This window comes from Bombina bombina, chromosome 6 (genome assembly GCF_027579735.1).
Source record: "Bombina bombina isolate aBomBom1 chromosome 6, aBomBom1.pri, whole genome shotgun sequence".
Taxonomy (NCBI): Eukaryota; Metazoa; Chordata; class Amphibia; order Anura; family Bombinatoridae; genus Bombina; species Bombina bombina.
Window position 1 is genome coordinate 839,374,349 of NC_069504.1, and position 288,358 is coordinate 839,662,706.

The window sequence follows — 288,358 nt, forward strand, 5'->3', positions numbered from 1 at the left end:
TTGCATCAATCCCTTGTAATCTGCATTGGGTCTTAAAGAACTGGAGGTAGCAGTTGACCTCTTCAGTCCCATTATCTTTAAAGGCCCGGAAAGCCTCATAGGGTAGCTTATTGGGTGGTGGTTCTCGGCGTGGACAATACGGCTTCCCCCATCTCCCTCTGAAGTTCTAGCATGTGAACCTGAGTGGCCTCAGTCATAGCCCAGGAGACTGCTTTTGGAGGCGGGTTGGGTCCCAAGAGAGATAGCCTCCTTTGGACCTGATCCCCCAGACTGGATGTTGTGGTTCCCTGGAAGGAGGCTTTGCTGTTCCTATCGCTGTCTCTGCTACCACCCGCCTCATCAGCGGGTGCTCTAGCCTGGCCATCTGCCATCAGCTCGGCTATGATGACTTCTCTTGTCTTGCTACCGGTAGCTATTCCTCTAGCATAAGCAAACTAGTACTGTAGTGACAACTTGTGTCACTATAGTACTAAAAAGAGGCGCCTAGGAGTGACAAACAATAACTGGTGAATTAGAATCTGATATATATGTCAATAATTAGCTAAAGACAGTAATATACACAGTATGATAACTATGATATACAAACAATCAGTCCAGTATGGAATGGCATAGGAAGGGAAAGTCCTTGATGTCCGTAGCGTAAGGTTCCAGAAGAGAAAAAAATCCGGATGGAAGGGCCGCTCCTCTAGGGTGTCACGCCACGACACAAGTGAAAAGGATCTAGACAAATCAGAATAGAGGGCACCACATAGTGCAGATCAGAAGGTAAATAATATAACATGCAAAGAGGACATAAGAATCCTACTCACAATAAGTAAAGCACAGATGTGCAAAACCAGCAATCCGGAACCACTCGTCGTCCGGTAGACCGATAGATGTTTATCACAAGGGTAGATCCTCGTCTCACCAGGGAGAGTCCAGGGATACTCAGGGATGTTTGAACAGAAGTCAGTCCACAATAAAGGAATCCAGCAATGACCAATCTCACGCCTCAGGCAGCTGGAAGGGAGACTAGAGCAACTGATAAAGCTGGATGTCTCAGGTGACCGCCTCTCCCACTGCAGATGTCTCAGGTGTCTGCAATCACAAGCTGTTTATGGATATTGTCTCCTACTGCCGCTGTCTCAGCTGAGAGTATCTCCTACTGCAGCTGTCTCAGCTGAGAGTGTCTCCTACTGCAGCTGTCTCAGCTGAGAGTGTCTCCTACTGCAGCTGTCTCGGGTGAGAGTGTTTCTTACTGCCGCTGTCTCGGGTGAGAGTGTTTCTTACTGCCGCTGTCTCGGGTGAGAGTGTTTCTTACTGCCGCTGTCTCGGGTGAGAGTGTTTCTTACTGCCGCTGTCTCAGCTGAGAGTGTCTCCTACTGCCGCTGTCTCAGATGAGAGTGTCTGCTACTACAGCTGTCTCAGGTGAGAGTGTCTCTTACTGCACCTGTTTCAGGTGAGTGTCTCAGGATAGCCAGACTGCAGGTGAGCACGAGCTGCTGCTGTCTCAGGTGAGAGTGTCTCTTACTGCACCTGTCTCAGGTGAGTGTCTCGGGATAGCCAGACTACAGGTGAGCACGAGCTGCTGCTGTCTCAGGTGAGAGTGTCTTTAGGTGGTGGTTTGGACGTTCCAGGTAGATGGAAGCATCCCACCGCTGCCACCAATGTGATGGATTACCGACTACCCCGACTGGGTAGCCCCCCGCCAACGCGATCTCCCAACACTTGAAACCAGCCGCTATGTAGTGGAGAAAAGTGATTATAGCTGTTTCCCACCCACATAATTAGACATACTATCATTCAGGTGAGACAAAAAGAACTAATTTTATTGTGAAACACAGCCTGCTTATATACACACACAAAGGGTCTTATCGGACTCCTAAATCTCCAACCATTCCCGCCCCTCCAGACAGGCTGGCACCTCCATAGCAGCCACAGTCCCACAGAATCCCAGGACACAGGGGTGGCAGTTTGAAAGCTCTCGGTGCCCAGATGCCACAGTACAAAAAGCAACGTGATTCGTTACTGGGGCCGGAGATACAGTCCCTTGCAGTTATGGTGATAGGGGTGTCCAAAACCCCCGGTTCCCGAAGGAGCTCCCCTCTGGTAATTCTCCAACCTCTTGTCCTTCCTAGGGCTACCAATCCCCAAAAGAGCGGAGCTCTGGGGCAAAGGGCCACTGGAGCGACCAGGGTTAAAATTAGCGGGTGTTTGGCCGTGATGTGGCCAACCGGGAGTTCCAGGAGTCCGGCCAGTAGAAGAGGGGTTAGGCAGATATCCATTGTGGTGCGGCCGGCTGTGAGTTCCAGGAGCCCAGCTAGCCTAGGAGGGGTTTCCCGGTCAGAGATTAGCTCTTCTCTGACAAAGTACTCATTGCTAAATAAAGGAAACAAAAGGTCTGGGGGATTGCAGTTGCTCTGAGGAGCCCCAAACCACTGAGAAACAACAGGGGTGAGGTAGTAGGGGGTAGGGGTTTAACTCTTGCAGCCCGGTATCCGTGACAAACATTGTTTATAATTTTTACAAAAATACACATTTATATGAGGCTGGATTTAAAAGCTTTAGAATTACATTAAAACACCACTTTATTCTACAGTTATTCCAGAGAAGCAATTATGGTTATATTTATTTCATCCATAATGCTTCCTATTTTGAACTAAATGCATTCATCCTTTTAATTAACATCAGAAAGGGTTGTTTCTGCAGCTGTAACTGCAACCTACTCACTCAATAACCACATTTTCTGCCACACAATGGGGTCTAAAGACAAATAGAATCATTAAAATATTATTTCATGAAAAACAGAGTACTATAAACCATTATAAAATGCATAATGCTATTTTAAATCTTTATTCAAAATGGGAATAATTGTATTTTTGTGATTGGCTTCACATACTAAGCAAACTTCTTGCAATAAAAAAACATAATTTATGCTTACCAGATAAATTCCTTTCCTTCCTGGCAGGGAGAGTCCACGACTTAATTCCTTACTGTTGGCAAATACAACACCTGGCCACCAGAGGAGGCAAATACACCCCAGCCAAAGGCTTAAAGGGCCATTATACACTCATTTTTTCTTTGCATAAATGTTTTGTAGATTACCTATTTATAAAGCCCATAAAGTTTGTTTTTTTAAAAAATGTATAATTTTGCTTATTTTTAAATAACATTGCTCTGATTTTCAGACTCCTAACCAAGCCCCAAAGTTTTTTTTGAATACCGTCAGCTACCTTCTCCAGCTTGCTCCTGTTTGTGTAAAGGGTCTTTTCATATGCGGGGGAGGGGGGAGTGTCTTATTTCCCACTTGCAGTGGGCTTTCCAACTGCCTTTTCAACAGAGCTAAACTGAAAGCTTCTAAGTACGTTTTTAAACCATTTTATACTAGATTTTTATATCAGTATCTGTGCATCTTATTCTTTATAGTAGTGTCTATTACATGCAGTTATATGAAAATAAGTGTATACTGTCCCTTTAAATATTCCTCCCACTTCCCCTATCCCCCAGTCATTCTGCTGAGGGAGCAAGGAAAAGTAGGAGAAACATCAGGGTATAAAGGTGCCAGAAGAAATAATATAAAAAGGGAGCCCATCAAAAAATAAATTATGGGCGGGGCAATGAAGGAAAGGAATTTATCTGGTAAGTATAAATTATATAAAGGAAAAAAAGAAGGCGCCACAATAGTGCAGCATCAATGGTAACATGCACTTTCCCCAAATTTCACTCGATTCTACTTACAAAAAAGATAGCACTTGATAAGTGCCACAAGCGCGGACTGTACTAAATAGTCGTACACCTGACTATCCTCCGTCTCTTTTGGAAGTCCCTACAGCAAGATATTGTCGACCTGATGAAACGGTCGGTGGAAGACCGTAACACGTCGTAATTTTAGTGTTTTGTACTTGGCTTTTTACTTGGTTTTAATAAAGTCCTTTAAGATACGGAGACTTTACACGGATTTATTTATCACAATACCACACTTTAATCACCCCTATATCACCGTGGGGACACGGTACAGGCAGCCCCAGATAACTTGCTGACTTGTATCGTGCCTGTGGGTGGACACCCAAACAGCCGAAATAGTGACTACAGCTGGCCGCGGGGAGTTCCAGAGAAGGCGAGGGACAGTCAGCTGTGCGACTAAAAGTGCTCAGCCTGCGCTTGTGGCACTTATCAAGTGCTTTCTATCTCGTAAGTAGATATTAGTCTAAGAGGGGCCAAGTGGGTGATACCATTGATGCTGCACTATTGTTGTGCTATCTCTCTCTTGTATTTCTCCATGCTTTGTGGACACTGAGACGGCACCACTTGCTATTCCTGTATATCGCTGGAGACCAACAGACAATATCTTGCTGTGGGGACTTCCGAAAGAGACGGAGGATAGTCAGCTGTACGACTATTTAGTACAGTCTGCGCTTGTGGCACTTATCAAGTGCTATCTTTTTTGTAAGTAGAATCAAGTGAAATTTGGGGAAAGTGCATGTTACCATTGATGCTGCACTATTGTGGCGCCTTCTTTTTTTCCTTTATGTTATTGCAGAACCTTATACCAATGATCGTTTGAAGAAGCTGCAGGCCACCTGTCTTAAGGAATCAGAATCCATATCCTCTCATATTCGTCCAAAGTCAATTTGGAGAACACATCATACACAGCTGTGAGACTTTTTACATCTGAGACTAACACTCGGACTTGCACGCTAAGTGTTTCTTTGTATACATCTCATTTAGCCCTTTGTACTGTATTTGTGCTTATTGCATATACTCCCTTTTTTATGTTATTCTTGTTTATACACTTGAGATACATTGTCTGTGTCACATAGAGATTCATCTCTAACACAGTATCACTACCAGAAAGAGATATTTTGCATGCTTTTTATGTTTTCCTTCCATAAGGCAGGGAGAGTCCACAACTTCATTCCTTACTGTTGGGAAAACTATATCCAAGCTCCAGAGGACACTGAATGAATAACGGGAGAGAACAAAAAAAGAGGCAGACCCTATTCTGAGGGCACCACAGCCTGCAAAACTTTTCTCCTGAAAGCTGCTTCAGCTGAAGCAAACACATCAAACTTGTAAAATGTAGATAAAGTGTGTAAGGAGGACCAGGTAGCTGCCTTACAAATCTGATCCGTAGAGGCTTCATTATTAAAAGCCCAGGAGGAAGCCACTGCTCTACTGGAATGAGCCGTTATCCTCTCAGGAGGCTGTCGCCCTGCTGTCTCATATGCTAAGCAGATGACACTCCTCAACCAGAAAGATAGGGAAGTCGTAGTAGCCTTCTGCCCCTTACGCTTCCCCGTGTAGATGACAAACAAAGAGGAAGATTGTCTGAATTCCTTAGTAGCCTGAAGATAGAACTTCAAGGCACGAACCAGATCCAGATTGTGAAGCAATCGTTCCTTCACTGAAGAAGGATTAGGACACAAGGAAGGAACCACAATTTCTTGATTAATGTTATGGTCCGACACCACCTCAGGGAGAAACCCTAATTTAGTACATAAAACCGCCTGGAAAACAAGATAAGGGGAGTCACATTGTAAAGCAGAAATCTCATAAACTCTGTGCGCAGAGGCAATAGCCAGCAAAAAAAGAACTTTCCAAGATAACAATTTAATTTAACAGTATGCATAGGCTCAAACGGAGCCTGCTGCAAAACACTAAGAACAAGATTTAGGCTCCAAGGCGGAGCCCCAGATCTAAACACAGGTCTGATCCTAGTCAGAGCCGTAACAAAGGACTGCACATAAGGAAGCTCAGCCAATCTCTTGTGCAGTAACACCGAGAGGGCCGATATCTGTCCCTTCAGGGAACTAGCAGTTAAACCCTTCTCCAGTCCATCCTGAAGAATAGATAAAATTCTGTCAACCTTAACCTTTTGCCAGGATAAAACACGCTCTTCACACCAGTACAAGTAAGTCCTCCACACTTTATGGTAGATACGAGTAACTGGCTTACGAGCTTGAACCAGAGTGTCAATAACACTCTCAGAGAACCCTCTCTTGGCTAAGACTAAGCATTCAATCTCCACGCAGTCAGCCTCAGAGAATCTAGATTTTGATGAATGAAGGGACCCAGATCTCTGCCACAAGGTAACCTCCACTGAGGAGATGAGGACATCCCCACCAGATCCGCAAACCACATCTTTCTCAGCCACGATGGAGCAATCAGAATCACTGATGCTTGTTCCTGCTTGATGTGAGCCACCACACAAAGGAGAAATGGTAATGGAGGAAAAATATATATGAGTCTGAACCTATATGGTACTGATAGGGCATCTAATAAAATAGTATAGAAAAAGCGCTCGAGTGAATCCTGCTAAACCTCAGTTTAACCCCTCAAGTTCAAACTAATCACAATAGACCAAAAAATAAGAGGATTGGATAAATTATATGTAAGAGTTGAAATTTACCATGTGACTAAATTAAATTAAAAAAATAATTAAAAATTAAAACATTTAATGTGATGCAAGGATTAGATATATTGTATGTAACAGTGGAATTTACCATGTAACAGATAAAAATAAAAAAATAACTAAAAGTTTAAACATTTATTTTGAAACAAGTTAATGGGGCATATTTATCAATCTCCGTATGGAGCTTGATGCCCGTGTTTCTGGCGAGCCTTCAGGCTCGCTGGAAACAAAAGTTATAAGGAAGCGGTCTAAAGACTGCTGCTCCATAACCTGTCTACCTGCTCTGAGGTGTCGGACAGAAATCGACAGATACGATCGGGTTGATTGACACCCCCTGCTGGCGGCCGATTGTCCACGAATCTTCCGGGGGGCGGTATTGCACAAGCAGTTCACAAGAATTGCTGGTGTAATGATAAATGCAGAGAGTGTATGCTGTCTGCATTTATCGATGTGCAGCGGACATGATCCGCAATATCGGATCATGTCCGCTGCACAAGTAGTTCACAAGAATTGCTGGTGTAATGATAAATGCAGAGAGTGTATGCTGTCAGCATTTATCGATGTGCAGCGGACATGATCCGCAATATCGGATCATGTCCACTCACACAATGATAATTCGGGCCCCAATAACTCGAGTTGACACAATAAAATATATAAAGAACTTCTCCCTGTTCAAAAAATAATAAAATAAAAAACAGCTTCTTCTTATTGTTACATACAATATATCTAATCCTTGCATCATATTAAATGTTTTAATTTTTAGTTCTTTTTTCATTTCATTTAGTCCCATGGTAAATTTCAACTGTTACATATAATTTATCCAATCCGTGCATTGAGCGCTACCTCTTCTTTTTTGGTCTATATGGATAGGGCATCTATCAATTCCGCCTGAGGATCCCTCAACCTCGACCCGTACCTGGGTAGCTTGGTATTGAGGTGGGATGCCATGAGATCTATCTCCGGCATCCCCCACTCGCTGCATATCTCTGCAAACACCTCAGGATGGAGAGACCATTCGCCTGGGTGAAAGGATTGCCTGCTGAGGAAGTCCGCTTCCCAGTTGTCCACACCCGGAATATGGATTGCCAACAGCGTACATCTGTGAGTCTCCACCCACTCTAGTATCTGAGATACTTCTCTCATCGTCAAGGAACTTCTCGTTCCTCCCTGATGTCTCATTTAGGCAACCGAGGTTATATTGTCTGATTGGAATCTGATAAACTGGGACGAACCCATAAGGGACCAAGCCTTCAAGGCATTGAAGATTGCCCGTAGTTTCAAAATATTAATCGGAAGGGAAGACTCCTCCTGAGTCCACAGACCTTGTGCCTTCTTGGCAGCCTTAACAGCTCCCCATCCGGAAAGGCTTGCGTCCGTAGTCACAATCTCCCAGGACGGTCTCGAAAAGCGTGTGCCTTGGGACAGATGATCTGGACAGAGCCACCAAGAGAGCGAGTCTCTCGACAGGTTGGTCAGCACGATCTGTTGAGACAGATCTGAATGATCGCCATTCTATTGTCTCAGCATGCATAGTTGTAAGGGTCTGAGATGGATTCTGGCAAAAGGAATGATGTCCATACAGGACAACATGTGTCCGGTCACCTCCATACACTGAGCCACTGAGGGTCTCAAGGAGGCCTGGAGGGCAAGACATGCAGAAGTTAGCTTGCAACATCTCTGATCTGTGAGGAATACTCTCATGGATATAGAGTCTATTATTGTCCCCAGGAAATTCACCCTTGTACTTGGAGTAAGATAACTATTTTCCAAGTTTATCTTCCATCCATGTGATCGAAGAAGATTGAGAAGGGACTCCGAATGTTCTTCCGCTAGACGAAAAGATGGTGCCTGTACCAAGATATTGTCCAGGAAAGGCGCTACTGCAATACCTCATGTTCTGGCAATGGCTAGAAGAGCCCCCAGAAGCTTCAAAAATATCCTTGGAGCAGTAGCTAGGCCAAACGGAAGAGCTATGAACTGGAAGTGCTGATCCAGAAAAGCAAACCTCAGGAACTGAAAATGTTCCCTGTGAATCGTGACATGAAGGTATACATCCTTTAGGTCTATTGTGATCATAAACTGTCCTTCCTGAAACAGAGAAAGGATTGACCGTATTGTCTCCATCTTGAAAGAGGAAACACTCAGAAACTTGTTTAGGCACTTTAGGTCCAGAATTGGACAAAAAGTTCCCTCCTTCTTTGAAACCAAAAAGGTTTAAATAAAACCCCAAACCTCTTTCTGCTATAGGTACCGGGACAATTACTCCTAGAGAGGAGAGATTCCGTATGCAACCTAGGAACGCAGCCTTCTTTTCTGGTCATGTAGACAGACGTAGAGTAGGAATCTGTCCCTGGGCGGATGAGACTTGAATCCTATCCTATATCCCTGAGATACAACCTCCAGGACCCAAGGGTCCTGTACATCCTGGAACCAAGCATCTGAAAAAAAAGAGACAGTCTGCTCCCTACTCGATCCGATCCCAGATCAGAGGTCGCCCCTTCATGCTGATTTGTTCTTGGCGGGCTTCTTAGTCTGCTTGGACTTAATCCAGGACTGAGCCGGCTTCCAAGTAATCTTGGGCTGCTTGGACTTGGATGAGGATTGCTGTCGTTGTGATTTATCAGAGCGAGAGGAACGAAAATTAGACAATTGCCGTCCCTTAGGCCTAATCTTTTTATCCTGCAGTAGGAAAACACCTTTCCCTAACCGTCAAAATAATGAAGTCCAGCCCTGGACCGTATAAAATCTTCCCCTTGAAAGTAAGAGAAAGGAGTCTGGATTAAGAAGTCATATCCGCAGACTAAGATTTTAACCACAGAGCCCAGCGGGCTAGGACCGCAAAGCCAGAAGCCTTTGCATTTAGGCGAATAATCTGCATATTCGCATCACAAATGGAGTTAGCAACTCTCAGAGTCTTAATTCTCTCCTGAATGTCATCGAGGGGAGTCTCCACCTCAATGAGCTCCGACAGTGTCCCACCAGTAGGTAGCTGCTCCAGCAATCGGCCGCCAGTAGAAATAAAAACCCGTATGTTGAAACATCTTACTCAGAAAGGTTTCCATTTTCTGATCCATAGGCTCTCTAAAAGAAGAACTATCCTCCGGAGGGATAGTAGTACGCTTAGCCAGCGTAGAAATAGCGCCATCCATCTTAGGGATGGAGCCCCACAAATCTAATTAAGAGTCAGGGACCGGGAATAATTTTTTAAAAGTAGACGAGGGAGAAAAAAGAAGTTCCTATTCTTTCCCATTTGTTACTAATAATGTTCCCCATCTTAACTGGCACAAGAAAAGTCAGAGGGACCTTCCTGTCTTTATAAACCCTGTCTAATTTAGGGATCTTAGGTTCCTCAGGGAGTGTAGCCTCTGGAACCTCTAGCGTAGACAGAACTTCCTTTAATAAAAAATGCAGATGCTCAATTTTAAATCTAAAGGAGGGTTCCTCCGCTGAAGGAGGTTTAGAAACTGTAATCTCCGACTCAGAAAGTTCACCCTCTGAAGCTACAGAGGTTAACTCACCCTCAGATAGCTGGGACCTAGTAGCTAAGTCCGACAAATATTTAGATGATTCCAGGTCAGGAGAACTATGTTTAACCTTTCACTTGCGTTTGTTAGAGCGAGGTAAGGCACTCAGGGCAGCAGACACCGTTTATTGTAACTGTGCAGTAAAATCAGCCGGAAAAAAAGCCCCCTCCAGATGGAGGATTAGTTGAGCCATGGGGAACTGCATGTGGAGCGGGTAGTGTAGAAAGGGTAGTAATCTCTCAGGACCCAGATTCCTGAGAGATAGACGGCTCAGAGGGGCAAATAGCGCTATGAGTATTAGCAGGCTTGTCTCCCTTCTTAGACTTTAGAACAGTGCTTAGGCAAATGGAGCAAAATTGAGCAGGCGGGCAACCACGGCCTCCTCACAATATAAACAGGAATTAGGAGTCCTCCATAGCTAAGATATATTCACATAAGGACAGACAAAAAAAGGAAATTTATGCTTACCTGATAAATTGATTTCTTCTATGATACGACGAGTCCACGGATTTCATCCTTACTTGTGGGATATTATCCTCCTGCTAACAGGGAGTGGCAAAGAGCACCACAGCAGAGCTGTATATATAGCTCCTCCCTTCCCCTCCACCCCCAGTCATTTGACCGAAGGTTATAGGAAGAGAAAGGAAAAACTAAAAGGTGCAGAGGTGACTGAAGTTGAAAATAAAAAATAATCTGCCTTAAATTGACAGGGAGGGTCGTGGACTTGTCGTATCGTAGAAGAAATCAATTTATCAGGTAAGCATAAATTTCCTTTTCTTCTACAAGATACGACGAGTCCACGGATTTCATCCTTACTTGTGGGATACAATACCAAAGCAACAGGACACGGATGAAAGGGAGGGACAAGACAGAGACCTAAACTGAAGGCACCACTGCTTGAAGAACTTTCCTCCCAAAAACAGCCTCAGAAGAAGCAAAAGTATCAAATTTGGAAAATTTGGAAAAAGTGTGAAGGGACGACCAAGTCGCAGCCTTACAAATCTGTTCAACAGAAGCATCGTTTTTAAAGGCCCATGTGGAAGCCACAGCCCTAGTAGAATGAGCCGTAATTCTTTCAGGAGGCTGCTGTCCAGCAGTCTCATATGCCAGGCGGATGATACTCCTCAACCAAAAAGAAAGAGAGGTAGCCGTAGCTTTCTGACCCCTACGCTTTCCAGAATAAACAATGAATAATGAAGATGATAGACGGAAATCCTTAGTTGCCTGTAAGTAAAACTTTAAGGCACGGACCACATCCAGATTATGTAACAGACGCTCCTTCTTAGAAGAAGGATTAGGACACAATGAAGGAACAACAATTTCCTGATTAATATTCTTATTGGAAACAACCTTGGGAAGAAAACCAGGTTTAGTACGTAAAACCACCTTATCAGAATAAAATATGAGATAAGGCGAATCACACTGTAACGCTGAAAGCTCAGAAACTCTTCGAGCAGAAGAAATAGCAAGCAAAAATAGATCTTTCCAAGATAATAATTTAATATCTATGGAATGCATAGGTTCTTTGGAAGAACTCAAAGAACTAAATTTAAACTCCAGGGAGGAGTAATTGGTCTAAATACAGGCTTAATTCTAGAGAGCGCCTGACAAAAAGACTGAACATCTGGCACATCTGCCAAACGTTTGTGAAACAAAAACAAAATTTATGCTTACCTGATAAATTTCTTTCTCTTGTGGTGTATCCAGTCCACGGGTTCATCCATTACTTGTGGGATATTCCCCTCCCCAACAGGAAGTTGCTATAGGGTGCAGTGGTGACTGTAGTTTAAAAATAAAAAACACCTGCCTTAAAGTGACAGGGCGGGCCGTGGACTGGATACACCACAAGAGAAAGAAATTTATCAGGTAAGCATAAATTTTGTTTTCTCTTGTAAGGTGTATCCAGTCCACGGGTTCATCCATTACTTGTGGGATACCAATACCAAAGCTTTAGGACACGGATGAAGGGAGGGACAAGGCAGGTACTTAAACGGAAGGCACCACTGCCTTTAAGACCTTTCTCCCAAAAATAGCCTCCGAAGAAGCAAAAGTATCACATTAATAAAATTTGGAAAAAGTATGAAGCGAAGACCAAGTCGCCGCCTTACAAATCTGTTCAACAGAGGCCTCATTTTTAAAAGCCCATGTGGAAGCTACCGCTCTAGTGGAATGAGCTGTAATTCTTTCAGGAGGCTGCTGGCCAGCAGTCTCATAAGCTAAACGGATTATGCTTCTCAGCCAAAAAGAAAGAGAAGATGCCGAAGCCTTTTGGCCTCTCCTCTGTCCAGAGTAGACGACAAACAATGCAGATGTTTGACGAAAAATCCTTAGTAGCTTGTAAATAAAACTTTAAAGCACGAACCACGTCAAGATTGTGTAATAGACGTTCTTTCTTGGAAGAAGGATTAGGACACAGTGAAGGAACAATAATTTCCTGATTGATATTCCTATTAGATACTACCTTAGGAAGAAACCCAGGTTTGGTACGTAAAACTAGCTTATCTGCATGGAAGATCAGATAAGGGGAATCACACTGCAAGGCAGATAACTCTGAAACTCTTCGAGCCGAAGAGATAGCTACTAAAAACAGAACTTTCCAAGATAACAGCTTGATATCTATGGAATGCAAGGGTTCAAACGGAACCCCTTGAAGAACCTTAAGAACTAAATTTAAACTCCATGGCGGAGCAACAGGTTTAAACACAGGCCTGATTCTAACCAAAGCCTGACAAAACGCCTGAACATCTGGAACATCAGCCAGGTTGCAAACACCTTTTTCTCTAAAAATAGAGAAGAGAAGAGCGCGGACTGAAATGCAGAGTAACATCAATTTAATAATACACACGACAAATGGCCACTTACAAAATGAAAATATAAAATCAGCATATATGTAATAAAACCATAGACTTATCGTCTCATGCCAGCATTCATATGTATTGATGAGATGTCAGAGTAAGCTTGTCCCTTTACTTCCTCCTTAGTGTTGCCAGATTCAGGTATGTCAGAGTCGGTCCGTGAGGATTACCTCCAAGCAAAGTTCATAAATTCGTGCCAATTGTGGACCAAAGTTCTGAGCCAATACTAAAACAGGTGACAAGTAAAATGGCAAGCTAAATGTGTGTTATAGCTAAGAGTGAAACGTTCCTTGGCTCTTTAACCTCCAAGCTCGTAGCTGCAGACTTAGAGCTGGGGCGGCTTCACAGGAACGGATAGCTCAGAGGGTGGGCGGGCGGTGCTCTACGCGTTTCGTCACGTCGTGACTTTCTCAAGAGTGCTGTGTGAGGGGGGCGGGGAGGCTCTTATGAAGGGGAGTGTGACTACACACACCCTCTTTTTTAACCAATCGTATAAGGTAAAACACGATAATATTTGGTGAGTGATAAAAGGCATAGTGTTAAAACGAAAAAAATTGAATAATATACAATATCACAAAAAATACATTCGTAATAAATTAAAATATCGATTAATATAAAAAGCAAACATATACATGATACCAAAAGATAAAAACATTGAAAAAAATATAAGTTCATAACGATATAATAACTGAACAATCAGATGCTAGAAAGCTATATATATATATATATATATAAAACAAAACAAGATACGCATCCATACATAATAAATGCATATCATAAATATATATATATAACAAAGATAAAAACACACAATTAATATTAAAAAATAGTATATAAATATATTAAAAATATATGTTATAAAAAAGCCTGCAAGTCAATTTCTATATTGAGTCCATTAGGCTCCAAACAATTGAGACTTTTAATCCAATACGTTTCCTGTTGTCTGAGTTTTAAAATTTTTAAAAAATACATTAGGTTTTATCCACTCTATAATTTTAACTGAAAGATCTTGGGGATTTTGATTATGGTGGGTTTTGAAATGGCGAGACACGGCGAGACACACTGTAATTGTCAAAGCCAGATATAATATTATTTACATGTTCTCTAATTCTATACTTAATTTTCCTTTTCGTGCGCCCTACATAAATATGGCCACATTTGCAGACTAGTTGATAAACCACATATGTGGTGTGACATGTGTATCTATCTTTACATGCATACTGTTTACTATGGTTGTAGTTGGAAAAATGGGTACTGTCTTGATCTATTAAGGGGCACAAGACACAGTCAATCTTTTTGCATGGATATAAACCATTTTTCCCCCCACACCATTTATTAAGAGATATAGATTGTTTTTTATTATTTCTTAATTTTGTGGGAGCAATATAATTTTTGATGTCTTTACTTTTCTTAAAAATAACCTGTGGTTTATCTTCCAAAATAAGATTAAGAACGGGGTCTAATTTTAATACATTCCAATGTTTCCTCAAAATATTCTTTATTTTGAAATGCTGATTATTGTATTGTGTTACAAATTTAGGATGATTATTTTTGTTTGTATTTTTGTATTTGGGTACACTGGTCTTATTCAAAAGAGAATTTCTATCCATCATATCTACTTTCGCTTTACTTTCCTTTAGAAGGTCCATACTATAACCCTTTTCTCTGAATTTATCTATTAGAATGTCTGATTTTTTGTGATAATCTTCTAAATTGGTGCAATTGCGTCTTATTCTTTGGAATTGACCCAGAGGACTATTATTTTTCCACTGTCTCAAATGGCTACTTTTAATGTTTAGTAGACTATTTCTCTCAGTAGGTTTCCGGTAGTTTCTAACAGCTACTTTTTTGTGGATACATCATGATAGAGAATAAGATCCAGAAAAGAAAGAGAGACGGGTGATTGTTCCAATGTGAAATTGAGATTATATGTGTTGGTATTTATATAGTTTAAAAAATCATCTATCCTATTTTGAGGACCTTGCCAGATAATGATATCATCATCTATGTACCGTTGATATTTGGCAATATCATCTTTAAATGGATTATTATTCCAAATAAGATGATCCTCAAAATGAGATACATATAAATTGGCATAGGATGGGAAGATAAACCACAGGTTATTTTTAAGAAAAGTAAAGACATCAAAAATTATATTGCTCCCACAAAATTAAGAAATAATAAAAAACAATCTCTCTCTCTTAATAAATGGTGTGGGGGGAAAAATGGTTTATATCCATGCAAAAAGATTGACTGTGTCTTGTGCCCCTTAATAGATCAAGACAGTACCCATTTTTCCAACTACAACCATAGTAAACAGTATGCATGTAAAGATAGATACACATGTCACACCACATATGTGGTTTATCAACTAGTCTGCAAATGTGGCCATATTTATGTAGGGCGCACGAAAAGGAAAATTAAGTATAGAATTAGAGAACATGCAAATAATATTATATCTGGCTTTGACAATCACAGTGTGTCTCGCCATTTCAAAACCCACCATAATCAAAATCCCCAAGATCTTTCAGTTAAAATTATAGAGTGGATAAAACCTAATGTATGGGATACCAATAGGCTTTTAAAACTCAGACAACAGGAAACGTATTGGATTAAAAGTCTCAATTGTTTGGAGCCTAATGGACTCAATATAGAAATTGACTTGCAGGCTTTTTTATAACATATATTTTTAATATATTTATATACTATTTTTTAATATTAATTGTGTGTTTTTATCTTTGTTATATATATATATTTATGATATGCTTTTATTATGTATGGATGCGTATCTTGTTTTGTTTTATATATATATATATATATAGCTTTCTAGCATCTGATTGTTCAGTTATTTTAAGTATATCGATATGAACTTATATTTTTTTCAATGTTTTTATCTTTTGGTATCATGTATATGTTTGCTTTTTATATTAATCGATATGTTAATGTATTAGGAATGTATTATTGTGATATTGTATATTATTCAATTTTTTTCGTTTTAACACTATGCCTTTTATCACTCACCAAATATTATCGTGTTTTACCTTATACGATTGGTTAAAAAAGAGGGTGTGTGTAGTCACACTCCCCTTCATAAGAGCCTCCCCGCCCCCCCTCACACAGCACTCTTGAGAAAGTCACGCCGAGACGTGACGAAACGCGTAGAGAACCGCCCACCGCCCGCCCACCCTCTGAGCTATCCGTTCCTGTGAAGCCGCCCCAGCTCTAAGTCTGCAGCTACGAGCTTGGAGGTTAAAGAGCCGAGGAACGTTTCACTCTTAGCTATAACGCACATTTTGCTTGCCATTTTACTTGTCACCTGTTTTAGTATTGGCTCAGAACTTTGGTCCACAATTGGCACGAATTTATGAACTTTGCTTGGAGGTAATCCTCACGGACCGACTCTGACATACCTGAATCTGGCAACACTAAGGAGGAAGTAAAGGGACAAGCTTACTCTGACATCTCATCAATACAGATGAATGCTGGCATGAGACGATAAGTCTATGGTTTTATTACATATATGCTGATTTTATATTTTCATTTTGTAAGTGGCCATTTGTCATGTGTATTATTAAATTGATGTTACTCTGCATTTGAGTCCGCGCTCTTCTCTTCTCTATTTTTAGAGAAAAACGTGTTTGCAACCAAGGTCTGTGGAATCACCTGTTCCAGAGGAGCTGCTGGATCTTTTGCTTCATTTCAATTACCAATATATTTTCGGAACAAGTATTAAGAACTGTCCTTGTATCCAAAATAATTTTTTGGACTTTGTGTTGTTGTTTTTTAATTTTGCATAACTATATACACATATATCTGTCAGATATTGCTATTTATTTATAATATATGGTATCTAATTGGTAATTTCCAGATCATTGCGCTGCTTTGGTGTGTGTTTCACACACACACCTTAATCTGTATTCTATTTTCATTTTATCCTATTTAAGTAGCTGCATTATCTGTAAACCTATATATAATCGCTAGATATAGTAGTCATGGTTCATTATTTTTCTGTATAATGGAAACTATTGCCCCTTCACTTACTACCTTTGGTATTAGTGAAAACAGATCCAAACGCCAACGTGCACATAATTTACTTACTAGTTCTGACACATCTGTAACCACTGAAGACCCTATACATATCTTCAGAGAATTAGAAAAAGTTTTATTAAAAGATGCCAAGGAGTGGCAAGACTTAGTCTTGTTAGACAATTACATCTTACACAATGTAATACCCAGGGGCCTCAGAATTTTCAAGTTCCCGGCATTTAATTTAGACGAAGTTGAGTACCAGACGGAGTGGGAACAGATATTACACAACTGTTCTATAGCACTTATCAAACCTCTTATTAAATATAGGGAATCTAAGCTTGAAAAACTAAAAATTGATATAGACAATTTAGTAATTAAAATTAAACCGTATGAACACATACAGAAATGGCAAGAAATGAACACTAATATCCAAAATAGAGTTGATACTTTTTCAAAGGAATTAGAGACATCTAAGGCCAAAAAATTACAAAGGGATCTAGAAGACTTCAGGACTGATAAGGTCTATTCATACAAAAAGAATACAGGAACTTATCAGGGCCCAAATAAAAGACAAGCCCCAGGGGATGAACCCACACCCAATTCTGATCTTACAGGTTTTAAACCTCCGGTACATTATACTAATAAAAATAAAAACATAGGTCCAGTTTATAATAAAACAGTGAATGGAACAATTAACAGTGATAGAAACCACATACAGGGCCACAATTATAACAGTTATCCACAAGAGAGAACTACTTATAAAGAAAAACAACATATGAGGACTGGCTCAACAAACAATTCCTACCAAAATTTTCAGTCAGAAAACAGGTATACTGCATTAGATACACAGCCACAATCCCCTTATTGGCACAAACAAGGGGCCAAACCTAGATGGAACAGTCCCCATCATAATGGTAATTCTTCCCCCAGACATACTTTCCATAATCGTCCACATTATAGTAATAACCACAACAAAGTTCAACAGAACTTCAACTATCCCCCATCTACAAATAATCAATCTTTTTTAGGGGTTCCCCCCTGGAGACAACAGGGAGGAGGGGGGGAGATAGTACCATTATTATCTATCCCTCCCCCCCTAAATCAGAGAAACCCAAAAAGACCATCAAAGAGGAAAATACAGAGGGAGCAGAGGGGGACACAAACAGAGAAAAAAGAAACAAAGAAGTATGGAACTAGAACAAGGGGTTAAGATGATATTCAATTTATCTGATAAAAAGTTCGATGAGTCTGAATTGAATCTGCTAGCTAAAGGCATGAATTTTGCACCCACTAATAGTCCTAACCAGTTCGACTTATATATAGATTTCCAGAGATTCATTAGGAATCTTACATTAAAAAGGTATTTTCACAAACAGACAGATACTGATGCATATTCATCTGGATCTACATTAGACCAGAATGACTTACAGATATTGGACACCATAATTAGCTTAGATAATAATACTAATACCAACAGTAATGATATTTCAAGTGATAACTCAGATTGGGCAGACTTTTCTATGTATGAAGATGAAGATTTTCCCATAAAACATTGTGATTTAAAAAGAAAATCAATTTTTTATCCCCAACACACACAATCTGAGTATATTAAAATATTCAACAAATTAGTTTGTAAGGATTTAGAATCGCTTTCCCACAAATCAGTACCATATGTTTCAAATATAAGAGATAATCTTACAAAGGCAGAAAGAGTGGCCCTAAATAACCTCAGTAAATGCACAGACGTCATCTTTAGGGCAGCGGACAAAGGGGGAGGCATTGTCGTACAAAATAGGTGCGACTACCTAAAAGAGGCTAATACTCTACTCTCTGATTCTAAAACTTATCAGAAGTTAACCTTTAACCCAACGGAAAAATATAAAAAATAATTGTTTGAATTCTTATCCTTGGCTAAATTAGAGGGAATTTTAAACACTAATGAATACAATTACTTATATGAAGTTGCACCTAAAATTGCATGCTTTTACCATCTGCCAAAAATCCATAAGGATTCACTGAATCCCCCTGGTAGACCTATAGTCTCTGGGATAGGCTCTCTGTGTGATAATCTATCTAAATTTATTGACAATTATTTACAACCTATAGTCAAATCCACCAGAGCCTATCTCAGAGACACCATTGACGTGATAAATAAATATGAAGATACCCCCTGGGTCGATAACTACATATGGATTACTTGTGATATATCCTCCCTTTATACAAGCATACCCCACACTAAAGGGCTGGCAGCGATTAAAGATGTGTTGGGAAAAAATAAATTTGCAGAAAAACAGATAGAATTTTTACTGGAAGGAATTTCATTTATTTTAAATCATAATTATTTTTTATTTGAAGGCATTTACTATCGTCAACATCAAGGCACAGCGATGGGGACAACCTTCGCCCCATCCTATGCCAATTTATATGTATCTCATTTTGAGGATCATCTTATTTGGAATAATAATCCATTTAAAGATGATATTGCCAAATATCATCGGTACATAGATGATATTATCATTATCTGGCAAGGTCCTCAAAATAGGATAGATGATTTTTTAAACTATATAAATACCAACACATATAATCTCAATTTCACATTGGAACAATCACCCGTCTCTCTTTCTTTTCTGGATCTTATTCTCTATCATGATGTATCCACAAAAAAAGTAGCTGTTAGAAACTACCGGAAACCTACTGAGAGTAATAGTCTACTAAACATTAAAAGTAGCCATTTGAGACAGTGGAAAAATAATATTCCTCTGGGTCAATTCCAAAGAATAAGACGCAATTGCACCAATTCAGAAGATTATCACAAAGAATCAGACATTCTAATAGATAAATTCAGAGAAAAGGGTTATAGTATGGACCTTCTAAAGGAAAGGAAAGCGAAAGTAGATATGATGGATAGAAATACTCTTTTGAATAAGACCAGTGTACCCAAATACAAAAATACAAACAAAAATAATCATCCTAAATTTGTAACACAATACAATAATCACCATTTCAAAATAAAGAATATTTTGAGGAAACATTGGAATGTATTAAAATTAGACCCCGTTCTTAATCTTATTTTGGAAGATAAACCACAGGTTATTTTTAAGAAAAGTAAAGACATCAAAAATTATATTGCTCCCACAAAATTAAGAAATAATAAAAAACAATCTATCTCTCTTAATAAATGGTGTGGGGGGAAAAATGGTTTATATCCATGCAAAAAGATTGACTGTGTCTTGTGCCCCTTAATAGATCAAGACAGTACCCATTTTTCCAACTACAACCATAGTAAACAGTATGCATGTAAAGATAGATACACATGTCACACCACATATGTGGTTTATCAACTAGTCTGCAAATGTGGCCATATTTATGTAGGGCGCACGAAAAGGAAAATTAAGTATAGAATTAGAGAACATGTAAATAATATTATATCTGGCTTTGACAATCACAGTGTGTCTCGCCATTTCAAAACCCACCATAATCAAAATCCCCAAGATCTTTCAGTTAAAATTATAGAGTGGATAAAACCTAATGTATGGGATACCAATAGGCTTTTAAAACTCAGACAACAGGAAACGTATTGGATTAAAAGTCTCAATTGTTTGGAGCCTAATGGACTCAATATAGAAATTGACTTGCAGGCTTTTTTATAACATATATTTTTAATATATTTATATACTATTTTTTAATATTGTGTGTTTTTATCTTTGTTATATATATATATATATATATTTATGATATGCATTTATTATGTATGGATGCGTATCTTGTTTTGTTTTATATATATATATATATAGCTTTCTAGCATCTGATTGTTCAGTTATTTTAAGTATATCGATATGAACTTATATTTTTTTCAATGTTTTTATCTTTTGGTATCATGTATATGTTTGCTTTTTATATTAATCGATATGTTAATGTATTAGGAATGTATTATTGTGATATTGTATATTATTCAATTTTTTTCGTTTTAACACTATGCCTTTTATCACTCACCAAATATTATCGTGTTTTACCTTATACGATTGGTTAAAAAAGAGGGTGTGTGTAGTCACACTCCCCTTCATAAGAGCCTCCCCGCCCCCCTCACACAGCACTCTTGAGAAAGTCACGCCGAGACGTGACGAAACGCGTAGAGAACCGCCCACCGCCCGCCCACCCTCTGAGCTATCCGTTCCTGTGAAGCCGCCCCAGCTCTAAGTCTGCAGCTACGAGCTTGGAGGTTAAAGAGCCGAGGAACGTTTCACTCTTAGCTATAACGCACATTTAGCTTGCCATTTTACTGGTCACCTGTTTTAGTATTGGCTCAGAACTTTGGTCCACAATTGGCACGAATTTATGAACTTTGCTTGGAGGTAATCCTCACGGACCGACTCTGACATACCTGAATCTGGCAACACTAAGGAGGAAGTAAAGGGACAAGCTTACTCTGACATCTCATCAATACAGATGAATGCTGGCATGAGACGATAAGTCTATGGTTTTATTACATATATGCTGATTTTATATTTTCATTTTGTAAGTGGCCATTTGTCGTGTGTATTATTAAATTGATGTTACTCTGCATTTGAGTCCGCGCTCTTCTCTTCTCTATTTTTAGAGAAAAACGTGTTTGCAACCAAGGTCTGTGGAATCACCTGTTCCAGAGGAGCTGCTGGATCTTTTGCTTCATTTCAATTACCAATATATTTTCGGAACAAGTATTAAGAACTGTCCTTGTATCCAAAATAATTTTTTGGACTTTGTGTTGTTGTTTTTTAATTTTGCATAACTATATACACATATCTGTCAGATATTGCTATTTATTTATAATATATGGTATCTAATTGGTAATTTCCAGATCATTGTGCTGCTTTGGTGTGTGTTTCACACACACCTTAATCTGTATTCTAACATCAGCCAGGTGCTTGTGTAAAAGAATAGACAGAGCAGAAATCTGTCCCTTTAAGGAACTAGCCGATAATCCCTTTTCCAATCCATCTTGGAGAAAAGATAGTATCCTAGGAATCCTGACCTTACTCCACGAGTAACCCTTGGATTCACACCAATGAAGATATTTACACCATATCTTATGATAGATTTTCCTGGTGACAGGCTTTCGAGCCTGAATCAAGGTATCAATGACCGACTCGGAGAAACCACGCTTTGATAAAATCAAGAGTTCAATCTCCAAGCAGTCAGATGCAGAGAAACTAGATTTGGATGTTTGAATGGACCTTGGAGTAGAAGGTCCTGCCTCAGTGGCAGAGTCCATGGTGGGAAGGATGACATGTCCACCAGATCTGCATACCAAGTCCTGCATGGCCACGCAGGTGCTATCAAAATCACTGAAGCTCTTGCCTACTTGATCTTGGCAATCAGATGAGGGAGGAGAGGAAATGGTGGAAACACATAAGCCAGGCTGAAGGACCAGGGCACTGCTAGAGCATCTATCAGCGTTGCCTGGGGATCCCTTGACCTGGACCCGTAACGAGGAAGCTTGGCGTTCTGACGAGAACACCATCAGATCCAGTTCTGGTTTGCCCCATAGATGAATCAGCTGGGCAAATACCTCCGGATGGAGCTCCCACTCCCCCAGATGAAAAGTCTGCCGACTTAGAAAATCTGCCTCCCAGTTCTCTACTCCTGGGATATGGATAGCTGAGAGATGGCAAGAGTGAATCTCTGCCCATAGAATTATCTTTGAAACCTCCATCATGGCCGGAGGTCTCCTTGTTCCCCCCTGATGGTTGATATAGGCTACAGTCGTGATATTGTCCGACTGAAATCTGATGAACTTGGCCGCAGCTAATTGAGGCCAAGCCTGAAGAGCATTGAATATTGCTCTTAGTTCCAGAATGTTTATCGGAAGGAGGACTTCCTCCTGAGTCCACGAACCCTGAGCCTTCAGAGAGTTCCAGACTGCGCCCCAGCCCAGAAGGCTGGCATCTGTCGTCACTATAGTCCACTCTGGCCTGCGGAAACTCATTCCCCTGGCCAGATGGATCAGAGATAACCACCAGAGAAGAGAATCCCTGGTCTCTTGATCCAGATCTAACAGAGGAGAACAAATCTGTGCAGTCCCCATTCCACTGGTTGAGCATGCAAAGCTGCAGTGGTCTGAGATGTAGACGGGCAAACAGAACTATGTCCATTGCCGCTACCATTAGGCCGATCATTTCCATACACTGAGCCACTGATGGCCGAGAAGTGGAATGAAGAGCACGGCAAGAGGTTAGAAGCTTTGATATCCTGACTTCTGTCAGAAAAATTTTCATTTCTACTGAATCTATTAGAGTTCCTAGGAAGGAAACTCTTGTGAGAGGAGAGAGAGAACTCTTTTCTATGTTCACTTTCCACCCATGAGACCTCAGAAAGGCCAGAACAATGTCCGTATGGGACTTGGCGATTTGAAAAGTCGACGCCTGAATCAGGATGTCGTCTAGGTAAGGGGCTACCGCTATGCCCCATGGCCTTGGAACCGCCAGAAGGGACCCTAGAACCTTCGTAAAGATTCTTGGTGCCGTGGCTAACCCGAAGGGAAGAGCCACAAACTGGTAATGCCCGTCTAGGAAGGCAAACCTGAGGAACTGATGCTGATCTCTGTGAATCGGAATGTGGAGATAAGCATCCTTTAAGTCCACTGTAGTCATATATTGACCCTCCTGGATCATAGGGAGGATGGTTCGGATTGTCTCCATCTTGAAGGATGGGACCCTGAGAAATTTGTTTAGGATCTTGAGATCCAAGATAGGTCTGAAAGTTCCCTCTTTTTTGGGAACTATAAACAGGTTTGAATAGGTCTTGAACGCAACGTAAGAATGACTCTCTTTTTATCTGGTTTACAGATAGTTGTGAGAGATGAACTCTCCCCTTTGGAGAGGACCCTTTGAATTCCAGAAGATATCCCTGGGAAACAATCTCTAGCGCCCAGGGATCCTGGACGTCTCTTGCCCAAGCCTGGGCGAAGAGAGAAAGTCTGCCCCCCACTAGATCCGGTCTCGGATCAGGGGCTACTCCTTCATGCTGTCTTAGAGGCAGCCGCAGGTTTCTTGGCCTGCTCCCCCTTGTTCCAAGGCTGGTTAGGTCTCCAGACTGGTTTGGACTGGGCAAAATTTCCCTCTTGTTTTGCATTAGAGGAAGTTGAAGCTGCGCCACTCTTGAAGTTTCGAAAAGAACGAAAATTATTCTGTTTGGTCCTTAACTTATTGGACCTATCCTGAGGAAGGGCGTGGCCTTTTCCTCTAGTAATATCAGAAATAATCTCCTTCAGACCAGGCCCGAATAGGGTCTGTCCCTTGAAGGGGATGTTAAGAAGTTTAGACGTTGAAGTAACGTCTGCTGACCAGGACTTAAACCATAGCGCCCTACGTGCCAAAATGGCAAAACCTGAATTCTTAGCCGTTAGTTTGTTAACTGAAAAATGGCATCAGAAATAAAGAAATTAGCTAACTTAAGAGCTTTAATCCTGTCTAGAATATCGTCTAACGGGGTCTCTACCTGCAGAGCCTCCTCAAGAGACTGGAACCAAAAAGCCACTGCAGCAGTAACTGGGGCTATGCATGCAAGAGGCTGGAGGATAAAACCTTGATGTATAAAAATTTTCTTAAGGAGACCCTCCAATTTTTTATCCATAGGATCTAGAAAAGCACAACTGTCCTCGACTGGGATAGTTGTACGCTTAGCTAGGGTAGAGACTGCTCCCTCCACCTTAGGGACCGTCTGCCACGAGTCCCGCATGGCGGCATCTATGGGAAACATCTTTTTGAAAGCAGGAGGGGGAGAGAACGGCACACCTGGTCTATCCCATTCCTTAGTAATAATTTCCGAAAACCTCTTAGGGACTGGAAAAACATCAGTGTAAACAGGCACTTCAAAGTATTTGTCCATTTTACACAATTTCTCTGGAACCACAATGGGGTCACAGTCGCTAAAACCTCCCTAAGCAATAACCGGAGGTGTTCAAGCTTAAATTTAAACGCTGTCATTTCAGAATCAGACTGAAGTAACGCCTTCCCTGAGTCTGAAATGTCACCCACAGATAGAAGCTCACCTGCCTCTGCTTCTGAGTATTGTGAGGGAATATCGGACACAGGCATTAAAGCGTCAGAAAGCTCTGTATTAGTTCTAGCCCCAGAGCTGTCTCGCTTTCCTTGTAACCCTGGCAGTTTGGAAAATACCTCTGTGAGGGTATTATTCATAACTGCCGCCATGTCCTGTAAGGTAAAAGAATTAGACGCGCTAGATGTACTTGGCGTCACTTGAGCGGGAGTTATAAGTTCTGACACATGGGGAGAGTTAGATGGCATAATCTCCCTTTTTCTAGTCAGATAATCCCCAGGAGATAAATCTTTAAGCTCCATAATATTTTATAGAAATTTCAGTACATTTGGTACATATTCTAAGAGGGGGTTCCACCATGGCTTCTAAACATATTGAACAAGGAGTTTCCTCTATGTCAGACATGTCAGAATTAGATGCACTAGAGGTACTTGGCGTCGCTTGTGTGGGCGTTAAAGGTTGTGACACATGGGGAGAATTGGATGGCATATCCTGATTCTCTTCAGACTGAGAATCATCCTTAGACACACTTTCTTGACCTAAAATATGGTCTTTACAATGTAAGGCTCTTTCCGTACAAGAGGTACACAGTGTAAGAGGGGGTTCCACAATAGCTTCTAAACACATAGAATAAAGAAAATCCTCAATGTGAGACATGTTCAACAGACTAGTAATAACCACAGAATCCGTTTAAACACTTTATTTATTGCTTAAATAAACTTTTTGAAAAACGTGCACTGCGCCTTTAAGAAAATAAAAAGTGAACAATATTTCCAAAACTGCCTAAACAACGTTAAATTGACTCAAAATTTAACTAAAACTCATTGGTTTATCCAAAAATTACTGCACCCCAGTAGTAAGGGGAGAATAAGGCACTAAGATAAGTTAGAAAAGCAAAAACGTCAGTTCACATCAAAAATACCCCCTGCCTACCTGCCCCCAGGGTACTTCGAAATGAGTTGCCAACTCTCCGGACCAAGGATACACTGTCCAGGAGCAACCGGAGTTACTGCTTGCTGCAGCCTAGGAAGTGCGCATATGAGCGCGCAAAAAACATAATTTATGTAAGAACTTACCTGATAAATTCATTTCTTTCATATTAACAAGAGTCCATGAGCTAGTGACGTATGGGATATACATTCCTACCAGGAGGGGCAAAGTTTCCCAAACCTTAAAATGCCTATAAATACACCCCTCACCACACCCACAAATCAGTTTAACGAATAGCCAAGAAGTGGGGTGATAAGAAAAAAAGTGCGAAGCATATAAAAGAAGGAATTGGAATAATTGTGCTTTATACAAAAAAATCATAACCACCCCAAAAAAAGGGTGGGCCTCATGGACTCTTGTTAATATGAAAGAAATGAATTTATCAGGTAAGTTCTTACATAAATTATGTTTTCTTTCATGTAATTAACAAGAGTCCATGAGCTAGTGACGTATGGGATAATGACTACCCAAGATGTGGATCTTTCCACACAAGAGTCACTAGAGAGGGAGGGATAAAATAAAGACAGCCAATTCCTGCTGAAAATAATCCACACCCAAAATAAAGTTTAATGAAAAACCTAAGCAGAAGATTCAAACTGAAACCGCTGCCTGAAGAACTTTTCTACCAAAAATTGCTTCAGAAGAAGAAAATACATCAAAATGGTAGAATTTAGTAAAAGTATGCAAAGAGGACCAAGTTGCTGCTTTGCAGATCTGGTCAACCGAAGCTTCATTCCTAAACGCCCAGGAAGTAGATACTGACCTAGTAGAATGAGCTGTAATTCTCTGAGGCGGAATTTTACCCGACTCAACATAGGCAAGATGAATTAAAGATTTCAACCAAGATGCCAAAGAAATGGCAGAAGCTTTCTGGCCTTTCCTAGAACCGGAAAAGATAACAAATAGACTAGAAGTCTTACAGAAAGATTTCGTAGCTTCAACATAATATTTCAAAGCTCTAACAACATCCAAAGAATGCAACGATTTCTCCTTAGAATTCTTAGGATTAGGACATAATGAAGGAACCACAATTTCTCTACTAATGTTGTTGGAATTCACAACTTTAGGTAAAAATTCAAAAGAAGTTCGCAACACCGCCTTATCCTGATGAAAAATCAGAAAAGGAGACTCACACGAAAGAGCAGATAATTCAGAAACTCTTCTAACAGAAGAGATGGCCAAAAGGAACAAAACTTTCCAAGAAAGTAATTTAATGTCCAATGAATGCATAGGTTCAAACGGAGGAGCTTGAAGAGCTCCCAGAACCAAATTCAAACTCCAAGGAGGAGAAATTGACTTAATGACAGGTTTTATACGAACCAAAGCTTGTACAAAACAATGAATATCAGGAAGAATAGCAATCTTTCTGTGAAAAAAAACAGAAAGAGCAGAGATTTGTCCTTTCAAAGAACTTGCGGACAAACCCTTATCCAAACCATCCTGAAGAAATTGTAAAATTCCCGGTATTCTAAAAGAATGCCAAGAAAAATGATGAGAAAGACACCAAGAAATATAAGTCTTCCAGACTCTATAATATATCTCTCTGGATATAGATGTACGAGCCTGTAACATAGTATTAATCACAGAGTCAGAGAAACCTCTTTGACCAAGAATCAAGCGTTCAATCTCCATACCTTTAAATTTAAGGATTTCAGATCCTGATGGAAAAAAGGACCTTGAGACAAAAGGTCTGGTCTTAACGGAAGAGTCCACGGTTGGCAAGAGGCCATCCGGACAAGATCCGCATACCAAAACCTGTAAGGCCATGCCGGAGCTACCAGCAGAACGAGCATTCCTTCAGAATCTTGGAGATTACTCTTGGAAGAAGAACTAGAGGCGGAAAGATATAGGCAGGATGATACTTCCAAGGAAGTGAAAATGCATCCACTGCCTCCGCCTGAGGATCCCGGGATCTGGACAGATACCTGGGAAGTTTCTTGTTTAGATGAGAAGCCATCAGAACTATTTCTGGAAGTTCCCACATTTGAACAATCTGAAGAAATACCTCTGGGTGAAGAGACCATTCGCCCGGATGCAACGTTTGGCGACTGAGATAATCCGCTTTCCAATTGTCCATACCTGGGATATAAACCGCAGAGATTAGACAGGAGCTGGATTCCGCCCAAACCAAAATTCGAGATACTTCTTTCATAGCCAGAGGACTGTGAGTCCCTCCTTGATGATTGATGTATGCCACAGTTGTGACAATGTCTTATCTGAAAACAATGAACAACTCTCTCTTCAGAAGAGGCCAAGACTGAAGAGCTCTGAAAATTGCACGGGGTTCCAAAATATTGATCGGAAATCTCACCTCCTGAGATTCCCAAACCCCTTGTGCCGTCAGATACCCCCACACAGCTCCCCAACCTGTAAGACTCGTATCTGTTGAGATTATAGTCCAGGTCGGAAGAACAAAGAAGCCCCCTGAACTAAACGATGGTGATCTGTCCACCATGTCAGAGAGTGTCGTAAAATCGGTTTAAAGATATTAATTGAGTTATCTTTGAGTAATCCCTGCACCATTGGTTCAGCATACAGAGCTGAAGAGGTCGCATGTAAAAACGAGCAAAGGAGATCGCATCTGATGCGGCAGTCCTAAGATCCAACATTTCCATGCATAAGGCTACCAAAGGGAATGATTGTGACTGAAGGTTTTGACAAGCTGATATCAATGTTAAACTACTCTTGTCTGACAAGGACAGAGTCATAGACACTGAATTTATCTAGAAACCTAAAAAGGTTACCCTTGTCTGAGGAATCAATAAACTGATTGGTAAATTGATCCTCCAACCATGAACTTGAAGAAACAACACAAGTCGATTCGTATGAGATTCTTCGAAAATGAGAAGACTGAGCAAGTACCAAGATATCGTCCAAATAAGGAAATACCAAAACCCTATTCTCTGATTACAGAAAGAAGGGCACCGAGAACCTTTGAAAAAAATTCTTGGAACTGAGGCTAGACCAAATAGTAGAGCCACAAAACTGGTAATGCTTGTCTAAAAAGAGAATCTCAGACACTAAAAGTGATCTGGATGAATCGGAATATGTAGATACACATCCTGTAAATCTATTGTAGACATATAATGCCCTTGCTAAACAAAAGGCAGGATAGACCTACAGTAACCATCTTGAATGTTGGTATCCTAACATAACGATTCAATAATGATAGATCCATAACTGGTCTGAAGGAATTGACCTTCTTTGGTACAATGAAGAGATAAAATAAAACCCCAGCCCCTGTTCCAGAACTGGAACTGGCATAAATACTCCAGCCAACTCTAGATCTGAAACACATTTCAGAAATGCTGAGCCTTGCTGTGTCAATTGGGACACGGGAAAGAAAAGAATCTCTTAGCAGGAGGCCTTAACTTGAAGCCAATTCTGTACCTTCCTGAAACAATGTTTCTGAAACCAGAGATTAAGAACGGAATTGATCCAAATTTCTTTGAAGAAAACGTAATCTGCCCCATACCAGCTGAGCTGGAATAAGGGCCGCACCTTCATAGGTACTTAAGAGCTGGCTATAGGATTCTATAAGGCTTGGATATATTCCAAACTGGAAATAGTTTCCAAACTGATACCGCTCCTGAGGATGAAGGATCAGGCTTTTGTTCCTTGTTGTGAGGAAAGGAACGAAATGATTATTTACCCTGGAAAGAAAGGGAAAGCAAAGTTGACTTAGAAGACATGTCAGCATTCCAAGTTTAATCCATAAAGCTTTTCTAGCTAAAATAGCTAGAGACATATACCTGACATCAACTCTAATGATATCAAAAGATGGTATCACCAATAAAATTATTAGCATGTTATAGAATAATAATAATGCTATAAAATTATGATCTGTTACTTGTTGCGCTAAAGCATCTAACCAAAAAGTTGAAGCTGCAGCAACATCCGCTAAAAATATAGCAGGTCTAAGAAGATTACCTGAACATAAGTAAGCTTTTCTTAGAAAGGATTCAATTTTCCTATCTAAAGGATCCTTAAATGAAGTACTATCTGCCATAGGAATAGTAGTACATTAGCAGGAGTAGAGACAGCCCCATAACCTTAGGGATTTTTGTCCCAACAAACTCTAATCTGTCAGATGGCACAGGATATAATTTGCTTAAACGTCTAGAAGGAGTAAATAAATTACCCAAATTATTCCATTCCCTGGAAATTACTTCAGAAATAGCATCAGGGAGATAAAACACTTCTGGAATAACTACAGGAGATTTAAAAACCTTATTTAAACGTTTACATTTAGTATCAAGAGGACCAGTATCCTCTATTTCTAATGCAAATAACACTTCTTTAAGTAAAGAACGAATAAATTCCATCTTGAACAAATACAAAGATTTATCAGCATCAACCTCTGAGACAGAAACCTCTGAACCAGAAGAACCATTATCAGTATCAGAATGATGATGTTCATTTAAAAATTCATCTGAAAAAAAGAGAAGTTTTAAAAGACTTTTATGTATACTAGAAGGAGAAATAACAGACATAGCCTTCTTAATGGATTTAAAAAATAAAATCTCTTATGTTATCAGGAACACTCTGAAAATTAGATGTTGACGGACAGCAACAGGTAATGTAACAGTACTAAAGGAAATTTTATCTGCATTAATAAGTTTGACATGACATGCAATACAAATAACAGCTGGAGAAACAGATACCAAAAGTTTATAGCAGACTTAGCTTGGTAGCTCCAGCACTGTGCAGTGATTTTCCTGTAGTAACTTCTGACTCAGTTGCAACGTGGAACATCTTGCAATATGTAAAAGAAAAAAACAACATATAAAGCAAAATTGATCAAATTCCTTAAATGACAGTTTCAGGAATGGGAAAAAAATGCCAGTGAACAAGCTTCTAGCAACCAGAAGCAATAAATAATGAGACTTAAATAATGTGGAGACAAAAATGACGCCCATATTTTTTAGCGCCAAAAAAGACGCCCACATTATTTGGCGCCTAAATGCTTTTGGCGCCAAAAATGACGCCACATCCGGAACGCCGACATCTTTGACGCAAAATAACGTCAAAAAATGACGCAACTTCCGGCGACACGTATGACGCCGGAAACGGAAAATAATTTTTGCGCCAAAAAAGTCCGCGCCAAGAATGACGCAATAAAATGAAGCATTTTCAGCCCCCGCGAGCCTAACAGCCCACAGGGAAAAAAGTCAAATTTTTGAGGTAAGAAAAAATATGATAATTCAATGCATAATCCCAAATATGAAACTGACTGTCTGGAAATAAGGAAAGTTGAACATTCTGAGTCAAGGCAAATAAATGTTTGAATACATATATTTAGAACTTTATAAATAAAGTGCCCAACCATAGCTTAGAGTGTCACAGAAAATAAGACTTACTTACCCCAGGACACTCATCTACATGTTTGTAGAAAGCCAAACCAGTACTGAAACGAGAATCAGTAGAGGAAATGGTAAATATAAGAGTATATCGTCGATCTGAAAAGGGAGGTAAGAGATGAATCTCTACGACCGATAACAGAGAACCTTATGAAATAGACCCCGTAGAAGGAGATCACTGCATTCAATAGGCAATACTCTCTTCACATCCCTCTGACATTCACTGCACGCTGAGAGGAAAACCGGGCTCCAACTTGCTGCGGAGCGCATATCAACGTAGAATCTAGCACAAACTTACTTCACCACCTCCCTTGGAGGCAAAGTTTGTAAAACTGATTGATTTGTGGGTGTGGTGAGGGGTGTATTTATAGGCATTTTAAGGTTTGGGAAACTTTGCCCCTCCTGGTAGGAATGTATATCCCATACGTCACTAGCTCATGGACTCTTGTTAATTACATGAAAGAAATAAGCCCCGCCCCTTAAGGCCGATGCCGGAGTAGGCCCAAATACAACCGCATGGAGAAGCCAAGCTAAGTGGAAACACATATACACCCCAAAACACATCCCAGTAAGTCATACTGGTAATAAAAATTCTTATAAACGTTTTTCTTTTTGTGTCTCTCCCATAGTGTCATGCCCTCATAATGTCAACTAGTAAAAATAAATAAAGACAGGGAACTCCAGTAACACCCCTCTGTATAACAGGTCTACTGCTTACCCTATTCCCATACAGGGAAATAAATGCCAGCCAATTCTGATATATCAAGTCTCCTCAGAAATAAAAGGCTGCACATACCTTAATGCTGTTTGTAGCATGAAACCGGTCTCCACACTGAAGATGTCTCATATGTTACCTTCAGAAGTCTGGCAGGGACCAGCGTGGATCTTAGTTACAACTGCTAAGATCATCAACCTCAGGGCAGAAATCTTCTTCCATAACCCCCTGAGGAAAATAGTACACACAGGTACCATTTAAAATAAAAAACTTCTTGATTGAAGAAACTAAAATTAGCACCTCACTTTACCATGTCTTCCTAGTATAACAGAGGCAAAGAGAATGACTGGGGGTGGAGGAGAAGGGAGGAGCTATATATACAGCTCTGCTGTGGTGCTCTTTGCCACTTCCTGTTAGCAGGAGGATAATATCCTACAAGGATGAAATCCGTGGACTCGTCGTATCTTGTTGAAGAAAAGTAAACGCTTTTATTAAAAAAACGGCACCTTTATAATCCCAATGGCTGGAGCACTCACCACCTTCTAGACCCAGACTGTGAGAACGCTCTGCTCGCAGCAGGATAGAAGGAAATGAAAAAAGACTGCACCCAGTCACGTGGAGCGCAGGACAGGACTTCCCCTGTTATGAAAAAGGCGCTAAGCTACTATGAGCTGGGCAACACTCAAAACAAAAGTGAAACCTGTTTGTTCCAAGCCAAAAGCACATAGTCTATGAGCCCAAAAAACTCCTAAAATAAATAACCCCTATCTGTTCAAATAATCTCCCTGAAGGAGATATTAACCCTTGATCCTATTGAGGCATAAAGGAGCCACACTGTGACCCTGTAAATATAAACAGTCTTACCTCCAGGATCCATGCTGTGGAACAGTCACAGCCTCTAAAGTGTGACAGTCTTGCAGCGACGCTTCTGACATGGACTTGAGTGTGTAACAGCACTCGTCAACACTGATTGCTCAGAAGCTGTTAGGCGACAGTCTGGATGGGTTCGCAGAAAAACTTTCCCTGCATCTTCAGACTAACTTTAATCAATACTCTCACTAAGAGGTTGACATGATTACTTAAAACTACAGTCCTTTCTTGAAGTGAACATACCCATTACAGGACTATCCAAATCTTCTGACACTTCTCTGCCACCTCCTATAGTGACAAAAGGCTAAGGCCTCTAGTTATCAACGTGTCTACTTTACCTGCCTTCGCCGGTCCAATACGCCCGCCTAAGCTCGCCTACCATCGCCGCTGCGGACCTGAAAAATTTCGCCTAAGTTATCAAAAAATCTGTCAAAAAGCCGCGCACCAAGTACGGGGCGATGAGCAGCGGACTGTGAGAGTTATCACTCATCCGATCTCGCTGCTCTTTGGCTTTTTGACAGCTTTATTGACAAGCTGTCACTAAGCACCCACACTAAACTATACTGTTCTACCCCCTATACCGGCGCCCCCGGAGCCCCCCTCAACTAAAGTTATTAACCCCTAAACCGCCGCTCCTAGACCCCGCCACAACTCTATAAATGTATTAACCCCTAAACCACCACTCCCGGACCCCGCCGCCACCTACATTATACCTAGTAACCCCTATCCTGCCCCCCTATACCGCCGCCACTAATAATAAATTTATTAACCCCTATCCTGCGGATCCCGGACCTCGCCGCAACGAAATAGTTTAACCCCTAAACCACCGCTCCCGGACCCCGCCGCAACCTATCAAATTTATTAACCCCTAATCTGCCCCCCTACACCGTCGCCACCTATAATAAATTTATTAACCCCTATCCTGCCCCCCCTACACCGCCGCCACTGTAATAAATTTATTAACCCCTAAACCTAAGTCTAACACTAACCCTAACACCCCCCCCTAACTTAAATATTAATTAAATAAAGCTAAATAATATTTCTCTTATTAACTAAATTATTCCTATTTAAAACTAAATACTTACCTTTAAAATAAACCCTAATATGGCTACAATATAAATAATAATTATATTGTAGCTATCTAGGATTTATTTTTATTTTACATGCAAATTTCAATTTATTTTAACTAGGTACAATAGCTATTAAATAGTTATTAACTATTTAATAGCTACCTAGTTAAAATAAAGAGAAATTAACCTGTAAAATAAAAACTAGCCTAAGTAACAATTACACCTAACACTACACTATACTTTAATAAATTATTCCTATTTAAAAATAAATACTTACCTGTAAAATAAACCCTAAGATAGCTACAATGTAATTAATAATTACATTGTAGCTATTGTAGGATTTATATTTATTTTACAGGTAACTTTGTATTTATTTTAGCTAGTTAGAATAGTTATTAAATAGTTATTAACTATTTAATAACTACCTAGCTAAAAGAAATCCAAAATTACCTGTAAAATAAATCCTAACCTAAGTTACAATCAACCCTAACACTACACTAATTCAATCAGCCAATCAGATTCAAGTTCAATCGGATTGGCTGATCCAATCAGCCAATCAGATTGAGCTCGCATTCTATTGGCTGATCGGAACAGCCAATAGAATGCAAGCTCAATCTGATTGGATCAGAAAATCGGATTGATTGATTTTTCCTACCTTAATTCCGATTGGCTAATAGAATCCTATCAGCCAATCGTAATTGAAGGGACGCCATCTTGGATGACGTCCCTTAAAAGGAACCTTCATTCGTCGTTAGTCGCCGGGAAGAAGAGATGGCTCCGCGTCGGCTCGTCTGAAGATGGCTCCGCTCCGGATGGATGAAGATTGAAGATGCTGCTTGGATGAAGACTTCAATCGGATGGAAGACTTCTTCAGCGCCCCTTGGATGATGACTTCTGCCGCTCCGGATCTCCTCTTCGGTTCCATCGGTGGTCGGCTGGCTGAAGACGGCTAAAGGTAGGATGATCTTCAGGGGGGTAGTGTTAGGTTTATTTAAGGGGGGTTTGGGTTAGATTAGGGGTATGTGGGTGGTGGGGTTTAATGTTGGGGGGGTTGTATTTTTTTTTTACAGGCAAAAGAGCTGAATTCTTTGGTGCATGCCCCGCAAAAGGCCCTTTTAAGGGCTGGTAAGGTAATAGAGCTGGTAACCTTTTAATGTAGAATAGGGTAGGGAATTTTTTTATTTGGGTGGCTTTGTTATTTTATTAGGGGGCTTAGAGTAGGTGTAAGTAGCTTAGAATTGTTGTAATATTTTTGAAATGTTTGTAACTTAGCTTTTTTTATTTTTTGTACTTTAGTTAGTTTATTTAATTGAATTTAATTGTAGTTATTTGTAGCTAATTTAACTAATTTAATGATAGTGTAGTGTTAGGTTTAATTGTAACTTAGGTTAGGATTTATTTTACAGGTAATTTTGTATTTCTTTTAGCTAGGTAGTTATGAAATAGTTAATAACTATTTAACAACTATTCTAACTGGCTAAAATAAATACAAAGTTACCTGTAAAATAAATATAAATCCTACAATAGCTACAATGTAATTATTAATTACATTGTAGCTATCTTAGGGTTTATTTTACAGGTAAGTATTTATTTTTAAATAGGAATAATTTATTAAAGTAGGTGTAATTGTAACTTAGGTTAGTTTTTATTTTACAGGTTAATTTCTCTTTATTTTAACTAGGGGTTAACATATTTATTATAGTGGCGGTGGGCTCCGGGAGCGGCGGTTTAGGGGTTAATCAGTTTATTATAGTGGCGGTGGGCTCCGGGAGCGGCGGTTTAGGGGGTAATACATTTATTTAGTTGCGGCGGTGTAGGGGGGACAGATTAGGGGTGTTTAGACTCGGGGTACATGTTAGGGTGTTAAGTGTAGGCAGCTCCCATAGGAATCAATGGGATGTCTGGCAGTAGCGAACATGAACTTTTGCTATGGTCAGACTCCCATTGATTCCTATGGGATCCGCCGCCTCCAGGGCGGCGGTTTGAAAACCAGGTACGCTGGGCTGGAAAAGTGCCGAGCGTACCTGCTAGTTTTTTGATAACTAGCAAAAATTGGAAGGGAGCCCTTGAATTCCAGAAGATATCCCTGGGTTAAGTTACAGCCTAGAACTGGAGTGCCTGAGCTCCAGGCATCTGCCAGCATATGGAACCAGAGCATGATTGATGCTCCAGGTCCATATGAGGGCAGATGCCAGATCGTTACACACAGTGACATTGTCTGTCACTGTAACAATCATCTGCTGGTGCCGGCAGGAGGTGCAGGAGGGAATCCGGGAGGCGGGTGGGCGGCCCAGCAGTGGAGGAGGGAGGGAGAGAGTGGGAGGACCCTACACACAAAAAAGAAAAAAAGGGAGAGGGAGGGAAGGGGCGCTACGCTAAAATTGAGGGTCAGGGGCCCTAAAAAATTATCGTGGGAGGGGGGACCAATACCCTACAGAAATAAAATATATGCACATTTTATAGGTACTAGCAGACAGCTGCCAGTACCTAAAATGGCGGCACTAGTTAAGAGGTGGGGAGGGTTAGAGAGCCGTTTGGAAGGAATCTGGGAGGTTGGAGGGTAAAGGTAGGGGTTACCAGTGGGGGAAGAGGGAGGGAAGAGTCAGGTGGGAGGGTAATCTCTACACTAAAGCTAAAATTAACTTTACAAGCTACTTAATTAACCCCTTCACTGCTGGGAATAATAAAAGTGTGGTGTGCAGCTGCAATTTACAGCCTTCTAATTACCAAAAAGCAATGGCAAAGCTATATATGTCTGCTATATCTGGACAAAGTTGATCCCAGAGATCATTTTACAACCATTTGTGCCATGATTATGCTCCTTTGAATAAAAGCAGAAATCAAAAAAGTTCTGTATAGGCTTAAGTCAATTACCTTTTTTACCTTCTTTTAACTTCATCTATATTTTTATTAAATCATGCTACAGTAAATGTTAAATACCTGGCGTTGTAGTTTCCTTGGTTTTAAAGGACCAGTACATACAGTAGATTTGCATAATCAACAAATGCATGATAAAAGACAATGCAATAGCACTGTCTGAACTTCAAATGAGTAGATTTTTTGAGAAAAATGTCAGTTATGCCTTCTTTCACTCCCCCGTATCATGTGACAGCCATGAGCCAAATGACAAATGCATATACATATATCCTGTGAATTCTTGCACATGCTCAGTAGGAGCTGGTGACTCAAAATGTGTAAATATAAAAATACTGTGCACATTTTGTTAATGGAAGTAAAATTGGAAAGTTGTTTAAAATTGCACGCTCTATCTGAATAATGTAAGTTTAATTTTGACTTGAGTGTCCCTTTAAAAACAAGTGTAGTTAAACAGATTAAAAAAAAATAGATGTGATTCTAATCCATCAGGTTTTGTTGAAGGGACATGAAATTCAAGATTCAAATAAATTGCATTTTTTCTGAAAGGTGAATTTCTTAAAAATGGACACAGCACAATAAAATGTATTTCCTCTTAATGTGTTCCAAATTACTTGTTATGCCTACTGCAGAGTATTAAATATATGGAAATTGTTCCTTCATATTTATTTTTGTATTTTATTAACAGTTTTTGCTTATTAAACCATCACCTGTTATCCAAAACTTGCCCATAACAATGATACTTATGTCTGGGGAGGGGGTAAATAAGCACAACCAGCTATATCAGATACAAAATCTCTCTCTCCCTTCTACCCCCACTGGGAAATTAATTAGTGCCAATGTATCCTGTAGTGTTTACATATATTTTCTACAAAGAAAACATTTGTGACTCATATTTTCAGTATAGGTGATACAACAGGCAAAAACAGAATTTATGTTTACCTGATAAATTACTTTCTCCAACGGTGTGTCCGGTCCACGGCGTCATCCTTACTTGTGGGATATTCTCTTCCCCAACAGGAAATGGCAAAGAGCCCAGCAAAGCTGGTCACATGATCCCTCCTAGGCTCCGCCTACCCCAGTCATTCGACCGACGTTAAGGAGGAATATTTGCATAGGAGAAACCATATGGTACCGTGGTGACTGTAGTTAAAGAAAATAAATTATCAGACCTGATTAAAAAAACCAGGGCGGGCCGTGGACCGGACACACCGTTGGAGAAAGTAATTTATCAGGTAAACATAAATTCTGTTTTCTCCAACATAGGTGTGTCCGGTCCACGGCGTCATCCTTACTTGTGGGAACCAATACCAAAGCTTTAGGACACGGATGAAGGGAGGGAGCAAATCAGGTCACCTAAATGGAAGGCACCACGGTTTGCAAAACCTTTCTCCCAAAAATAGCCTCAGAAGAAGCAAAAGTATCAAACTTGTAAAATTTGGTAAAAGTGTGCAGTGAAGACCAAGTCGCTGCCCTACATATCTGATCAACAGAAGCCTCGTTCTTGGAGGCCCATGTGGAAGCCACAGCCCTAGTGGAATGAGCTGTGATTCTTTCGGGAGGCTGCCGTCCGGCAGTCTCGTAAGCCAATCTGATGATGCTTTTAATCCAAAAAGAGAGAGAGGTAGAAGTTGCTTTTTGACCTCTCCTTTTACCGGAATAAACAACAAACAAGGAAGATGTTTGTCTAAAATCCTTTGTAGCTTCTAAATAGAATTTTAGAGCGCGAACAACATCCAAATTGTGCAACAAACGTTCCTTCTTTGAAACTGGTTTCGGACACAGAGAAGGTACGATAATCTCCTGGTTAATGTTTTTGTTAGAAACAACTTTTGGAAGAAAACCAGGTTTAGTACGTAAAACCACCTTATCTGCATGGAACACCAGATAAGGAGGAGAACACTGCAGAGCAGATAATTCTGAAACTCTTCTAGCAGAAGAAATTGCAACTAAAAACAAAACTTTCCAAGATAATAACTTAATATCAACGGAATGTAAGGGTTCAAACGGAACCCCCTGAAGAACTGAAAGAACTAAATTGAGACTCCAAGGAGGAGTCAAAGGTTTGTAAACAGGCTTAATTCTAACCAGAGCCTGAACAAAGGCTTGAACATCTGGCACAGCTGCCAGCTTTTTGTGAAGTAACACAGACAAGGCAGAAATCTGTCCCTTCAGGGAACTTGCAGATAATCCTTTTTCCAATCCTTCTTGAAGGAAGGATAGAATCTTAGGAATCTTAACCTTGTCCCAAGGGAATCCTTTAGATTCACACCAACAGATATATTTTTTCCAAATTTTGTGGTAAATCTTTCTAGTTACAGGCTTTCTGGCCTGAACAAGAGTATCGATAACAGAATCTGAGAACCCTCGCTTCGATAAGATCAAGCGTTCAATCTCCAAGCAGTCAGCTGGAGTGAAACCAGGTTCGGATGTTCGAACGGACCCTGAACAAGAAGGTCTCGTCTCAAAGGTAGCTTCCAAGGTGGAGCCGATGACATATTCACCAGATCTGCATACCAAGTCCTGCGTGGCCACGCAGGAGCTATCAAGATCACCGACGCCCTCTCCTGATTGATCCTGGCTACCAGCCTGGGGATGAGAGGAAACGGCGGGAACACATAAGCTAGTTTGAAGGTCCAAGGTGCTACTAGTGCATCCACTAGAGCCGCCTTGGGATCCCTGGATCTGGACCCGTAGCAAGGAACTTTGAAGTTCTGACGAGAGGCCATCAGATCCATGTCTGGAATGCCCCACAGCTGAGTGACTTGGGCAAAGATTTCCGGATGGAGTTCCCACTCCCCCGGATGCAAAGTCTGACGACTCAGAAAATCCGCTTCCCAATTTTCCACTCCTGGGATGTGGATAGCGGACAAGTGGCAGGAGTGAGACTCCGCCCATAGAATGATTTTGGTCACTTCTTCCATCGCTAGGGAACTCCTTGTTCCCCCCTGATGGTTGATGTACGCAACAGTTGTCATGTTGTCTGATTGAAACCGTATGAACTTGGCCCTCGCTAGCTGAGGCCAAGCCTTGAGAGCATTGAATATCGCTCTCAGTTCCAGAATATTTATCGGTAGAAGAGATTCTTCCCGAGACCAAAGACCCTGAGCTTTCAGGGATCCCCAGACCGCGCCCCAGCCCATCAGACTGGCGTCGGTCGTGACAATGACCCACTCTGGTCTGCGTGCCGATATTATTATATCAAAATACCCAAATAAAATGATTCCTCAAGGCTAAATATGTGTTAATAATGAATCGATTTAGCCCAGAAAAAGTCTACAGTCTTAATAAGCCCTTGTGAAGCCCTTATTTACGATCGTAATAAACATGGCTTACCGGATCCCATAGGGAAAATGACAGCTTCCAGCATTACATCGTCTTGTTAGAATGTGTCATACCTCAAGCAGCAAGAGACTGCTCATTGTTCCCCCAACTGAAGTTAATTGCTCTCAACAGTCCTGTGTGGAACAGCCATGGATTTTAGTGACGGTTGCTAAAATCATTTTCCTCATACAAACAGAAATCTTCATCTCTTTTCTGTTTCTGAGTAAATAGTACATACCAGCACTATTTCAAAATAACAAACTCTTGATTGAATAATAAAAACTACAGTTAAACACTAAAAAACTCTAAGCCATCTCCGTGGAGATGTTGCCTGTACAACGGCAAAGAGAATGACTGGGGTAGGCGGAGCCTAGGAGGGATCATGTGACCAGCTTTGCTGGGCTCTTTGCCATTTCCTGTTGGGGAAGAGAATATCCCACAAGTAAGGATGACGCCGTGGACCGGACACACCTATGTTGGAGAAAGTAGCTATTTCAAATAACAAAATAAAAGTGCAGGAGCTGTTTGCAAACAAATACACTTCAGCAGGTTAAAAGTGCCACTGGGAATACATTAAAAAGGGAGAAAACTTTAAAGTACAATGTCAATTTAATGTATATTAAAACAAAAAACTACACATTGATTACTTGTAAAAAGGTTGAATTTATTATAAGTTTTTTGGAAGTTATATATTGAAAGGGACATATGATGTACACAATGTGATTTCATGAAGACAGATCAATTTCAATGATGGTCAAAAGTTAATCTTCTCCTCCACAAAGTTTTAGAAGCACCTTCCTGTAATCTCCCGAACAGTCTCCCTGCAAAGAAAATACAAATGTTAAAACAAATATGGATAGCATTAAGGGCCATGAAACCCAATTTTATTCTTTCAGGATTCAGATGGAACAGTGAGTGGTTCCCAAACATTTTTAGGTCACTGCCCTCTTGGTTATATAAACTCACCATTGGTGGCCCTGTAATGTACCCTATAAAAATAATATTCAGACCAGCAGTGCACAAGCCTAATAAAGATAATGACAATACAATATAAAGGATTGATACAAGCTATTTAAAGTCTATAGTGACTGTGCAAGAGTCTTCTAAACCCTGGTTTCTCAACAGCCGGGCCGTGGCCCAGTACCGGGCCGTGATAGCCCTGCTGGTGGGCCCTGACCTGTCATGCCCCCACTGCACACCAGGGGCAGACTGTGACCAATCAAGGCCCCAGGAAAACTGTCTCACACTGACCCAAATGTATTCAATGCTATGCAAATAAACATGGTAGCCTCCCTGCCCTGCCCCCAAAATGCCCCTCAACCTCCAGTGCCAGGACTCCCAACATTAAGGGCCAGAGAAAGGGCCTCCAACCTTCAGGGCCAGACCCCACACTCCATGGCCCTCACAGCAACAGACCCCCGGCAGGACCCCCCACACTCCAGGGCCCCCACTAAACCCCCATTAACTGCTTAGTTACTGATAGGGCAACTGAAAACACCAGCTTAAAGGGACACTGAACCCAATTTTTTTCTTTTGTGATTCAGAGAGCACGACATTTTAAGTAACTTTCTAATTTACTCCTATTATCAAATGTTCTTCATTCTCTTGGTATCTTTATTTAAAAATCAAGAATGTAAGTTTAAATTCCGGCCCATTTTTGGTGAACAACCTGGGTTGTTCTTGCCGATTGGTGGATAAATTCACCCACCAATAAACAAGTGCTGTCCAGGGTCCTAAACCAAAAAATAGCTTAGATGCCTTTTTGAAATAAAGATAGCAAGAGAACAAAGAAAAATTGATAATTGGAGTAAATTAGAAAGTTGCTTAAAATTGCATGTTCTATCTGAATCACAAAAGAAAAAAATTGGGTTCAGTGTCCCTTTAAGGAACACACTAGGATCCGTGGAGATGCCATTTGAGGGCCTCCTACTTGCTGGTCCCTCGGCCCAGGTCCTATTTGCCTGACTGATCTCAACAGTTGGCAATCTGGAGTTGATTTCTTAGCTTGGTGTGTAGTTTAACTACTGCACGATAAATCAACTTCTAGAAAGTGTATTCTACTTACCAAAGTGTTATGTAGTGACCAGATTATTTCTGATAACAGACTTAAAGGGACAGTATACACCAATTTTCATATAACTGCATGTAATAGACACTACTATAAAGAATAATATGCACAGATACGGATATAAAATCCAGTATAAAACCGTTTAAAAAGGTTACTGGAACACCCACTGCAAGTGGGAAATATCAGACCCTCCCCCCTCTCTTTGCATATGAAAAAAACCTTTACACAAACAGAAGCAAGCTGGAGTAGGTATACGTCGGTATTCTAAAACTTTGGGGCTTGATTAGGAGTCTGAAAATCAGAGCAATGTTATTTAAAAATAAGCAAAACTATCAATTTTAAAAAAAAACACACAACAACTTTATGGGCTATACAAAAATAGATCTACAAAACATTTATGCAAAGAAAAAAATGAGTGTTTAATGTCCCTTTAAAAACCTTTGATGGTTGCCTAATGTACAAAGCTACTTTGCTGTGTTTCCTGCTACTACACCATAATTCTAAACTGTGCAGTTAATGTACAGCGCTGGCAAAGCAAATAATGCAAACCTACAGTACAAGTGGTTGCAATTTATCTTAGTAAAAGAAAGTGTAAGTTGCTGATAAACCTGAGCTATCAAATCCGAAAAAGCGTATTGTTTTGTTTTTCGCATCTAGGATAAAGCAGAACAAATTACGATAATTATACCTGTATGGGCTCACTAGCTTCCTCTTCCACTCTTTAACTACCAGCGCCCCCTATGGTAATCCCAATACCCCCCTTCCACCTAATATGCTTATTAGTGCCCCAATCAGTAATCCAAACCAGCCACCTTTTATCAAAATTACTTAAAGGGTTAGTCAACACCAGAATTTTTGTTGTTTTAAAAAAAAAAAAAAAAAAAAAAAAAAAGATAATCCCTTAATTACCAATTCCCCAGTTTTGCATAACCAACAGTTATAATTATACACATTTTACCTCTGTAATTACCTTTTTATCTAAGCCTCAGCAGACTGCCCCCTTATTTAAGTTCTTTTGACAGACTTGCATTTTAGCCAATCAGAGCTGTCTCCATGGTAAATTTACGTGCATGAGCTCAAGGTTATCTATATGAAACACGTGAACTAATGCCCTCTAGTGGTGAAAAACTATCAAAATGCATTTAGATTAGAGGCGGCCTTCAAGGTCTAAGAAATTAGCATATGAACCTCCTAGGTTTAGCTTTCAACTAAGAATACCAAGAGAACAAAGCAAAATTGGTGATAAAAGTAAATTGGAAAGTTGTTTAAAATTACGTGCCCTATTTGAAACATGAAAGTTTTTTTTGGACTTGACTGTCCCTTTAAAGGGACATGATACCAAAATGTTGAAGCACTTGAAAGTGATGCTACTTATCAGTAAAAAGCAGACTAGAAAATATCACATGGACATCGCTGTGTAAAATAGGAAGATATTTTACCTAACATTTTTTTTTTCAGTAGTCACATCCCAATGTAGAGACTTTAAGCATCCAATCAGGATGCTAGTCCCGGGACTTGCAAAAGGGAGATTGCATCCAGCATGTGCAGGCAGCATCCCTTTATTTCCCACCTCAGTTTTTTGAAGTTTACAATTAATTCTCGTGAGATTTAAGTAAAATCCCATAAGATTGCAGTAAAGCAAAGTGTGAACTCAGCACTGATGATGCTGATTAGCTGTTTTTCCTCCCCAACATGAAGATGACAGAAAAAAAGAGTAACTGGAGATATTTTGTATATAGTGATGTTCATGTGATATTTTCTAGTCAGCTTAGCATATATGTATTTTGTCCCTTTAATTTTTTTGGTGTCCTTTGTTGAAGGAGCAGCAATGCTCTACTGGGAGCTGGCTGAGCACATTGGGTGAGAAAACAATTCAGCAGCTAGCTCCTAGCATTGCATTGCTGGTCCTGAGCCTACCTAGGTATGCATTTAACAAAGGATACCAAGAAAAAGAAGCACATTTGATAATATAACTAAATTGGAAAGTTGTTTAAAAACAGAATTTATGTTTACCTGATAAATTACTTTCTCCAACGGTGTGTCCGGTCCACGGCGTCATCCTTACTTGTGGGATATTCTCTTCCCCAACAGGAAATGGCAAAGAGCCCAGCAAAGCTGGTCACATGATCCCTCCTAGGCTCCGCCTACCCTAGTCATTCGACCGACGTTAAGGAGGAATATTTGCATAGGAGAAACCATATGATACCGTGGTGACTGTAGTTAAAGAAAATAAATTATCAGACCTGATTAAAAAACCAGGGCGGGCCGTGGACCGGACACACCGTTGGAGAAAGTAATTTATCAGGTAAACATAAATTCTGTTTTCTCCAACATAGGTGTGTCCGGTCCACGGCGTCATCCTTACTTGTGGGAACCAATACCAAAGCTTTAGGACACGGATGATGGGAGGGAGCAAAACAGGTCACCTAGATGGAAGGCACCACGGCTTGCAAAACCTTTCTCCCAAAAATAGCCTCAGAAGAAGCAAAAGTATCAAACTTGTAAAATTTGGTAAAAGTGTGCAGTGAAGACCAAGTCGCTGCCCTACATATCTGATCAACAGAAGCCTCGTTCTTGGAGGCCCATGTGGAAGCCACAGCCCTAGTGGAATGAGCTGTGATTCTTTCGGGAGGCTGCCGTCCGGCAGTCTCGTAAGCCAATCTGATGATGCTTTTAATCCAAAAAGAGAGAGAGGTAGAAGTTGCTTTTTGACCTCTCCTTTTACCGGAATAAACAACAAACAAGGAAGATGTTTGTCTAAAATCCTTTGTAGCATCTAAATAGAATTTTAGAGCGCGAACAACATCCAAATTGTGCAACAAACGTTCCTTCTTCGAAACTGGTTTCGGACACAGAGAAGGTACGATAATCTCCTGGTTAATGTTTTTGTTAGAAACAACTTTTGGAAGAAAACCAGGTTTAGTACGTAAAACCACCTTATCTGCATGGAACACCAGATAAGGAGGAGAACACTGCAGAGCAGATAATTCTGAAACTCTTCTAGCAGAAGAAATTGCAACCAAAAACAAAACTTTCCAAGATAATAACTTAATATCAACGGAATGTAAGGGTTCAAACGGAACCCCCTGAAGAACTGAAAGAACTAAGTTGAGACTCCAAGGAGGAGTCAAAGGTTTGTAAACAGGCTTGATTCTAACCAGAGCCTGAACAAAGGCTTGAACATCTGGCACAGCTGCCAGCTTTTTGTGAAGTAACACAGACAAGGCAGAAATCTGTCCCTTCAGGGAACTTGCAGATAATCCTTTTTCCAATCCTTCTTGAAGGAAGGATAGAATCTTAGGAATCTTAACCTTGTCCCAAGGGAATCCTTTAGATTCACACCAACAGATATATTTTTTCCAAATTTTGTGGTAAATCTTTCTAGTTACAGGCTTTCTGGCCTGAACAAGAGTATCGATAACAGAATCTGAGAACCCTCGCTTCGATAAGATCAAGCGTTCAATCTCCAAGCAGTCAGCTGGAGTGAGACCAGATTCGGATGTTCGAACGGACCTTGAACAAGAAGGTCTCGTCTCAAAGGTAGCTTCCATGGTGGAGCCGATGACATATTCACCAGATCTGCATACCAAGTCCTGCGTGGCCACGCAGGAGCTATCAAGATCACCGACGCCCTTTCCTGATTGATCCTGGCTACCAGCCTGGGGATGAGAGGAAACGGCGGGAATACATAAGCTAGTTTGAAGGTCCAAGGTGCTACTAGTGCATCCACTAGAGCCGCCTTGGGATCCCTGGATCTGGACCCGTAGCAAGGAACTTTGAAGTTCTGACGAGAGGCCATCAGATCCATGTCTGGAATGCCCCACAGTTGAGTGACTTGGGCAAAGATTTCCGGATGGAGTTCCCACTCCCCCGGATGCAATGTCTGACGACTCAGAAAATCCGCTTCCCAATTTTCCACTCCTGGGATGTGGATAGCAGACAGGTGGCAGGAGTGAGACTCCGCCCATAGAATGATTTTGGTCACTTCTTCCATCGCCAGGGAACTCCTTGTTCCCCCCTGATGGTTGATGTACGCAACAGTTGTCATGTTGTCTGATTGAAACCGTATGAACTTGGCCCTCGCTAGCTGAGGCCAAGCCTTGAGAGCATTGAATATCGCTCTCAGTTCCAGAATATTTATCGGTAGAAGAGATTCTTCCCGAGACCAAAGACCCTGAGCTTTCAGGGATCCCCAGACCGCGCCCCAGCCCATCAGACTGGCGTCGGTCGTGACAATGACCCACTCTGGTCTGCGGAAGGTCATCCCTTGTGACAGGTTGTCCAGGGACAGCCACCAACGGAGTGAGTCTCTGGTCCTCTGATTTACTTGTATCCTCGGAGACAAGTTTGTATAGTCCCCATTCCACTGACCGAGCATGCACAGTTGTAATGGTCTTAGATGAATGCGCGCAAAAGGAACTATGTCCATTGCCGCTACCATCAAACCTATCACTTCCATGCACTGCGCTATGGAAGGAAGAGGAACGGAATGAAGTATCCGACAAGAGTCTAGAAGTTTTGTTTTTCTGGCCTCTGTCAGAAAAATCCTCATTTCTAAGGAGTCTATTATTGTCCCCAAGAAGGGAACCCTTGTTGACGGAGATAGAGAACTCTTTTCCACGTTCACTTTCCATCCGTGAGATCTGAGAAAGGCCAGGACAATGTCCGTGTGAGCCTTTGCTTGAGGAAGGGACGACGCTTGAATCAGAATGTCGTCCAAGTAAGGTACTACGGCAATGCCCCTTGGTCTTAGCACAGCTAGAAGGGACCCTAGTACCTTTGTGAAAATCCTTGGAGCAGTGGCTAATCCGAAAGGAAGCGCCACGAACTGGTAATGCTTGTCCAGGAATGCGAACCTTAGGAACCGATGATGTTCCTTGTGGATAGGAATATGTAGATACGCATCCTTTAAATCCACCGTGGTCATGAATTGACCTTCCTGGATGGAAGGAAGAATTGTTCGAATGGTTTCCATTTTGAACGATGGAACCTTGAGAAACTTGTTTAAGATCTTGAGATCTAAGATTGGTCTGAACGTTCCCTCTTTTTTGGGAACTATGAACAGATTGGAGTAGAACCCCATCCCTTGTTCTCCTAATGGAACAGGATGAATCACTCCCATTTTTAACAGGTCTTCTACACAACGTAAGAATGCCTGTCTTTTTATGTGGTCTGAAGACAACTGAGACCTGTGGAACCTCCCCCTTGGGGGAAGCCCCTTGAATTCCAGAAGATAACCTTGGGAGACTATTTCTAGCGCCCAAGGATCCAGAACATCTCTTGCCCAAGCCCGAGCGAAGAGAGAGAGTCTGCCCCCCACCAGATCCGGTCCCGGATCGGGGGCCAACATTTCATGCTGTCTTGGTAGCAGTGGCAGGTTTCTTGGCCTGCTTTCCCTTGTTCCAGCCTTGCATTGGTCTCCAAGCTGGCTTGGCTTGAGAAGTATTACCCTCTTGCTTAGAGGACGTAGCACTTTGGGCTGGTCCGTTTCTACGAAAGGGACGAAAATTCGTTTTATTTTTGGCCTTGAAAGGCCGATCCTGAGGAAGGGCATGGCCCTTACCCCCAGTGATATCAGAGATAATCTCTTTCAAGTCAGGGCCAAACAGCGTTTTCCCCTTGAAAGGAATGTTAAGTAGCTTGTTCTTGGAAGACGCATCAGCTGACCAAGATTTCAACCAAAGCGCTCTGCGCGCCACAATAGCAAACCCAGAATTCTTAGCCGCTAACCTAGCCAATTGCAAAGTGGCGTCTAGGGTGAAAGAATTAGCCAATTTGAGAGCATTGATTCTGTCCATAATCTCCTCATAAGGAGGAGAATCACTATCGACCGCCTTTACCAGCTCATCGAACCAGAAACACGCGGCTGTAGCGACAGGGACAATGCATGAAATTGGTTGTAGAAGGTAACCCTGCTGAACAAACATCTTTTTAAGTAAACCTTCTAATTTTTTATCCATAGGATCTTTGAAAGCACAACTATCTTCTATGGGTATAGTGGTGCGTTTGTTTAAAGTGGAAACCGCTCCCTCGACCTTGGGGACTGTCTGCCATAAGTCCTTTCTGGGGTCGACCATAGGAAACAATTTTTTAAATATGGGGGGAGGGACGAAAGGAATACCGGGCCTTTCCCATTCTTTATTTACAATGTCCGCCACCCGCTTGGGTATAGGAAAAGCTTCTGGGAGCCCCGGGACCTCTAGGAACTTGTCCATTTTACATAGTTTCTCTGGGATGACCAACTTGTCACAATCATCCAGAGTGGATAATACCTCCTTAAGCAGAATGCGGAGATGTTCCAACTTAAATTTAAACGTAATCACATCAGGTTCAGCTTGTTGAGAAATGTTCCCTGAATCAGTAATTTCTCCCTCAGACAAAACCTCCCTGGCCCCATCAGACTGGTTTAGGGGCCCTTCAGAACCATTATTATCAGCGTCGTCATGCTCTTCAGTATCTAAAACAGAGCAGTCGCGCTTACGCTGATAAGTGTGCATTTTGGCTAAAATGTTTTTGACAGAATTATCCATTACAGCCGTTAATTGTTGCATAGTAAGGAGTATTGGCGCGCTAGATGTACTAGGGGCCTCCTGAGTGGGCAAGACTCGTGTAGACGAAGGAGGGAATGATGCAGTACCATGCTTACTCCCCTCACTTGAGGAATCATCTTGGGCATCATTGTCATTGTCACATAAATCACATTTATTTAAATGAGAAGGAACTCTGGCTTCCCCACATTCAGAACACAGTCTATCTGGTAGTTCAGACATGTTAAACAGGCTTAAACTTGATAACAAAGTACAAAAAACGTTTTAAAATAAAACCGTTACTGTCACTTTAAATTTTAAACTGAACACACTTTATTACTGCAATTGCGAAAAAATATGAAGGAATTGTTCAAAATTCACCACAGTGTCTTAAAGCCTTAAAAGTATTGCACACCAAATTTGGAAGCTTTAACCCTTAAAATAACGGAACCGGAGCCGTTTTTAACTTTAACCCCTTTACAGTCCCTGGTATCTGCTTTGCTGAGACCCAACCAAGCCCAAAGGGGAATACGATACCAAATGACGCCTTCAGAAAGTCTTTTCTATGTATCAGAGCTCCTCACACATGCGACTGCATGTCATGCCTCTCAAAAACAAGTGCGCAACACCGGCGCGAAAATGAGGCTCTGCCTATGATTTGGGAAAGCCCCTAAAGAGAAAGGTGTCTAAAAAAGTGCCTGCCGATATAATCTTATCAAAATACCCAGATTAAACGATTCCTCAAGGCTAAATATGTGTTAATAATGAATCGATTTAGCCCAGAAAAAGTCTACAGTCTTAATAAGCCCTTGTGAAGCCCTTATTTACAATCTTAATAAACATGGCTTACCGGATCCCATAGGGAAAATGACAGCTTCCAGCATTACATCGTCTTGTTAGAATGTGTCATACCTCAAGCAGCAAGAGACTGCTCACTGTTCCCCCAACTGAAGTTAATTCCTCTCAACAGTCCTGTGTGGAACAGCCATGGATTTTAGTAACGGTTGCTAAAATCATTTTCCTCATACAAACAGAAATCTTCATCTCTTTTCTGTTTCTGAGTAAATAGTACATACCAGCACTATTTTAAAATAACAAACTCTTGATTGAATAATAAAAACTACAGTTAAACACTAAAAAACTCTAAGCCATCTCCGTGGAGATGTTGCCTGTACAACGGCAAAGAGAATGACTGGGGTAGGCGGAGCCTAGGAGGGATCATGTGACCAGCTTTGCTGGGCTCTTTGCCATTTCCTGTTGGGGAAGAGAATATCCCACAAGTAAGGATGACGCCGTGGACCGGACACACCTATGTTGGAGAAATTATACACTATGAAAGGTCAAATGATATGTAATTCTCGCTCCCATAATTACAACTGCAGATATTTGACAACAATGAGCATGAAGCGAGGATGAATCTTACCTTGATGAAGGAATGCAGTGATTTTCCGTACAGTTTCTTGAACTCTGAGCGGATTTCCAGCAGGTCAATCTCACAGCGAGAAACCATAACTCTGATCAAAGTGTTGTCATCCGTACCCAAGCCCTGTTAAATAAATGATGAAAAAGGTATCAGGTGCCTGCTGGAATAAACCTTCAAATACATCAGTCTGCAACATTGTCAGTTATAGCAGCCATCTTTCTATATTTAAGAACATTGGATTACTCCCTTAAAAAAAACTAAAGAAAATTTGTAATCCATGAGAATATATAAACATACAAATCATATATATATATATATAGAAAATAAATCTACAATGAGAAATGTGTCTTATTAGTGCACTGTTTTTTGTATATAACCATGCAAAGGGCTTAAACATATAGGGCTATTGTACAAGTAGAGCGCAGTCTAAAGCCAAGGGTGCGTTATCTTGCGCTCAGTCTCCTGTGGAAGAATAATGCAAAATCTGGAATTACAAGTAAACGTTTTTTTAAGCGCGCTCTATACTTTTAATGGATATTGTAAGGAGCACTATTAGCATGCTCACTGCACTCATATTACAAGTAGCGAGTTAAGTGTGGCACTCAAGCAAAATGTAATGCTTTTTCAGACCTGCAGTTTATTACTAGTATAGCACAGAAATAAGTGAAAAGCTGCACTATCAACTTTTACTGCGCGCCCCAATAGAACTGTTATTTGAGAGATTTACAGCACACACACCCTCTGACATGATGAACTTAGAGCACACCATACGATTCCTTAAAGGGACACTAAACCCAAACTTTTTCTTTCAGGATTCAAATAGAGCATGAAATTTTAAGCAACTTTCTATGTTACTACTATTATCAAATTTTCTTCGTTCTCTTGCTATCTTTATTTTAAAAGCAGAAATGAAAATCTTAGCAGCCAGCCCATTTTAGGTTCAGCACCATGGATAGCGCTTGCTTATTAAAGGCTTACGTTTACCCACAAATAAGCAAGCATAACCCAGGTTCTCAACCAAAAATGGGCCGGCATCACATTCATGCTTTTTAAATAAAGATAGCAAGAGAACAAAGAAAAAGTGATAATAGGAGTAAATTAGAAAGTTGCATGCTCTATCTGAATCGTGAAAGAAAAAAAACATAATTTATGCTTACCTGATAAATTTATTTCTCTTGTGGTGTATCCAGTCCACGGATCATCCATTACTTGTGGGATATTCTCCTTCCCAACAGGAAGTTGCAAGAGGATCACCCACAGCAGAGCTGCTATATAGCTCCTCCCCTAACTGCCATATCCAGTCATTCGACCGAAACTAGCCGAGAAAGGAGAAACCATAGGGTGCAGTGGTGACTGTAGTTTAAAATTTAGACCTGCCTTAAAAGGACAGGGCGGGCCGTGGACTGGATACACCACAAGAGAAATAAATTTATCAGGTAAGCATAAATTATGTTTTCTCTTGTTAGGTGTATCCAGTCCACGGATCATCCATTACTTGTGGGATACCAATACCAAAGCTAAAGTACATGGATGAAGGGAGGGACAAGGCAGGTACTTAAACGGAAGGGACCACTGCCTGTAGAACCTTTCTCCCAAAAATAGCCTCCGAAGAAGCAAAAGTATCAAATTTGTAAAATTTTGAAAAGGTATGAAGCGAAGACCAAGTCGCCGCTTTGCAAATCTGTTCAACAGAAGCCTCATTTTTAAAGGCCCAGGTGGAAGCGACAGCTCTAGTAGAATGAGCTGTAATCCTTTCAGGGGGCTGCTGTCCAGCAGTCTCATAAGCTAAGTGTATTACGCTCCGAAGCCAAAAAGAAAGAGGTTGCCGAAGCCTTTTGACCTCTCGTCTGTCCAGAGTAAACAACAAACAGGGAAGATGTTTAACGAAAATCTTTAGTCGCTTGCAAGTAAAACTTTAAAGCACGGACTACGTCCAAATTATGTAAAAGACGTTCCTTCTTTGAAGGAGGATTAGGACACAATGATGGAACAACAATCTCTTGATTGATATTCTTGTTGGAAACTACCTTAGGTAAAAACCCAGGTTTTGTACGCAGAACTACTTTATCTGTATGGAAAATCAGATAAGGAGAATCACATTGTAAAGCTGATAACTCAGAGACTCTACGAGCCGAGGAAATAGCCATCAAAAACAGAACTTTCCAAGATAAAAGTTTGATATCAATGGAATGAAGGGGTTCAAACGGAACTCCATGAAGAACCTTAAGAACCAAGTTTAAGCTCCATGGAGGAGCAACCGGTTTAAACAGAGGCTTAATTCTAACCAAAGCCTGACAAAATGCCTGGACGTCTGGAACCTCTGCCAGACACTTGTGCAAAAGGATAGACAGAGCAGAAATCTGTCCCTTTAAAGAACTAGCTGATAATCCTTTATCCAAACCCTCTTGGAGAAAGGACAATATCCTAGGAATCCTAACCTTACTCCATGAGTAATTCTTGGATTCACACTAATGAAGATATTTGCACCATATCTTAAGGTAGATTTTCCTGGTTACAGGCTTTCGTGCCTGTATTAAGGTATCAATGACCGACTCGGAGAAGCCACGCCTTGATAAAATCAAGCGTTCAATCTCCAGGCAGTCAGTCTCAGAGAAATTAGATTTGGATGGTTGAAAGGACCTTGTAGTAGAAGGTCTTGTCTCAGAGGCAGAGGCCAAGGTGGAAAGGATGACATGTCCACCAGGTCTGCATACCAGGTCCTGCGTGGCCACGCAGGCGCGATCAAGATCACCAATGCTCTCTCCTGTTTGATTTTGGCAATCAGTCGAGGGAGCAGAGGAAACGGTGGAAACACATAAGCCAGGTTTAAGAACCACGGTGCTGCTAGAGCATCTATCAGCATCGCTTCTGGGTCCCTGGACCTGGATCCGTAACAAGGAAGCTTGGCGTTCTGGCGAGACACCATGAGATCCAATTCTGGTGTGCCCCAACGATGAACCAATTGAGCAAACACCTCCGGATGGAGTTCCCACTAAGTCTGACGACTTAGAAAATCCGCCTCCCAGTTCTCTACACGCTGATAGATGGCAAGAGTGAGTCTCTGCCCAGCGAATTATCTTGGAGACTTCTAACATCGCTAGGGAGCTCCTGGTCCCCCCTTGATGGTTGATGTAAGCCACAGTCGTGATGTTGTCCGACTGAAATCTGATGAACCTCAGGGTTGCTAACTGAGGCCAAGCTAGAAGAGCAATGAATATTGCTCTTAACTCCAGAATATTTATTGAGAGGCGTTTCTCCTCCTGAGTCCACGATCCCTGAGCCTTCAGGGAATTCCAGACTGCACCCCAAACTAGAAGGCTGGCATCTGTTGTTACAATTGTCCAATCTGGCCTGCGAAAGGTCATACCTTTGGACAGATGGACCCGAGATAGCCACCAGAGAAGAGAATCTCTGGTCTCTTGATCCAGATTTAGCAGAGGGGACAAATCTGTGTAATCCCCATTCCACTGACTGAGCATGCATAATTGCAGCGGTCTGAGATGTAGGCGCGCAAATGGCACTATGTCCATCGCCGCTACCATTAAGCCGATCACTTCCATGCACTGAGCCACCGAAGGGCGCGGAATGTAGTGAAGAACACGGCAGGAATTTAGAAGCTTTGATAACCTGGACTCTGTCAGGTAAATTTTCGCTCGTTCACTTTCCACCCATACGACCTCAGAAATGCCAACACTATGTCCGTATGAGATTTGGCAATTTGGAAGTTTGACGCCTGTATCAGGATGTCGTCTAGATAAGGGGCCACTGCTATGCCCCGTGGTCTTAGGACTGCCAGAAGAGACCCCAGAACCTTTGTAAAAATTCTTGGGGCTGTAGCTAACCCGAAGGGAAGAGCCACAAACTGGTAATGCCTGTCTAGAAAGGCAAACCTTAGGAACCGATGATGATCTTTGTGAATCGGTATGTGAAGGTAAGCATCCTTCAAATCCAATGTTGTCATGTACTGACCCTCCTGGATCATAGGTAGGATTGTCCGAATAGTTTCCATTTTGAACGATGGAACTCTGAGGAATTTGTTTAAGATCTTTAGATCCAAAATTGGTCTGAAGGTTCCCTCTTTTTTGGGAACCACAAACAGATTTGAATAAAATTCCTGTCCTTGTTCCATCTGTGGAAGTGGATGGATCACTCCCATTATTAGGAGGTCTTGCACACAGCGTAAGAATGCCTCTTTCTTTATCTGGTTTACAGATAATCTCGAAAGGTGAAATCTCCCTTGTGGGGGGGAAGCTTTGAAGTCCAGAAGATATCCCTGAGATATGATCTCCAACGCCCAGGGATCCTGAACATCTCTTGCCCACGCCTGGGCGAAGAGAGAAAGTCTGCCCCCTACTAGATCCGTTGCCGGATAGGGGGCCGTTCCTTCATGCTGTCTTAGAGGCAGCAGCAGGCTTTCTGGCCTGCTTGCCTTTGCTCCAGGCCTGGTTATATTTCCAGGCCGGCTTGGATTCCGCAAAAGTTCCCTCTTGTTTTGTAGCAGAGGAAGTTGATGCTGCACCTGCCTTGAAGTTTCGAAAGGCACGAAAATTAGACTGTTTGGCCCTTGATTTGGCCCTGTCCTGAGGAAGGGTATGACCCTTACCTCCAGTAATGTCAGCAATAATTTCCTTCAAACCAGGCCCGAATAGGGTCTGCCCCTTGAAGGGAATGTTAAGTAATTTAGACTTTGAAGTCACGTCAGCTGACCAAGATTTAAGCCATAGCGCCGTACGCGCCTGGATGGCGAATCCAGAATTCTTTGCCGTTAGTTTAGTCAAATGAACAATGGCATCAGAAACAAAAGAATTAGCTAGCTTAAGTGTTCTAAGCTTGTCAAGTATTTCAGTCAATGGAGTAGCTGTCTGAAAGGCCTCTTCCAGAGACTCAAACCAGAACGCCGCAGCAGCAGTGACAGGAGCAATGCATGCAAGGGGCTGCAGGATAAAACCTTGTTGAATAAACATTTTCTTAAGGTAACCTAATTTTTTATCCATTGGATCTGAAAAAGCACAACTGTCCTCGACAGGGATAGTGGTACGCTTTGCTAAAGTAGAAACTGCTCCCTCCACCTTAGGGACCGTCTGCCATAAGTCCCGTGTGGTGGCGTCTATTGGAAACATTTTTCTAAAAATAGGAGGGGGGGAAAACAGCACACCGGGTCTGTCCCACTCCTTAGTAATAATTTCTGTAAACCTTTTAGGTATTGGAAAAACGTCAGTACACGCCGGCACCGCGTATTTATCCAGTCTACACAATTTCTCTGGCACTGCAATTGTGTCACAGTCATTCAGAGCAGCTAAAACCTCTCCAAGCAACACCCGGAGGTTCTCAAGCTTAAATTTAAAAGTAGACATATCTGAATCAGGTTTCCCCGAGTCAGAGACGTCACCCACAGACTGAAGCTCTTCCTCAGCTTCTGCATATTGTGACGCAGTATCAGACATGGGCCTTAAAACATCTGCGCGCTCTGTATTACGTCTAACCCCAGAGCTATCGCGTTTTCCTCTGAATTCAGGCAGTCTGGCTAATACCGCTGACAGGGTATTATCCATGATTGCCGCCATGTCCTGCAAAGTAATCGCTATGGGCGTCTTTGATGTACTTGGCGCCATTTTAGCGTGAGTCCCTTGAGCGGGAGTCAAAGGGTCCGACACGTGGGGAGAGTTAGTCGGCATAACTTCCCCCTCGTCAGAATCCTCTGGTGATAATTCTTTTAAAGATAACAGCTGATCTTTATTGTTTAAAGTGAAATCAATACATTTAGTACACATTCTCCTATGGGGTTCCACCATGGCTTTTAAACATAATGAACAAGGAGTTTCCTCTATGTCAGACATGTTTATACAGACTAGCAATGAGACTAGCAAGCTTGGAAAACACTTTAAATTAAGTTAACAAGCAATATAAAAAAAAAAAAACACGTTACTGTGCCTTTAAGAGAAACAAATTTTTCCAAAATTTGAAATAACAGTGAAAAAAGGCAGTTAAACTAACGAAATTTTTACAGTGTATGTAACAAGTTAGCAGAGCATTGCACCCACTTGCAAATGGATGATTAACCCCTTAATACAAAAAACAAATTAACAAAACGAAAAATATGTTTTTTAAACAGTCATAACAACTGCCACAGCTCCTACTTTTGAAGCCTTTTGAGCCCTTCAGAGATGTCCTATAGCATGCAGGGGACTGCTGAGGGAAGCTGAATGTCACAGTTTGTAATTTTAACTGCACCAACTGTAACTTTTATACTATAACAGTGGAAAGCCTCAGGAAACTGTTTCTAGGCAAAAATAAAGCCAGCCATGTGGAAAAAACTAGGCCCCAATAAGTTTTATCACCAAAGCATATATAAAAACGATTAAACATGCCAGCAAACGTTTTATATTGCACATTAATCAGAGTATATACCTCTGATAGCAAGCCTGATACTAGTCGCTATTAAATCACTGTATTTAGGCTTTAACTAACATTAATCCGGTATCAGCAGCATTTTCTAGCAAATTCCATCCCTAGAAAAACTTAACTGCACATACCTTATTGCAGGATACCCTGCACACCATTCTCCCTCTGAAGTTACCTCACTCCTCAGACATATGTGAGAACGGCAGTGGATCTTAGTTACTTCTGCTAAGATCATAGAAAAACGCAGGCAGATTCTTCTTCTAAACGCTGCCTGAGATAAAATAGTACACTCCGGTACCATTTAAAAACAATAAACTTTTGATTGAAGAAAAAACTAACTAAATTTTACCACTTTCCTCTAAATACCTCCAGCTATGTTGAGAGCTTGCAAGAGAATGACTGGATATGGCAGTTAGGGGAGGAGCTATATAGCACCTCTGCTGTGGGTGATCCTCTTGCAACTTCCTGTTGGGAAGGAGAATATCCCACAAGTAATGGATGATCCGTGGACTGGATACACCTAACAAGAGAAATTGGGTTTAGTGTCCCTTTAAGTGATGAAAAATAACTGGATGTGTACTATGAGTGTAAAAATAGAAGCACTATTGATAGTGCTTTTGAAAGCACTAATATTTGTGCTTCATTTGTATTCTAAATCATAGTTATAGTCAGCTGAAGTGTGGCAACCTTCAGAGATGAATACAACCTGTGATAGGCATTCATTGCATTGCTACTTTAGAACATACTTCAACTATGTGTTTAACCATTTTTGCAGGGTTAAATGCATAATTATGGGCAAGATATAGTGCAATAAGAAAAACATAATTTATGCTTACCTGATAAATTCCTTTCTCCTGTAGTGTAGTCAGTCCACGGGTCATCCATTACTTATGGGATTATATCTCCTCCCTAACAGGAAGTGCAAGAGGATCACCCAAGCAGAGCTGCTATATAGCTCCTCCCCTCTACGTCATACCCAGTCATTCGACCGAAACCAAACGAGAAAGGAGAAACTATAGGGTGCAGTGGTGACTGGAGTTTAAGTTAATTTTTTTTTAGACCTGCCGTAAATAACAGGGCGGGCCGTGGACTGACTACACTACAGGAGAAAGGAATTTATCAGGTAAGCATAAATTATGTTTTCTCCTGTTAAGTGTAGTCAGTCCACGGGTCATCCATTACTTATGGGATACCAATACCAAAGCTAAAAGTACACGGATGACGGGAGGGAAAGGCAGGATCTTTACACGGAAGGAACCACTGCCTGTAGAACCTTTCTCCCAAAAACAGCCTCCGAAGAAGCAAAAGTGTCAAATTTGTAAAATTTTGAAAAAGTATGAAGTGAAGACCAAGTTGCAGCCTTGCAAATCTGTTCAACAGAGGCCTCATTCTTAAAGGCCCAAGTGGAAGCCACAGCTCTAGTAGAATGAGCTGTAATCCTTTCAGGAGGCTGCTGTCCAGCAGTCTCATATGCTAAACGTATTATGCTACGAAGCCAAAAAGAGAGAGAGGTAGCCAAAGCTTTTTGACCTCTCCTCTGTCCAGAATAAACGACAAACAGGGAAGAAGTTTGACGAAAATCCTTAGTTGCCTGCAAATAAAATTTCAGGGCACGGACGACGTCCAGATTGTGCAGAAGTCGTTCCTTCTTTGAAGAAGGGTTAGGGCACAATGATGGAACAACAATCTCTTGATTGATATTCCTGTTAGTGACTAACTTAGGTAAGAACCCAGGTTTAGTACGCAGAACTACCTTGTCTGAATGAAAAATCAGATAAGGAGAATCACAATGTAAGGCCGATAACTCAGACTCTTCGAGCCGAGGAAATAGCCATTAAAAACAGAACTTTCCAAGATAACAGCTTGATATCAATGGAATGAAGGGGTTCAAACGGAACACCTTGCAGAACGTTAAGAACTAAGTTTAAGCTCCACGGCGGAGCAACAGTCTTAAACACAGGCTTAATCCTAGCCAAAGCCTGACAAAAAGCCTGAACGTCTGGAACTTCTGCCAGACGTTTGTGTAAAAGGATAGACAGAGCTGAGATCTGTCCCTTTAACGAACTAGCAGATAAACCCTTTTCTAAACCTTCTTGTAGAAAAGACAATATCCTAGGAATCCTAACCTTACTCCATGAGTAACTCTTGGATTCGCACCAATATAAGTATTTACGCCATATTTTATGGTAAATTTTCCTGGTAACAGGTTTCCTAGCCTGTATTAAGGTATCAATCACTGACTCAGAGAATCCCCGCTTTGATAGAATCAAGCGTTCAATCTCCATGCAGTCAGCCTCAGAGAAATTAGATTTGGATGTTTGAAAGGACCCTGAATCAGAAGGTCCTGTCTCAGAGGCAGAGACCATGGTGGACAGGACGACATGTCCACTAGATCTGCATACCAGGTCCTGCGTGGCCACGCAGGCGCTATTAGAATCATCGATGCTCTCTCCTGTTTGATCCTGGCAATCAATCGAGGAAGCAACGGGAAGGGTGGAAACACATAAGCCATGTTGAAAACCCAAGGTGCTGTCAGAGCATCTATCAGTACCGCTCCCGGGTCCCTGGACCTGGATCCGTAACAAGGAAGCTTGGCGTTCTGGCGAGACGCCATGAGATCCAGATCTGGTTTGCCCCAATGCTGAAGCAGTTGGGCAAACACCTCCGGATGAAGTTCCCACTCCCCCGGATGAAAAGTCTGGCGACTTAGGAAATCCGCCTCCCAGTTCTCCACGCCTGGGATGTGGATCGCTGACAGGTGGCAAGAGTGAGACTCTGCCCAGCGAATTATCTTTGAGACTTCCATCATCGCTAGGGAACTCCTTGTCCCTCCCTGATGGTTGATGTAAGCCACAGTCGTGATGTTGTCCGACTGAAACCTGATGAACCTCAGAGTTGCTAACTGAGGCCAAGCCAGAAGGGCATTGAAAACTGCTCTTAATTCCAGAATGTTTATTGGAAGGAGTCTCTCCTCCTGAGTCCATGATCCCTGAGCCTTCATCGAATTCCAGACAGCGCCCCGACCTAGCAGGCTGGCGTCTGTTGTTACAATCGTCCAATCTGGCCTGCTGAAGGGCATCCCCCTGGACAGATGTGGCCGAGAAAGCCACCATAGAAGAGAATCTCTGGTCTCTTGATCCAGATTTAGCATAGGGGACAAATCTGAGTAATCCCCATTCCACTGACTTAGCATGCACAATTGCAGCGGTCTGAGATGCAGGCGTGCAAAAGGTACTATGTCCATTGCCGCTACCATTAAGCCGATTACCTCCATGCATTGAGACACTGACGGGTGTTGAATGGAATGAAGGACACAGCAAGCATTTAGAAGTTTTGATAACCTGTCCTCTGTCAGGTAAATTTTCATTTCTACAGAATCTATAAGAGTCCCCAAGAAGGGAACTCTTGTGAGTGGCAATAGAGAACTCTTTTCTACGTTCACCTTCCACCCATGCGACCTTAGAAATGCCAGAACTAACTCTGTATGAGACTTGGCAGTTTGGAAACTTGACGCTTGTATCAGAATGTCGTCTAGGTACGGAGCTACCGCTATTCCTCGCGGTCTTAGTACCGCCAGAAGAGAGCCCAGAACCTTTGTAAAGATTCTTGGAGCTGTAGCTAACCCGAAGGGAAGAGCTACAAACTGGTAATGCCTGTTTAGGAAGGCAAACCTTAGATACGGGTAATGATCCTTGTGAATCGGTATGTGAAGGTAGGCATCCTTTAAATCCACTGTGGTCATGTACTGACCCTTTTGGATCATAGGTAAGTTGGTCCGAATAGTTTCCATTTTGAACGATGGAACTCTTAGGAATTTGTTTAGGATCTTTAAGTCCAAGATTGGTCTGAAGGTTCCCTCTTTTTTGGGAACCACAAACAGATTTGAGTAAAACCCTTGTCCGTGTTCCGACCGCGGAACTGGGTGGATCACTCCCATTAGTAAAAGGTCTTGTACACAGCGTAGAAACGCCTCTTTCTTTATCTGGTTTGCTGACAACCTTGAAAGATGAAATCTCCCTTTTGGAGGAGAAGCTTTGAAGTCCAGAAGATATCCCTGAGATATGATCTCTAACGCCCAGGGATCCTGGACATCTCTTGCCCAAGCCTGGGCGAAGAGAGAAAGTCTGCCCCCCACTAGATCCGTTTCCGGATCGGGGGCCCTCACTTCATGCTGTCTTAGGGGCAGCAGCAGGTTTTCTGGCCTGCTTGCCCTTGTTCCAGGACTGGTTAGGTTTCCAGCCCTGTCTGTAGCGAGCAACAGTTCCTTCCTGTCTTGGAGCGGAGGAAGTTGATGCTGCTCCTGCCTTGAAGTTATGAAAGGCACGAAAATTAGACTGTTTAGCCCTTGGTTTGGCCCTGTCTTGAGGCAGGGCATGGCCCTTACCTCCAGTAATGTCAGCGATAATTTCTTTCAAACCGGGCCCGAATAATGTCTGCCCTTTGAAAGGGATGTTAAGCAATTTAGATTTAGAAGTCACATCGGCTGACCAGGATTTAAGCCACAGCGCTCTACGCGCTTGAATGGCGAATCCGGAGTTCTTAGCCGTAAGTTTAGTTAAGTGTACTACGGCATCAGAAATAAATGAATTAGCTAGCTTAAGGACTTTAAGCTTGTCTATAATCTCATCCAATGGAGCTGTGCTAAGGGTCTCTTCCAGAGACTCAAACCAGAATGCCGCCGCAGCCGTGACAGGCGCAATGCATGCAAGGGGTTGTAATATAAAACCTTGCTGAACAAACATTTTCTTAAGGTAACCCTCTAACTTTTTATCCATTGGATCTGAAAAAGCACAGCTATCCTCCACCGGGATAGTGGTGCGCTTAGCCAGAGTAGAAACTGCTCCCTCCACCTTAGGGACCGTCTGCCATAAGTCCTGTGTGGTGGCGTCTATTGGAAACATTTTTCTAAATATAGGAGGGGGTGAAAAAGGCACACCGGGTCTATCCCACTCCTTGTTAACAATTTCTGTAAGCCTTTTAGGTATAGGAAAAACGTCAGTACACGCCGGTACCGCAAAATATTTATCCAGCCTACATATTTTCTCTGGAATTGCAACCGTGTTACAATCATTCAGAGCCGCTAATACCTCCCCTAGTAATACACGGAGGTTCTCAAGCTTAAATTTAAAATTTGAAATGTCTGAGTCCAGTTTACTTGGATCAGATCCGTCACCCACAGAATGAAGCTCTCCGTCCTCATGTTCTGCAAATTGTGACGCAGTATCAGACATGGCCCTATTATTATCAGCCCACTCTGTTCTTACCCCAGAGTGATCGCGTTTACCCCTAAATTCTGGCAATTTAGATAGTACTTCAGTCATAACATTAGCCATGTCTTGCAAAGTGATTTGTATGGGCCGCCCTGATTTACTTGGCGCCACAATATCACGCACCTCCTGAGCAGGAGGCGAAGGTACTGACACGTAAGGAGAGTTAGTCGGCATAACTTCCCCCTCGTTGTCTGGTGAAATTTTCTTTACATGTACAGATTGGCTTTTATTTAAAGTAGCATCAATGCAATTAGTACACAAATTTCTATTGGGCTCCACATTGGCCTTTAAACATATTGAACAAAGAGATTCATCTGTGTCAGACATGTTTAAACAGACTAGCAATGAGACTAGCAAGCTTGGAAAATACTTTTCAAATAAATTTACAAGCAATATAAAAAACGTTACTGTGCCTTTAAGAAGCACAAAAAACTGTCACAGTTGAAATAACAATGAACCAAATTAGTTATAGCAACCAAATTTTCACAGTAAATGCATTAAGTTAGCAAAGGATTGCACCCACCAGCAAATGGATGATTAACCCCTTAGTACCCAAAAACGGATAATTTAATATTAACGTTTTTATCAGTCAAAACACACTCTCACAGGTCTGCTGTGAGTGATTACCTCCCTCAAAACTAGTTTTGGAGACCCCTGGGCTCTGTAGAGACGTCCTGGATCATGGAGGAAGAAATAGGAAGACTGTGACTGAATTTTTACTGCGCAATAAAGCGCTAAAATAGGCCCCTCCCACTCATATTACAACAGTGGGGAAGCTCAGTAAACTGATTTTATTCAGAAAAAAACGACAGCCATGTGGTAAAAATCATGCCCATAAAGTTTTATCACCAAGTACCTCAGAAAAAAACGATTAACATGCCAGTAAACGTTTTAAAAATAAAATTATGAAATGTTATTAATAAGCCTGCTGCTAGTCGCTTTCACTGCAGTGGAGGCTCAAATATTACTTAAATATATACAGTATTTTCTTAGTGAAGTTCCATTCCCCAGAAATACCTCAGTGTAAACATACATACATATCAGCCTGATACCAGTCGCTACTACTGCATTTAAGGCTGCACTTACATTACATCGGTATTAGCAGTATTTTCTCAGTCAATTCCATTCCTTAGAAAATAATATACTGCAACATACCTCCTTGCAGGTGAACCCTGCCTGCTATCCCCTGTTCTGAAGTTACCTCACTCCTCAGAATGGCAGAGAACAGCAAGTGGATCTTAGTTACGACCGCTAAGATCATACACAAACTCAGGTAGATTCTTCTTCTAATGCTGCCTGAGAAGAAACAACACACTTCGGTGCTGTTTAAAATAACAAACTTTTGATTGAAGAAATAAAAACTAAGTTTAACAACCACAGTCCTCTCACACGTCCTATCTATTAGTTAGGTGCAAGAGAATGACTGGGTATGACGTAGAGGGGAGGAGCTATATAGCAGCTCTGCTTGGGTGATCCTCTTGCACTTCCTGTTAGGGAGGAGATATAATCCCATAAGTAATGGATGACCCGTGGACTGACTACACTTAACAGGAGAAATAAGAAGTTTTTATTTCCCTTTAATAAAATGTGGTTTTCGAATAATGAAAATGTGCTTGTTTGTTCTTTTGTTTGTTCTATGGTAGAGTTTGGGATGACTAAAATTGTGTCTGGGTGGTCAGAGGGGAACTGAGGGAGATCAGAACATAAATACATTTTGGAAAGGTGAAGAAGGGTCAGAGCATTTAATCAGGACAGTCCCACACAATACAGGACAGCTGTGAGCTCTGAGACTGTCATGATGCCATTAAACGTAAAGTTAATTTGTAACTACTTTACAAAGAAATTCAAACATTCAGCAAAGTCAACACTACAAAAGTTGGGTAGTTCATAAAAACATAATTTATGCTTACCTGATAAATTCCTTTCTTCTGTAGTGTGATCAGTCCACGGGTCATCATTACTTGTGGGATATTAACTGCTCCCCTACAGGAAGTGCAAGAGGATTCACCCAGCAGAGTTGCTATATAGCTCCTCCCCTCTACGTCACCTCCAGTCATTCGACCAAGGACCAACGAGAAAGGAGAAGCCAAGGGTGTAGTGGTGACTGGAGTATAATTTAAAAAATATTTACCTGCCTTAAAAAACAGGGCGGGCCGTGGACTGATCACACTACAGAAGAAAGGAATTTATCAGGTAAGCATAAATTATGTTTTCTTCTGTTAAGTGTGATCAGTCCACGGGTCATCATTACTTGTGGGATACCAATACCAAAGCAAAAGTACACGGATGACGGGAGGGATAGGCAGGCTCTTTATACAGAAGGAACCACTGCCTGAAGAACCTTTCTCCCAAAAATAGCCTCCGAGGAAGCAAAAGTGTCAAATTTGTAAAATTTGGAAAAGTATGAAGCGAAGACCAAGTTGCAGCCTTGCAAATCTGTTCAACAGAGGCCTCATTCTTAAAGGCCCAAGTGGAAGCCACAGCTCTAGTGGAATGAGCTGTAATTCTTTCAGGAGGCTGCTGTCCAGCAGTCTCATAAGCTAAACGAATTATGCTACGAAGCCAAAAAGAGAGAGAGGTAGCAGAAGCTTTTTGACCTCTCCTCTGACCAGAGTAAACGACAAACAGGGAAGACGTTTGTCGAAAATCTTTAGTTGCCTGTAAATAAAATTTAAGGGCACGAACTACATCCAGATTGTGCAAAAGACGTTCCTTCCTCGAAGAAGGATTTGGGCACAAGGATGGAACAACAATCTCCTGATTGATATTCCTGTTAGTGACTACCTTAGGTAAGAACCCAGGCTTAGTACGCAGAACTACCTTATCCGAGTGAAAAATCAAATAAGGAGAATCACAATGTAAGGCTGATAACTCAGAGACTCTTCGAGCCGAGGAAATAGCCATTAAAAATAGAACTTTCCAAGATAACAACTTTATATCAATGGAATGAAGGGGTTCAAACGGAACACCCTGTAAAACGTTAAGAACAAGGTTTAAACTCCATGGTGGAGCCACAGCTTTAAACACAGGTTTAATCCTGGCCAAAGCCTGACAAAAAGCCTGAACGTCTGGAACTTCTGACAGACGCTTGTGTAACAGAATGGACAGAGCCGAGATCTGTCCCTTTAAGGAACTAGCGGATAACCCCTTTTCTAAACCTTCTTGTAGAAAAGACAATATCCTAGGAATCCTAACCTTACTCCAAGAGTAACCTTTGGATTCGCACCAATATAGGTATTTACGCCATATTTTATGGTAAATCTTTCTGGTAACAGGCTTCCTAGCCTGTATTAAGGTATCAATAACTGACTCAGAAAAACCACGCCTTGATAAGATCAAGCGTTCAATTTCCAAGCAGTCAGCTTCAGAGAAGTTAGATTTTGATGTTTGAAAGGACCCTGAATCAGAAGGTCCTGTTTCAGAGGTAACGACCAAGGTGGACAGAATGACATGTCCACCAGATCTGTATACCAAGTCCTGCGTGGCCATGCAGGCGCTATTAGAATCACTGATGCTTTCTCCTGTTTGATTCTGGCAATCAATCGAGGAAGCATCGGGAAAGGTGGAAACACATGAGCCATCCTGAAGGTCCATGGTGCTGTCAAGGCATCTATCAGGACCGCTCCCGGATCCCTGGATCTGGACCCGTAGCGCGGAAGCTTGGCGTTCTGTCGAGACGCCATGAGATCTATCTCTGGTTTGCCCCAACGTCGAAGTATTTGGGCAAAGACCTCTGGATGAAGTTCCCACTCCCCCGGATGAAAAGTCTGACGACTTAAGAAATCCGCCTCCCAGTTCTCCACTCCCGGGATGTGGATTGCAGACAGGTGGCAAGAGTGAGACTCTGCCCAGCGAATTATCTTCGATACTTCCATCATTGCTAGGGAGCTTCTTGTCCCTCCCTGATGGTTGATATAAGCTACAGTTGTGATGTTGTCCGACTGGAACCTGATGAACCCCCGAGTTGCTAACTGGGGCCAAGCCAGAAGAGCATTGAGGACTGCTCTCAATTCCAGAATGTTTATTGGAAGAAGACTCTCCTCCTGATTCCATAGTCCCTGAGCCTTCAGAGAATTCCAGACAGCGCCCCAACCTAGTAGGCTGGCGTCTGTTGTTACAATTGTCCAGTCCGGCCTGCTGAATGGCATTCCCCTGGACAGATGTGGCCGATAAAGCCACCATAGAAGAGAATTTCTGGTCTCTTGAATGGAATGAAGGACACGGCATGCACTTTGAAGTTTTGTTAACCTGTCCTCTGTCAGGTAAATCTTCATTTCTACAGAATCTATCAGAGTCCCCAGGAAGGGAACTCTTGTGAGTGGAAAGAGAGAACTTTTCTCTTCGTTCACTTTCCATCCATGCGACCTTAGAAATGCCAGTACTATCTCTGTATGAGATTTGGCAGTTTGAAAGCTTGAAGCTTGTATCAGTATGTCGTCTAAGTACGGAGCTACTGAAATTCCTCGCGGTCTTAGTACCGCCAGAAGAGTGCCCAGAACCTTTGTGAAGATTCTTGGAGCCGTAGCCAGTCCGAATGGAAGAGCTACAAACTGGTAATGCCTGTCTAAAAAGGCAAACCTTAGATACCGGTAATGACTTCTGTGAATCGGTATGTGAAGGTAAGCATCCTTTAAATCCACTGTGGTCAAGTACTGACCCTCTTGGATCATGGGCAAAATTGTTCGAATAGTTTCCATCTTGAACGATGGAACTCTTAGGAATTTGTTTAGGATCTTTAAATCCAAGATTGGCCTGAAGGTTCCCTCTTTTTTGGGAACTACAAACAGATTTGAGTAAAACCCTTGTCCTTGTTCCAACCGCGGAACTGGATGGATCACTCCCATTAATAAAAGATCTTGTACGCAGCGTAGAAACGCTTCCTTCTTTGTTAGGTTTGTTGACAACCTTGACAGATGAAATCTCCCTCTTGGGGGAGAGGATTTGAAGTCCAGAAGGTATCCCTGAGATATGATCTCTAACGCCCAGGGATCCTGAACATCTCTTGCCCAAGCCTGGGCGAAGAGGGAAAGTCTGCCCCCCACTAGATCCGGTCCCGGATCGGGGGCCCTCAATTCATGCTGTCTTAGGGGCAGCAGCAGGTTTTCTGGCCTGTTTGCCCCTGTTCCAGGACTGGTTAGGTTTCCAGCCTTGTCTGTAGCGAGCAACAGCTCCTTCCTGTTTTGGTGCAGAGGAAGTTGATGCTGCTCCTGCTTTGAAATTACGAAAGGAACGAAAATTGGACTGTCTAGCCTTGGCTTTGGCCTTGTCCTGAGGCAGGGCATGACCTTTACCTCCTGTAATGTCATCAATAATCTCTTTCAAGCCGGGCCCGAATAAGGTCTGCCCTTTGAAAGGAATATTAAGCAATTTAGATTTAGACGTAACATCAGCTGACCAGGATTTTAGCCACAGAGCTCTGCGTGCCTGAATGGCGAATCCTGAATTTTTAGCCGCAAGTTTAGTTAAATGTACTACGGCATCTGAAATAAATGAATTAGCTAACTTAAGGAATTTAAGTTTGTGTGTGATGTCATCTAGTGTGGATGATTGAAGTGTCTCTTCCAGAGACTCAAACCAAAATGCTGCTGCAGCCGTGACAGGCGCAATACATGCAAGAGGTTGCAATATAAACCCTTGTTGAACAAACATTTTCTTAAGGTAACCCTCTAATTTTTTATCCATTGGATCTGAAAAAGCACAGCTATCCTCCACTGGGATAGTGGTACGCTTAGCTAAAGTAGAAACTGCTCCCTCCACCTTAGGGACCATTTGCCATAAGTCCCGTGTGGCGGCGTCTATTGGAAACATTTTTCTGAATATAGGAGGGGGTGAGAAAGGCACACCGGGTCTATCCCACTCCTTAGTAACAATGTCAGTAAGTCTCTTAGGTATAGGAAAAACGTCAGTACTCGTCGGTACCGCAAAATATTTATCCAACCTACACATTTTTTCTGGGATTGCAACTGTGTTACAATCATTCAGAGCCGCTAATACCTCCCCTAGTAACACACGGAGGTTCTCAAGCTTAAATTTAAAATTTGAAATGTCTGAGTCCAGTTTATTTGGATCAGAACCGTCACCCACAGAATGAAGCTCTCCGTCTTCATGTTCTGCAAACTGTGACGCAGTATCAGACATGGCCCTTGCATTATCAGCGCACTCTGTTCTCATCCCAGAGTGATCACGTTTACCTCTTAGTTCTGGTAGTTTAGCCAAAACTTCAGTCATAACAGTAGCCATATCTTGTAATGTGATTTGTAATGGCCGCCCAGATGCACTCGGCGCTACAATATCACGCACCTCCTGAGCGGGAGATGCAGGTACTGACACGTGAGGCGAGTTAGACGGCATAACTCTCCCCTCGTTGTTTGGTGAAATATGTTCAATTTGTACAGATTGACTATTTTTTAAAGTAGCATCAATACATTTAGTACATAAATTTCTATTGGGCTCCACTTTGGCATTAACACATATAGCACAGATATCTTCCTCTGAATCAGACATGTTTAACACACTAGCAAATAAACAGCAACTTGGAAATACTTTTCAAAGTAATTTACAAATAATATGAAAACGAACTGTGCCTTTAAGAAGCACAGAAAAATATTATAACAGATAAAATAATTAAGTTATAGCATCAATCTTTGTCAGAATATACAGTTTTAGCAAAGGATTGTTCCCCTCAGCAAATGATAACTAACCCAGGCAGCAGAAAAAAAATACACAAATAAACGTTTTTTATATCACAGTCAATACAATCAGCACAGCTCTGCTGTATGATTACTTCCCTCAAAAAAGACTCTTGAGATCCCTGAACTCTGTAGAGATGAACCGGATCATGCAGGAAGAAAATGAACCTCTGACTGAGTTTTTCTGATGCATAGTGAAAGCACCAAAATGGCCCCTCCCCCACACACATAACATTGAGAGGGATCAGTGAACTGCTCTAATTTAAATCAAAACTATTGCCAAGTGGAAAAAAAGTGCCCAAAACATTTTTTCACCCAGTACCTCAGAGAAAAAAACGTTTTTACATGCCAGCAAAAAAACGTTTTACCTCAATAATTAATTGTCATTTAAAACCTATTGCAAGTCCCTGCAAAATAGGTTAAATCTATGTATATAGTTTAAAAGCCAGAGAAGTACCATTTCCCAGAAAACTGAAGTGTAAAATATACATACATGACAGCCTGATATCAGCTACATCTACTGCATTCAAGGCTGAGTTTACATTATAACGGTATGGCAGGATTTTCTCATCAATTCCATGTCAGAAAATAATAAACTGCTACATACCTCTTTGCAGATTAATCTGCCTGCTGTCCCCTGATCTGAAGTTTACCTCACTCCTCAGATGGCCGAGAAACAGCAATATGATCTTAACTACTCCGGCTAAAATCATAGAAAAACTCAGGTAGATTCTTCTTCAAATTCTACCAGAGAAGGAATAACACACTCCGGTGCTATTATAAAATAACAAACTTTTGATTGAAGATATAAAAACTAAATATATCACCATAGTCCTCTCACACATCCTATCTAGTCGTTGGGTGCAAGAGAATGACTGGAGGTGACGTAGAGGGGAGGAGCTATATAGCAACTCTGCTGGGTGAATCCTCTTGCACTTCCTGTAGGGGAGCAGTTAATATCCCACAAGTAATGATGACCCGTGGACTGATCACACTTAACAGAAGAAACAGTGTTTATCAACCTTTTTGTAGCAAGTAACCCTGCATTATTATTATTATTATTATTAACGGTTATTTGTAGAGCGCCAACAGATTCCGCAGCGCATTCATGCATTCATTTGATTTCTATGTACCCCAACTGTAGCACATTATTGATCTTTTATATAAGCAAAAATGAAAATGGTATATTACTTGATTTCACAAGCTTGTATCAGATATGTTAATTAAGTAACTACAGTATATAGGAATCTGATATTTGTTTTATGTTTTCCGGAATGTAATATTTGCGTTTTCTGTGTTTATTATTCTCTGTTGTAATATTGCCAGATACATAGTCCCCTGATATTAATAATTAGATGCAATTACTTAGCTTCTTACATTAAAAGAGAGGAAAATAAACTATTTTCTGCGTGATGAGGAAAGTAATATTTATGGTACCATCTTTCTATTTTTAATAACCATTTCATGCACAGTTTATCTGTCTCATGTTACTGCGGAACACTTCAGTATGATGCACCCATTTCACAGTGGCACATTTATCTGCCTCTCCTCTCTATGACATTTGGTCACAGTAATACATATTCTCTGTTCATATTAGTAAAGCTTAACTCCAGCCCTCATATGTCACTAACAAGCCAGATCTAAGCCCATCTAAGGTGAATCAGTGATTAAGCAGTGGTCCCACCAAGGCAGGGAAATACACACCTGTTAGGAGTGCTTCTTGAGCTTAGAAATGAGAAACACAGCTTTCTTTGATATGTCATGTTTACAATAGCTACATCAGAAAAAAAGAATATAAAAATAACGAAGAACAATTCCTGGAGTACCCCTTGTCTATGCCTCAAGTACCCCCACGGGTACACTAGAGTTGCCACCTCAGCCATGTTTTCCTGGACACTTATGAGTTACACATGCTGCAGGGTGTGCAGGGAGGAACATGTATTGTGTTTCTGGACAGCACGATTCATATTCCTCCCTGCAGCATGTGTAACTTAATAAGTGTTCTGTATTTTAAGGGACGGGTGGCAACCCTAGGGTACACATACCACAGGTTGAGAAACTAGGTCATAAAAAGACACTCCTATACAAAAACAAAATCCAAAAAGTGTTTCCTCATTTTAAAAAAAGTGAAAAAGGTTGGGTACCCTGCGATTACACCTGCTATTAGACACCCCACCCAAAAAAAAACCAAAAGAATCATTTAAATATTGCTCTGGATTCCTCACTTTCATAAAAACATATTCAGACTGGGTTTCAGTCAACCGCCCAGTCTGAACATGTTCAGGTTTTTTTCCTTCATTGTGTTTAGAAGAGGACATTATAAAAATGAGTCCTTTATTGCACTTGCAAGTGTTATTTTATACTTTTTTATTATGTATTTCACCTCGTTTCATTAAAATATCTTTATGCATCAGCCCATGTGCTTCGCTTTTTTTTACCTTTTTTAAGATTATAAAATGTATAAACATTTTTTAAACAGATGTCCCCGTGCCGGGAAAAATGCTTTTTATTGGTTTAATGCTTGTAGGGCAAGTCACTATCCACCAATAGAGCTGTGGTAGCTCATAAGCCAGTGAGCATCTACACCACAAAATCAGTAATGCACTTCCTAATACTTTTCACAATGAAAAGAAACCACTTTAAAACCGCTTTTAATAGAGAATCGTTTTGCCAGAAATGTACATGTTGTTCAACATTAAAATCTAATTTATCCTTGAAGCAACCTAAAGAAGGAAGTTATATGATGTATGGGCTACTTTCCATTGCTGTTGTAAGCAGTGTAAACTAGTGGCAACAAGTATCTCTATTAAAATCTATGGAGATATTTTATGTTACCACCAGTTTTCAACAAAAATTAAAACTAGGCCGAATACTTGGGTTTCTTTTTATTTAAAAGCAAGTTCAATGCAACAAAGTAACTGGTCTATGAGCAGTTACTATTCAGTAACTCTTTTTTACTGTTATTTGTATGAAGAAAAAACAGCCAATCAGCATCATTAGTGCACACTTTAATCTAATGGGATTTCACAATGATCTTGCGAGATTTTATAGTAAACTTTCTTAAACTGAGGAGGAGAACAAAGTGACTGTCTGTGTATGCCAGATACACACTACCCCAGACAAGGATCCGGATTGGATACTTCATGTTCTTCAACAAAGGGATGAGTCTACTAAGGACATTTTGAGGTAAAATACATTCCTTTATTACAAAGATATATTTATGTAATATTTTCTAATCATCTTTTTACTGGTTTCATCACTTTAAAGTTATTTAGCATATGGGTATCATGTCCCTTTAATATATATTTAACATGTTAAAATAAGTATCTTTTATATACATAACAATTTTTTATTTCAATGTTCCATTAAAGAATACTCAAGGTAGTCTACCACTTTTCATCCCACATCTCATTTCTCTATCCTGCACTCTTTAAACAGTTTTCTTCATCTCCATATCACTTAGGCAAGTTGAGCTCAGTGATCTATTTAAAAGGGACACACTACTCATATGCTAATTTGAAAGTGATGCACCATAACTGTAAAAAGCTGACATATCACTTGAACATCTCTATGTAAAAAGGCGAGATATTTTACCTCACAATTTCTTCAGCTCAGAAAAAGTGCTCTGTGAACAGTTAATACTGCTGTCCAGCTGCAAGGTGGAAAAAAATAGCCATAAGCAGTACTGACTAGGTCATGCTATGCTTTGATCTCACGAGTTATACTGAAATTTTGAGGTAAATATCTTCCCTTTTTTACATAGAGATGTCCAGGTGATATTTTCTAGTTAGCTTTTTACAGCTATGCTGCACCACTTCAACATTTGGGTACCATGTTCCTTTAACAGAGAAAAGGAGGAAGGCTGGCACATTACAAATACAAATCTTTTAATACAGCAGATGTTATTAGGTGCCCATTGTGACAGTTTGCCAATGACATCTAGCTTACCAGCTAATATTAGAAAATACAAGCCCCAACCCCATTATAACTGCAGTCTTTTTTCCCCACTAAATTCTAAATATTTTTTTTAAGGAGTTAAGCAATAATCAAAAGGGCCTCAAGTCTTTAAAGCGTTTTCTTAATATATACATAGTATGTATAAAAAGGGACACTAAAGTCAAAATTAAACTTTCAATAGTGAGGTAGACAATGCAATATTAAACAAAACAAAACAAAAAACTATTTCCAATTTAATTCCATTATCAAAATGTGCACAGTCTTTTACTGAGCATGTGCAATAGTGCACAGTATACATCTATATATATTTTGTAATTGGCTGATGGCTGTCAGATGATACAGGGGGAGGGAGAGTAAAATAACTTTGCATTTTAAATGTGTAGTAGATTTATTTCATGCAATTTACAAAGAAAATGCTGTTGCATTGTCTTTTTTTAATGTACTTGTTGATTATACAATTCTGTTGTATTTAATGGTCCTTTAAATCATTGCATTGCAAAAGATCTACATAGAAAATAAATGCTTGAAATTCTTTTAAAACTCATTTTGCCATTACAATTTGCATTGTTTTCCAGTTTTAACACATGCCACTTAAAAAGCCTTGAGGATGTTTATTTTATCTTTTACTTTGTCTGGTAGACATAAAAATGAGCTCCTGCACCAATTAATCAATCACTGTGTAGCATGTTGCAGTACCAAGCTTCTTAAGTTGTAGGATGCACTAAATTTTAATCTTTTTTTTTTTATTGAGTGTTTTCAACATAACAAAAACATAATAAAAAGGAAATAACAGACCTCTGCTACAAGAGTAACCCGTACATAATACAAAAGGTATGTTCAATATATACTGTAGTACAAGAAGCATGTATCAAAAAAGTCTCTTGTCATGGCCTCTTCCCATCAGCATCAAATAGCATCATTACATAAAAAGCTAAAGACATCAACACTCAGTCATAAATAAACAACATTTATAATTTGACAATTCCGGCTATATCAAAACTATGAAAAGATGTGTGTGACTATTTGAAAGAAAAAAATATATATAAACCTAATATGTACAGATAATTCCCAAATACTCTGAAGTTTACCTGCAACAGCATTATTTTAAAGGCACATCACAAGGCAATTATAAAAAGCTGTAATTAGTTACTACATCCAATAGCAGTAATCTTATTGGTCATTAATCTTATTGGCTGATCTGAAAATTGATATTAGCCTTGAAATAAGCATTGGTAATTTTGGCTGATTTGATTTAGTTAATAGGTTAAAGAAACGGTAAACTCTCCCCTTTTAAAAAATCAGATCCGGAATGTTAGTGATAATTTAGATGGAGTTTAATTCATCAGTTGTAATGAAGTTGCGTTATAACTTACTTTTTTATTATAGATAGCAAATTTAAATACTCCGCCGCCCACTACAAAAAGTAACTTTTTCTGTGAGCCAACGTCTTAAATTGTTGACCAATCAGTGTTCTCCCCATATGGCACTTTTGTTGTAGCTAAAATGCTGATTGGTGAACAATTCAAACTTTTAGCTCACAGAAAAATTGACTTTGAAGTGGGCGGCAGAGCATGTGGTATTTAAGTGTTTAACCTCCACAAAACATTACTAGATGTACCTCTCGTGAACTGCCTCTGACCTAATCAGTAGCACTAGTCGCTCAACACAGCTATGTCACTAGCCCTGCTGATTAGGTCAGCGGCAGTTTCTGCTCAGAACCAGCAGTGCTTTGTGTTGAACGGCTTTGAGGCGGTGCAGGAACACTAACGAATTAGAGCATGGTTTTTTTTTTTTTTTTTTTTACACACTATAGTGACCCTTTAAAGTGAGTCTACTCTAGAATTTTTATTGTTTAAATAGATAATCCCTTTATTACCCTTTCCCCAGTTTTGCATAACCAACAGTTATATTAATATACTTTTTACCTCTGATTACCTTGTATCTAAACCTCTGCAGACTGCCCCCTTATTCCAGTTCTTTTGATACCTACCCATGAGTCAGCACTGATTGGCTAAATGCAACTCCACAGGAGTGAGAACAATGTTATCTATATGGCACACATGAACTAGCACTGTCTAGCAGCGCTAATTTATTACTTTCAACTTGTAATATCAGAGCAAAAAATAAAATAAATATCGATTGCGCTCAAGGGATGTTGCCGCATAATAGCCGCATAATAATAATTTTTCATAGTCTTTTTAAACAACATTCATCCTTTGTCTTCATATTTACGTTGCTGTTCAACAAAAGGTGTAGGGCTCTGTACGGAGCATTTTTTATCAGATTTGTAAGCAATATATTGCAGTGAGAAGATATGGGATTTTGGTGTGGGTTTAATTTACTCACCTTCATAGACTTATAAAGTCGTTCTGCAAAATATGCAGGCACGCTTCTGATGCATTTCACTGTAATGAAAAGCAATAAAATATTACATATACTACTACATAAAAATATACAGGTACATACAAGGCAATAATAACAGTAACTGCTAGATTTTGAAGATGTTTTGTTATTTTATTGAAATCAGTGAAAAATATGTGTTTGTCTGACACAGGTGACATGAAAGTCAAAACTAAAAGAACATTAAATACAGTAGAACTGCATTATCAACAAATGCAGAATAAAAAGACAATGCAATATCACTTACTAATTCTAAATAAGCAGTGGATTTTTCCTAAAAATGTACTTCAATTTACCAGGCCTTGAATCACGTGACAGCCATCAGCCAATCTCAGACTCATAAATGTACACAATGTGAACTCTTGCACAAGCTCAGTAGCAGCTGGTGCATCAGAAAGTGTGCATATATAAATCGGAAAGTTTCTTAAAACCACATGCTCTATCTGAATCGCGAAAGTTTCATTTTGATTTCCCTTTAAACATTCATAATTCAGAAAGATCACACAAATGTAATAGATATATTAATTGACTTCCTTCATCAAATGATTTCATTCTCTTGTGCCCTGTAATTTATCTCACAAAAATACTCTTTCTCCATTAATTCAGATAGCCCGGATACTTGCACAAATAAAATACTTAAGTATGCAGCATTTTTTCTGACCCGACTGCACTTGTATATTGTTGGAAAGGGATTGGTTACAACAGTAGTTGGGATTATTTACGTGGTCTCTGGTCACTGAAACTAAAATAGGTCAACCTGATTTAAAAAGGGAGTTTAAATCCAGAGGTGCATTCTTAGATTGTTATTTTTTTCCTTTTGATAACAAAATAGATTTCTATGTATTCTAAACATTTTGTAAGCAGACCTTTTTCAGTTTATTGCTGATTGTTTAAAATTAATATTTTTTTCCTGCATAATAAATGTACTTTTACTGTTGTCTTGGTGATATAAGATACGTTATGTACTAGCTGCTTTATATGACAAAGTATGCTCAGTATATCTTAAAAGGGGCAGTCTAGTCAACATTAAACGTTCATGATTCAGATAGGGCATGCTATTTTAAACAACTTTCCAATTTACTTTTATCATCAAATTTGATATATTCTCTTGGTATTTGTTGAAATATAATAATTTCTAAGCTCTTGAAGGCCACCTCTTATCTCAGAGTATTTTGACATATTTTTTTTACAGCTAGACAGTGCTAGTTCATGTGTGCCATATAGATAACTGTGCTCACTCCTGTGGAGTTAGCTAGGAGTCAGCACTGATTGGCTAAAATGCAAGTCTGTCAAAAGAACTGAAATAAGGGGGCAGTCTGCAGAGACTTAGATACAAGGTAGTCACAAAGGTAAAAAGTGTATTAATATAACCGTGTTGGTTATGCAAAACTGGGGAATGGGTAATTAACAGATTATCTTTTTAAACAATAAAAATTATGGGAGTAGACTTTCCCTTTAATTATCAACCAATGTCCATAAAAACAGAATTTATGTTTACCTGATAAATTACTTTCTCCAACGGTGTGTCCGGTCCACGGCGTCATCCTTACTTGTGGGATATTCTCTTCCCCAACAGGAAATGGCAAACAGCCCAGCAAAGCTGGTCACATGATCCCTCCTAGGCTCCGCCTACCCCAGTCATTCGACCGACGTTAAGGAGGAATATTTGCATAGGAGAAACCATATGGTACTGTGGTGACTGTAGTTAAAGAAAATAAATTATCAGACCTGATTAAAAAACCAGGGCGGGCCGTGGACCGGACACACCGTTGGAGAAAGTAATTTATCAGGTAAACATAAATTCTGTTTTCTCCAACATAGGTGTGTCCGGTCCACGGCGTCATCCTTACTTGTGGGAACCAATACCAAAGCTTTAGGACACGGATGATGGGAGGGAGCAAATCAGGTCACCTAGATGGAAGGCACCACGGCTTGCAAAACCTTTCTCCCAAAAATAGCCTCAGAAGAAGCAAAAGTATCAAACTTGTAAAATTTGGTAAAAGTGTGCAGTGAAGACCAAGTCGCTGCCCTACATATCTGATCAACAGAAGCCTCGTTCTTGAAGGCCCATGTGGAAGCCACAGCCCTAGTGGAATGAGCTGTGATTCTTTCGGGAGGCTGCCGTCCGGCAGTCTCGTAAGCCAATCTGATGATGCTTTTAATCCAAAAAGAGAGAGAGGTAGAAGTTGCTTTTTGACCTCTCCTTTTACCGGAATAAACAACAAACAAGGAAGATGTTTGTCTAAAATCCTTTGTAGCATCTAAATAGAATTTTAGAGGGCGAACAACATCCAAATTGTGCAACAAACGTTCCTTCTTCGAAACTGGTTTCGGACACAGAGAAGGTACGATAATCTCCTGGTTAATGTTTTTGTTAGAAACAACTTTTGGAAGAAAACCAGGTTTAGTACGTAAAACCACCTTATCTGCATGGAACACCAGATAAGGAGGAGAACACTGCAGAGCAGATAATTCTGAAACTCTTCTAGCAGAAGAAATTGCAACCAAAAACAAAACTTTCCAAGATAATAACTTAATATCAACGGAATGTAAGGGTTCAAACGGAACCCCCTGAAGAACTGAAAGAACTAAGTTGAGACTCCAAGGAGGAGTCAAAGGTTTGTAAACAGGCTTGATTCTAACCAGAGCCTGAACAAAGGCTTGAACATCTGGCACAGCTGCCAGCTTTTTGTGAAGTAACACAGACAAGGCAGAAATCTGTCCCTTCAGGGAACTTGCAGATAATCCTTTTTCCAATCCTTCTTGAAGGAAGGATAGAATCTTAGGAATCTTAACCTTGTCCCAAGGGAATCCTTTAGATTCACACCAACAGATATATTTTTTCCAAATTTTGTGGTAAATCTTTCTAGTTACAGGCTTTCTGGCCTGAACAAGAGTATCGATAACAGAATCTGAGAACCCTCGCTTCGATAAGATCAAGCGTTCAATCTCCAAGCAGTCAGCTGGAGTGAGACCAAATTCGGATGTTCGAACGGACCTTGAACAAGAAGGTCTCGTCTCAAAGGTAGCTTCCATGGTGGAGCCGATGACATATTCACCAGATCTGCATACCAAGTCCTGCGTGGCCACGCAGGAGCTATCAAGATCACCGACGCCCTTTCCTGATTGATCCTGGCTACCAGCCTGGGGATGAGAGGAAACGGCGGGAATACATAAGCTAGTTTGAAGGTCCAAGGTGCTACTAGTGCATCCACTAGAGCCGCCTTGGGATCCCTGGATCTGGACCCGTAGCAAGGAACTTTGAAGTTCTGACGAGAGGCCATCAGATCCATGTCTGGAATGCCCCACAGTTGAGTGACTTGGGCAAAGATTTCCGGATGGAGTTCTCACTCCCCCGGATGCAATGTCTGACGACTCAGAAAATCCGCTTCCCAATTTTCCACTCCTGGGATGTGGATAGCAGACAGGTGGCAGGAGTGAGACTCCGCCCATAGAATGATTTTGGTCACTTCTTCCATCGCCAGGGAACTCCTTGTTCCCCCCTGATGGTTGATGTACGCAACAGTTGTCATGTTGTCTGATTGAAACCGTATGAACTTGGCCCTCGCTAGCTGAGGCCAAGCCTTGAGAGCATTGAATATCGCTCTCAGTTCCAGAATATTTATCGGTAGAAGAGATTCTTCCCGAGACCAAAGACCCTGAGCTTTCAGGGATCCCCAGACCGCGCCCCAGCCCATCAGACTGGCGTCGGTCGTGACAATGACCCACTCTGGTCTGCGGAAGGTCATCCCTTGTGACAGGTTGTCCAGGGACAGCCACCAACGGAGTGAGTCTCTGGTCCTCTGATTTACTTGTATCCTCGGAGACAAGTTTGTATAGTCCCCATTCCACTGACTGAGCATGCACAGTTGTAATGGTCTTAGATGAATGCGCGCAAAAGGAACTATGTCCATTGCCGCTACCATCAAACCTATCACTTCCATGCACTGCGCTATGGAAGGAAGAGGAACGGAATGAAGTATCCGACAAGAGTCTGGAAGTTTTGTTTTTCTGGCCTCTGTCAGAAAAATCCTCATTTCTAAGGAGTCTATTATTGTCCCCAAGAAGGGAACCCTTGTTGACGGAGATAGAGAACTCTTTTCCACGTTCACTTTCCATCCGTGAGATCTGAGAAAGGCCAGGACAATGTCCGTGTGAGCCTTTGCTTGAGGAAGGGACGACGCTTGAATCAGAATGTCGTCCAAGTAAGGTACTACAGCAATGCCCCTTGGTCTTAGCACAGCTAGAAGGGACCCTAGTACCTTTGTGAAAATCCTTGGAGCAGTGGCTAATCCGAAAGGAAGCGCCACGAACTGGTAATGCTTGTCCAGGAATGCGAACCTTAGGAACCGATGATGTTCCTTGTGGATAGGAATATGTAGATACGCATCCTTTAAATCCACCGTGGTCATGAATTGACCTTCCTGGATGGAAGGAAGAATTGTTCGAATGGTTTCCATTTTGAACGATGGAACCTTGAGAAACTTGTTTAAGATCTTGAGATCTAAGATTGGTCTGAACGTTCCCTCTTTTTTGGGAACTATGAACAGATTGGAGTAGAACCCCATCCCTTGTTCTCCTAATGGAACAGGATGAATCACTCCCATTTTTAACAGGTCTTCTACACAACGTAAGAATGCCTGTCTTTTTATGTGGTCTGAAGACAACTGAGACCTGTGGAACCTCCCCCTTGGGGGAAGCCCCTTGAATTCCAGAAGATAACCTTGGGAGACTATTTCTAGCGCCCAAGGATCCAGAACATCTCTTGCCCAAGCCCGAGCGAAGAGAGAGAGTCTGCCCCCCACCAGATCCGGTCCCGGATCGGGGGCCAACATTTCATGCTGTCTTGGTAGCAGTGGCAGGTTTCTTGGCCTGCTTTCCCTTGTTCCAGCCTTGCATTGGTCTCCAAGCTGGCTTGGCTTGAGAAGTATTACCCTCTTGCTTAGAGGACGTAGCACTTTGGGCTGGTCCGTTTCTACGAAAGGGACGAAAATTAGGTTTATTTTTGGCCTTGAAAGGCCGATCCTGAGGAAGGGCATGGCCCTTACCCCCAGTGATATCAGAGATAATCTCTTTCAAGTCAGGGCCAAACAGCGTTTTCCCCTTGAAAGGAATGTTAAGTAGCTTGTTCTTGGAAGACGCATCAGCTGACCAAGATTTCAACCAAAGCGCTCTGCGCGCCACAATAGCAAACCCAGAATTCTTAGCCGCTAACCTAGCCAATTGCAAAGTGGCGTCTAGGGTGAAAGAATTAGCCAATTTGAGAGCATTGATTCTGTCCATAATCTCCTCATAAGGAGGAGAATCACTATCGACCGCCTTTACCAGCTCATCGAACCAGAAACACGCGGCTGTAGCGACAGGGACAATGCATGAAATTGGTTGTAGAAGGTAACCCTGCTGAACAAACATCTTTTTAAGTAAACCTTCTAATTTTTTATCCATAGGATCTTTGAAAGCACAACTATCTTCTATGGGTATAGTGGTGCGTTTGTTTAAAGTGGAAACCGCTCCCTCGACCTTGGGGACTGTCTGCCATAAGTCCTTTCTGGGGTCGACCATAGGAAACAATTTTTTAAATATGGGGGGAGGGACGAAAGGAATACCGGGCCTTTCCCATTCTTTATTTACAATGTCCGCCACCCGCTTGGGTATAGGAAAAGCTTCTGGGAGCCCCGGGACCTCTAGGAACTTGTCCATTTTACATAGTTTCTCTGGGATGACCAACTTGTCACAATCATCCAGAGTGGATAATACCTCCTTAAGCAGAATGCGTAGATGTTCCAACTTAAATTTAAACGTAATCACATCAGGTTCAGCTTGTTGAGAAATGTTCCCTGAATCAGTAATTTCTCCCTCAGACAAAACCTCCCTGGCCCCATCAGACTGGTTTAGGGGCCCTTCAGAACCATTATTATCAGCGTCGTCATGCTCTTCAGTATCTAAAACAGAGCAGTCGCGCTTACGCTGATAAGTGTGCATTTTGGCTAAAATGTTTTTGACAGAATTATCCATTACAGCCGTTAATTGTTGCATAGTAAGGAGTATTGGCGCGCTAGATGTACTAGGGGCCTCCTGAGTGGGCAAGACTCGTGTAGACGAAGGAGGGAATGATGCAGTACCATGCTTACTCCCCTCACTTGAGGAATCATCTTGGGCATCATTGTCATTGTCACATAAATCACATTTATTTAAATGAGAAGGAACTCTGGCTTCCCCACATTCAGAACACAGTCTATCTGGTAGTTCAGACATGTTAAACAGGCATAAACTTGATAACAAAGTACAAAAAACGTTTTAAAATAAAACCGTTACTGTCACTTTAAATTTTAAACTGAACACACTTTATTACTGCAATTGCGAAAAAATATGAAGGAATTGTTCAAAATTCACCAAAATTTCACCACAGTGTCTTAAAGCCTTAAAAGTATTGCACCCCAAATTTGGAAGCTTTAACCCTTAAAATAACGGAACCGGAGCCGTTTTTAACTTTAACCCCTTTACAGTCCCTGGTGTCTGCTTTGCTGAGACCCAACCAAGCCCAAAGGGGAATACGATACCAAATGACGCCTTCAGAAAGTCTTTTCTATGTATCAGAGCTCCTCACACATGCGACTGCATGTCATGCCTCTCAAAAACAAGTGCGCAACACCGGCGCGAAAATGAGGCTCTGCCTATGATTTGGGAAAGCCCCTAAAGAGAAAGGTGTCTAAAAAAGTGCCTGCCGATATAAACTTATCAAAATACCCAGATTAAATGATTCCTCAAGGCTAAATATGTGTTAATAATGAATCGATTTAGCCCAGAAAAAGTCTACAGTCTTAATAAGCCCTTGTGAAGCCCTTATTTACAATCTTAATAAACATGGCTTACCGGATCCCATAGGGAAAATGACAGCTTCCAGCATTACATCGTCTTGTTAGAATGTGTCATACCTCAAGCAGCAAGAGACTGCTCACTGTTCCCCCAACTGAAGTTAATTCCTCTCAACAGTCCTGTGTGGAACAGCCATGGATTTTAGTAACGGTTGCTAAAATCATTTTCCTCATACAAACAGAAATCTTCATCTCTTTTCTGTTTCTGAGTAAATAGTACATACCAGCACTATTTTAAAATAACAAACTCTTGATTGAATAATAAAAACTACAGTTAAACACTAAAAAACTCTAAGCCATCTCCGTGGAGATGTTGCCTGTACAACGGCAAAGAGAATGACTGGGGTAGGCGGAGCCTAGGAGGGATCATGTGACCAGCTTTGCTGGGCTCTTTGCCATTTCCTGTTGGGGAAGAGAATATCCCACAAGTAAGGATGACGCCGTGGACCGGACACACCTATGTTGGAGAAATCATAATCCTTTATCATATGACTTACCAACGGCAAGGAGTGCATCTTCAAAATTCCCAGACATTTCAGATTTTATACTGGCCTCGATGTCTTTTTTTGAAATTTTTTTATACTCTTCAAAAACTTTGATGAAAGAAAAAACAAACGGAGATAAAGAGAGGGGGTCAGTATGCAAATAAAAGTTCACTGAAATATGTATTTTTTTCCTAAGAGAGACGAGTGCTTTCTGTGGAAAAAAAGAAGCATGGCTACTATATAAATCCCCATTTTGTGCATGCACCAAGTGCCGACAATAACATGCAATAAAACATCAACGCAGCATGCAGTAAGCAAGTCACCAAGCATACGGCTGTACGCCACGTGCACAATCATCCCCATCTTATGCATGCTCACGTTAGTGGCAACATTACCCAAAGCAAGCGCAATATGGTGCCACAAATGTACAGTATGTGACCTATGGCAAATCTTTAGCTAGTAGCATGTGCAGTAAGGGTCATCAAAACAAATGTGATACACTTTACTATAAACAGGCGCAGAATGGCAACCCATGGGCCACCAAGGATAAAAAAAAAAAGTTAAAAAAAAATGCCACTGCCCGCGAGCATGGCCAAAGCATATCCTTGCAATAGCAGTGCATAGGCATTGACATCTGACAGTGGCCATTCAAACTTGCCTTTCTATTTCACATCAAGATGGGGGCTATACTGCCCCCCCAAAACTTTAAATCCCCTGCTAGAAATCATTTTTGCAGATGTATGCAAATTGCTAAATAGTCAAATCTGAAATTTACTACTGTGCATAGTTGCTGCAATGTTGCTTTGGTGTAAACCATTGTATTATTGATGTGCATTTGGACAACATACACAGGGACATGAAACACACATTTTTCCTTTCATGATTCAGATAAAGCATAGGATTAAAAAAACAAACAAAAAAAAATAATTTTTAGATTTACTTCTATTATCTAATTTGCTTCATTCTCTTGGTATCCTTTGTTGAATAAGCAGAAATGCACTACTGGGAACTAACTGAACGTATTGAGAGAGCCAATAACATGAGACATATGTGCAGACACCAATCAGCAGCTAAATAGGTATCTATTATAATAAAGGATATCAAGAGAACAAAACAAATTAGATAATAGAAGTAAATTGAAAAGTTGTTTAAAATCGCATGCTCTATCAGAATCATTTAAGAAAAAAAAAATGGGTTTGTGTCCCTTAAAGGGACACTGTACCCAAAAAAATTATTTTGTGATTCAGATTGAGCATGAGATTTTAAGCAACTTTCTAATTTACTCCTATTATCAAATGTTCTACATTCTCTTGGTATCTTTATTTGAAATGCAAGAATGCAAGTTTAGATGCCGGCCCAATTTTGGTGAACAACCTGGGTTGTCCTTGCTGATTGGTGGATAAATTCATCCACCAATAAAAAAGTGCTGTCCAAAGTACTGAAACCAAAAAAAAAAAAAACTTAGATGCCTTCTTTTTCAAATAATGATAGCAAGAGAACAAAGAAAAATTGATAATAGAAGTAAATTAGAAAGTTGCTTAAAATTGCATGCTCTTTCTGAATTACAAAAGAAAAAATTTTGGTTCAGTGTCCCTTTAATGTCACAAACAGAACAACCATTTTACCTATATATAAACCCTACCCCTCTCCAATAAAATAAAAAAAAATTGAGCAGTAGGTTTCTGTTCAGTATGTATAGTAAATCCTCACCCTTAAGCAAATGTTTCTTGTTTCTAGTGCAAAGGATGGTCAGGAATTTCACTTCATCAGTCCCCCATTTCTTCTCACCAGCTTCATATAGTTCCTGTGAATAATTAACATCATTAAATAAACCACATCATTTTAAGTTACATTCTATGGCACTTGTCTCATACGATAATTAGCAGTCACATTTTACTAACAAAGCTGCAAAGGAATAAAAGAGAGCATATTTCCACCAACAATGTATTGGTTGTTATGATTGTAGTTTGTATGCAGTACCAAAATGCCAAAGTTCATATGTTGCTTAATCCTGTAATTACAGTAAGACTTTTTTTCTAGGAAGATAAAGGTCTCTTAACCCCTTCTTGCCATTAGGACGTTCAATGTCGTCCTGTGATGGGCTTTAGCGCCATTAGGATGGCATTAAACGGCTTCCCCCAAAGCCGATCCCATCATTTCAATTTTTAATTATTTGTTTATAGACAAATAAGCTCCAGCCTGAAAGGGTTAATTTTCAGGGGGTGCAGACTTTCTGAAATTAAAAGTTGTTATTGCTTTGTTTTTTAGTTGAGTGTCTATTGTCCCGTTAACCAAATAAATACTACTAACGTTAGCAGCCGACAGTTTTACCTAGCGCGTGAGCGTGCTACATGTAGATTAATGGGGCGATCGGGCTTGCTGTGAGCCCATGACGCTATTTGTCAGTGAGCCCATGAGGCACTATTTGTAAAAAAAAAAAAAAAAAAACAGCTACGCAGAAGAGTATGACTGTCATCTAAAACTATATTTCTTGTGCAAATTAGGCTTTTACAAAAAGAAAAAAAACACAAAACCAACAAGAGGCTATCCCCATGCTACATAATTATGCACATACTGCCGAAATTGTAACATTTTTTCTAACATTTACTGTCCATTTAAGGACCATCTGGACATAAATACAAAAACGTAACTGACACGTTTAATCATTTTAAGGTTACTAAACACATTTCATGCACCTCCATCCGATTATGGATGCCGTCATTTTGGAACCCAGGTTACATGACTAGTATCTTAAGGATTCTCTGCACATGGTCTAAGGATTTGTGCACTGAGATGCAAGCCATAGTGTATGTTCAGGGAACCAAATCAGTTCCCTGTCTTGTTGCTTGTCTTCCCACACAGACCCCTGAATGAATCAGACTGTAAACGGGAACAAGATTGAAAAATAAATCTTTTATCTTTGACATGCAAACTACCCCAGTCCTTAAAGTGACATGAAAGTAAAAATTAAAGTTGAAATGGTTAAATTAGAGAATGTAATTTTAAACAACTTTCCAGTTTAGTTCTTTTATCACATTATCTCTTGGCATCCCTTGTTGAAAAAAAATCCCTAGGTAAGCTCCTGTTTACCAACCCTGCATGCCCATGGCAGCTTTAAAAAGGGACACTAAACCCAAATGTTTTCATTCGTGATTCAGATAAAGCATGCAATTTTAAGCAACTTTCTAATTTACTCCTATTATCATTTTTTCTTAGTTCTCTTGCTATCTTTATTTAAAAAGCAGGAATGTGATGCATAGGAGCCGGCCCATTTTTGGTTGAGAACCTGGGTTATGCTTGCTTATTGGTGGGTAAATGTAAGCCTCCAATAAGCAAGCACTATCCATGGTGCTGAACCTAAAATGGGCTTGTTCTAAAGTAAATGGTATACCATAGGAATTCGTATACCACGTCACTTCCGGTGACGTATTATAAGCTGTTGGAGCAGTGTGGCGCACAATGCGCATGTGCACAAGGTCTGTGTAATGTGTGACAGGAGCTGTCATGTTGAGCAGCCAGGATACTGCTGGAAAATATATTTATAGCATGTCATACTGCTAATCTGCGCAGTGAGAGTTTGCACATTAGTGGGGATCAGTAAGACAGCTTCATACCAACAATGTGTTCAGCAGTACTGTGAAGTTTGTGCCTTGCAGAGCTTACGATCCTTATGCCCATTACCTACATTAGCTGACAGTTCTATTGTGAGGAGCATTTTATTGGGCTCCTCACAATAGAGCTGACGTTAACGCCAATGAGAAGCATGGGATCACGGCACTCCTATGTGCGCATGCTTGTAATTATCTAATTGCATTCCACACATTCTTTTGAAACATATGTGGAGTGTGATTACGTAATTGTGAGCATGCACACATGGAGGTAGCAAATCTCAATGCGGTAGCAAATGTCAACAGAACAAACAAGACAGACAGTGATTGGCTGCTAAGGACAGATGTGGCCTCCGACGGTTTTCGCTCAGGATTGGCAGCAGACTATGCGTGCAATGCCCTTTCAGCTGTCAAACACATAGGTATAGGCAAACAACAACAAAATAAGCAGATCCTCTGACACTTTAGAACATTGTGCACAACTGTGTCCCTTAAATGACTGTCACAGAAAGTCATGAGAAACAATATAGATTTACCACACTATAATACTTTTTTTATTCTATCTTAAAGTTCCTTTAAAAAAAAAAAAAAAAAAAAAAAAAAAGTATGAATTTATATAAATAAATATTCTCCATGTCAGAGAATTCATACAAAAGTCATTTTAGAAACACCACAGGATGAGATATCCGTTTCTTTTACCTTCAAAGACAATTGCAGAATATTTTTTTAAATGGTTTTTAAAATAGCACTATGTTTGATCTTGAAAAAGAATACGGTTTGCAGGGCAAAATTCAGTCTGAGGTGAGCAAATCCCCATCATACTTCTCTCAAATGTCATGGGCTGAATATCTGATATTTCTGGGTCTTGCGGTCAACAAAACTTTGCTTCTAAATTTCTAAGTGGAAAATGCATAAAACCACTTTAGCTGCATATTTATAACCTAGGTGTCTTAATCTAGTTCTGAAGGTCACTCAAAAAAGTTAAAAACGGACATTAAAATCATAGTAAGTTCTAGAGTTTACCATCACAAACTAAATGATAAGTACAGCAGTCCAAGGTATTCTTAGGTGCCCGTGTCAACCAGGGATACTGCCAGATCTTTATCAAACAAGTTCCACAGAACCTTGTTATGATTAATATCCTTTATTAAAGACAGTAAAAACATGCTTGCATGATTAAAGGGCCACTGTAAGTAAATATTTTCTATGCCTGTTACCAACTAACTACCCCAAATACGCTTTTTATCAATAGCATTTCATTAACATATCTCTACCGTATATCAGAAATCTTGTCTGCAAATTTAATTGTTTTCCAAACCCACTCCGTGGGTATCCTTTGCTCTCTACCAATCCATTTACAATACCTAGGTTTCAAAATGGCGCTTTAAACACAATTTCATTGGTTTAAGTATTTTGAACACGCAGTGCTGAAAATAGTGGGCAGGATAACGTGACATCATCGGGGAATAAAAGATATAACTTTTATAACGTTATGAAACTTCGTTTTGGAGAATATAGGTCAGTAGGTTTTAATTGTTTATTAACTTTAATATGTTAGTTGTTTAGCTTAAAAATTATAACAGAAAGTAATCCTTTAAGGGGGATATCCCGAAACGTTGCATACTATGTTTTACAGGCTTAAATAAAGGATATTAATCATATCAAGGTGCTGTGGACCACTGATCGTGAATAACTAAAACTAAAGGCGACCTTCATGCAGAAGGACAAGCACGGCTATTGGCTAAGAGGTGGAAACATTAAAGGGACAGGAAACCAACATTTTCTTTCAGGATTTGGATAGAACATACAATTTTAAACAACTTTCCAATTTACTTCCATTATCAAATTTGCTTTTTTCTCTTTGCTGAAGGAACATCAGTGCACTACTGGCAGCAAGATTAAAGGGCCATTAAACCCCACATTTTTCTTTCATGATTCAGATAGAGAATACAATTTTAAACATTCCAATTTACTTCTATTATCTAATTTGCTGCAATCTTTAGATATCCTTTGTTAAAGAAACAATGCACATTGGTGAGCCAATCACATGAGGCATATATGTGCAGCCACCAATCAGAAGCTACTGAGCCTATCTAGATATGCTTTTCAGGAAAGAATATTAAGAGAATGAAGCAAATTGGATAATAGAAGTAAATTAGAAAGTTATTTAAAATGGTATTCTATCTGAATTATGAAAAAAAAATGGGTTTAATGTCCCTTTAACACAGCTCGTCAGCGAGTCACAAAAGACAAATGTGTGCAGGCACCAATCAGCAGCTAGCTCCCACTAGTTTAGGAGATGTGTATTCTTTTTCAAAAAGGGATACCAAAAGAACAAAGCACATTTGAAAATAGAGTGAATTTGAAAAAAGTGTCTTAAAATGACATGCTCTATCGGAATCATGCAAGTTTAATTTTGACTTTCCTATCCCTTTAACTCATTTTAAAAAAAAAAACTGAGCTGTGCCATGGGTGGCTGGAGGAGCTTAATAGTGCTGAATCCTCTGCAAAATAAAAGTACCTATTCATCAGGGGGTTTTTTAAACTGATGAATGAAGGTTGCATTTATTTTTTGAAATGCTAGAATTTACCATCACTTATGGGGGCCTATCAAGCTCCGAAAGGAGCTTGACAGCCGTGTCACAAAGACCGCTGCTCCATAACCCTGTCCGCCTGCTCTGAGCAGACGGACAGGAATCGCCGGAATTCAACCCGATCGAGTTGATTGACACCTCCCCCTCTTGTGAGCTGCTGGTGCAATGCTGAATACGGAGAGCGTATTGCTCTCCGCATTCAGCGAGGTCTTGCAGACCTGATCCGCACTGTCGGATCAGGTCCGCAAGACCTTTGTTAAATAGGGGCCTAAGTCTTTGCTTTATCGGTCTATACATTATTTTATTTAAGACAAACACAAAATACATTTTTAAAAGAACAGTCTGCTCGATTTCTTTCTATCATGTATTTAAAGCAGGGGTCACCAACCTTTTAGACCTCAGGGACCACTAAACTCACAATTTTGAATCCCGTGGAAAACTAACATTAATTCCTATAAAAAAAGGTACAAACCCCTATAAGGAATGAATATATATATATATATATATCCAAATGACAGATGACGGGTGAGTGCCAACTTTTGAGCTGGAAACAAAAAGGCAGAAAGTGGGGGGGAAAGAATAATGTTTAAAAAGGACTTCCAAGTTACCACTCCAGTTAGGAATTATTCAAAACTACACCCGTGAAGTGGTGGCTGACATTGCACTAATTGGCTAAAATGCAAGTCAATAGATAATAAATAAATAAATAGCCATGTGATCAGGTGGCTGTCAAAAGAGGCTTAGATACAAGCTAATCACAGATGTTAAAAGTTTATTAATATAACCATGTTGGCTGTGCAAAACTGGGGAATGGGTTATAAAGGGATTATCTATTTTTTGAAACACTAACATTTTTGGAGTAGACTGTCCCTTTAATCACCATATAGGAGACAAATTCAACAACACATAGAAAAAAATACCACAAGGCAAGACACTTATTATGTTAGCAATAGCTTTATTGATATACAGGTCCATATATATATATATATATATATATATATATATATATATATATATATATATATATATATATATATATATATATATATATATATATATATATATATATATATATATATATATATATATAAAATCATCTCAGCTGAAGCAATTAGGGACATATCTGTTAGGCTTGTGAAGTTTGCTATGTGCTCTTCTAGTGGTCAGAATTAGAAAACGCTTCATTTTCAGACTTAAATTACAAGAAAAGGGGGCAAAATAAATAATTAAAATGCAATGCAAATTAGTTTTAATAAATAATCCCAGAGACAGAACTTTTCCTCACTTTCTGCAATCAGATTTTTTTAGGGAACATTTTCTGCAAGTTATTTAGTTACACTAAAGCACCAGTTGCAATGCAAATTAACTGCTGACAAAATAATACATTTAGTTTGTTTTAAAGGTTTCTTGAGTAAATTTGTTTTCTTTTCTCTTAGTCTAACATCACAACTGGGAAAGGCTAGGGGTGGGGTTGAAAAATCCCTGAGAGCCAGTCACCAATCAGCGCGCTGCCGCTTTGCAGTGCTGCTCCATATTTAACTGTTCTCTTCAAAAAGCACTTTACTCTGGATGCACTGTGTTAAAGAACCAGTAAATACAGTAGATTTGCATAATCAGCAAATGCAATATAAAAAGACAATGCAATAGCACTTAGTCTGAATTTCAAACTAGTAGAAGTATTTTTTCTAACAAATTTCAAAGTTATGTCTTTTTCCACTCCCCCTGTATCATGTGACAGCTATCAGCTAATCACTAATGCATATACATAAAAAGAGAGAAGCGCTCAACCTGGAAACGAACAATAGCATAATTTTCTATGGCTAGTTAACACCCAAGAAGCAGCCTCTTTTTGCTCAAAATGTGCCTTTCACAGAGAAAAACTTTCCTGAAGCATATCAGTCTGATCCCGACTTCACAGTACAGTCCAGCCCCGAAATAACAGGCAATTCTTCTCTGAACGAGAGAAACAGCAAAACCCCAGACGTACGTTTCGGCCTATTGTGGGCCTCGTCAGTGAGGTGCAGCCATATCCCTCTAGGCACACTGAGCAACGGGTCCACGTCTGGATTCCCGCATCAAACTTAGGGAGACTTCCCAAAATGTCATAATTTGCATAAATAAAAAGAGAGAAGCGCTCAACCTGGAAACGAACAATAGCATAATAGCTTGTTCTATGGCTAGTTACCACCCAAGAAGCAGCCTCTTTTTCCGGGTGGTAAATCGCCATAGAACAAGCCACTGAGCTGTTGTTCGTTCCTGGTAGAGCGCTTCTCTCTCTGTATGCAAATTATTATGACCCTGGGGAAGTCTCCCTATGGGTGATGGGGGAAACCAGACGAGGACTCCTTGCCCAGTGTGCTTAGAGGAATGTGGCTGCACCTCACTGACGAGGCCCATAGGAGGCCGAAACGATCGTCTGGGGTTGTCATGTTCCTTGCTCAGAGGAGAATTGCCTGGTATTTCGGGGCTGGACTGACCTTACTTGGCAGGATCAGACTGATATACTTCAGGAAAGTTTTCTTCTGTGAAAAGCACACTGGTCTAAAAGAGGCTGCTTCGGGGTGGTAAATCGCCATAGAACAAGCCACTGAGCTGTTGTTCGTTCCTGGTAGAGCGCTTCTCTCTCTGTATGCAAACTAATGCATATACGTATATTTTGTGAATTCTTGCACATGCTAAGTAGGAGCTAGTGACTAAAAAAGTGTAAATATAAAAAGACTGTGGACATTTTGTTAAAGGAAGTAAATTGGAAAGTTGTTTAAAATTGCATGCTCTATCTGAATCATGAAAGCTTAATTTTGACTTGAGTGTCACTTTAAGAAAAAAACTACACAGTGCAACCAGAGCAAAGCTTTGTTTGAAGAGAACTGTCTAATGTGGAGCAGTGCTACACAGTGTAAGTGCTAAAAGTTCTTGCATGTGTCCCATTCTTTCTGTAGATATGCTGCATTTTCTGCGATGACATCTCAGATCACTGCATGTTCTGCCTTGGGGTAAATAATTAAACAATTTATAACTAAATCCCAAAGTGTTTAGTGTCCCTTTAACAGAAATTATGAAATGGAATATTATTCAGATCAAAAGGGACAAGGGAGGAATTATTTCCTGTTGCCAAAGACAATGTTTGTTCAGGAAGCTAAATGAAAAAAATATTAATATAGATGTCTGCTTAGAAATCCTGAGATATTTGTAAAACAGCTTAATACGAGAGGTTTTTAATCTAGGTGCAGGTAACAATGAGGAAGCATAATTACTGTTATATATCCCTAAAGTAGCAATATTTTACTTGTTACCCAGACACACAATTCCCACCACGGAGACCTATAGTCTGTAGCATTAATTCCCTTACAGAGAAACCAAGTAAATATTTAGATGCAAGGTTACAGGCAAAAGTGATAGACATTCACTCCTACGCCAGGAACACATTGCTAATTCTGAATAAGCTACAGAAAGTAAAATGTACCAACACTACACTCAAAGAAAAAATTAGCGCACATACACACATACATACATACACATACACACACACACACACACACATAACAGATGAAGGGTGAGTGCCAACTTTTGAACTGGAAACACAGAGGGGCCTATTTATCCACCTCCAAAAGGAGCTTGACGGCCCGTGTTTCTGGCAAGTCTTTAGACTCACCAGAAACAGCAGTTATGAAGCAGCGGTCACAAAGACAGCTGCTCCATAACCCTGTCTGTCTGCTCTGAGCAGGAGGACAGGAATCGCAACAATTCAACCCGATCGAGTACGATCGGGTTGATTGTCACCTCCCTGAGGACCAACTAAATTTGGACCTCTTTGGTCCTCAGGCCATTCGCATTCATTCACTCTAGCCCTACAGTGTTGTTCTTTGTTTTTATGCACTGTTATTAATTTTATATCTCTGTATTCATTTTGTATACAGTTTGTTTGTTACATGGATCCATGGTATTGATTATATGTATTTTGCCATTTTTGTTTTGTATATTGTATTAAAATAGATACTTTATCGTAATCTATTTTATCATACCCTATTTTATCTCATCCTATTTTATTATATCTTTTATAGCCGAATCCAATTGTTTTTAAATTTAAATACACGATTAATACTTTTTTACCTATACCTCAGCCTGTATTGGCGCTCCCCTCTATTTCTTGTTAACTACCCAGGGGCTTTCTAGGGAACCCTTTGAGGTGAGCTAGAGGTACACTGTCACTGAGTGTTTGCGCAGGGTATACTATATTTATATCTGACCCTGTATAAAACCTACTTTTTTTTCTTCTTTGACAATGCGGGTTGTACAACCTTCTATAGTAGCCCCTGTATACATGCTTATAAGGGATATGCAACCCAAACATTTATTTTGCGATTCAGACAGAGCATACATACAATTTTTTTTTTAAAAAAGTTTCAATTTACTTCTATTATGAAATGTGCTTTGTTCTCATGATATTCTTCTGTTGAAGAGATACCTAGGTAGGCATCTAGAGCACTACTTGGCAGGAAATAGCACTGCCATCTAGTGCTCTTGCAAATGGATAAAATTCTTGCAAAACTGCTGCCATATAGTGCTCTAAAGCGTACATCCCTGCTTTTTAACAAAAGATACCAAGAGAATGAAGAACATTTTATAATGGAAGTAAATTAGAAAGTTGATTAACATTGCATGCTCATATATATATATATATATATATATATATATATATATATAAAAAAAAAAAAAAAAAAAAACATTGCATGCTCTCTGAATTATGAAAGAAAAATTATTAGGTTTCATGTCCCTTTAAGTAATGCACATACATTTTCTCCCACACACATACACAATGAGTCAGAGTGATATCGCCTTGCAGGAGATGTGGAATAAAAGATTAATTTATGATTTCACTAAAACTCTCAGAAAATGCTGCATTTTAAATACTGAGAAAAAAAAAATCTCACGTATAGACCTCTTTAGCTCAGTATATTAGTTATCCTCTAATAAGTTACCGCCCGGCATGGAAGTCAAAATTAAACTGTCATCATTCAGATGGAATGTACAATTAGAAATAAAATGTACTTCTGTTATCGTTTCATCTTTATTCTGCGAGAGCATACTTGATGTAGGTTCAGGAGCGTTCACATATCGGAGTACTATATGTTTAACATTGCTACACACAGTTGCAAACACTGGTGACATAGTGCCCAAGAAAGCATATGTCAGTATGCTCTTATGGAAATGAGCTAAAACAAAAAAGGTACTAAGCAGATAAAGTACTGAGACTAATAGAATTATTAATATATGTTAAACTAGAAGAGTAACAGAGTAAGTGGGAAGAAAGTATTTTTTCTGAAATCCTTGAAAGGTAGCTTGCACTGAGTGGGTGTAGATCTGTTTTACATAAAGTTCTTGGAACTGTGTAAAAGGTAAACCTATGGAGGCATAGACATCATAAATATGTGGTGTGACAGAACACGTGGTGCGGCTTTTAGTCTTTCATTCACAAAATCTCTAGGAGAGAAAAGTTATTGTATTGAGTGATTATATAAAAGTGAGACAGTTAGGATGGAATGATGGGTAGGGAGGAAAGTAGGGGGCTGTGTTTTTAGGAGAGGTGTAGATACAGAGGGGTCTTGTGCAACCAGTCCCTCGGACAATACAATATTGTCTGTTTGCAGTGTAGAGCTTTCTGCAGAGCACAGACACGTTGCTAACAATTTTATGTTGATGAAATGCACTACCATAAATCTGCTACAGTCAGTGATAATGAAATAGCATTGAGGCTTTAGAGCCAAGTAGGAAACAGACCAAATTAAGTTCTAAACGAACATGGTTGGCATTACTTTATTTTTTATTCCAGCCTCTTTTCCTAGCCACCTATTTCTCTTTACAATATGCTGCCAATTGGTTGACTTGTTTAAAAACATTGCAATGATTTTATAATATTCACCTCTAATGTCAAATAAACCATACGAACAAGTCTAGTTGTGGTTTGCTAAAACATCTTCTATAAGCATCAATTTCAGGCACTCACCTTAGCATCCTGCTTAGCAAGTGAATCATCCACGTTGCTGCTTTGATCTCTCCCACCCTGTTAAGGACATTTGCAAAAAATGTAAAAAGACTATTATATAGAGACAGAGATATAGATACACAAACTGTTCTCCCTATTTAATAGGCACACCACCCAGCTAATTTTACTGACCACCCAGCTAAAATTAAAGCTAATATTTTTGTTGCACACATTATAATTAACATGAAATTATGCAGTAAATTTAGGCTTTGAATAGCTTAAAGGGACATGAAACCCAACATTTTTCTTTCATGATTTAGGTAGAACATACAATTTTAAACAACTTTCCAATTTACCTCTAATTTACTTCCTTCTCTTGTTATCCTTTGCTGAAAGGTTTATCTAGGAAACCTCAGGAGCAGCAAAGAACCTAGGTTCTAGCTGCTGAGATAGATAAACCCGATTGTCATTGGCTCGCCCATGTATTCAGTTAGAAACCAATAGTGCATTACTGCTATTCCAACAAAGCATAACAAGAGAATGAAGCAAATTTGATAATAGAAGTAAACTGGAAAGTTTTTTTAAAGTTGTATGTTCTATCCAAATCATGACAGAAAAAAAATTTGGGTTTATTGTCCTTTTAAGTAACATTTATAAATAACAGAAAATGTTATAATATTGCAAGGTATTAAAAGGACCCTAATAGTTATAAAATTACATGCTATAATCGATTAGAACATGTCATTTTTCAACTATCGACCCTGCTCTACTGTGTGTTTAACCTCTACAAAAGGGGTTAAACACACAGAAGTGCCACTTTAAACCAGGAGGTGCCCTGTTGGCCCCGAGTGGAGCAGCCACTGATCCAATCAGCAGAGCTAGCTGCACAGATGGGATGTCCGACTAGCGCTGCCGATTGGATCAGCTGCGGGTTTCTGCTTGGGACAAGCAGTGCACTGCAGGTCCAGAGCAGCACTTAAACTGTATGTTTAACCCCTTTGCGGGTCGATAGGTATGTCATTTTTCAGCTATTATGACCCTTTAAATTGCCCCAACCCAATTATTTCAAAATAAATCTTGTTTATGTCTGAACCATGGTAAAACTTTATATTACCTGAGGTTGCTTATTGCAAAACATCTGTCTGTCATTTCACATTACTCCTCTACCTCTCACCATACACCCCTACCTACCTGATGCATATAACTGAAAACACAACTTGGGAAGACCCTTGGAAGAGAACTCAGTACATATGCTCATGGATCTAGTGGATATGTAGGTTTATGGCACTTGTTCAAGCATAAGCAATGACACTCTATTTAGTATATTTATATTATACTCATTGGTATTATACTTAACAGCAAACATAATTAATACATACAGTGGCCAAGGACACAAGGATTCGTTGAAACATGAAAGATGTGTCAGAGCAAATGTCATCCTCAAGGGATTTCTTGTATTCTGCAAACCAAAAAATAAATTATATCAGTCACCTTTATCATAAGAATTAAAAGTACGTATTATAGATACAAAGAGTATATACAAAGAGGAGTAAAGAGAGAGATGTTGCTTTGCGATACTCAGATATATATATATATATATTAAATAAATACAGGGAAAGTAGTGTATTAGTTTGTTGTGCAAAAAAAAAAAGTGTTCCTTTTGGGTACTCCTGGGCTTATTATTATTTTTAATTTTTTTCCCCATCTAGTAGTCCTGGGCGTTTATTTAAATTTTTTTCCATCTGGATTTCTATGGTAATCTGGCCCATTAGAACTCCCATCATTTGAATGAGTAAGCCGTCCATATTATGAATAGAACAGGAACGTCTGTTTTAGAATACTTTGATTGGTCAAGCATGAAAAAAAACACAATAAGATTTTTCCATGGAGGTTTCCACACATCTACAGTTTTTTCCCCCCACTTTACTAGTATCAATTAATGACGTGTGAATTATTTCATATCCGTTTGCTAAATATTTACTTTGGCGTACAAGTTTAATAATTTAAAGTTTGATGAACCCCTACTGCCGTTAGATCGTTCCATGCCGTCCTAACCGCCCTGGGCTTTAGCGCCGTTAGGACGGCATGGAACGGCCTAGTCGTTCTGCTGTCCTGAAGCCATAATGGCTTCCTAACTGGGATCGCGGACAGAAATTTCACAAACTGACTTATGGCAAAGGTGGCATCATATGAGAGTGCCACATTTAAAGTCAGTGAGCTCTTTAGTATGCAGGGGTGTCCACTAGGCATGTGCATAATTCAGTTATTTGGCATTCATTTAAGAAACACTAATTTGATTTATTCTCTCCGTATTATTTTGTTGAAAGCTAAACCTAGGTAGGCTCATATGCTAATTTCTAAGCCCTTGAAGGCCGCCTCTTATCTCAGTGCATTTGGACAGCTTTTCACAGCTAGTTCATGTGTGCCATATAGATAACATTGTGCTCACGCCAGTAGATTTACCTAGAAGTCAGCACTAAATTGGCTAAAATGCAAGTCTGTCAAAAGAAATGAACTAAGGGGGCAGTTTGCAGAGGCTTGGATACAAGGTAATCAGAGTTAAAAAGTGTATTAATATAACTGTTGGTTATGCAAAATTGGGGAATATGTAAAAAAAAACAACAAAAAAAAAAACAGAATTTATGCTTACCTGATAAATTACTTTCTACAACGGTGTGTCCGGTCCACGGCGTCATCCTTACTTGTGGGAATATCTCTTCCCCAACAGGAAATGGCAAAGAGTCCCAGCAAAGCTGGCCATATAGTCCCTCCTAGGCTCCGCCCACCCCAGTCATTCGACCGACAGGAGGAAAAATATCGGAGAAACCATATGGTACCGTGGTGACTGTAGTTAGAGAAAATAATTCATCAGACCTGATTAAAAAACCAGGGCGGGCCGTGGACCGGACACACCGTTGGAGAAAGTAATTTATCAGGTAAGCATAAATTCTGTTTTCTCCAACATTGGTGTGTCCGGTCCACGGCGTCATCCTTACTTGTGGGAACCAATACCAAAGCTTTAGGACACGGATGAAGGGAGGGAGCAAATCAGGTTACCTAAACGGAAGGCACCACGGCTTGCAAAACCTTTCTCCCAAAAATAGCCTCCGAAGAAGCAAAAGTATCAAATTTGTAAAATTTGGCAAAAGTGTGCAGTGAAGACCAAGTCGCTGCCTTACATATCTGATCAACAGAAGCCTCGTTCTTGAAGGCCCATGTGGAAGCCACAGCCCTAGTGGAGTGAGCTGCGATTCTTTCAGGAGGCTGCCGTCCAGCAGTCTCGTAAGCCAAAAGGAAAAAGAGGTAGAAGTCGCTTTTTGACCTCTCCTTTTACCAGAATAGACGACAAACAGAGAAGATGTTTGTCTGAAATCTTTTGTAGCTTCTAAATAGAATTTTAGAGCATGGACTACGTACAAATTGTGTAACAAACGTTCCTTCTTTGAAACTGGATTCGGACACAAAGAAGGTACAACTATCTCCTGGTTAATATTTTTGTTAGAAACAACTTTCGGAAGAAAACCAGGCTTAGTACGCAAAACCACCTTATCTGCATGGAACACCAGATAGGGCGGAGAACACTGCAGAGCAGATAACTCTGAAACTCTTCTAGCAGAAGAAATAGCAACCAAAAACAAAACTTTCCAAGATAACAACTTAATATCTATGGAATGTAGAGGCTCAAACGGAACCCGTTGAAGAACTGAAAGAACTAGATTTAAACTCCAGGGAGGAGTCAAAGGTCTGTAAACAGGCTTGATCCTGACCAGAGCCTGAACAAATGCTTGAACATCTGGCATAGCTGCCAGTCGTTTGTGTAGTAAGACAGATAAAGCAGAAATCTGTCCCTTTAGAGAACTCGCAGATAATCCTTTATCCAAACCTTCTTGCAGAAAGGAAAGAATCTTAGGAATTTTTATCTTATTCCAAGGGAATCCCTTGGATTCACACCAGCAGATATATCTTTTCCATATTTTATGGTAAATCTTTCTAGTTAACGGTTTTCTGGCCTGAACCAGAGTATCACAGAATCTGAAAACCCACGCTTTGATAGAATCAAGCGTTGAATCTCCAAGCTGTCAGCTGGAGGGAGACCAGATTTGGATGTTCGAATGGACCCTGAACAAGAAGGTCCTGTCTCAAAGGTAGCTTCCATGGTGGAACCGATGACATATTCACCAGGTCTGCATACCAAGTCCTGCGTGGCCACGCAGGAGCTATCAAGATCACTGAGGCCCTCTCCTGTTTGATCCTGGCTACCAGCCTGGGAATGAGAGGAAACTGTGGAAACACATAAGCTAGGTTGAAGGTCCAAGGCGCTACTAGTGCATCCACTAGAGTCGCCTTGGGATCCCTGGATCTGGACCCGTAGCAAGGAACCTTGAAGTTCTGACGAGACGCCATCAGATCCATGTCTGGAATGCCCCATAATTGAGTCAATTGGGCAAAAATCTCCGGGTGGAGTTCCCACTCCCCCGGATGGAATGTCTGACGACTCAGATAATCCGCTTCCCAGTTTTCCACACCTGGGATGTGGATCGCAGATAGATGGCAGGAGTGATTCTCCGCCCATTGTATTATTTTGGTTACTTCTTTCATCGCCAGGGAACTCCTTGTTCCCCCCTGATGATTGATATACGCAACAGTCGTCATGTTGTCTGATTGGAATCTTATGAATCTGGCCTTTGCAAGCTGAGGCCAAGCCCTGAGAGCATTGAATATCGCTCTTAGTTCCAGAATGTTTATCGGGAGAAGAGACTCTTCCCGAGACCATAGTCCCTGAGCTTTCAGGGATTCCCAGACCGCACCCCAGCCCACCAGACTGGCGTCGGTCGTGACAATGACCCACTCTGGTCTGCGGAAGCTCATTCCCTGGGATAGGTGGTCCAGGGATATCCACCAACGGAGTGAATCTGTGGTCTTCTGATCTACTTGAATCACTGGAGACAAGTCTGTATAGTCCCCATTCCACTGTTTCAGCATGCACAGTTGTAAAGGTCTTAGATGAATTCGTGCAAAAGGAACTATGTCCATTGCTGCAACCATCAACCCTACTACTTCCATGCACTGAGCTATGGAAGGACGTGGAACAGAATGAAGAACTTGACAAGCGCTTAGAAGTTTTGACTTTCTGACATCTGTCAGAAAGATCCTCATTTCTAAGGAATCTATTATTGTTCCCAAGAAGGGAACTTTTGTTGACGGAGACAGAGAACTTTTTTCTATGTTCACCTTCCATCCGTGAGATCTGAGAAAGGCCAGAACGATGTCTGTATGAGCCTTTGCTTTTGAAAGGGACGACGCTTGTATTAGAATGTCGTCCAAGTATGGTACTACTGCAATGCCCCTCGGTCTTAGAACCGCTAGAAGGGACCCGAGTACCTTTGTGAAAATCCTTGGAGCAGTGGCTAATCCGAATGGGAGGGCCACAAACTGGTAATGTTTGTCCAGAAAGGCGAACCTTAGGAACTGATGATGTTCTTTGTGGATAGGAATATGTAGGTACGCATCCTTTAGATCCACGGTAGTCATAAATTGACCTTCCTGGATAGTGGGTAGAATCGTTCGAATGGTTTCCATTTTGAACGATGGTACCCCGAGAAATTTGTTTAGGATCTTTAAATCCAGAATTGGTCTGAAGGTTCCCTCTTTTTTGGGAACTAGGAACAGATTTGAGTAAAATCCCATTCCTTGTTCCGTCATTGGAACTGGGTGTATCACTCCCATCTTTAACAGGTCTTCTACACAATGTAAGAACGCCTGTCTATTTGGTTTGAGGATAAGTGAGACATGTGGAACCTTCCCCTTGGGGGTAGTTCCTTGAATTCCAGAAGATAACCCTGAGAAACTATTTCTAGCGTCCAGGGATCCTGAACATCTCTTGTCCAAGCCTGAGCAAAGAGAGAGAGTCTGCCCCCCACTAGATCCGGTCCCGGATCGGGGGCTACTCCTTCATGCTGTTTTGTTAGCGGTAGCAGGCTTCTTGGTCTGCTTACCCTTGTTCCAGCCTTGCATCGGTTTCCAGGCTGGTTTGGACTGTGAGGCATTACCCTCTTGCTTAAGAGGATGCAGAATTAGAGGCCGGTCCGTTCCTGAAATTACGAAAGGAACGGAAATTAGACTTATTCTTGGCCTTGAAAGGCCTATCTTGTGGGAGGGCGTGACCCTTTCCCCCAGTGATGTCTGAGATAATCTCTTTCAATTCTGGTCCAAAGAGAGTTTTACCCTTGAAGGGGATGTTAAGCAATTTTGTCTTGGATGATACATCCACTGACCAAGACTTTAGCCAAAGCGCTCTGCGCGCCACAATTGCAAACCCTGAATTTTTCGTCGCTAATCTAGCTAATTGCAAAGCGGCATCTAAAATAAAAGAGTTAGCCAACTTAAGTGCGTGAACTCTGTCCATAACCTCCTCATATGGAGTCTCTCTACTGAGCGACTTTTCTAGTTCCTCGAACCAGAACCACGCTGCTGTAGTGACAGGAACAATGCACGAAATGGGTTGTAGAAGGTAACCTTGCTGTACAAAAATCTTTTTAAGCAAACCTTCCAATTTTTTATCCATAGGATCTTTGAAAGCACAACTATCCTCGATAGGAATAGTAGTGCGCTTGTTTAGAGTAGAAACTGCCCCCTCGACCTTAGGGACTGTCTGCCATAAGTCCTTTCTGGGGTCGACCATAGGAAATAATTTCTTAAATATAGGAGGGGGAACAAAAAGGTATGCCGGGCTTCTCCCACTCCTTATTCACTATGTCCGCCACCCGCTTGGGTATAGGAAAAGCGTCGGGGTGCACCGGAACCTCTAGGAACTTGGCCATCTTGCATAATTTTTCTGGAATGACCAAGTTGTCACAATCATCCAGAGTAGATAACACCTCCTTAAGCAGTGCGCGGAGATGTTCTAATTTAAATTTAAATGTCACAACATCAGGTTCAGCCTGTTGAGAAATTTTTCCTGAATCTGAAATTTCCCCATCTGACAAAACCTCCCTCATGGCCCCTTCAGATTGGTGTGAGGGTATGACAGAACAATTATCATCAGCGCCCTCCTGCTCTTCAGTGTTTAAAACAGAGCAATCGCGCTTTCTCTGATACGCAGGCATTTTGGATAAAATATTTGCTATGGAGTTATCCATTACAGCCGTCAATTGTTGCATGGTAATAAGCATTGGCGCGCTAGAAGTACTAGGGGCCTCCTGCGTGGGCAAAACTGACGTAGACACAGAAGGAGATGATGTAGAACCATGTCTACTCCCTTCATCTGAGGAATCATCTTGGGCAATTTCATTATCTGTGGCAGTACTGTCCTTACTTTGTTTGGACGCTATGGCACAATTATCACACAATTTTGAAGGGGGAGACACATTGGCTTTCATACATATAGAACATAGCTTATCTGAAGGCACAGACATGTTAAACAGGCTTAAACTTGTCAATAAAGCACAAAAACATAATTTATGCTTACCTGATAAATTCCTTTCTTCTGTTGTGTGATCAGTCCACGGGTCATCATTACTTCTGGGATATAACTCCTCCCCAACAGGAAATGCAAGAGGATTCACCCAGCAGAGCTGCATATAGCTCCTCCCCTCTACGTCAGTCCCAGTCATTCGACCAAGAATCAACGAGAAAGGAGTAACCAAGGGTGAAGTGGTGACTGGAGTATAATTTAAAAAATATTTACCTGCCTTAAAACAGGGCGGGCCGTGGACTGATCACACAACAGAAGAAAGGAATTTATCAGGTAAGCATAAATTATGTTTTCTTCTGTTATGTGTGATCAGTCCACGGGTCATCATTACTTCTGGGATACCAATACCAAAGCAAAAGTACACGGATGACGGGAGGGATAGGCAGGCTCATTATACAGAAGGAACCACTGCCTGAAGAACCTTTCTCCCAAAAATAGCCTCCGAAGAAGCAAAAGTGTCAAATTTGTAAAATTTGGAAAAAGTATGAAGCGAAGACCAAGTTGCAGCCTTGCAAATCTGTTCAACAGAGGCCTCATTCTTAAAGGCCCAAGTGGAAGCCACAGCTCTAGTGGAGTGGGCTGTAATTCTTTCAGGAGGCTGCTGTCCAGCAGTCTCATAGGCTAAACGTATTATGCTACGAAGCCAAAAAGAGAGAGAGGTAGCAGAAGTTTTTCGACCTCTCCTCTGTCCAGAATAAACGACAAACAGGGAAGAAGTTTGGCGAAAATCTTTAGTTGCCTGCAAGTAGAACTTGAGGGCACGAACTACATCCAGATTGTGTAGAAGACGTTCCTTCTTTGAAGAAGGATTTGGACACAAGGATGGAACAACAATCTCTTGATTGATATTCCTGTTAGTGACTACCTTAGGTAAGAACCCAGGTTTAGTACGCAGAACTACCTTGTCCGAGTGAAAAATCAGATAAGGAGAATCACAATGTAAGGCTGATAACTCAGAGACTCTTCGAGCCGAGGAAATAGCCATTAAAAACAGAACTTTCCAAGATAACAATTTTATATCAATGGAATGAAGGGGTTCAAACGGAACACCTTGTAAAACGTTAAGAACTAAGTTTAAACTCCATGGCGGAGCAACAGCTTTAAACACAGGCTTGATCCTAGCTAAAGCCTGACAAAAAGCCTGGACGTCTGGATTTTCTGACAGACGCCTGTGTAACAAGATGGACAGAGCTGAAATCTGTCCCTTTAATGAACTAGCTGATAAACCCTTTTCTAAACCTTCTTGTAGAAAAGACAATATCCTAGCGATCCTAACCTTACTCCAGGAGTAACCTTTGGATTCGCACCAGTATAGGTATTTACGCCATATTTTATGGTAAATCCTTCTGGTAACAGGCTTCCTAGCCTGTATCAGGGTATCAATAACCGACTCAGAAAAACCACGTTTTGATAAAATCAAGCGTTCAATTTCCAAGCAGTCAGCTTCAGAGAAGTTAGATTTTGATGTTTGAATGGACCCTGTATCAGAAGGTCCTGTCTTAGAGGTAGAGACCAAGGCGGACAGGATGACATGTCCACTAGATCTGCATACCAAGTCCTGCGTGGCCATGCAGGCGCTATTAGAATCACTGATGCTCTCTCCTGTTTGATTTTGGCAATCAATCGAGGAAGCAGCGGGAAGGGTGGAAACACATAAGCCATCCCGAAGTTCCAAGGTGCTGTCAAAGCATCTATCAGAACCGCTCCCGGATCCCTGGATCTGGACCCGTAGTGAGGAAGTTTGGCGTTCTGGCGAGACGCCATGAGATCTATCTCTGGTTTGCCCCAACGTCGAAGTATTTGGGCAAAGACCTCCGGATGAAGTTCCCACTCCCCCGGATGAAAAGTCTGGCGACTCAAGAAATCCGCCTCCCAGTTCTCCACTCCCGGGATGTGGATTGCTGACAGGTGGCAAGAGTGAGACTCTGCCCAGCGAATTATCTTTGATACTTCCATCATTGCTAGGGAGCTTCTTGTCCCTCCCTGATGGTTGATGTAAGCTACAGTCGTGATGTTGTCCGACTGAAACCTGATGAACCCCCGAGTTGTTAATTGGGGCCAAGCCAGAAGGGCATTGAGAACTGCTCTCAATTCCAGAATGTTTATTGGAAGGAGACTCTCCTCCTGATTCCATAGTCCCTGAGCCTTCAGAGAATTCCAGACAGCGCCCCAACCTAGTAGGCTGGCGTCTGTTGTTACAATTGTCCAGTCTGGCCTGCTGAATGGCATCCCCCTGGACAGGTGTGGCCGATAAAGCCACCATAGAAGAGAATTTCTGGTCTCTTGATTCAGATTCAGAGTAGGGGACAAATCTGAGTAATCCCCATTCCACTGACTTAGCATGCACAATTGCAGCGGTCTGAGGTGTAGGCGTGCAAAAGGTACTATGTCCATTGCCGCTACCATTAAGCGGATCACCTCCATGCATTGAGCTACTGACGGGTGTTGAATGGAATGAAGGACACGGCATGCATTTTGAAGCTTTGTTAACCTGTCTTCTGTCAGGTAAATCTTCATTTCTACAGAATCTATAAGAGTCCCCAAGAATGGAACTCTTGTGAGAGGAAAAAGAGAACTCTTCTTTTCGTTCACTTTCCATCCATGCGACCTTAGAAATGCCAGAACTAACTCTGTATGAGACTTGGCAGTGTGAAAGCTTGAAGCTTGTATTAGAATGTCGTCTAGGTACGGAGCTACCGAAATCCCTCGCGGTCTTAGTACCGCCAGAAGGGCACCCAGAACCTTTGTGAAGATTCTTGGAGCCGTAGCCAATCCGAATGGAAGAGCTACAAACTGGTAGTGCCTGTCTAAGAAGGCAAACCTTAGATACCGGTGATGATCCTTGTGGATCGGTATGTGAAGGTAAGCATCTTTTAAATCCACTGTGGTCATGTACTGACCCTTTTGGATCATGGGTAAGATTGTCCGAATAGTTTCCATTTTGAAGGATGGAACTCTTAGGAATTTGTTTAGAATCTTTAAATCTAAGATTGGCCTGAAAGTTCCCTCTTTTTTGGGAACCACAAACAGGTTTGAGTAGAACCCTTGTCCTTGTTCCGACCGCGGAACCGGATGGATCACTCCCATTAATAACAGATCTTGTACACAGCGTAGAAACGCCTCTTTCTTTATCTGGTTTGTTGACAACCTTGACAGATGAAATCTCCCTCTTGGGGGAGATAATTTGAAGTCTAGAAGGTATCCCTGAGATATGATCTCTAGTGCCCAGGGATCCTGAACATCTCTTGCCCAGGCCTGGGCGAAGAGAGAAAGTCTGCCCCCCACTAGATCCGGTCCCGGATCGGGGGCTTTCGATTCATGCTGTCTTTGGGGCAGCAGCAGGTTTCCTGGCCTGCTTGCTCTTGTTCCAGGACTGGTTAGGCTTCCAGCCTTGCCTGTAACGAGCAACAGCTCCCTCCTGTTTTGGTGCAGTGGAGGTTGATGCTGCTCCTGTTTTGAAATTCCGAAAGGGACGAAAATTAGACTGTCTAGCCTTAGCTTTGGCTTTGTCTTGAGGTAGGGCGTGGCCCTTACCTCCTGTAATGTCAGCGATAATTTCTTTCAAACCGGGCCCAAATAAAGACTGCCCCTTGAAAGGTATATTAAGTAATTTGGACTTAGAAGTAACATCGGCTGACCAGGATTTTAGCCACAGCGCCCTACGTGCCTGTATGGCGAATCCTGAGTTCTTAGCCGTAAGTTTGGTTAAATGTACTACGGCCTCCGAAATGAAAGAATTAGCTAGTTTAAGGACTCTAAGCCTGTCCGTAATGTCGTCTAGCGTAGATGAACTAAGGTTCTCTTCCAGAGACTCAATCCAAAATGCTGCCGCAGCCGTAATCGGCGCGATACATGCAAGGGGTTGCAATATAAAACCTTGTTGAACAAACATTTTCTTAAGGTAACCCTCTAATTTTTTATCCATTGGATCTGAAAAAGCACAGCTATCCTCCACCGGGATAGTGGTACGCTTAGCTAAAGTAGAAACTGCTCCCTCCACCTTAGGGACCGTTTGCCATAAGTCCCGAGTGGTGGCGTCTATTGGAAACATCTTTCTAAATATTGGAGGGGGTGAGAACGGCACACCGGGTCTATCCCACTCCTTAGTAACAATTTCAGTTAGTCTCTTAGGTATAGGAAAAACGTCAGTACTCGCCGGTACCGCAAAGTATTTATCCAACCTACACAGTTTCTCTGGTATTGCAACGGTGTTACAATCATTAAGAGCTGCTAAGACCTCCCCTAGTAATACACGGAGGTTTTCCAATTTAAATTTAAAATTTGAAATATCTGAATCCAATCTGTTTGGATCAGAACCGTCACCCACAGAATGAAGCTCTCCGTCCTCATGCTCTGCGAGCTGTGACGCAGTATCAGACATGGCCCTAGTATTGTCAGCGCACTCTGTTCTCACCCCAGAGTGATCACGCTTGCCTCTTAGTTCTGGTAATTTAGACAAAACTTCAGTCATAACAGTAGCCATATCTTGTAATGTTATCTGTAATGGCCGCCCAGATGTACTAGGCGCCATAATATCACGCACCTCCCGGGCGGGAGATGCAGGTACTGCCGCGTGAGGCGAGTTAGTCGGCATAACTCTCCCCTCGCTGTTTGGTGAAATTTGTTCACATTGTACAGATTGACTTTTATTTAAAGTAGCATCAATACAGTTAGTACATAAATTTCTATTGGGCTCCACCTTGGCATTGGAACAAATGACACAGATATCTTCCTCTGAGTCAGACATGTTTAACACACTAGCAAAAAAACTTACAACTTGGTTATAATCTTTTTTAGCAAAAACGTACTGTGCCTCAAAGAGGTACTAAACGATTAAATGACAGTTGAAATAATGAACTGAAAAACAGTTATAGCATCAAACTTTAAAACAACACAACTTTTAGCAAAGGTTTGTTCCCATTAGTAAAATAACAATAATTAAATTTGACATAAAAATTACAAAGCAACGTTTTTATTCACAGTCACTATAAGAATTCTCACAGCTCTGCTGAGAGAATTTACCTCCCTTCAAAGAAGTTTGAAGACCCCTGAGATCTGTCAGAGATGAACCGGATCATGCAGGAAATATAAAAGTAACTGACTGGAATTTTTTGATGCGTAGCAAAGAGCGCCAAAAACGGCCCCTCCCTCTCCCACACAGCAGTGAAGAGAAACGAAACTGTCACAAATAAAAGCAAAAAAGGCTGCCAAGTGGAAAATAATGCCCAAATATTTATTCACACAGTACCTCAGCAATGTAAACGATTCTACATTCCAGCAAAAACGTTTAACATGATAAATAGTTATTAAAAAGGATTAGTGACCTTTAACAGAGTAGTTCCGGTGAAATACCATCCCCAGAATACTGAAGTGTATACATACATGTCATTTTAACGGTATGGCAGGATTTTCTCATCAATTCCATTCAGAAAATAAAAACTGCTACATACCTCAATGCAGATTCATCTGCCCGCTGTCCCCTGATCTGAAGCCTTTACCTCCCTCAGATGGCCGAGAACAGCAATATGATCTTAACAACTCCGGTTAAAATCATAGTAAAAAACTCTGGCAGATTCTTCCTCAAACTCTGCCAGAGAAGTAATAACACGCTCCGGTGCTATTGTAAAATAACAAACTTTTGATTGAAGTCATAAAAACTAAGTATAATCACCATAGTCCTCTCACACATCCTATCTAGTCGTTGGGTGCAAGAGAATGACTGGGACTGACGTAGAGGGGAGGAGCTATATGCAGCTCTGCTGGGTGAATCCTCTTGCATTTCCTGTTGGGGAGGAGTTATATCCCAGAAGTAATGATGACCCGTGGACTGATCACACATAACAGAAGAAAACCGTTTTAAAACAAAACCGTTACTGTCTCTTTAAATTTTTAACAGAGCACACTTTATTACTGAATATGTGAAAAAATATGAAGGAATTGTTCAAAATTTACCAAAATTTCACCACAGTGTCTTAAAGCATTAAAAGTATTGCACACCAATTTTCAGAGCTTTAACCCTTAAAATAACGAAACCGGAGCCGGTTACAGATTTAACCCCTATACAGTCCCAGCTACAGCCTTTGCTGTGACTTTACCAAGCCCAGAGGGGAATAAGATACCAAATGACGCCTTCTAGGAACTTTTCCAACTACTTTCAGGTCCTCACACATGCATCTGCATGTCTTGCTCTCAAAAACAACTGCGCAGTAATGGCGCGAAAATGAGGCTCAGCCTACAACTGGGAAGGCCCTTCCTGACTGGAAAAGGTGTCTAACATAGTGCCTGACGTTAAAAAAACGTTCCCCAAGTTTATAAGTGTGAATTATCAGCATAAACATGTATAAAATGTCCAAATAAAGCAATCGATTTAGCCCATAAAAGTGTCTACCAGTTTTATAGCCCATCTTAAGCCCTTTATTCTGTTTAAGACTAAGAAAATGGCTTACCGGTCCCCATGAGGGGAAATGACAGCCTTCCAGCAATACACAGTCTTGTTAGAAATATGGCTAGTCATACCTTAAGCAGAAAAGTCTGCTAACTGTTTCCCCCAACTGAAGTTACTTCATCTCAACAGTCCTATATGGAAACAGCAATCGATTTTAGTTACTGTCTGCTAAAATCATCTTCCTCTCACAAACAGAAATCTTCATCTTTTTCTGTTTCAGAGTAAATAGTACCTACCAGCACTATTTTAAAATAACAAACTCTTGATAGTAGAATAAAAAAAAAAAATACAACTAAACACCACATACTCTTAACCATATCCGTGGAGATGTTGCCTGTGCAACGGCAAAGAGAATGACTGGGGTGGGCGGAGCCTAGGAGGGACTATATGGCCAGCTTTGCTGGGACTCTTTGCCATTTCCTGTTGGGGAAGAGATATTCCCACAAGTAAGGATGACGCAGTGGACCGGACACACCAATGTTGGAGAAAAATTCTCTTTTTAAACAATAAAAATTCTTGACTAGACTGTCCTGTGAAGTATGATAACAGCGCTGATTTGAGCACCATGTATAAAAAGAAAACAAGCTACCAATCATACATGTATAAAACATACTATAGCAGATACTCAGACAGTTACCATCCCCATATCTTACTTACTCAGTCTGTAAGTTACATTGATGTTCTTGATCTCCTCAGTAGAACGAGAAGCCAAAATCTCAATCAGGCAACCCTCATCTGTTCCTGCTCCCTAGAAAAAAACGAAAAAAAAAAAAAAAAAACACAAGATGGACCTTTTTATCTGACATATTTCTTCCAAGTAAATAATTGTTTTCTAATACAGGTTAATGTAAATAATATAGACCAAATGTTAATGGAGTTTGGAATAACATCATTAATTTATACCTTGAAATAGAAATATCATTAGAGCAAAATTAGATATCAGACAAGAGTACTTCAGCAAATCTCTTGATAATGAAATTTAACAGCAAGGAGAAAGCTACACTGGATGCAGAGTTTAAGGGGTACAGTTTCCATTTTCCAGAACCATGGAAGTTAATATTACAACAAAAAAACAAAAATTTATGCTTACCTGATAAATTTCTCTTGAGGTGTATCCAGTCCACGGGTTCATCCATTACTTGTGGGATATTCTCCTTCCCAACAGGAAGTTGCAAGAGGCCCCCCCCCCAGCAAAGCTGTCTATATAGCTCCTCCCCTAAGCCCCACCTCCAGTCATTCGACCGAAGACAAGTAGGAAAAAAGGAGAAACTATAGGGTGCAGTGGTGACTGTAGTTTAAAAAATAAAAACACCTGCCTTAAAATGACAGGTCGGGCCGTGGACTGGATACACCACAAGAAAGAAATTTATCAGGTAAGCATAAATTTTGTTTTCTCTTGTAAGGTGTATCCAGTCCACGGGTTCATCCATTACTTGTGGGATACCAATACCAAAGCTTTAGGACACTGATGAAGGGAGGGACAAGGCAGGAACTTAAACGGAAGGCACCACTGCCTGTAAGACCTTTCTCCCAAAAATAGCCTCCGAAGAAGCAAAAGTATCAAATTTGGAAAAAGTATGAAGCGAAGACCAAGTTGCCGCCTTACAAATCTGTTCAACAGAGGCCTCATTTTTAAAAGCCCATGTGGAAGCTACCGCTCTAGTAGAATGAGCTGTAATTCTTTCAGGAGGCTGCTGGCCAGCAGTCTCATAAGCCAAACGGATTATGCTTCTTAGCCAAAAAGAAAGAAGTTGCCAAAGCCTATTGGCCTATCCACTTTCCAGAGTAGACAACAAACACTGCAGATGTTTGACGAAAATCCTTAGTAGATTGCAAATAAAACTTTAAAAGCACGAACCACGTCAAGATTGTGTAACAGACGTTCCTTCCTTGAAGAAGGATTAGGACACAGTGACGGAACAACAATTTTCTGATTGATATTCCTATTAGATACTACCTTAAGAAGAAACCCAGGTTTGGTACGCAAAACTACCTTATCTGCATGGAAGATCAGATAAGGGGAATCACACTGCAAGGCAGATAACTCTGAAACTCTTCGAGCCGAAGAGATAGCTACTAAAAACAGAACTTTCCAAGATAAAAGCTTGATATCTATGGAATGCAAGGGTTCAAACGGAACCCCTTGAAGAACCTTAAGAACTACATTTAAACTCCATGGCGGAGCAACAGGTTTAAACACAGGCCTGATGCTAACCAAAGCCTGACAAAACGTCTGAACGTCTGGAACATCAGCCAGGCGCTTGTGCAAAAGAATAGACAGAGCAGAAATCTGTCCCTTTAAGGAACTAGCCGATAATCCCTTTTCCAATCCTTCTTGGAGAAAAGATAGTATCCTAGGAATCCTGACCTTACTCCAGAAGTAACCCTTGGAATCACACCAATGAAGATATTTACACCATATCTTATGATAGATTTTCCTGGTGACAGGCTTTCGAGCCTGAATCAAAGGTATCAATGACCGACTCGGAGAAACCACGTTTTGATAAAATCAAGCATTCAATCTCCAAGCAGTCAGATGCAGAGAAATTAGATTTGGATGGTTGAATGGACCTTGGAGTAGAAGGTCCTGCCTCAGCGGGACAGTCCATGGTGGAAAGGATGACATGTCCACCAGATCCGCATACCAAGTCCTGCGTGGCCACGCAGGCGCTATCAAAATCACCGAAGCTCTCTCCTGCTTGATCTTGGCGATCAGACGAGGGAGGAGAGGAAACGGTGGAAACACATAAGCCAGGCTGAAGGACCAGGGCACTGCTAGAGCATCTATCAGCGCTGCCTGGGGAACCCTTGACCTGGACCCGTAACAAGGAAGCTTGGCGTTCTGATGAGACGCCATCAGATCCAGTTCTGGTTTGCCCCATAGTTGAATCAGGTGGGCAAATACCTCCGGATGGAGCTCCCACTCCCCCGGATGAAAAGTCTGCCGACTTAGAAAATCCGCCTCCCAGTTCTCTACTCCTGGGACATGGATAGCTGAGAGAAGGCAAGAGTGAACCTCTGCCCATAGAATTATCTTTGAAACCTCCATCATGGCCAGGGGACTCCTTGTTCCCCCCTGATGGTTGATATAGGCTACAGTCGTGATATTGTCCGACTGAAATCTGATGAACTTGGCCGCAGCAAGTTGAGGCCAAGCCTGAAGAGCATTGAATATCGCTCGTAGTTCTAGAATGTTTATCGGAAGGAGGGCTTCCTCCTGAATCCACGAACCCTGAGCCTTCAGGGAGTTCCAGACTGCGCCCCAACCCAGAAGGCTATAGTCCACTCTGGCCTGCGGAAACTCATTCCCCTGGACAGATGGACCCGAGATAGCCACCAGAGAAGAGAATCCCTGGTCTCTTGATCCAGATTTAACAGAGGAGACAAATCTGTGTAGTCCCCATTCCACTGGTTGAGCATGCAAAGTTGCAGTGGTCTGAGATGCAGGCAGGCAAACGGAACTATGTCCATTGCCGCTACCATTAAGCCGATCATTTCCATACATTGAGCCACTGATGGACGAAAAGTGGAATGAAGAGCACGGCAAGAGGTTAGAAGCTTTGATATCCTGACTTCTGTCAGAAAAATTTTCATTTCTACTGAATCTATCAGAGTGCCTAGGAAGGAAACTCTTGTGAGAGGAGAGAGAGAACCCTTTTCTATGTTCACTTTCCACCCGTGAGACCTCAGAAAGGCCAGAACAATGTCCGTATGGGACTTGGCGATTTGAAAAGTCGACGTCTGAATCAGAATGTCGTCTAGGTAAGGGGCTACCGCTATGCCCCGCGGCCTTAGAACCGCCAGAAGGGACCCTAGAACCTTCATAAAGATTCTTGGTGCTGTGGCTAACCCGAAGGGAAGAGAGCCACAAACTGGTAATGCCTGTCTAGGAAGGCGAACCTGAGGAACTGATGATGATGATGATCTCTGTGAATCGGAATGTGGAGATAAGCATCCTTTAAGTCCACGGTAGTCATATATTGACCCTCCTGGATCATAGGGAGGATGGTTCGGATTGTCTCCATCTTGAAAGATGGGACCCTGAGATCCAAGATTGGTCTGAACGTTCCCTCTTTTTTGGGAACTATAAACAGGTTTGAATAGAAACCCAGCCCCTGTTCCTCTCTTGGAACTGGGTGGATCACTCCCATAACCAGTAGGTCTTGAACGCAACGCAAGAATGCCTCTCTTTTTATCTGGTTTACAGATCGTTTTGAGAGATGAAATCTCCCCTTTGGAGATGAACCTTTGAATTCCAGAAGATATCCCTTGGAAACAATCTCTAGCGCCCAGGGATCCTGGACGTCTCTTGCCCAAGCCTGGGCAAAGACAGAAAGTCTGCCCCCTTCTAGATCCGGTACCGGATTGGGGGCTACTCCTTCATGCTGTCTTAGAGGCAGCTGCAGGTTTCTTGACTTGCTTCCCCTTGTTCCAAGCCTGGTTAGGTCTCCAGACTGGGCGAAATTTCCCTCTTGTTTTGCATTAGAGGAAGTTGAAGCTGCACCACTCTTGAAGTTTCGAAAGGAACGAAAATTATTCTGTTTGGTCCTTAACTTATTGGACCTATCCTGAGGAAGGGCGTGACCTTTTCCTCCAGTAATATCAGAAATGATCTCCTTCAGATCAGGCCCGAAAAGGGTCTGTCCCTTGAAGGGGATGTTAAGAAGCTTAGACTTTGAAGTAACGTCTGCTGACCAGGACTTAAGCCATAGCGCCCTACGCGCCAAAATGGCAAAACCTGAATTCTTAGCCGTTAGTTTGGTTAACTGAAAAACGGCGGCAGAAATAAAGGAATTAGCTAACTTAAGAGCTTTAATCCTGTCTAGAATATCGTCTAATGGGGTCTCTACCTGCAGAGCCTCCTCAAGAGACTCAAACCAAAAAGCCGCTGCAGCAGTAACTGGGGCTATGCATGCAAGAGGCTGGAGAATAAAACCTTGATGTATAAAAATTTTCTTAAGGAGACCCTCCAATTTTTTATCCATAGGATCTAGGAAAGCACAACTGTCCTCGACGGGGATAGTTGTACGCTTAGCTAGGGTAGAGACTTCTCCCTCCACCTTAGGGACCGTCTGTCACGAGTCCCGTATGGCGGCATCTATGGGAAACCTTTTTGAAAGCAGGAGGGGGAGAGAACGGCACACCTGGTCTATCCCATTCCTTAGTAATAATTTCCGAAAACCTCTTAGGGACTGGAAAAACCATCAGTGTAAACAGGCACTGCAAAGTATTTGTCCATTTTACACAATTTCTCTGGAACCACAATGGGGTCACAATCATCCAGAGTCGCTAAAACTTCCCTAAGCAATAAGCGGAGGTGTTCAAGTTTAAATTTAAACGCTGTCATCTCAGAATCAGACTGAAGTAACGCCTTCCCTGAGTCTGAAATGTCACCCACAGATAGAAGCTCACCTGCCTCGGCTTCTGAGCATTGTGAGGGTATATCGGACACAGGCATTAAAGCGTCAGAAAGCTCTGTATTAGTTCTAGCCCCAGAGCTGTCTCGCTTTCCTTGTAACCCTGGCAGTTTGGACAATACCTCTGTGAGGGTAGTATTCATAACTGCCGCCATGTCCTGTAAGGTAAAAGAATTAGACGCGCTAGATGTACTTAGCGTCACTTGAGTGGGAGTTATAGGTTCTGACACATGGGGAGAGCTAGATGGCATAATCTCCCTTTTTTTCAGTCAGAGAATCCCCTGGAGATAAATCTTTAAGCGCCATAATATGGTCTTTATAGTTTTAGAATGTGTACCAAATGTACTGAAATTTCTATAGAGGGGGTTCCACCATGGCTTCTAAACATATTGAACAAGGAGTTTCCTCTATGTCAGACATGTTTAACAGACTAGTAATGAGACAAGCAAGCTTGGAAAACACTTTAATAAAGGTGAAACAGCAATTAAACAAAAACGTTACTGTGCCTTTAAGAGAAAAAAAAACTAGCACTTAAACTGCAAAACAGTGTAAAAATTTCAAAGACTTTACTATATTTTTTCAGTGTGTGTAAGGGACTAAAGCAACATTTCACCCACTTGCAAATGGATGATTAACCCCTTAGGCCCCAAACCAGATTTACAAAAAGTTAAACAGTTGAGCACCCTGCCACAGCTCTGCTGAGGCTCCTACCTGCCCTCAAATACTATTTTGTGCAGAAATAAACCCTTTGTAATGGTCCTCAGGTGTCAGAGGACTCCTCTAGGGAAGCTGGATGTCTCAGTCTGAATTAAAACTGCGCATTTAGAGTGCTAAAATAGGCCCCTCCCACCATGTACTGGATGCCAGAGGGGCCTTAAGAAAGTACTCCTAGGAGTATCTGATTAGCCATGTGGAAACTAGGCCCCAAATAAAGACTTATCTCCCTCAGAGAAAAAACGTCCTATTTATGAAGTCATGTAAACGTTTTGTCACTAAGTAATATAAAAGTATTAACATGAGTATTACCCCGTTTTGTAAGCATCATCCCAGTCGCTGTTAAATCACTGCATCAGGCTTACCTCAAATACACAAGGCTCTGTCAGCATTTTCTAGAACTCTTTCATCTTTCTAGAAATAAAAATACTGAACATACCTCAAAGCAGGTAATCTGCAGACCGTTCCCCCAACAGAAGTTGTCCCATATTCTTCAGTTATGTGTGAGAACAGCAGTGGACCTTAGTTACAAACCGCTAAGATCATCAAACATCCAGGCAGAACTCTTCTTCTAATTTCTGCCTGAGAGTAAAACAGTACAAAGCCGGTACCGTTTAAAAATAAACTCTTGATTGAAGGTAAAACTACACTAAGTCACCACATATCTCTTGATACTTCCTTTCTTTTCGAGAGTTGCAAGAGAATGACTGGGGGTGGGGCTTAGGGGAGGAGCTATATAGACAGCTCTGCTGTGGGTGTCCTCTTGCAACTTCCTGTTGGGAAGGAGAATATCCCACAAGTAATGGATGAACCCGTGGACTGGATACACCTTACAAGAGAAATATACAGTTTATAAATTAAGGTGTTTTTTTTTTGGTATACAATAAAATAATCAAAATTGGGATGATCATTTCTAGGTTTACAGCCTTAAGATCTGCTGAAGTCAAAAGGATATTAAACACAACTTATAATTATAATATTAGGGTTATTCCCCACCTCCCTCTAGCTATGGGTGCTGCCATGTTGAAATCTAGTCTTTACTAGATTCCAATACTGATGTGTTTGCACACGTGCAGTAACTCTACTTTAGATACCTTCAGTGTAACCTAGGTTCCAAAATGGCAGCACCCATGATTAGAGGGAGGTGGATGAAATGTATTAAAGGGATAGGAAAGTCAAAATTAAACTTGCATGATTCAGATAGAGCATGTCATTTAAAGACACTTTTAAATTCACTTCTATTTTCAAATGTGTTTTGTTCTCTTGGTATCCCTTTTTGAAAAATAATTTGCTCATTTGTCTCTTGTGATTGGCTAATTAGAGGTTTTCAGCTAGCTGCCAGTAGCGCAATGCTGTTCCTTCAGGAAAGGATAACAAGATAAAGAAGCAAATTTGATAATAGAAGTAAATTGGAAAGTTATTTAAAATTGTATGTTCTATCCAAATCATTTAAACATTTTTTTGGAGTTTCATGTCCCTTTAAGTGTTTAAATAGTTTTCCTTATCACTATAGGGACATTAGTCTTTTTGGATTTAACAAACACATTAATTATGCTTACCTGATAATTTCATTTCCATTGTTACAAGGAAAGTCCACGGCTTCATTCATTACTTGTGGGAAATACAGAACCTGGCCACCAGGAGGAGGCAAAGACACCCCAGCCAAAAGGCTTAAAATACCCCCCCCCCCCCCTCCCCTCATCCCCAAGTCATTCTGTCGAGGGAACAAGGAACAGTAGGAGAAATATCAGGGTATAAAAAGGAGCCAGAAGAAAAAACTAAATAAATTTAGGTCCACCCAACGGAGAACCAGGCAGGAGCCGTGGACTCTCCTCGTAACGATGGAAATTAAATTATCAGGTAAGCATAATTTGTGTTTTCCATCTAATACGAAGAGAGTCCACAGCTTCCTTAATTACTTGTGGGGAAACAAATATCCAAGCTCTAGAGGACACTGAATGAAAAAAACAGGGGGTGGTGAAAAAGAGGCAGACCCTATTCTGAGAGCACCACAGCACCACAACCACCAAGCAAAAAAGTCAAATTTGTAATTTTTTTTAAAGAGGACCAGGTAGCTGCCTTACAAATCTGCTCCATAGAGGCCTCATTCTTAAAGGCCCAAGAAGAAGCCACAGCTCTAGTTGAGTGAGTCGTAATCCTCTGAGGAGGCTTATGTCCTGCTGTCTCATAAGCCAAATGAATCATGCTCCTCAGCCAAAAGGATAGGGAAGTAGAAGAAGCCTTCTGACCCTTGCGCTTCCCTGAATAGACAACAAACAAAGCTGAAGGTTGCCTGAAATCTCTTGTAGCCTAAAGAAAGAATTTAAAGGCTCGAACCACCTGTGACGAAAGGCAAAGAATGACTGGGGGATGAGGGGAGTTGTGGAGGTATTTAAGCCTTTGGCTGGGGTGTCTTTGCCTTCTCCTGTTAGCCAGGTTCTGTATTTCCCACAAGTAATGAATGAAGCCGTGGACTCTCCTCGTATTAGATGGAAACCTCTGTTTGTAGCATTCTCTTTCATTCTTACTCTAAGCAAATTCCTTTCTAACATATATGAGCCTGGCCCATCACAAATGTTGCAAATGCTAGTCCGCTGCTTGTTAAATACGGCGTGCAGGTTCTCGTGTGAGAACCTGCAGCCATAGGGGCTCAAAGGCTGGCGAAAGCCTTTGATAAATCAACCCCATAGGAAAGTCCAATTTATACCCAAATTCTAAACTACAATTTTCAGGGGGGGGGGGGGGGAAGGAATATTTTGCAAAGCACCCTGTTTTATAGCTAACAGTTTGTCCATATCAGAAATTTACAAAATGAATATGCAAAAGTTTATGCAGTGGGGCAGTTCAAGATCTCTGCGTCATTGACTTACCTTCATTGCCTTCTTTAGTTCCTGCACATCATACAGGATTATTGGAGTCATCAGACCGATAATAACATTTTCAAATTTTCCAGTCAATTCAGATTTTAAATCATCCTCCAAATCCTATTGGGGAAAAACATAGAACGTAGAATTTTAACCAATCCAGTATGTCTTTCAAAATCATTAATGGTGATTTACTTTAAATTTCTTTTTAAAACTGGAGTCCCAGCACAATGCAGCTATAACATATTGGGCCAGAAGTGTTTGGTAAGAGAACGTAACTTGCTAAACTATGAAGCATGTGAAATAAAAGGAATTCCAGCAAGAAGACTCCTGCTTGAAAGAGATTCCATCTTTAACTGCTGTTGGTCTTAAATATAATGATTATCATTCATTTGTATAGTGCCGCAAAATTCCGTATTGCTGCAAACGTAAATGATTCAACAATGCTAAAGGAATATACCAAGATGATTGCTACATTCACTATTACATATTTAGCTTCCAGCTTTGATTTGCTCAACAAAATGTAACTAATTTAGATCAGACCTATATATCTCTCTCTCTCTCTATCTCTCTCTCTATCTCTCTCTCTCTCTCTCTCTCTCTCTCTCTCTCTCTATCTCTCTCTATCTCTCTCTATCTCTCTATCTCTCTCTATCTCTCTCTATCTCTCTATCTCTCTCTATCTCTCTATCTCTCTCTCTCTATCTATCTCTCTCTATCTATCTCTCTCTATCTATCTCTCTCTATCTATCTCTCTCTATATCTATCTCTATCTCTATCTCTATCTATCTCTATCTCTATCTATCTCTATCTATCTATCTATCTATCTATCTATCTCAATTATTTTAAGACCAAAACCATGATATAGAATTTAGAATATGCCTCATTGAAAATAGAAAGAAACAATGCTTAGTAAATGTATTAAATCTAGGCTAAGGTCCTTACGTGTGGCTTTAAATATTCCCAGATACCACAATCTGATGGAACATTTTTATTTTATGTAAAGAGAATACAAAATGGTCTACTATACTATATAACCAATGAATTAGAATCACCAAAGATTCATACATACTCTAGCATTAATGGGAGAAGTGTTTGGTACAGAGAATACTGAAACAGATATGAGACATTTATAGTCTGAGCACTTAACAGTATGACATAACAGCATTTTATTTTTACACAATTGCTTGCACAGAACTGTGTTTAACTCCCATAAAGTTTTTAAACACATAGTATATGTACGGTATAGTATACGCAGCTGCCAATCACGAGTAAAGTTCAGCTCAGGATTTTAAAGGGACAGTCTACACTAAAATTGTTATTGTTTAAAACGATAGATAATGCCTTTTACTACCCATTCCCCAGCTTTGCACAACCAACATTGTTATATTAATACCTTACAATATTTAAGCCTCTCAATTTCTGTCTATTTCTAAACCATTATATAGACAGCCTCTTATCACATGCTTTTTTATTAGCTTTTCACAACAGGAGACTACTAGTTCATGTGGGCCAGATAGACAACAATGTGTTCACGCCCAAAGAGCTATTTAAGAGTCAGCACAACACAGCACTAATTGGCTAAAATGCAAGTCAATAGATAATAAATAAAAAGTCATGTGATCAGGAGGCTGTCAGAAGATTCTTAGATACAAGGTAATCAGATGTAAAAAGTAACTGGGGAATAAAGGGATTATCTATCTTTTAAAACAATAGAAATTATATTGTAGACTGTCCCTTTAACTAGATGTTCAACTTATAGGTATAGGCAAGCAATAGGGCAATTAAAAAAAAAAAGCATTATCTCCCTTTACAAATGTTAATTGTTCATTTATAACTAATCAATATATATATATATATATATATATATATATATATATATATATATATATATATATATATATATATATATATATACACACATCGTTCCATGTTTGAGGTTAAATATAAATAAATATGTTTAAATAAGTATACATTTATTTCTTTTTCACACCATAATGCACATACAGTGTTGAACAAACAACGTTCCATAAACCACCCCCATTCGTTATCGAAAAGCCCACGCATGCGCTATAACAAGGTTTCATAATTTCACAAGTCTAAATACTTTCATTGTGACGTATGCGGCCACGTATATGTGATGACGCTGGCACGCATGCGCATTTGGTGCAAAATGAGAGCAACAGCTGATGAAACGTCACAGGAAGTGACATGGTTCGCTCTTTAACAAAGTTCGGTCCCTTCACAGAACACCGGCCCATTTTTGGTGAACAACCTGGGTTGTCCTTGCTGATTGGTGGATAAATTCATCCACCAATAAAAAACTGCTGTCCAGAGTACTGAACAAAAAAAAAAAAGCTTAGATGCCTTCTTTTTCAAATAAAGATAGCAAGAGAACAAAGAAAAAATTAATAGGAGTAAATTAGAAAGATGCTTAAAATGGCATGCTCTATCTAAATCACGAAAGAAAAAAATTTGGGTTCAGTGTTCCTTTAAGTCTGAAGCAATGCTGACCAATTCAATGTAATTTACAGATTATATCTTAAAACACAGGATGGTTAATAAGAACAGAAAGTGTTATAGAGGTCTGAGTGCAGGGAGAGGAGGAGGTGTCGTAAAATTTATGAGGGGGGCTTAGGTGACAGAAGCAGACAGTGTCCAGTGTAGGAGAACAGACATGGGAAATATATGGTTTTACATAGAGCATAAACTGACAAAGCTATATATCAACATGCAGTGGTGTAGCGTGGGGGGGGGCTCTTTCTAGCAATCTAAAAAATAAAATGAAAGAAAAAAAAAATATTGGTGCCTTATTCATAAATGCATTTAGTTATTAACAGGGGGGAAAAAAACTTTATTTACAATAAGATAAAGTAAAAATGACAATAAGAAAAAAACCTCTTAAAACGGCATATAAGCTTTAACAACAAAGTGTACCATGAGCACTTCTTGTGTTTCTTTCTCCTCCCACAGCTCTTTGTTTTCATTATGTGGTTTGTGCATACTATTTTTATAACTTGATGCATGAGGGGTTGCTTATGTTTATGTCATGTGAATTAACTCATACATGGGCATGGCTAACATTTATTATGGCTAGTGTTCGAACATCCTGCTAGTAGAAGCATACTTTTAGATCATAATCTGAATATAAGGTGTGGATAATCAACACTAGGTATCCCAACACAGGAATCTAATCATCAGTGTGATGTGTCACCATGGTAACAAAAAGGAATATATATACACGCACATACATATATATATATATATATATATATATATATATATATATATATATATATATATATATAGTGCAGAATTATTAGGCAAGTTGTATTTTTGAGGATTAATTTTATTATTGAACAACCATGTTCTCAATGAACCCAAAAAACTCATTAATATCAAAGCTGAATAGTTTTGGAAGTAGTTTTTAGTTTGTTTTTAGTTATAGCTATTTTAGGGGGATATCTGTGTGTGCAGGTGACTATTACTGTGCATAATTATTAGGCAACTTAACAAAAAACAAATATATACCCATTTCAATTATTTATTTTTACCAGTGAAACCAATATAACATCTCAACATTCACAAATATACATTTATGACATTCAAAAACAAAACAAAAACAAATCAGTGACCAATATAGCCACCTTTCTTTGCAAGGACACTCAAAAGCCTGCCATCCATGGATTCTGTCAGTGTTTTGATCTGTTCACCATCAACATTGCGTGCAGCAGCAACCACAGCCTCCCAGACACTGTTCAGAGAGGTGTACTGTTTTCCCTCCTTGTAAATCTCACATTTGATGATGGACCACAGGTTCTCAATGGGGTTCAGATCAGGTGAACAAGGAGGCCATGTCATTAGATTTTCTTCTTTTATATCCTTTCTTGCCAGCCACGCTGTGGAGTACTTGGACGCGTGTGATGGAGCATTGTCCTGCATGAAAATCATGTTTTTCTTGAAGGATACAGACTTCTTCCTGTACCACTGCTTGAAGGTGTCTTCCAGAAACTGGCAGTAGGACTGGGAGTTGAGCTTGACTCCATCCTCAACCCAAAAAGGCCCCACAAGCTCATCTTTGATGATACCAGCCCAAACCAGTACTCCACCTCCACCTTGCTGGCGTCTGAGTCGGACTGGAGCTCTCTGCCCTTTACCAATCCAGCCACGGGCCCATCCATCTGGCCCATCAAGACTCACTCTCATTTCATCAGTCCATAAAACCTTAGAAAAATCAGTCTTGAGATATTTCTTGGCCCAGTCTTGACGTTTCAGCTTGTGTGTCTTGTTCAGTGGTGGTCGTCTTTCAGCCTCTCTTACCTTGGCCAGGTCTCTGAGTATTGCACACCTTGTGCTTTTGGGCACTCCAGTGATGTTGCAGCTCTGAAATATGGCCAAACTGGTGGCAAGTGGCATCTTGGCAGCTGCACGCTTGACTTTTCTCAGTTCATGGGCAGTTATTTTGCGCCTTGGTTTTTCCACACGCTTCTTGCGACCCTGTTGACTATTTTGAATGAAACGCTTGATTGTTCGATGATCACGCTTCAGAAGCTTTGCAATTTTAAGAGTGCTGCATCCCTCTGCAAGATATCGCACTATTTTTGACTTTTCTGAGCCTGTCAAGTCCTTTTTTGACCCATGTTGCCAAAGGAAAGGAAGTTGCGTAATAATTATGCACACCTGATATAGGGTGTTGATGTTATTAGACCACACCCCTTCTCATTACAGAGATGCACATCACCTAATATGCTTAATTGGTAGTAGGCTTTCAAGCCTATACAGCTTGGAGTAAGACAACATGCATAAAGAGGATGATGTGGTCAAAATACTCATTTGCCTAATAATTCTGCACTCCCTGTACATACACACACACATATATGCAGCACTACCACTGTTTGCCAATCCCTACTGTACTGGTGGAAGAGACTCAGTCAGTGCTAATGGGTTAGGGGGCGCAATACTTGCCTTGCCCTGGGCACTGACAACCCACGCTACGCCACTGTCAAAATGTAATCAATATGTATAAAGATGTGAAAATTATGTATACAAGGTGAAAGAAAAGAAAGAACAAAAGTGTTGACATAGGCTTACCTGTGTACCTATGCATAGCGAGTGTGGAATATACCATGTAAAAAAATTTTGATAATGTGTTAAAAAAAAAACAAAAAAAAAAAAAAAAAACACACATTTAGTCCAGAATTTAGCAAGTTAAAGTGCATTTTCATTTCAAAGGTTTTTCTTTCCATGGTGTTTTTGAAATTGCCTCTGAGAATCTTGATTTTAAGGTTTTGGATGGAGTGTTCAGGTTGGGTGAAATGGTGACCAACAGGGGTACAGTATTTTGTTTCACCGTGATTTTTGATTGAGTGTCTAAGTTCATCCGAAGGTGCAATTTTTGGCTTGTGTCTTCAATATAACATCCCACTTCACATGCAGTGCAATGCATCATGTATACCACATTTGCAGATATACATGAATATGCCCCTTAAATGTTATAGGATTTACTCTTGTGATTCAAAAATCACGGTGACACAAAATACTGTATCCCTGTTGGTCACCATTTCACACAACCTGACCACATCATCCAAATCCTCAAAATCAAGATTCTAAGAGGCAACTTCAAAAACACCATGGAAAGAAAAACCTTTACCTGCTGAATTCTGTACTAAATGTGGACTATATGAAAGTACATTACAATTTTTTTTGATGTGTTAAGAAACCAATTACATTGTATATTCCACACTCTTTATGCATAGGTACACAGGTAAGACAATGTCCACACTTTTGTCATCATTATTCCATTTTTTTTTCTCTCTTTTCTCCTTTTGTTTTAAAATCTGTAAATTCCATTGAATTGGTCAGTGTTGCTTCAGACTTGAGAAAGGAAGGAATTCTTCTGAAAGCTTGTCAACTTCTAAATGTATAGTTAATCCAATAAAAAAAAAAAAAAAAAAAAAAAAAGTATAGATATATCATAATTTATGCTTACCTGATAAATTTATTTCTCTTGTGGTGTATCCAGTCCACGGATCATCCATTACTTGTGGGATATTCTCATTCCCAACAGGAAGTTGCAAGAGGACACCCACAGCAGAGCTGTTATATAGCTCCTCCCCTAATTGCCATATCCAGTCATTCGACCGAAAACACGCAGAGAAAGGAGAAACCATAGGGTGCAGTGGTGACTGTAGTTTAAATGAAAAAAATTACCTGCCTTAAAATGACAGGGCGGGCCATGGACTAGATACACCACAAGAGAAATAAATTTATCAGGTAAGCATAAATTATGTTTTCTCTTGTAAGGTGTATCCAGTCCACGGATCATCCATTACTTGTGGGATACCAATACCAAAGCTAAAGTACACGGATGAAGGGAGTGACAAGGCAGGTACTTAAACGGAAGGTACCACTGCCTGTAAAATCTCTCCCAAAAATAGCCTCCGAAGAAGCAAAAGTATCAAATTTGTAGAATTTTGAAAAAAGTATGAAGCGAAGACCAGGTGCCGCCTTGCAAATCTGTTCAACAGAAGCCTAATTTTTAAAGGCCCATGTGGAAGCCACAGCTCTAGTAGAATGAGCTGTAATCCTTTCAGGAGGCTGCTGGCCAGCAGTCTCATAGGCTAAGCGGATTATGCTTCTTAGCCAAAAAGAAAGAGGTTGCCGAAGCCTTTTGGCCTCTCCTCTGTCCAGAGTAGACAACAAACAAAGCAGATGTTTGACGAAAATCTTTAGTAGCCTGACAAAATGCCTGAACGTCTGGAACATCTGCCAGACGCTTGTGCAAAAGAATAGACAGGGCAGAAATCTGTCCCTATAAGGAACTAGCTGACAATCCTTTTTCCAAACCTTCTTGGAGAAAGGATAATATCCTGGGAATCCTGACCTTACTCCACGAGTAACCTTTGGATTCACACCAATAAAGATATTTACGCCATATCTTATGGTAAATTTTCCTGGTGACAGGCTTTCGTGCCTGTATTAAGGTATCAATGACTGACTCGGAGAAGCCACGCTTTGATAAAATCAAGCGTTCAATCTCCAGGCAGTCAGTCTCAGAGAAATTAGATTTGGATGACTGAAAGGACCTTGTAGCAAAAGGTCTTGTCTTAACGGCAGAGTCCAAGGTGGAAAGGATGACATGTCCACTAGATCTGCATACCAGGTCCTGTGTGGCCACGCAGACGCTATCAAGATCACCGATGCTCTCTCCTGCTTGATCTTGGCAATCAGGCGAGGGAGCAAACGGTGGAAACACATAAGCCAGGTTGAAAGACCAGGGTGCTGCTAGAGCATCTATCAGCGTCGCCTTGGGATCCCTGGACCTGGATCCGTAACAAGGAAGCTTGGCGTTCTGGCGAGACGCCATGAGATCCAGCTCTGGTTTGCCTCAACGATGAACCAATTGTGCAAACACCGCCGGATGGAGTTCCCACTCCCCCGGATAAAAAAAGTCTGACGACTTAGAAAATCCGCCTCCCAGTTCTCTACACCTGGGATATGGAAAGCTGACAGGTGGTAGGAGTGAATCTCTGCCCAGCGAATTATCTTTGAGACTTCCAACATCGCTAGGGAACTCCTTGTTCCCCCTTGATGGTTGATGTAAGCCACAGTCGTGATGTTGTCCGACTGAAATCTGATGAACCTCAGGGTTGCTAACTGAGGCCAAGCTAGAAGAGCATTGAATATCGCTCTCAGTTCCAGAATATTTATTGGAAGGAGTGTCTCCTCCTGAGTCCACGATCCCTGAGCCTTGAGGGAGTTCCAGACTGCACCTCAACCTAGAAGGCTGGCATCTGTCATTACAATTGTTCAATCTGGCCTGCGAAAAGTCATACCTTTGGACAGATGGACCCGAGATAGCCACCAGGGAAGAGGATCCCTGGTCTCTTGATCCAGATTTAGTAGAGGGGACAAATCTGTGTAATCCCCATTCCACTGACTGAGCATGAATAGTTGCAGCGGACTGAGATGTAGGCGTGCAAACGGCACTATGTCCATTGCCGCTACCATTAAGCCGATTACTTCCATGCACTGAGCCACCAAAGGGCGAGGAATGGAATAAAGAATCCGGCATGAATTTAGAAGTTTTGATAACCTGGACTCCGTCAGGTAAATTTTCATTTCTACAGAATCTATCAGAGTCCCTAGGAAGGAAACTCTTGTGAGGGGGAATAGAGAACTCTTTTCCTCGTTCACCTTCCACCCATGCGACCTCAGAAATGCCAAAACTATGTCCGTATGAGACTTGGCAATTTGGAAGCTTGACGCCTGAATCAGGATGTAGTCTAAATAAGGGGCCACTGCTATGCCCCGTGGCCTTAGGACCGCCAGAAGCGACCCCAGAACCTTCGTAAAAATTCTTGGAGCTGTAGCTAACCCGAAGGGAAGAACTACAAACTGGTAATGCCTGTCTAGAAAGGCAAACCTGAGAAACCGATGATTAACTTTGTGTATCGGAATGTGAAGATAAGCATCCTTTAAATCCACTGTAGTCATATACTGACCCCCCTGGATCATAGGTAGGATGGTACGAATAGTCTCCATCTTGAATGATGGAACTCTGAGAAATTTGTTTAAGATCTTTAGATCCAAAATTGGTCTGAAGGTTCCCTCTTTTTTGGGAACAACAAACAGATTTGAGTAAAATCCCTGTCCCTGTTCCTCCTTTGGAACTGGATGGATCACTCCCATAACTAGGAGGTCTTGTACGCAGTGTAAGAATGCATCTCTCTTTATCTGGTTTGCATATAATTGTGAAAGGTGAAATCTCCCTTTTGGGGGGGAAGCTTTGAAGTCCAGAAGATATCCCTGGGATATAATTTCCAACGCCCAGGGATCCTGAACATCTCTTGCCCACGCCTGGGCGAAGAGCGAAAGTCTGCCCCCTACTAGATCCATTACCGGATAGGGGGCCATTCCTTCATGCTGTCTTAGAGGCAGCAGCAGGCTTTTTGGCCTGCTTACCTTTGTTCCAGGTCTGGTTAGGTCTCCAGACCATCTTGGACTGAGCAAAAAGTTCCCTCTTGTTTTGCATTAGAGGAATTTGATGCCGCACTTGCCTTGAAGTTTTGTCCCTTGATTTGGACCTATCCTGAGGAAGGGCATGACCTTTTCCTCCAGTGATATCAGCAATAATCTCCTTCAAACCAGGCCCGAATAGGGTCTGCCCCTTGAAGGGAATGTTAAGCAGCTTAGACTTTGAAGTAACGTCAGCTGACCATGATTTAAACCATAGCGCCCCGCCGGCCTGGATAGCAAAACCAGAATTCTTAGCCGTTAGTTTAGTCAAATGAACAATGGCATCAGAAACAAAAGAATTGGCTAGCTTAAGTGCTCTAAGCTTGTCAAGTATGTCATCCAATGGAGTCGCTACCTGTAAAGCCTCTTCCAGAGACTCAAACCAGAACGCCGCAGCAGCAGTGACAGGAGCAATGCATGCAAGGGGCTGTAGGATAAAACCTTGTTGAATAAACATTTTCTTAAGGTAACCTTCTAATTTCTTATCCATTGGATCTAAAAAAGCACAACTGTCCTCAACAGGGATAGTAGTACGCTTTGCTAGAGTAGAAACTGTTCCCTCCACCTTAGGGACTGTCTGCCATAAGTCCCGTGTGGTGGCGTCTATTGGAAACATTTTCCTAAAAATAGGAGGGGGAGAGAACGGCACACCTGGTCTATCCCATTCCTTAGTAATAATTTCTGTAAACCTTTTAGGTATTGGAAAAACATCAGTACACACTGGCACTGCATAGTATTTATACAGTCTACACAATTTCTCTGGCACTGCAATTGTATCACAGTCATTCAGAGCAGCTAAAACCTCCCTGAGTAACTCGCGGAGGTGTTCAAGCTTAAATTTAAATGTAGAAATATCAGAATCAGGTTGCATCATCTTCCCTGAGTCAGAAATATCACCCACACAAAGAAGCTCTCCTTCCTCAGCTTTTGCATATTGTGAGGCAGTATCAGACATGGTTCTTAAAGCATCAGTATGCTCTGTATTTAGTCTAACTCCAGAGCTATCTCGCTTTACTCTAAACGCAGGTAGTCTGGCTAATACCGCTGACAGTGTATTATCCATGACTGCCGCCATGTCTTGTAAAGTAAACGGTATGGGCGCCCTGGATGTACTTGGTGCCATTTGAGCGCGAGTCCCTTGAGCGCGAGTCAAAGGGTCTGACACGTGGGGAAAGTTAGTCGGCATAACTTCCCCCTCGTCAGATTCCTCTGGTGATAAATTTTTAAAGACAGAATATGATCTTTATTGCTTAAAGTGAAATCAGTACATTTGGTACACATTCTAAGAGGGGGGTTCACCATGGCTTTTAAACATAATGAACAAGGAGTTTCCTCTATGTCAGACATGTTTGTACAGACTAGCAAAGAGACCAGCAAGCTTGGAAAACACTTTAATTCAAGTTAACAAGCAAATATAAAAAACGGTACTGTGCCTTTAAGAGAAACAAATTTTGTCAGAATTTGATAAACAGTGAAAAAAGGCAGTAAATCAAACGAAATTTTTACAGTGTGTATAATAAGCTAGCAGAGTATTGCACCCACTTGCAAAAAAACTAGGCCCCAATTAAGTTTTGTCACCAAAACATATATAAAAACGCTTACCAGCAAACGTTTTATATTGTACATTTATAAGAGTATTAACTCTGAAAGTAAGCATGATACCAGTCGCTATTAAATCACTGTATCCAGGCTTACCTTACATAAATCCGGTATCAGCAGCATTTTCTAGCATTTACATCTCTAGAAAATTTTTTAACTGCACATACCTCATAGCAGGATAACCTACACGCCATTCTCCCGCTGAAGTTACCTCTCTCCTCAGTCATATGTGAGAACAGCAATGTATCTTAGTTACAATCTGCTAATCATAGAAAACGCAGGCAGATTCTAATTCTATTTACTGCCTAGGATAAAATAGTACAACTCCGGTATCATTTAAAAATAACAAACTTTTGATTGAAGAAAAAACATAATTTATGTAAGAACTTACCTGATAAATTCATTTCTTTCATATTAGCAAGAGTCCATGAGCTAGTGACGTATGGGATATACATTCCTACCAGGAGGGGCAAAGTTTCCCAAACCTTAAAATGCCTATAAATACACCCCTCACCACACCCACAATTCAGTTTAACGAATAGCCAAGAAGTGGGGTGATAAGAAAAAAGTGCGAAAGCATATAAAATAAGGAATTGGAATAATTGTGCTTTATACAAAAAAATCAAAACCACCACAAAAAAGGGCGGGCCTCATGGACTCTTGCTAATATGAAAGAAATTAATTTATCAGGTAAGTTCTTACATAAATTATGTTTTCTTTCATGTAATTAGCAAGAGTCCATGAGCTAGTGACGTATGGGATAATGACTACCCAAAAAGTGGATCTTTCCACACAAGAGTCACTAGAGAGGGAGGGATAAGATAAAGACAGCCAATTCCTGCTGAAAATAATCCACACCCAGAATAAAACTTTTTAATGAAAAAACATAAGCAGAAGATTCAAACTGAAACCACTGCCTGAAGTACGTTTCTACCAAAAACTGCTTCAGAAGAAGAAAACACATAAAAATGGTAGAATTTAGTAAAAGTATGCAAAGAGGACCAAGTTGCTGTTTTGCAAATCTGATCAACCGAAGCTTCATTCCTAAACGCCCAGGAAGTAGAAACTAACCTAGTAGAATGAGCTGTAATCCTTTGAGGCGGAGTGTTACCCGACTCAACATAGGCATGATGAAATAAAGATTTCAACCAAGATGCCAAAGAAATGGCAGAAGCTTTCTGGTCTTTTCTAGAACCGGACAAGATGACAAATAGACTAGAAGTCTTTCGGAAAGACTTAATAGCTTCAACATAATATTACAAAGCTCTAACAGCATCCAAAGAATGCAATGATTTCTCCTTAGAATTCATAGGATTAGGACATAATGAAGGAACCACAATTTCTCTACTAATGTTGTTAGAATTCACAACCTTAGGTAAAAAATTCAAAAGAAGTTCGCAGCACCGCCTTATCCTGATGCAAAATCAGAAAAGGAGACTCACAAAAAAGAGTAGATAATTCAGAGACTCTTCTGGCAGAAGAGATGGCCAAAAGAAACAAAACTTTCCAAAAAAGTAATATAATGACCAAAGAATGCATGGGTTCAAAAGGAGGAGCTTGAAGAGCCCCCAGAACCAAATTCAAACTCCAAGGAGGAGAAATTGACTTAATGACAGGTTTTATACGAACCAAAGCTTGTACAAAACAATGAATATCAGGAAGATTAGCAATCCTTCTGTGAAAAAGAACAGAAAGAGCAGAGATTTGTCTTTCAAGAAACTTGCGGACAAACCTTTATCTAAACCATCCTGAAGAAATATAAGTCTTCCAGACTCTATAATATATCTCTCTAGATACAGATTTACGAGCCTGTCACATAGTATCAATCACAGAGTCAGAGAAACCTCTTTGACCAAGAATCAAGCGTTCAAACTCCACACCTTAAAATTAAGGTTTTGAGATCCTGATGGAAAAAAAAACTGAAAGACTGGTCTTAACGGAAGAGTCCACAGCTGGCAAGAGGCCATCCGGACAAGATCCGCATACCAAAACCTGTGAGGCCATGCTGGAGCTACCAGCAGGACAAATGAGCATTCCTTTAGAATATTGGAGAATACCCTTGGAAGAAGAACTAGAGGCGGAAAGATATAGGCAGGATGACACTTGTAAGGAAGAGATAATGCATCCACTGCCTCCGCCCGAGGATCCCTGGATCCGGACAGATACCAGGGAAGTTTCTTGTTTAGATGAGAAGCCATCAGATCTATTTCTGGGAGTTCCCACATTTGAACAATCTGAGGAAATAACTCTGGGTGAAGACCATTCGCCCAGGTGCAACGTTTGGCGACTGAGATAATCCGCATTCCAATTGTCCATACCTGGGATATGAACCGCAGAGATTAGACAGGAGCTGGATTCCGCCCAAACCAAAATTCGAGATACTTCTTTCATAGCCAGAGGACTGTGAGTCCCTCCTTGATGATTGATGTATGCCACAGTTGTGACATTGTCTATCTGAAAACAAATGAACAACTCTCTCTTCAGAAGAGGCCAAGACTGAAGAGCTCTGAAATTGCACGGAGTTCCAAAATATTGATCGGAAATCTCACCTCCTGAGATTCCCAAACCCCTTGTGCCGTCAGATACCCCCACACAGCTCCCCAACCTGTAAGACTTGCATCTGTTGAGATTATAGTCCAGGTCGGAAGAACAAAGAAGCCCCCTGAACTAAACGATGGTGATCTGTCCACCATGTCAGAGAGTGTCGTATAATCGGTTTAAAGATATTAATTGAGATATCTTTGAGTAATCCCTGCACCATTGGTTCAGCATACAGAGCTGAAGAGGTCGCATGTGAAAACGAGCAAAGGAGATCGCATCTGATGCGGCAGTCCTAAGACCTAAAATTTCCATGCATAAGGCTACCAAAGGGAATGATTGTGACTGAAGGTTTTGACAAGCTGAAATCAATGTTAAACTTCTCTTGTCTGACAAGAACAGAGTCATAGACACTGAATCTATTCTAGAAACCTAAAAATGTTACCCTTGTCTGAGGAATCAATGAACTGATTGGTAAATTGATCCTCCAACCATGAACTGGATGATCTGGATGAATCTGAATATGCAGATACACATCCTGTAAATCTATTGTAGACATATAATGCCCTTGCTAAACAAAAGGCAGGACAGTCCTACAGAAACTGAATGTTGGTATCCTTACAAAACGATTCAATATTGATAGATCCGGAACTGGTCTGAAGGAATTGACCTTCTTTGGTACAATGAAGAGATAAAATAAAACCCCAGCCCCTGTTCCAGAACTGGAACTGGCATAATTACTCCAGCCAACTCTAGATCTGAAACACATTTCAGAAATGCTGAACCTCTGCTGTGTTAACTGGGACACGGGAAAGAAAAAAAAAAAAAAATCTCTTAGCAGGAGGCCTTAACTGAAGCCAATTCTGTACCTTTCTGAAACAATGTTCTGAAACCAGAAATTGAGAACGGAATTGATCAAAATTTCTTTGAAGAAAACGTAATCTGCCCCATACCAGCTGAGCTGGAATAAGGTCCGCACCTTCATGGGTACTTAGGAGCTGGCTATAGGTTTTCTATAAGGCTTGGATATATTCCAAACTGGAAATAGTTTCCAAATTGATACCGCTCCTAAGGATGAAGGATCAGGCTTTTGTTCCTTATTGTGAGGAAAGGAACGAAAATGATTAGACCTAAATTTACCTTAGATTTTTTATCCTTTGGTAAAAAAGTTCCCTTCCTTCCAGAAACAGTTGAAATAATAATTTATTACCCTGGAAAGAAAAGGAAAGCAAAGTTTACTTAGAAGACATTTCAGCATTCCAAGTTTAATCCATAAAGCTTTTCTAGCTAAAATAGCTAGAGACATATACCTGACATCAACTCTAATGATATCAAAAGATGGTATCACCAATAAAATTATTAGCATGTTATAGAATAATAATAATGCTATAAAATTATGATCTGTTACTTGTTGCGCTAAAGCTTCTAACCAAAAAGTTGAAGCTGCAGCAACATCCGCTAAAAATATAGCAGGTCTAAGAAGATTACCTGAACATAAGTAAGCTTTTCTTAGAAAGGATTCAATTTTCCTATCTAAAGGATCCTTAAATGAATTACTATCTGCCGTAGGAATAGTAGCACATTTAGCAGGAGTAGAGACAGCCCCATAACCTTAGGGATTTTGTCCCAAAAAAACTCTAATCTGTCAGATGGCACAGGATATAATTGCTTAAACGTTTAGAAGGAGTAAAAGAATTACCCAAATTATTCCATTCCCTGGAAATTACTTCAGAAATAGCATCAGGGAGATAAAACACTTCTGGAATAACTACAGGAGATTTAAAAACCTTATTTAAACGTATAGATTTAGTATCAAGATGACCAGAATCCTCTATTTCTAATGCAATTAATACTTCTTTAAATAAAGAACGAATAAATTCCATCTTGAACAAATACAAAGATTTATCAGCATCAACCTCTGAGACAGAAACCTCTGAACCAGAAGAACCATTATCAGTATCAGAATGAGGATGTTCATTTAAAAATTCATCTGAAAAAAGAGAAGTTTTAAAAGACTTTTATGTAAACTAGAAGGAGAAATAACAGACATAGCCTTCTTAATGGATTTAAAAAATAAAATCTCTTATGTTTATCAGGAACACTCTGAAAATTAGATGTTGACGGAACAGCAACAGATAATGTAACAGTACTAAAGGAAATTTTATCTGCATTAATAAGTTTGTCATGACATGCAATACAAACAACAGCTGGAGAAACAGATACCAAAAATTATAGCAGATACACTTAGCTTGGTAGCTCCAGCACTAGACAGCTATTTTCCTGTAGTATCTTCTGACTCAGATGCAACGTGAGACATCTTGCAATATGTAAGAGAAAAAACAACATATAAAGCAAAATTGATCAAATTCCTTAAATGCCAAAGAACAAGCTTCTAGCAACCAGAAGCAATGAAAAAATAAGACTTAAATAATGTGGAGACAAAAGAGACGCCCTTATTTTTTAGCGCCAAATAAGACGCCCACATTATTTGGCGCCTAAATGCTTTTGGCGCCAAAAATGACGCCACATCCGGAATGCCGACATTTTTGGCGCAAAATAACGTCAAAAAATGACGCAACTTCCGGCGACACGTATGACGCCGGAAAACGGAAAAGAATTTTTGCGCCAAAAAAGTCCGCGCCAAGAATGACGCAATAAAATGAAGCATTTTCAGCCCCCGCGAGCCCACAGGAAAAAAAAGAGTCAAATTTTTGAAGGTAAGAAAAAATGATTAATTCAAATGCATTATCCCAAATATGAAACTGACTGTCTGAAAAATAAGGAAAGTTGAACATTCTGAGTCAAGGCAAATAAATGTTTGAATACATATATTTAGAACTTTATAAACAAAGTGCCCAACCATAGCTTAGAGTGTCACAGAAAATAAGATTTACTTACCCCAGGACACTCATCTACATGTTTGTAGAAAGCCAAACCAGTACTGAAACGAGAATCAGCAGAGGTAATGGTATATATAAGAGTATATCGTCGATCTGAAAAGGGAGGTAAGAGATGAATCTCTACGACCGATAACAGAGAACCTATGAAATAGACCCCGTAGAAGGAGATCACTGCATTCAAATAGGCAATACTCGCCTCACATCCCTCTGACATTCACTGCACGCTGAGAGGAAAACCGGGCTCCAACTTGCTGCGGAGCGCATATCAACGTAGAATCTAGCACAAACTTACTTCACCACCTCCATCGGAGGCAAAGTTTGTAAAACTGAATTGTGGGTGTGGTGAGGGGTGTATTTATAGGCATTTTAAGGTTTGGGAAACTTTGCCCCTCCTGGTAGGAATGTATATCCCATACGTCACTAGCTCATGGACTCTTACTAATTACATGAAAGAAAAAACTAACTATATTTCACCACTTCTCTCTTACTACCTCCATGCGTGTTGAGAGTTGCAAGAGAATGACTGGATATGGCAGTTAGGGGAGGAGCAATATAACAGCTCTGCTGTGGGTGTCCTCTTGCAACTTCCTGTTGGGAATGAGAATATCCCACAAGTAATTGATGATCCGTGGACTGGATACACCTTACAAGAGAAATATATATAATATAATATAATATAATATATATTAAAAAAAACAAAAAAAACAACACGGAAGGAGACTGCACTCTCATACCGGACCGGGTACACATCCCATAACCCTGCAACATGCTTTTGCCCTGGGTGCTCACAGGTAGCTGTGCTGTCCCCAGAGTCACAGGCAGTTAACCCCAGACAGGTCTGGGTGCAAGAACCATAGGGAAAATTACAAAACAAATTAATACAACACACAGAGAAAGTCCAGCACTCACTTACAAGCTCTCAGCTAAGATTTAAAAGCAAAAATGGAAAGGTTAGTTACCGCATCTGGCCAAAAGGGACAAGCCCTTACGTTACACTTGAAAATACTTTTAATTTTTGAAGTTACTGCTAAAAATAATTTCCAGATTTTCAAGTGTAAAGTTGGACTCCGCTCCAGGATCTACTGAGCGGGTCTTGGATATACAAAACGCTTCTCTGGCTTGCTGGCTAGTCACAGTACACCTGGTCGCGTTATTAGACTAAATGTAGCTCGCACCCCCTACTAGACCAGAGCAGAAGCGAGCTACATTTAGTCCAATAGCGCGACCGGGCGTGCTGTGACAAGGATATCCAAGACCCGCTCAGTATATCCTGGAGCAGAGTCCAACTTTACACTTAAAAATCTGGAAATACTTTAATTTTTGAAGTTACCGCTAAAATAATGTTATATATTTCTGCACTGTGTGCAGAATTATATAACATTATTCTAAATGTTTACTGTCCCTTTAAAAAGGGACATTGTACACTAGATTTTTCTTTGCATAAATGTTTTGTAGATAATCCATTTATATAGCCCATTTGGGTGCGTTTTTGTAAAAATTTAGTATTGCTTATTTTTTAATAACCTTGTGCTGATTTGTATAATGGGTCTGTTTGTATAATAGGTCTTTTCATATGCAGGGGAGGGGGTTGCTCTCAGCCCCTTTTAGTGGGTGTCCCTGCCTAACTTAATCAACAGTGCTAAATTGGGAGCATCTAGGTAAGTTTTTAAAAGGTTTTATTCTGAATTTTTATATCAGTATCTGTGCATATTCTGTATAGTAGAGGCTATTCCATGCAGATAAATGAAAATTGGTGTATACTGTCCCTTTAAGCTCAGGGTCAACATTTTGTTCTCAACTTCCTTAGAGAAACAAACAAGAGACAGCTAACACAGTATAAAATACAGTTTTATTGGGTGATGCTAATCCATATGTTAACTATTTTAATCCAGTTTACAGGGTTAACTTGAGCAAATTCAACAAATCAAACTGTATTCAAAAACAAACACCCTGATCCTCCACACACAAGCATAGAATTTGTTATCTGCTTAAACATACACTGTTGTCTAATTTTTCAACCTCAATCTGCATCTACACACGACTACATGCTACACACACTACTACTATTTATGTATTCCTGTTCCATTTTTCCTACTCTTAATACCTGGGGACCAAATTATCAAGAGCCGAATGGCCCCCGATGGCCCAGTTTCCATGCAAGCCTTCAGGCTCACCGGAAACAGCAGTTAAGAAACAGCGGTCTTAAGACTGCGTATGCTGTTGGCATTCAGCGATGTCTGGCGGACATGATACACTACATCGTATCATGTCTGCCAGACTTTGATAAATCGGCCCCATAGAATCATTAGGCATGGGCAAATTCATTTTGACCCCCAATGCAACTCATTCGAATTTAGCAAATGAAAACTTTAAAGTCACTGTGGGTGTTTTAGTTCAATTAAAAAGTCCAGATTAAATTTACATATACTATCAAATGCTAAACTAAAAATAAATAGCAAAGCAGATAATGCTAGTAAATAAAATGAATACAAAAATAGCGGGGGATGGGGGGTACATTTCTTGTGTATTGGGATACCATTGGTGAGGGGTATCAATGCGAAACCGCTGATTTTTAAATGTTTGCAGCTATTAGAAAAACATGAAAACTAAAATTTTACTGATGAATTTGAATGTCCTGGTAAATATAAAAAAAAAAGTGTGAACCAGTTAGCACAATTTTTCTAAAAATTCCACAGCTCCTCCTAGAAGTGTGCAGCATTGTTTGAAAGAAAAATAATAATAATTTAAAATATAGAGTTTATTCTGGCATTAAATATAAGGTGATGTATCATAACCACATTTTACAAACACAGTCCTGCTGTTGCTACATAACTAAAAATTATTTAAATATCCCCAAACCTCCATGTGTTGGAATCATTGACTCATACATGACAACCACATGCTTGTTACTCAGCAACTACACGTCACTGTTTTAGTTCATTTGAAATCTAAGCTACAATTTCCTTGCTGAAATACAAAATTACAGAACCAGACATTCCGGGATTCTCCTGCATTGAAATAGTGGCTCCCTGACACCTGCAAACCACACACAACGTCCCAGAAACTCGGCTGTGGCGGAGTTAGGAAGTGAATCCCTTTCTCCCCTTCTATTACACACATGGTATATCCCAGATGACGTGCCCACCAGTGGCGTCACTAGGGGGGTGCAGGCCGCACCTGGGTGACACCACCAAAAAAAAAAAAAATATATATATAATTTTTTTTTTTTTTTAAAATTTTATTGAAATTCAAAGAAATAAAAAAAATATATGCATCTCTACATTGTATTTGAGTGGCCAGCATTTGTGAACATTAGTGGGACTGGGGAAGTTGTAGACACTTCATTTTTTTTGAGCCAGCGCTGCAATTTCCACAAATTGTTTTCCCGGCTGCTTTTGCTTGTTTGTACTTTGCTCCTCCACTGCCCAATTTCACTATGAATGTTGTGGGTGTGCCATGGGGCTTGCGAGGTTGCGCTGCTAGCTTATCTGTGCTCAGTGGCGTGTGGAGCAGTGGAGTCACTCACTGCTGTGCTTTCTCTCTAATCGGGAACTGGGAAACACTGTCTCTAAAGAAAAGGAGCCACGTATGATGCCCACCAGACCGGTACGGTACACTAAGTTCACACTGAAGAGGTAGGAGGGGAGGGCAAGCGGGGTCTGGGGGTGCGCCAGAGAGCAGAGGTGCTTGGCCATAAGAAGCGGTAGACACGCGGCCGGGGCTGTGCCAGACTTGGAACAGAGTCTGAGAGCAGAATTTTCTTAGTTTGCACGCCTAAACCTTTTCTTTAGTGATTTATTTTTAGAGTGCTCTGTTTATCTTTCATTTGATGCTCTGCTGAGCCAGGGAGCATCTAAGCATGAGCTTTATAATTAATGCAGTTTACATATTTTGTATGTGTGTGTCTCTGAGTTTTTGGGTGTGTGTGTGTGTCTGTCTAAGTGTTTGTGTGTGTGCCCGAGTGTTTTTGTGCGTGTCAGAGTGTGTTTCCGAGTGTTTGTGTGTGCATCTGAGTGTGTTTAAGTGTGTCTGAGTGTTTGTGCCTGTGTTTGTGTGTGTCTGCTTTCTGGGGGGAGGGGGGGGGGTAACACCATAACTTACCGCACCGGGTGACACCAACCCTAGTGACGCCACTGGCGCCCACTCTATGCACCTCCCTTTAATATATGGTCAGTGAGCTTGGCCCATCTGGGGGGCGGGACAGGCTTTACACATTGGGCGACTATTGGCTGAGCGGTTGCAGGATCTCACCTACTCATTCATATACTGTAGCCCGGCCAGGGTATCCTGAGTCAGTGGCACAGACCCTCCCCTCTTCACAGCCTCACATCAGAATGTGACATGCAGCATTGCGAACGCTGATAGACGGCAGGAGCGTTCACTGGGTGTAAGACAATTATGGATAGAACTGTGTGCTACAATATAGGGTGTGTGCTACTCTGTATAGTTTTTGTTCACATATTTTTTTGTGAGGTGGGGGGGGTAAGGGTGAGGGGGGGGGGGTACCTCCCTGAAATTAGTTTTTGCAGGTTGGGATGTCTGCAGAACTGAAACATTAATTTCAGATAGGGATAAGTAGTATAACAAGAGGTTACATGTTAAAGCTTCTAGACTCAGATGAAATATATGGTAAAGCCATAGGAGGGGGGGGGAAAAAAAAAAAAAAAAAGTCTGCATATAATGTTGCAATAAGAACACAATGCTATGCAGTACAGAAGTGTTTTTCCCACACACAAAGGGGTTAAACCTGCAGTAAGGTGTAAAGTAACAAGAATAAAGAACAAAAATTATCAGAATCCCTGGATTTATCTTTAGACCTTATCCGGAGGGAGAAAGCCACCGTAGAAATGTGTTGCAAACAATATTTTTCCTTTAAAATGAATAGACAGAAGTCTAGACTTAGAAATCATGTCAGCAGATCATGATTTCAACCATTAGATTTTTCGAGTCAAATCTGCCACTGCCATATTCTTAGCATTGATCTTAAAATCTTAGAGGGACATTATATACTAGATTTTTCCTTGCATACATGGTTTTGTAGATGATCCATTTATATAGCTCATACAAAAAAAAAAAAAAAAGTTAGTTTTGCTTATTTTTAAATAACATTGCTCTGATTTTTAGAATCCTAACCAAGCCCCAAAGTTTTAGAAGTATACTGATGTATACCTCCTCCAGCTTGCTCCTGTTTGTGTAAAGGGTCTTTTCATATGCAGAGGAAGGGGGGAGTGTCTGCTATTTTTGCGATACAGGCACTTTCAGTGGGTGTTCCAGATAACCTTTTCAACAGAACTAAAATTTGAGCTTCTAAGTAAGTATTTAAAACAGTTTTATACTGAATTTTATATCTGTATCTGTGCAAATTATTCTTTATAGTAGTGGCTATTACATGCAGTTATATGAAAATTGGTGCATACTGTCCCTTTAAAAAGGGATATGAAACCCAAATTTTTGATTCGTAATTCAGATAGAGCATGTCATTTTAAGCAACTTTCTAAATTATTCCGATTATCAATTTCTCTTCGTTCTCTTGCTATCTTTATTTGAAAAAGCAGAAATGTAAGGTTAGGAGCCGGCCCATTTTTAGTTCAGCACCTGAGTAAAGCTTGCCGATTGGTGGGTAAATGAACCACCTATCAGAAAGCGCTAACCAGGGTGCTGAATCAAAAATGGGCCGGTTCCTTAGCTTACATTCCTCTTGTTTTTTTAATAAAAATACCAAGAGAATGAAGAAAAATGAATAGGCGTAAATTAGTAAGTTGCATGCTCTATCTGAATCATGAAAGAAAGAAAAATGTGGGTTTTATATCCCTTTAAAAACAGCCGTCTATCAAATTACATAACTGAAGCATGCCTTCACTATCAATTCACAAGTTTGTTTTTTATGAAAAACAACAAAAACACAAAATCAGAAAAGTATTTCTCACATTGATTGTCTCATAGAAATAATATAAATACATTTTGTAAATAATACTACAAAGTCTCCAAGAAAGTATTTTTTAGTGTAGGGAATAAAAAAATAAAAATAAATTGATAATCTCTTCAGAAAATATTTATTCAAATCTATAAATCTAAAGCCTAGACCTAAACCAATTTACACATCACCAACAAAACAATACTGAGACAATATCAAGTTCAACAATAGAATTACTAAATCTTGTTAAAAAAATGGCAACGTTTAATTTCTCAGGGAATTGGTTAAAAACATAAATTATGCTAACCTGATAATTTTATTTCCATCGAGGGGAGGAGAGTCCACTGCTTCATTCATTAGTTGTGGGAATTAAGAACCTGGCCACCAGGAGGAGGCAAAGACACCCCAGCCAAAGGCTTAAATACCTCCCCCACTTCCCTCTTCCCCTAGTCATTCTGCCGAGGGAACAAAGAACAGTAGGAGAAATATCAGGGTATAAATGGTGCCAGAAGAACAAAAACTAAATTTAGGTCCGCCCACCAGAGCAACTGGCGGGAGCCGTGGACTCTCCTCCCCTCGATGGAAATAAAATTATCAGGTAAGCATAATTGATGTTTTTCATCTAAAGGGGAGGAGAGTCCATGGCTTCATTCATTACTTGTGGGAACAAATACCCAAGCTCTAGAGGTGTCAGGGTTTTTTCCCTGTTTGCCATGTGCTGCTGGCAGCCATTTTACTCGCCTCTCTTCCTGACTATGGTGCATTGTGGGGGATGCTGCTCATTTCCTACACTTCCTTTTATGGCCAGACTGGTGTGCATCATCCATGTGAGACAGGATGCAGTCTCAGAATTGTGATGTCATCACTTATTATTTAAAGAGCCTCTGTGTTGTCTCAGACCTGTTTATGAGAGTTCCTGTGCATTACCTGGCTGCCTGACGTCCTTCCTGGTTCCTGATCCCTGGCTTGTTCCTGACTCTGCTGTTTTCCTTGTTCCCGATTCTGGCTCGTCTGACTATTCGCTTCGGCTCCTGACTCGGCTCGTCTGACTACCAGCTCTGGTTTTGACTCCTGGCTTGTTATTTGACTTGTGGACTTATTTTTTGCTATGAATAAAAGGTGTGATTATTTTTGCACTTCTCATCTCAGTCTGATTCCTGGCACCCTGACAAGAGGACACTGAATGAAAAAACGGGAGAGCAAAAAAAGGAGGACCCTAATCTGAGGGCACCACATCCTGTAAAACCTGTCTCCCAAAAACTGCTTCCGCAAAAGCAAAAATGTCAAATTTGTAAAACTTTGTAAAAGGTATGTAAGGATGACCAGGTAGCCGCCTTACAAATCTGCTCCATAGAGGCCTCATTCTTGAAGGCCCAAGAAGAAGCCACAGCTCTAGTTGAATGAGCCATGATCCTCTGATGAGGCTCATGTCCCGCTGTCTCATAGGCTAAGCGAATAATAGTCCTCAACCAAAAGGACAAAGAAGTAGAAAAGGCTTTCTGCCCCTTGCGCTTCCCTGCATACACCACAAAAAGAGATGTAGATTGTCTGAAATCCTTTGTAGCCTGAAGATAAAACTTCAAGGCTCGAACCACGTCCAAATTATGAAGTAACCTCTCCTTAGGAGAAGAGGGGTTAGGACACAAAGTAGTAACTACTATTTCCTGATTTATGTTACGGTTAGACACAACTTTGGGAAAAAATCCCAAACCAGTGCGCAGAACAGCCTTAGCGTGAAATGCCAAATGAGGAGGGTCAAATTGCAAGGCCGCCAACTCAGACTCTGCGAGCCGATGCAATAGCCAACAGAAAGAGAACCTTCCAGGAAAGAATCGTAATGTCAATAGAGTGCATAGGTTCAAACGGAACCCTCTGCAACACCCTCAGAACCAAGTTCAAGCTCCAGGGAGGAGGCCTTATTCTAGACAGAGCCTGAACAAAGGACTGAATATCAGGACGCTCAGCGAGCCTCTTGTGCAACAAAACAGATAATGCCGAAATTTGTCCCTTCAAGGAACTGGCAGCAAGTCCCTTTTTTAAATTATCTTGCAGAAAAAACAGAATCCTGGATACCTTAACCTTGTGCCAAGGATATCCATGCTTCTCACACCAGGACAAGCAAGTCTTCCACACCTTATGATAGATGCGACGAGTGACCGGCTTCCTAGCCTGAACAAGAGTATCAATCACTCTCTCAGAAAAACCTCTCTTGGCCAAGACTAAGCGTTCAATATCCACGCAGTCAGCCTCAGAGAATCTAGATTTTGATGTTGAAAGGGACCTGGTACCAACAGATCCCTGCAACAGGGTAACCTCCATGGAGGAGAAGATAACATCCCCACCAGATCCGCAAACCACGTCCTCCGCGGCCACGACGGAGCAATCAGAAAAGCCAAAGCTTTTTCCTGCTTGATGCAGGACACTACACGAGGTAGAAGTGGCAACGGTGGAAAAATGTAAACTAGGTTGAACCCCCAAGGCACCGCTAAAGCATCTATCAGCTCTGTCTGGGGATCCCTGGACCGTAACCTGTATCTGGGTAGCTTGCAGTTGAGTCTGGACGCCATGAGGTCTATCTCCGACGTCCCCCATCTGTAACAAATCTCTGCAAACACCTTGGGATGGAGAGACCATTCCCCCGGATGGAAGTAATGCCTGCTGAGGAAATCCACTTCCCAGTTGTCCACACCCGGAATGTGGATTGCTGAGAGCGAGCAGTTGTGGGACTCTGCCCTTTCCAATATCTGAGAAACCTCCCTCATTGCCAGAGAGCTTCTCGTCCACCCCCCTGGTGGTTGATGTAAGCCACCGAGGTAATGTCTGTCTGGAATCTGAATGACCCCAGTAGAGGCCATGCCTTCAGAGCATTGTATATCGCTCGAAGTTCCAGAACATTGATCGGGAGGAGAGACTACTCAAGACCATTTTCCTTGTGCCATCCTGACACCCCAAACAGCTTCCCATCCTGCCAGACTCACGTCTGGTTGGTGGGCTTCTTGTTCTGCTTGGATTTATTCCAAGACTGAGCTGGTTTCCAAGTGCTCTTGGACCAATCCGCTTTTGCGGCGGGGTGTTGGCATTGGGCCTTGTCCCCACGAAAGGGAAGAAAAGTAGATCCCTTAGGCTTAACCTTGCGGTAGAAAAACGCCCTTGCCTCCTGTAACTGTGGTTATGATCGAGTCCAATCCTGGACCGAACAGGATCTTTCCCTGAAATGGAAGGGATAACAGTCTAGACTTAGAGGTCCTGTTCACAGACCACGACTTTAGCCATAGAGCCCTGCAGGCTTATACGGAAAAACCTGACACCTTAGCATTCAAGCGAATAATTTGCATATTGGCATCACAAATAAAAGAATTAGCAACCCTCAAGGCCTTAATTCTCTCCTTTATCTCGTTGAGGAAAGTCTCCCTCTCAACCATGTCAGACAGATCCTCGCACCAATATGTCGCAGCTCCGGCAACCGCAGCTACCGGCGCTGCTGGCTGAAAAACAAACACTGTGTGCTGAAACATTTTTTCTAACTTTTTATCCATGGGCTCCTTAAACAAACTATCCTCAAGAGGAATTGTTGTCCGCTTCGCGAGCGTAGAGATAGCACCATCCACCTTAGGGACAGCCCCATAGCTCGAGCTGAGAGTCTGGGACGGGGAACAGTTTCTTAAAGGAAGAAGAAGGGGGGGAAAAGGAAGAACCTAATCTCTCCCATTCCTTCTTAATAATGTTAGCCATCTTAAAGGGACAGTCTACTCCAAAATAAACTTTCATGATTCAGATAGAGAATGCAATTTTAAACCATTTTCAAATTTACTTCTAAAACCAATTTTGCTTTGTTCTTTGGTATTCTTAATTGAAAGCTAAACCTAGGAGGTTCATATGCTAATTTCTAAGCCCTTGAAGGCCGCCTCTTCTCTCAGGGATTTTGACAGTTTTTCACCACTAGAGGGTGTTAGTTCATGTGTGTCATATATATAACACTGTGCTCACTCACGTGGAGTTCAGGTGAGCCAGCTCTGACTGGCTAAAATGGATGTCTGTTCAAAAGAACTGAAATTAGGGGGCAGTTTGCAGAGACTTGGATACAAGGAAATCACATAGGTAAAAAGTGAATTTATATAACTGTGTTGGTTGTGCAAAACTAGAGAATGGGTAATAAAAAGGGATTATCTTTTTAAACAATAAAAATTCTGGTGTAGACTATCCCTTTAACAGGAACCGGGAAGGTCTGAGGCACCACCCTGTCCTCATATACTTTATCAAGCTTAGGAATCGAAGGTTCCTCTGTTAGTTTCGGTTCCGGAACCTCGAGGGTAGCAAGCACTTGCTTCAGCAAAAAGCGCACATTTTCCATCCTAAACCTAAAGTCAGGCTCCTCTGCAGTTGGAGCTTTAGATGACAGACTCCGACCCAGAATGAACGTCCTCTGAAGAGTCAGAGTCGTCTTTGTCAGCGGATAAGCTTTCCGGAAAATATCCATTGGAGTAGATGACCCCTGGGTCAGATCGCCATATTTTACCTCATGCTTAGCAGAACGTGGTAAGGCAATAATCACTTTAGACACAGCCGTTTGCAGTTGATCCGCAAAATCTGACGGCCAACGGATCTCTCCCGTAGGAGAAATAGACATGCCCTGGGGCGCTGCATGTGTACTCTGAGATGAATGTAGGAAACGCACCTTACGGGATGGAGAACCCTAAGAGGTGGACGGCTCAGTAGTACTAGACAGCCTTTTCTTTCTAGATGCCGTGACTTTATCAAGGCATGTGGAACATAGTTGAGCAGGCGGAACTCCCGGAACCTCCTCACAATAAACACAATTACTAGACTTAGATATAAGAGGGAGTACCCTCTAACTCGTCAGAGTCCTCCCTAGCTTACGGCTTTATTACGGACTAGTTATAATATATAAAAATGGCACCTTTATAACCTCCAATGGCCGGGGCACTCACTACCTCCTATGACCCGGACCACAGAAACCGTTACGTCTCTTGCACCGCCGATCAAGCAAGGAAGTCGATTAGGCCACACCCAATCAGAATGAATGCATCGCAGGACCGCCCCTGCACTAGGGAGAAAACGTGCCAAATCTGCTGCACAAATACTTCCGGAACTTAAACTAAAGTCCACCCATTGCCAGAGCCTCATCTCACACATATCGCAGCAATGACACAAAAATATGAACTCCTCCTGTTCAATAATCCCCCTACCAGGGATATTAACCCTTGGTTCTATAAAGATTAAAAAAAGGTATCACACTGTGACCCTGGCTTCTGCGTTGTGTCTAAAAATGAAACAATCTTACCAGAATCTATGCCGTGGAAAGGAACATGGCCTCTCAAGTGTGACAGTGTAGAAGCATCGCTCCTAACATGGACTTGAGTGTAGAAAGCAGGCAGCGAAACTCGTCAACGCCGATTGCTTATGAAGCTATTAAAATGAGTCTGCATGTGTTCGCAGAAAGACTCTCCCTGCATCTCCGGACTCTAACTTTCACTCAAGCTCTCACTAAGAGAGTGACAGGGCTACTTAAAACTCCAGTCCCATTCCGAAGAGTACAACCCTCCATAAGAGACTACTCCGAATCTTCCAACACTTCTCTGCCAACCTCTTGTGACGAAAGGCAAAGAATGACTGGGGGATGAGGGAAGTGGGGGAGGTATTTAAGCCTTTTGCTGGGGTGTCTTTGCCTCCTCCTGGTGGCCAGGTTCTTAATTCCCACAAGTAATGAATGAAGCCGTGGACTCTCCTCCCCTTTAGATGGAAAAGGAAACCAATTTTTGTCCTTTTAATAAATTTTTATGATGCAACTTATTGCAGATATCCATTTCTTCATCTTTTTATGCCACATAGATTAATCCGCTCCACTATTTTGAAATAGTAAAAATTCAAAATCTAAGTGTGAGTAATAATCAGTATACCATGTTAATACCAATATAGCAATTTCACAGTACTTAAGTTATGGAAATATTCATTTTACCAGTGCTTTCCATAATAAAAGTTCACTTCTTGCTCTGAATCTTTGCAAATTTCCAGCTATAAAACTACCCAGCAGAACACAGCTCTTTGTGGTTCTTGTGCTGTTAAGAAACCAGCTTGCATGTTGCCGTTTGGGAACAAGATTGTGTAGTGCTGTTTGGAATGGGAACCATCTTGTGCTCTAACTGATTTATGTTGGCTGTGGCCCTGTGGTTTAGCTGCTGTTCTGCACTGAGTTAAGGAAAATGGCGGCACACACCGGTTCTTGAGAACCTGGGAAATTTAGGAACAGGTTTGCAAGAACTGGTGACAGCTTTCTGAATCCCACCATTGAATACACTGCCAGTCCTAAGCTGAACGTGCCTGCTGGTTGGTGGATACTCACACATGTGGCCTTATTTTTATACTCACTATCCCTTTAATTTTACATTTATCCTTTATGTTGCTTTCTCACCTTTCCTACAGAAGCCTTGTAAGCGATTTTGATTTCCTGTCGCTGAGCGAGGGTTCTATTTGCAATTACGTCTATGATAGCATCTTCATCTGTGCCTACATGGATAGAATAAGGGATCAATGTACAAACTTTACTTAAGACATTTGGATAAATGTGTGTGGACAGCTATATATTTAGATATATATAGCTCAGTTTTTGTTTCTTTTCCTGCTTTACATTTAACAAACATGGAAAATAGGCCACAAATGGTTTAAGAAATACAGTATATGCTATCAAATAAATATTTAGAAATTCACACTTAAAAAGGGAAATGAAACCCAAAATTGTGTTTTTGCAATTCAGATAAGAGCGTGTGATGTTAACTAACTTTCTAATTTACTTCTATCATCAATTTTTAATTCTCTTTGTATCTTTTGTTGAAAAGCAGGGACATAAGCTTAGAAGCCAGCCTATTTCTAGAGCACTATATGGCAGCAGTTTTGCAAAAATATTATCCATTGGCAAGAGCACTAGATGGTAGCACTATTTCCTGGCATGTAGTGCTCCAGATGCCTACCTAGATATCTCTTCAACAAAGAATATCATGGAACGAAGCAACTTTGATAATAGAAGTAAATTAGAATTTTTTCCTGAGAGAACGTACCTGCTTTTCAACAAGAGATACCAATTTGAACTAAGTAAATTAGAAAGTTGCTTAAAATTGCATGCTCCACATGAATCATGAAAAAAAATAAAAAATTGGTTTCATGTACCTTTAAAAAAAGAGTCCAGGGACATATCCCTCTTGAGTATATGATTTGCTACTTTGCTGTTATTGCCATTTAGGGATAGCTTTAAATCAACTCCTACATTAAAATCAAGCAACCACTGTGTATAATGCTGCTGGAGTCACTACAATCTAGGGTAGTGGAAAAAGCAAATTTACAAAGCTAAATTATAGTAAAAAGCAGAGAAAATAATTAAATATATTAAAAAGTTCTCTTTTTTTACAATGCAAACTTAAATATATCATGGGATTTAAAAAAAAAAAAAAAAAAACACAGGAAAAAAACACCATTAGTGCTTCCTAGTTTTTGCGCCGGTGGTCAAACAAGGTGGCCACAAATCAAAAGATCCCTCGAGGGGAGAGCAACAGACAGAGGGTACCCTATAACTTTATCTTCTAAATCTGACCCTGTGCCACTGGACATCTGTATGAATCATTATTTTGTGTATTACAGCTCTACATTTATTTATATAAAGTCCCTAAGGCATCCAAAATATTGATCTGCAGCACCCATGTGTTAGGAAATTAGCCATTACTTTATTAGAACAATATAAGTTGTTGTTTTTTTTACTACACATAATTAAGCTAGTCATAATGATGTATTCTAAGCAAAGATTAGCCTCGGAATATAATACGTAGATGTATTTTTACAATTATGGGCCAGATTACAAGTGGAGGGGTATTTCCCTCGCTAACTCTACTAGAAGTATTTTTTGTGAACGTCGGGTAGCGCTTGTATTACAATTTGAAAGTAAAGAGTTTTTGCTCGCAATCTCACCAGATAAAACGCAAAAAGCCGAACTTAGAATATTGTGCACATGTTAACGTATTCCCCCATAGAAGTCAACGGAGCAAAAAAAGTGGGGGGGAAAAAACCCAACACCCTACCCACGCGCAAACTTCATTGCATCTTCTCAAGTTCGCCAACTCGAAATGAAAATGTGAATATTTCACATTCCAATGTTCTTCACATAGAAGAATGTTCTATTTATAAATACATATTTCTACCTGCCTTTTTTTTCTCTAACATTTGAGACCTCATATCTTTTTATTGCAATATTTTTGGTTAATAATTTTTATTAGATGGTGTTATGAATGTTACTCTACTTTGTAATGTATTTTTGATGTATTTTGTGTTTCGCAAAACTGTTAACCAGAACTCTGAGGAAGAGTTATGCCAACGAGGGTTAACCTCAATTGCGCTCAAGCGATCACATTTACTTTCAACTTGTAATACAAGGGCAACCCCCAGACACGCGCAAACAGAAGCGAAAATCCCCTTTTCACTTGCGCATAAATGTTAGCCCCGCCACTCGTAATCTGACCCTATATTAGATGTCTAAATATTGAAAATATAAGTGTAAAGGATTAGTTTCTATAAATTAATGGGCACTGCCATGTTTAGACGAGTTTTCTATCTATCCCTGTTTGCACAAACAAAGCAGTGTAGAATCTCTTTTAGATTATCCTATGTTCCACACAGCCTTGTTTGGACAGTCTCTTATTGCCCGTTTATATGTCTCCCTAATTGGGTGCTGTCATTTTTGCCCTTTTTATCCATTTTCCCTGCTAAATACAGAGTTAAAGAGAGACAGTCAAGACAAAAAAAAAAAAAAAAAAAAAAAAAAAAAAAACACACACACAACTTTCACGATTCAGATAGGGCATGTAATTTTAAACAACTTTCCAATTTACTTTTATCACCAATTTTTCTTTGTTGTCTTGGTATTCTTAGTTGAAAGCTAAATCTAGGAGGTTCATATGCTAATTTCTTAAACCTTGAAGGCCGCCTCTAATCTGAAAGAATTTTGACAGTTTTTCACCACTAGAGGGCCTTAGTTCATATGTTTCATATAGATAACATTGAGCTCACACACAAACACGCGTGAAGCTCCTAGCAGTGAGCACTGATTGGCTAAAATGCAAGTCTGTCAAAAACTGAAATAAAGGGGCAGTTTGCAGAGGCTTAGATACAAGGTAATCAGAGGTAAAAAGTATATTATTATAACTGTGTTGGTTATGCAAAACTGGGCAATGGGTAATAAAAGGGATTATATATCTTTTTAATCAATAACAATTCTGGTGTAGACTGTCCCTTTAAATTACAAGAAAAGGGGACAAAAATAAATATTGAAAGTTATTGCATTTTTTTTTTAAAAAACACATAATTAAACATTTTATATTAAAATGCCATACTGTTAAATACCCCTTAAAAAAACTTTCATAATTCAGATAGAGCAGCAATAAAAAATAAAAAAAATAAAAAAAAAAAACTTTCCAATTGATATCTTTCACTAGTAATCATTTGTTAAAAACTTTTTATAAGAGCACACCTAAGTAGGGTCAGGAGCGTGCACGTGTCTCGAGCACTATATGGAAAACCTTGCTACAAGGTCTAACAATAATTTACATTCAGCTCTTGTTCAGGCTCATGAGATTAAGGATGCTATCATGGAAACAAAAGGATACCAAGAGAAAGATGTAAATTTGAGAATATAAAGCACATTGGTTTGTTTTTTTTAAATTGTATTCCATCTAAATCAAGAATGAGTATTTTTGACTTCCATATCCCTTTAATAACATGTATGCATGTGTAGAAATTAAAGCTCTCATAACTTTATGAATTTAAAAGGGATACTAAACCCAAATTTTTTCTCTCATGATTCAGATAGAGCATGTAATTTTAAGCAATTTTGTAATTTACTCCCATTATCAAATTCTCTTTGTTCTCTTGCTATCTTTATCTGAAAAAGCAGGAATCTAAGCTAAGGAGCCGGCCCATTTTTGGTTTAGCACCTGGGTTGCACTTGCTGATTGGTGGCTAAATGTACCCACCAGTCAGCAAGCATTACCCAGTGTGGTGAACCAAAAATGGGCTGGCTCCTTAGCTTAGATTTCTGCTTTTTTCAATTAAAGATAGCAAGAGAACAAAGGAAAATTGATAATAGGAGTAAATAAGTTGCTTACAATTGCATACTCTAAATCATGAAAGAAAGAAAAAAAAAATTGGGTTTAGTATCCCTTTAATATTAATAAGACATCTGCTAATAGTCAAAAATCAAATTCAAAGCATCTTAGACTAGAATGTATCACCAGTGTTGTACTTACCTGCTCCTTTCATAGCTTTCCTGAGTTTCTGAGCATCTTCAGCAGCATTAAAATTTGAATAGGGTTTTATGGTTCCTTTACTTCCAATCTAAACAAACATCATGCAGATTAGATTGTAACCCCACTATGAAAAAGTATAAAACTAGCATCTTAATAACTTCTATTTTAAAGATATAGGGCCAGGTTACAAGTGGTGAGCTAACTGGGTTTTTTCCGCTCAAGAGCTAACTGCGCTCAAAGTAAAAAATTAGTGTGGCCCAGATTAGTGTGCATATTACAAGTAAAATGCAGCATACAAATATATCTTTAAAAGGGATATAAGACAGTATGTTTCATTTTTATAATAATTAAAAAGCACAGGCTATTCTTAATATAAATCACCAATATGCATTTGACATTTTAAAAGGATTTTAACTTAATTTGTGCAGGGTCCATTACTTCCCGTCACAGCCTCACAGGGGGGCTGGGGCCTCTACAGGAAAACATAAATAGCTTGATGTCAAATATTCTAGAGCAACATGAGATTGCTTACTGTTTAGTGAATGCTCCCTTACGCAACTATAGGCGGTGGCTAGATTGAGAATTTCTGAGTGCTCATTTTGCAAGAAAACAAGGTAGTGTTTTTTTAACACTGTTTATTTTTAATCTTTAACACTTTTTTTTTTTTACTAAAAGGAGTACTGTTTCAAAACCCTTTGACTTTGTGTTCAACTTGTTTACATCTTGCCAACAAGGGACATTCATTCGTATTTGTACCCTAGACTATCATTTTAATAAAAACACTAAACATAACCGATTATCAGGAAAGATAACTCCTGTTTGCTTAACTTATTGATGGAAAATGCATACTTACTGCTGCCATCGTTTCCAGTTAACAGAAAAATCAGTACTTCCCAGCGGATGTTGGTGGCTGTAAAAGAGAACATTTATATTACACAGCAGATAAGGGAAGCTTGTGGCATATGTCACCATTTTATAGGCCCGTCTTTAAATATGTAAAGATTATATTACGCATTTAAAGGAACAATAAACACTGACTGCTCTCATTGAATTAACAAAATCTCAATTTGTTTGGCTCCAGCAGAAAAGTCCATTATTCCAGGCTGTCCAGTAAAGTCTAAAAAATACTGGACAATTAAAGGGATATGAAATAAACTTTTTCTATTATGATTCAGATAGAGAATGCGATTTCAAACAATTTTCACAATTTACTTCTATTATCAATTTTTATTCGTCCCTTTGGTATCTTTTGTTGAAAAGCAGGGATGTAAGCTTAGGAGCCAGCCCATTTCTAGAGCACTATATGGCAGCAGTTTTGCAAGAATGTTATCCATTTGTAAGAGCGCTAGATGGCAGCACTATTCCTGTCATGTAGTGGTCCAGATGCCTACCTAGGTATCTCTTCAACACAAGATCATGAGAACAAAGCAAATTTGATAAAAGTAAATTGGAAACTTTTTTTTTTTTTTAAATGGTATGCTCTGTCTGAATCACAAAAGAACATTTGAGTTTCGTATTCCTTTAAAACATAACGTTTAGTTCTCTGACTGGCAGATACATGTTAAAAACGTTCTATGCCTCTATGCGATACTAGTAGCCAAGTATGGGAAAAAAATATCACTTATTTCTGGCAGTCTTGAGCTGTGCTAAAATCCGGTTATGTGGTTATTACATGTAGCTACTGGCGTAAAATCACTGCTTTATTTTTTTTAATGGGACCCATATGGTGTAAAAACCACGGGTCAGACTCAGTGGGTTATACTGGCAGTCAAAAGGGGTAAAACACTGCTGTGTTACTGGCAGCTAAGACGCACAATTATTTGCAGCCAGTTGTGATAGAGAGAGATGATGGAGATATACACACACACACTATATAAAGTGGGTTCAAGGATTGGGCGCTAAGACCCAATATGTGATCCACACCAAGCCTGCAACTGAGATTTATGAAGCAGCAGTTTAAAAACACTGCATTCTAACCCATCTCCAGTACCTCTTAGGTTAGGGTTGCCACCACAGCCATGTTTTCCTTGACACTGATGAGTTACACATGCTGCAGGGAGGAACATGTATTGTGTTTCTGGACAGGACTATTCATATTCCTCCCTGCAGCATGTGTAACTTATAAGGGTTCTGATATTCTAGGGACAGGTGGCAACACTATCTGAGGTAGCAGAGCAGACTGATCTGACTGAGATCTTAGACATTTGGTTGCATGAGAGTAGTAGCTCAGCGTCAATAAGTAAAAGGTAGCAAACACTGCCCACAAGTTGAGAATCTGGGAGGACAGCAGTAACAGACCAGAGGCAAAACGAACAAAAGAATAAGGAGCACCTGACAACAGCTGTTAGTAGTGAATTCAGATTTAATGAACAGGGTATACCATCGCAGCATGTGGTATACAAATACAGAGTATACACAGGGACAATGTCCCTATTAAAAGTCAGTTGATACAGAGGAGCTTGAAAAAGTGAGTGTAAGCAGAGCTGGTAACAAGAAAAGGGCTAACGCGTTTCGGCGTGAGCCTTACTCATAGCCTACTTAACAGAGGCCCATGGTGCAAGATTTTTTTGGGTCCCCCAAAAGGTAACCCAGTAACAAGCAATAGCAATAATATACATGCTGTTCTATATAATGATGTTGTAGATAACTAGCACAAAGTTTACAACCCTAATGCAGGGGAGCCTTTTATTAGTGCAGGCTAACACCAATCTAGTCTGGCTGCTATGTCCCCCCCCCAGCACTTAGGCTCTAGTGCCACTAGGGCTCAATAGTATTGCCGGCCCAAGCGGACAGGTTCACTACCTGTGAACTCTGTCAGGACAATGATAAATCTGCCCCTTAAAGGGTCATGAAACCCAAACATTATCATGATTCAGATAGAGAATATGATTTTAAACAACTTTCCAATTTACTTCTATTATTTAGTTTGCTTCCTTCTCTTGTCATCATTTACTGAAAGGTTTATCTAGGCAAGTTCATGAGCAGCAGAGAACCTAGGTTCTAGCTGTTGATTGGTGGATATATATATATATATATATATATATATATATATATATATATATATATATATATATATATATATATATATATATATATATAAATATAAATAATTGGCTCACCCATGTGTTCAGTTAGAAACTAGTAGTGCATTGCTGCTCCTTCAACAACTGATACCAAGAGAATGAAAGATTAGATAATAGAAGTATATTAGAAAGTTGTTTAAAATTGTATTCTCTATCTGAATCAAGAAATAATTTTTTGGAGTATCATGTACCTTTAAAGTATAGTAGAGTATTTTATGATGAATGAAGGGGTGGATTTATCATGAGGCAAATACCCCCACTGGTTGCAGGTTTGCTCATTTAAAGGGACAGTCTACACCAGAATTGTTATTGTTTTAAAAGATAGATAATCCCATTATTACCCATTCCCCAGTTTTGCATAACCAATATACTTGTAACCTCTGTGATTATCTTTTATCTAAGCCTCTGCAAACTGCCCCTTTATTTCAGTTCTTTTGACAGACTTGCAGTTTAGCCAATCAGTGCCTGCTCCCAGATAACTTCACGTGCACGAGCACAGTGTTGTCTATATGAAATACGTGAACTAACACCCTCTAGTGGTGAAAAACTGTTAAAATGCATTCTGAAAAGGTGGCCTTCAAGGTCTAAGAAATTAGTATATGAACCTCCTAGGTTAAGCTTTCAACTAAGAATACCAGGAGAACAAAGCAAAATTGGTGCTAAAAGTAAATTGGAAAATTGTTTAAAATTACATATCCTATCTGAATCATGAACGTTTATTTTGGCCTAGACTGTCCCTTTAAGCCTGCAACTTATATTTATGAGGAAGCAGTTTATACTGATTTGACTGGGCTGATTGACAAGTCTGCTCTTGCTCAATAACAAAATGGAATAGGGGGCGCCCTTGAGATCACACAATGTTACTGAATAAGTAAAATTATACTATAGTAAATCTGAGATAGATTAATAATATAAATATATGTTAGCACACGATGACAATAGGAATTTTCTTATAATCCTAGTAGGAGTTAATATATATTTATATTAATTCACTTATAAGAGTTCCTAGAACTGATGTTAACCAAATTGCCTGATATTTGAATATAACCAGATATTTAGATATAACCCAATAATGATAGATATTATTAAAAGGTACAAAAATAAGCAGTCCTTTTGTAGATAAATCTTGAGGATTAGATACAGAGGCAGCAATCTGTGATGGTCCTGGCCGGGATCCAGATACAGCAATCTAAAACAACAAACAGAAACAGATGCGCCACATGGCCCAATATTGTAGGTTCCAGATGATAATATATATGATAAATAAATGCACTCACATATATTAAAGCACCTCAGATGGTGCGAATGACACAGTCTGGGATCTATAACAGTCACCCAGCAGACCGACCTCCTGGAATAATACAGAATCTGTATAGAGAAATATAAAACACAAAGAGCCTATATGGCCTAGTATTGTTTGGCTTGAGTTGTAAGCAACCAAAGATATGAAGTGTAAACTCACATTTGGTGTAGCATCTCCAGTGATGCTAAAGAGGCAAGCTGGGATCAATTCAGTCACCCAACAGACTTAGTACCAAGGCATACAGGATGCAGCAGTCCTCCTGACTTTTCTATAGGCCAATAAAGTCCTCAAAAATAACCAAAACTCAGGCAGCAAGTGTTTTGAAAAAAGTTAAAATCACTTTAATAAAACGTTAAATTAATTGCGACGCGTTTCTCAGTCTCAGACTGTTTCATCAGGCATAATAAAATAGTTTACAAACACTTGCTTTATATACCTAAACAAACCAATTACCACACTTGTTGTGGGAGTGATCTATGACACCATTAGTATCATAGCAACAAATAAGCTTTGACAACAAAAATACAACCAATTTGTATGTTTTAAAACAAATACACATTAAAACATGTAACAGGTAGAATGATCAAAAATATTTGGGAGTTTATAGTCATTGTATGAGAAAAAACATAAATCACAATTTTTTTTTAAAATGAATTGTCTGTTTTTCTATTTCTTTCTAATAACAGACAGATCCTAACTAAAATTGACCCATTTCACTTCCTCATTGGTAAATAGCGGTATTCATAAGTGTAGTGCACTTTTATTTACAATTCCTAATCAGTAATCACTTGCTGTGTGTTCTAAAGTATGTTTAGACCTCAGAATAACAAACGTCTAGAATTGGTGCACCTATCACTAATGGTTCCGTGATGGGATTTATTCTTATTTTAAGGTGGTTCATATAAGGCGATCACTTACTTTGTTTTAATAGCATATTTGGACATCTGAGTGGCGTCCGTGTGGAGCTTGTGCGCATGTCACTGACGTTGCCAAAGATACGCCAACACCTATTCGGCTAGACCCTGAGCGCAGATAGGAACTGGTGTGTGATAGGGTATTGTGAGCCTGTCAGTAAAGCTGGCTGGTAGAGGTGATTGGTCACAGGGCGTGGATTTACCCAATGGTTTTATGAGCGTGTCAGTAAGGCTGTATTGTGAGCGTATCAGTAACGCTGTATTTTGAGCTTGTCAGTCAAGCTGGCTAAACAATATGATTGGTCAAGGGGCGGAAATTTACCCAATAGTTTTGTGTGCGTGTCAACTGGCTAAATGATATTACTATAATTGATCAAAAAGGGGATAGATTTGCCTAATAGTTTCTATTCGCTCACGTCATATTAAATGTAGCTAAAAACAAAAGCTTAATACCCATTTAGAAAGTCATATGTTGTACACTAGTCATATTTAGTGTGATAGGTCTAACATCCTCTCACACTCTCATGTGGGCTGAATCACAGTACTATACCACCCATCGACATCTTTTAGTCTTTTCTCCATTATCTTAGATTATATGTCCATTAATAGCAGTATGTTGAGATTATATCTCATGAGGTCCCTATAAGAGGCATACGTCTAACTACTCTATTGTATAGATTGTATCATTGGTGTCCCTATATGTGTCTATTCTATTATGGAGATAATTACATAAATATGTATATAATAAGTATGTGGATATAGACCATTAATAATATGTTAATCTAACCACTAATATACTAGAATTAAACTAAATAAATGGCAGTATGAAAAATACCATTCAACCTAAGCCCGGCAGTGGGAGTAAATGCTATAGAGAACTATCAAAAAGTATCAAGAGACCTGACCAGGTATATAATTATTAGTAAAACTAAATATGAGGGGAAAGGGAAGAGGAAAAATTAAATTGGTGTAAATCCTTAAACTTATTTGACAAAGGTGATGAATTATGGTGGAGTGGCAGTGTAAAATATTTAGTGTAGTGAATGATATAAATCATCCTTTGGAAGTGAAAAATATGTGCTGCTCCAAACTCTAATATATTAGTATTTATATTTAGATATCGTGATGGCCCTATATATTATTAATGAATACATTATAATAAAATAATAAGTGAAAAAATTGATATGTTGGTTAGTGGTATGTGATGTGTGTAATAAAGATAGTCTCTGATGGGGGGGCGGAGCCGGAAGCTGCCATGAGTGCAGTGTAAATCCGGAGCTCCATACAAGCAGCCCTGTGAAATTCAAAAATCTGGCATCACACTAGATACTTTAACGACACAGCATGAGAGATAACTGCTAAACCTCTGAGGCACACGATGAGGTGACTTTTATAACGCTATGACCAGGATAAAGGTGACTATCAGATTCAACAAACACGCATCGCCCCCAACCGGAAGTGAAGCCTAATCGCCATGAGAAAACTTCGAGCAACAAAGTAAAACTGCCTGTCACAGCACCTCGCTTACCGGAGCCTTTATTTAACCGAGCAGGCTACTCTGGAGATCAAACGGGACAGGTGAGGTGCCCGACATAGAAGTGAAGCTACGCTGAGGGGTAAGCAAGCACGCCACGTGGCGACCGCAATACTTATATCACCGAATAAGCACAACACTAAAGCGATCAGGAGAGGGAGAGTCACAACACAATTTTGTTAGACATCTTTGGCGACTGAGTCAGACAACAGCCTGAACGGCACCTCACTCACTTGAACTCTTTCTAAGACACAAAGCCCAGAACAAGCACCAAAAGATGGCTTAGGCCCAGCCGCACTGTATTTGGAACACTCTCCAGATCAGTCCATTGAGCTAGAAGGGCTGTGCAGCCACAATAATACAAGGAGAGACTCAGACACTTTATTCCCCACTGCAGCTGTAGTGTTTCTGACACTGAAGGCCCTATACCATGCTCTAATTGCTAATACTATGAACTGTAGTTGCATATTGCAGATTTGGATATATTCTGATATAGCAAGGAGCTACAACAGTGGAACATCTGACAGCTTTAATAGAATTACTCCAGGGCAGACATAGTGCAACAAACTGAATACCCATAACAGAAATAATGGCGTCTAGGCGCACTGTCAGGCTTGACAAGACTACCAAACCCACTACCACTAAGACTTTGACTATGTCTTCCTTCTTGCAAGCCACAGACCCGGTTGATAATGTGAGAGCACACGTAGGCACGGGGGGAAAATCCCCTAATCCAGACTCTCTGCAAGATGAAAATCCTCATTCCCAAACACCAGAGTCACAACTTTCGGCCTCATTATATAACCTGCCGTCTAAGCAAGACATAGCAAACATAGTGCGCACATGTATTAGAGAAGAGCTGGCCACCATAGCGCAAGAGATACACACTCTGGGATTTCAGATGGAAACACTAGAAAGTAATCACGATCAACTTAAAGAAGAAGAAGAAGTACATGCTTTAACTGAACAAGTCTCATCACAGCAAGATACTATATACAGCCTGCAGGAAAAGTTAGAATATTTAGAGAATCGCAGCAGGAGGAAAAAATGTAAGAATCAGGGGAGTACCCGAAGATGTTTTACCCCGTGACTTTCCAGTGTACCTTCAGGCATTATTTCAGCACATTAAAGAGTCGTCACATACAACTGACATACAGTGGGTAAGAGCACATCGATCCCTTCGCCCCAAGCCTCCAGCTACGGCACCACCTAGGGATATAATTATAAGATTTAAAAATTTCTTGGAGAAGGAAATGCTGTTGAACCAATCCCGAAAAAAACAGCCAATCAGATTTAGGGGTACAATTGTTCAATTTTACCAAGACTTATCATATGAAACCCTGCAAAAAAGGAAAGAATTTGCACCCCTTACGACGTACCTGCGAAACAAAAAGATCCCATACAGATGGGGATTCCCAACACAAATATGGGTTCTCAGCAACAATTCTAGACTTACCTGCAAGACACCGGAAGACTCCCATGCTTTTTGTCTATCTTTGGGACTTGATCCAGTAGAGACACTCTCTACGGCAGATAAGAACTTGCCCGCCGCCAAGCGCCCTCCTGAAAAAAACCCTGCTTGGCGCATGGTACCAGCCAAGAAAGGGAAAACCGCAGCCACCACACCGCAAAGAAACAATGACTCTAGTCCAAGTCCCTCTAGTACATCACCTTGAGCCCTTACGGGCATGCAAATTTCATATGTGCCTAATGAGGACTGAATGCTTGAAATGTTGAATATCCATGCTGTTTGTTTGCTTACCTGATGGTTATATAAGCTTACAGGCTATGAGGCTATATAGTCTGTAATACTTACTAGCCAGAATAGATAACTTCCACTTAGATATGACAGAAGGGCTTGCAATTACAATTTATTGTTGAAACCCCCCAACACCGCTCTCAATATGCCCTATATTAGGAAGAGAGTATTGAATTTATGTTCAAATTATAATTCAATATCATGTTTGCCTGTTTATGTTGTTTGTATTCACTGTTTACATTGTTTATTTATTTGTGGATTTGTTTTACAGAAAAGCTGTTCTACTAATGACACAATGCTTAGACTACGTACCAGGTGCCGTGCTAACCAACAAATGCCTGTGCTTGTTATCTAGGTTATGATGTCGCCAGTTGTAAGTAAAGATACACGTTCACTAACGTTATTGACACAGAATGCCAAAGGACTAAATTCACCTCACAAACGCTCTAAAGCCATACTAGACTTAGCCAAAAGACGAGTTGATATACTATTCCTGCAAGAAACGCATTTTCAGTATAATAAGGAACCCAAATATTTTGGGAAAACATTCACAACGCATTAACATAGTTCTGGGCCTAATAAAAAAGCAGGTGTAAGCATATTAATTAGGAAAGATCTCCCATTCACACTAACTAGCATAAACAAAGATAAGGAAGGCAGATTTCTAGGGAAAATGGGACTTTTATATGGTAGACCGGTTACATTGATAAATGTATACGCACCAAACACCAAGCAGGCCCCTTTCTTTCAGGACATATTTAAGAAAATATTGGATCTAGCAGTAGGCCCTATATATTTAGCTGGAGACTTCAATACCCCTTTACAGCCACAAAAAGATAGTTCAAATCCCAAAATTTTAGTATCCAAAAAACTCTCCAAGACCCTATGGAAAAACTTGAGAGATCTCAATCTCTATGATATATGGAGATTTATACATACAGAGAAAAGAGATTATACTTTTTTCTCTGCCCCTAACAAATCCTATAGCAGATTGGATTATATATTTACTAACCAAAAGGGCCTTGCTAATGTTAACCACTGCGAGATCTCGCCAACCTCGTGGTCTGACCACTCCGCAGTCACGCTAAAACTCTCATGGCCTGAAACACAAACAGAACCCTTTAGCTGGAAATTAGATGAAACTTTATTGAATAACCCGAACTCCCTAGACAAAATATCCTCACTTATATCAGACTATTTTACACACAATATCAACTCAGTAACAAGCAACTATGTAGTGTGGGAAGCCCATAAGTGTGTCATCAGGGGAGAATTGATAAAGCTCAAGGCCCAGCACCAACAACACATTTGCCGACAATATGCAGAACTTACAGAAACATTTACAAAATTAGATCATGCATTAAAATGCAAACCTAACGATCCCCTATTAACGCAAGACTACCTTGATGCCAGGAAAGCATTAGATAATTTTTTAGAAATTGAGTATCAAAACTTTACATAAAAAAACTAACTGTAAGTTTTATAATGAGAACAATAGAGCAGGTAAACTACTAGCACGAGCTTTAAAAAAGAAAAGACTTAAATCATTTATCTATGAAATACATAGACCAAAATGTAAGACCCCTCTCTATACTACTAGAGAGATTCTCCAAGTCTTTCAAGATTACTACACAGAACTTTATAATATTTCCAAAACCCCCCTAACTGAAGAACACCTCTCTAACCTCAACACTTATATTGATCATTGTCAAGTCCCCAAGATTACCTCAGACCAATTGCAAACCCTGAAAAGGCCCATAACCACACAGGAACTTCAACATGTAATATCAGATCTGCCTAATGGGAAAAGCCCAGGCCCTGATGGCCTATCAGCTAAATATTATAAAGCTTTTTCCTCTATCCTTATCCCTCACATGGTTCAACTTTTTAATGAGGTTTCTGAGGAAAACCCGTTTCCACCATCAATGCTTGAGGCGCAGGTCTCGGTGCTCCCAAAACCAGGCAAACAACCAAACACACCAGCAAATTTTCGCCCAATATCTCTACTTAATGTGGACATTAAACTTTACGCGAAGATTTTCGCGACCCGAATTAATCTGATCCTCCCAACTTTAATACATATTAATCAAGCGGGGTTCACACCTACACGGGAATCCAGAGACAACACCACAAAAATTTTGGCTCTTATGGAATATGCACACAAACATCGGGTTCCCTCCGCGTTCATTTCTATGGACGCGGAGAAAGCCTTTGATAGGCTTGATTGGACATTTCTGAAACAGGCCTTACTAAAATTTGGATTTGACCAAGAACTAATCATGAAACTATTCGCACTATATAATACACCTCAAGCAAAAGTTAGACTAAATGACTCCTTCTCCCACCCTTTTCAAATCAATAACGGAACCAGACAAGGCTGCCCTCTCTCACCCCTCCTTTTTGTCTTATCAATAGAAATACTGGCATCCTATATTAGGAATAAAGCTATTACAGGACTCCAAATAGGCTCAACAGAATATCAAATCACACTATATGCAGATGATATATTCCTTACCCTCACGAACATAGAATCCACACTCCCTAATCTCATGGATGCCTTAAATAAATATGGGAAATACTCAAATTTTAGTATAAACATTACAAAGTCTGAACTGCTACATATTAATCTCACCCCAACCACTTTAACACGCCTGCAGCAACAGTTCCAATATAAGGTGCAGAGCAAAGCAATTAAATATTTAGGAGTCTACATAACCCCCAACATCCATGATGTTGTGACTTTAAATTACGAAAGCCTAATTTTAAACGTTAATTCATTGTTAAGAAGCTGGAATAATAAATTTCTATCATGGATGGGGAGACTTAATGCAATTAAAATGATTATACTGCCCAAAATACTTTATATGTTACAGACTCTACCTATACCCCTCCCTGACTCACTGATTCATAGACTACAGAAAGCATTAAATACCTTTATATGGGCAAACAAACGCCCACGCATAGCCACAGCTACACTATATAGACCGAGAGAACTTGGAGGCATAGGAGCGCCCAATATAAAACTCTATAGAATAGCTACTTTTATGTCCAGGGTGGTAGACTGGTGTAAAAATGCCTTAAATAAAGAATGGGTCCAACTAGAAAACAATCTGATAGGTCATGATAATATATGCGGGAACTGTTGGCTCACCTCCAACCAGAGAACGCTTTCAGATGCTACCCCATCCTCAGTCCGAGAATCATATAAAATATGGGACAAAATCATACGACAGCATAAAGGCATTTCTACAGCGCAATCCCCTTTAACCCCGATAGTAGGCAATGTAACATCCCCACTTAATATTAATATACTTGAGCCGCAACTAATAACTATCAATGATATCCTTCCGGTTCATACCTTGTACGAGAATGGAAGGGTTAAATCGCAAACAGAGCTCGTTGACAGGTGTGGATCCAGACTGCAAAATTGGTTAACATATTCACAGTTAGCACACTTTCTTTCAACACACCCATCTAAACCGCATTATACCCGTCCCTTGACACCTTTTGAGAATCTGTGCATTAATCCACTACCAAATAAAGGCATACTCTCCATAGTACATAAACAACTTTAACTGTCCAGCTATAAAAACCTACCATCCTACGTTGCCAAATGGGAACAAGAACTTGATACTCCGATACCAGAGCAAACTTGGTATGACATATTCAAATATATGAGCAAATCTTCCTCCTCGATTTCCATTCTGGAAATGAACCTCAAATTTATGTGCAGATGGTATTATACACCTTCACGTTTACATCAACTATTCCCTAACACCCCAGCAATATGCTGGAGGGGTTGCCAGGAAATTGGAACCCCACACCACATTTGGTGGCAATGCCCGAAAGCTAAATACTATTGGGAAGCAATCAAAAAAAGAGGTTGACCGAGTATTGAATGTCCCTATACCCTTAGAATTAAAAGTTTTGCTCTTCAACCACTTCCCTAAAATAAAATGCAAGTTAAGATTAGCACTTTTAACAATAATGGTAAGCACAGCCAAAAGATTAATCCCGTTACACTGGAAAAAAACGGATCTACCCACAATAGAAGTCTGGAGGCATACAGTCACACATAATCTAGAACTAGAAAAATACCATTACACACAAATACACCGACAAGACGATTATCATTCCATATACTTTCTATGGGAGGAATACTTGAATATGACGTTGGCTCAGACCTAGACCATATATAAATGTTTATATTATGAGACGAAGCCGGTATCCTGGTACATTAGTAGTTTTTGTAATACTTCTATGCAGTTATTAATATATTGTGCATTGTCATATAGAGAAATGTTTTCCACTATAGTATGTTTGACTTTTGTATACATGACCTGATAATGTGCTCAAGTCGTATCTGCCTAAATCTAAATGTATACTGACTTATGTTAATCAATAAAAATGATTTAAAAAAAAAAAAAAAAAAAGATAGTCTCTGATAGTATGATGTGTAGGTGAGATCTTTGGTACCTCATGTAAATTATATAATGCATACAGACTCCAATATTGTAAATATGATTAATGAGATTAGACTTGCATGATAGGAGAAGGGATTCAACAGAGGTCAAAAACTGCTAAATCTACGCATTCATTCAGACCCTCAGGAACTAAAGTGTGTAACTTGTGTATCCAAAAGGTTTCTCTACGGCGTAGGGTGAGCATAGGGTTATGACTACTTTGTGATACTTGTTCTATAGTTAATATATGGATTGTTTTAGAGCTACCTTTATGTGCATACGCACAATGTCTCGATAAGCTGTGTTTTAAAAATTTCCTTTTAATATTATATTTATGCTCACTCCATTGCCTCTTGATGGTTCGAGAGGTACGCCCCACATATTGAACCCCACAGGTACAGCCAATTAGGTATATTACATACGTTGATTCGCATGAAAGTCTTTTGGTGATCTTAAATTGTTTGCCCGTTTGGTAGGAACAAAAAGTGTTAGTCACACTTTTTACCACTTTGCACATATTGCACCTTGATTTTAAACATTTAAAGACTCCATTCTTGGGCAAAAAGTTGCCCCAAAAAGTCTCATTTGGACCTGCAATCAGATTCTGTTGAGATATCTTATCTCTCACTATCTTGCTCTGGGCTAATTTGTTCTTAAGTGTAGGAGCTCTCCTATACACCATTCTAGGTTTAGTGGAAATATAATTTTTAAGGAATGGATCATCACATATGATAGGCCAATGTTTCAATATGATGTTATTAATTTCACGATATTGACTACTATAACCCGTGATGAATAGTGGTGTTTTAAAATTCTCATCATTTCGTTCTCGGTTAGTATTGTCCTTATTTTTGTCTTGTGACAGATATTTATTTCTATCATCGTGAAGAGCTCTAAGGTAACCTTTCTGCACCATATCAAGGGGATAGCCCTTTTCTATAAATCTCTCTCTAAGAATCACAGACTGTTTCTTATAGCTTTCTATTGTGCTGCAATTGCGTTGGATTCGTCTGAACTGCCCATAGGGCATGTTCTTCCAGCAATGATAGTGGTTGCTGCCATAATTTAAAAAACTATTACAGTCTACCTTTTTAAAAAAAGGTTTCCGACATATCGCCAGTTGCAGAAAAATACAAAAGTAGATCCAAATATTGCTTGTAAATTCCAAATCAAATTCATTTGAATTTAAAGAGTTGGTATATATTAGAGCTTCCTCATATGAGCCTCTGAACAAAAAGATCAGATCATCTATGTAACGACCATAGAACACCAGACTCGCACCCATAGGAGATCCATAAACATGAGTCTCCTCAAATTTGCCCAATGATACAATCTATACAATAGAGTAGTTAGACGTATGACTCTTATAGGGACCTCATGAGATATAATCTCAACATACTGCTATTAATGGACATATAATCTAAGATAATGGAGAAAAGACTAAAAGATGTCGATGGGTGGTATAGTACTGTGATTCAGCCCCCATGAGAGTGTGAGAGGATGTTAGACCTATCACACTAAATATGACTAGTGTACAACATATGACTTTCTAAATGGGTATCACACTAAATATGACTAGTGTACAACATATGACTTTCTAAATGGGTATTAAGCTTTTGTTTTTAGCTACATTTAATATGACGTGAGCGAATAGAAACTATTAGGCAAATCTATCCCCTTTTTGATCAATTATAGTAATATCATCTAGCCAATTGACACGCACACAAAACTATTAGGTAAATTTAAGCCCCTTGACAAATCAAATAGTTTAGCCAGCTTGACTGACGAGCTCAAAATACAGCGTTACGGATACGCTCACAATACAGCCTTACTGACACGCTCATAAAACCATCGGGTAAATCCACGCCCCGTGACCAATCACCTCTACTAGCCAGCTTTACTGACACGCTCACAATATCCTATCACACACCAGTTCCAGTCTGCGCTCAGGGTCTAGCCGAATAGGTGTTAGCGTATCTTTGGCAACGTCGGTGACATGCGCACAAGCTCCACACGGACGCCACTCAGATGTCCAAATATGCTATTAAAACAAAGTAAGTGATCGCCTTATATGAACCACCTTAAAATAAGAATAAATCCCATCACGGAACCATAAGTGATAGGCGCACCAATTCTAGATGTTTGTTACTTTAGAACACACAGCAAGTGATTACTGAATAGGAATTGTAAATAAAAGTGCACTACACTTATGAATACCGCTATTTACCAATGAGGAAGTGAAATGGATCAATTTTAGTTAGGTTCTGTCTGTTATTAGAAAGAAATAGAAAAACAGACAATTCATTTTAAAAAAAAATTGTGATTTATGTTTTTTCTCATACAATGACTATAAACTCCCAAATATTTTTGATCATTCTACCCGTTGCATGTTTTAATGTGTATTTGTTGTTTTAAAACATACAAATTGGTTGTATTTTTGTTGTCAAAGCATATTTGTTGCTATGATACTAATGATGTCATAGATCACTCCCACAACAGGTGTTATCAATTATGGTAATTGGTTTGTTTAGGTATATAAAGCAAGTGTTTGTAAACTATTTTATTATAACAAGAGTGATTTAGAAAAAATGATTTAGAAAAAATGGCCTCTGCGCTGTGAGTATTTACACAAAGCTGCTAAAAATAAATATGGAATCCCCAAACTCCTTAATACAAGATAATTAGGACTAGAGTAATCACTTTAACTACAAACTGTAGCTAAGTGATAGCTTAATGAGTGTAGTATACTAATGTCTAAATAATCCTAAATATGCACAACTATATAAAAATGTATTAAAAATGTATTTATTACAATGCAATAACAAAAAAACAGAGAGATAAAATTAATAGTACAGATAAAATCAATGCAAGCATATAATGGTTAGAACATTCAGATACACTTAATAAATAGATAAGCAGATTTTCTAAAGCTTAAGCAGATATTCTAAAGCTTGTCAAAGCAAAACATGTAAAGCATACAAAGAAGACCAATGTGATGGTATTGGTAAGATGATATGGCTCCAATGGAATATGATAGATTGTGGCATATGAGGCAAGCCGTATTAGTAAAGCAGACACACGTGTTTAACAAACACAAGCGATGTTAGCAAGGTTAGCGTTTTCTTATTTTCCAAGGTTGCAGAGTTGGCAAAACTGCAGAATAGAGGCGAGAAGAAAGGACAAGAAAATCCTTTTACAAACACAAAATGAGTTCAAATTTGGCAAGGTGTTTACCAATTCTTACACCGGAAGCCAAGTGATGTTCCCCTGTGTTTGTTTGTTACTCCAGGCGGCAATTTTCAAACGATCCTATGCTTCCCTGGAGAGATCAAGTGTCACAGCTTAGGAGAATATTTGCGGCAGTCAGATCAATGGAGCTACGGAAGCCCAAGTGGTCCAGTAATAGAGTAACGCGTTTCGGCTGTACACCCCCTTTTTAAGTTTTCTACATGTAGTTTTGATATTAGAAAGGTTTGAAGGTTAAGCTTATAATTAATGCGATCTTATTTAACACATTGTAATTTTAACATACTGCATTTGGTCTTTAAATGTATCTTTTTAATGTATGTCTTTTATTCATTAATTTATGTGTTGTTTTTTTATATATCCTGTTGCCAGTATTTCTTCTTCCACTGCACAATATATTTCTATAGTTTTGCAAAATTGCATTGTTATTATATGCTGGACATTTTTGTAAACATTCTGCAAACCAAAGGAAAAATGGGTGCATATATCACTTTAAGATGAGTAAATAAATACCATCGTCCCATTCACAACAGTATTGAGTTTGAGAAAGGCTGCGTACAGCCGAAACGCGTTACTCTATTACTGGACCACTTGGGCTTCCGTAGCCCCATTGAACTGACTGCCGCAAATATTCTCCTAAGCTGTGAAACTTGATCTCTCCAGGGAAGCATAGGATCGTTTGAAAATTGCCGCCTGGAGTAACAAACAAACACAGGGGAATATCACTTGGCTTCCGGTGTAAGTATTAGTAAACACCTTGCCAAATTGAACTCATTTTGTGTTTGTAAAAGGATTTTCTTGTCCTTTCTTCTCGCCTCTATTCTGCAGTTTTGCCAACTCTGCAACCTTGGAAAATAAGAAAACGCTAACCTTGCTAACATCGCTTGTGTTTGTTAAACACGTGTGTCTGCTTTACTAATACGGCTTGCCTCATATGCCACAATCTATCATATTCCATTGGAGCCATATCATCTTCCCAATACCATCACATTGGTCTCGTTTGTATGCTTTACATGTTTTGCTTTGACAAGCTTTAGAATATCTGCTTATAAGCTTTAGAAAATCTGCTTATTATCTATTTATTAAGTGTATCTGAATGTTCTAACCATTATATGCTTGCATTGATTTTATCTGTACTATTAATTTTATCTCTCTGTTTTTTTTGTTATTGCATTGTAATACATTTTTATATAGTTGTGCATATTTAGGATTATTTAGACATTAGTATACTACACTCATTAAGCTATCTTTGGATAGCGCAGCTAAATAACTTATCACTTAGCTACAGTTTGTAGTTGAAGTGATTACTCTAGTCCTAAACTATTTTATTATGCCTGATGAAACAGTCTGAGACTGAGAAACGCGTAGCAATTAATTTAACGTTTTATTAAAGTGATTTTAACTTTTTTCAAAACACTTGCTGCCTGAGTTTTGTTTATTTTTGAGGACCTTATTGGCCTATAGAAAAGTCAGGACTGCTGTATCCTGTATGCCTTGGTACTAAGTCTGTTGGGTGACTGAATTGATCCCAGCTTGCCTCTTTAGCATCACTGGAGATGCTACACCAAATGTGAGTTTAAACTTCATATCTTTTTGGTTGCTTACAACTCAAGCCAAACAATACTAGGCCATATAGGCTCTTTGTGTTTTTATATTTCTCTATACAGATTCTGTATTATTCCAGGAGGTCGGTCTGCTGGGTGACTGTTATAGATCCCAGACTGTGTCATTCGCACCATCTGAGGTGCTTTAATATATGTGAGTGCATTTATTTATCATATATATTATCATCTGGAACCTACAATATTGGGCCATGTGGCGCATCTGTTTCTGTTTCTTGCTCAATAAGTTGAACATGAGCAGGAGGAGGCATTGCATGAAATGCTAAATATGGGGAATGAATGCTCAGGCGAAAAGCTTCACTACATGCCTAAACGAATGATTAAAGGACCAGTCAACATTGCAGGCAATGCACATAATTATGTACATAATAAAAACATAATTTATGCTTACCTGATAAACTCCTTTCACATGTAGTGTAGTCAGTCCACGGGTCATCATTACTTCTGGGATATTAACTCCTTCCCAACAGGAAGTGCAAGAGGATCACCCAAGCAGAGCTGCTATATAGCTCCTCCCCTCTACGTCACACCCAGTCATTCGACCAAGAACCAAACGAGAAAGGAGAAACTATAGGGTGCAGTGGTGACTGGAATATAATTTAAAATTTAGACCTGCCATAAAAAACAGGGCGGGCCGTGGACTGACTACACTACAGGAGAAAGGAATTTATCAGGTAAGCATAAATTATGTTTTCTCCTGTTAAGTGTAGTCAGTCCACGGGTCATCATTACTTCTGGGATACCAATACCAAAGCTAAAGTACACGGATGACGGGAGGGACAGGCAGGATCTTTATATGGAAGGAACCACTGCCTGAAGAACCTTTCTCCCAAAAACAGCCTCCGAAGAAGCAAAAGTGTCAAATTTGTAAAATTTGGAAAAAGTATGAAGAGAAGACCAAGTTGCAGCCTTGCAAATCTGTTCAACAGAGGCCTCATTCTTAAAGGCCCAAGTGGAAGCCACAGCTCTAGTAGAATGAGCTGTAATCCTTTCAGGAGGTTGCTGTCCAGCAGTCTCATAGGCTAAACGTATTATGCTACGAAGCCAAAAGGATAGAGAGGTAGCAGATGCTTTTTGACCTCTCCTCTGACCAGAATAAACGACAAACAGGGAAGAAGTTTGGCGAAAATCTTTAGTTGCCTGTAAATAAAATTTCAGGGCACGGACTACGTCCAGATTGTGTAGAAGTCGTTCCTTCTTTGAAGAAGGGTTAGGGCACAATGATGGAACAACAATCTCTTGATTGATATTCTTGTTAGTAACTACCTTAGGTAAGAACCCAGGTTTAGTATGCAGAACTACCTTGTCTGAATGAAAAAATCAGATAAGGAGAATCACAATGTAAGGCTGATAACTCAGAGACTCTACGAGCCGAGGAAATAGCCATTAGAAACAGAACTTTCCAAGATAACAGCTTGATATCAATGGAATGAAGGGGTTCAAACGGAACACCCTGTAAAACGTTAAGAACTAAGTTTAAGCTCCACGGTGGAGCTACAGTCTTAAACACAGGCTTAATCCTAGCCAAAGCCTGACAAAAAGCCTGAACGTCTGGAACTTCTGACAGACGTTTGTGTAAAAGGATGGACAGAGCTGAGATCTGTCCCTTTAAAGAACTTGCAGATAAACCCTTTTCTAAACCCTCTTGTAGAAAAGACAATATCCTAGGAATCCTAACCTTACTCCATGAGTAACTCTTGGATTCGCACCAGTGTAAGTATTTACGCCAAATCTTATGGTAAATCTTCCTGGTAACAGGTTTCCTAGCCTGTATTAAAGTATCGATTACTGACTCCGAAAATCCACGCTTTGATAAAATCAAGCGTTCAATTTCCATGCAGTCAGCTTCAGAGAAATTAGATTTTGATGTTTGAAAGGACCCTGAATTAGAAGGTCCTGTCTCAGAGGCAGAGACCAAGGTGGACAGGATGACATGTCCACTAGATCTGCATACCAGGTCCTGCGTGGCCACGCAGGCGCTATTAGAATCACCGATGCTTTCTCCTGTTTGATCCTGGCAATCAAACGAGGAAGCATCGGGAAGGGTGGAAACACATAAGCCATCCCGAAGGTCCAAGGTGCTGTCAAAGCATCTACCAGGACCGCTCCCGGGTCCCTGGACCTGGACCCATAGCAAGGAAGCTTGGCGTTCTGGCGAGACGCCATGAGATCCATATCTGGTTTGCCCCAACGTCGAAGTATTTGGGCAAAGACCTCCGGATGAAGTTCCCACTCCCCCGGATGAAAAGTCTGGCGACTTAGGAAATCCGCCTCCCAGTTCTCCACTCCTGGAATGTGGATCGCTGACAGGTGGCAAGAGTGAGACTCTGCCCAGCGAATTATCTTTGATACTTCCATCATCGCTAGGGAACTCCTTGATGGTTGATGTAAGCTACAGTCGTGATGTTGTCCGACTGAAACCTGATGAACCTCCGAGTTGTTAACTGAGGCCAAGCCAGAAGGGCATTGAGAACTGCTCTCAATTCCAGAATGTTTATTGGAAGGAGACTCTCCTCCTGAGTCCATGATCCCTGAGCCTTCAGGGAATTCCAGACAGCGCCCCAACTAAGTAGGCTGGCGTCTGTTACAATTGTCCAGTCTGGCCTGCTGAAGGGCATCCCCCTGGACAGATGTGGCCGAGAAAGCCACCATAGAAGAGAATTTCTGGTCTCTTGATCCAGATTCAGAGTAGGGGACAAATCTGAGTAATCCCCATTCCACTGACTTAGCATGCACAATTGCAGCGGTCTGAGATGCAGGCGTGCAAAGGGTACTATGTCCATTGCCGCTACCATTAAGCCGATTACCTCCATGCATTGAGCCACTGACGGGTGTTGAATGGAATGAAGGACACGGCAAACATTTTGAAGCTTTGTTAACCTGTCTTCTGTCAGGTAAATCTTCATTTCTACAGAATCTATAAGAGTCCCCAAGAAGGGAACTCTTGTGAGTGGTAAGAGAGAACTCTTCTCTTCGTTCACTTTCCACCCATGCGACCTTAGAAATGCCAGTACTAACTCTGTATGAGACTTGGCAGTTTGAAAGCTTGACGCTTGTATCAGAATGTCGTCTAGGTACGGAGCCACCGAAATTCCTCGCAGTCTTAGTACCGCCAGAAGAGAGCCCAGAACCTTTGTGAAGATTCTTGGAGCTGTAGCCAACCCGAATGGAAGAGCTACAAACTGGTAATGCCTGTCTAGGAAGGCAAACCTTAGATACCGGTAATGTTCTTTGTGAATCGGTATGTGAAGGTAAGCATCCTTTAAATCCACTGTGGTCATGTACTGACCTCTTTGGATCATGGGTAAGATTGTCCGAATAGTTTCCATTTTGAACGATGGAACTCTTAGGAATTTGTTTAGGATCTTTAAATCCAAGATTGGTCTGAAGGTTCCCTCTTTCTTGGGAACCACGAACAGATTTGAGTAAAACCCTTGTCCGTGTTCCGACCGCGGAACCGGATGGATCACTCCCATTAGTAAAAGATCTTGTACACAGCGTAGAAACGCCTCTTTCTTTATCTGGTTTGTTGACAACCTTGAAAGATGAATTCTCCCTTTTGGGGGAGAAGCTTTGAAGTCCAGAAGATATCCCTGAGATATGATCTCTAACGCCCAGGGATCCTGGACATCTCTTGCCCAAGCCTGGGCGAAGAGAGAAAGTCTGCCCCCCACTAGATCCGTTCCCAGATCGGGGGCCCTCTCTTCATGCTGTCTTAGGGGCAGCAGCAGGTTTTCTGGCCTGCTTGCCCTTGTTCCAGGTCTGGTTAGGTTTCCAGCCTTGTCTGGAAAACAGCTCCTTCCTGTTTTGGAGTAGAGGAAGTTGATGCTGCTCCTGCCTTGAAGTTACGAAAGGCACGAAAATGAGACTGTCTAGCCCTAGGTTTGGCTCTGTCTTGAGGCAGGGTATGGCCTTTACCTCCTGTAATATCAGCGATAATTTCTTTCAAACCGGGCCCGAATAAAGTCTGCCCTTTGAAAGGTATGTTAAGTAATTTAGATTTAGAAGTAACGTCAGCTGACCAGGATTTTAGCCACAGTGCTCTGCGTGCCTGAATGGCGAATCCGGAATTCTTAGCCGTAAGTTTAGTTAAATGTACTACGGCATCAGAAATAAATGAATTAGCTAGCTTAAGGGTTTTAAGCTTGTGTGAAATCTCATCTATTGGCGCTGAGTCAAGGGTCTCTTCCAGAGACTCAAACCAAAATGCTGCCGCAGCCATGACAGGCGCAATGCAAGCAAGGGGTTGCAATATAAAACCTTGTTGAACAAACATTTTCTTAAGGTAACCCTCTAACTTTTTATCCATTGGATCTGAAAAAGCACAGCTATCCTCCACCGGGATAGTGGTACGCTTAGCTAAAGTAGAAACTGCTCCCTCCACCTTAGGGACCGTTTGCCATAAGTCCCGTGTGGTGGCGTCTATTGGAAACATTTTTCTGAATATAGGAGGGGGTGAGAAAGGCACACCGGGTCTATCCCACTCCTTAGTAACAATTTCAGTAAGTCTCTTAGGTATAGGAAAAACGTCAGTACCGCAAAATATTTATCCAACCTACACATCTTCGCTGGGATTGCAACTGTGTTACAATCATTCAGAGCCCCTAATACCTCCCCTAGCAGTACACGGAGGTTTTCTAGCTTAAACTTAAAATTTGAAATGTCTGAATCCAGTCTATTTGGATCAGATCCGTCACCCGCAGAATGAAGCTCTCCGTCCTCATGTTCTGCAAATTGTGACGCAGTATCAGACATGGCCCTAGCATTATCAGCGCACTCTGTTCTCACCCCAGAGTGATCTCGTTTACCCCTAAGTTCTGGCAATTTAGACAAAACTTCAGTCATAACATTAGCCATGTCCTGTAGAGTGATTTGTAATGGCCGCCCTGATGTACTTGGCGTTACAATATCACGCACCTCCCGAGCGGGAGATGCAGGTACTGACACGTGAGGCAAGTTAGTCGGCATAACTTCCCCCTCGTAGTCTGGTGAATGATGTTCAACATGTACAGATTGATTTTTATTTAAAGTAGCATCAATGCAATTAGTACATAAATTTCTATTGGGCTCCACCTTGGCTTTTGCACATATAGCACAGAGATATTCCTCTGAGTCAGACATGTTTAACAAACTAGCAATTAGACTAGCAAGCTTGGAAATACTTTTCAACTAAATTTACAAGAATATGTAAAACGTTACTGTGCCTTTAAGAAGCACAGAAAAAAACTATGACAGTTGAATAACAATGAACCGGATTAGTTATAAAAACCAAATTTACCCGGTAAAAGCATAAATTTAGCAAGGGATTGCACTCATTAGCAATGGATGATTAACCCTTAATATCAGAAAAAACGTATAACAATTGAAAATATAAGCGTTTTTATCACAGTCAAAGCACAGTCTCACAGGTCTGCTGTGAGTGATTACCTCCCTCAAAATAAGTTTTGAAGACCCCTGAGCTCTGTGGAGACGTTCTGGATCATGCAGGGAGAGAAGGCAGACTTGTGACTGAATTTCTGATGCGTAGCAAAAGCGCCAAAATAGGCCCCTCCCACTCACACAACAGTGAGGGAAGCTCAGAGAAACTGTTTTAATTTAAAATAAACGACAGCCATGTGGAAAATAACGCCCAAAACAATTTTTCACCAAGTACCTCAGATAATTAAACGATTTAACATGCCAGCAAACGTTTAAAATCTAATTTATGAAATGTCATTAAAAGCCTGCTGCTAGTCGTTCACACTGCAAGTTAGGCTAAGAGTTATATGCATACAGTATTATCCCAGTGAAGTGCCATTCCCCAGAATACTGAAGTGTAAACATACATACATATCAGCCTGATACCAGTTGCTACTACTGCATTTAAGGCTGTACTTACATTATATCGGTATTGGCAGTATTTTCTCAGTCAATTCCATTCCTTAGAAAATAATATACTGCAACATACCTCTTTGCAGGTGAATCTGCCCGCTGTCCCCTGATCTGAAGTTTACCTCACTCCTCAGAATGGCCGAGAACAGCAAATGGATCTTAGTTACGTCCGCTAAGATCATACAAAACTCAGGTAGATTCTTCTTCAAATTCTGCCTGAGAAGAAAACACACTCCGGTGCCGTTTAAAATAACAAACTTTTGATTGAAGATATAAAAACTAAGTATAATCACCACAGTCCTCTCACACATCCTATCTATTAGTTGGGTGCAAGAGAATGACTGGGTGAGACGTAGAGGGGAGGAGCTATATAGCAGCTCTGCTTGAGTGATCCTCTTGCACTTCCTGTTGGGGAGGAGTTAATATCCCAGAAGTAATGATGACCCGTGGACTGACTACACTTAACAGGAGAAATATGAAGCATATTGATGCTAACCTTATTCAAAAAGGATGCATATTTTCTGAGAACAATCATTTTGAAATTTTAAATGGATTCCCCTTCTTTTAGAATCACATGGGTTTCTCTAGCCAATCAGCAGAGCATATATGTATGTGATTTCTGTCATGTATGCACGCGTTAATTGGCCAGTGACGTCACTGCTGACATCACTGGCGACACGCGAACGCGCTACAGTGCACGGCATGTTTTAGTGTTAAAGGGACAGTCTACAATAGAATTGTTATTGTTTTAAAAAGATAGATAATCCCTTTATTACCCATTCCCCAGTTTTGCATAACCAACAGTTATATAATTTTTACCTCTGTGATTACCTTGTATCTAAGAACCTTCTTCCAGTCCCCTGGTCTAAATCTTAAATAACTTTCTGTGCCTGAACAGTGTTATCTATATGGCCCACATGTACTTTGTCTCTTTGTGTTGAAAAGCAATTTAAAAAGCATGTGATAAGAGGCAGCCCTCAAGGGTTTAGAAATTAGCATATAAGTCTGTCTAGGTTTAGTTTCAACTAAGAATACCAAGAGAAAAAAGCAAATTTGATAGTCCTATCTGAATGAAAGTTTAATATTGACTAGACTGTCCCATTAAGGCGCCTGCTCTATCCTGTCACAATGGCTGCATCTAGGCAACAGGGGAATTGGTGCAGCGTGTCGATCAAGAAACATTCACACAGCACATACATTACAGTTTTTAGCAACGTGTGTTTTGAGATATTGCTGCTTAGTAGATGTGTTCTATAGTGCTTTATTTAGAGCCTTGCACTGCAGAAGAATAATCTGTGCCAATATTGCATTGGCAGCTGTTTACATGCAGAAGCTGCTGCCAGTATTCTTTTCAGTCACCAAAATGTAATGTAATCTGACCTACAGACCAGCCCTTGGTGACCAGAAATGCTCCTGTTTAATCCTGAATATGAATCTTACTTAATTCAATGCAGCAAAGCAAGCTGAAATTAATCAGGTTAACCTGACCTGAGCTATCAAGTAGATTTCAAAGGAACAAGATCTTAGAAAGAACTGTTTGCAGAAAAATGCAAGTGAAGTCTGTGTTGTGTGATTATTTTATTAGGTTTATAATGCTGTTTAGCATTTAAAGTCTTCATTTCAAAGCTTTAAAAATAATGTATTAGGTGTTACTTATGACAATTTTGAGAGGGGCCTGGAACATATCTCCCTCACTTCCCATTGACTTACATTATAAACTGGGTTTCAATTTACAACGGTTTTGATTTACAACCATTCCTTCTTGGACCTAACCCCGGCGTAAACTAAGGGCTACCTGTACAGTGAATTCTTTTTAAAAATGCCTCTCGAGCGCGTGTTGGGGCACGCATGCGCAGAAGAATACAAGATATTCTTATCAGTGCTGCTCTGATTGGAAGCGCAAGACTGTCTATCACATCATGTCCATCCGCCTCACGACAGGGGCGGTCGGCAAACAGAGCCATAATTGAACACAACAAAATAAATTATATAAAATATTTACATTTAAAATTTATACTGCAGATTCATTTCACAAAACGTGTGCACCGGTGATTATATTCACGTTTTGCATTTTAATGCTATGGACTGGTCCTTTAATGATATCTATACAAAAGTCCTAAACCTGGATTATTGCTCTCGATCTTTCTGAACACCTGCAGGAAACAATTTCTCCAAAGATAATAATCTGATAAGCTTTATGGTGTGTGCAAACAACTACCTGCAAATGCAGACAATTACCATAACAACAACACTGCACGGTTATCTTAGAACAAGAACTTCCTTTTCTGTAATAGAAATAAAAGGTTATATTGAACAATGTTCATGGACAAGAGGCTGGCAAGATTTAAAGGGTCACATCTCAAATTTAATTAAAGGGACACTCAAGTCAAAATAAACTTGTATGATTGAGAAAGAACATGCAGTTTTAAGACATTTTCCAAATTTACTTCCATTACTAAATTTTGCACAGTCTTTTTATATTCACACTTTCTGGGGAACAAGATCCTACTGAGCGAGTGCACAAGCACACAGGATATACTTATACTAGTCTGATGTTTGTCACATGATACAGGGGCCAGAAAATGGGATACAAAAATAAAATTTGTCAAACAAATTAAAAAAAAATCAAAAAACAAATCTACTGCTTATTTGAAATTCAGAGTAAGTGTTAAATTGTATTTTTAGATGCAATTGTTAATGATTTGATTATACTGCATTGAGTGGCCCTTTAAAAGAATGTTATCCAAATGCTGAATCGATTGAAAGTGGTTAAAGGGACATTCCAGTCAAAATTTAAATACACAGATTAATTACATCTTTAAATATACACATATTTGTAATGTACATGTAGTGGCAAAATTGCTTCTAGTAAAAGTTATTGTTTTAGTGTTAACATTTTTCTCTGCACGTGCATGTGAAGCATAGCTAGATATTGTCACTGTACCCATATTTTAAATACTGCAGCTGCTCAGATCATCACTGGGGCTTGTATCATGTCAACAATTAACAAATGGAATCATTACCAGATGGTACAAGCACCTTAGACTCTCTAAGCAAGTGCACGTTGCATATGTAAATATACTCTTTTGAAACAGCTATAAGCTTTTATTAGAAGCATTTTTGCTAATACATGTATATTACAAAAATGCTTCTGTTCAATACTGAAATGCATCCATGTGGTTTCCTATTTTGGCTAGAAAATCCCTTTAAGCATATCTGTAAAAAACAGACTACAAATATATCACATGAAAATCTCTATGTAAAAAGGGAAAATATTTGACCTCATTTCTTCAGTAACCACATCTCATTGTAAAGGGACTTTAAGCATCCAATCAGGATGCTTGTCCTGGGACTTGTAAGAGTATGCCTCTGTCTGTGACTATTTTTCTCTTTAAGGGGTAGTAAAGTCAAAATTGGATCGAACAACCTTCCATTTTAACTTAGATTATTAATTTTGCTTAGATTTCTTGGTATTCTTTGTTAAAAAGTAATTCTGGGTGAGCTCAGGGGCATGCATAATTTTTTAGCCATCTGACAGCAGTGTTTGTAACTATGTATATATTGCTATAAATATTGTTGCAAACACTGCTGCCATAGAATGCTAAACACATGTGCACACTCCTAACCACTTATCAGTCTACCTAGTTTTACTCTCCAACAAAAAGGATACCAAGAGAACAAAAGCACATTTCATAACAGGGGTAAAAGGCAAAATGAAACATTCAAGATTCAGATAGAGCAAACAATTTAAAACAACTTTCCAATTTACTTCTATTATCAAAATGTGCACAATCTTTTCATATGCTTGCTTTCTGAGGCACCAACTCCTAGTGAACATGTGCAAGAGTGCACAGTATATACGTATATGCATTTTGCGACTGGCTGATGCCTGCCACATGACGGGGGGGCTGGAAAAAAAAAAAAAAAAGTCTAACTGAAATTTGCCAGAAAAAAAAATAAATAAAAAAAACCCTATAACTCGTTTGAAATTCAAAGTAAGTGCATTGCTTAATTTTTGTTATAGATTTTTTTGAATATGCAATTCTACTGTATTTAATGGTCAGTTAAAAATCACATGCTCTGAATCATTAAAGGGACACTAAACCCAATTTTTTTCTTTCGGGAATCAGATAGGAGCATGCAATTTTAAGCAACTTTCTAATTTATTCCTATTATAATTTTTTCTTCATTCTCTTGCTATCTTTATTTGAAAAAGGCATCTAAGCTAAGGAGCCAGACAATTTTTGGTTGAGCCCCTGGACAGCACTTGTTTTTTGGTGTTGTCCAATCAGCAAGGACAACCCAGGTTGTTCACCAAAAATGGGCCAGCATCTAAACTTACATTCTTGCTTTTCAAATAAAGATAGCAAGATAATTAAGAAAATTTGATAATAGGAGTAAATTAGAAAGTTGCTGCTCTATCTGAATCACGGAAGAAATAAAAATTGGGTTCAGTGTCCCTTTAACATTTCATTTTGACTTTACTGTCCTTTTCAAGAAGTTTATTAAGAAATCTTACAAGATTATTGTGAAATACCACAATATCACAGTAAAGCAAAAGGAGAACAGTAAAATGAGTAGCTAAAAATAGCGTTGAGGTAAAATATCTTCCTTTTTTACATAGAGATGTTCATGTGATATTTTCTAGTCAGTGTTCTATGGACAAGATGTATCACTTTCAAGTGATTTTGCATATGGGTAATATATCCCTTTAAACACTTTATTATATTACAGTCACAAAGTGTTTCATATCCTTTTAACTGGGCCGGCTCTATAAATTGGCCCAGGTGGGACCACGTGACCCAGGCAACACTTAAAGGGATACTGAACCCAGTTTTTTCATGATTCAGGTAGAGCATGCAGTTTTAAGCAACTTTAATTTACTCCTATTATACATTTTTCTTTGTTCTCTTGGTATCTTTATTTGAAAAAGCAGTTAAAAAAAAAAAAAAATGTACAAGTCGGACCATTTCTGGTTCAGAACCCTGGATAGCTCTTGCTGATTGGTGGCTACATTTAGGCAAAAAATAAGCAAGCGCTACCCAGGTGCTGAACCAAAGATAGGCTTACATTCCTGCTTTTTCAAATAAAGATACAAAGATAATGAAGAAAAATTAATAGGAGTAAATTAGAAAGTTGCTTAAAATTGCATATTCTATCTGAATCAAGAAAGAATACGTTTGAGTTCAGTATCCTTTTAACACATAGGGAGAGCATATTCTGCATAATAGTACGGAGCATTCAAAAAAATGAATAGTTTTATTTAAAATTACAATGCGTTTTTTTTAATAAATATATTAATTAGTGCAGCAAAATGCAGTTGCTAAAAACAATAACGCAGTACAATAATGTAGGTACACACACACATTTGCATGGCCCTTTTCTAAAAATATAATCCCTTTCTCTGATCCCCTATTTGTTTGTCTCTTCAAACACCACAGCATTATCATAGCCGTGTAAATCCTCATATTAGAGTTGCAAATGAAAAAAAATCCTCTTGATTTGTAACTAGAAATCCTCATTTCCTCCAGCCCTCTTGACTCATTCTGTAAACCTGGCCTTTAAGTAAATAGAGTAATATACAAAGCAGCTTTATTTCCTTGTCATAATACTCGTTTTTAATCTGTTTTCTCATTAAAAGGGACATGTAATTCAAGTTAGATGATGTATACCTGTGGGGGTTTTTTTTCTTTTATTTAAAACTAAGATCAGCTCACCAGGAACCTGATGATCAAATGCTCGCAAACATGAAGTGATATTACGCAAAGTCTTTGGGGGCTTTTGTGAGCATTAAATTGTACTGTATGCGTCTCTCCTTCACTTGAAGGGTAGTTCTATGGTGTGAAAACCTTCCCACTCCTATGCTCTCCAAATGTTCTATTAACTAATATTACTAATCAATGATCTCTGGTTAACTAGGCACGTGACCCCTCCATGTGTCCCTGGCCTCAAATTGTGAAATATGTATGAGGCAAATATTAGCTAATGTTTGTTTGTTTAGCTTTTTTTTGGTGCCAAGTGTGCATGCACCGGTTTGGTAGTTATGTTCAGTACTGAGAGATTGGCACCGTTACCTCAACATTTGGGTTAAAAAAAAAAAAAAAAAAAAAAAAAAAAAAGGGGGGGTTGTAAAAGGGGACAGGAAACACATTTTTCCCTTTCCTAATATATGGAGAGTCCACAACGTCAACAATTACTAGTGGAAACCAATACCCAAGCTAGAGGACACAGATGACTAGGGAGGGATAACAGGACAGGCAGACCTAAACAGAAGGCACCACCGCTTAAAGAACCTTTCTCCCAAAAGAAGCCTCAGCCAAGGCAAAAAGTAAAAATATTTGGAAAAAGTATGCAGAGAGGACCAAGTTGCAGCCTTGCAAATCTGTTCCACAGAAGCTTCATTTTTGAAAGCCCAAGAAGAGACAGCCCTCGTGGAATGAGCCGTAATTCTCTCAGGAGCCTGCTGACCAGCAGTCTCATATGCAAAAGGAAATTATACTTCTCAGAGAGAAAGAAGTAGCAGTAGCTTTCTGACCTTTACACTTTCCAGAGAAACAAACAGGGCAGAGGACTGGCGAAAATCGTTAGTCGCCTGTAGGTAGAATTTTAGAGCAGACACAACATCAAAATTGTGCAAAAAATGTTCCTTATGAGAAGAAGGATTAGGACATAGAGAAGGAACAACAACAATTTTCTGATTAATATTTCTAACTGAAACCACCTTAGGAAGAAAACCCAACATAGTACAAAGAACCGCCTTATCAGCATGAAAGATAAGGCGAATCACACTGCAAAGCCAAGAGTTCTGAAACTCTGAGCAGAAGAGATAGCAATAAGAAACAAAACCTTCCAAGATAGCAACTTAATATCTATGGAATGCATTGGCTCAAACTGAGCCTTCTGCAAAACTTTAAGAACAAGGTTAAGACTCCAAGGAGGAGCAACAGGTTTAAACACAGGCCTGATTCTTACCAGGGACTGACAAAAAGATTGCACCTCTGGCACATCCGCCAGACGCTTGTGTAACAAAACAGTTAATGCAGAAATCTGACCCTTCAGAGTACTGACTGACAACCCCTTCTCCAGACCGTCCTGGAGAAAAGACAAAATCCTAGGAATCCTGACCCTACTCCAAGAGTAGCCCTTGGATTCACACCAATAAAGGTATTTTCACCATACCTTATGGTAAAGATTTCTAGAAACAGGCTTGCAAGCCTGAATCATGGTCTCAATGTCTAACTCAGAAAACCCACGCTTAGACAGAACTAAGCGTTCAAGCTCCAAGCAGTCAGCTTCAGAGATATGAAATTTGGATGAAAGAATGGACCCCAAGTTAAAAGATCCTCAGAGGCGACCTCCAAGGTGGAAGAGATGACATCTTTACTAGGTCTGCATACCAGATCCTGCGAGGCCATGCAGGAGCTATTAGAATTACTGATGCTCTCTCCTGTTTGTTCTGTTTCCACACGTAGTTGCTCGTATCAAACAGAGGAAACAGGTATGCTAGACTGAAACCCCAAGGAACTGCCAGAGCATCTATCAGGGCGGCCTGCAGATCTCTTGACCTTGAACCATACCTTGGAAGCTTGACATTCTGCTGAGACGCCATCAGATCCAACTCCAGCACCCCCCATTTGAGAGTTAACCTGGTGAACACCTCCGGATGGAGAGCCCACTACCCAGGATGAAATTTCTGTCTGCTCAGGAAATAAGCTTCCAAGTTGTCCACTCCTGGAATGTGGATGGCAGACAGACAACAATTGTGATCTTCTGCCCAATGAATAATCCGAGCCACCTCCTTCATGACTAAGGAACTCAGAGTTCCTCCCTGGTGGTTGATGTAAGCTACTAAGGTGATATTGTTTGACTGGAACCTGATAAACCGGGCTAAGGACAACTGAGGTCAAGCCATCAGAGCATTGTAAATCGCTCTCAACTCCAATATGTTTATGGGGAGCGCAGACTCCTCCTGAGTCCATAGTCCTTGCACCTTTAAAAAAGTCCCAGACTGCTCCCCAGCCTAGCAGGCTGGGGTCCGTGGTCACAATCACCCAGGAAGGTCTCCAGAAGCATGTACCCCGAGAAAGCCACCACGGAAGAGAGAGTCTCTTGTTGGCTGATCTAGAACTATCCTCTGAAACAGATTCGAATGGTCTCCGTTCCATTGTCTGAGCATGCAAGAGGAGAGAATTTTGGATTTTTCTGACCTCTGTCAGAAATATTTTCATAGATAGGGAAACTATTATGGTCCCTAAGAAAACTACCCTTGTAGCTGAAACAAGGGAACTCTTCTCCAGAGTCACTTTCCATCCGTTGGAACATAGAAAGACAACAAGATCTCTGTATGAGAGTTTGCTTGTTGAAAAGATGGCGCCTGAACCAAAATGTCGTCCAGGTAGGACACCACTGCAATTCCTCGAGAACTGATGACTGCCAAGAAAATTCTGGGAGCCGTGGCAATGCCAAATGGAAGAGCCACAAACTGAAAGTGCTTGTCTAGAAAAGCGAATCTCAGGAATTTGTGATGATCCCTGTGGATGGGAAAATGAAGATATGCATCCTTCAGGTCTATGGTAGTCATGAACTAACCCTCTTGGACCAAAGGAAGAATGGAAAATACGGTTTCCATTTTGAAGGACGGCACTCTGAGAATCTTGTTGAGGCATTTAAAATCTAGAATAGGCCATAAAGTTCCCTCTTTTTTGGGAACCACAACCAGATTTGAATAGAATCCTAGGCCCTGTTCCTTTGCTGGGACTGGCACTATCACTCCCGGGGAGGAAAGATCCCGAACACATTTCAAAAATGCCTCTTATTTTATCTGGTCTGCAGATAATCTTTAGAGGTGGAACCTGCCCCTGGGAGGGAAAGTTTTTAAATCTATTTTGTAACCCCGAGATACTATGTCAACAGCCCAAGGATCTGGGACATCCCGTATCTAAGCTTGACAAAACAGAGAAAGTCTGCCCCCCACTTGATTCGATCCCGGATCGGGGGCAAACCCTTCATGCTGATTTAGACTCAGCTGCAGGTTTCTTTGATTGCTTCCCCTTGTTCCAAGACAGATTGGGTTTCCAAGCAGACTTGGACTGTTCCTGTTTGGAAGATGAAAACTTTCCTTTGAAGTTATGAAAGGAACGAAAATTACCTTTAGGTCTATTCTTCTTGTCTTGAGGTAGAAAAGACTCTTTTCCACCTATAATACCAGAAATTATTTCTGCCAGACCAGGTCCAAACAAGGTCTTACCCTTGTAAGGAAGCGCCAGAAGTTTGGACTTAGAGGTAACATTAGCTGACTAAGATTTCCGCCACAGTGCCCTGCGGGTTAGCACAGCGAAGACCGAAATCTCGGCTCCCAGTTTAATAACTTGCATGGAACCATTAGAAATAAAGGAACTGGCTAACTTGAGAGCCTTAATCCTGTGTTGGATCTCCTACCAAAATTGATTTAGACAAGGTGTTGCCCCAATAAGATGCCGCACTTGACACAGTGGCAATACAAACTGCAGGTTGCCATTGAAGACCTTGATAAACATACATCATCTTCCAAAAAGCCTCCAGCTTTTTGTCCATTGGATCCTTAAAGAGCAGCTATCCTCTATAGGGATAGTAGTTCTCCAGAGTAGAAATAAACCCTTTTAACTTAATGCACTGTGCGCCATGAATCTTTAATTGAGTCAGTGACAGGAAAAATCTTTTTAAAGACGAGAGCAAGGGAAGAAGGCATCCCTGGCTTCTCCCAATCCTGTGAAATAATCTCCGTTGCACGATCTGGAACAGGAAACACTTCCAAAGAGGAAGAAACATCATATTATTTATTAAATTTACTAGACTTCTAGGGTTGACAATGACAGGACTATCGGAGTCGTCCAAAGTAGCCAAAACCTCCTTAACCAATACACGAAGGTGTTCAGGCTTAAATCTGAAGTTTACTTCTTCAGTATCAGATGAAGGAATTATACTGTCCAAATCTGAGATTTAACCTTTAGGAGGCTACCAACGTATCCTCAGACTTATGAGGGAGGACAACCTGTGTAGCAGGAGGTGCAACAGAAACCTTACTATCTGAATCTCTAATTTTCCTCTTATGTTTTCACCTTTAGTATAGGAAAAGCAGATAGATAAGTCGCAGATACCACAGAAGATACATGAGCAGCAATTTCTGCATGCAAATAAACTCCTCCAAGAGGCTGAGAGGAACTGCAGGGCACTGTATGTGACGCCATAGAGGCTTGGGACATTTGAGAAGAAAGCTGGCATAGCCTGAACAGCATCATCTTAAGAGACATCAGACTCATTTGTAAAAAAAAAAAAAAAGCAACATTTTAAAGTTTAGTCTAGCCATGAGGCACCAAAGTGCATAGTCAACACAATTTAGTTCTCTAAACAAGGCAGAACTCTGTCCATAGGAGTCTATCCTGTTTCATGACTTGAGAGGAATATATTAGGCCTAAGGAAAAATTAATTTTATTTGTATTGACCTTTATGGTACTGCCACTTTAAATAATAAAAACAGATTGGTATTTAATCCTAACTACAGACATTAGGCTCATTTCCTCTACACCTCAGCCACTAACTGAGGTGCCTACCTTTAAGAGAAAAAGGAAAACAGCAGCTTGAAACTATAGTGGCCGGATAATTTGCCGGTCTCACATTCTCACTGTAGCGGCCGACAACGCTCCGATCAGTTTCTAGAGGAGCGGAGATGGAAGTCACATGACTGGCTCCATTGCAGCTGAGCCACAGATGCAAAACGCACGCTTCAAAGCCGGTAAAAAACATAATTTATGCTTACCTGATAAATTCCTTTCTTCTGTCGTGTGATCAGTCCACGGGTCATCATTACTTCTGGGATATTACTCCTCCCCAACAGGAAGTGCAAGAGGATTCACCCAGCAGAGCTGCATATAGCTCCTCCCCTCTACGTCACTCCCAGTCATTCGACCAAGGACCAACGAGAAAGGAGAAGCCAAGGGTGTAGTGGTGACTGGAGTATAATTTAAAAAATATTTACCTGCCTTAAAAAACAGGGCGGGCCGTGGACTGATCACACTACAGAAGAAAGGAATTTATCAGCTAAGCATAAATTATGTTTTCTTCTGTTAAGTGTGATCAGTCCACGGGTCATCATTACTTCTGGGATACCAATACCAAAGCAAAAGTACACGGATGACGGGAAGGATAGGCAGGCTCTTTATACAGAAGGAACCACTGCCTGAAGAACCTCTCTCCCAAAAATAGCCTCCGAGGAAGCAAAAGTGTCAAATTTGTAAAATTTGGAAAAAGTATGAAGCGAAGACCAAGTTGCAGCCTTGCAAATCTGTTCAACAGAGGCCTCATTCTTAAAGGCCCAAGTGGAAGCCACAGCTCTAGTAGAATGAGCTGTAATTCTTTCAGGAGGCTGCTGTCCAGCAGTCTCATAAGCTAAACGAATTATGCTACGAAGCCAAAAAGAAAGAGAGAGGTAGCAGAAGCCTTTTGACCTCTCCTCTGACCAGAGTAAACGACAAACAGGGAAGACGTTTGTCGAAATTCCTTAGTTGCCTGTAAGTAAAATTTTAGGGCACGAACTACATCCAGATTGTGCAGAAGACGTTCCTTCTTCGAAGAAGGATTTGGACACAAAGAAGGAACAACAATCTCTTGATTGATATTCCTGTTAGTGACTACCTTAGGTAAGAACCCAGGTTTAGTACGCAGAACTACCTTATCCGAATGAAAAATCAAATAAGGAGAATCACAATGTAAGGCTGATAACTCAGAGACTCTTCGAGCCGAGGAAATAGCCATTAAAAATAGAACTTTCCAAGATAACAACTTTATATCAATGGAATGAAGGGGTTCAAACGGAACGCCCTGTAAAACGTTAAGAACAAGGTTTAAACTCCATGGCGGAGCAACAGTTTTAAACACGGGCTTAATCCTGGCCAAAGCCTGACAAAAAGCCTGAACGTCTGGAACTTCTGACAGACGTTTGCAACAGAATGGACAGAGCTGAGATCTGTCCCTTTAATGAACTAGCAGATAAACCCTTTTCTAAACCTTCTTGTAGAAAAGACAATATCCTAGGAATCCTAACCTTACTCCAAGAGTAACCTTTGGATTCGCACCAATATAGGTATTTACGCCATATCTTATGGTAAATCCTTCTGGTAACAGGCTTCCTAGCCTGTATTAAGGTATCAATAACTGACTCAGAAAAACCACGTTTTGATAAAATCAAGCGTTCAATTTCCAAGCAGTCAGCTTCAGAGAAGTTAGATTTTGATGTTTGAAAGGACCCTGTATCAGAAGGTCCTGTTTCAGAGGTAGAGACCAAGGTGGACAGGATGACATGTCCACCAGGTCTGCATACCAAGTCCTGCGTGGCCATGCAGGTGCTATTAGAATAACTGATGCTCTCTCCTGTTTGATTCTGGCAATCAATCGAGGAAGCATCGGGAAGGGTGGAAACACGTAAGCCATCCTGAAGTCCCAAGGTGCTGTCAGGGCATCTATCAGGACTGCTCCTGGATCCCTGGATCTGGATCCGTAACGAGGAAGCTTGGCGTTCTGTCGAGACGCCATGAGATCTATCTCTGGTTTGCCCCAATGACGAAGTATTTGAGCAAAGACCTCCGGATGAAGTTCCCACTCCCCCGGATGAAAAGTCTGACGACTTAAGAAATCCGCCTCCCAGTTCTCCACTCTTGGGATGTGGATTGCCGACAGGTGGCAAGAGTGAGACTCTGCCCAGCGAATTATCTTTGATACTTCCATCATTGCTAGGGAGCTTCTTGTCCCTCCCTGATGGTTGATGTAAGCTACAGTCGTGATGTTGTCCGACTGAAACCTGATGAACCCCCGAGTTGTCAACTGGGGCCAAGCCAGGAGGGCATTGAGAACTGCTCTCAATTCCAGAATGTTTATTGGTAGGAGACTCTCCTTCTGACTCCATTGTCCCTGAGCCTTCAGAGAATTCCAGACGGCACCCCAACCTAGAAGGCTGGCGTCTGTTGTTACAATTGTCCAGTATGGCCTGCTGAATGGCATCCCCCTGGACAGATGTGGCCGAGAAAGCCACCATAGAAGAGAATTTCTGGTCTCTTGATCCAGATTCAGAGAAGGGGACAAATCTGAGTAATCCCCATTCCACTGACTTAGCATGCACAGTTGCAGTGGTCTGAGGTGTAAGCGTGCAAAGGGTACTATGTCCATTGCCGTTACCATTAAGCCGATTACCTCCATGCATTGAGCCACTGACGGGTGTGGCAAGCACTTTGAAGTCTTGTTAACCTGTCTTCTGTCAGGTAAATCTTCATTTCTACAGAATCTATAAGAGTCCCCAGGAAGGGAACTCTTGTGAGTGGAATGAGTGAACTTTTCTTTTCGTTCACCTTCCATCCATGTGACCTTAGAAATGCCAGTACTAACTCTATATGAGACTTGGCAGTTTGAAAGCTTGAAGCTTGTATCAGAATGTCGTCTAGGTACGGAGCTACCGAGATCCCCCGCGGTCTTAGTACCGCCAGAAGAGCACCCAGAACCTTTGTGAAGATTCTTGGAGCTGTAGCCAATCCGAATGGAAGAGCTACAAACTGGTAATGCCTGTCTAGGAAAGCAAACCTTAGGTACCGGTAATGATCTTTGTGAATCGGTATGTGAAGGTAAGAATCCTTTAAATCCACTGTGGTCATGTACTGACCCTTTTGGATCATGGGTAAAATTGTCCGAATAGTCTCCATCTTGAACGATGGAACTCTTAGGAATTTGTTTAGGATTTTTAAGTCCAGGATTGGTCTGAAAGTTCCCTCTTTTTTGGGAACCACAAACAGATTTGAGTAAAACCCTTGTCCCTGTTCCGACCGTGGAACTGGATGGATTACTCCCATTAACAAAAGCTCTTGTACGCAGCGTAGAAACGCCTCTTTCTTTGTTTGGTTTGTTGACAACCTTGACAGATGAAATCTCTCTCTTGGAGGAGAGTATTTGAAGTCCAGAAGGTATCCCTGAGATATTATCTCTAGCGCCCAGGGATCCTGGACATCTCTTGCCCAAGCCTGGGCGAAGAGAGAAAGTCTGCCCCCCACTAGATCCGATCCCGGATCGGGGGCCCTCAATTCATGCTGTTTTAGGGGCAGCAGCAGGTTTCCTGGCCTGCTTGCCCTTGTTCCAAGACTGGTTAGGTCTCCAGCCTTGTCTGTAGCGAGCAACAGATCCTTCTTGTTTTGGAGCAGAGGAAGTTGATGCTGTTCCTGCTTTGAAATTCCGAAAGGAACGAAAATTAGACTGTCTGGCCTTAGGTTTGGCCCTGTCTTGAGGCAGGGCGTGGCCTTTACCTCCTGTAATGTCAGCGATAATTTCTTTCAAACCAGGCCCAAATAAGGTCTGCCCTTTGAAAGGTATATTAAGTAATTTAGACTTAGAAGTAACATCAGCTGACCAGGATTTTAGCCACAGTGCTCTGCGTGCCTGAATGGCGAATCCTGAATTCTTAGCCGTAAGTTTAGTTAAATGTACTACGGCCTCCGAAATGAATGAATTAGCTAGCTTAAGGACTCTAAGCTTGTCCGTAATGTCATCCAGAGTAGCTGAACTAATGGTCTCTTCCAGCGACTCAAACCAGAATGCCGCCGCAGCCGTGACCGGCGCAATGCATGCAAGGGGTTGCAATATAAAACCTTGTTGAACAAACCTTTTCTTAAGGTAACCCTCTAACTTTTTATCCATTGGATCTGAAAAGGCACAGCTATCCTCCACCGGGATAGTGGTACGCTTAGCTAAAGTAGAAACTGCTCCCTCCACCTTAGGGACCGTTTGCCATAAGTCCCGTGTGGTGGTGTCTATTGGAAACATCTTTCTAAATATCGGAGGGGGTGAGAACGGCACACCGGGTCTATCCCACTCCTTAGTAATAATTTCAGTAAGTCTCTTAGGTATAGGAAAAACGTCGGTACTCGTTGGTACTGCAAAATATTTATCCAACCTACACATCTTCTCTGGTATTGCAACTGTGTTACAATCATTCAGAGCCGCTAACACCTCCCCTAGTAATACACGGAGGTTCTCCAGCTTAAATTTAAAATTTGAAATATCTGAATCCAATCTGTTTGGATCAGAACCGTCAGCCGCAGACAGAAGCTCTCCGTCCTCATGTTCTGCAAGCTGTGACGCAGTATCTGACATGGCCCTAGTATTATCAGCGCACTCTGTTCTCACCCCAGAGTGATCACGCTTGCCTCTTAATTCTGGTAATTTAGCCAAAACTTCAGTCATAACAGTAGCCATATCTTGTAATGTTATTTGTAATGGCCGCCCAGATGTACTGGGCGCCACAATATCGCGCACCTCCCGAGCGGGAGATGCAGGTACTGACACGTGAGGCGAGTTAGTCGGCATAACTCTCCCCTCGCTGTTTGGTGAAATGTGTTCAATTTGTACAGATTGACTTTTATTTAAAGTAGCATCAATACAGTTAGTACATAAATTTCTATTGGGCTCCACTTTGGCATTAGCACAAATAGCACAGGTATCTTCCTCTGAATCAGACATGTTTAACACACTAGCAAATAAACTTGCAACTTGGAATACTATTCAAGTAAAATACTATGAAAACGTACTGTGCCTATAAGAAGCACAGAAGATTTATGACAGTTGAAAATTAATAAACTGAAAAAGTTATAGCATCAATCTTTGTAAACAACACAACTTTAGCAAAGGTTTGTTCCCATTAGCAAAAGACAACTAACCCTGATAGCAGAAAAAAATTACAGAATAAACGTTTTTTATCACAGTCAACTACAATCTCACAGCTCTGCTGTGAATGATTACCTCCCTCAAAACAAGTTTTGAAGACCCCTGAGTTCTGTAGAGATGAACCGGATCATGCAGGAAATACAATGAGCTGCTGACTGAATTTTTTGATGCGTAGCAAAAGCGCCAAAAAATGGCCCCTCCCCCTCACACACAACAGTGAGAGAGATCAGAAACTAGATTAAGCAACTGCCAAGTGGAAAAATAGTGCCCAAACATTTTATTCACCCAGTACCTCAGAAAATGAAAACGATTTTACATTCCAGCAAAAACGTTTAACATAAATTAAGAGTTATTAAAAGCCTGTTGCTAGACCCTGCAAAATAGGCTAAAGTCTTATGTACACAGTGTAATTCCAGTGAAGTACCATTCCCCAGAATACTGAAGTGTAAAATATACATACATGACATATCGGTATGGCAGGATTTTCTCATCAATTCCATTGTCAGAAAATAAAAGCTGCTACATACCTCTTTGCAGATTAATCTGCCCGCTGTCCCCTGATCTGAAGTTTACCTCTCCTCAGATGGCCGAGAAACAGCAATATGATCTTAACTACTCCGGCTAAAATCATAGTAAAAACTCTGGTAGATTCTTCTTCAAACTCTACCAGAGAAGGAATAACACACTCCGGTGCTATTATAAAATAACAAACTTTTGATTGAAGGTATAAAACTAAGTATAATCACCATCGTCCTCTCACACATCCTATCTAGTCGTTGGGTGCAAGAGAATGACTGGGAGTGACGTAGAGGGGAGGAGCTATATGCAGCTCTGCTGGGTGAATCCTCTTGCACTTCCTGTTGGGGAGGAGTAATATCCCAGAAGTAATGATGACCCGTGGACTGATCACACTTAACAGAAGAAATACACTACAGTTTAAAAAGAGACACTCTGACTAAGTCTGAGAGCGTAGTCAAAATGAAAGCACAATGTAAATAAAAAAAATAAAGTAGTGCCCAATAAACAACTTGTAGCCATTTAGAGTTAATAAATAAAATAAGCCACAGTGAACTGCTGAAAAAAATAAAATAAACACATGAGCCACCAATATAGGGTTAACTCCTTTCCCATAAATAGATTAACGCCAAGTCTCTAGACCACATACATAACGTGCCTGCCCACTGCCTGAAAGTAATCCTCTACTAAGGATTCTAGTCCCAAAAATATAATGCAGAGAGACCAGTTTGACCCCTTCAGTGCAAGTCTCCCAGACCAAGAAGACAAAAAAGCACTTACCTGCAATCTAGCTGTCAGGGAGGACGACAGCTTACAAGGTGTGAGAGGACACATACTACTCAGAGACCTGTAGAAAAAGAAATAACAGAGTAAGCCTACTCTGGCTTTCTATAACCTGGGCAGCACATATGTTAGAAAAGAAAGCAAGGCCCACCTCACAATTTTCTAACTGCTTTAAAGCCACCACTACTCTACTAAAGAGATTAACGTGGACTACGGCTAGACCCAAAAATCTTGCTTGTAGCAAAGAAATCCAAATTTTCTTTAGACAGTAAAACTTCACCGCCTCCATTGACAGAGGCAAAGAGAATGACTGGGGATTATGGGTACAGGAAGTGACATTTAACATCTTTGCTGTGTTGCTCTTTGACTCCTCCTGATGGCCAGGAGTGATATTCCCCCTAGTAATTGATGACGTTGTGGACTCTCCATATGTTAGGAATAAAATGTGGGTTTCCTATCCCTTTAAGATGCTTTATCACATCTTTTTCACTGTAGAATGACGTGGCTGTACACACCCCCCCAGTATAATCATGACATTTTATGTCCCTTTAAGAATTTATTTAATTTATTTTTTTATAACCTGGAAACTTTTTTTACATATCGGAATAAAAATATAGTTAATAGTCCCCTTGTTTCTTGTATATACTGAAGGGGATACCATATATTGTTAAAATAATGATTCTCACTTCAAGAATTAAAAATGTCCTTATTCATAAGCATCTCTCTAGAGGACACTGTATAAACACACATACATCTATAAGTGCGCTTACATAAGCACATGTTTTATTATTTTATTAGCAGGACTATGGCATTGGAATTTATTAGCGGCCCCTCAATTTTGACTTAGGAACCTGCATGTCTCAGTATGTTTCCTGGACATGATTATGTTCTTATTTGGCAAATGAATATGCTGGGAGGTATTACAGATATTGTCATCACACTAACAAGACTTTCCCTTCTTTCCATCTCTGCATGCACTTGCTTATCAGTCCCACTGGAGATAACACACAAGGTAATCCCAGCACAATGCTTATAAAAATGTAAAATTCAGAGTAGGGTCAAATCAGTTTGTATCCTGTGGGAAGTGGGGAGTGTGAGACCGGCAAGTCCCATGATTAACAAACGAACGAACACTCCTCCCTGAGCAAGAATGTAGAACTTCTCCCACTCGTGCTGGAATGTTTATAATCCATGTACACAGTTCCTACACCTGTAAATAGGGTTTCCACCTCGGCCATGTTTTTCTGGACACTTATGAGTTACACATGTTTCAGGGTATGCAGGGAGGAACATGAATAGTGCTGTGTAGGATCACTATCTGTGTGCTGTTTAGGAGCATAATGCATGTTGCCCTCTGCACACCCTGCAGCATGAGCAACTCATGAGTATCCAGGAAAACAGGGCTGAGGCTGGAACCCTACCTGCAAGACCTGGATTTTAGTTAGAGCTATGTATCCATATTTTAAACAAACAGCAAGATTCAACCCTTTAAGGACACAGCTTTCAGTTTGCTCAATTGTTTTATGACGGAAAAATTCCATCATATGTCCTTAAGAGGTTAAAGGCAGAGAAATTTATATTGTGTTGCTACAAAATAAACTGAAATCCTTTATACTGCAATTAGTTTTCAATAGCCAAACTCCACTACCCATTTGCCTTGTTTGAGGGAGCCAATCTGGGTTTTAATACATGGCCAACAAAGCTAGCAACATTTAGTGTAATGTACATTGTTTTGCAGTTGATCTTTGATAAAACCTAATTATGGACATATATGTAGCAGAGTTAGCCTTGATATGTCAGCAATTTCAAGTTCTAAGAATAAGAAAGTGTTCAATTTTCAGAGCTAAAATTACATAAAAGGGGGGCAAAATAAATCATACAAATATGTTGCAAAGTTGTTTTACTCATAACTAAACATTTTATATAAAAAACCTTTAAGGTGTTTACTGTCTCTTTAAAAAGATGCAACACAGGAAAACAAATTTTGCAACAATATGCAATAAAAGGTCAAAAACGTGAATGCTTATTAAAAGAAAAAAATCTGAACCACACAAAAGGAATATGGAAGGACCCCCACCTACCGCATTCATAGGTATCAGAAACTTCAGAATGCTCAGGTCTATTATAAACCAACAGAAAATTGACCCCTACGATTAAAAAAAAAAAACCAAAAAAAAAAAACCACACACATACACGTGAATCACACGCGTAACTTTGTAAAAATTTTTTATATATATTTACTGTATAAATCAACAAAAAGTTTGGTTTAACACATCTTACAAAATCAGCTTAAAGGGACATTCAACACTTAGTGTAACATGATTTTATATTGTAAATTAAAAAAAACGGAGGTCCGCCTACACTATACCCCTCCTCCCTTGCTTCTGTCCTAATCAGCGGCGCTAACTACTCTAATACCCGGTCAATATGGATGCCGAACTCCCCCCACTATTACGTAGCTGCCTTCTTCTTAAACTGATAAGCAAATCAGAATCCAGTCCTCGGACAGAAATTGCACGCGCGTGCAATTTCTGTCCGAGGACTGGATTCTGATTTGCTTATCAGTTTAAGAAGAAGGCAGCTACGTAATAGTGGGGGGAGTTCGGCATCCATATTGACCGGGTATTAGAGTAGTTAGCGCCGCTGATTAGGACAGAAGCAAGGGAGGAGGGGTATAGTGTAGGCGGACCTCCGTTTTTTTAATTTACAATATAAAAACATGTTACACTAAGTGGTGAATGTCCCTTTAATTACATCTTTGGAAGTGTAGCCACCAAGACCAAATAATTACACAAAACAGGGGTTATATTCGCGCACATTCACTTGCAGATAAACATAACATGTTTAAACTCACCTATGCTTTTATATTAATATTGGGACGTTAGTCACACAATATGGCCATATTCTGCTTAGCCAGTCACCAACTTAAAAAGGAGTCCCAATGTGGACTAGTCCTAACACCGCAATACTTTGCCTTTATAGGATAAATTATTCCTGCTTTCTCTTTGCATAATACATATGGAATATATAAACAACTCCATTACACTGTTGTGATGCACTCTTGTTTTTTTCAGGTTATATTCCAAGTTAGGGTTATTCAATGTAATGCCCAGGAACAACAATATAGCCTTCCAGTAGTATCTCACACTAGTATTTTGCAACACATTTACCAGGATCTTAAAGGGCCACTAAACCCAAAATCTTTCTTTCATGATTCAGATAGAACATACAAATTTAAACAACATTACAATTTACTTCTATTATTTATTTTACTTCATTTTTGAGATATCCTTATTTGAAGAAAAAGCAATGCACATGGGTGAGCCAATCACATGAGACTTCTATGTGCAGCAACCAATCAGCAGCTACTGAGCATATCTAGATATGCTTTTCAGCAAAGAATATCAAGAGAATAAAACAAATTAGATAATAGAAGTAAATTAGAAAGATGTTTAAAAATGCATTCTCTTTCTAAATCATGAAAGAAAAAATGTGGGTATCATGGCCCTTTAAGCCACTAAACTTCTAACTTCCTCTATTAAAAACAGTGCTTACAGCCAGTTTGCCTACACAGATGACCCAGAAACGTCACCAGCTCCTCTGACAGTCCCTCTATGCATGTACACAAACTATGAAAATGAGTATATTTATATGTATGCACACAGTGGACCATGTACCTAGCTGCATTGCTTTACTCATTTGGTTACTGTATTTGCATTTCTTTAAGATTCATTTCTCTTAAATGCACAGTACAAAATACTGTTCCCAATAACTTGTTTCATACAAAGGGTTAAATTGACAAAATACTTGTAAAAATACAAACATAAAAGATAGAAAAATTCACACTCACAGCCTCTGTACTGAAATTCTACCATATTCTGTTACACTCTCCCAACCCTCATTTTCTTGCCACACACTTCACCCACTCTCAGTTTACCCTGCCTTATATCAGGCTCATTTCCCTTACCTTTTGTGTCCATCCCCTCTCCCTTAGATTGTAAGCCTTTCTATCTGCAGGACACTTTGTATTTAAAAAGTGAACTACTACTGATTGTGCTCAAGGGCAGGGCATTCCTCTCCTTTTGTATAACTCATTATTGCACCTACAACTGTAATGTACCCCAATACTGTACTTGTTTGTTTATAATGCATTCTTGTAATGTTTTACTATTACTTGTATAGCGCTGCGTAATCTGTTGGCGCTTTATAAATACATAATAAATACATAATAATAATAATAATAAATTAGCAAAACCATAACCTTGAAAGTTCAACGCACATAAACAACTTTCTCTTTGCCACACAAGAGCAGACACACCCCACTCATAGTCAGCTAGGCCTGCAACTATTTCAATACATAAACCAATAACACATTAGGTTGTAATCCTCAACTCACGGGTTTCCAGGAAAAAAAAAAAATTGAGGAAAAAACAGACAAATCTGAAAACCACACCCACAAGATTGTCCAATTAATCTTTAGTTACCCTGACAGCAGTGCAGTTACTTTACCAATTTGGCCGGATGCAAAGGAAATATTTTGCAACAGAAAATATTAACCCATGTATCACCACATACAACCAAATGAAAAGAAACTTAGTATTTGAATGCTTTCTGTGAGCCTAATGCACACATTTCTCCAGTTAAATACATGGATAGCATGAGCTCTTTTTCTACCACTTTATTTTGCAGAATTTCTATAAAAGCATAGACCTTTGTTTGCTGGAACAGGATACAAAGGAATCTAGTGTTTAAACAAAAGCGGATATTATGCAACTATTTACAGATACATAAAGCGAAGAGCTAAGTCTGCTCTGCCTGCAAAAAGAATTAAAGACACATGACAAATACAAGTTAGAACCACACCCCTCCTGAGCACACACAGCCCCACAGGGCATCCACTACACTGACAGCTCAACAAGCAAAACCACACCCACAGGCATAATACAATAGACAGAAAATATACATTTTATTTGGGATAGAGCGCTAGAGTACTGAATGCATAGCATTCCCTACATTTGTTTAAACTAACACATACTTGTTCAACATAAAGCCCAAGAAACACAATGCTGGCCTTTATCCTACTTCCCCCCATTTTACATCATGGGATCAGAAAACCAAAATGTTTCATATAGAGCATTAGATTTAAAACAACTTTCAATTGCACTTTTATTATAAAATATTCTTCATCCTCTTAGTATCCTTTTCTAAAGGAGCAGTAACGTAGTACTATCAGCTAGCTGAACACATCAGATGAGCCAATGGCAAGATGAGCAGCTACTTCCCAGCTGTGCATTGCTACCCAATAATGATTTTCAACAAAGAATACCAAGAGAATTCCCCTAGGAAGCAGTTTAAAATTGCATGCTGTATCTGAATTGTTAATAAAAAATGGTTTTGTAGTTGATTCATTTATATAGCCCACCTGGTAATGTTTTTGTAAAAATGTATAGTTTTGCTTATCTAAGTAAGTTAAGAGATTTTGTACTGGATTTTTAAATCAGTATTTGTACATATTCTTCTTTATAGTAGTGTCTATTGCATGCAGTTATATGAAAATCTGTGTATACTGTCATGTAATTTTATGATACTTTTAAATTTACTTCTATTATTAAATTTGAGTTGCTCACTTTGTATCCTTTGTTGAAAAGCATATGTACATATGCTTAGCAGCTGCAATGCACTATTGGGGGCTGGCTGGCTGGTGGTTGCAAGCAATAGTGCAATAATAAAAATACTTTTAACATGTTAAAGCATTTTCATGTCCCTTTAAGAAGCAGTGGAGTTGGCAGAATTAAAGTGAAAGTAAACTTTGATGAATGAAAGCCCGTTTTTTAAAAATACTATTAAAAACAGGGGCACTTTCATTCATCAAAATTTACAAAGCAACCGTTTTGATTTAAAAAAAAAAAAAAAAAAAAAAAATACTTACCTTTTTTTCTTTTCACACCCAGAGCAGCTTCCCCCTCCTGGAAATCCTCTCTTCACATGTCAGCAATGACTAATCCTGCTTCCTCCAATCACAGCATGGCAATGACTACCCTGGGGGGAAAGCTGTGATTGGAGGAAGCCGGATTAGTCATTGCTGACATGTGAAGAGAGGATTTCCAGGAGGGGGAAGCTGCTCTGGCTGTGAAAAGAAAAAAAAGGTAAGTTTTTAATCAAAACGGCTGCTTTGTAAACTTTGATGAATGAAAGTGTCCATGGTTTTAATAGTATTTTTCAAAAACGGACTTTCATTCACCAAAGTTTACCTTCACTTTAATTTGTTCTAGGTGATTGACAGGCCCTGCTCTTGCGCAATCAGTAGCTGGGAATCTTCAAATATTACAGTTATAGCATTTTTAATTTTTTTAAATATAACAAAACATAATTCAAACTATTGCTTTCAGCAATAACAAACATTTGAATAGCTATGTCAGTGGGCAATACATTTCTAAAGTGGTTAGAAAAAAACAGAACAAAAAAAAAAAAAAAAAACACGTATTTCCAGAGAAACAGCTACAGGACACTGATCCACACATACCAGGCACTGCAGTAAAATTCTGCACCTGATTTTTCATTCATTATTCACTCAATATTTAAAAAAAAAAAATTAGACCAGCACAGTTATCAGAATATGCTACTGTCACATTACCTGTCTATGGTTGTCACAGGAGATTTGTTCTGAATGATTTGTAAAAGAATTTGTTGCAAATGAATAAACAAGAATTCACTACGTTTTCATTTTTGCTTAGTATAAACTCAGTCATAGTTTATAAATAACTTAAATTGTATCCCTTTATCTTGTACTGTACAAAAACTCTAGAGGTGTCACATTAAAATAAAAAATCTTCAAAAAAAACACAATTGAGCTAACAACTTGAACTAAATTAAAAGGTATAGAAAGGTCAAATTATATGTGCATAGGTACATTTCAATTTGAAATATACTTCCTTTAGCAAAAATGCTTCTAATAAGTTACTATGGCATACGCACGTATACCGTTAGGGCCAGTGACCCAGTATTTTAACACCACCTTAGAGGATCAGCAGTAGCTTGTATGACTCAAATTACACCTTCAGAAACAATACACACCACAGCCACCTCTCTGAACATGCTTAGTATTTGAACATTGGTGCACGGGCCCTCACAGGATATGCGAGTATGCTGCAGAAAATCAGTAATAACTTTTACTAGAAGCATATTGCAAAAAATGCTTTTATCTCAATTGAAATGCACATTTCATTTTTGACCTTTCTATCCCATTAATATCTCACATAAAGGAATTCTCTATTAGACTTCCTTTACATTGAGACAAATTGTTGTTCATGACAATGTTTGAGTTCTCTCTATACTTCCACATTTTGAGTATTAAATACAATTGGTAATAATTTATTGACTCAATTATATTCATTAAAGGAACATTTTGATCCAATAATAATGCTGTAATAAGTTACACCATGTCATTATGGCACAAATGCTTGAAAAAAGGTTAACAGTTTGTATAAGTAAAAGGATATACTAAAGCTACTTTAAAATAGCTATAATTAACAGATTACTATTTTCTGTTACAGGACACAAAAACCACATACAGGTATTTAGATGTAATTCAGTACATCACTGTTACTCAAAGACTGGTGCATTACTGTTAACCCTAAAGCAGTGATCAACAAACAGAATGATAATATAAGATTACCCCAAAGTGCTTTTTCTAGTCTTACTTGGGGTTACAGTCATCAGCAGACACACACATTGCTCCCCACACAAACTTACTGTTACCCCCAGATAGGCTAATACCTCCTAGATAGGGAGATTTGCTGTAACCTATAAATACAAATAATGATGACAGCAAGATCCCATTATATTTATGACTCTGCTTATCCCGGTATTGTATATGTTTATTATACCTCCTGTGGCTGTGTAGCTCCTAGAAACCTTTTGGCACGTTACCAATAAAGATAATACTGTAACTAAAATGCTTACAAATGTAATCACCACACTGAACAGGCAGATATGATAGTGTTAGAGATACACTAGGCAGATACTTTTGTTTTACCATCAGACAGCTAAAGTTATCTTCTAAATGTCACTGCTGATATAAGATAGTGCTAGTACCAAGTATAAACTGACTTTCAGGCACATAAGTTAGTAGTATTCGGCATCAAGAAAGTTTATAGTAGCAAACATTTATAGAACTTCTGCAGAGTCATGGCAGCACTATCAGGGCTCTCAGCCTTACTGCACAAATACTTGTCCCCTCCCTCTACAGTGGTAAAAGACCCCAAAAAGAACTCTCACCTGCAGCAAGTCCCGAAGCTGTAAAGAAGACAGGTATCACAGAGGAGTTATAAGTAAGAGACAGGCAGGGAGGTGGCTGGTGCTGCTGGGCGGGTCACCAGTAGTGTTCCTCCTCCTGTCTGTGCAACCAGGATAGTTCCTGCATTTGCAATAAACTTTTTTTTTTTTTCCTGCTCTCTTTACTCAAAGCTATAAGGACATTAAAGTATTATCTGGACTGCACCTATGCAAAGTAACTCCCAAAAATATAGAACTATTTAAAAACTAATCTGCACATACACTTTGTTCTCCATCCAGTTCTCACACCTTTATACACACACATATACTGTACACAAATTAACACTCATTACTGGTTTCTTAGTTATCACGCCACATAACCATGTACTGTAATGGCTGTGCTATTATTAATGACGTGCCAATGAGGCCGTTTTTTACTTTGCCTTCAAATTTAACTCCATAATATCGTGTTTTGTGTTGTTAGTCGACTATAAATAAATAGTACTTTATTATCAGGTGGTCCTGCCACAAGGTTATAACACTGGTCAGACTGATTATTTTCGTCTGGGTAACAAGTAGTATTTATTTTATTCCTTCAGCACAGTTACACAAATACACACAAAGGCTTTAGATTAGGATCAACAAACTGGTTTGGGAAGCGGAAACTAAAGATCGCCCTAGACAGCGCCCTGATCTGCTATGTGGTCTGATATATATTTGCAGCATTTATGCTAATAATTAGTATACATTTCCATGATTAATTAGATAGTATAACTCAGGAATGCTTCAAGGGTTGATAGGCCCTCCACAGTGTCCCCTTTTTCTACATTTATTCTATATTATCTTCAATGATAAAATACTGTCTGAAGGGTTGTGGGATTTGATCTGAGTTAAAGGGATATTGAACCAATTTTTTTTTTTCTTTTGTGATTCAGATAGAGCATGCAATTTTAAACAACCTTCTAATTTACGCCTATTATCAATTTTTCTTCCTTCTCTTGCTATATTTATTTGAAAAAGAAGGCATCTAAGCTTTTTTATCTGGACAGCACTTTTTTATTGGTGGATGAATTTATCCACCAATCAGCAAGAACAACCCAAGTTGTTCAAAAATGGGCTGGCATCTTAACTTACATTCTTGCATTTCAAAAAAAACAGAATTTATGCTTACCTGATAAATTACTTTCTCCAACGGTGTGTCCGGTCCACGGCGTCATCCTTACTTGTGGGAATATCTCTTCCCCAACAGGAAATGGCAAAGAGTCCCAGCAAAGCTGGCCATATAGTCCCTCCTAGGCTCCGCCCACCCCAGTCATTCGACCGACGGACAGGAGGAAAAATATAGGAGAAACCATATGGTACCGTGGTGACTGTAGTTAGAGAAAATAATTCATCAGACCTGATTAAAAAAACAGGGCGGGCCGTGGACCGGACACACCGTTGGAGAAAGTAATTTATCAGGTAAGCATAAATTCTGTTTTCTCCAACATTGGTGTGTCCAGTCCACGGCGTCATCCTTACTTGTGGGAACCAATACCAAAGCTTTAGGACACGGATGAAGGGAGGGAGCAAATCAGGTCACCTAAATGGAAGGCACCACGGCTTGCAAAACCTTTCTCCCAAAAATAGCCTCCGAAGATGCAAAAGTATCAAATTTGTAAAATTTGGCAAAAGTGTGCAGTGAATACCAAGTCGCTGCCTTACATATCTGATCAACAGAAGCCTTGTTCTTGAAGGCCCATGTGGAAGCCACAGCCCTAGTGGAGTGAGCTGTGATTCTTTCAGGAGGCTGCCGTCCAGCAGTCTCATAAGCCAATCGGATGATGCTTTTAAGCCAAAAGGAAAGAGAGGTAGAAGTTGCCTTTTGACCTCTCCTTTTACCAGAATAGACGACAAACAGAGAAGATGTTTGTCTAAACTCTTTTGTAGCTTCTAAGTAGAATTTTAGAGCACGGACTACATCTAAATTGTGTAGCAAACGTTCCTTCTTTGAAACTGGATTCGAAAACACAAAGAAGGTACAACTATCTCCTGGTTAATATTCTTGTTGGAAACAACCTTTGGAAGAAAACCAGGCTTAGTACGCAAAACAACCTTATCTGAATGGAACACCAGATAGGGCGGAGTACACTGCAGAGCAGATAACTCTGAAACTCTTCTAGCAGAAGAAATAGCAACCAAAAACAAAACTTTCCAAGATAATAACTTAATATCTATGGAATGTAGAGGTTCAAACGGAACCCCTTGAAGAACTGAAAGAACTAGATTTAGACTCCAGGGAGGAGTCAAAGGTCTGTAAACAGGCTTGATCCTAACCAGAGCCTGAACAAATGCTTGAACATCTGGCACTGTTGCCAGTCGTTTGTGTAGTAAGACAGATAAAGCAGAAATCTGTCCCTTTAGAGAACTCGCAGATAATCCTTTATCCAAACCTTCTTGCAGAAAGGAAAGAATCTTAGGAATTTTTATCTTATTCCATGGGTATCCCTTGGATTCACACCAACAGATATATCTTTTCCATATTTTATGGTAAATTTTTCTAGTTACTGGTTTTCTGGCCTGAACCAGAGTATCTATCACAGAATCTGAAAACCCAAGCTTTGATAGAATCAAGCGTTCAATCTCCAAGCCGTCAGCTGGAGGGAGACCAGATTTGGATGTTCGAATGGACCCTGAACCAGAAGGTCCTGTCTCAAAGGTAGCTTCCATGGTGGAACCGATGACATATTCACCAGGTCTGCATACCAAGTCCTGCGTGGCCACGCAGGAGCTATCAAGATCACAGAGGCCCTCTCCTGTTTGATCCTGGCTACCAGCCTGGGAATGAGAGGAAACAGTGGAAACACATAAGCTAGGTTGAAGGTCCAAGGTGCATCCACTAGAGTCGCCTTGGGATCCCTGGATCTGGACCCGTAGCAAGGAACCTTGAAGTTCTGCCGAGACGCCATCAGATCCATGTCTGGAATGCCCCATAATTGAGTCAACTGGGCAAAGATCTCCGGGTGGAGTTCCCACTCCCCCGGATGGAATGTCTGACGACTCAGATAATCCGCTTCCCAGTTTTCCACACCTGGGATGTGGATCGCAGATAGATGGCCGGAGTGATCCTCCGCCCATTGTATTATTTTGGTCACTTCTTTCATCGCTAGGGAACTCCTTGTTCCCCCCTGATGATTGATATACGCAACTGTCGTCATGTTGTCTGATTGGAATCTTATGAATCTGGCCTTTGCAAGCTGAGGCCAAGCCCTGAGAGCATTGAATATCGCTCTTAGTTCCAGAATGTTTATCGGGAGAAGAGACTCTTCCCGAGACCATAGTCCCTGAGCTTTCAGGGATTCCCAGACCGCGCCCTAGCCCACTAGACTGGCGTCGGTCGTGACAATGACCCACTCTGGTCTGCGGAAGCTCATTCCCTGGGATAGATGGTCCAGGGTCAGCCACCAACGGAGTGAATCTCTGGTCTTCTGATCTACTTGGATCACTGGAGACAAGTCTGTATAGTCCCCATTCCACTGTTTGCACAGCATGCACATTTGTAATGGTCTTAGATGAATTCGTGCAAAAGGAACTATGTCCATTGCTGCAACCATCAACCCTACTACTTCCATGCACTGAGCTATGGAAGGACGTGGAACAGAGTGAAGAACTTGACAAGCGCTTAGAAGTTTTGACTTTCTGACATCTGTCAGAAAAATCCTCATTTCTTGGTCGACACAAGGTTTAAGGGTATGCCCACGTTGCTCTTTAGCCGATGCTGACTTAACCCATATGTTTTGGAGTTGCCCAAAAATTAATCAGTTTTGGAAACGGGTACAATTTTGGTTAAATAAGGTGACAGCTACAAATCACATATTAGAACTACAACACATAATTTTCCTACTAGACACATCAGACAGACTGGTAAACAGAGCTTTCTGTAATACGGTAATTCTGGGTGGAAGATATCTCATCCTTAAAAACTGGCACCAAAAAAAGTCACCGACTATAAATAATTTAACATTTTTATTACAAAGACAATATACAATAGAACAATTTGATAACGCAACTAACTCTGAACAGCAGCATAATAGATTTAATTCAAAATGGTTAGATTTTGTTAAACACTACAAAAACACTAATTTACAGAACCAGTTATTATCACCATTAGAGAATATAAGTTAAGACGCAAACCTCTTTTTTCCCCTTTTTTTCCCCCTTTTCCTTCCCCCTTTTGGGTTTTTTTTTTTTTTTTTTTTTTTTTTTTTTTTTCTTTTTCTTCCCCCCTCCTCTGCCCCCCCTAGAGAAATTTAAAAGCTAAAAACTTTTCCTTGAAGCCGGTCAGGATTTTGATATTTAATTTGCAGGTGGCTCCACCTTTCTCAATAATTTAAAGGTTGAAATTATTTAAAATTTACACTGGACTACCCGAACTTATTATATATCACAGTAAAGACCTGTTTTTTTGTTTTTGTTTTTTTTCTTTGTTTTTTAAGGTTTATAATAATGAAGCTAGGGTAAATCCCGTGTTAATGACTAATGTGATAAAGGAAGAAAAGTGAAATATTTAATATCTGAAAAGGTTATGATTTTATTTTCATGTATATCTTATCTGTATCTCTGTTCCATGTTTTCTGGTTCCAAATGACATAAGTGTATCATTGATTATGTAATTTTTTGTCTTTGCCTTTTCTTTCTTATTTCTGTATATTCTTTTTTTTGACCTTTAATAACAATAAAAAAACATTATATCAGAAAAATCCTCATTTCTAAGGAATCTATTATTGTTCCCAAGAAGGGAACTCTTGTTGACGGAGACAGAGAACTTTTTTCTATGTTCACCTTCCATTCGTGAGATCTGAGAAAGGCCAGAACGATGTCTGTATGAGCCTTTGCTTTTGAAAGGGACGACGCTTGTATTAGAATGTCGTCCAAGTACGGTACTACTGCAATGCCCCTCGATCTTAGAACCGCTAGAAGGGACCCGAGTACCTTTGTGAAAATCCTTGGAGCAGTGGCTAATCTGAATGGGAGGGCCACAAACTGGTAATGTTTGTCCAGAAAGGCGAACCTTAGGAACTGATGATGTTCTTTGTGGATAGGAATATGTAGGTACGCATCCTTTAGATCCACGGTAGTCATAAATTGACCTTCCTGGATAGTGGGAAGAATTGTTCGAATGGTTTCCATTTTGAACAATGGTACCCTGAGAAATTTGTTTAGGATCTTTAAATCCAGAATTGGTCTGAAGGTTCCCTCTTTTTTGGGAACTACGAACAGATTTGAGTAAAATCCCATTCCTTGTTCCGTCATTGGAACAGGGTGTATCACTCCCATCTTTAACAGGTCTTCTACACAATGTAAGAACGCCTGTCTCTTTATTTGGTTTAAGGATAAGTGAGACATGTGGAACCTTCCCCTTGGGGGTAGTTCCCTGAATTCCAGAAGATAACCCTGAGAAACTATTTCTAGTGCCCAGGGATCCTGAACATCTCTTGCCCAAGCCTGAGCAAAGAGAGAGAGTCTGCCCCCTACTAGATCCGGTCCCGGATCGGGGGCTACTCCTTCATGCTGTTTTGTTAGCAGCAGCAGGCTTCTTGGCCTGCTTACCCTTGTTCCAGCCTTGCATAGGTTTCCAGGCTGGTTTGGGCTGTGAGGCATTACCCTCTTGCTTAGAGGATGCAGAACTAGAGGCCGGTCCGTTCCTGAAATTGCGAAAGGAACGAAAATTAGACTTATTCTTGGCCTTGAAAGGCCTATCTTGTGGAAGGGCGTGGCCCTTTCCCCCAGTGATGTCTGAGATAATCTCTTTCAATTCTGGCCCAAAGAGAGTTTTACCTTTGAAAGGGATGTTAAGCAATTTTGTCTTGGATGATACATCCGCTGACCAAGACTTCAGCCAAAGCGCTCTGCGCGCCACAATTGCAAACCCTGAATTTTTCGCCGCTAATCTAGCTAATTGCAAAGCGGCATCTAGAATAAAAGAGTTAGCCAACTTAAGTGCGTGAACTCTGTCCATAACCTTCTCATATGGAGTCTCTCTACTGAGCGACTTTTCTAGTTCCTCGAACCAGAACCACGCTGCTGTAGTGACAGGAACAATGCACGAAATGGGTTGTAGAAGGTAACCTTGCTGTACAAAAATCTTTTTAAGCAAACCTTCCAATTTTTTATCCATAGGATCTTTGAAAGCACAACTATCCTCGATAGGAATAGTAGTTCGCTTGTTTAGAGTAGAAACTGCCCCCTCGACCTTAGGAACTGTCTGCCATAAGTCCTTTCTGGGGTCGACCATAGGAAATAATTTCTTAAATATAGGGGGGGGAACAAAAGGTATGCCGGGCTTCTCCCACTCATTATTCACTATGTCCGCCACCCGCTTGGGTATAGGAAAAGCGTCGGGGTGCACCGGAACCTCTAGAAACTTGTCCATTTTGCATAATTTCTCTGGAATGACCAAGTTGTCACAATCATCCAGAGTAGATAACACCTCCTTAAGCAGTGCGCGGAGATGTTCTAATTTAAATTTAAATGTCACAACATCAGGTTCAGCTTGTTGAGAAATTTTTCCTGAATCTGAAATTTCCCCATCTGACAAAACCTCCCTCATGGCCACTTCAGATTGGTGTGAGGGTATGACAGAACAATTATCATCAGCGCCCTCCTGCTCTTCAGTGTTTAAAACAGAGCAATCGCGCTTTCTCTGATATGCAGGCATTTTGGATAAAATATTTGCTATGGAGTTATCCATTACAGCCGTCAATTGTTGCATGGTAATAAGCATTGGCGCGCTAGATGTACTAGGGGCCTCCTGCGTGGGCAAAACTGGTGTAGACACAGTAGGAGATGATGTAGTATCATGTCTACTCCCCTCATCTGAGGAATCATCTTGGGCAATTTCATTATCTGTGGCAGTACTGTTCTTAATTTGTTTGGACGCTATGGCACAATTATCACACAATTTTGAATGGGGAGACACATTGGCTTTCATACATATAGAACATAGCTTATCCGAAGGCACAGACATGTTAAACAGGCTTGAACTTGTCAATAAAGCACAAAAACCGTATTAAAACAAAACCGTTACTGTCTCTTTAAATTTTAAACAGAGCACACTTTATTACTGAATATGTGAAAAAGTATGAAGGAATCGTTCAAAATTTACCAAATTTTCACCGCAGTGTCTTAAAGCATTAAAAGTATTGCATACTAATTTTCAGAGCTTTAACCCTTAAAATAACGGAACCGGAGCCGTTTACAAATGTAACACCTATACAGTCCCAGCTACAGCCTTTGCTGTGACCTAACCAAGCCCAGAGGGGAATACGATACCAAATGACGCCTTCTAGAAACTTTTCCAAGCACTTTCAGGTCCTCACACATGCATCTGCATGTCTTGCTCTCAAAAACAACTGCGCAGTAATGGCGCGAAAATGAGGCTCAGCCTACAACTGGGAAGGCCCTCCCTGACTGGAAAAGGTGTCTAACATAGTGCCTGACGTTAAAAACGTTCCCCAAGCTTATAAGTGTGAATTATCAGCATAAACATGTATAAAATGTCCAAATAAAGCAATCGATTTAGCCCATAAAAGTGTCTACCAGTTTTATAGCCCATATTAAGCCCTTTATTCTGTTTGAAACTAAGAAAATGGCTTACCGGTCCCCATGAGGGGAAATGACAGCCTTCCAGCATTACACAGTCTTGTTAGAAATATGGCTAGTCATACCTTAAGCAGAAAAGTCTGCTAACTGTTTCCCCCAACTGAAGTTACTTCATCTCAACAGTCCTATGTGGAAACGGCAATCGATTTCAGTTACTGTCTGCTAAAATCATCTTCCTCTCACAAACAGAAATCTTCATCCTTTTCTGTTTCAGAGTAAATAGTACATACCAGCACTATTTTAAAATAACAAACTCTTGATAGTAGAATAAAAAAACTACATTTAAACACCACATACTCTTAACCATCTCCGTGGAGATGTTGCCTGTGCAACGGCAAAGAGAATGACTGGGGTGGGCGGAGCCTAGGAGGGACTATATGGCCAGCTTTGCTGGGACTCTTTGCCATTTCCTGTTGGGGAAGAGATATTCCCACAAGTAAGGATGACGCCGTGGACCGGACACACCAATGTTGGAGAAAAGATACCAAGAGAATGAAGAAAATTTGATAATTGGAGTAAATTAGAAAGTTGCTTAAAATTTCATGCTCTATCTGAATCACTAAAGAAAACATTTGGGTTCAGTGTCACTTTAATTATGCCCTCTGCTCTGGCACTTTTTCTCCCCCATTTTGAGCATTACAGGATACAGCTTCTGAAGCATTTGTTCAATTAGACCCTGACACCTTTAGCTTTATAGCTTATTTTTATATGTATCTACATTAATCTTTTGTGATTCAGATAGAGCATGCAATTTTAAACAACTTTCCAGTTTACTTCTATGATCTAATTTACTTTTTCTCTTGACATCTTTTGTTGTAAAGCATAGGCTCAGGATCACTAATGCACTTCTGGGAGCTCGGCTAGCTGATGAGTCGACTAGTAGCTGTACACATATACCACTTTTCAATGGCACACCCTGTGTTCTGCTAGCTCCCAGTAGTGCATTGCTGGTCCTTCAACAAAGGATACAAAGGGAACAATGCACATTTGACAATGTAAGTAAAAAACGGTACGCCCAATTGGAATCATGAAAGAAAGAAAAAAATGGGTTTCATGTCTCTTTAAAAAAGTGCCAGAGAAGGGGACATGATTTATTGCAGAAATATAGGGTAACTTTCTATAAAAATATGTAAATAATAAACTTGTTTTCCTGCACTTATTGCTCTACATTCAAGATCAGTAAGTGCCTTTACATTTCATCTTGCTTTTTATTAACTTCCTGTATTTTTCTTAGTTTAGAATCCTAATTCTAAAAAAAGCGAATGCAAAATAATTTGTGAATACTAATGACCATATAATTACTATATATTGACCATATAATTACTATATATTGAAAGGGGCATTGGAATAATGCATGAATCCTTAATTTCCATATCACTACAAAAAAAAAAAAAAAAAGATATGCGCGATCAATTATTGTATTAAAAGTTAATTGGTTTATTGATGATTGTCCAGCTCCCATTTCATTTTCTCTTTCAAACGAAGGCCAAAATATTAATCGGACATTGGAGTGCATTGCCTCCAATTCCCACATAATAGGAGACATTTAAAATATGCATGTTTCATTCATGCATATTTTAAGTGAAACTTACTCTATTTCTGCAGCCTTCAGCCAACCCCCATTCATACCTCTTAAAAATAAATAGGCTGCTGGGACTACAGCCAATCAGAGGCTAGAGTGTTTGAGCCACTGTTCTGCATGACAATTCCTTCCTGTGTACTCATTGCCTTAGATGAGAGAGAAATTAATTTTTCTCCCTCTGTGCATCAGCCATACAGATCATAATTATAAAAAACTGGCTATCCTGGTAATCGGGCTAAACCACATTGTTATCTGGAAGAATGAATTGAGGGTGCTAAGGCTTTAAGACTGAGTACTAAATCACATGCAGTTGTAAACATTAAGGGTCAGATTAAAAGTGGAGCAGTATTTTACCCCATAATCACCACAGCACTTTTCCATTTTCTATCCGTTTGGGACCAAGGCTATTTTTACATTTTTGTGGTGTTTGTGTTTAGCTGTAATTTTCCTCTTACTCAGTTACTGTATTCACACATATTATATACCAGTTTTCTCGCCATTAAATGGACTTTCTAAAGATACCATTATTTTAATCATATCTTATAATTTACTATAAAAAAATTTATAAAATATGAGGATTATTTTTTTAAAAACACACTTTTTCTAACTTTGACCCCCAAAATCTGTTACACATCTACAACCACCAAAAAACACCCATGCTAAATAGTTTCTACATTTTGTCCTGAGTTTAGAAATACCCAATGTTTACATGTTCTTTGCTTTATTTACAAGTTATAGGGCAATAAATACAAGTAGCACTTTGCTATTTCCAAACCACTTTTTTCAAAATTAGCGCAAGTTACATTGGAACACTGATATCTGTCAGGAATCCCTGAATATCCCTTGACACTGCGCACCATATGTGTATTATGCCCAGCAGTGAAGGGGTTAATTAGGGAGCATGTAGGGAGCTTCTAGGGTTAATTTTAGCTTCAGTGTAGTGTAGTAGACAACCCCAAGTATTGATCTAGGCCCATCTTGGTATATTTCATGCCACCATTTCACCGCCAAATGCGATCAAATAAAAGAAAAAGTTACAATTTTAGGTTTCTCACCGTAATTATTTACAAACAGCTTCTGTAATTATGGCACAAATGGTTCTAAATGCTTCTCTGGGATCCCCTTTGTTCAGAAATAACAGACATATATGGCTTTGGCGTTGCTTTTTGGTAATCAGAAGGCCGCTAAATGCCGCTTTGCATCACACGTGTATTATGGCTAGCAGTGACAGGGGTTAATTAGGTAGCTTGTAGGGAGCTTGCAGGGTTAATTTTAGCTTAAGTGTAGAGATCAGCCTCCCACTTGACACATCACACTCCCTGATCCCTCTCAAACAGCTCTCTTCCCTCCCCCACCCCACAATTGTCCCCGTCATCTTAAGTACTGACAGAAAGTCTGCCAGTACTAAAATAAAACGTGTGTATATATATATATATATATATATATATATATATATATAGAATTTTTTGTTGTGAGTGTGTGCACTCTCACCATCTGTCAACAGCTGCCAGGGTGCTTTAAGGTATAATAGTCATTTCAGAAAAGTTAAGCACTCACTGGACTTCAGTCATCTGTGTGGTAAACAATATTTATTGGTGACGTTTCGGGACACAAACAGTCCCTTCCTCTGACAAACAACAATACAAAATGTCAAACTTTTAAAGGTGAAAAAAGCCCTCCCCTCTGTGGAAAACCAATCACTATAGTCTGCGTGAACAAATTGGAGAGACAAATCTCTTGATAGGTTTGTGATCAAAAATCAGATAAATTGATTGGACAGAGACCTGTCAATCAAAGGTGCATATTCGTTTTACTTATAAAAGTGAACAAAAGTGTGTTAAAAACAAAGTACCAGGTCAGCAAATAGTAGAAAGCGTATGTAGACAACAAAGGGTGTCAGTATAAATGTTTGAATGAGGCACGGTTGGTGCTAGAATTGCACATTACACCAACCAATAGAGTTAATCGATGCAAAAGGTATGTGCCCGGGCAGCCAATCACACTCATTGTCACCCGGAGGGTAAAATGAGTCACCATTATTTGACTCCACCTACTGGCTTATCCGTGTAACATAGTTTAACTGTATCAGACCATCTATGTCAATCAGGTTGTGTATCCAATTGTGGATCTTAGCCTATACAACGGGCTCTCACATTAATGTACCCAAATAAAGGATTACCGATCACTCACAGAACCCCAAAGTCATTATATCAGCATGTCAATAAATGCACGCCGGGAACACAAAGTGATATCACCATGACTACCGGGAGCGCACACATGTCACGCTCACCACCTGTGAGTGTTTACTAATTAAGGATTTCACTTTTTACCTTTATTTGACACTGGGGCACATTAGCGTTTGTTTCCCATTTTGTATCTTTATTTTTATTTTTATTTTAAATATGGGTTAGCCGCATGACAATTTTGTTATGATAAAGGAATGGGTTGTGACCCATGATCTATGGTATAATATGGTTATGGCTTATCTGTTGGTAGCATTAATAGCATCATAGTTTATATTAATTTTGTATATATACACATAGGGGATCCATATTTGTGAATCACACACTATAGGTCACGTTCTAATTTATTTCATTTTACACATATTATTGCAGAAATGACTAAATAGTAAATGCACGAGTAATACTAGGCCAGTCATTCTTACTTGTTATGTTTGTTAAAGTAATACATTGCGCGATAAGGTGCCGCAGCAGCTCTTAACTAATGGAGACAGATGATTCTTTCAATAGACAGTTACACTGTGTTAGATATGGGCGTGCATGAATATTTGGCAGCACATGATTGGTTGCACAGTGGTGTGTGGCTTCACTCGATAACACCCGTTGATTGTAGACGAAGTGATGTGTTGCCATGGTGGCGAGTCAACAATGCGTATGATTGGTGGACCGGCGGTGTGTGTCTCCACACTGATATATCATTGGCCGGTTACGCACAGAAGAAAACAAACACTGGCCTGATATGTATAGTGAACAGCGAGTTTCTCTCTGCTTATTAGTGATGTGGGTATAGTGCGGTATTGTGGTGAGCGTGACATGTGTGCGCTCCCGGTAGTCATGGTGATATCACTTTGTGTTCCCGGCGTGCATTTATTGACATGCTGATATAATGACTTTGGGGTTCTGTGAGTGATCGGTAATCCTTTATTTGGGTACATTAATGTGAGAGCCCGTTGTATAGGCTAAGATCCACAATTGGATACACAACCTGATTGACATAGATGGTCTGATACAGTTAAACTATGTTACACGGATAAGCCAGTAGGTGGAGTCAAATAATGGTGACTCATTTTACCCTCCGGGTGACAATGAGTGTGATTGGCTGCCCGGGCACATACCTTTTGCATCGATTAACTCTATTGGTTGGTGTAATGTGCAATTCTAGCACCAACCGTGCCTCATTCAAACATTTATACTGACACCCTTTGTTGTCTACATACGCTTTCTACTATTTGCTGACCTGGTACTTTGTTTTTAACACACTTTTGTTCACTTTTATAAGCAAAACGAATATGCACCTTTGATTGACAGGTCTCTGTCCAATCAATTTATCTGATTTTTGATCACAAACCTATCAAGAGATTTGTCTCTCCAATTTGTTCACGCAGACTATAGTGATTGGTTTTCCACAGAGGGGAGGGCTTTTTTCACCTTTAAAAGTTTGACATTTTGTATTGTTGTTTGTCAGAGGAAGGGACTGTTTGTGTCCCGAAACGTCACCAATAAATATTGTTTACCACACAGATGACTGAAGTCCAGTGAGTGCTTAACTTTTCTGAAATGACTATATATATATATATATATATATATTTATATTTTTTTTTTAAATTAAGCATATTTACATATACTGATGTATAGTATCCACCCTTGGCCCCCAACCTCCCTGATCCCCCCCCCCAAACAGCTCTCTAACCCTCCCCCTCTGCCTTATTGGGAGCCATCTTGGGTACTGGCAGCTGTCTGACAGTACCCAGTTTAGAATAAAATATTTATTTATTTTTTCCTGTAGTGTAGCTTCCCCCCCCAAAGATCAACCTCCCAGATCCCTTAGATCAGTTTTTTATTAATTTCCTCACCCCTTTCTCCCACTTATTGACTAACATTTTTCTGTAGTGTAGCGGTTCCCACCCGCTCCCTCCCTGTGCACGCGCCCGCCCGGCGCCCCTGTGCACGCGGGTCCATGCGCACCCCCGGGGACCCCGTCCCCCTCTTACTGATAGGAACCAGCGATGGCTGCCCACCCGCCCGCCTCCCACCCACCAACGATACCGGCCATTGATGTCTGGTGCAGAGAGGGCCACATAGTGGCTCTCTCTGCACCAGAGGGGTAAGAAAGGTTATTGCAGGATGCCTCGATATCGAGGCATCACTGCAATAACCAGAAAGCAGCTGGAAGCGATTAGGATCGCTTCCACTGCTTTCCAAGACCGACGACGTACGGCGTACGTCCTCAGGCATTAACTGTATTTTTTTTAAGGACGTACGGCGTACAGCGTCGGTCATTAAGCTTTTCGTGTGCATTGGGTAAAGCTCATATTACAAGATGAAAGTAATCTGTTTTCGCACAAGCAATAACCTGCTGCACACGAAAAACTGAACTTAGGATATCGCGCACTCATCAATGTATTCCCCCGTAGAAGTCAATGAAGCGATCGTCTTTACTTTTAACTTGTAATACAAGCAATAAATCCGACACGCACAAACACCTGCAATAAACATGATTTTCGCTTGCACGTAACTGTTAGTATGCCACTAGTAATCTGATAGCAACAACAAAAATATCTATGGAAGATTTTTGTTGGCACTCCCAGTTATTATACTTGAATATTAGACAGCTTATTCTTGTTTTTAGAGCTGTTAATAATATTATTAAACCAGTCTGATATATGAGGCTTGTGCTTCGTTAAAATTATCATCCACACACGTTAAAAATGAAATGTAATTTAGAGGACATTAAACATCTTATTTTTTTGTAAAATCTTGTGCTTGTGCCTAAGGTTAAAAATCAAATCTGTAACCTGTAGCTCCTGCAAGCCAAATAGCTAGCATACATATTTTTCATCTTTTGGAAATCCAGATTACAGATTTTGCTTTTTAGCCCCTCTAGGGAGTGTGGAACTAAGCACACATTTTACACAGAAACAAAAGGTATTTCTGCTTTAAAAACATAAACTAAAAACACCAAGGGATTTGCTTTGGAATGGGACATTATATGCACAATAAAAAAATAATCTGGGACCCCTAATAAAGTTTATTTTTTAGTAGACAAGTCCCTTTTTTAAAAAATATATCAATGTTGTCTGTATAGTCAGGTGATCACTGTGGTAACAGTAAACACCTTGCTTTTACTTCTGTACTGCACAATGGGGCCTATTTAATCTATCGTATAATCCACAAAAGCCCACATATTTTGGTCACTGGGCCATTTTCAATATTATTTATTAAAATCTAAGCAAAACTATACATTTGTATTTTTACCATTTTTGCTGCATCCATTTCACATGCCATGAAATATACTGTAAATATTATAATGGTATGTTGTGAATCTGGGTCTGTTTAGTGGATCACTCACTAAAACTTGACTTCAATAGCAAAAAAGATCAAAAACATAATTTATGTAAGAATTTACCTGATAAATTAATTTCTTTCATATTGGCAAGAGTCCATGAGCTAGTGACGTATGGGATATACAATCCCACCAGGAGGGGCAAAGTTTCCCAAACCTCAAAATGCCTATAAATACACCCCTCACCACACCCACAATTCAGTTTAACGAATAGCCAAGAAGTGGGGTGATAAAGAAAGGAGTAAAAAGCATCAACAAAGGAATTTGGAAATAATTGTGCTTTATACAAAAAAATCATAACCACCATAAAAAAGGTGGGCCTCATGGACTCTTGCCAATATGAAAGAAATTAATTTATCAGGTAAGTTCTTACATAAAATATGTTTTCTTTCATGTAATTGGCAAGAGTCCATGAGCTAGTGACGTATGGGATAGCAATACCCAAGATGTGGAACTCCACTCAAGAGTCACTAGAGAGGGAGGGATAAAAATAAAAACAGCAATTTTTCGCTGAAAAATTAATCCACAACCCAAAATATAAGTTTATTTTCATGAGTGAAAAGAAAACAACTTAAAACATAAGCAGAAGAATCAAACTGAAACAGCTGCCTGAAGAACTTTTCTACCAAAAACTGCTTCCGAAGAAGCGAATACATCAAAACGGTAGAATTTAGTAAATGTATGCAAAGAAGACCAGGTTACGGCTTTGCAAATCTGATTAACTGAAGCTTCATTCTTAAAAGCCCACGAAGTGGAGACTGATCTAATAGAATGAGCTGTAATTCTCTCAAAAGCTTTAACCACAAAGCCAAGGAAACGGCAGAAGCCTTCTGACCTTTCCTAGAACCAGAAAATATAACAAATAGACTAGAAGTCTTCCTGAAATAATTAGTAGCTTCAACATAATATTTCAAACTCTTACCATATCAAAAGAATATAATGATTTCTCCAAAGAATTCTTAGAATTACAAGGAAAGGACAACCATTTCTCTATTAATGTTGTTAGAATTCACAACATTAGGTAAGAATTTAAATGAAGTCTGCAAAACCACCTGAGATTCACAAGAAAGAGCAGATAATTCAGAAACTCTTCTAGCAGAAGAGATGGCCAAAGGGAACAACACTTTCCAAGAAAGTAGTTTAATGTCCAAAGAATGCATGGCTCAAATGGAGGCGCCTGTAAAGCTTTCAAAACCAAATTAAGACTCCAAGGAGGAGAGAATGAATTAATGACAGGCTTAATACAAACCAAAGCCTGTACAAAACAGTGAATATCAGGAAGCTTTAACAATCTTTCTATGAAAAAAGACAGAAAGAGCAGAGATTTGTCCCTTCAAGGAACTTGCAGACAAAACCTTATCCAAACCATCCTGAAGAAACTGCAAAACTCTAGGAATTCTAAAAGAATGTCAAACGAATTTATGAGAAGAACAGCATAAATATAAGTCTTCCAAACTCGATAATAAATCTTCCTAGAAACATATTTACAAGCCTGTAACATAGTATTAATCACTGAGTCAGAGAAACCTCTATGACTAAGCACTAGGCGTTCAATTTCCATACTTTCAAATTTAATGATTTGAAATCCTGATGGAAAAACAGACCTTGAGACAGAAGAACTTGAGACAGAAGAACCGACCTTAATGGAAGAGGCCAAGGTTGGCAACTGGACATCCAAACAAGATCCTCATACCAAAACCTGAGGCGCCATGCTGGAGCTACCAGCAATACAAATGACTGTTCCATGATGATTTTGGATATCACTCTTGGAAGAACTAGAGGCGGGAAAATATAAGCAGGTTGGCAACACCAAGGAAGTGTCAACGCATCCACTGTTTCCGCCTGAAGAACCCTGGACCTGGACAGGTACCTGGAAAGTTTCTTGTTTAGATGAGATACCATCAGATCTATTTCTGGAAGACCCCACATCCGAACAATCTGAGAAAACACATCTGGGTGGAGAGACAACTCCCCCGGATGTAAAGTCTGACGGCTGAGATAATCCGCTTCCCAATTGTCTACACCTGGGATATGTACCACAGAAATTAGACAAGAGCTGGATTCCGCCAAAGAAAGTATTCAAGATACTTCTTTCATAGCTAGGGGACTGTGAGTCCCACCCTGATGATTGACATATGCCACAGCTGTGATATTGTCTGTCTGAGAACAAATGAACGGTTCTCTCTTCAACAGAGGCCAAGCCTGAAGAACCCTGAAAATTGCACGGAGTTCCAAAATATTGATTGGTAATCTCGCCTCTTGAGATTTCCAAACCCCTTGTGCTGTCAAAGATCACCAAACAGCTCCCCAACCTGAAAAGACTCACATCTGTTGTGATCACAGTCCAGGTTGAACGAACCATAGAGGCCCCTAGAACTATATGATGGTGATCTAACCACCAAGTCAGAGATAATCGAACATTGGGATTTAAGAATATTAATTGTGATATATTTGTATAATCCCAGCACCATTGATTCAGCATACAAAGCTGGAGAGGTCTCACATGAAAACGAGCAAAGGGAAGTACGTCCGATGCTGCAGTCATGAAACCTAAAACTTCCATGCACATAGCTACTGAAGGGAATAATAGAGACTGAAGGTTCCGACAAGCTGAAACCAATTTAAATGGTCTCTTGTCTGTTAAAGACAGAAGCAATGTGAAAAATAAAGTTAAGCGCTCGAAGCATGGGTGTGTCTAAGTGATGTATAATTAAATGTAAAATAAAGTGTCCAATCTGCAAGCAATAATTGATGTTATATAGGTAGTGTTTAGAATATATATATATATATATATATATATATATATATATATCAGAACAGAGACAGAGGCATTACTTTGGTATCAAAAGGAAAATTCCAAGTGGCAATTTATTATACTAGTAAAACAGAGGTGTCTAGATTTTTAAAACGATACAATGTAAAATAAAGGGACGTCTCCCTTAAATAATGTATAGATACATATAAAATAAGCATAAAAGACAATATGAAAAGTACTTGTGCTTTATCGAAAAGAGTAACGATGTCCCAAGATATTGGCTTGCCAAATGGCAAGAAAGTAACTGTTCAGTTGCAGGCCTTAATTGCCTGGTTTGTGTGGTTGGTGTTACTAATGGAAAGAAAGGAGCGCCTTTTTGTGAAGAGATGATGTGACGTCACGTTACTGTGGCAACCCCTATTCCTAAATCTGTAAGGAAGTCCTGGTGGATTAGAAGATAATCTTTGCGCTCACAAAAATTGATAGCTTGGTTGTCGTTAGGAACGACTAGCAGGATCTTGAAATGTAGAAATTGGTCTTTGCGGTCTCTAGTGGCGACTGGGTTATCCTTTGTTGAAGGACTTGGCGGTCGCAAATAGCGACTAAAACAAACATATGGATCCTTCCAGTTGAATATTAGGTGGTTGTTAGTAACGACTAAAGGATATTTGGATGTGTGAGAAGATCTTTGCGGTCGCTAGTAGCGACTGGGTTATCCTTTGCTGAAGGACTTGGCAGTCGCAAATAGCGACTGAGAAATTCTTTAGTTGAAGGTCAGGTGGTCGTTAGAAACGACTAGCAGGATCTTGAAATGTAGAAGTTGGTCTTTGCGGTCGCTAGTGGCGACTGGGTTATCCTTTGTTGAAGGACTTCAAACCTATGCGCAACATAGGACTCAGTATGTGGTTTTACAAGTGCATCCCCCTGTTTGCCTATGCGCAACATAGGACTCAGTATGTGGTTTTACAAGTGCATCCCCCTGTTTGCCTGACGCCTACATATCCCAGCAGCACTAGTAATAGGAACTACATAGCCCAATAGCATCTGCAGTGAAATCCAGCCGAAGCCTGCTTATCTCTGTTAAAGACAGAGTCATGGATACTGAATCTATCTGAAAACCTAAAAAGGTAACCCTTGTCTGAGGAATCAAGGAACTTTTTGGCAAATTGATCCTCCAACCATGTCTATGAAGAAACAACAGTAGTTAATTTGTGTGAGATTCTGCAGAATTTAAAGACTGAGCAAGTACCAAGATATCGTCCAAATAAGGAAACACCGCAACACCCCACTCTCTAATAACAGAGAGTAGGACACCAAGAACTTTGAAAAGATTCCTAGAGCTGTCGCTAGGCCAAAAAGGAAGAGCAACAAATTGGTAATGCTTGTCTGAAAAAGAGAATCTCAGAAACTGATAGCAATCTGGATGAATCAAAATATGAAGATATGTATCCTGTAAGTCTATTGTGGGCATATAATGCCCTTGCTGAACAAAAGGCAGAATTGTCCTTATAATCACCATTTTGAAAATTGGTACTCTTACATATCGATTCAAAATTTTTAGATCCAAACTGGTCTGAATGAATTTTCTTTCTTTGGGACAATGAATAGATTTGAATAAAACCCCAGACCCTGTTCCTGAAACGGAACTGTCATGATTACCCCAGATAACTCCAGGTCTGAAACACACTTCAGGAACGCCTGAGCCTTTACTGGGTTTGCTGGAATGCGTGAGAGAAAAAATCTTCTCACAAGCGGTCTTACTCTGAATCCTATTCTGTACCCCAGAGAGACAATATTCTGAATCCAATGATTATGGACCGAATTGATCCAAACATCTTAGAAAAATCTTAATCTGCCCCTACCAGCTGAGCTGGAATAAGAGCCGCACCTTCATGCGGACTTGGGGGCTAGCTTTGATCTCTTAAATGGCTTGGATTTATTCCAATTTGAAGAAGGCTTCCAATTGGAAACAGATTCCTTGGGGAAGAATTAGATTTCTGTTCCTTATTTAAGAACGAAAACGATTAGAAGCTTTAGATTTACCTTTAGATCTTAATCTTGAGGCAAAAAAACTCCCTTCCCCCCAGTGACAGTTGAAATTATTGCATCCAACTGTGAACCAAATAATTTATTAACTTGGAAGGAAAGAAATAACAATATCGACTTAGAAGTCATATCAGCATTCCAAGATTTAAGCCACAAAGCTCTTCTAGCTAAAATAGCTAAAGACCTAGATTTAACATCAATTTTGATAATATCAAAAAATAGTATCACAAATAAAATTATTAGCATGTTGAATCAAGTTAACAATGCTAGACAAATCATGATCCGATACTTGTTGCGCTAAAGTTTCCAACCAAAGGTTGAAGCAGCTGCAACAACAGCCCAAGAAATTGCAGGCCTAAGAAAGAGACCTGAAAATAAATAAACTTTCCTTAGATAAGATACAAGTTTCCTATCAAAAGGATCTTTAAATACTATTTTCCATAGGAATATTAGTACGTTTAGCAAGAGTAGAGATAGCCCCATCAACTTTGGGGATTTTGTTTCAAAACTCCAAACTGCTGGCAAAGGATACAATTTTTAAAACCTTAAAGAAGGAATAAAAGAAGTACCAGGCCTATTCCATTCCTTAGAAATCATATCATAAATAGCATCAGGAACTGGAAAAACCTCTGGCATAACCACAGGAGGTTTATAAACATAATTTAAACGTTTACTAGTTTTAATATCAAGAGGACTAGTCTCCTCAATATCCAATATAATCAACACTTCTTCAACAAAGAAAGAATGTACTCCATTTTAAATAAATAAGTTGATTTGTCAGTGTCAATATTTGAGGAAGGATCTTCTGAATCAGATAGATCCTCATCAGAGGAGGATAATTCAGTATGTTGTTGGTCATTTGAAATTTCATCAACTTAATGAGAAGTTTTAAAAGACCTTTACATTTATTAGAAGGCAGGATGGCAGACAAAGCCTTCTGAATAGAAACAGCAATAAATTGTTATAAATTCACAGGTATATCTAGTACATTAGATGTTAAAAGAACAGCAAAAATTACTATTACTGATGGACACATTCTCTGCATGTAAAAGTTTATCATGACAATTTATTACAATCCACAGGTAGAGATATAATCTCCACAAATTACAACAAATGTACTAAGCTTTGGTAGAACTGAAATCAGTCTGCAGGATTCCAACAGTGATTTCTGAGACAGGATAAGATTGAGACATCTTGCAAATGTAAGAGAAAAAACAACATATAAAGCAAAATTATCCTTATATGGCAGTTTCAGGAATGGGGAAAAAATGCAAACAGCATAGCCCTCTGATAGAGAAAAAAGGCGAGAGGCATATAGAAATGGGGTTTAAAATAATGAAAATATTTGGCGCCAAGTATAACGCACAAACAAACAGAGAAATTTTTTTTTGCGTCATCGAACGTAACTTCGCGCCAAAAATGATGCAATATAGTTTGGCAATTTGGGCCCTCGCGAGCCTAATTCTGCCCGCGAATTTAAAATGACAGTCAATTGAAAAAAAGACTGTCCCTACCCTAAACTAAATTACAAATAGCCCTGAAAAGGGCTTTTTGCATGGCATTGCCCCAAAGTAACCAGCTCTATTACCAGCTCTTAAAAGGGCCTTTTGCGGGGCATTGCCCCAAAGTAACCAGCTCTATTACCAGCCCTTAAAAGGGCCTTTTGCAGGGCATTGTCACAAAGTAATCAGCTCTTTTACCTGTAATCTAATCCCCCTACACCGCCGCCACCTATAATAAATGTATTACCCCCTAATCTAATCCCCCTACACCGCCGCAACCTATAATAAATGTATTACCCCCTAAAATACTAAAATGTCCCTACCCTAAACTAAATTACAAATAGCCCTTAAAAGGGCCTTTTGCAGGGCATTGCCCCAAAGTAACCAGCTCTATTACCAGCCCTTAAAAGGGCCTTTTGCGGGGCATTGTCACAAAGTAATCAGCTCTTTTACCTGTAATCTGACCCCCCTACACCGCGGCCACCTATATTAAATATATTAACCCCTAATCTAATCCCCCTACACCGCCGTCACCTATATTAAATATATTATCCCCTAATCTGAGCCCCCTACACTGCCGCCACCTATATTAAATATATTAACCCTAATTATATTATGGTTAATATAGTTATTATATTATATATATTATCTATATTAACCCTATCTAACTCTAACACCCCTAACTTAATTATTATTAAAATAAATCTAAATAATATTAATAATATTAACTAAATTATTCCTATTTAAAACTAAATACTTACCTATAAAATAAACCTGAAGATAGCTACAATATAATTAATAACTTGGTATTTATTTTAACTAGGTAAAATAGCTATTAAATAGTTAATAACTATTTAATAGCTACTGTACCTAGTTAAAATAATTACCAATTTACCTGTAAAATAAATCCTAACCTAAGTTACAAATACACCTACACTATCAATAAATTAAGTAAACTACAATTATCTAAACTAAAATATAAGTAAATACAATAAACTAAATTACAAAAAAAAAAAACTAAATTACAAAAAAAAAAAAGATTACAAGAATTTTAAGCTAATTACACCTAATCTAAGCCCCCTAATAAAATAACAAAGCCCCCCAAAATAAAAAAATGTCCCTACCCTAAACTAAATTACAAAAAGTAATCAGCTCTATTACCAGCCCTTAAAAGGGCCTTTTGTGGGGCATTGCCCCAAAGTAATCAGCTCTTTTACCTGTAAAAAAAAAAGAACAACCCCCCCATTACAACCCACCACCCACACACCCCTACTCCCACCCTATCCCCCCTTAAAAAACCTAAGTCTAACCCCCAAGTGCTCCTTACCTGTCCTGAAGACCGGCGGAGAAGGTCCTGTTCCAGGCAGAGAAGTCTTCTTCCAGGCGGCGACCTCTTCTTCTTCCAGGAACCAGCCGGGTGGAGCGGAGCAGTTGAAGACCGATGACCACGGAGCTGAAGACCGTCCTCCCTGGAACTGAAGACCGGCGATGCAGGAACTGAAGATCGGCGACGCTGGAACTGAAGACCGGAGCCATGGAGCGTGGAGGATCCTCTTCATACGATCGCCGCCGTACACTGAATCGGAATTCAAGGTTTCGCGATTAAAAATTGCGTCCCTTGAATTCCTATTGGCTGATTTGAGCCTTCAAATTCAAATCAGCCAATCGGATGAAAGCTACTTTAATTCTATTGGCTGATTTGAATAGCCAATAGAATAAGAGCTACTGTAATTTGGGGGGCTTTGTTATTTTATTAGGGGGCTTAGATTAGGTGTAATTAGCTTAAAATTCTTGTAATCTTTTCTTATTTTTTGTAATTTAGTGTTTGTTTGTTTTTGTAATTTAGTTTAGTGTATTTAATTATATTTTAGTTTAGATAATTGTAGTTTATTTAATTTATTGATAATGTAGGTGTATTTGTAACTTAGGTTAGGATTTATTTTACAGGTAAATTGGTAATTATTTCAACTTGGTAGCTATTAAATAGTTATTAACTATTTAATAGCTATTGTACCTAGTTAAAATAAATACCAAGTTACCTGTAAAATAAATATAAACCCTAAAATAGCTACAATGTAATAATTAATTATATTGTAGCTATCTTAGGATTTATTTTATAGGTAAGTATTTAGTTTTAAATAGGAATAATTTAGTTAATATTATTAATATTATTTAGATTTATTTTAATAATAATTAAGTTAGGGGTGTTAGAGTTAGATAGGGTTAATATAGTTAATATATATAATATAATAACTATATTAACTATATTAACCATAATATAATTAGGGTTAATATAGTTAATATAGGTGGCAGCGGTGTAGGGGGGTCAGATTAGGGGTTAATATTTTTAATATAGGTGGCGGCGGTGTAGGGGGATTAGATTAGGGGGTAATACATTTATTATAGGTGGCGGCGGTGTAGGGGGATTAGATTACAGGTAAAAGAGCTGATTACTTTGTGACAATGCCCCACAAAAGGCCCTTTTAAGGTCTGGTAATAGAGCTGGTTACTTTGGGGCAATGTCACGCAAAAGGCCCTTTTAAGGGCTGGAAATAGAGCTGGGTACTTTGGGGCAATGCCACGCAAAAAGCCCTTTTCAGGGCTATTTGTAATTTAGTTTAGGGTTGTATTTTAGGGGTTAATACATTTAATATAGGTGGCGGCGGTGTAGGGGAATTAGATTAGGGGTTAATACATTTAATATAGGTGGCGGCGGTGTAGGGGGATTATATTAGGGGTTAATACATTTAATGTAGGTGGCGGCGGTGTAGGGGGATTAGATTATGGGTTAATACATTTAATATAGGTGGTGGCGGTGTAAGGGGGTCAGATTAGAGGGTAATATAGTAAATGTAGGTGGCGGCGGGGTAGGGGGATTAGATTAGGGGATAATATTGTTAAAATAGGTGGCGGCGGTGTAGGGGGATCATATTAGGGGGTAATACAGTTAATATAGGTGGCGGCGGGGTCCGGGAGCGGCGGTTTAGGGGTTAATATATTTATTGTTAGGAGTGAGAGGGGGGATTGCGGATAGAGGGGTATACGTGTCGGGCTATGTTTGGGAGGCGTGTTAGACAGTTAGTTACGGGAGATTTTATATTTAAGTCAGTTTTTGTAGGCGGCGGCAGTTTCTAAAGTGCCGTTAGTCACTGGCGACTCCAGAAATTTGTACTTATGCAGATTTCTGGAGATCGCTAGTTTTTCAGACTTACGGCACTTTAGCATCTGACTGCGCCGTATATGGGATAGCTCGAGTTGCGAGCTGAAACTACGGGTGGCACAGGTTTCCACGCTTGCGCCGAAACCTGCGCCGTATATCGGATCGCGCCCCAGGTATATTCGCCATGATTAGGGCAAGGTCAGTCTTTGTGGTGAAAAAATTGCACCTAAGCACAAAGCAGTAAAACAGTGGCAGATATTTATGGCAATTTGTGTCAAAGTTTAGTTCATTTGCCAATTATACATGCTGTAGGTGCTCGTGTGTTGTTAAAAACTCATCCTATACTGGTTTTGCAGCGATAAGGGGGTGTGAAAGAACCAAAAATTATTTTGCTGACTCTACTTATCTCCCGGAATGTAATTTGGGAAAGGCCTGGGTTAGGATCAATGTGCTCATGGCATTGTGGGGCCCACGACTGCTTGGCACCACTTTCTCTGCGTAAAATAGCACTTATTGTCGGCAGGAGGGTCTTTAAGTATTGAGTAGACTCACTTTCGCTAGGGATCTTTGCTCTATCAGCCTGCCAGTCTTTGGCCGGTGTCCCGGCGTTAACCACTGGGGCCTGCTTGGTAGTTGGTGTAGAGAAAGCGTCACACATAGCCATTGAAGCCGTCCTTTGTGATGGAACAATGTCTGACCTAATCTCGCTGCAGGTATCTACTAGGGCAAGGAGCTCAATATCAAGGGTCTCTCTAGATGCAGCTCGCCATAGACTCCGCTGGGGATCAGGGGATGTAGCGTGTTCCTGCTCAGGTAGGTCAAGAGCTCTGCCAAAACATCCTTCTATTAGCCGGTTTGAGAAGTATTCCTTGAACATCCTTAGCAGTATTGTTTCCAAATTCTGCATCTCCATGTTTAGATAAGTGTAGCAGTCTGACTAGTACTCCTCTGCCCGGTTCACCGGGGTGGGGGATGAAAAATCCAGCAAGTAGCCGCCACCTAGGATTTTCAAAAGTCCAGACTAGAGCCCTGAGAAGTGGGATCATCCAAAAGATAGTATCAGTTGATATAGGGTTATCTGCTTAGATAATCACTAATCATTTTAAGGTTAGATGTTAGATATATCAGTAGATAATCGGCAGATTATCAAGACTTAACACAGAGCTACTAGTATTGCGGCTTAGCATGGCCGCTGCCCGGACATGCCCCCAAAGGTTTTATATTTTAATTTTTTTCTTTTTAATTTTTAGTGATTTGTTTTCCCTGTAACTTGTGTGTGCCTAGAGACATGAAAAGAAGACATATTGAATTGGACCAAAAATAAAATGATGCATTATGCGCATTCAAGTACTTTTTTCTGCACTGCTGTCTGGCTCTATTTCCTATATTGTAGGGTTGCACCGATACCATTTTTTTATGACTGAGTACAAGTACCGATACTTGTTTTCAAATACTCGCCGATACCAATTACCAATACTTTTTTTTTATGTCATGTGACAGTTTAACAAGCACAATACAGACTAATTATTTAAGATTCCTTCTTTATAATTATAAAGGACTGTAATTCAAAAGACATTATGAAATAATAAAAAAGTTCACTGAACATGTTTATAAATAAAAAATATTACAATAAAATATTAAATTTAAAGGGGTGATACAATTGGGTTGTAGGGCTGTTATATAACATCAATCTGACATTTGTATGGAGTTTCGACACTAAGTTGAACAGTCTTTCACTTTCCACACTAGTGAATGAGGCAGAAAGATATTTTTGGGCCATTTTAGCCAGAGCTGGAAATCTGTTTATTAACTGCCCAGTAATTTTATTAACTGCCCAGGGGTTTGTCTGAACGAGGTACAGTGATCTCTCCTACAATAATACAAATAACAGCAATTTGTATTTGCAGAACAATAGTAAACCATTTTTAGTTTAGTCTCCACTCCAGTTTAAAATGAAATGGGTACATGCAGTTTGAAAAAACACCACAAGATAGCATATGGGTAGGAAGTGGAGGTATCGGTTTAAGTATCGGTGCATTTGCACGAGTAAAAGTACTCATGCAAATACTTGGTATCGGTACCGATACCGATACTAGTATCGGTATCGGTGCATCCCTACTATATTGCTTACAATGGTGCAGCAATTCAAGTGTGTTTGTATTCTCATTTTCTTTTGAATATGGTTGCCTGAAATTTTAAATATTGCTATCATGTATTTCAATTTTGACCTTTCTATCCCTTTAATGTTGATCAAACTTATTGGACTAATATTTTTTTTTCTTTGTTGCATGTTAAAGAGGTTTTTCGACATTGTATTTTTTTCACCCAAAAACCTGGTAATCATTTGCTGTGTAAAGCTAATTTTCATTTTCATTCTTCTGGAGGTGTGTTCTCTGTCTACCAATCAAGCTGTGGGAGTTTTTATTATTACCTAGTAAGACTGCTAGGTCTCCAGCATTAAAATGGTCAGTACAATAATTATATATATATATATATATATATATATATATAAATATATATATATACTGTATATATACTGTATATATTAGAGATGTGCATTTGTTTTAACATAACAAAAATCCGAATGAATGCACAACGAAAATTAAAGAAAATGTAAAAATATTGACAGTATTCATTTGTTTACTTTAATTTTTTTTAAAGGGGTTATTTAGTGTGCTCTCCATATTCTCCAGAGCACAGGTAAACTTTTGACCTATACCTTTGAAACAACATAATTTATGTAAGAACTTACCTGATAAATTCATTTCTTTCATATTAGCAAGAGTCCATGAGCTAGTGACGTATGGGATATACATTCCTACCAGGAGGGGCAAAGTTTCCCAAACCTCAAAATGCCTATAAATACACCCCTCACCACACCCACAATTCAGTTTAACGAATAGCCAAGAAGTGGGGTGATAAAAAAGTGCGAAAGCATATAAAATAAGGAATTGGAATAATTGTGCTTTATACAAAATCATAACCACCACAAAAAAAGGGCGGGCCTCATGGACTCTTGCTAATATGAAAGAAATGAATTTATCAGGTAAGTTCTTACATAAATTATGTTTTCTTTCATGTAATTAGCAAGAGTCCATGAGCTAGTGACGTATGGGATAATGACTACCCAAGATGTGGATCTTTCCACACAAGAGTCACTAGAGAGGGAGGGATAAAATAAAGACAGCCAATTCCTGCTGAAAATAATCCACACCCAAAATAAAGTTTAACGAAAAACATAAGCAGAAGATTCAAACTGAAACCGCTGCCTGAAGTACTTTTCTACCAAAAACTGCTTCAGAAGAAGAAAATACATCAAAATGGTAGAATTTAGTAAAAGTATGCAAAGAGGACCAAGTTGCTGCTTTGCAGATCTGGTCAACCGAAGCTTCATTCCTAAACGCCCAGGAAGTAGATACTGACCTAGTAGAATGAGCTGTAATTCTCTGAGGCGGAATTTTACCCGACTCAACATAGGCAAGATGAATTAAAGATTTCAACCAAGATGCCAAAGAAATGGCAGAAGCTTTCTGGCCTTTCCTAGAACCGGAAAAGATAACAAATAGACTAGAAGTCTTACGGAAAGATTTCGTAGCTTCAACATAATATTTCAAAGCTCTAACAACATCCAAAGAATGCAACGAATTCTCCTTAGAATTCTTAGGATTAGGACATAATGAAGGAACCACAATTTCTCTACTAATGTTGTTGGAATTCACAACTTTAGGTAAAAATTCAAAAGAAGTTCGCAACACCGCCTTATCCTGATGAAAAATCAGAAAAGGAGACTCACAAGAAAGAGCAGATAATTCAGAAACTCTTCTAGCAGAAGAGATGGCCAAAAGGAACAAAACTTTCCAAGAAAGTAATTTAATGTCCAATGAATGCATAGGTTCAAACGGAGGAGCTTGAAGAGCTCCCAGAACCAAATTCAAACTCCAAGGAGGAGAAATTGACTTAATGACAGGTTTTATACGAACCAAAGCTTGTACAAAACAATGAATATCAGGAAGAATAGCAATCTTTCTGTGAAAAAGAACAGAAAGAGCAGAGATTTGTCCTTTCAAAGAACTTGCGGACAAACCCTTATCTAAACCATCCTGAAGAAACTGTAAAATTCTCGGTATTCTAAAAGAATGCCAAGAAAAATGATGAGAAAGACACCAAGAAATATAAGTCTTCCAGACTCTATAATATCTCTCTCGAGATACAGATTTACGAGCCTGTAACATAGTATTAATCACGGAGTCAGAGAAACCTCTTTGACCAAGAATCAAGCGTTCAATCTCCATACCTTTAAATTTAAGGATTTCAGATCCTGATGGAAAAAAGGACCTTGTGATAGAAGGTCTGGTCTTAACGGAAGAGTCTACGGTTGGCAAGAGGCCATCCGGACAAGATCCGCATACCAAAACCTGTGAGGCCATGCTGGAGCTACCAGCAGAACAAACGAGCATTCCTTCAGAATCTTGGAGATCACTCTTGGAAGAAGAACTAGAGGCGGAAAGATATAGGCAGGATGATACTTCCAAGGAAGTGATAATGCATCCACTGCCTCCGCCTGAGGATCCCGGGATCTGGACAGATACCTGGGAAGTTTCTTGTTTAGATGGGACGCCATCAGATCTATTTCTGGAAGTTCCCACATTTGAACAATCTGAAGAAATACCTCTGGGTGAAGAGACCATTCGCCCGGATGCAACATTTGGCGACTTAGATAATCCGCTTCCCAATTGTCTACACCTGGGATATGAACCGCAGAGATTAGACAGGAGCTGGATTCCGCCCAAACCAAAATTCGAGATATTTCTTTCATAGCCAGAGGACTGTGAGTCCCTCCTTGATGATTGATGTATGCCACAGTTGTGACATTGTCTGTCTGAAAACAAATGAACGATTCTCTCTTCAGAAGAGGCCAAAACTGAAGAGCTCTGAAAATTGCACGGAGTTCCAAGATATTGATAGGTAATCTCAAATCAAAATGCATTATCCCAAATATGAAACTGACTGTCTGAAAATAAGGAAAGTTGAACATTCTGAGTCAAGGCAAATAAATGTTTGAATACATATATTTAGAACTTTATAAACAAAGTGCCCAACCATAGCTTGGAGTGTCACAGAAAATAAGACTTACTTACCCCAGGACACTCATCTACATATAGCAGATAGCCAAACCAGTACTGAAACGAGAATCAGCAGAGGTAATGGTATATATAAGAGTATATCGTCGATCTGAAAAGGGAGGTAAGAGATGAATCTCTACGACCGATAACAGAGAACCTATGAAATAGACCCCTTAGAAGGAGATCACTGCATTCAAATAGGCAATACTCTCCTCACATCCCTCTGACATTCACTGCACGCTGAGAGGAAAACCGGGCTCCAACTTGCTGCGGAGCGCATATCAACGTAGAATCTAGCACAAACTTACTTCACCACCTCCATCGGAGGCAAAGTTTGTAAAACTGAATTGTGGGTGTGGTGAGGGGTGTATTTATAGGCATTTTGAGGTTTGGGAAACTTTGCCCCTCCTGGTAGGAATGTATATCCCATACGTCACTAGCTCATGGACTCTTGCTAATTACATGAAAGAAATTTACATTTTAACGAAAACAAATGTAAATGTTTAACAAAATGTTATATATATATATATATATATATATAAACAACACACAAACAGTAAGCACTCACTTGGATGCACACAGCTAGATATATATATATATATATATATATATATATAAATAAACAACACACAAATCAGTCAGCACTAACTTGGATGCACACAGCTATATATATATATATATATATATATATATACAACACACAAAACAGTAAGCACTCACTTGGATGCACACAGATATATATATATATATATATATATATAAACAGCACACAAATCAGTCAGCACTAACTTGGATGCACACAGCTAGATATATATATATATATATATAAACAACACACAAATCAGTCAGCACTAACTTGGATGCATACAGCTAGATATATATATATATATATACTGTGTATATATATATATATATATATATATATATATATATATATATATATATATAAAAACAACACACAAAACAGTCAGCACTTACTTGGATGCACATAGCTAGAGTATATATATATATATATATATATATATATATATACTTTTATGAAAATAAGAGGCACTCACAGGACTTAATTAACACAAGATTTATTAATAGTTCATTAATTCAAATTGACTGACTGAATTGATGAACTATTAATAAATCTTGTGTTAATTAAGTCCTGTGAGTGCCTCTTCTTTTCATGAAAGTTTCTACCTATCTACCATAGAGTGCACCCAGGCAACACAACCTACAGTGAGTGCTTGGATCCCAAAACTATCCCAACATATATATATATATATAAACAACACACAAACAGTCAGCACTTACTTGCATGCACACAGCTAGGGTAAAAGCATAAAAGTGAAGGTCTCTTCTTTTTTAAACCTCCCCTAGAACATAAAAACCCTGATGTGGATTGCACTCTCAAATTAGAGTTGGTATTAGGGTTCCCACCTCGGCCATGTTTTCCTTGACACTTATGAGTTTTACATACTGCAGGGTGTGCAGAGGGAAACATGAATTACACCCCTGGATAGCACACAAATAGTGACCCTGGATAGCACCATTCAGGTCATCCCTGCACACTCTGCAGCATGTGTAACTCATAAGTGTTCAGGAAAACATGGCCCAGATGGCAACCCTAGTTGGTACACATTCAAAGTCACTTGCAAAATAGCAGGTAGCTGTATTTGCAATCAGTGAACCCCACACCAGCCTTGGTGCAAACACACAGAATAGCCCGTACTCACTTGGATGCACACAGCTAGGCTAAAAGCATAAAAGTCAATTTGGCCAAACAGTAATAAACCCAGGGACCACTTCATGGTCTCTTTTTAGGTGAAATCACATAAAATATCAAACATAGATTTCTTCTCTTTTATCTTGACTGGTTTGAGAGTGCAGTCCACTTCTGGATTTCATATATATATATATATATATATATATATATATATGTGTGTGTGTGTGAATATATATATATATATATATGTGTGTGTGTGTGTGAATATATATATATATATATATATATATATATATATATATATATATATATACAATATACATACATATCTCTAGTCAGCCTTCACACAGGATATGACATAGAATTCTTGAGACAATAAATCTCCAGAAGGCTGTAAATAAATAAAATAAGAAAGTTTCACTATATTAAAGGAATTTAATTATTTAAAAATGTTCACTTGCAACTTATATGGGAGGAAATGTCTTTGTTTAAGATTTGGCAGATTTTGGACCCCCTGGATTTTGTACATCACCATAGCATTTTAATTGTTTACTATTTATACACAGTAAATTCAATTGACATCAAACCACTTGATAAGATCTATAAATAAATAGTGGAAAACGTACAATAGTGTAAGACATAGTAATGCTAAATGTGAAGTAATGTTCATTTAGCTCAAATTTCAAATAAGGGTAGAGAAACCTGATAGGGCTGTAGTTACGGTGATTACACTTGAATAGTGCAAGGGAAGAAGAGACAGTAGCATAGCCATGTGTAAGTAATTAAGCCTAATTGCAAGGAGTGACAGGTGCATCTTACACACTTATTGATGAGTAATGAGTTTGTCCTAATGCGGTTTCATTTTGTGAACTAAAGATAGGTGAGAAAAATCCTTCTCAGTTGTCTTTTTATCCCAATGACTGGAAATACTTGTAGATTCATTATAAGTATTATATATATAATTTCCCCTGTGTATCTGCACTCACAATTCAAAGATAGTCAGCAACCAGGGTGCGCAGTCAAAATTTCAAAAAGTATCAACAAGTAGGGACTGCACTCACTGGATTCAGTTCAAATAATACTTTATTTATTCATTCAATGGTGACATTTCGGGGTACGCAAACCCCTTCCTCAGACTTTGTCTGAGGAAGGGGTTTGCGTACCCCGAAACGTCACCATTGAATAAATAAGGTATTAAAGTCATAGATAGGATTGCACAATCATACTTCCAGTACTGCCAAGGTGCACTGCTGACATCAAATCCAACGTATTTCCAAAAAGCAGGCACTCACTGGACTTTACTTTAAAACATATATATTTATTATCAAAACTTTAAAAGACAAACGTTTCGGCACTACATTGTGCCTTTGTCAATGTCATAGCAAAACAAACATACAAACAGAGTGCAGCTCCACACCCCAAAATCAATATTTACATGATAAAAACAATACCCCTTAAATACTACCTTAATTACTTGATGAAACCCCGCCAAACATCTCGACACGCCACTCCAAATCCACATGGTCCTGACGTCACGCTGACACGCTAATCGTGCCTAGCGTGATGACGCATAGCACGGCGTTGCCATAGCAACGTCAGAGGCGTCTCATCGGTGTGTCGGGTGATAGAAGAACTTCCTGATCAGCTGTGCGCATGCTCTCCACTTTACGTTATAGGCTGGCAAAGCCGTTGCCCTTGGTGATAGTGGTATGCAAACCACAAATAGAGCATAGCAGCAAGCTATCAGGATGTTACATAAATATGGCCAAAGGGGAATTAAACCGCTAATAGCACCAAAGACTCAGAGTGTTCACTCTTAACGCGCTATTGCTTAAAGTGCCTAAAAAGCGCACACTTTGCAAGTAGCAACTATCAACTGGCTCAGTCTCCCTATTGCATTAAACCACCTCATCTAGGCTTAAAAAACCATATAAAGTTATTGGTACCACACTGCAATCTAATAATAATAAGCAAAGCAGTGTTTGGTAAGTGCATAGTTAAATTGCACAGTACCTGAGCTTATGCCCCCAAAAAGATCTAAAGGCATAAAACCCTTGATCTTAAACCAACACATATACCACCCCCCGTATGCTTCAAGCCAAAAAAGAGTATGGTAGATAAAAAAAGAGTATGGTAGATACAAATAACAGCAGACCCCTAGGACAATCTTCAATTCCTCAGCAGTAGATCATTTCTAATAAAAGGGGCTAAAGTCCAATGTGGTGTTAAGTTCCTTCGGGGTCAAAGTACCCATTTTGTAAATCCATCTGCTTTCATGTTGGAGTAGCTTTTTACCCCTATCTCCACCCCTAGGATTGGGGGGGAGGTGGTCAATGAGCATAGATCTAATGCTAGACACAGGATGTTTAAGGTGTGCACAATGGCGTGCCACCGGTTGATCCGACTCACCCCTCTTTAGAGCCTCCCGAATGGCATGGCGATGATTGGCCATCCTATCACGGAAGGAAGTGATCGTTTTACCTATATACACAAGAGAACACGGACAAATGAGCATGTAAATCACGAAGGTACTGGTGCAACTTAAGCTGTAATTTATTTTAAAACGCTGATTCATATGAGGATGTTGAAATGAATCTCCTTTGCACATACTGTTACATGTAGTGCAACTTCCACAGGGAAAGCACCCCTTCTTTGTCGACTTAAGCCATGTCTCCTTTCTGTAGTGTTCCACAGGGTCAGATTTGACGAGAATATCCCTCAAGTTCCTTGCCCTTCGGTAGACCACCCTTGGAGGTGCCAACTTCTGGAATGGTAAGGTGGGGTCCGTGCCAACCACCGGCCAGTGACGGCGTGCAGCATTCGATATCCGTTCACAACCAGGTGTGAATGTGGTGATTAAATTAAGTTGTTCCTTTGTATCCTTAGAGCGTGATTTAGTAACATATCCTGTGTCTGGCCTCAATAGTTGCTCTTGAATGTCACTAATATCCTTCATAGGGTAGCCCCTCTTATTCAACTGGTGGTGAATCGTCATTGCGTGAGTGGGTGTCGCATTTGAATCTCATGGCCAGCCCTATCAGATTTAAATTGGAGTTTAGTTCTGACAGCGTAAATTTTTTGGACCTGAATGTGTTTAGGCTGAATGACAGTGGCAATTGGCGGTTTGGTACTAAATTGTACACCAAGCCCACAGACCGCAATTCATTGCTACATGCCAGTAGCTTTCACCCTAAACATCAGAAAAAGGGTGTTCTCACCTCCCAGCTCACCAGGGTACTGAGGAATAACAGCGAGACACCCCTACAGAAGATACAAGTGCAAGAGATGGGCGAAAAGTTGAATAAGAGGGGCTACCCTATGAAGGATATTAGTGACATTCAAGAGCAACTATTGAGGCCAGACACAGGATATGTTACTAAATCACGCTCTAATGATACAAAGGAACAACTTAATTTAATCACCACATTCACACCTGGTTGTGAACGGATATCGAATGCTGCACGCCGTCACTGGCCGGTGGTTGGCACGGACCCCACCTTACCATTCCAGAAGTTGGCACCTCCAAGGGTGGTCTACCGAAGGGCAAGGGACTTGAGGGATATTCTTGTCAAATCTGACCCTGTGGAACACTACAGAAAGGAGACATGGCTTAAGTCGACAAAGAAGGGGTGCTTTCCCTGTGGAAGTTGCACTACATGTAACAGTATGTGCAAAGGAGATTAATTTCAACATCCTCATATGAATCAGCGTTTTAAAATAAATTACCGCTTAAGTTGCACCAGTACCTTCGTGATTTACATGCTCATTTGTCCGTGTTCTCTTGTGTATATAGGTAAAACAATCACTTCCTTCCGTGATAGGATGGCCAATCATCGCCATGCCATTCGGGAGGCTCTAAAGAGGGGTGAGTCGGATCAACCGGTGGCACGCCATTATGCACACCTTAAACATCCTGTGTCTAGCATTAGATCTATGCTCATTGACCACATCCCCCCCCCCCAATCCTAGGGGTGGAGATAGGGGTAAAAAGCTACTCCAACGTGAAAGCAGATGGATTTACAAAATGGGTACTTTGACCCCGAAGGGACTTAACACCACATTGGACTTTAGCCCCTTTTATTAGAAATGATCCACTGCTGAGGAATTGAAGATTGTCCTAGGGGTCTGCTGTTATTTGTATCTACCATACTCTTTTTTGGCTTGAAGCATACGGGGGGGTGGTATACAGGGAGTGCAGAATTATTAGGCAAGTTGTATTTTTGAGGATTAATTTTATTATTGAACAACAACCATGTTCTCAATGAACCCAAAAAACTCATTAATATCAAAGCTGAATAGTTTTGGAAGTAGTTTTTAGTTTGTTTTTAGTTATAGCTATTTTAGGGGGATATCTGTGTGTGCAGGTGACTATTACTGTGCATAATTATTAGGCAACTTAACAAAAAACAAATATATACCCATTTCAATTATTTATTTTTACCAGTAAAACCAATATAACATCTCAACATTCACAAATATACATTTCTGACATTCAAAAACAAAACAAAAACAAATCAGTGACCAATATAGCCACCTTTCTTTGCAAGGACACTCAAAAGCCTGCCATCCATGGATTCTGTCAGTATTTTGATCTGTTCACTATCAACATTGCGTGCAGCAGCAACCACAGCCTCCCAGACACTGTTCAGAGAGGTGTACTGTTTTCCCTCCTTGTAAATCTCACATTTGATGATGGACCACAGGTTCTCAATGGGGTTCAGATCAGGTGAACAAGGAGGCCATGTCATTAGATTTTCTTCTTTTATACCCTTTCTTGCCAGCCACGCTGTGAAGTACTTGGACGCATGTGATGGAGCATTGTCCTGCATGAAAATCATGTTTTTCTTGAAGGATGCAGACTTCTTCCTGTACCACTGCTTGAAGAAGGTGTCTTCCAGAAACTGGCAGTAGGACTGGGAGTTGAGCTTGACTCCATCCTCAACCCGAAAAGGCCCCACAAGCTCATCTTTGATGATACCAGCCCAAACCAGTACTCCACCTCCACCTTGCTGGCGTCTGAGTCAGACTGGAGCTCTCTGCCCTTTACCAATCCAGCCACGGGCCCATCCATCTGGCCCATCAAGACTCACTCTCATTTCATCAGTCCATAAAACCTTAGAAAAATCAGTCTTGAGATATTTCTTGGCCCAGTCTTGACGTTTCAGCTTGTGTGTCTTGTTCAGTGGTGGTCGTCTTTCAGCCTTTCTTACCTTGGCCATGTCTCTGAGTATTGCACACCTTGTGCTTTTGGGCACTCCAGTGATGTTGCAGCTCTGAAATATGGCCAAACTGGTGGCAAGTGGCATCTTGGCAGCTGCACGCTTGACTTTTCTCAGTTCATGGGCAGTTAGTTTGCGCCTTGGTTTTTCCACACGCTTCTTGCGACCCTGTTGACTATTTTGAATGAAACGCTTGATTGTTCGATGATCACGCTTCAGAAGCTTTGCAATTTTAAGAGTGCTGCATCCCTCTGCAAGATATCTCACTATTTTTGACTTTTCTGAGCCTGTCAAGTCCTTCTTTTGACCCATTTTGCCAAAGGAAAGGAAGTTGCCTAATAATTATGCACACCTGATATAGGGTGTTGATGTCATTAGACCACACCCCTTCTCATTACAGAGATGCACATCACCTAATATGCTTAATTGGTAGTAGGCTTTCGAGCCTATACAGCTTGGAGTAAGACAACATGCATAAAGAGGATGATGTGGTCAAAATACTAATTTGCCTAATAATTCTGCACTCCCTGTATGTGTTGGTTTAAGATCAAGGGTTTTATGCCTTTAGATCTTTTTGGGGGCATAAGCTCAGGTACTGTGCAATTTAACTATGCACTTACCAAACACTGCTTTGCTTATTATTATGAGATTGCAGTGTGGTACCAATAACTTTATATGGTTTTTTTAAGCCTAGATGAGGTGGTTTAATTCAATAGGGAGACTGAGCCAGTTGATAGTTGCTACTTGCAAAGTGTGCGCTTTTTAGGCACTTTAAGCAATAGCGCGTTAAGAGTGAACACTCTGAGTCTTTGGTGCTATTAGCGGTTTAATTCCTCTTTGGCCATATTTATGTAACATCCTGATAGCTTGCTGCTATGCTCTATTTGTGGTTTGTATACCACTATCACCAAGGGCAACGGCTTTGCCAGCCTATAACGTAAAGTGGAGAGCATGCGCACAGCTGATCAGGAAGTTCTTCTATCACCTGACACACTGATGAGACGCCTCTGACGTTGCTATGGCAACGCTGTGCTATGCGTCATCACGCTAGGCACGACTAGCGTGTCAGCGTGACGTCAGGACCATGTGGATTTGGAGTGGCGTGTTGAGATGTTTGGCGGGGTTTCATCAAGTAATTAAGGTAGTATTTAAGGGGTATTGTTTTTATCATGTAAATATTGATTTTGGGGTGTGGAGCTGCACTCTGTTTGTATGTTTGTTTTGCTATGACATTGACAAAGGCACAATGTAGTGCCGAAACGTTTGTCTTTTAAAGTTTTGATAATAAATACATATGTTTTAAAGTAAAGTCCAGTGAGTGCCTGCTTTTTGGAAATACGTTATATATATATATATATATATACTTATTGTCCCATATAAGATCTAGCACTGCCTGTGATTTATTCTTATATAAAATGTATGGTGTCTGGCACTTTGAGCACCATATGGGTGATAGAACACATGTAAAAAAAGAGAGAAGCCAAGTTTTAAAGCTTCTATAATCGTTTGACAACTACATCAAAATATTGTACAGGTTACTTAAAAAATGTGTGTAAAAACTTTAATTCTGAAATCGAAAGGGCCGAACACAGGAGAAACATGTTGGTAACATTTAAAGGGACATTAAACACTAAACAAATTCTAGATAGAATGATGCATTTAAATAAAAGATTAGTCTGAGAATGTAGATGTATTTTTTAAAGTTTAATTAGCAATTTAAATATTGACAAAATAAGTGTAAAGTTTTACGGCTAGATTTAGAGTTCTGCGGCCAAAGGGGTGCGTTAGCTACGCATTCTTTTTCCCCCCCGCACCTTTTAAATACCGCTGGTATTTAGAGTTCACAGAAGGGCTGCGTTAGGCTCCAAAAAAGGGAGCGTAGAGCATATTTACCGCCACTGCAACTCTAAATACCAGCGTTGCTTACGGACGCGGCCAGCTTCAAAAACGTGCTCGTGCACGATTCCCCCATAGAAAACAATGGGGCTGTTTGAGCTGAAAAAAAACCTAACACCTGCAAAAAAGCAGCGTTAAGCTCCTAACGCAGCCCCATTGTTTCCTATGGGGAAACACTTCCTAAGTCTGCACCTAACACCCTAACATGTACCCCGAGTCTAAACACCCCTAATCTTACACTTATTAACCCCTAATCTGCCGCCCCCGCTATCGCTGACCCCTGCATATTATTATTAAGCCCTAATCTGCCGCTCCGTACACCGCTGCAACCTATATTATACCTATGTACCCCTAATCTGCTGCCCCTAACACCGCCGACCCCTATATTATATTTATTAACACCTAATCTGCTGTCCCTGCTATCGTTGACCCCTGCATATTATTATTAAGCCCTAATCTGACGCTCCGTACACCGCTGCAACCTACATTATACCTATGTACCCCTAATCTGCTGCCCCTAACACCGCCGACCCCTATATTATATTTATTAACCCCTAATCTACCGCCCCCAACGTCGCCTCCACCTACCTACAATAATTAACCCCTAATCTGCAGACCGGATTTCACCGCTACTCTAATAAATGTATTAACCCCTAAAGCTAAGTCTAACCCTAACACTAACACCCCCCTAAGTTAAATATAATTTAAATCTAACGAAATAAATTAACTCTTATTAAATAAATTATTCCTATTTAAAGCTAAATACTTACCTGTAAAATAAACCCTAATATAGCTACAATATAAATTATAATTATATTGTAGCTATTTTAGGATTAATATTTATTTTACAGGCAACTTTGTATTTATTTTAACCAGGTACAATAGCTATTAAATAGTTAATAACTATTTAATAGCTACCTAGTTAAAATAATTACAAAATTACCTGTAAAATAAATCCTAATCTAAGTTACAATTAAACCTAACACTACACTATCAATAAATAAATTAAATAAAATACCTACAATTATCTACAATTAAATCAACTAACTAAAGTACAAAAAATAAAAAAGAACTAAGTTACAAAAAATAAAAAAATATTTACAAACATTAGAAAAATATTACAACAATGTTAAACTAATTACACCTACTCTAAGCCCCCTAATAAAATAAGAAAGACCCCCAAAATAAAAAAATGCCCTACCCTATTCTAAAATTAAAATAGAAAAGCTCTTTTACCTTACCAGCCCTGAAAAGGGCCCTTTGCGGGGCATGCCCCAAAGAATTCAGCTCTTTTGCCTGTAAAAAAAAAACATACAATACCCCCCCCAACATTACAACCCACCACCCACATACCCCTAATCTAACCAAAACCCCCCTTAAATAAACCTAATACTAAGCCCCTGAAGATCTTCCTACCTTATCTTCACCACGCCGGGTTCACCGATCGATCCAGAAGAGCCTCCGATGTCTTGATCCAAGCCCAAGCAGGGGGCTGAAGATGTCCATGATCCGGCTGAAGTCTTCATCCAAGCGGGAGCTGAAGAGGTCCATGATCCGACTGAAGTCTTCTATCAAGCGGCATCTTCAATCTTCTTTCTTCCGGATCCATGTAGTTCATCCCGCCGACGCGGAACATCCATCTTCACCGACGACTTCCCGACGAATGACGGTTCCTTTAAGGGACGTCATCCAAGATGGCGTCCCTCGAATTCCGATTGGCTGATAGGATTCTATCAGCCAATCGGAATTAAGGTAGGAAAATTCTGATTGGCTGATGGAATCAGCCAATCAGAATCAAGTTCAATCCGATTGGCTGATCCGATCAGCCAATCAGATTGAGCTCGCATTCTATTGGCTGTTCCGATCAGCCAATAGAATGCGAGCTCAATCTGATTGGCTGATCGGATCAGCCAATCGGATTGAACTTGATTCTGATTGGCTGATTCCATCAGCCAATCAGAATTTTCTTACCTTAATTCCGATTGGCTGATAGAATCCTATCAGCTAATCGGAATTCGAGGGACGCCATCTTGGATGACGTCCCTTAAAGGAACCGTCATTCGTCGGTGAAGATGGATGTTCCGCGTCGGCGGGATGACCATGGATCCGGAAGAAAGAAGATTGAAGATGCCGCTGGAAGACTTCAGCCCGATCATGGACCTCTTCAACTCCCGCTTGGATGAAGACTACAGCCCGATCATGGACCTCTTCAGCTCCCGCTTGGATGAAGACTTCAGTCGGATCATGGACATCTTCAGCCCCCCGCTTGGGCTTGGATGAAGACTTCGGAGGCTCTTCTGGATCGATCAGTGAACCCGGCGTGGTGAAGACAAGGTAGGGAGATCTTCAGGGGCTTAGTGTTAGGTTTATTTAAGGGGGGTTTGGGTTAGATTAGGGGTATGTGGGTGGTGGGTTGTAATGTTGGGGGGGGTATTGTATGTTTTTTTTTACAGGCAAAAGAGCTGAATTCTTTGGGGCATGCCCCGCAAAGGGCCCTTTTCAGGGCTGGTAAGGTAAAAGAGCTTTTCTATTTTAATTTTAGAATAGGGTAGGGCATTTTTTTATTTTGGGGGTCTTTGTTATTTTATTAGGGGGCTTAGAGTAGGTGTAATTAGTTTAAATAGGAATAATTTATTTAATAAGAGTTAATTTATTTCGTTAGCTAAAAATTATATTTAACTTAGGGGGGTGTTAGGGTTAGGGTTAGAATTAGCTTTAGTTGTTAAAAAATGTATTAGAGTAGCGGTGAGCTCCGGTCGGCAGATTAGGGGTTAATGCTTGAAGTTAGGTGTCGGCGATGTTAGGGAGGGCAGATTAGGGGTTAATACAATTTATTATAGGGTTATTGAGGCGGGAGTGAGGCGGATTAGGGGTTAATACATTTATTATAGTAGCGGTGCGGTCCGGTCGGCAGATTAGGGGTTAATAAGTGTAGGTAGGTGGCGGCGACGTTGGGGGCGGCAGATTAGGGGTTAATAAATATTATGTAGGTGTTGGCGGTATTAGGGGCAGCAGATTAGGGGTACATAGGGATAACGTAGGTGGCGGCGGTGTACGGAGCGGCAGATTAGGGGTTAAAATTTTTTAATAGAGTGGCGGCGATGTGGGGGGGGGCCTCGGTTTAGGGGTACATAGGTAGTTTATGGGTGTTAGTGTACTTTAGAGCACAGTAGTTAAGAGCTTTATAAACCGGCGTTAGCCCAGAAAGCTCTTAACTACTGTCTTTTTTTCTGCGGCTGGAGTTTTGTCGTTAGATTTCTAACGCTTACTTCAGCCACGACTCTAAATACCGGTGTTAGAAAGATCCCATTGAAAAAATGGGATACGCAATTGACGTAAGGGGATCTGCGGTATGGAAAAGTCGCGGCTGCAAAGTGAGCGTTAGACCCTTTCCTGATTGACTCTAAATACCAGCGGTAGCCCAAAACCAGCGTTAGGAGCCTCTAACGCTGGTTTTCACGGCTACCGCCAAACTCTAAATCTAGCTGTTAGTTTCTTCAAAACAATTGGAGCTGTAATGTTGTAACTTTGGTTACCTTCTCTGTCGTGGCCAATTAGGGGCAGTTATAAATAGGTCACTTGATATATCAGAAAAATTAAACAGCTGTTTTGTTTTTGTTAACAACCCGTTACAATCTTTCTAAGTCAAAAACAGTCAAGCTGGATAACTGCAACGAGGTTCAATCTCCATTTTACCACATTTGCACCCCAAACTACAAATAATGGATTTGATCACCAAACAACAAAACCGATATCCCGAACAAAAGAACCTGCACAAATGTAAAATGGTGGACTCAAACTCTTTTTTATTGCACAGCCTTCACAGCCAATCAGAAACATTGACAATATGAACATGCAACATGGCCCAAATCAGTGAGCGATTCCTTTAAAGGGACAGTCTACATCAGAATTTTTATTGTTTAAAAAGATAGATAATCCCTTTATTACCTATTCCCCAATTTTGCATAACCAACACAGTTACAGTATATTAATACACTTTTTACCTCTGGGATTACCTTGTATCTAAGCCCCTGCAGACTTCCCCCTTATTTCAGTTCTTTTGACAGACATGCATTTTAGTCCTAGATTACTCCACGTGCATGAGCACAATGTTATCTATATGGCACACATGAACTAATGCCCTCTAGTTGTTAAATTAATTGTTAAATAACTGTTGTAATTTTTTTTACCAGGGGCATAACTATAGGGGTCACAGACTAGGCTGAGGGACACTATGGTAAGTGCTCCTCAAGAATAGGAGGGGTCTTAGGATCACACTTGTATTATTTGCTCTATCTGCTAATTTACCATGTGCTGAGCGCTCCTCTGTATCTTGCAGCCTGTCAGCTAAGAGGAGAGAGGGAGAGGGGGTCTGCCGCTCATGTAGCTGTCTGTGCAGGTTTAATGTAGCTCTTCTGCAAATACAGCTGGGAATAGGCACCAGCCATTCATTTTAGCTCAAGAAGTCAAGCCTTATCTTCCATCTCCTACCTCCTACAACTCTGCCTTGCATGTAACCCCTTTGACAGCCAAACTGTGTGTGCGTGTATATATATATATATATATATGTATATATATATATATATATATATATATATATATATATATATATATATATATATGAAAAGAAAATACGTGTGAGACATACAGACTAAAAACTGCGCACATACACACAATATACAATGCAAAGACCGTTATATACACCTAAAAATTAAAAAAACATGTTATGTAGCAGTATGTGTATATAAGATCAAAAAGTCTTATCTGGGGACCAATGTCCTTTTCCCTTTACTTCACACTCTGGGAGGCACGGCAGCTTATCAAATAGTACTCCAGTACCAACACTGGAGTTCCAATGTGAATTATGTAATGTTACATTCTTTTTCTGAATGAGTTGCCTTCACCGTGGCTTTAAGGTGTTTTCTTAGGCGTGCTCTTTCCTTTGCGTGTCTATTCATAAATAGACCGATTGGCTTGGTGGGCAAATATGATGCCTCTGACGAAGCGGTTACATCCGTGAAATGCGTTAGGCCATGCCCACCTTACACCATGGTGCAGCACGCCGAAGGTTTGAACTTGTTACTCAGGAGCGGTTCAAAGTTTTTAATTTGTTGCCACACTGATTGTGGCATTAATTGTATCTGGATTGGGACTCTTTTGGTCACAACATAACGGACCATACAGCGAACCATTTTTGCATCTATAGAGCCGAAGATAGGTGCATACGGTCTTTTTACACTGACAAGTGGGACTCTATTTTTCTTACCAACACCAACTGTGGTGCTCATTGCCTAATCCTTATCTCATATCGATTGAGGTTCTGTCTTGTGAGTACTCACCTTTAAGGGGGGATTATGTGATTGTTTGTTTTATGAATTTTTATTAAACTTGATAACACTATGAGGAGATTCTTTGTGCGTTTATTCCTACAGATTGACTTATATATATACAGTATATATATATATATATATATATATATATATATATATATATAACAAAGTCCATAGAAGTGCACTCCCCAAATCACCTGCCAAGGTGCAGGCAAAAAAACATGTATACTTGTCCAAAAACTAACATTGAATTCTAGAGTCAAATGTGAAGCCATCTGTATGACAGCTAAAGCTTGGCCGAAAATGGGTCATGCATCAGGACAATGATCCCAAGCACACCAGCAAATCTACAACAGAATGGCTGAAAAAATAAATGAATCAAGGTGTTGCAATGGCCCAATCAAAGTCCAGACCTCAACCTGTGACGGGACCTTAAGAGAGCTGTGGGCATAAATGAATGCCCACAAACCTCAATAAACTGAAGCAACGTTGTAAAGAAGAGTGGGCCAACTCTCTTAATTTAAAAAGAAAATTTGTATCCCCTTGTGAATAGACCATTGATATTGGGAAAAAAATAAATAAATGCCTAAGACCTCCTTGTTAAATAAGGTAGGAGGATCAAACTAACTACCTTCTGAAGTTTACAAAATGTTGATAGAACTCCATCTTTAGGAAGATTATATAATTCTTACTTTAAGGATCAAAAAAAAAGGTAACCAGTAATTTTACAAATACTTTTATCCCATTTTTTTTAAATAAGATAAAGGATCCAATAACTGTATTATGATGTAGATTAATCACTCCTTAAAATGTCAGTAAAAACCTTGAGAGTTTTCCCCCCAATTATTATAAAAGGTTTATAAATGCAAAATAAAACAACTTTGCCAAATACTTTTATTTATTTTGCCTCCTTTTCGTGTGATTAGCTCTGACAATAGAGCATTTTCTAATTATTAAAACTTTAAATAAACCCTGCTGATTTACCAATGATAACTCTGATACATATCTGTATATATCAGCTACAAAACAATGTACATTATACTATATTTATGACAGTAGCCTTGTCTTAAAGCCCAGATGGGTTCCTCCAAATAAGGCAGATTGGTAGTGGAGTTTGGCTATTGAAAAGTAATTGCAGTAAAAAGGATGTCCGTTTGTTTTTAAAATATTATAAATTGGTTGATATGTTATTCTATAGCAACACAAATGGAAATGTCTTGTTATTACAAGGTGTTTACTGTTCCTTTAAATCTTGCTGCATGTTTAAAACATGTATGTAAATACATATTTCTAACTAAAATCCAGGCCTTGCAGATGTAGGAACTGTGTACATGGATTTCAAAAGTTCCATCAGGAATTGGAGAAGTTCTACATTCTTGCTCAGGCAGAGGGTTGCCACCCATCCCTTAAAATACAGAACACTTATAAGTAGGCTTACCATCATTTTTAGAGGTGAAACTGGGACCGCCTGGCGCAGTGCTATTGGGGGTGTGGTCAGGGGCATGGTCAATGGTCAGAGACGGTGAGGATATGGCTATGCAAGTTAGTATTTCTACATATATAGAGGAATTATATTAAACAACATACATGTTGGCATCTGTGTTCGCAGTGTTAATTATCATTAGTATGACCAATGCAACAGCATGGTGTGCATAAGCAGACACATACAGGCTCTGCAATTGTACAGGGATGGAGGTAGGTACTGTGATATGGAAACTTTAAACTGCTGGTCTGTGTTCATGACCAGATTTTAGTAATAAAACTGATTGAACAGTCAATAGTTGAAGAGCAGGGGCAGAATGCTCATTGATGAGAGGTTACTGCTTGACCAGTCTGGGGCATAACTAAAGAAACCCTAGGCCCCGTAGCAAAATGTAAAAAACTGAGCTCCTCCTTTACAGCCTTCCCTTTTATTTTTCACCCATATAAAAGAGTAGTCATTTGATCTGTTGCACTTGAATGCTTCATTTGGGGTGACAACAAAGACTAATTTTTAAATCTCTATTAAACCTCTCTGCGTCTGCTGTATAATAGATTGAGAAGAGACAGAAAAAGTTGTCTAATGCTGCTCCCTAGAGCTTTGGGAGGGATAACAACTATATTCTTCGCATCCTAATCGATAAGCCTATAGTAACTAGTAGAAATGTGCGATTCGTTTCGGATCGATTCGGAAATTTGGCCGAATTCGTCAAATTCGGAGATTCGGATCGATTCAAATTTCCGAATTGAAATAGTGCCGAATCTACCGAATAAATCCGAATTAGTTCGGATTTATTCGGTAGGTTCGGATGGCCATGGATTACACTAGTATTATACAGCAGTGGTTCTCAACCTAAGTGAACTCAAGGCCCGGTAAGTTTTTGCCGGACCGGTCCAGGGCCCGGTAAGCATCGGGAGTGGGTTGCAGTAGGTTTGGAAGAAATATATATATATATATACACACACAGTCTCTTTCTCTCCTCCCCTCTCTTTCTCTCTCTCTCTCTCTCTCTCTCTCTCCCTCTCTCCTCCCCTCTCTCTCTTTTTCTCTATCTCCTCCCCTCTCTCTCTTTTTCTCTCTCTCCTCCCCTCTCTCCTTCTCTCTCTCTGTCTCTATCTATTTCCTCCCTCTCTCTCTCTCTCTCTCCCTCTCTCTCTCTCCTCCCTCTCTTTCTCTCTCTCCTCCCTCTCTCTCTCCTCCCTCTCTTTCTTTCTTTCTTTCTTTCTTTCTTTCTCTCTCTCTCTCCTCCCTCACCCACTGACACCAATGAATTATAAAATTAACCCACTATAAACCATTTATATATATTATATATGGATCCCACACCAATGAATTATCATATAATTATAATATATATATATAACAGTGGGTTAATTATATGATAATTCATTGGTGTCAGTGAGATCCATATATATATATATATATATATATATATATATATATATATTTATACATAATATATATATATATATATAGTTTACAGTGGGTTAATATTTTATAATTCATTGGTGTAAGTGGGATCCATATATATATATATATATATATATATATATATATATATATATATATATATATATATATATACACACACAGTTTACATATACACATTGGTGTCAGTGGCCGTAATTATGTAATTGGTGTCAGTGGGCTTACTTACCTGTGAGCCGATGCTTCACCTCTGCACGCCGCCAGCCACTTCTATCCGGTCACTCACAGTGCGCCCGCCCGCCGCTACATGCTCACAGTGACACAGTGCGCAAACTGACATGCGCAGTGGCACTCTGACAGGCTCGTCCAAAATTTAGGAGATGTGTAAAGGCGGGCCTGTCAGAGCGAGTGTCTGGAGGCAATGTCGGGTCGCGGCCCACCAGCAGGGCCGTCGCGGCCCGGTAGTGGGCCGCGGCCCGGCTGTTGAGAAATACTGTTATACAGTATATTAGGTTATATCACTCTGCTATGGATTACACCTAATATACAGTACATAATACTAGTCTAATACACAGCCCATCCCACCTAACACATACCGAAATTCCGAATTTCCAAACTGAACCGAATCGAACCGAATCCAGCCGAATTTATTCGAATACGAATGAATCCGAAACGAATCCGAACCGAATTGATTCAAATGTTTCCGAATTCGAATCGATCCGAACCGAAATTCGAAAAAATCCAAATCGATCTGAACCAAACAGAATTTTTTTCGCCATGCACATGTCTAGTAACTAGAAGTCATTAGTGGTTAATGGTTGTGGTTGAGAGGTCAGCACTAGTCTAGGGATGGGAGGTTAGAGTAGAAGCAGTAAGTAGCAAATTATAACTATTCACATAGTATTCTTGGTAAGCACTTACCCAAACAGTGAAAAAATTAGGATTTCACCATTTATTGATGGGAGTTGGAGACTGTACCAGTAAAATAAGATAGTCTAGTTTTAGGAAATTAAGTGACGTAATTGTTGCTCCCATAAATAAATACCAGCAATGGATAACACTACATCAAGATCACAGTTGGTTGCATTTATTATTTACCTCCTAGTTTCAACGGGTCAGTCCTTATGACACTATGACCCAAATCAGTGATAGTCACTGCTTGTGGCACAGTGATGACTGCTGATTCTGACTGAATTGCCCAAACCAATTATGGTCACTCTGAGGGGAGACATGGTAGTGTGTATGAGAGGTAGCTTGGATATTCCCGGTCTTATTCGCTCCTGTTCTGCCCTGTGTGCCTTGGTGCCACGGTTATGATCAGGGCCGGACTGGGAAATCAGACCGGCCCTGGAAATTTGTTTAGACTGGCACAGCCATGCCCCCCTCCAGCCCAGCCCATACGATACAAATTCTAAAACCATAATGCTGCAGAGTATTCACAGCTAACAGGTACACAATGACGGTGCATGACACACTACAAGCACTGAAATATAAATTATATGCATCATTTCAACTCAATGTCCCATAGTCTTACGCTGAGCCTGTCAGACAGTCTGTGTGCAGTGCTGCTAATGGCTCTGACTGCCGCTGCGCTCCCAAATACCTAAGAATATATAAAGATAGTGGTGGCAGTGGATATGTATAACCCGATCAGTGTTTACTACGTGCCAAAGGACTGTCCATACATATGGAGTGATGTCATAACCCCGCCTCTAAAGTGTGATGTCGATCCTCCATACTAAACAGAGTGGTGATGATGAGCAACTATCTAACCTATCATATGCGGTGCCTCCCCTATTACGAGCGTTTGATGACTAAGCTGGCGAATCTATCACTAAACAACTGTAATAATCCTACAATGTGATGCCATGATAATAGATTTGGATATTATCATGGCATCACATTGTAGAATTATTACAGTTGTAAACTGCAATGATACAAACACAAACTGCCCAGACACGCCCATAATCTGCATTTATACAAACACCAACTATCCAGACATGCCCATAAACTGCATTTAAACAAACACCAACTGCCCAGACGCAACCATAAACTGCATTTAAACAAACACCAACTGCCCAGACACAACCATAAACTGGATTTAAAGGGACATAATACTCATATGCTAAATAACTTGAAACTGATGCAGTATAACTGTAAAAAGCTGACAGGAAAATATCACCTGAGCATTTCTATGTAAAAAAGGAAGATATTTTACCTCACAATTTCCTCAGCTCAGCAGAGCAAGTTCTGTGTAAAAAGTTATACTTCAGCTGCAGCCCAACTGCAGAAATGAACAGCAGTGAATTAGCATCAACAGTGCTGAGGTCATGAACTCTCTTACTGTGATCTCATGAGATTTCACTTAACTTTCATGAGATTTCATTGTAAACTTCCTTACATTGAATAGAGAAATAAGATGCGTGTGCACGAAAGCTTACTCCTTCCGCTGTCCCGGGACAGACATACTGATTTGCTGCTTAGAAGTCCTTTACAATGGGATATGGCTACTGAGGAACTTTTGGGGTAAAATATCTTTCTTTTTTAAATAGAGATGTTCAGGTGATATTTTCTAGTTAGCTTTTTACAGCTATGCTGCATCACTTTCAAGTGTTTCAACATTTGGGTATTATGGCCCTTTAAACAAACACCAACTGCCCAGACACGCCCATAAACTGCACTGATACACACACAATCTGCCCAGGCACGCCCATAAACTGCACTGATACCAGGCCCGGACTGGCCATCGGGCATACCGGGCATTTGCCCGGTAGGCCGCAATGTAGTTTAGCCCCGCCCACAGCCCCGCCCACTGCGACCTCAGTCACGCCACATAGAAAAAAAAAAATTTGACACCTTTTTTTTTTTTATATTTATTTAATAAATCTTTGTAATTATTTATGTTTGTTTCTCTTTCTCAGTTTGTTCAGAGAGACTCACTGACTACTACTGCCAATGGAGGTGGCGGTGCGCATGCGGCCGTCGCACAGTTATCATGACATCATGCACAGTGCGCATTTGTGCAAGTTAAGTGTAAGAGAGTTGCCACAGGCGGCCCGGCCCACAACCAACTAGTCTCTCTCTGCTGGGCCTGGCTGTGAAATTGCAAATTGAAATTGTTATCATGATCATCATCAGCCAGGCCCAGGCAGCCAGCCCATCTTGACTTTCAGGGCCGCCGCACCATCTACATTTCAGATTCCATGGGCCTCTCCCTTTTCTGATTGGCCGGCCACACGACAGTCATGCGCACTGCTTCCGGCGCCGGCCCCTTTGAGTGACGTCAGACTCCGAGTCCGACGTCAGTGCATCACTCACAGGGGCTGGCCGGAAGCAGTGCGCATGTGCGGCCGGGCAAATTAGAATGGGGAGGAGGGCGAGGGCGAGGCCCATGGAATCTGCCTGGAGACAGTGTCTGGAACAGGGGCCGGGCCAGAAGCAGTGCGCATGTGCGGCCGGGCCAAAAGCAGTGCGCATGTGCGGCCGGGCCAATTAGAATGGGGAGGAGGGCGAGGCCCATGGAATCTGCCTGGAGACTGCCTGGAATATTATGGCGCGCAAAGTGTGATAGACACACGCCCTGCACGCGGCTGCACACATGCCGCATTGCCTCGTGCCGGCCGGGTGACGGGTCCACCACCACGTGACTTTTCTCGTGTAGGGCGCCAAGGGCGGAGAAGACTAGAGGCCTCACCTCAGGCCTGGCTGGAGCAGGCGGCGAGGCCGGAAATATGTTGCCCTGGCTGGCTGGGCCCGGGCCGGGTCCTGACTCTAATCATGATGGAGGAGGAGGTCAGGAGGAGGACGTTGTCGTCAGGACTGAGGAGGCTGTCTGCGACTCAGCAGGTGGCCGGCAGCAGCAGCAGGGCAGCAGGTAAGGTGACTGCACTGACCGGCGGTTTTATATAACATAATAACAGTAAACAGTTGACTAACTTGATTGATGACTAGTACTAGTAACCTAAACTATGATTGACTGTAGACAGTACACAGCTTGCTTCTTAGCCTAGTAAGTTACTAGGCTAAGAAGCAAGCTGTGTAAACTGTCTACAGTCAATCATAGTTTAGGTTACTAGTACTAGTAAGTGATGATGATCTATTCTATTTCTAGACTAAGACTAGTCAGTCAGCAGCAGTACAGTACTAACTAGGCCTGGCTGGGCCGGCAGTGTGAGAGTGAGTGTCACATCATGCATCTGAGCTGAGACTGTGTATACTACTATGTACAGCTGAGTGCTGAGCTGACTGAGCTGCTCAGTCTCTGAGTCTGCGCTGGCCATATGGGGAATGCACATGGGGATATATATTACACGTGCCATGATGGACTCCTCCATGTCACGTGGCTGCACCACACAGCACACACAATGTATCTATTTTGGTGGGTTGCTAGTCCTGGGTCAGTTAAAAAGTAGCACTTTATTTATTTTTGTTGTTGTGTTTTTTTTTAAAAATAATAATAATAATAATAAAAAAATTATACTTAATTTTTTTCATAGGGGGGGGGGGGGGTTGGGCCTCTTTGGCCCTAAAATGCCCGGGCCTCTTTTTGGTCCCAGTCCGGCCCTGACTGATACACACACAATCTGCCCAGGCACGCTAATAAACTGCACTGATACACACACAAACTGCCCAGGCACGCTAATAAACTGCACTGATACACACCCAATCTGCCAGGGAACGCCCATAAACTGCCCTGATACACACATAAACTGCCTAGACATGCCCATAAATGACACTGATACACACACAAACTGCCCAGACACTCCCACTGACCACTTAGAAATGCCCATAATCCCACCCACTATTCACTCATGACCCTCCTTTTCTGACACAGCCCCACTCACAAAATGATTAGGGCACTTCTCAACCTCCAGAGTCCATAATACCTAACCACAAATGTTGAGAGGTATGCTCAAGGATAAGTGTTCTTTCTTTCTGTTAATCATGGGATTTCCTACAGGATACAAACTAATTTGACCCTGGGATTACCTTGTGTGTTATCTCCAGTGGGACTGCTAAACTAGTGCATGTAATGTTGTGCAGAGATGGAAAGAAGGGAGAGTCACTGTTAGTGTGATGAAAGTATCTGTAATAATACCTCCCAGCATGTTAGGTTGCCAAATGAGGACAGAGACAACTCCAGGAAAGACATATACTGGGACATGCAGGTTCCTAAGCAAAAGTCGAGGGGTCACCAATAAATGCCAATGCCAAATACCTGCTAATGAAATAATAAAACATTTGTTTATAAATGTGCATTAATATATGTATGTGTGTATATATATTTAAATTTTAAAAAGTGTGTTATTGTGAACCTCATTTATTATTATTATTATTATTATTATTATTATTATTATTATTATTATTATTATCATTTATTTGTATAGTGCCACCAAATTCCGTAGCTCATTTGCATATCTTACCCAGAATCCTTTGCTGCATTGGAAACAATGTAATTCAGAGGTTTGTTGTGGGAAAAATACAAGCCTTCTGGTCTGTCTAGATTTGTTAATGAACTACACATTGAGTTATTTTCTATATTTTGTGCGTAGTGGAGGATTTTAAACTCACTTTTTGCCTCCCCCTAATTTTAAATGTTGTTGTATTTTGCCCAGAAATCAACTTCACCCAGCAGTGATTCAAACCTTCTCCCAGCTGATGAGTGGCAAACACCACAAAACAGGCTGTCCTGGGATGGTTCTGAATCACTGCACTAACCCTTGCCAAGCTTATAAGCTGTGTGAACAGCGATGCTTTGGCGTAAAGGGAGTCTGTGTAAAACCAGACTTGAAGTAAAAAAGTGTGTCATTGTGAACCTCATTTACATATCTTACCCAGAATCCTTTGCTGCATTGGAACCAATGTAATTCAGAGGTTTTCTGTGGGAAAAACAAGCCTTCTGACCTGTCTCGATTTGTTAATGAATCACACAAGTTATTTTCATGGCCGGCCTTAGGGTGTGGCGACGAGGGTGGTTGCCTTGGGCCCTGCGCTTAGGGGAGCCCCGCCACGCCGCCGGTGCTGTGCAATAAAAAAAATGGTGAGCCGTGGGACTCCAGTGGGAGGTGCCTGGAGGATGAGCAGCAGAGTGGAGAGACTGTGACATGGGAGCCGAGTGTGGGACTGTCGGACTCGGACCGAGGAGGAGTAGAGGGCCAGGGCTGGCTGGCTGTGTGACAGTGAGTACATGATCATCATCCCAGGGCCATCATGAATCATGGTAAGCAGCTCAGCTGCAGAGCTCCATGGGGGCAGCATTTTATTGCAGGGGGCTGGGGGCAATTGAAGGGGGCTGGGGCATAATTTTATTGCTGGGGGCAATTGAAGGGGTCTGGGGCATCATTTTATTGCAGCAGGGGGGTTCATTTTATTGCTGGGGGGCTGGGGAGATGATCATATTTTTGTTGGGGGCATCATATTTTTGTTGGGGGCATCATTTTATTGCAGGGGGGCATCGTTTTATTGCAGGGGAGATGGGGCATAATTGTATTGCTGGGGGCATAATTTTTTTTGCAGGGGGGCTGGGGCATAATTTCTGTTTCAGGGGGCATCATTTTATTACAGGGGGACTGGGCATCATTTTATTGCTGCAGGGGGGACTTCATTTTATTGCTGGGGGCATAATTTATTGCCGTGGGACTGGGACATCATTTTATTGCTGGGGGCATCATTTATTGCAGGTGGGTTTGGGGCATCATCTTTTTGTTGGGGGCATCATTTTATTGCAGGGGAGCTGGGGCATAATTTTATTGCAGGGACTGTAGGCATCATTTTATTGCTGGGGCTTCATTTATTGCAGTGGGGCTGGGGTCTTCATTTTATTGCTGGGGGCTTCATTTTATTGCTGGGGACATCATTTATTGCAGTGGAGCTGGGGGCATCATTTATTGCAGTGGAGCTGGGGCATCATTTATTGCAGTGGGGCTGGGGCATCATTTTATTGCAGTGGGGCTGGGGCATCATTTTATTGCAGGGGGCTTGGGGCAACATATTTTTGTTGAAGGCATACATTTATTTCAGGGGCTGGGGGCATCATTTTATTGCAGGGGAGCTGGGGCATCATTTTATTGCTGGGGCATCATTTTTTTGCAGGGGGCATCATTTTATTACAGGTACTGGGATTCATTTTATTGCAAGGGGCTTCATTTTATTGCTGGGGGAATCATTTATTTATTTAATCATTTATTTTTGCAGTGGGGATGGGGCATCATTTTATTGCAGTGGGGATGGGGCATCATTTTATTGTAGGGGGACTGGGCATCATTTTATTGCAGGGGGGGCTGGGGGCTTAAGCTTATTGCTGGGGGCATCATTGCAGTGGGGCTGGGGGAATCATGTATTGCAGGGGGGCTGGGGCATCATTTTTTTGCAGTGGGGCCGGGGGCTGCAGGGGGACTGGACTTCATTTTATTGCAGGGGGCTGGGGGCAATTGAAGGGGTCTGGGGCATCATTTCATTGCAGTGGGGCTGGGGGAATCATGTATTGCAGGGGGGCTGGGGCATCATTTTTTTGCAGTGGGGCCAGGGGCTGCAGGGGGACTGGACTTCATTTTATTGCAGGGGGCTGGGGGCAATTGAAGGGGTCTGGGGCATCATTTTATTGCAGGGGGACTCATTTTATTGCTGGGGGGCTGGGGACATCATTTTATTGCTGGGGGCATCATATTTTTGTTGGGGGAATCATTTTATTGCAGGGGGACTGGGCATCATTGTATTGCTGTGGGCATCATTTATTGCAGACTGTGGGACTGGGGCATCATTTTATTGCAGTAGGGCTGTGGCAACATTTTATTGCAGGGGGGCTGGGGGCTTTATTTTATTGCTGGGGACTTCATTTTATTGCTGGGGGCATCATTTATTTTATTGTGTGTGGGCTGTGTTTGTGTTGTGTGGGCTGTGTGTGTGGTGTGTGGGCTATGTGTTGTGTGTATACACCTGTGTATGTGTCTGAGTGTGTAGATGTATGAATATATAAGTATCTCTGTGTGTATTATATCTGTGTGTTTGTGTGGTATGTGCATTGCCCCGTTGGTTAAGTATTTTTTGTTCTGGGTAGAGGCCCAGCGCTGTCAATCTGCCTAGGGACCTGCATTTGCTAGGGCCGGCCCTGGCGTCTCTGTAATGTTCTTGTTATAATAAGAAAACACATAAAAATAAGGCCCAGTGTAACCTAATTGTCAGCATAATTCTTCATTATATACATAAACAGCTGTTCCAATAGTACAAATGGTATATTGCAATATATACAATGTTATAGTGCTCCACATTAGTGGATTTATATGTTTATATATATATATATAGTCCTAAAGCCCGTTCACACGGGCCATTTTTTGCAGGGTACAGCGGTCCCACCTCTTGCGCTCTCTCCCTGCCCCTCTCTTTTGCGCTTTCTCTCCCCCTCTCTTTTGAGATCTCTCTCCCCCCTCTCTTTTGCGCTCTCTCTCCCCTCTCTTTTGCGCTCTCTCCCCCCTCTTTTGCGCTCTCTCTCCCCCCTCTCTTTTGAGCTCTCTCTCTCCCCCCTCTCTTTTGCGCTCTCTCTCCCCCTCTCTTTTGCGCTCTCTCTATCCCCCCTCTTTTGCACTCTCTCTCTCCCCCCCCTCTTTTGCGCTCTCTCTCCCCCTCTCTTTTGTGCTCTCTCTCTCACCCCTCTCTTTTGCGCTCTCTCTCTCCCCCTATCTCTCTCTCTCTCTCCCCTCTATCTCTCTCTCCCCCTCTCTCTCTCTCCATCCCTCCCCTCTCTCTCCCCCCTCTCTCTCTCTCCCTCCCCTCTCTCTCTCTCTCTCTCTCTCTCTCTCTCCCTCCCTCCCCCCTCTCTCTCTCCCTCCCCTCTCTCCCTCCCCCTCTCCCTCTCCCTCCCCTCTCTCTCTCTCTCTCTCTCCTCCTCCCCCCCTCTCTCTCTCTCTCCTCCCCCTCTCTCTCTCCCCCCCTCCCCCTCTCTTTCTCTTCCCCCCCTCTCTTTTGATCTCTCTGTCCCCTCTCTTTTGCGCTTTCTCTCTCCCCCCTCTCTTTTGCGCTCTCTCTCCCCCTCTCTTTTGCGCTCTCTCTATCCCCCCTCTTTTGCGCTCTCTCTCTCCCCCCTCTTTTGCGCTCTCTCCCCCCCCCTCTTTTGCGCTCTCTCTCTCCCCCTCTCTTTTGTGCTCTCTCTCTCACCCCTCTCTTTTGCGCTCTCTCCCCCCTATCTCTCTCTCTCGCTCTCCCCTCTATCTCTCTCTCCCCCATCTCTCCTCTCTCTCTCCCCCCTCTCTCCCTCCCCTCTCTCTCTCTCTCTCTCTCTCTCCCTCCCCTCTCTCTCTCTCTCTCTCTCTCTCCCTTCTCTCTCTCTCTCTCTCCCTGCTCTCTCTCACTCCCCCTCCCCTCTCTCTCTCCCCCTCCCCTCTCTCCCTCCCCCCTCTCTCTCTCCCTCTCCCCTCTCTCTCGCCCTCTCCCCTCTCTCTCGCCCTCCCCTCTCTCTCTCTCTCCCTCCCCTCTCTCTCTCTCTCCCTCCCCTCTCTCTCTCCCTCCCCCTCCCCTCTCTCTCTCCCTCCCCCTCCCCTCTCTCTCTCCCTCCCCCTCCCCTCTCTCTCTCTCTCTCCTCTCCCCCCCTCTCTTTCTCTTCCCCCCCTCTCTTTTGATCTCTCTGTCCCCTTTCTTTTGCTCTCCCTCCCCCTCTCTTTTGCTGTCTCTCCCCCTCTCTTTTGCTCCCTCTCTTGTGCTCTCTTTATCTCCCCTCTTGATCTCTCTCTCCCCTCTTGATCTCTCTCTCACCTTTCTTATCTTTTCCCTACCCCCCTCTCTCCCCTCTTTTGAGCTGTTTAGAGCTCTCAGACTGCACAGCCTTTCACGGCCCGCCTGGCCCCGCCCCTTCACGCCCAGCCACGCCCCCTCACGGCCCTTCACGCTCGGTCACGCCCCCTTCAAGCTCGGTCACGCCCCCGGCCACGCTCGGTCACGCACACTTCTGCTCGCACTGCAGAGCAGAGACTTAGGGACTCTCAAAGGCCAGGTGTGTTTGTCCTCGTGCTGTGCTGTCTACTGCGCATGACAGCTTCAGACAAACACACTTGGCCTTTTATTATATAGGATATATATATATATATATATATATATAAAATGTTGTGCATTACCTTAAATGATTTTTCTTCTATTTTTTTTTTTCAATTTTAAAAGCTGGAGGGGGGAGATTGGGCGGGGTTGGGGGCGGAGATTGGACGGAGTTGGGGCGGAGAGAAAGGGGGCCCCATTTTGTCATCCTGCCTTGGGCCCCGCAATGGCTAGGTCCGGCCCTGGTTATTTTCTATATATATTTATATATGTATATATAAATATATATATGTATATACAGGGAGTGCAGAATTATTAGGCAAATGAGTATTTTGACCACATCATCCTCTTTATGCATGTTGTCTTACTCCAAGCTGTATAGGCTCGAAAGCCTACTACCAATTAAGCATATTAGGTGATGTGCATCTCTGTAATGAGAAGGGGTGTGGTCTAATGACATCAACACCCTATATCAGGTGTGCATAATTATTAGGCAACTTCCTTTCCTTTGGCAAAATGGGTCAAAAGAAGGACTTGACAGGCTCAGAAAAGTCAAACATAGTGAGATATCTTGCAGAGGGATGCAGCACTCTTAAAATTGCAAAGCTTCTGAAGCGTGATCATCGAACAATTAAGCGTTTCATTCAAAATAGTCAACAGGGTCGCAAGAAGCGTGTGGAAAAACCAAGGCGCAAAATAACTGCCCATGAACTGAGAAAAGTCAAGCGTGCAGCTGCCAAGATGCCACTTGCCACCAGTTTGGCCATATTTCAGAGCTGCAACATCACTGGAGTGCCCAAAAGCACAAGGTGTGCAATACTCAGAGACATGGCCAAGGTAAGAAAGGCTGAAAGATGACCACCACTGAACAAGACACACAAGCTGAAACGTCAAGACTGGGCCAAGAAATATCTCAAGACTGATTTTTCTAAGGTTTTATGGACTGATGAAATGAGAGTGAGTCTTGATGGGCCAGATGGATGGGCCCGTGGCTGGATTGGTAAAGGTCAGAGAGCTCCAGTCCGACTCAGACGCCAGCAAGGTGGAGGTGGAGTACTGGTTTGGGCTGGTATAATCAAAGATTAGCTTGTGGGGCCTTTTCAGGTTGAGGATGGAGTCAAGCTCAACTCCCAGTCCTACTGTCAGTTTCTGGAAGACACCTTCTTCAAGCAGTGGTACAGGAAGAAGTCTGCATCCTTCAAGAAAAACATGATTTTCATGCAGGACAATGCTCTATCACACGCGTCCAAGTACTCCACAGCGTGGCTGGCAAGAAAGGGTATAAAAGAAGAAAATCTAATGACATGGCCTCCTTGTTCACCTGATCTGAACCCCATTGAGAACCTGTGGTCCATCATCAAATGTGAGATTTACAAGGAGGGAAAACAGTACACCTCTCTGAATTGTGTCTGGGAGGCTGTGGTTGCTGCTGCACGCAATGTTGATGGTGAACAGATCAAAACACTGACAGAATCCATGGATGGCAGGCTTTTGAGTGTCCTTGCAAAGAAAGGTGGCTATATTGGTCACTGATTTGTTTTTGTTTTGTTTTTGAATGTCAGAAATGTATATTTGTGAATGTTGAGATGTTATATTGGTTTCACTGGTAAAAATAAATAATTGAAATGGGTATATATTTGTTTTTTGTTAAGTTGCCTAATAATTATGCACAGTAATAGTCACCTGCACACACAGATATCCCCCTAAAATAGCTATAACTAAAAACAAACTAAAAACTACTTCCAAAACTATTCAGCTTTGATATTAATGCGTTTTTGGGTTCATTGAGAACATGGTTGTTGTTCAATAATAAAATTAATCCTCAAAAATACAACTTGCCTAATAATTCTGCACTCCCTGTATACTGGATAAATATAGAGTTCTTATGGACAACATTGTGTTACCAAACCAAGAACTGACAGAAGAATTCAAGATATCTGCACTCAAAATAGGAAACTGCCTGTCATAGTCTTGACTAAACACATTTAGGACACAGGCATCAAGGTATTCAAGAGAACTGTTTTTCAACGAATAGCTGAAGAGGGACAGTTAGCCAGAAATCCTGCTCAGGAACCATCCCCACAATCCATTTTTTTCTTAATATTCTTTACAGATTTTCAGTGCAAAACAATATCAGCAAAGACTATCCTCTCCTTGCTGGTTATTTAAATCCATTTTCCTCCAATTAAAATATAACAGATCTAATATATTTATCTGACCTAGGTCCATAATGCAATCAGCCTGACACTCATCAGGCCTTCATTAAAGGGGCATACAAGTGCACAGTCATAGGATGATGCACACTATATGCATATAATATATATATATATATAGTCCTGAAGAAAAGCGCACTCCTAAGGTCTTGATTATATTTCCACTTTAATGTGTAAACGTTTTCAAGCTAAAATTTCTGTTTGTCTGATGACAGGCTGTTTTAGCTCGAAAACGGTTACACATTACAGTGGAAATATAATCAAGACCTTAGGCGTGCGCTTTTCTTCAGGACTGTGCATTGTTTTTGCTGCACCCAAGGCTTTTTCTGTGATGTCTGGAGTGCACTTTGCCTCATATATATATATATATATATATATATATATATATATATATATATATATATATATATATATATATATATATATATATATAATTTTCCCAGTTCCTTTTTCATAAGATTCAGTTACAGTTTTATCCTAAATTGAGGTATTCCTAGTCAAATACCTTGAAATGTGTAATATCATTTTTGTTAATTTTTTATGTGTTTTATTGAGTTTTTAATATAAATACTTGAAATTCCTATGTTCTTCACTTAGAAAAAATGTTCTTTTTATTTTAAAATAAATATTTCTATATATATCTGTACAGTACATATCTCTCTCTATGGGCTCCATGTACGAAGCAATGAGAGCTGCTCCGGAGCCCTTGCGGGGCAGGTATATATATTTAAAAATACAAAGATCATTTTCTTCTATGTGAAGAACAAAGGAATGTTTTAAATATTCCTAACGCACTAACTTTTTACTTTCAACTTGTATTACGCATGCAAATCTGGCTGTGCTAAAAAAAAATTTGAGCGTAGTGTTGGTACATTCTGGATCTTATTCGGAATATGCAATGTGTTCCTGGCGTAGGAGTGGATGTCTATCACTTTTGCCTGTAACCTTGCATGTAAATATTTACTTGGTTTCTCTGTAAGGGAATTAATGCTACAGACTATAGGTCTCTGTGGTGGGAATTGTGTGTCTGGGTAACAAGTAAACTATTGCTACTTTAGGGCTATATAACAATAATTATGCTTCCTCATTGTTACCTGCACCTAGATTAAAAACCTCTCGTATTAAGCTGTTTTCCTGTTTTACAAATATCTCAGTAGGATTTCTAAGCAGACATCTATATATTTTTTTTCATCTAGCTTCCTGAACAAACATTGTCTTTGGCCACAGTAAATAATTCCTCCCTTGTCCCTTTGATCTGAATAATATTCCATTTCATAATTTCTGTTAAAGGGACACTAAACACTTTGGGATTTAGTTATACATTGTTTAATTATTTATTAAAACTAGTTTGCATTGCATTTTAATTATTTATTTTGACCCCTTTTATTGTAATTTAAGTCTGAAAATTAAGCGTTTTCTAATTCTGACCACTGGAAGAGCACATAGCAAACTTCACAAGCCTAACATATCTGTCCCTAATTGCTTCAGCCCGCCGAGATGATTAGATATGGACCTGTATATCAATAAAGCTATTGCTAACATAATAACAGTGTCTTGCCTTGCCTGGTGGTATTTTTTCTATGTGTTGATGAATTTGTTTCCTATATGGTGATTAAAGGGACAGTCTATTTAAAAAATATTAGTGTTTCAAAAAATAGATAATCCCTTTATAACCCATTCCCCAGTTTTGCACAGCCAACATGGTTATATTAATATACTTTTAACGTCTGTGATTACCTTGGCATGTATTTATCAAGCCGTCAACCGCAAATACGTTGGAATTCCACAGCGTATTTGTGGCGAGCCTGATTCGCCTTAGTTATCAAACCCTACAAACCTGCAAAAGTAGAATTTAGTGACGTAACATACGATCCACCGGACTCAGTCCCACACAGATCGATGCTTAAGTCACTACAGATGTTCCGAACGCAAGTTCGGCACAATCTGACTACTTTTGGAAGTTATCAAACTACTGCCAGGTACGCTCGGCACTATTCCGGCCCAGCATACCTGGTTTTCAGAATCAAGCCCAGCGTACCTGGTTTTCAGATTTAATGGGAGTCGGAAAGCAGTGAGAGCTTATGTTCGCTGCTGCCCGATATCCCATTGATTCCTATGGGAATGTGTACACCTAACACCCTAACATAAAACTTATTAACCCCTATAACGCCGCTCCCGGACCCCGCCGCAAGTAAATAAACGTATTAACCCCTAAACCGCTGCTCCCGGAGCCCACCGCCACCTACATTATACTTATTAACCACTAATCTTCCGCCCCCTACACCGCTGCCACCTACATTATATTTATTAACCCCTAATCTGCCCCCTCTACACCGCCGCCACCTACATTATATTTATTAACCCCTAATCTGCCCCCCCTACACCGCCGCCACTATATTAAATTTATTAACCCCTAAACCTAAGTCTAACCCTAACACCCCCTAACTTAAATATAATTTAAATATATCTAAATAAATATTACTATCATTAACTAAATAATTCCTATTTAAAACTAAATACTTACCTATAAAATAAACCCTAAGGTAGCTACAATATAATTAATAGTTACATTGTAGCTATCTTAGGGTTTATTTTTATTTTACAGGCAACTTTGTATTTATTTTAACTAGGTACAATAGTTATTAAATAGTTATTAACTATTTAAAAACTTCCTAGTTAAAATAAATACAAAAGTACCTATAAAATAAAACCTAACCTAAGTTACAATAACACCTAACACTACACTATAATTAAATACATTCCCTAAACTAAATACAATTAAATACAATTAAATTTTTTTATCTAAAGTACAAAAAAAACTAAACACTAAATTACAGAAAATAATAAAATAATTACAAGATTTTTACTAACTAATTACACCTAATCTAACCCCCCTAACAAAATAAAAAAGCCCCCCCCCCAAAAAAAGCCCTACCCTACACTAAATTACAAATAGCCCTTTAAAGGGCCTTTTGCGGGGCATTGCCCCAAAGTAATCAGCTCTTTTACCTGTAAAAAAAAATTACAACCCCCTCCAAACATTACAACCACCCACACTACCAACCCTACTCTAAAACCCACCCAATCCCCCCTTAAAAAAAACTAACACTAACCCCTTGAAGATCACCCTACCTTGAGAAGTCTTCACCCAACCGGGCCAAAGTCCTCCACGAAGCCGACAGAAGTGGTCCTCCAGATGGGCAGAAGTGGTCCTCCAGACGGGCAGAAGTCTTCATCCAGGCGGCAACTTCTATCTTCATCCATCCGGCACGGAGCGGCTCCATCTTCAAGACATCCAACGCGGAGCATCCTCTTCAAACGACGTCCAACTGAAGAATGAAGGTTCCTTTAAATGACGTCATCCAAGATGGCGTCCCTTGAATTCTGATTGGCTGATAGAATAAAAATCCTCAGCCAATAGGATTGAAGTCCAATCCTATTGGCTGATCCAATCAGCCAATAGGATTGAGCTCGCATTCTATTGGCTGATTGGAACAGCCAATAGAATGCGAGCTCAATCCTATTGGCTGATTGCATCAGCCAATAGGATTTTTTCTACCCTAATTCCGATTGGCTGATAGAATTCTATCAGCCAATCGGAATTCAAGGGACGCCATCTTGGATGACGTAATTTAAAGGAACCTTCATTCTTCAGTTGGACATCGTTTGAAGAGGATGCTCCGCGTTGGATGTCTTGAAGATGGAGCCGCTCCGCGCCGGATGGATGAAGATAGAAGATGCCGCCTGGATGAAGACTTCTGGCCGTCTGGAGGACCACTTCTGCCCGTCTGGAGGACCACTTTTGCGGGTTCGTGGAGGACTTCGGCCCGGTTGGGTGAAGACTTCTCAAGGTAGGGTGATCTTCAAGGGGTTAGTGTTAGGTTTTTTAAGGGGGGATTGGGTGGGTTTTAGAGTAGGGTTGGCTGTGTGCGTGGTGGGTTTTAATGTTTGGCGGGGTTGTATTTTTTTTTTTACAGGTAAAAGAGCTGATTACTTTGGGGCAATGCCCCGCAAAAAGCCCTTTTAAGGGCTATTTGTAATTTAGTGTAGGGTAGGGCTTTTTTTATTTTGGGGGGCTTTATTTTTTCGTTAGGGGGATTAGATTAGGTGCAATTAGTTTAAAAATCTTGTAATTATTTTATTATTTTCTGTAATTTAGTGGGGGGGTTTTGTACTTTAGATACATTTTTTAATTGTATTTAATTGTATTTAGTTTAGGGAATTTATTTAATTATAGTGTAGTGTTAGGTGTAATTGTAACTTAGGTTAGGTTTTATTTTACAGGTACTTTTGTATTTATTTTAACTAGGAAGTTATTAAATAGTTAATAACTATTGTACCTAGTTAAAATAAATACAAACTTGCCTGCAAAATAAAAATAAACCCTAAGATAGCTACAATGTAACTATTAGTTATATTGTAGCTATATTAGGGTTTATTTTATAGGTAAGTATTTAGTTTTAAATAGGATTTATTTAGTTAATGATAGTAATATTTATTTAGATATATTTAAATTATATTTAAGTTAGGGGGTGTTAGGGTTAGGGTTAGACTTAGGTTTAGTGGTTAATAAATTTAATATAGTGTCGGCAACGTTGGGGGCGGCAGATTAGTGGTTAATAAATGTATATAGGTGGCGGCGGTATAGGGGGGGCAGATTAGGAATTAATAAGTATAATGTAGGTGGCGGTGTGCTCCGGGAGCGGCGGTTTAGGGGTTAAAAATTGTATTTAGTTGCGGCGGGGTCCGTGAGCGGCGGTTTAGGGGTTAAACACTTTATTTAGTTGTGGCGGGGTCCGTGAGCGGCGGTTTAGGGGTTAATACATTTACTAGAGTTGCGGTGGGCTCCGGGAGCTGTGGTTTAGGGGTTAAACACTTTATTAGAGTTGCGGCGGGGTCTGGGAGCGGCGGTTTAGGGGTTAAACACTTTATTAGAGTTGCGGTGGGCTCCGGGAGCAGCGGTTTAGGAGGTAAACTGTATAGTATAGTGTGGGTGTTTAGTGACAGGGTACCAAGAAAGCTGAAAAAAAGCCGAAGAGCAGCGAGATCGATGACTGTTAGTTAACAACAGACCGCTGCTCATCGCACCGTACTTGGTGCGCGGCTTTTTGACAGCTTTTTTGGTAACTTTGGAGAACGTATTCAGGTCCGCGGCCGCGATGTTAGGTGATCTTAGGCGAGCGTATTGGTGCCGTTGAATGCAAGAAACTCGACGCTTTGATAAATAGATGCCCTTGTATCTAAGCCTCTTTTGACAGCCACCTGATCACATGGCTATTTATTTATTATCTATTGACTTGCATTTTAACCAACTAGTGCAGTGTCAGCCACCACTTCCCGGGTGTGAGCACAATGTTTGTTTTTCTTTTAAATATCATTTTTATTCATTTTCATACATATACACTGAGTAATATATAGTACATTTGCAAAGAGAAAGACAAAAAAGAGAAAGAAAACAAAATAAGAAAAATACGGTTGCGCAGTTCAGATCATATTAACTCCATCATATGATTCGAATACATATAGCCCATGCAAAAAAAAATACAAATTGTTTCAGAAAATGATGAGCCGAACATAAAGTAGTCTTAATTAAGTATTGAATTCAAACAACAAAGCACACATTCTTTAGTCTAAGGGGTATATTTAACATAGTGCAAGCAGACATGATACGATGTAGCGTATTATGCCCGCTGCACATTGATAAATGCCAACAGCATTTATCATTGCACCAGCAGTTTTTGTGAACTGCTGGTGCAATGCCGCCCCCTGCAGATTCACCGCTAGCAGGGGGTGTCAATCAACCCGATCATATTCGATTGGGTTGATTTCTGTCAGCAGCCTTCAGAGCAGGCGGATAAGTTATAGCCGGACAGATAGCACAGCAAGCCGGACAGATAGTACAGCATGCTAAGGCACTGTGGCTGAGCTCTGTAGCAACCCAAGGGTTGCAGGTTCAATCCCCGGTGAGGTCCACTCAGCCTTTCATCCTTCTGAGGTCGATAAAATGAGCAGCACCTTGAGACCCTTACGGGTGATTAACCGCGCTTTACCCAATACATACATTGAGTAGCGGCATCAAGCTCCATACGGGGCTTGATAAAAATAGACCCCTAATACTCTAATCTGCAGTTAACTGCATAATAGCAACATATCTTACACCTAGATTATGAGTCTTGCGTTAGCCTTAAAAAGCAGTGTTGAGAGGTCCCAACGCTGCTTTTTAACGCCCCCTGGTATTACGAGTCTGGCAGGTACAGGTGTACCGCTCACTTTTCTTACGCGACTCGAGCATACCGCAAATCCCCTTACGTCAATTGCGTATCCTATGTTTTCCATGGGATTTGCCTAACGCTGGTATTACGAGTCTTGGAAGAAGTGAGCGGTAGACCCTCTCCTGTCAAGACTTCTCCCGCATTTAAAAGTCAGTAAAGTGTTTTATGGGCTAACGCCGTAACATAAAACTCTTAACTAAAGTGCTAGAAAGTACACTAACACCCATAAACTACCTATTAACCCCTAAACCGAGGCCCCCCCCACATCGGAAACACTTTAATAAATATATTAACCCCTAATCTGCCGACCGGACATCGCCGCCACTTTAATAAATATATTAACCCCTAAACCGCCACACTCCCGCATCGCAAACACTAGTTAAATATTATTAACCCCTAATCTGCCTGCCCTAACATCGCCGACAGCTACCTACATTTATTAACCCCTAATCTGCCAACCACAACGTCGCAGCTACTATATTAAATGTATTAACCCCTAAACCTAAGTCTAAACCTAAGTCTAACACCCCCTAACTTAAATATAATTTTAAATAATCTAAATAAAATTACTACAATTAAATAAATTAATCATATTTAAAACTAAATACGTACCTATAAAATAAACCCCAAGCTAGCTACAATATAACTAATAGATACATTGTAGCTAGCTTAGGGTTAATATTTATTTTACAGGCAACTTTGTATTTATTTTAACTAGGTACAATAGTTATTAAATAGTTATTAACTATTTAATAACTTCCTAGTTAAAATAAATACAAATATACCTGTAAAATAAATCCTAACCTAAGTTACAATTACACCTAACACTACACTATCATTAAATAAATTACCTAAACTACCTACAATTAATTACAATTAAATTAAATAAACTAAAGTACGACCCCCCCCCCCCACTAAATTACAGAAAATAAAAAAAGAATTACAAGAATTTTAAACTAATTACACCTAATCTAATCCCCCTAATAAAATAAAAAAGCCCCCCAAAATAATAAAATTCCCTACCCTGTACTAAATTACAAATAGCCCTTAAAAGGGCCTTTTGCGGGGCATTGCCCCAAAGTAATCAGCTCTTTTACCTGAAAAAAAATAAAATACAATAACCCCCCAACATTACAACCCACCACCCACACATCCAACCCTACTCTAAAACCCACCCAATCCCCCCTTAAAAAAACCAAACACTACCCCCCTGAAGATCTCCCTACCTTGAGCCGTCTTCACCCAGCCAGGCACAAGTGGTCCTCCAGAGGGGCAGAAGTCTTCATCCGATCCAGGAAGAAGAGATCCTCCAAGCAGCAGAAGTCTTCATCCAGGCGGCATCTTCTATCTTCATCCATCCGGAGCGGAGCGGGTCCATCTTCAAGCCAGCCGACGCTGAGCCATTCTCTTCAAACGAAGTCCAAGTGAAGAATGAAGGTTCCTTTAAGATTCTATCAGCCAATCGGAATTAAGGTAGGAAAAATCTTATTGGCTGATTGGATCAGCCAATAGGATTGAGCTTGCATTCTATTGGCTGATTGGATCAGCCAATAGGATTTTTCCTACCTTAATTCCGATTGGCTGATAGAATCCTATCAGCCGATCGGAATTCAAGGGATGCAATCTTCGATGACGTCATTTAAAGGAACCTTCATTCTTCGCTTGGACTTCGTTTGAAGAGGATGGCTCCGCGTCAGCTGGATTGAAGATGGACCTACTCCGCTCCGGATGGATGAAGATAGAAGATGCCGTCTGGATGAAGACTTCTGCCGCTTGGAGGACCTCTTCTGCACGGATCGGATGAAGACTTCTACCCCTCTGGAGGTCCACTTGTGCCCGGCTGGGTGAAGACGGCTCTAGGTAGGGAGATCTTCAGGGGGGTAGTGTTAGGTTATTTTAAGGGGGGATTGGGTGGGTTTTAGAGTAGGGTTGGGTGTGTGGGTGGTGGGTTTTAATGTTGGGGGGTATTGTATTTTTTTTACAGGTGAAAGAGCTGATTACTTTGGGGCAATGCCCCGCAAAAAGCCCTTTTAAGGGCTATTTGTAATTTAGTGTAGGGTAGGGAATTTTATTATTTTGGGGGGCTTTTTTTATTTTATTAGGGGGATTAGATTAGGTGTAATTAGTTTAAAATTCTTGTAATTCTTTATTTTTTTCCCTGTAATTTAGTGTTTTTTTTCCCCATAATTTAGTATATTTAATTTAATTTTAATTAATTGTAGGTAGTTTAGGTAATTAGTTTAATTATAGTGTAGTGTTAGGTGTAATTGTAACTTAGGTTAGGGTTTATTTTACAGGTACTTTTGTACTTATTTTAACTAGGAAGTTAGTAAATAGTTAATAACTATTTAATAACTATTCTACCTAGTTAAAATAAATACAAAGTTGCCTGTAAAATAAAAATAAACCCTAAGCTAAATACAATGTAACTATTAGTTATATTGTAGCTAGCTTAGGGTTTATTTTATTGGTAAGTATTTATTTTTAAATAGGATTAATTTATTTAATTATGGTAAATTTATTTCGTTTAATTTAAATTATATTTAAGTTAGGGGGGTGTTAGGGTTAGGGTTAGACTTAGATTTAGGGGTTAATAAATTTATAATAGTGGCGGCGACGTTGGCGGCGGCGGCGGCAGATTAGGGGTTAATAAATTTAATATAGTTGTGGCGACGTTGGGGGGCAGATTAGGGGTTAATAAATATAATGTAGGTGTCGGCGATGTTGGGGGCAGTAGATTAGGGGTTCATAAGTATAATGTACCGTATTTTTCGCTCCATAAGACGCACCTGACCATAAGACGCACCTAGTTTTTAGAGGAGGAAAACAAGAAAAAATTGCCATATAGTGCCCACACTCCTGAATCTACCTACTTTCAACAAAGGATACCAAGAAGAGAATGGAGTAAATTTTAGAGTACAAGTTTCATATGCCTTTAATTGCCCATCACTGCTTTAGTGTTTTAAAAGGTGTAGTTTCATTTATAATTTTAAAATGAAGAGCAGGGTACATACACTATACACACACACACATACATATTTATAATACAGATTTATTTATGTATGTATGTATAGAAAGGAAGCTATTAGCACAATAACTAACTATAAATACTTTCTGATTTATTTTCCTGTTCTCATTGGGCAAGCTACACTGATATGGTAAACATTAAACTACCGTACTTTTCTATGTTGCTAAGGGCACATATTTCCCTACCACAGCAGCACTAGAAGGATCAATTAGGAGTGAGAGGGAATGATTATGCTGCCAAAATGATAGGTAGGGTAAAACAGCGGCATGCATGCTGCAAATCCCTAGTGACTTTATCAGCAGTTACCTTTATGGGGAAGAAAACTTACAGACTTGCATATACCTGTATATAATATACCGTAATCCATGACACAGCTTTTTTCATAGACACAGAGACAAAACTCAGAGGGGAGGTTGGCGGGAGTAGAAATTTCAACTCCCGCCAACCTCCCCTCTGAGTTTTGTCTCTGTGTCTATGAAAAAAAGCTGTGTCATGGATTGTGCTAAGTAACTTACCGGTAAGTTACATGATCATTAAGGAATAAGGAGGCAGATTGCCAAATCCACAAACTGTCTACACCGGAGAGGCAGGGTCCGGGACAGTCATAGCCGGGAGGCTGGGGCACCTACCATTAAGAACCCTGCAGTGCTAGACAACTTTACTTACTTGCTTATATTGGACCGATGGACACAGACACAGGAGGTGCACCAAAGAGTGTGAGAGAACCTGTCGCTGCGCTGATCACCTTGCTGTGACACTCACATGTGCTAGTCAGTCTTGCATCTTGGTCCTCTTTAGCAGGCAGCACGCTCCTGCCTTTCACCGCTCCTTTACACATACAGTCCACGCCACGATGCTGCTACCGCAACTGCGCAGTGCGCACTGTACCACTACCGGTCTGCCGCTGACAGACTGTTAGCGTGCTAAGGGCTCCAGAATGATCAATGCCCCCTGTGATGCGCGGCAGCCGGCCTTGATTGACAGGTGTGCAGGGCCAATTACGGTGAATCAATTTGCTGCCGCACTCGTTAGAGGCCGAGGGAACATCAGCACTGCAAAGTAGTGTGGGTGTGTTATTAAAATCAATGCGCGGCCGGGCGCATATGAGGGAACATTGCTGTGCGGTGTCATTTCTTAATATTTTTTTTTTATCAATTAAATTCGCTCCATAAGACGCACAGACATTTTCCCTTACTTTTGAAAGGGAAAAAAGTGCGTCTTATGGAGCGAAAAATACGGTAGGTGGCGGCGGTGTCCGGAGCGGCAGATTAGGGGTTAATAATATAATGTAGGTGTCAGCGATAGCGGGGGTGGCAGATTAGGGGTTAATAAATATAATGTAGGTGTCGGCGATGTTGGGGGCAGTGGATTAGGGGTTCATAAATATAATGTAGGTGGCGGCGGTGTCCAGAGCGGCAGATTAGGGGTTAATAATATAATGTAGGTGTCAGCGATAGCGGGGGTGGCAGATTAGGGGTTAATAAGTGTAAGATTAGGGGTGTTTAGACTCAGGGTTCATGTTAGGGTGTTAGGTGCAGACATAAAATTCCTTTCCCCATAGGAAACAATGGGGCTGCGTTAGGAGCTGAACGCTGCTTTTTTGCAGGTGTCAGGTTTGTTTTTCAGCCAGCTCAGTCCCATTGTTTCCTATGGGGAAATCGTGCACGAGCACGTTTAGCCAGCTTACTGCTGACTTAAGCAACGCTGGTATTGAGGTGAGATGTGGAGCTAAATTTTGCTCTACGCTCACCTTTTTGTGGCTAACGCCAGGTTTAAAAAAAGCTGTAATACCAGCGTTGTCTTAAGGGAGCGGTGGGAAAAAAAGGCTCGTTAGCACCGCACCCCTGTTACCGCAAAACTCGTAATCTAGGCGTTATTTTGTTACGGTGTGAAAGTACCTCAAGGGAAAGAGAAAAAAAGCAACAAAAAAACAAAACTTCCCCATCTCTCTCCTACCTCATAACCTTTCCGGGGTGTCTACATAGCCAACGTATGATGAGTCTTAAATCTACTACTCTAACCACATAACTGCATTTGGGAGGTCTCTGGGAAAGTTTTAATAAACCCCTGTCCATTTGTTAAAGAAGAGCTTCAACTGAGAGTTTTTAGGGTTATGTAGGCTATATTGTTCCAAAGTAAATTGAGTAATCAACGCTTTCTTAAGATCTATAAACTTAGGGGCCTGAGAAGCTCTCCACAATCTTAAAATAAGATTCCGGGCTAATATCAATATTGTATTAATGCATTTATAGTTTTTACATTTATCTGACTACTTGACCAGAAAAAAACAAATATTGTGGTAAGATTTCAAAACCCAATAGCAAATTTATTTTACACCATTTTAGTAATTTATTTTACACCAAAATTGAATTTTTTTGGGCAGGACCAAAAACAAAGATATATATCTGCATATTCGGCACTACATCTTGTACAGAGATTAGTCTTTTTATACCATTTGGTTATCTTCTCAGGTGTGATATAAACACAGTAAATCAGCTTTATATGGGATTCTCGCCACAATGTCAGAGCCCAGGATTTGTTGATCACTTTTAAACTATCTTGAATACCTTGGATTCTAATATCCGTGAAATACTTTTGCCATTTAAATTGTAAATATTCCCATTGCTTAAAACTAGTGAAGGAATTCAAGATATTATATCCAATTTTCAAATCCACACAGTTTCTACTTCTTAGGTACATTGGTTCAAAAAGAATATTAATATGTGATTGAAACAAATTCTTCTTGTGATGTGTGCATATAATAGTGTTTGTTGTTCATTTGTGTCTTATCAGTGTATACAAGATAACAAGCATATCATGTATTAAACAACTAGCTATTTAATCACCATTTTAGAATTATTTTAGGCATATGTTAATCAGCTCATGTTTGTACATGCCACACTTTAGCAAGATGCCCCTGATATGTGTTAAACTCACATCCCCAGTGTTTAACAAACACATATTAATATTTTTTTGAACCAATGTACCTAAGCAGTAGAAACTGTGTGAATTTAGAAATTGGTAGCTTTGATTTAATGAGGCACTATGTATATACACTATGAGGATCGCCATAGCAACTATTTTGGCACAATTTTCACTCACTGGTGGGGGTGCCCCCGAAAATGTCCCATTAATTAAAATCACAGAATTGAAAAAGGACCAGTGAGTGCTTCCATTGCTTTGCTATATTTGAACCGTTGGCACCCTGGCAGATGTGGATGAAAGTAAAAGTGTGCTTTATTTGAACTTTTATATATATATATATATATATATATATATATATATATATATATATATATATATATATATATATATATATATATACAGTGGATATAAAAAGTCTACACACCCCTGTTAAAATGTCAGGTTTCTGTGATGTAAAAAAATTAGACAAAGATAAATCATTTCAGAACTTTTTCCCCTTTTAATGTGACCTATAAACTGTACAACTCAATTGAAAAACAAACTGAAATATTTTAGGTAAAGGGAAATAAAAATAAAAAACTAAAATAATATGGTTGCATAAGTGTGAACACCATTAAACTAATACTTTATTGAAGCACCTTTTGATTTTATTACAGCACTCAGTCTTTTTGGGTATGAGTTTTTCAGCATGTCACATCTTGACTTGGCAAGATTTGCCCACTCTTCTTTGCAAAAACACTCTAAATCTGTCAGAATGTGAGGGCATCTCCTGTGCACAGCCCTCTTCAGATCACCCCACAGATTTTGAATTTGATTCAGGTCTGGGCTCTGGCTGGGCCATCCCAAAACTTTAATCTTCTTCTGGTGAAGTCATTCCTTTGTTGATTTGGATGTATGCTTTGGGTCGTTGTCATGCTGAAAGATGAAGTTCCTCTACATGTTCAGCTTTCTAGCAGAAGCCTGAAGGTTTTGTGCCAATATTGACTGGTATTTGGAACTGTTCATTATTCCCTCTACCTTGACTAAGGCCCCAGTTCCAGCTGAAGAAAAACAGCCCCAAAGCATGATGCTGACACCACCATGCTTCACTGTGGGTATGGTGTTCTTTTGGTGATATGCAATGTTGTTTTTGTGCCAAACATATCATTTGGAATTATGGCCAAAAAGTTCAACTTTGGTTTCATCAGACCAGAACACCTTTTGCAACATGCTTTTGGGAAACTTCAGATGTGTTTTTGCAAAATTTAGCCGGGCTTGGATGTTTTTTTGTAAGAAAAGGCTTCCGTCTTGCCACTCTACCCCATAGTCCAGACATATGAAGAATACGGGCGATTGTTGTCACATGTACCACACAGCTAGTACTTGCCAGATATTCCTGCAGCTCCTTTAATGTTGCTGTAGGTCTCTTGGCAGCCTCCCAGACCAGTTTTCTTCTCGTCTTTTCATCAATTTTGGAGGGACATCCAGTTCTTGGTAATGTCACTGTTGCACCATATTTTCTTCACTTGATGATGACTGTCTTCACTGTGTTCCATGGTATATCTAATGCCTTGGAAATTATTTTGTACCCTTCTCCTGACTGATACCTTTTAACAATGAGATCCCTCTGATGTTTTCGAAGCTCTCTGCGGACCATGGCTTTTGCTGTAGGATGCAACTAACAAAATGTCAGGAAAGACCTACTAGAACAGCTGAACTTTATTTGGGGTTAATCAGAGGCACTTTAAATGATGACAGGTGTGTACTGACTCCTATTTAACATGATTTTGAATGTGATTGCTTAATTCTGAACACAGCTACATCCACATTATAAAAGTTTGTTCACACTTATGCAACCATATTATTTTATTTTTTTATTTTTATTTCCCTTTACCTAAAAGATTTCAGTTTGTTTTTCAATTGAGTTGTACAGTTTATAGGTCACATGAAAGGTGGAAAAAGTTCTGAAATGATTTATCTTTGTCTCATTTTTTTACATCACAGAAACCTGACATTTTAACAGGGGTATGTAGACTTTTTATATCCACTGTATATATAAAACAGATGAAAGGAACATGAAACCTGATTTAGACAGAGCATTCAATTTAAACAACTTTCAAATTTACTTCTATTATCAAATTTCACTTTTGGGGATATCAAGAGACAAATTTTAAGTTGAAAATCAACAAATTATAAAGTAGTTCCTAAAAAAAAAAAAACACACACAAAACTTTACTTTACAATTTGGTACAACATAATTCTTCATACACACACTCTTCATTCACTCAGTCTATTATTATTATTATTATCGGTTATTTGTAGATCGCCAACAGATTCTGCAGTGCTATCAACATAGGCGGTATACAAGGTAACATTTATAGGGATCAAATGGGTAGAGGGCCCTACCAAGAGTTGCACTGTTGTAGTCAGCTCTTATGAAGGTGAACTGCAAACATTTAGGCTCTTAGGCTTACATGCTAAGGGGGTTCAAGTGGATAGCAATAGAGGAGAGGAACTGGTATAAGGAAAGGTTAGTGTAGGTTGTATGCATCCCTGAACAGTAGAGTCTTTAGGGATCGCTTGAAGCTTTCAAAACTAGAGGAGAGTCTTGTGAAGCGAGGCAGAAAGTTCCACAAGATGGCAGCCAGTCTGGAGAAGTCCTGTAAACGGGAGTGCGAGAAGGGGATGAGAGGGAGAGTATCTGGAGACAAGGTCTGAGATATGGGGGGAGCAGTGCAGTTGAGGGCCTTGTATGTCAGAGTCAGAATTTTGTGTTTAACCCTGGAGGCAAGGGAAAGCCAGTGAAGGGACTAGCAGAGGTGCAGCAGATGAAGACCTACGTGTAAGAAATATGAGCCTGGCAGAGGCATTCATTATGGTTTGTAAAGGAGCTAGGCGGCAGCTGAGGAGGCCAGAGAGGACGGAGTTTCAGAAGTTGAGGCAAGAAAGGATGAGAGAGTGGATTAAAATCTTGGTTGTGTCTTGTGTAAGGAAATGTCTAATTTTAGAGATGTTTTTAATATGGATTTAGCCAAGGACTGAATGTGAGGAGTGAAAGAAAGATCTGAGTCAAATGTGACCCCAAGACATCGGGAATGCGGGAAATGGGTAATGATGGAGTTGTCAACAGTTATAGAGAGATGGGGGTGGAGATTTTGGAAGAAGTGGGGAAAATAAGGAGCTCAGTTTTGGAGAGATTTAGCTTAAGGTAGTCAGAGGACATCCAGGAAGACATGTGAGAAAGACAGTTAGTGACATGGGTTAGAAAGGAAGGAGATAGGTCTGGTGCAGAGAGGTAGATTTGGGTGTCATCGGCATACAAATGATATTGAAATCCATGACGTGTAGATTAAGAAGAGAAGGGGACCTAGGACAGAGCCTTGCGGTACCGCAAACGAAAGTGGTAACGGGGCAGAGGAAGCCCCAGAGAAGGCTACACTAAAGGTACAGTTAGACAGGTAGGAAGAGTACCACGAGAGGGCTGTGTCACAAATGCCAAAGGATTTATAGAGTTTGGAGCAAAAGAGGGTGGTCAACAGTGTCAAAGGCTGCAGACAGATCAAGGAGGATAAGCAGAGAGAAGTGTCCTTTGGATTTTGCTGTAAGTAGGTCGTTGGTAACCTTAACAATTGCTGTCTCTGTGGAGTGATGAGGTCAAATCCAGATTGCAGTGGGTCAAGGAGGGAGCTTAATTTAAGGAAATGGGATAGGCGTGCATATACTAGCTTTTCAAGACGTTTTAAGGCAAAAGGGAGTAGGGAAATAGGGCGGTAGTTGGATGGGGAGGTTGGATCCAAAAAGGTTTTTTTGATGATAGGTGTGACAAGTGCATGTAGTAGAGATGAGAGAAATATACTAGTGCTGAGGGAGAGGTTGAAAATGTGTGTGAGTATAGGGGTAAAGGTAGAAGAGAGGGAGGGGAGTAGCTGTGAGGGGATGGGGTCAAGGGGTACAATTAATGAGGTGAGAGCACAGTAGTGCAGAAACTTCTTCCTCAGTAACAGGGGCGAAAGTGCTACATTTGGCTATGTGGGTTTTGGGTGATTGTGAGCTTTTGAGGGGGTGAAAGACTAGGGCCTCTAGTTATCAAAGTCTGGCGGACCTGATCCGACAATGCGGATCAGGTCCGCCAGACCTCGCTGAATACGGTGAGCAATACGCTCGCCGTATTCATCATTGCACCAGCAGCTCACAAGAGCTGCTGGTGCAACGCCTCCCCCTGCAGACTTGCGGCCAATAGGCCGCCAGCAGGGGGATGTCAATCAACCCGATCGTACTCGCGGACAGCAGGCGGACAGGTTATGGAGCAGCGGTCTTTGTGACCGCTGTTTCATAACTGCTGTTTCTGGCGAGCCTGCAGGCTCGCCAGAAACACGGGACATCAAGCTCCATTCGGAGCTTGATACATATGCCCCTAGAAGTATGTTGCGAGCTGATTTCATTTCGTCTAGCTTAATACATTCAACAACTTTCTGCAGATCCTTGAATTCTATTTCTTATTTAAGGCACTATGGGAGTAAAGACATTAAACTGTCAGATGCATTCAATTATTAACTAAATAAGAGTACGTTATTAAATGTTGGAAATGTTACAAGGAGACTGTAAAAAAGTTTTAAAAAAGAAGGGAGATCACTTTAAATAAGGGAGAGATGTCAATCCTATTTTCTTGTCCCTTTATTTTATTATATATAATTTATTATATTCTGTATATATGTGTGTGTGTGCTGTAATCAGTGCATTGCAAGTGATTTATATAAAAATATTAAACATTTTTAATTAGCAACATTTGACTTATTTTATAGTTCAGGGACACACCCCTGAAAAACTCTATTGAACATATTTATCTTATCTGCCTTTCTGTAACTAATCAGCTATCAGACAGATATCAGTGAGCTACTGCACTGATCAAGCACATAGGATGTTTTGGGGGTCACAGTCCTTAATTTGCAGGATACTTTACAGCAGCATAAATAAATAATTTTGTAAATATGCATAATTAAATATTTTATTGGAAATGCATAACTAAATAGTTTACAGGTTAAGATTTATGTCCTTTAAACTTCTGTCCTTGACATATTTGATTCCACTATCTGCACATCCAAGAGTAATGATCAATACACCGTCCCTGTGATGGAACTCACTTTGATAAATTAGAACTTGTGTCATGACATCCTTAAGCTGAGACGTCCTCATGCTAAGTTAAAGATTATATTTTTTGCTATAGATCTAGTAAGACAAACAATGAGCATACAGTAGAATGTAAAGTATTTACCATCCACTAAAGAATCATTTAAATAATTGTGTAAATCTGCCATACAAATAATTTGCACACAATTTTTAAAGTACTAGAAAAACAGACAAAATAAATAATGAAAATTCACTTGTGTGTGTGTATGTACAGTATATATATATATACATGCCATATTGTCCTGAGTATAGGTCGCACTTTCCCCTCCTAATTTAGATTTTTAAATTAGGGGTGAGGGCTATATGTTATTGTCAGGGTCCTTACCTTGGTCCGCACTCTTAGCCGCTTGTTGTGGCGAATATGGGGCCTCCGGCGGTCCGTCTCAGCGTTCCACATGGAGAGACGCTGAAACCAGTCTACCAGCAGCTGTGTCTGCTGCTCTCTAGGCGCGTGCAGCCGCACGCTGCCTAGATTTAAAGGGCCAGTCACTGATTGCAGAAACTCCCACCTTGAAGGCTCAGGTGTGGGGGTCCCTATAAAAGGCAACTTAGTACAGAAGACCTGAAGACCTTTGCTGTGATACTTGCGTATGCTTATCCTACTGCTGAGACCAAAGACCTCTGCCCTGATACTCGGGTATGCTTATCCTACTGCTGAGACCAAAGACCTCTGCTGTTATACTTGTGTATGCTTATCCTACTGCTGAGACCAAAGACCTCTGCTGTGATACCTATGCTTATCCTACTGCTGAGACCAAAGACCTCTGCTGTGATACTTGTGTATGCTTATCCTACCGCTGAGACCAAAGACCGCTTCTGTGATACTTGTGTATGCTATTGCTAAACAAAGACCTCTGCTGTGATACTTGTGTATGCTTATCCTACTGCTGAGATCAAAGACCTCTGCTGTGATACTTGTGTTTGCTATTGCTGAACCAAAGATCTCTGCTGTGATACTTGTGTATGCTTATCCTACTGCCGAGACCAAAGACCTCTGCTGTGATACTTGTGTATGCTTAGCCTACCGCTGAGACCAAAGACCTCTGCTGTGATACTTGGGTATGCTTATCCTACTGCTGAGACCAAAGACCTCTGCTGTGATACTTGGGTATGCTTATCTTACTGCTGAGACCAAAGACCTCTGCTGTGATCCTTGTGTATTTGTATCTTTACTGCTGAGATCAAAAGGCCTCTGCTGTGATACCTATGTATGCTATGTATACATTTCACAAAATACCTCACCAACAGTACCCGCTGGGCTTTGTGCTTGCTGAGAGATTTGTGCTTAAAGATTTCATTGTAAAGACTTTCTCTAGTCCAATATTGACCTTGATTTGATTTACCTGTTTCTGCATTATATTTCTTCAGTAAAGTTTGTTCATGCCTGCTCGCACAGCTGCACACATCACCATCCCACATATCCCCTATTACCAACCTGCCATTGGGGGCAGGTTTACCAGTGAGTTTCTGGCAGCTGAGGTTTCCTGGCACAACAAAACAACACGCCCCATACGGCAGGTTGGTAATAGGGGATATGTGGGATGGTGATGTGTGCAGCTGTGCGAGCAGGCACACAGTCATAGCGCTGTGGATCTATAAGGTTTGCTGTGATGGCTCGGGGACTGTAAGTTGTGGGCTCCCTGTGTGAGCTCTGGGAAAGCAACATTAACATTGACGTGGAGTTTCATATCAGGCACAACTATCCCTGGGCCAAACTACCGGCCAACATGAAACAGGTAACTGTGAGGCTTAGTACCGCCCCCTGATCTGTTAGACTGTCCTGTCACTGTTTACTGCCTTATACTGCCAGTCAATAAATATCCTTCATCTGTTTTACTGTGATCTATTGAACTGTTTTTTTTTACAGTGGTCTCCTTAACCTGTCACTAGGCTCTACCACTGGTGCACTGGCCCCACATCCTTTCTGATTGTCCAACACTGACCTGTCAAACTTAGTTCCCCTGATGTGTCTAACTGATCTCCTGACCTGTCTCATTGTAGCCCGCTATGCAACTCAGTATCTCACCCACCAATGCCTCGCTGTGGTCCCTTGTGACATGTCACTGTGCCCCTGACCTGTCTAACAGTGACCCCAGACCCTGCCATCTGTTACTTATTTTGTGCCTCTAGACTTTTCAGTGAGATTGTATTAGGAACATACATCATAATGATACATACAGCACTCACATCTGTTTACTGTGCAGAAACATGTCAGGGACCACAGCGAGGCACTGGTGGGTGAGATACTGAGTGGCATAACGGGCTACAATGAGATTATATATGTTATAAAATTTGCCTAAAGTTGGCAATAATAAGCACTTGCAACTTTATATGAATGGCTTAGGAGAAATTTTGGGTTGACTGTCCCTTTAAAGAGTGCAGCTTATAATTGGGTGTGGCCTATACTCGGGACAATACGATATATATATATATATATATATATATATATATATATATATATATATATATATATATATATATATAAGTATTGGTGCATGCTCCAAAACCAGCTCTACTGTCCTAAGAGTTCAGCGTGCTTCACGCTGCCAGTGTTGCGCCCTCAGTGCTCCCCATGGTAACAAAGTATTACCCTTCCAGTTCCCAGGAACTAAAAAGCCCCTCTGTTGCTTCCAAATTTTCAAAGACAAGAAGTAAAAAGTTCCTTACACACAGTGTAGTGGCAGAAATGGACTGTACTCTTGATGATAGCTTTTACTCGAGCTCAATGACTCCTATGTACCTATGCCAAACACACACTATTTAAAGGGACAGTCTACACCTTAGTCATCTTAAAGTCTTACCTTAGATTAAGCTGCAAATAGCCTCCTGCACCCTTTCTATACCACGCAGCAGGAACTGTAAAATTGTTATTTTAAAATTAATATTGTTTCTGACCACTTTGAAATGACTAAAAACAGCAATGAAGTGTCAGCATACAAATCCCTTTATTCAAACATGGGGATCAGTACAGAACACAACGTTTCAGGGCGGTCCCCTTAGTCATGTGATATCATTATAAGACCCAAAGCCTTAATTTATAACACTCTCAATTATTCTATCAAATCACTTAATCAATTTACAAGTTAACACAGGTTAAGAGTATATACATATCAGGAAAACCACATTATTATATACAAATAAAAACATAGTAACCATCTCTTGTGTAATTGCAACACTGCAACCAGGTTAATGTGTCAGAACATTTCACAACATCCTTAGACGATCTATACATTTATCATTTAATATCAACTCTGATTTTGAGCATCAACATCAATTTTTAACATAATTTTTTTTTGTCAGAAAATACACTGAATGAATATCCAAACAAACACAGAAAAGATGTACTAGTAGAAAACGGACCAATCAATCTCCCTGTTTAACCCTATTGGTTCCAGAGAATCTAACTTAAATATCCAAAAAACTTCACGTTGTTTCAAGAGCAAGTCCCTATTACCTCCTCGTCTAGGGGTCTCTATTTTTTCAATTACTTGAAAACGTAATTGATTTATCTGGTGGCCAAATTCCAAAAAAATGTGCCGCCACAGACGCTGTCACAATCTTACATCTTATGTTGCTCTTATGTTCATTTATACGGTCCTTAATACCTCTGTTGGTCTCCCCGACGTAACCACGCCCACAAGGGCATTTGATAATATAAACAACATAAGATGTGAGACATGTGTAGTGTGCATTATGTTTAAACTTATGCCCAGTCAATGGATGTGTGAAATAGGGCCCTTTAATCACTGAACTGCAGTTAATGCAACCGAGGCAGGGGTAGCAACCTAGATGTTTTTCTGTGATATACAGATATCACTTTGAAATGACTGCCAAGCTCTGCCCACTGATAACATCATGATCAGGAGGCTATTTGCAGTTTAATCTTAGGTAAGACTTTAATAGGACTAAGGTAAATAACTTTAAAGGGGTAAACCACACCTTATACTTTTCAAAGTTAATTGTGTTGGCATAGAACAAATGTTCTAATACAATTTAACTAGAGATTTGTGCTATATATATATATATATATATAAATATATATATATATATATATATATATATATATATATATATACTGTATATCTATATATATCTATATATATATATATATATATATATATATACATATTTTGTTTCACTATATATAACAAAGCACTTTATGCAGAATTATATCTTGACTGTGTGTCAATTTATTTAATTTTTTTTCCAAATAGTGAACAATTAACATTAAGGAATACAAGCATAATAAATTATGAAACTGTAAATAAATAAACAAACAAATAAATACAAATGTGCATCCAAAACTTTTGTTGAAAATATTCCATGTTTTTGAGTTTAATGTTACTTTACTCATGTCAGTAAGGTGCGAAAATGCTTTACTATTAATTGCTTTTAGGCATGTGCATTTGGCAGTTTCATTAGCTGCCAAATGCAGAAGAAGGGCTCCACTCGCGGCATTCGGCACATTTTGGAACCACATTTCTTCTTGAGAAAGTGAAAATCCAGATCTTAGTGTGTTTCACTTTCACAAGGAGAAATTTGACTCTGAAAAGAGTCGAATGCTGAGAGCAGCTGCCTTCTTCTTCCACATTCGTCAGCCAACGAAACTGCCGAATTCACACCCCCAGTTGCTTTAATGGTTCCCGAGGAGCTAGGGTTTCCACATTTTCAGGAACAAAATACTGACTTATATAGCATATAAATCAGTAACTAAAGCTACTAGGACTGATTTTAAATTATTATTTGCTTATAATTAGATTCCAATACACTTAAAATAATTTTGATCATGATAGCATTGTTATCTCTATATTTATTCTTTATTTTCAACTTTGACCTGAACCTTAAAAAATACCGGGCACATCGGCAAAATATTGGCTAGGCTGGTGGTTGTAACCATCAGTCCACTAACTAGACAAAATGTAAACACCGTTTTTGTTGGCATGTGAGACTTTGCATCAAGCACTTTAAAACTTCCCTAAATCATTTTCGACTATACTAATATTATTCAATAAAGTCCTCCTCTTTTTTTATAAGACTTTATAAAATAAAGACTGTTTGTGTGTCTTATCTTGGTTGTGTGTTTTTTAGGTTTCATGACACATTATCCTTTCACTTCCTTTTTTAAGTTTGTTACTGAAGCTAATTATTACACAGTACTAAACAAGTGTCGGCCTTCTGTATTAATTATTAACCTGTAACAGGTGAGCCGGAATTTTGGATGAGATCCATGTGTTGCTTCCATCCCTTCCCCCCATACAAAATCTAATCAAACATTTGGGACCTTAACCTGTACTGTACTCTACAGCACCAAATACATATTTGAATACTTTATGTTGTCATAATATTTGCAAAATCACTTTATAGTTGTAAATCCAACCTGCAATAATCAACTAGTAGATACATATAGCAAATTGTTTATTAAAAATGAGGAATTTTATGCTGACAAGTACATTAAAAAAATAATAACATTAATAATAATAATAATAAATTATCCACAAAATTAAATTACTAATATCACAAAAAATCAATATACTAATACCACTATACTTGTTATAAGTAAAGGATATATTCTTTGATTATTAAAGGGACATAATACTCATATGCTAAATCACTTGAAACTGATGCAGTATAACTGTAGAAAGCTGACAGGAAAATATTACCTGAACATCTCTTTGTAATGCATCCAGTCGCTTTTATGGTATTGCAGTGATGCCTCGATATTGAGGCATCCTGCAATACCAATTTTTTTACAAACCGATGCAGAGAGAGCCACTCTGTGGCCCTCTCTGCACCGGTAGCGATGATGCCGATTCATCATTGTTGGTGGGTGGGAGCATTGGCGGGTGGGCGGCCCATCGCTACCCAGCATCCGGTTCCTCTATGTGCAATGTGCACGCCTGGTGCCGGGAGCGTGCAAGGGGGGGGGTCTGCGTGGGGCGCGCACGTGCGTGTATGTGTGCGCTCACGAGCAGCAACCACTGCCATCAATGAATGTGAATGGGAAGGAGGGAGGGGGGGAAATAACAATCATAAGATCTGGGAGGGGGAGAGGGAGGGGGGTTTTGAGGGGGGCTGCTACACTACAGAAAAATTCAATTTACTTAAAAAAAAAACACAACTTTTTTTTGGAGCAAAATGGGTACTGGCAGACACCCAAGATGGCGGCACATAGGTAGCGGGGGGAGGGATAGAGAGCTGTTTGGGGGAGATCAGGGAGGTTGGGGGCTTAAGGGGGGTCCATCAGAGCCACATAATTATTATTTTTTTTTTTAAAAAAAAAGCCTTTTATTTTAGTACTCGCAGAATTTCTGCCAGTACTCAAGATGGCGGGGACAATTGTGGGGCGGGGGAGCTGTTTGGGAGGGATCAGGGGGTGTGATGTGTCAGGTGGGAGGCTGATCTCTACACCATCATAGGGTGAAACGCATTGATGAGAGAAGGCTGTGATTTCTAAGTAAAGAAAGCTATTTAACATTTTGGTCCAAGTGTGTTTTGTTTGGAGGACTTTCCAATAACCCGAGTTATTTTGTCTATACACTTGGATTCCACTTGCGTGCTATTAGCACTAAGTGCAAGGGGAATCAATCACCTACATCTGTAAACAGGAGTTTGCATCAAAAGAAGAAACAAAGAATCAACATTGTATCTAAGCCGCTATACGGAGGATCCGTGTCGTGACGTAGACACTAGTCTCGTGAGTGCTAACAGCTGACCGGTGTGAGACGCCAGGTACACAGCTGTAAAAACCGGAGCGTGTATTACAGCTCACGCAAGCTAAAAAAGCAGAAATAATCCTGTGGACGGTATGTCTCTACTTTAAGGTAAAACAAATTACCTGGTTACTGCATTTTCTCTGCACCTCAACGTATGGGCTGCCATAAAAGTTAAAGACGGTATTTTTGCAAAGTCCAATAGTGGGCGGTTTCTTTCTTTTGCTTCTTTGTTGCACGTATACGCCCAAGTTAAACAACATTGGATTTGGATGCGAATTGTGCTATATAACACATGTACATGAAATTGTGAGTGGCATATAAGAGACTTTCTATGGTGGTATACTATTTGGCCTTTTTTCTTAAAGATATAAAGTCTTATCTATCTGGTTATATACACATTAGAAGTTTATATGCGTGGTATAATCTATATCTTTATGCAAGTTAGCTATTCTTTATATACACAATAGTGTTTTACCTCAATCAATTCTTTTTTAGGAAGTTTTAATGGGAGATGTCCCTTTCGTATGTATTTTATCTATTGCACTGTTTGATAAATAAATCATTTTATTTTTAAAGGTGAAGTTTCTTCTTCCACGGAAATTTTGATTTCCCCTTTTTTTCTAACTTTTAGTATCCTTTAATTGAATATATCTTAACCTTAATTTATAGCACCCTTCTAAAATCTCTTTATTTTTTTTATTTTTTTTCAGCAAGCCCAATAGATCCGCAATATACCGTTATTATATTTATATTTCATTGCATGTGTGATAACTGTAGCATAAACTGTAAAAAAAACCTATCGGCGAGATTACGAGTTTTGCGTTAGCCTTAAAAGGCAGCGTTGAGAGGACCCAACGCTGCTTTTTATCTAACGCTGGTATTACAAGTTTGGCAGGTAGAGGCTCACCACTCACTTTTCTTCCGCGACTCGAGGCTACCGCAAATCCCCTTATGTCAATTGTGTATCCTATCTTTTCTATGGGATTTGCCTAACGCTGGTATTACAAGTCTTGGAAGAAGTGAGCGGTAGACCCTCTCCTGTCCAGACTCCTACCGCATATAAAACTCAGTAGTTAAGATTTTTTATGGGCTAACGCCGGAACATAAAGCTCTTAACTAAAGTGCTAACAAGTACACTAACACCCATAAACTACCTATTAACCCCTAAACCGAGGCCCCCCCACATCGCAAACACTATAATAAATATTTTTAACCCCTAATCTGCCAACCGGACATCGCAGCCACCTACATTATACTTATGAACCCCTAATCTGCTGCCCCTAACATCGCCAACACCTACATTACATTTATTAACCCCTAATCTGCCACCCCCAACGTCGCAGCTACTATAATAAAGTTATTAACCCCTAAACCTAAGTCTAACCTATAATTTAAATACATCTAAATAAAATAACTACAATTAAATTAATTATTCCTATTTAAAACTAAATACTTACCTATAAAATAAACCATAAGATAGCTACAATATAACTAATAATTACATTGTAGCTATCTTATGATTTATTTTTAATTTACAGGCAAGTTTGCATTTATTTTAACTAGGTAGAATAGTTATTAAATAGTTATTAACTATTTAATAACTACCTAGCTAAAATAAATACAAAATTACCTGTAAAATAAATCCTAACCTAAGTTACAATTACACCTAACACTACACTATCATTAAATAAATTACCTAAACTAACTACAATTAATTACAATTAAATACAATAAACTAAATTACGAAAAAAACAAACACTAAATTACGAAATAAAATAAACACTAAATTACAGAAAATAAAAAAAATTACAAGAAGTTTAAACTAATTACACCTAATCTAATCCCCCTAATAAAATAAAAAAGCCCCCCAAAATAATAAAAAGCCCTACCCTACACTAAATTACAAATAGCCCTTAAAAGGGTCTTTTGCGGGGCATTGCCCCAAAGTAATCAGCTCTTTTACCAGCCCTTAAAAGGGCTTTTTTGCGGGGCATTGCCCCAAAGTAATCAGCTCTTTTACCTGTAAAAAAAGAAATACAATACCCCCCACCACCCACACACCCCTACTCTAAAACCCACCCGATCCCCCCTTAAAAAAAAACTAACACTACCCCATTGAAGATCACGCTACCTTGAGCCGTCTTCACCCAGCCGGGCACCACTGGTCATCCGATGGGGCAGAAGAAGACATCCGGACCGGCAGAAGTCTTCATCCTATCCGGGCAGAAGAGGACATCCGGACCGGTAGACATCTTCATCCAAGCGGCATCTTCTATCTTCATCCATCCGATGAGGAACGGCTCCATCTTGAAGACCTCCGGCGCGGAACATCCTTCTAGGCCGACGGACTAACGACAAATGAATATTCCTTTAAATGACATCATCCAAGATGGCGTCCCTCGAATTCCGATTGGCTGATAGGATTCTATCAGCCAATCGGAATTAAGGTAGGAAAAATCCGATTGGTTGATTTAATCAGCCAATCGGATTGAAGTTCAATCCGATTGGCTGATTGGATCAGCCAATAGAATGCGAGGTCAATTCCCCAAAGCCCTCTGTTGACTAGGTCCCCTACTGCTGTGATCACCTGACTAAATTGTCATCAAGGGTAGCCACATGTGAAATAGGGGCCCATATGGGCTTTTTGGGTTATAATATAGATTAGAAAGGCTCAATTGTGTAATACAGAAATAAAAACACTTTTTTTTTCTTTCAAGGTGTTCACTGTTACCACATTAATATATTTTTGTACTCTCTACTATAAAATAAACGTTATTAGGGGTCTCTTGATTTACCAGATTTTTTTTAATTGTGCGTATAATGTAATATCCCCAAGCAAATCCCTAAGGCCTAGATTTAGAGTTCGGCGGTAGCCGTCAAAACCAGCGTTAGAGGCTCCTAACGCTGGTTTTAGGCTACCGCTGGTATTTGGAGTCAGTGATTAAAGGGTCTAACGCTCACTTTACAGCCGCGACTTTTCCATACCGCAGATCCCCCTACGCCATTTGCGTAGCCTATCTTTTCAATGGGATCTTTCTAACGCTGGTATTTAGAGTCGTTTCTGCAGTGAGCGTTAGAGCTCTAACGACAAGATTCCAGCCGCCTGAAAAAAGCAGGAGTTAAGAGCTTTCTGGCTAACGCCGGTTTATAAAGCTCTTAACTACTGTACCCTAAACTACACTAACACCCATAAACTACCTATGTACCCCTAAACCGAGGTCCCCCCACATCGCCGCCACTCGATTAAAATTTTTAACCCCTAATCTGCCGACCGCCACCTACGTTATACTTATGTACCCCTAATCTGCTGCCCCTAACCCCGCCGACCCCTATATTATATTTATTAACCCCTAACTTGCCCCACACAACGTCGCCGCAAGCTACTTAAAATAATTAACCCCTAATCTTCCGACCGCAAATCGCCGCCACCTACGTTATCCCTATGTACCCCTAATCTTCTGCCCCTAACATCGCCGACCCCTATGTTATATTTATTAACCCCTAATCTGCCCCCCACAACGTCGCCGACACCTGCCTACACTTATTAACCCCTAATCTGCCGAGCGGACCTGAGCGCTACTATAATAAAGTTATTAACCCCTAATCCGCCTCACTAACCCTATCATAAATAGTATTAACCCCTAATCTGCCCTCCCTAACATCGCCGACACCTACCTTCAATTATTAACCCCTAATCTGCCGACCGGAGCTCACCGCTATTCTAATAAATGTATTAACCCCTAAAGCTAAGTCTAACCCTAACACTAACACCCCCCTAAGTTAAATATAATTTTTATCTAACGAAATAAATTAACTCTTATTAAATAAAAGATTCCTATTTAAAGCTAAATACTTACCTGTAAAATACATCCTAATATAGCTACAATATAAATTACATTTATATTATAGCTATTTTAGGATTAATATTTATTTTACAGGTAACTTTGTATTTATTTTAACCAGGTACAATAGCTATTAAATAGTTAAGAACTATTTAATAGTTACCTAGTTAAAATAATTACAAATTTACCTGTAAAATAAATCCTAACCTAAGATATAATTAAACCTAACACTACCCTATCAATAAAATAATTAAATAAACTACCTACAATTACCTACAATTAACCTAACACTACACTATCAATAACTTAATTAAACACAATTGCTACAAATAAATACAATTAAATAAACTATCTAAAGTACAAAAAATAAACAAGAACTAAGTTACAGAAAATAAAAAATTATTTACAAACATAAGAAAAATATTACAACAATTTTAAACTAATTACACCTACTCTAAGCCCCCTAATAAAATAACAAAGACCCCCAAAATAAAAAATTCCCTACCCTATTCTAAATTTAAAAAGTTACAAGCTCTTTTACCTTACCAGCCCTGAACAGGGCCCTTTGCGGGGCATGCCCCAAGAATTTCAGCTCTTTTGCCTGTAAAAAAAAACATACAATACCCCCCCCCCAACATTACAACCCACCACCCACATACCCCTAATCTAACCCAAACCCCCCTTAAATAAACCTAACACTAAGCCCCTGATGATCTTCCTACCTTGTCTTCACCATGCCAGGTTCACCGATCCGTCCTGGCTCCAAGATCTTCATCCAACCCAAGCAGGGGCTAGACATCCACTGAAGAAGTCCAGAAGAGGGTCCAAAGTCTTCCTCCTATCCGGCAAGAAGAGGACATCCGGACCGGCAAACATCTTCTCCAAGCGGCATCTTCTATGTTCTTCCATCCGATGACGACCGGCTCCATCTTGAAGACCTCCAGCGCGGATCCATCCTCTTCTTCCGACGACTAGACGACGAATGACGGTTCCTTTAAGGGACGTCATCCAAGATGGCGTCCCTCGAATTCCGATTGGCTGATAGGATTCTATCAGCCAATCGGAATTAAGGTAGGAATTTTCTGATTGGCTGATGGAATCAGCCAATCAGAATCAAGTTCAATCCGATTGGCTGATCCAATCAGCCAATCAGATTGAGCTCGCATTCTATTGGCTGTTCCGATCAGCCAATAGAATGCGAGCTCAATCTGATTGGCTGATTGGATCAGCCAATCGGATTGATCTTGATTCTGATTGGCTGATTCCATCAGCCAATCAGAAAATTCCTACCTTAATTCCGATTGGCTGATAGAATCCTATCAGCCAATCGGAATTCGAGGGACGCCATCTTGGATGACGTCCCTTAAAGGAACCGTCATTCGTCGTCTAGTCGTCGGAAGAAGAGGATGGATCCGCGCTGGAGGTCTTCAAGATGGAGCCGGTCGTCATCGGATGGAAGAACATAGAAGATGCCGCTTGGAGAAGATGTTTGCCGGTCCGGATGTCCTCTTCTTGCCGGATAGGAGGAAGACTTTGGACCCTCTTCTGGACTTCTTCAGTGGATGTCTAGCCCCTGCTTGGGTTGGATGAAGATCTTGGAGCCAGGACGGATCGGTGAACCTGGCATGGTGAAGACAAGGTAGGAAGATCATCAGGGGCTTAGTGTTAGGTTTATTTAAGGGGGGTTTGGGTTAGATTAGGGGTATGTGGGTGGTGGGTTGTAATGTTGGGGGGGGGGTATTGTATGTTTTTTTTTACAGGCAAAAGAGCTGAAATTCTTGGGGCATGCCCCGCAAAGGGCCCTGTTCAGGGCTGGTAAGGTAAAAGAGCTTGTAACTTTTTAAATTTAGAATAGGGTAGGGAATTTTTTATTTTGGGGGTCTTTGTTATTTTATTAGGGGGCTTAGAGTAGGTGTAATTAGTTTAAAATTGTTGTAATATTTTTCTTATGTTTGTAAATAATTTTTTATTTTCTGTAACTTAGTTCTTTTTTATTTTTTGTACTTTAGATAGTTTATTTAATTGTATTTATTTGTAGCAATTGTGTTTAATTAATTTATTGATAGTGTAGTGTTAGGTTAATTGTAGGTAATTGTAGGTAGTTTATTTAATTATTTTATTGATAGGGTAGTGTTAGGTTTAATTATATCTTAGGTTAGGATTTATTTTACAGGTAAATTTGTAATTATTTTAACTAGGTAACTATTAAATAGTTCTTAACTATTTAATAGCTATTGTACCTGGTTAAAATAAATACAAAGTTACCTGTAAAATAAATATTAATCCTAAAATAGCTATAATATAAATGTAATTTATATTGTAGCTATATTAGGATTTATTTTACAGGTAAGTATTTAGCTTTAAATAGGAATCATTTATTTAATAAGAGTTAATTTATTTCGTTAGATAAAAATTATATTTAACTTAGGGGGGTGTTAGTGTTAGGGTTAGACTTAGCTTTAGGGGTTAATACATTTATTAGAATAGCGGTGAGCTCCGGTCGGCAGATTAGGGGTTAATAATTGAAGGTAGGTGTCGGCGATGTTAGGGAGGGCAGATTAGGGGTTAATACTATTTATGATAGGGTTAGTGAGGCGGATTAGGGGTTAATAACTTTATTATAGTAGCGCTCAGGTCCGGTCGGCAGATTAGGGGTTAATAAGTGTAGGTAGGTGTCGGCGACGTTGTGGGGGGCAGATTAGGGGTTAATAAATATAATATAGGGGTCGGCGATGTTAGGGCAGCAGATTAGGGGTACATAGGGATAACGTAGGTGGCGGCGGTTTACGGAGCGGCAGATTAGGGGTTAAAAGTGTAATGCAGGGGTCAGCGATAGCGGGGGCGGCAGAATAGGGGTTAATAAGTGTAATGCTAGGGGTGTTTAGACTCGGGGTACATGTTAGAGTGTTAGGTGCAGACGTAGGAAGTGTTTCCCCATAGGAAACAATGGGGCTGCGTTAGGAGCTGAACGCTGCTTTTTTGCAGGTGTTAGGTTTTTTTTCAGCTCAAACAGCCCCATTGTTTCCTATGGGAGAATCGTGCACGAGCACGTTTTTGATGCCGGCCGCGTCCGTAAGCAACTCTGGTATCGAGAGTTGCATTTGCGGTAA

At 40.2% G+C, this 288,358-nt stretch overlaps 1 protein-coding gene across 1 annotated transcript; it reads right to left on the reverse strand.

The window, feature by feature from the left end:
* Positions 1-40,682: 40,682 nt before the first annotated feature.
* On the reverse strand, positions 40,683-198,713 carry ANXA4 (annexin A4). Its single transcript, XM_053718226.1, has 13 exons — positions 198,614-198,713; positions 150,361-150,417; positions 149,508-149,595; positions 145,634-145,728; positions 117,241-117,354; positions 108,897-108,987; positions 95,700-95,779; positions 94,342-94,398; positions 83,846-83,939; positions 82,148-82,243; positions 74,722-74,780; positions 50,058-50,180; positions 40,683-40,860 (listed from the first exon to the last, which is right to left on the reverse strand). The coding sequence occupies exons 2-13, from the start codon at positions 150,367-150,369 to the stop codon at positions 40,801-40,803; spliced, it is 966 nt and encodes a 321-aa protein (XP_053574201.1). The 5' UTR covers positions 150,370-150,417; positions 198,614-198,713; the 3' UTR covers positions 40,683-40,800.
* Between the last annotated feature and the right edge of the window lie 89,645 nt (positions 198,714-288,358).

Bases quoted from the DNA above. Each gene is read 5' to 3' on its own strand.
- ANXA4 (XM_053718226.1), bottom strand. The intron at 117,355-145,633 runs GTGAGAAAGCAA...TTTCCCCAATAG, and splicing joins ACAAGGCTTCTGTAGGAAAG to GATTTGGAGGATGATTTAAA. The intron at 95,780-108,896 runs GTAAGTAAGATA...TTTGGTTTGCAG, and splicing joins CAATGTAACTTACAGACTGA to AATACAAGAAATCCCTTGAG.